At 47.6% G+C, this 241,627-nt stretch overlaps 5 protein-coding genes across 9 annotated transcripts; 3 read left to right on the top strand and 2 right to left on the bottom strand.

Moving 5' to 3' along the window:
* The first annotated feature begins 18,496 nt into the window (after positions 1-18,496).
* On the top strand, positions 18,497-27,399 carry RLBP1 (retinaldehyde binding protein 1). 2 transcript variants are annotated; one of them, XM_014605960.3, is made up of 8 exons: positions 18,497-18,786; positions 20,800-20,836; positions 22,004-22,132; positions 22,633-22,837; positions 24,032-24,210; positions 25,196-25,354; positions 26,022-26,132; positions 26,757-27,399. In XM_014605960.3, the coding sequence occupies exons 2-8, from the start codon at positions 20,825-20,827 to the stop codon at positions 26,913-26,915; spliced, it is 954 nt and encodes a 317-aa protein (XP_014461446.1). In that variant the 5' UTR covers positions 18,497-18,786; positions 20,800-20,824; the 3' UTR covers positions 26,916-27,399. The 2 variants fall into 2 exon arrangements, with proteins under 2 accessions (XP_014461446.1, XP_014461447.1); XM_014605961.3 differs by lacking the exon at positions 18,497-18,786 and having other exon boundaries at positions 22,605-22,837.
* A 3,769-nt stretch (positions 27,400-31,168) lies between these two features.
* Positions 31,169-94,132, bottom strand: ABHD2 (abhydrolase domain containing 2, acylglycerol lipase). Its single transcript, XM_006263810.4, has 11 exons — positions 94,036-94,132; positions 81,239-81,328; positions 78,591-78,791; positions 58,914-59,089; positions 56,212-56,379; positions 50,969-51,152; positions 45,708-45,800; positions 43,129-43,239; positions 41,314-41,383; positions 39,681-39,765; positions 31,169-38,404 (listed from the first exon to the last, which is right to left on the bottom strand). The coding sequence occupies exons 3-11, from the start codon at positions 78,782-78,784 to the stop codon at positions 38,208-38,210; spliced, it is 1,278 nt and encodes a 425-aa protein (XP_006263872.1). The 5' UTR covers positions 78,785-78,791; positions 81,239-81,328; positions 94,036-94,132; the 3' UTR covers positions 31,169-38,207.
* Positions 94,133-122,877: 28,745 nt separating this feature from the next.
* MFGE8 (milk fat globule EGF and factor V/VIII domain containing) lies at positions 122,878-139,992 on the top strand. Of its 2 annotated transcripts, none has more exons than XM_014606085.2 (10): positions 122,878-122,970; positions 126,267-126,392; positions 127,641-127,766; positions 128,682-128,795; positions 129,670-129,851; positions 130,552-130,707; positions 132,067-132,211; positions 134,919-135,103; positions 136,806-136,961; positions 137,344-139,992. In XM_014606085.2, the coding sequence occupies exons 1-10, from the start codon at positions 122,925-122,927 to the stop codon at positions 137,485-137,487; spliced, it is 1,380 nt and encodes a 459-aa protein (XP_014461571.1). In that variant the 5' UTR covers positions 122,878-122,924; the 3' UTR covers positions 137,488-139,992. The 2 variants fall into 2 exon arrangements, with proteins under 2 accessions (XP_014461571.1, XP_006263873.1); XM_006263811.3 differs by having other exon boundaries at positions 134,901-135,103.
* A 9,739-nt stretch (positions 139,993-149,731) lies between these two features.
* On the top strand, positions 149,732-159,883 carry HAPLN3 (hyaluronan and proteoglycan link protein 3). 2 transcript variants are annotated; one of them, XM_006263812.4, is made up of 5 exons: positions 149,732-149,841; positions 153,169-153,349; positions 155,278-155,646; positions 157,305-157,607; positions 158,590-159,883. In XM_006263812.4, exons 2-5 carry the CDS (start codon positions 153,214-153,216, stop codon positions 158,868-158,870), a joined length of 1,089 nt encoding a protein of 362 aa, XP_006263874.3. In that variant the 5' UTR covers positions 149,732-149,841; positions 153,169-153,213; the 3' UTR covers positions 158,871-159,883. The 2 variants fall into 2 exon arrangements, with proteins under 2 accessions (XP_006263874.3, XP_019333423.2); XM_019477878.2 differs by having other exon boundaries at positions 149,734-149,841; positions 153,173-153,349.
* Positions 159,884-162,577: 2,694 nt separating this feature from the next.
* ACAN (aggrecan) lies at positions 162,578-239,626 on the bottom strand. 2 transcript variants are annotated; one of them, XM_019477903.2, is made up of 20 exons: positions 239,540-239,626; positions 239,159-239,427; positions 204,230-204,306; positions 202,128-202,499; positions 200,934-201,108; positions 200,114-200,241; positions 199,307-199,600; positions 196,254-196,766; positions 195,550-195,724; positions 194,903-195,030; positions 193,385-193,678; positions 192,763-192,960; positions 188,814-191,615; positions 185,671-185,784; positions 175,754-175,867; positions 171,816-171,974; positions 168,563-168,645; positions 167,933-168,077; positions 165,306-165,488; positions 162,578-162,973 (listed from the first exon to the last, which is right to left on the bottom strand). In XM_019477903.2, exons 3-20 carry the CDS (start codon positions 204,297-204,299, stop codon positions 162,885-162,887), a joined length of 6,036 nt encoding a protein of 2,011 aa, XP_019333448.2. In that variant the 5' UTR covers positions 204,300-204,306; positions 239,159-239,427; positions 239,540-239,626; the 3' UTR covers positions 162,578-162,884. The 2 variants fall into 2 exon arrangements, with proteins under 2 accessions (XP_019333448.2, XP_059570574.1); XM_059714591.1 differs by lacking the exons at positions 175,754-175,867; positions 239,540-239,626 and having other exon boundaries at positions 239,159-239,533.
* Between the last annotated feature and the right edge of the window lie 2,001 nt (positions 239,627-241,627).

Here is a 241,627-nt window from a genome sequence, read left to right as displayed (position 1 = left end):
AGGGACGAAGGGACTTTGATTCCCGAAAGCTTGCAGAAAAGGGCAAATTTCTTGCCATTTTCCAGTTGGTCTAATAAAAGGTATCATTTTGGAACCAAGAGTTCTAGTTTTTTGTATAGCTACATTAATGTATTTATATTGTAAATAGTAATCATATTGATTTGGAAGGACTTCTTTGAGGTCACTTTGGACTTCTTGAAGGGCTCTTGGCTGGAGTCTTCTCAGGAGTCCTGGCTGCAGGTTTTCCTGGGGTCCTGTCTGCTTTCTTAAAGGAAGTGTCCGAGGAAGCGTGGACAGATGTTCTCCAGGGAAATGGGCGACACAGCGAACGTGCTCGCTGGCATGGCGTCGCAGCAGATCAAGCGTTGTAAGTTGAAACTAGTGTTGTAAAGTTGAAACAAGGTGTCAATTTATAAACCTTGTAAGTGTGAAACATAACTCAAAATGTGGTAAGTCAAGGACTGCCTGTACTTTGTGTGTGTGTCTGTGTCTCTGTATATGCATATGAATCTGCATCTCTGTGTGTCTGCCCCTCACTCCCAAGCCACGGCCCCCCCAGCTCTGCTGTTGCCGCTCAGTCCTGAACCCCCATCCTGCCAGGGTGTGCAGGAACCCCCCTCCCCCCCGGCTCCAAACCACACGCATATGCCCACGGCCCCCCCCACCCTTCACAAATCCCCACCACACATGCACCCTGCTCCCACCCTCCAACCAAAGTATCTGCATGATTTTTCATAACTTTTTTTCTGCACATAATTTTGAGTTTTTAGCTGTGCAATTAACATCACGATTAATTACAACTAATTTTTTTGAATCACGCAACTAATCACAATCAAATTCTTTAATTGTTTTGCAGCCCTACTAACTTACAAACTTTTAAAGTCTTGGTACAAATGGTTATTAATGACCCATAATGAATGCCCACTCAAAATCACTAACTATGCAGCGTGCAGCAGGCTCTGTTCCTATGTCTCAGTTTTTGATGTAATGATGCATGTTTCAGTTTGTTTATATTATAAACTCTGTACAGTGGCATGGTGTGCATTGGTGACATGTAGGGGGTGCACGTGCACCCCCTGAGCATGGCAGTGCACCCCCTGTGGGCAGTCTCCACTCTCCACATCCCTCTTCCCACCACTGACATTTGCTGGCGGCATCTGCAGGCAGTCAGCAATTGCTGCTGGCTGCTGCTGACATGGCCGGCAGTGTCTGCGTGTGGTCACCCACCCCTGGTTGACACTCGCTACCCCCCCGCCACCAACAGCGCTACCAGCATCTGCGGAAGCTCCTTGCTTACCGCCGCCACACTTCCGCTGCCACCATGCTCCCTCCCAGCCGCCCATTGTACCAGCTCACGTGCAGAATACTCACCGCCATAAATGACACGTGCCCCCCAGAACGGGGCACACGCCGTTCATGGTGGTGCGCGTTCTGCACATGAGCTGGTACAATGGCGGCAGATATAAGGACATTTTTAAAACCCAGACAGTCAGTTTGTGCAAACGCAAACATGGATGAAGAGAAAATTCAGCCAGCATCGATTTTATAGCGTTGTTTAGAAAATAAGAAAGCGGTCAGTTTGGAAATCGCTCATCAACATGAAGCAGAGAAAAAACGCAGACAAAATGCATGTTGCTGATAAGAACATAAGTGCCTCTGCTGCTGCTAGTGTTTCGATGAATCTGAAACCAAGGGACCGATCAAGTGGGCCTGCACAGGTGAAGTTGAGTAATTATCCCAAAAGTTCATTTGGCAAACAAAATGGATCATTCTCATCATCCTTGTTCAATCAGTATCCTTTTACTGAATACAGTGTGCTGGCTGATGCTGTATTTTGCTATGCCTGCAGAATTTTTGACAGTACTTCTGAATACAAAGATAACAGTTTTACAGAAAAGGGGTTGCGAGATTGGAAAAAGTTAAATGAAAAGCTGAACAGTCATTCTAACTGTGTGGTTCACTTGAAATGTGTGAATAAATGGAAGAATTACCAGGCAGCAAGTAAATCGGGCTCAGTTGTATGTCACCTGTCAAACTCCCATAAGATGACTGTTCAGGAAAACAGAGAATATGCTCGAAAAATTACCGACTTGCTGCTCTATCTTTCACACCAGGGACTGGCCCTTAAGGGTAATGATGAAAAGGAAAAGTCAGAAAACAGAGGGGATTTTCTTGAGTTATGCTCCCTTTTTGCAAAATATGATGAGCAAAGTTTTTTTTCTCCATGCCTGGAAACCATTGACTTTTTTTGCAATGTGCAACATACCCCAGGCATAAAATCCATGGAGTTGACAAGTCTTAGTGATACATGTTGGGCGTGCAGGTGGAAAAATGTCAAAGCATGCAAGTCTAATTTAAAGGTTATTATCCAATGCCTAACTGAGCTTTCTCAGCATGGAAGTAACTGGAATTTTGTTCAGGCAAATGGTTTGCTGTACCAAGTGCAAAAAACAGATTTTGTCATCTGTCTCGTTGTTTTGGAGAACCTACTATCATTATTGCATGTCACTCACAAGGCATTGCAGTCTGAAAAGGCCTCGCTCTCCACAGCGGCAAGAGTAGTTACTAGCGCTGCCACGACTTTGGAAAACATGAAAACAAACAAGCCTGGAACAGCGTCTGGGGAGAGTTCCTGCGATATGTCCTAGGGAGATGTCTGAGGTCGAATCCAAAGAGTGGTAGTTGATGGAAGTCAATCATTGTGGTGTGCCATGACCAGTGGGGTCCCCCAAAGCTCCATCCTTGGGCCTATTCTTTTCAACATCTTCATTAATGATTTGGACATTGGTGTCAGAAGTAGACTGGCCAAGTTCGATGATGACACCAAACTTTGGGGTAAAGCGTCCACACCCGAGGACAGGATGGTGATCCAGGCCGACTTTGACAGGCTTGGAAAATGGGTGGACAAAAACCTGATGGCCTTCAACACCGAAAAATGCAAGGTACTCCACCTTGGGAAGAAAAACCCGCAGCATGCTTATAGGCTTGGCAGTGCTACGCTTGCTAGCACCACAGCCCAAAGGGGCTTGGAGGTCATGATTGACCACAAGATGAATATGAACCACAAATGTGGCATTGTAGCCGGCAAAGCAAGCAAAACTCTGGTTTTGCCATAGATGCTTCTCTAGCAAATCCCAGGATGTTATCCTCCTGCTGTACTCAGCCTCAGTGAGGCCGCAGCTGGAGTACTGCATTCAATTCTGGGCTCCACAATTTAAAAAGGATGTGGAGAAGCTTGAGAGAGCCCAGAGGAGAGCCACGCGCATGATCAGAGGTCAGGAAAACAGACCTTATGATGAGAGGCTGAGAGCCATGGGACTCTTCAGCCTAGAAAAGCGCAGACTCAGGGGGGACCTGGTGGCTGCCTATAGGTATATAAGGGGTGTACATCAGGATCTGGGGGAATGCCTGTTCACCAGAGCGCCTCATGGGATAACAAGGTCAAATGGTCACAAAACTTCTCCAAGACTGTTTCAGGCTGGACGTAAGGAAGAACTTCTTTAAAGTCTGAGCCCCCAAAGCCTGGAACAGACTGCCACCAGATGTGGTGCAAGTACCTACTTTGGACTCCTTTAAGAGCCAATTGGACATTTATCTTGCTGGGATCCTGTGACCCCAGCTGACTTCCTGCCCCTGGGGCAGGGGGCTGGACTCAATGATCTTTTGAGGTCCCTTCCAGCCCTAATGAAATGTCTATGAAATCTATGATATGGGGAAACTGTAGGAATAACGATTGAGGGAGACAGAGACAAATCTGTTTGGCCTCCTAGGAAGACTTTAAAACTGAGCAACTTTGTTGTGGACTCAGATTGCAGTGAGAGAAAGCACCTTCCCTTGGAACCACAAAATAATAAGCAAAAGTGGTATGTGCTTATTATTTTTTCCAGTTGTCAGTGCTTTAACGGGAAATTAAAAAGAGGTTTTCTGAGGAATCTTTAAGGCTTGCCAGAAGTGTAGATGGCATTCTAGCCTGTGAACCTCAAGCAGTTGATAAGATGCTGGAAAGATATGGGAAAATTGCAAGAGTTGATTTAGTTTCGCTAAATTGGAAATGCAGATTGCATGCACTGACATTGAATCCCACGGGCTGCTTGTGGGGCTGGAAAATTTAAGATCTACAGTGACAGCTCTAGATTACCCCAATTTTTTCAAGCTTCTTCAGTTAGTTGTTACCCTACCTGTTGGCTTTGTGAAATCTGAAGCATCTTTCTCTGCAATGTGTTGGATTAAAACCTACTTAAGAACAACAATGAGCCAGGAACGTTTTTCTGCACTATGCATTCTGAACATCGAGTTAGATATTACAAGAAACCTCAGCCCTGCAGAGATTGTGAGACTGTACTCGGTCAAGGCAAACAGAAAACTTATGATGGAATAGCAATAATCAGAGCTGGGTTGAGCTTGCCTGATGGATTTGGTGCTTAATTAGCATCCCTTTATAGACTAACTCTGGTTGTGGAGTGAGTTTGGTTTTCCCAATAAGAGGAAAGAGGCAGAGACTGCAGAGAGAGGGGCTTGGGCTGTGTGTGATGTGTGAAGCATCAGCCTTTTGCTGTGTATTGTACTGCCGTAAGCTGTTAATAAAATCTGAGAGAAAATGCCATTTAATACAAAACGGACTCATTCTCATTTTTACCACAAGCCTGCTACAATATAGTTAATACTGTGATAAATGCATTGTGAGAGCATATTTAAGTAGACGCATATAATTTAGATCAGCAAAAGCAGCAGAGTAGAAGTATCTTTTAAGTTTAAGTTTTACTCAGCACTGCCCCCAGATAATATTTTCTCCCTCTGTCTATGGCAGGGGCCTGGGCACCCTCACACAGGGCAGCACCCTGCTCTGCCACCTTGCAGTCGGGGAGCCTGACCCTGGCTTGACTGGACTAGTCTGGCTTGACTGGACCTGGCCCTTGCTCATGGGGTTGTAGTTGAAACTTTGAACCTGCCACAAACATGGCAAAAACAGTCCAAGGATGCTGCCTTGTTAGCCTGGCACAGCTCCACATTCAGAGAACAAACTCTCACCTCCTTGACCTGGATGGGGCCCCTAGTACTTCCCCTTCAGTCATTTCCACACCTGAGTTGACGTGACCACACCTGAGTTCTGGTTTTTGAGCTAAAAACAGTCTGCAGGGCCACAAGATAGAAGGGAGGCAAACCCAGGAAGAGCATGTAGTAGAGAGGGTAATGTGAACAGTGGAGCAAGAAGACCATTAAGAAGGGGAGAGAGTCAGTCACACTGGTGGAGTGGAGAGAGATTAGCAGAAACTGGGTAGATTATAAGGAGCTATGAAGTCAACTGTCTCCCTCAAGAGTTGCCTGAATAGAACTGCTGCTGCCCCTTCCAGCAGCTGGTTTTAAAGTTTGGATGGAGCAAGAAGCAAAGGGGGTGCACTGCATCGCTGCCCCCCTTGGATCTGCCACGGCCAGGGGGGTTATTTAGTGCCAGGTCCTGATGCCTGTGGCACAAGACAGTTCCCCCTCAGAGCTGTCTCCCGACTCCACTCTTGGCTGGGCTTTCTCTGGTGGTTCTCCTCTTCTGTGGAGCTGCCCCACCCTCCTGGTCTCATCCTTTGACAGGCTTGTCCCTGCTCCCCACTGCTTTTCATATGGTTTTTTTCCCCCTCTGCCACATGCACACGGATGCCAGCAGCAGCACTCACTAGGGCTTTGTTACCCCACTGTCAAAATCCTCATGTCCCCTATCCCCATGACAAACAGTAAGCACAAAACAGTTAGGAACATCTAGCCCCTGGCATTGGTGTCCAAGGCCTTGTTCCGCCACGTCTCTGCACCAGTTGCTTCGTTCATTATCACAGTATTGTTCCAAAGAATAGATGACTCTTCTTGCTCCTGTAAGTCACAGACAGTGTTGTTTTGCTGTATGGTTTTCAATGAGGTTGTTCCTGGAAGAGCTATTGGCATGTACAAGGAAACGTGCTGGGGAGCTGGGGATAGCATATGTGAAGCAGCCCTGTAGTAAGTATGAGCTAAGAGGAGGGAAGGAGAGGATACCGTGCAGAGGAAGGAAGAACAACTGGTAAATCTGTCTGACAAAGCAGCCATGAAGGTTTCCAGCTTCTCCTCCAGCCAGCAGCAAGGACAAGGTATGAAAGAATCAGAGAACCAGCCCAGATGGGTCTGAGTGGGAAGACCCAGAAACCAGCAGTGCCACCGAGGGGTAGCTCAGTGGAAGCGACAAACACTTCAATTAGAGCAAGGGCTCCCCCTTGTTTTCCACACATCCAGTCATGCATACATATGGTATATAAGGTGCTGAGTTCCCCACAGGATGCTTATGTGTCAGGTAGCATCTTTCCAAGCAAATGTTGCACACACTAACTTGAACCATTTTCTGCTGTTGGACTTTTTGCTGGGCATAACCACAATGCCTGCTGGTATATGCCCTCCCTCCACTTCTTATGCTGTATGGTGTCCTGAGATTTGCTGGTAACTGAGCATCACAGGCAGATCCTGGAACCTGGCGGAGGCCTGCAATGAGGTGCTGGCTCTGTTTTTCTAGGTAAATAGTCTGTGGGAAGCAGAGTGGTTTCCCCTTACAAGAGGGAAACTGTGTATTTCTTTTTTCTAAACTTCTGTTTTTTTGTCCCCTCCTAAGATTCAGCTGAAGATTTCTCTGCATTGTTAAGTCACCTCCTGGAAGGGAAACTGGGGGAGCAAGAATGCTGCTGCACAGCTGCTCTTGTTATGACAACTGAGACACAAGACAGGGTGTTTAGGCACATTTGATAAGTTATTCAGTTTCTGGCAAATGACTTGCTCATTCTGTTTTGTTCCAAAGCTGGTTTCTCATGCTGGGAGAGATCAATAATGAGAAACCACTGATTCTGCATTGGAATGTCTCTGCACTACCCCCTTGCCAGTTTACCTGAAAGAGTACAAGGTGGCAGAAGCCAGCATACGTCTGTCAACTCTGTGCAAGATACCTGAGGAAACATGAATCATCCCCAAAGAGGTTGCTGCTGACCTGCAGCTCCATTATCAGCGATTTGGACTACAGGGTGAAAAGCAACCTGTTTAAATTTGCTGATGATACCAAAATTTGGGGTGAGGTGGGCACGCTAGTAGGGAGGGAAAGACTGCAGCAAGACCTGGATAGGTTGCAGGGGTGGGCAAACAAAAACAGGATGCGTTTCAGTACTGACAAGTGCAGGGTGCTGCACTTGGGCAGGAGTAACCAGCAGCACACTTATAAGATGGGAAACTCCCTTCTTGAGAGCACGGAGGCAGAAAGGGATCTTGGAGTCATCATTGACTCCAAGATGAACACGGGCCAACAATTCGAGGTCACGGTCAGCAGGGCTAACCAGACCCTATCGTGCATCCACAGGTGCATCTCAAGCAGGGCCAAGGAGGTGATCCTCCCCCTCTACATGACACTGGTCAGGCCACAGCTGGAGTACTGTGTCCAGTTCTGGACACCCCACTTCAAGAGGGATGTAGACAACATTGAGAGGGTCCAGAGGAGGGCCACCCGCATGATCCGGGAACAGCAGGGCAGACCCTACAATGAGAGGCTACGGGACCTGAACCTGTTCAGCCTTCACAAAAGAAGGCTGAGGGGGGACCTTGTGACTGTCTATAAACTCACTAGGGGGGACCAGAAAGGTTTGGGGGAGACCTTGCTTCCCCTAGCGCCCCCCGGGATAACAAGGAATAATGGCCACAAGTTGTTGGAGAGTAGGTTTAGATTAGACATCCATAAGAACTAATTCAGTCAGGGCGGCTAGGATCTGGAACCAACTTCCAAGGGAAGTGGTGCTGGCTCCTACCCTAGGGGTCTTTAAGAAGAAGCTTGATGCCTACCTGACTGGAGTCATTTGAGCCCAGTTTTCCTCCTGCCCAGGCAGGGGGTCGGACTTGAAGATCTACAAGGTCCCTTCCAACCCTACTTCTATGATTCTATGATCCTATACTCCTTTATGAGTTTGGGAATCTCTTAAGGTTCTCAAACTGAACACAGCTGCTGTTTTTGTAGGCCCTGCAAATAAATAAAATTGTAGCGGGGTGTGTATTCAGATTCATGTTTAACAAAAATAATCTCACCTGTAAGACTTCTGCATCAATGGCCAGATTGTCACAGGGATGCACAACTTGGAGTCAACCTGCAGACTCATTCAGTGCCAGAGAAGTGCAAACACCTTTGGATCAGCAATTAACCCAAGCAGACCTGAGCCTCCTGCTCAGAATACCTCTGGCACTTTGCGCCACACCTTGTCATTTTGTCTTCAAGCACTATGGCCAATACAGTGTCCCACCTGAAGGAACTGTAGAACTGCTATAGAGCCAACAAGCTGGTTTTCTGAGACATGAGATGGACCAGCATATGCCTCTGATTTTTGGGTCAGAGAACAAAGCTACCCATTCCTGAATAATACTACTTTACTGACCCTGGCACACAATACACCTGCGGTCTTGCTGGGCAGCTAATACACTGTGCAGAAGTGATCTGGGACCTGATCCTGTAATAGGAAGGAATACATTTGGTTAAAGATCCCCTCTGGGTCCACAATCCTGTAAGATTCCTTCTCCAGAATGTCCCCTTATAACAGAGGTGTCTCATGTCTACAAATGAGTAGGCCTGGGGCCAGGGAAGATCTGTGCCAGTGACATAGCATGTTCTTAAGGCAGGTGGGGGGAAGATGAGGTTCTTTCTCTGGTGCTTCCAGCTGGGACCCTCATTCAGGGGCCCACAAGTGTATCCATCCTGATCATTCTCCTGCAGTCCAAGGTCCTGGCATTTGTTCTTCTGGGTGGAGCGGAGAAGGAGGTATATAGTAAAAAAACAAGCTGCCAAAGCTTTCCTCTTCTTTCCCCAACTTTCCCTGTCTTTGCTCCTCTCAGCTGTAGGATGGTAGCTGCAGTCGGCAGAGGGCACTACAACACTATTTGTCTAAAATAATGTAGTTCTCTAAGAGCTGACAAGCACCAAGCCACAGCTATGCAGCCTTTCCCTGCTGCTTCTTTTTTTTGTGCCCCAGAGCTGGAGTCAGTGTCATTTCAGGCAGAGCAGGTATTTAACTCTCTGGATCCCTGGGCACCATATATAACCCTCTTCCTCACACCAAGGAGCCCTAGTTTTTGCCAGGCTTTTACAGGCAGACTAAGGAGTGTCTCTGCAATGGTCCAGGCCTGGGCCCCCTCTTTCCCACACATCGCCTCTCTCTCAGTGATCCCTCTGAGGCCTCAGAGTCTGTTTGGGTTGGGTGGCAAAGCAGAGCCTGGGGGGAGGAGAGAGCAAACTGAAGCAAACTCTCCTCCCTGTCTCAGTATGAGCCCAGTTGGGCCTGCGGAGGGGGGGGGTGGGCAGCTGGACCATAGAAAGCTGGGGTCTAGTGATAGAGCATTGCAATGCACTCCATCCTGACAACTACACAGTGCCCTTTACCACAGCTGGAGATGCAAGCTCCAGAAAGGAGCCCCAGAAAGAAGGTGACAGTCTGTCAGTACCCCAACAGGGTCTCTTCCCTGGGCATTGCCACTCATGTCATCATTCAGATGTGTGCAGCATCCAAGCGTTCCCACAAGAGTGAACACCCACTTGGCATAGAAGGATGTGATAACACGGAGGCAGATTCACAGTCCCCAACAAAGGTTTTGGACACCCTGAGCAAACAGGCCAGGGGAGAGGAATGAAGACACTCATACTCCAACATGGCTTAGTCTGCCTTTGGTGAGGTTAACACACATGTTATATCATCAGGAAGCATCAGACTTTGGCTACAGGAAAAAGCGCAGTTTGTTTTTTTTTGTGATTAGCAGTTGGCATCTGTCCCCCAGATTTAAATATCAGGTGACAAAGAACAACACACAGTTAATTTTCTATATTCATTGAACGAGTTGCAGTCATGTTACTCAAGTTCAAGCGCGACCTGTTCTAAACCGGTGCTGGCACGATTTAGTTTCTGAGGTCACAGAGGATTAAAAGAAACTGTTCTTATAGGCCTTACATTGAAAACAATGCTCTGAGCTCCTCCTCTTGGCTTCACTTCACACTTCTCCCAGATTTTTTGGGAGTGACTGAATTTGAAGGGCTCTTTTACCAGTTGCAGGATACTACCCAAGAAAAATAATTCAATGTAGTTAGTAACAACTGTACATTCTTGTATGCAATAGACTGCCTGGTGCAGTGTGATGGCACCATGTGGTAAATGATCCAGGATAAGCATCTAAAGGTGGAAGATACAGGATTTCTCTGGAGGACATCTTTTTCCCCATAGCAGTCTCTGAGACTGCCTAGCCATTGTCTGGAGGACATGGGCCTTGGGTGTGAAAACACCAGGGCTCCTTCCCAGAGCAGGTGGGCAAAGGCTTGACTGTGACCTTCCCCTCTCATGGAGTGGTGTTGCTAAAGGAGAAGGGAGTCACTTGCTAGAGATATGTGCTGCAGAAGGTAACTGCAGTGACTCACCCAGTTTTTACCAGGATTTAAATCACACAGGTCTTGTCTGTCCTTTAGTTTTGCTTTGCATCTCTCTCTTCAGTGCACCTCCACTGCAGGTAGCAATAGGAGAAGCCCTGACATTTTTACTGCCTTGCTGTAGTGTCCAGCTGTGCACAGTTAGATGGGACAGTGGTGTCAGGCAGGGCAGCAGTTTCCACCTTTATCAGCACTGGAGCTGTGCTGGTGCTGTGGCAGTTGCGAGGGGCTGATGGGAAGTGCTAGTGTGGACAAAGCCTTTGAGCCAGGGCGTTCCAGCGCCGCTTTCCAAGTCCTGCCGCAGGATGATTACAAGGGCTGATGACATGCCCTTGTGAGCACACTACAGCATTTCCCAATCATCAACACAGCCTGGGCCAAGGCTGCTCACTGCCTTCTCCCTGCCAATACTCAACAACAACAGTGATCACAGCCTGCCAGGCCAGTCCTGTTATTTGCACTGGGTTTTTTCCTTTGTTTCCCTCCTTCCTCTATTAGGTTCTTTGTGCATCTGGTACATTCCGGTCTATGTTGGGCAGGTGCCACATCTCTCTGGGACCCTGCCAAGTGCCATGCAAAGTTGTGGTGCCATCTGACTGTTGAGTACCAACAACTGATTTTACTAATGTGGTAGGAACATCGACAGTCTCAGGAAAGCTGCTGGCACTGTCCTCATGCAGCACCTCTAGGTGATCAAAAGTGCAGAGGCTGCACGCACGATATCCACAGAATGGGAACCCGGGGTCCCTGCTTCCCCAGCAGGAGCCACCTGGGCAATCTGAGACCTGTGCAGCCTGAAAACACTTTCTCCAGGGAAGATTATGTGCCCTCCCATAGCTCCCATTGCTGGTGCCCATCAGTTGGTGACCTTCTGTACAAGGAGTTTCCATAGCAAAGAGAGTGGTCACATATAGTACCACTGTACCCAGTCTCAGCCTGGCGTTATACACCCCAGTGAGCTGTGGCATGTGGCAATGCCCAGTGTTTGTGAAGCTTGGCATCCCCAGGTAGAACTCCCTTCCCCTTCCCTTAAGCATGTACCTCCATGCAGCACTCAGTTTAATATGGAGGCATAAGCGTCCATAGTGGTTTAGAAAATCAGGCGGAGTCTCTTGGGGTTCTCTGTGAAACCTGGATAAGGGAGGAGCCTGAGTTTTCTGGTACAGAGGGACCCCAGAATTTCCTACAGTCTTTGGGGTACACATAGCTCCATGTTTACCTGGGGGCAGCACAGGTCCCAGTGCTTGAACGCCTGAGCGGGGTGAAAGCTCCTGGAGTGGGTGGCCTGAGGAGCTGCAGCACTAACCTACACAAAGTGCCCATTTGGGGACACCCAGGAAGACCTGAGGGGCCCCCTGGCTGCACCTGCTCTGCTGAGTCTCCCCTCATGTGTGGCTTGGATTAGAGTTTACGTAAACTTCCTAAGCACCCGGGCACAAGAGGTGGCCTTTAGAGCTGAAAGAGATTTAACCTCTGTTTAAGACGCAGGGATTTAGTTGACTGATCTGCAAACAGAGCTAGGGCATTTATGAGGCCTGCGCAAAGCAGGGACAGGAGCCAGTGTCAAAGTAGGGAAGAGAAACCATTTCAAGAACAGCTTCATAACCAAACTGGGTTTGTTCTCAAGAGCTCTCTTACCTCCTGGGAGTTGAGCAGGAAGCGAGTCAGCCAGGTGGGTCGGAGCCAGGGCTTCAGGCAAAATCTGCTCCACCAACCCAGAGCCTGCCCCAGGCTGTCCCCTATAGGACACTGGCCCAGCATGCCTGCCTGTTCTCCTGCCCAAGCCCTCCTTACAGGGAATTACTAGGGTGTTTTTTTTTGTTTTTTTTTGGGGGGGGGGGGGGTTGGCTTTTTTTAATAGAAAATTTTCCATGTCCAAAGTAAAATCAGCCAATTCAATTCCAAATCCATGTGAATCATTCAAGAACGACATGTGGCCCTGCTACTGGCAAGCATCCTCCACCCCTGCCTGGGCTTCAGATACTTCCAGATCCTTTGGCGGGCATCCTCCATGCAGGCCCAAGTCTGGAGGTTTGGGGTTTGGATGCCCCCAAGTTTTGCTTGCCTTTGGCTGTATGGCCACAGGAGCAAGCTAGGCAGGAGTCTCCCATTTCCAAAAAGACGACATGTAGCCAAGATCCTCCCACTGGAAGTCAAAGTGGGAGGCTAACTATCTGTCATAGGGAGTCCGGTCCACAAGCAGATGAGGAAGTTACTAGTGCCCTTTCCTAAGGTGCTAATTCCAGTCCCAGGGAGCTCAGCAGCATCTTGGCTGGGTCACTGAGGGTCCATAACATTTTTAAATGGCTTATAGCAAACATATGGCAACAAACAATCCAGATCCTTCTACTGGGAAAGCACAGGCCCTCTCATTTGTACTAATGGAGAATCCCCACTGATTGGAGTCAAAGGTCTCTGACACACAGAGCAGCCCTGACTGCACCCAAAAGAGGGCAGTGGTGCTACATGCAAACCAGCCAGGTGTTTTCCCACTATCTAGCACCCTTCCTCTAGAGACTGTGCTTCACTTAATTAAATTCAATCCTCTGAATTGAACTCTCATCCCAGGTGCTCCCGGGTGGATTTGTGTCACTGCCTCCATTTTGCAGAAAATAAGGCCCAGGTTGAGGAAGCGACTCATCCAAGTGCATAGAGACCAGGAGCTGAGACTCCTCATACACAACACTGGCCATGCTCCCCTGCTGCAAAACAGCTTCTTGGTAGCCCCCAGCCACACACACTATCTCTTTCATATGGACATGCACCTGCAACGTGCACACACACTCTCAGGTACATTGTTGGCCTAGCCTGGGTCCCATAGGGACACACACTGGCAAGGCTGGTGGTGGGAGGAGTTCCACCTGCCCCCTCCACCTGGAGGAAGTGGAGGTGGGGCAGGGGTCAATAGGGCTGCCTGGGAGCTCTGGGAAGGGGAACCTCCAGCTTTCATTTAAAACAACCCTTTCCCTTGGGAAGAGCCTTGAAAAGGTTACTGTGGCTAAATCACTGTAAAACAACAGCTCAGAGCAAAAGGAGTATGAAGTCTGGCGTCCGTCCTGCACTATCAATGCACTTCCGCTGGAGAGCCAGGTACTGAAGTGTGGGGTGCTCTCCAGCAAACAATCTCTTCACAGTCCTCAGCCTGTCTGGACACAAGCCTGAGACCATTGCTGATGGAGAGCAGAAGCATCTGAGGAAGCTGACCAAAATAGCTTGTAACTGGGTTCACGTGCAAAGGCTGGGACTGTTCATTCCAGTGCTCAGCTCTGAGTCTGCAAGGGGAACTCGCCTCCTGCATTCCCCTGACTAGGTACAGTCGCAGCACTCAGGGGAGGCACCACGTCATCCCTGACCTCATAAGCCAGCCCAAGAACAAAAGATACAGGGCCAAGCTGCTTCTGCACTGAGAACCCTCTACTGACTTCAGGCCTCATTTCTCTATGCCCCCTCAGCCCAGAGTCTACTGAGCTGGTACTAGCAAGGACTCTGGGGTGCATTTGTCCATCCCTCAGAGCGGGGACACCTTCAGCTACCTTCTGCAAGAAAAAGGCTTATTACCCAGCATGATCAGGAGGGACCTGCTCCCCACATGACAAAACCAGACCACAACCAGAGACTGCAAGTTCATGAACCTGCAACTCAAGTTGAGGGAAACTCAGCAAAAAAGCATGGTGAGACGCCTAGGAGGTGGGAGGTGTGCGGCCAGAGCAGGAAGAAGTGAAGGCTGTTTTTAGGAAGGCAGTGATTTTAACCCAATCCATGCTGTGCTTGGTGGTGTGATTTTAGGGAACCCTTTGGAAACAACATGCTCCAGCAGAAGCAACATGTTCAGATTACTCAGTCTGGCCCCCAAGGGAGCACTTGCGACCCCCTCAGGAACCACAGAACCGCCATCTCCCAGCATTGGAGAGAGGAAGGAAGGACTTTTCAAGAGTGACAAGATTTGTATCCAACTCTTGTCTCTGCCCAGACTCACTGTGTATGCCAAGTCACTTGGTCTCACCATGCCTCTGTTTCCCTCCTGTATGGTGGGGACAATGACTCCAACCCAGCTTCCAGAGGGATGGAGCCACAGGACTCAGCCTACTAATCAAAAGGCACAGGTATGGCACACAATCCTTTATCAGGTCTCTTATGTCCCCTTTGTTCTGTGCTTTCCAGGGATCCAGGAGAGAGCAGGCTTCCCAGCCATACCAGCCAGTGGAAGGAGCCAAGTGCTTCCTCCTGAGGCCCCTCCTGATAACTGTGCTGGCTCCCAGGCAGAACAAGGGCTGCATTCTCCTCATTATCTCCACTCCAACAACTTGCTTGTGACAGCACTGAATGGCTCTTGCACAGGCAGCCGTCTGTACCAGGAACTGTGAGACCCATCAGATATAAACAGGTTGCTCCGCTGGCCAAAATAAGCCCAATGTCCTGAAGAAAGGACTGCCTGTAAAGGCAGGACCGCTCACCTCTGCTGGGCTTGTCATGTTTCCTGGTAAACTTAGGGAGTATTACATAGCTGGGTAAGTCTGAACTCGGACAGAAGACAGGGCAGGGTGGCACCTAGTTTCAAACTGCTTTGGCGCATGAGCTTTCATAGGCAATAGCCTACTTCAGCAGATGCTGTATGATCCACTTAGGGGGAAGCAGCTTAAAGCAACAGATATTTTGACAGGCCTGGAACTTTCTCAGCAAACTCCCATTGAAACAGGGTCTGGGGAGGACATTGCTTCCTTGGGACAGGCCTCCTGTGGAGCCTCACATGTGCACATCCTAGGCTGGACTTTCTGGAAGAAGGGTCAGTCCCAGAAGTACCCACATCCCCTGGGCCATGTATTCCCCCTTCAGCTGCTGTGGGGCTGGAAATGAGCATTACCATCAGTGATGTGCAATGGAACCACGGAGCTTCTGAAGCAGAAGGGGCAATGGAATAGGTGCTACATCCTTCCCGCTTGATCAGAGCAGGACACTGACCCATCTAGAGAGGACTCCCACCTCCAGTAGGGGCCAAAACACCCATGCACTTTGTTTGCATAAGAGACAGAGACTTGCCTTGCTGATCCCTGCAATAATTAGGTTTACACCCTTGGAATGAGACTGGCAGGTCTGATATGCAGGGTACTCACTTAACACACTTCCATGGCACCAGCCCCATGTGCCCATTGTAACTCTGCCCAACTCCTAGTGCCAGAGCCATTGATGCAAAGCCCTCATCTCTTTGGACCAGCTTGGAAACTTTCATGAGCTGTGAGAGCTGCTCTAATGCAGCCCCTGTGCACCAAGCTTCACAGCTCACCTCCCCACCACAAACTCCATAGGGCAGGTGAGAGCGGGGTGGGAAATGGCCCAGACTTTTGTGGGGGGTGGGGGGAGAGGGTGGGATGGGAATGGGGCAGCATTACAGCCTAGACAAGGGAATCCTGAACCAGCAGATACCGAATGGGGGAGTGTGAAGCCCAGTGGTTTTGACCTGATTCTGCTCCTTCCCTCACCCACCCTGAGTCATGTGTCTTCCTCCCCCCTTGCAGCAGGGTCTCTGCTCAGTTTGCAGTGCACGGATATGGAATTCAAATCCTTCAATCCCAGCAGTGTTACAAAACATGCCTTGTGTAAGCCCCTTCATTCCAGCACCCGCCACTTAGCCAGGGCTCCCCTTAGCAGCGCCCTTCAGAATAAGAGTCTGGCCATGAAGGAGAGTTTTTCATGGAGCCTTGTGTTCATTACCTTGTCCCACGGGGCAAATGAGTGAGCCTCCTTCAAGGGGAAGTAACACTCTTCTCCTATCAAAGCACAAGTGGCTGTGAACGGGTCTGCAGATATGAGATGCAGAGCCCTTTGTCACACCAACTGTGAGGTTCAGGGACCTACTTCCCATGCCCTACCAAAAGCAGGAGCCCAAGGAGGCGGCTTCTCACTCCTCTATTCATCTACTGCCTGACAGAGCTCTCCCTGGCATCCATGCCCATGAGGGATCACCATGCCCTTCTCACCTCAGCCTGGTAAACTGGGGTGGTTGGTGAGGGGGACAGGAGGTGGACACTGGGATCGCCTGGTGCAACCCAACTCATACACTGACTATACTTTCAGGGATCATTTCTATAGTTGGTCATTTCTATACTTACCTGGCCAGGGAAACACCATATATCTGGGTCCATGAAGGCAGTTTTCCTTAAGCCTTCCCCGGGATAACTGTTCTTCTGGCGTGGTTTAGTACCTGCCAAGGCGTTGGGGTTTAAAACCGATTTTATGGAAATGGGAGGCTCCTCCCTTGCTTGCTCCTGTGGCCATGTGGTTGAGGGCAAGCAAAACTTGGGGGCATCTGAACCTGAAGCCTCCAGGCTTGAGCCTGCATGTAGCATGCCCGCCAAAAGACTTTAGAAATATCTGAAGCCCTTGGTGGGGCCACGTATGGTTCTGGACTGACTCATGGGTTTGGACTTGATTTAGCTGATTTGGCTTAGAACACGAAAAATGTCTTTATAAAAATACACTGACTATACATGCAGTCCCATGCATTCAGATCTGGAAAAGGGACACGCAGTGGGAGATTTCAGGGCCTCACTGGAACCCCGTCTCCAGAAACACCCTGACTATGGAGCAGAGCTTGAGGAACTTAGCATTGTATATCTGCGTGTGGGGATCAAGTCCAGCTAGGAAATGTCTTATATCAAGAGCTTGTGATTGACTCCTCCTTGGGAAGGTCCCAATGGAGTGGCTGTTTGGGAGCAAAGTTAAAGCTAGAATAGGCTGTGTTATATAGCGAGAGCTCAGATGGGAGCTTGGACTCATCTGTTCTTGGTGAATGTTGCTGGCTGATGAATTTGATTGCACAAGAGAAAGGAGGGGAACTCGTGTTTACATGGCTAAACACCAATCCTTGGTGCATGAAGGAGTCACTTGGGTTCAGTTCCAGTGCACTGGAGACTGCAAGGCCCTTTTAGACATAGCCAAGTGTGAGAAAATTGTCTTTTCCTGACCAAATTGCATGGGCAGGAGCAGTAATCCCACCATTCACGTAGAGCTATCACCTAGGGTCCAATGCCCTGCTGAAGTCACCCCTGGAGGTACTCCAGCAGGAAGGAGCTGCCCTTTCTTCTTTATGTTTGTACAAATCCAGCCAGTCCTCTTTCCTTTTTTAAGAGATTTATTTCAGATTCCAAGAGATTATCAAGAGGCTTCACCTAAAATCCCAGGGAACAATTTGAAGCAGAGTGTTCAGCACTTACCCTTGTGACACGTTGAGGTAAGATCACCTCCTCCCCATGTGCAAAGCCACTGTCTTGTCTTGGCAGCCAAGATCAGGAGAGGCTGGCTGTCTTTCAAGCCTATACTGATCCTGCAAAGCCATTGTGCATTGCATCTGGGCTGTTTGGCAATTTTACTAAGTCAGGGTCTGCTTTATAAGTCGGCATGATAGGCAGAACTTCACCCATACGTATCCTCTCTCTGCAGCAGGATGATTAACACGTTCCAGCCACATTTCAGTGTGAAAAAGGAGCGAGCCACACAAGTGCACTCAGGGGGAGCGGCAGAGCAATGTGTGGTGAAGCCCAGGCCTTGGAGTGGCAGAGGCTAGGATGGCGGGGCATGGGCAGAGCTGTGTGGGGAAGGCTGCCCATTACCCCCACATGCTGTCCCTCAGTTTGGTCCCCGTGGCCAACTCCCTACTCAGTCATGAGGCCAAATTCACTCACAGATTGGCAAGCAAACCATTCACAAACCCAAGGATTGGAATTATGAATGACCTGGCCATGCCGATTACCTTCCCCGCAGCCCTTGGGAAGCAGACAGACCCAGGAAGAACAACCTCCCCAAAGCCCCTGTCCCAGCTCCATCCCCATCCCTCCCATCCAGCCTGCAGCTTAGGCAGGGATGCCCTTCAGTGTGTGAGGACAAGAGAGATGGTTTCTCTGGGGGAGAGGAGAAGCTGTCAGCCCACATCCTCCACCCCGGTCTCCTTTCCCCAGTGCTGAACACTAATGAGCGTGGCCCTCTCACACAATAAGCGGCTTTTATACTTCACTAATCGGTCTTAGAATCGCCCCAGCTCCCCCTCCTCCACACACGCTCCTGCCAGCCAAGAGGCCTCTTGCCCTCTTCCCCGCTCCCTCCCTTTCCTTATCTGCCTGTTGCAATGTTTAATGGGGTCTCTCGCCTGTTTTTGTGCTGACTTAATTAAAAAGCAGCTGTGAGCGATGCCTTGTGACGGCCTAATCCCAGCCCGGTGACTACAAAGCTTTTGCCCAGGTTTCTTCCTGCTGCATTCAGGCCTCTCACTTGCCTGTCTCTCCCTGTTCTAGTGCCTCATAGCCTCACGCCCTGACTCCTCCAGGACGGTTCAGCTTCTCGTGTCTCTGGTGAGTAGTTGGGACTCTTTCTGGGCTCTTAGTATCAGAGATATTAATCCAGGCCCCCCATTTGTGTGAGAGCGGGAAGGGGGGAATGGAGAGCAGGGGAGGACAACATAGGATTGTGCCCTATAGTCCGTTCTCTCAGGCTTTGCCCAGTCCTAGTTTGAAAAGCCTCAAGAAAGAGAGCTCTGGTGCCCTTTCAGGGGAAGACAGTTCAATGGCCTGAGAGCCAACGGAGAGAGGAAAGCACTGTAATGTCCTGCATGGGTTTGAACTTCAGGTCCATTTGCTTCCCCTACTCTGGATGGGTGGACGGTCCGCAGGACTGAGCCCTGGATGCTGCTGCTGCCAATCCTCTTTCTCTGCTGCTCAGATCGTGTCTGAATCAGAAGCAGGGTCAGTGAGCAAAGATGACACTGGGGTTTATGGCTTGTCCTCCCTGCTGCACTCTGACCAACAGCTTCCTTCAGCAGCTGCCCATCAGGGCTTCTTGCTACTGCTCAAGATACCTGTACGAAGGCTTCCAGGCTTGAGCAGCCTTTGGGAAGAGGGCAGATGGGCTCTGGGGACGAGGCATCTATTTTCAGTATTTGAGGACTCAATCAGAAAGTCAAGCAGAAACTTACCTTCTGGATGTGGGATGAAGAGAGAAATGGACAAACAACACACAGAGATTCAGGGGCTACAGGGCAAGGACTGATAAGGGAGAATTATTTGCTTTCTAGTACATGCCAAATGGAAACCACACAGCAAGCTCTTGGGCATCCTCTTATCTGTATCCAAGGACATCCACCTGCCAATTCTTGGAAGAGATCCTGAACTGGTTTGCTGTCCAGTGGGGCAAAGTCCCATCACAGAGCTGAGGTCCTGGCTCAGGACAGGGGCAGCAAAGGGGTTGTGCAGCTCAGGAACAAAGTGCACTGGCAGGGCTGCACAGGGGCACCACCGGACTGGAACGTGCAGGCACCTCGAGAGCATGTGAAATGATCTCTGGACAGAGCACCAAGGTCTGCTCTCTGTTATACTTGCATGACCCTAGTGAAGTCAAGCATTTGTTTCACAGCTTTTGAAGCACTTTGGGATCCTTTAGGGCTCAAGAGTTGTTAGAAACAGAAGGGAGAAGCTCAGATAGGTCAGGGCAGATGCCCCTCATTGAGAACATAAACTGAAGTAGCTGCTCTGGATTACAGCAGGATGCTCTATATTTCTCTTCACCTCCCTGCAAAGATCCTTAGGGATTAGCCCTTGCATTAGGGTACAGAGAATACTGAAGTTCACAAAGAAAAGAATCAGAAGCAGGAAGGTGCCTCATTCTCAGAACCACCTGCCTGAAAACCAGCCTGCCACCCTTGGGACTGCTGCCAGACATTAGCTAGGGCCATCCTGAAGAGGGTCTTCAGAGGAATCTCAGGTCTGTCTGAGATCCCTGCTGTGCTGCCGGGACCTTCCTCAGGTGCCTCAGAGTGGGAACATTCCCCAGCCCAAATAGATGTGTGATGGGTTAATTGCTGAGTCCAGCCGGCCCCGTGCACTGCATTGAATGCCTCCCTCTGCCTAAGAGTAGCGGAGCTAGGCATTTCTGTCTTCAGGAAAGAACAAGGTTGAGATGGAACCAGCCTGTCTGAGCTCCTGGGGTCTGTGAGGCCTCGTGATTACTTCCAACTGTGCGACTCTCCTCTACGAAGCTCCAAGGGGGAACAGCAAGTCCTTTGCACCTCTGAAAAACAAGGCAAAAGAGCGTATCGGACAGATATCCAAACTCCAAGGCCCTTTGGCCCAAGTGGCCCTAATGTTTCTCAGAGCCACTGAGTTGTTTGGGAAGGAGGAATAATTATTACCCGAGTGAGCTGAGGGGGAGCTGGGCATCCAATGGCGAATCCCATTTACATCCCTTCTTCAGACAAATTCCCCATCCCTTCTCCTGATTCCTGTGGAAGTGGCCAGGCCAGGGCTCCTAGCAGGGCAGGTGCTTTGGGCTGTGCAGATGCCTCATGGAGAATTCTTCCTTGTCTCTTTCAGGACCTGTGGATGCCAAGGACGCAGCATGTCTGAAATGGTGAGTGCTGCTTCTGCTCAGCATCCCCTCCCCACCACCACTGCCCTAGCCAAGAAATACAGGAGCCAGATGGAGCCACCGCTCTCCGCTTGTTCACAGAGCTGCCAAGCGGAAAGCATCCCCTACCTCAGTGTCAGGCTGGTGCAATGTCATGGTAGCCCGAATCCAGCCAGGCAAGGCGATCCCAGGTGAACAGCAGGGCTGGATCGGCACTGCTGTTAATAAACTTCTCGAGAGACTGGTATGGGCAGAACTCTAGCAGCTTGCCACAGAAGCGCTTAAATGAAGTTCACTAGGGGACAGTACACAGAGCAGGCACAGTGGGAACTCTGGGGATGACGTGCAAGCTTCTCCAGAGCAGCCTGGAGAAGCTGCGTGGGTTGGCTATCTCGCCCCAGAGACTGCCTTATGTCCAGCATGTGGGTCTATAGCTATGACTGACGGGAGATTTAGCCCCTCCTGCCCCACACTCTCCTCCTGCCTCACTCCCCCTGGCCTTTTCTGGCTTTGAAACTAGCAGATCACCCATGCTGAGCAGTACCACTGGCTTCCCTGGCTGTGTGGTGCCCAGCCTGGGGGCAGCACCACAACTGTACTGAGTTCATGTGGATTTAGCTTCCCTGGCCATACTGACCCGTGTATTTCTGTGGCCCAAAAGACAGCACGGACTGCATTTTTCTCTGCAGCTCTTGAACAGCACTCACCAAACCTTGCCAGGCCCTTGGCACAGGTACTCCAAAGTGCAAAGCTGAACTGCTAGCACAGTCCGCCAGCCTCAGGCCAGCAGGCTTCCTTCAGAGAGGAGCCAGGTTTCCTAGTATTCAACCCATGCTAAGTGCCGCCCCCCTCCGCCAGCATAGGGAACCCTTGCCCGTATCTGACCCTGACACAGGCCCCATTGCAACCTCTGCCCATCAAAACTCAGCACCCACCTGAGCCTTCCTCACAGCCAGAGGGAGCTCCCTTGCCGGACCCCAGCACAGACCATTACCTCTGGTGCCAGAGAAGTCACTTAACCCGAAGTCAGCGCAGGATGCTGGTCCAGGCCCCATGGGCATCTTTCTGGTGCCAGCGCTGGCGGTGCGCTCAGGGCTGCCTCAGGCCTGGAGCAGGTCACAGAGGGGAAGACTCCTCATGCTATCTCTTCTTGCTGTGGCTTTGCTCCAGACTGGAACGTTTCGAGTTGTCTCTGAGGAGGAGCAAGCCCTTCGCGCCAAACTCGAGCGACTCACCATCAAGGACCATGGCCCTATCTTTGGCAAGTGTGAGAAAATCCCTCCACACACCCTGCAGAAGGTGAGAGCTTGGAAGAGGGGTGGGGAGAGACAGCCTGGGTACCAGGCAGATGGGGCCAGCCCCTTCCTGCAAGAGGAAGGGGGCTCCTTTGATTGATCCAGCGCTGAAGATCTTCCATTGCCCATCACCCCATAAGACTCTTAGCCCCACATTGCTCCTATAGCTCTGGTCAGACCCTGGTCTCTCTTCTGGATTGATGCCATGATCCTCACTGGCATGTAGGTGCTATAGGGCACACAGCCAGAGGCAGTGGGAATACTCCCTGGACGCAGCTGCCTAGTCCCCTGGGAGCATATCCCATCTCTCTGCCACCTAAAGTGGGTTCTGGGGTCATTGCAAGGTGTCCCTGCTGGCCAGCAGAGCGGGTAGGGAGAGCCTTTGAGACAGCAGCTGTGGCTTCCAGCCCTGCTCCCCTCCAGGATGCTGTGCAGCTGAGGTCCTATCCACATAAGCACACCCGTTCCTGATTCAGGCACTGGTCTCCCTCCACCCTGCCCCAGGCGAAGGACGAGCTGAATGAGACTGAGGAGAGGCGGGAGCCAGCACTGAAGGAGCTGCGGGAACTGGTCCATGCAGGAGCCAGCGGGCAGGAGGAGCTGGGCAAGGCAGTGGCAGAGAAGGTGCAGGGAAAGGATGACTCCTTTTTCCTCCGCTTCATCCGTGCCCGCAAGTTTGACACCCACAGAGCTTATGAGCTGCTCAAAGGTGGGTGCCCCCCTGCTCTCCCCTTGCCCCCAGTCTGGGGGGACAAGGCCACTCCCTGCTCCTGGGGCACATTCATATTCCTCAGAGTGAACGCTGTGGCCTGCATCCCAGCCGCAAGGCCAAGTCTATGTACTTAGCAGGAGCTAGCATAAGATGCAAGCCCTTCATGCCAAACTGATCAGTGTCCCTCTCCCTGCAGAAAGGGGCTGATGTTCACAGCTCTCACCACTGCCACTTGCCCTAGCAAACTCCATCTCTCGGGACTGGGTGTCATATGGAGGACCAGGACTGGGGAAGGCTGGTGGTCATTGAGGCCAGGCAATGGTGGGAGCAGTGGGGAGGACTGGTGCTGGTTGCTCAGCTCTGCCTGAAGGATGGTCACAGGGACATGGGTAGCAGGGAACTGAGGCATTTGCGTGTCCTGGTCCGGGCATCACGGGCTGGAACAGGGGGCCTAGGGGGACAGAAGGGAGGTCTCAGCATGAGGTAGCTGTAGCCCCTGTGCTGTCTGGCTCCAGCTCCAGGCTTCTTTGTCTCTGTCCCATTGATAATGAGGCTGTAATTAGTGGTGTTGGCACAGGGGCTGAGCAGAAGCTTCTTCCCAGAGTGAGTTTCCTCATTGCCCTTAATGGCCACGGACTGCCAGGGAAAGTAGGCTGAGGGTGGGGCTGGCATAAGGGAGCAAGGCAGAAGGACTCAGCTCTGGGGGAAGAGAGACAGCAGGGACAAAAATATCACACTGGTACTTGAGGGGGAGAATGGGGCTGGGGGCAGCCAGATTGGAAGAGCAGCCACATGCTAGGCAGGGGGAGGCTGTGGCTGGCTCTCAGACTAGGCGCTCTTAGAGCCTGGTGGGAAGCCGGGGAGGAACACTTTGGGCTGGGATCCTGTCCCCAGGGAACATGGCATCGGCCTGGCTGCAGCACCAGATTCGTACTCAGTGCAAGCTCTGTGTCTCTTTGTGACTGATGCGTGCCCAGCCTGATGGGAGCCCTGGGCTGGGACCTCCAAGGTACCCAAAGCCCTGCCAGCGAGCTGCTGTAGGAATGCACGTGGCACAGCATGACCCGGACCAGATGTTCTTGCCATCTGCTTACCGCTATGCAGGCAGAGTCCAACCGCCGCGCTGGCACCAGGGAAGGGAGCTCCCTCTCATTCCAGACTCTAGCCTTCTCTCTCTCTTGCTGCCTCCAGGCTATATAAACTTCCGCAATCAGTACCCCGAGCTCTTTGAAGACCTGACACCCGAGGCCGTGCGCAGCACCATCGAGGCTGGCTACCCTGGCATCCTGTCCAGCAGGGACAAGTATGGCCGGGTGGTGATGCTCTTCAACATTGAAAACTGGGACTACGAGGAGATCACCTTTGACGAGGTTCGTTCAGCCCTGCTGGCCCTAGGGGTTACAGCTTCATCCCCTGGCAGGGGACAGGTCAAGCCCTTTATCTGATTGTGGGCTTTAAACACACCCACCCACCCTCTCATACCCTGGGCCCCCAAGGTCTAAGCCAGTGGGTTCTCGACCTTTCTAGACTCAAGGCATCTCTTGGAAAATGTCAGCTCTTAATTTTCCCTAACATTTTGATTACAGAAAAACAATAGAGCACTTCTTCCATTGCAAATAATTCAGGAAGACCACAGCAGGTCAGGATGTTTTTTGACTTGCATTGTACCCTGCAACACCCTTGAAATGATCTTGAGGCATGCCAGTTGAGAATCACTGGTCTTAGCAAAGCTCTTTTCTCCTAAGTCATGCACGAGTAAATAGGATGGATACAGCATGCCTCATCCTAAGGGATCCCAAAACATTTGCACATCACAGGTCAGGTTTGGGGGTGCAGGGTTCAGAGCACTAGCACCACGGAGAACTCTGGGGATGTCTTGCAGCTGTAAATGTACTTCATGAAGGAAGGTTGGCATCATCACCCCCATTGTAGAGAAAGAGAAACCAAGAGGAGAGAGGACTTGGTCAGTAGCATCCAACATGCAACAGGAATCTGGACTAGTTTAACTCGCATGTTTTCTTGGCCTCCTGACAGCACACAGTACCCCATCTTTGACTCATCTCTGTCTTCAGCCTTGTGCATATTGTGCACCTCTACCTTCAGAAAGGCAAAAATGGCAGCTGTTTAACAGTGTTAACATAACAATTACAGCAGAGGAGAAAGGAAAAAAATCCAGATGAATTCAGGGAGGCAGAATACAGCTGGGCAGGTTGGAATTTATAGAGGATCCATCTCTGCCCTCGGATGCCCTTGCTGGGCCAGCAAGAAAGCAAAGGCGGAGGCAGGGGGGCACATTTTGGGCTGGGAAGGACTTGTACATTTGTGACCTTGTTTCTCTCTCTCCCTACGGCTCAGATTCTTCGTGCCTATTGTGTTATCCTGGAGAAGTTGCTGGAAAATGAAGAGACCCAGATCAATGGATTCTGCATCATTGAGAACTTTAAGGGCTTCACCATGCAGCAAGCATCTGGCATCAAGCCTGCTGAGCTCCGGAAGATGGTAGACATGCTGCAGGTGAGGACATGCTTCTGCTGCCCCAACCAGGCACCAAGAGGTAGACACAGGTGTGGAGTACTCAGAGGAGGTGGGGCTCAGAGCAGCAATAAGGGCATTCTGCAGGCCTGCGTGGGGCTCACCTGGGACCAGACTGGCTCAGGGAGGTAGAACCTCAAGGTAGGAGCTCTTGGCTATATAGCATAGCGCTGCATGAATGGGCACCACTGTGCTAGTAACCCCCAGAGTTGAGTCCCCTCCATTCACTACTTGCTCCTCCAGAGATCATAGCAAGCAACAGTCACCAGCTAGTATTGCCAAAGGCGGCACCTTGTAGAGATGGTCTGGCCAGCGATGCCACCACAAGTTGTGGGTGCAGTAAAGTCCTAGTTCCCGTGAATGAGCCACTCTACCTACCAGAGGCACCTAGCAGAGCCAGTCCACCTGCCAGAGGTGCGTCTCACCACCTCATCTTTGTCCTGCCATGCTAGTCTGCTTAGCATCACTGTACAGAAATACCAATGATGTGCAATGGTATCTGTACATCACCCACACATACTCCCAATCTCTCACCCAGAAAAGTATATCTGGAAGGGATATTGCCACCCTCACAATGGGTATTGACTACCAATGTCTCTGTGCATGTAGTGCTAAGTAACACACTGTTGCCTGGGTTTTGGATCTACAGGACTCTTTCCCAGCTCGATTCAAGGCCATCCACTTCATCCATCAACCTTGGTACTTCACTACTACCTACAACATGGTCAAGCCTTTCCTGAAGAGCAAGCTTCTGGACAGGGTGAGTGTGTTGGGAGGCAAGGAGAGAAGCACGCTGTCCCTGTAGAGGCAGAGGGCTGGGGGCAGGGGATGCTAGTTCCCCGAAATCAGGGAAAAGCAGAGAGCCCAGAGGAGAAAATGCTGCCTCTGGCCTCTCTGGCCAGTGGCTTTTCTGCTCATGGGCAGGTCCTGACCATGCAGGGAACAAGACAACCATGCTGGCTACATGACTGTAACACCTCAGATCTGGTTTATGGGCCTGTTTTGGCCAAAAATGGTGGTTGTGTTGCCCTTTATCAGGATTCTCTCAAGTTCTTCCAGCCCAAGCAGTGCAGATAAGCATGAGATAGTCCCACGGCTGACGGGGCAGACAGGGGCATGGTGTGATAGTGACAGAGAGGGAAAGAGCAGCAAGCTCACTAGGCCGGTGTAGATCCCAGTGTTCTGCCATTTTCATTTGCAGACCAACTGGGAACATGAACCTGCTATTCCCCACCTGCATTCAAGCCCTGGTTAGTCTGATGAGATACTTGTCCAGGCCCCTCCCTTGGAGAAGGCACCCTCAGATCACCTCCTGTGGCAGGGCACACTCCCCTTTCTTGTGCATCTCCATTCAGCTCTACCTCCTCCTTCCTGTCTCACACAGGTCTTTGTGCATGGGGATGAGCTGGATTCCTTCTTCCAGGAGATTGATGCCGACATCCTGCCAGCAGACTTTGGTGGCAACTTGCCCAAATACAATGGCCGAGTGGTTGCCGATAAACTCTTCGGGACTGGGATTGAGGCTGAAGACACAGCTCTTTAGAGCTGTGCCCATCCCCTGCTCCCTGTAAAATAGGATCAGAGGCAGCCTTTTAACCTAGGCAGCCCTTTTACTGTAGCGGTATGATTCCTTGTGATAATACACTCTGGGCGCATTCCTCTATTCCAGCTAGACTCCAGCCACACCGCTGAGAGGCTAGGAACCCCATACAACAGGCCTCAGGAAGAGGGCCCTTTCTCCAGATGCCTGTCAAGGAAAGCTGCCTTTTCCATGGGACATCTGGGAATGGTGATGAGAAGACAAGACAGGGGCTAGACTGGGAGGAGGAAGCCAGACCCATTGGAGGAAGCAATTGGAACAACCACTACACCCCACCTCGCACCTAAGCACTGGGCCAGGGCTGCTGTCCTGCTTGCCAACTTCTTGGGTAATGCAGTAGTGAACCAGACAGTGTCCATCACCACAGAAGCCCCTATGAAAGGCTGCTTGAAACACGTACACAGAGAAATAAAGCTTTTGACAGAAAGGTGTCAGGTCCCTTTGTATTGGATGCATGAGTGTTGCAGGTAAAGTGGTCAACAGTTTGCACATGGACAGGAATAGCCCTGATATGCTGGTGTTTCCAAGAGGAGGCAAACAGCGGCCCACTTCCCAGGCACCACAAGAGCTGTCTTGAAGGGACAAGGGCTGGGCAAAGACTTGGTCCCAGGAAAGTCAGCACCACCTGTGCTCCCTGCTGAGAAGGCCTGTAAGGCCAAGGACACAACAGGTGCTAGAGGTGAAGTACACAGAGCCAGGCTCCTTCACAGCTGCCTCAGAGGCCCAGGTTCCTCATGCTAACTGGAAACGATCGGCTCAGGCTGGCAAGATGTGAAGAGGGATGTTTCACCCATCGCCCATAAAGCCCTGTCCTCAGCACCCCCACTCCATCAGGCACAAGGATAGCTGGGCCTCTGCAGTGTCAGCTGACCCTGGAGTGGCACCAGCCTCCAAGATGCTTCAAACCCCCTGGCAGACTGCAGGCATTTCCCTCTTCCAAGTACCACACTGCAAGTGAGGAGTAAGGATCTCTGCAGTTCAGGTAGTGTCTAAACATGGCTGGATAAAGAGAAGCTGAAGAGGAGAGGAAAGATGCAGCTCTCCCTTCCCCCCACACTTCCTTATAGCCTTATGAAGGCAAGGAAGGAGGCAGCTACAGTATTCAGATGGGGGTAGCAGTCTTTCCTCGACCCCTGTCTAGGGTGGAAAGCCAAAGGGAATGGGCTGGCTCCTATACTTGCTTTATGAAACAGTGGGGCTAAGATCTTATCAAAGTAAAACAAGCTAGTTCCAGTTCAGCAGAGCAACAACAGCCCTAGTCATGGGCTTTTTGTGCTTCAGCAGCTGCCAGGCAGCCGGCACCAGAGCAGCAGGGAGACACTCCTGGACTGGAGGGAAGCTGGTCTCCTTCCTCTGCCCCATGGTCACCCTCCTTCTAAAGCAAGGCTGTCTCTATAGCACAAACCTTTCGTCCCTCCCTTCCCCAGCTATGCACCAGGACTTAAATTTGCAAAGCAAAATAGCAGGGGCCCATCTCAGATGGAGGGTGCTGACAAGGGGTGCATTCATCAGGGCACTGGCTCAGACTCAAACCAAACAGGATGTCTGCTCAGAAGCTGCAGGGAGGATGGGGCCTGTCTGAGGCAGGACTGGGGCTCATTCAGCTTGCCCCAGCATGTGCAAACCCCAGATCTGCCATAGGATCATCCGCACAGAAGAGTCAGAGGGAAGATGACAGACCAGTGGTGAAGGGGCTTTGCTGTACGGCCTAGGAGGCAGTTTGCATGCTGGGCTGAGCCACCTCTCATGTTTGCCAGGGACCCAATAAAAAGCCACTTACCTGTGCAGCCTGCAGTGACCCATCTCCTTATGGAGACAGCAACTGCAGCAGTCATGCCCACCTGCCCTACAGCCAGCAAACTGAGGCAGGTTATGAGCTGTTCTGCTGTTTGATCAGCACCGACTGGAACAGCTGCAAGGTGGGGACTCCAGCTTAGGATAGCTCTAGCTTTACCTCTCCAGGTTCTTCATCATCCACACACACAGATCTGAGTTTTTGAACACGATATATCCATCAGCACTTAGTTTGGATGCTGCCACCACTTCGAGGCCTCTCACGACAGTAAGAAAACCAAGCCCAATCACATCCACTCTGAGTTCAATATTCGCCTGTCTCTGCCCAGCTAAGGCTTATACAAGGCCACACTCCAGAACAGGGAGGGGAAAACCCATGACCTAGAGCAGAAAGACCTGGGAATGGGAGCTATACTGACCATGGTATCCACCTGTGAGACCCTGCACACACCAGGACAGGACAAGAGTGCTACAGGCACTGCCTGCTAGGCCAGGCAGGTCCAGTCTCACAGCACAAAGAGCACAGTTCATTTTAGTTGAACAAACTGAGAGGGCGGGCTCCAATGGCACTCACCCAGCACCGCTGCACCCAGCTGCTGAATTGATCCTTTCCAATTTCTCTGCATCATGCTCCTGGCAGGGCAGCAGGTCACCTCTCCAGAGTCTCCTGGTCTCCAAGCAAGGGAACACACAGGAAGAAGTTTAATGCCAATAAATGAAGGGGGCCTTGGATGGCTTTTGGCTCTGTTTTGTTATGCATTGGCTCAGCCAACAGGTGCTTAACTCTTTGGACACCCTCCTATTCCAACAATTCAGGTTGCAGCAGCCACAAAAACAGATTTTAACTCACCATTGAGGAGTTAACATTCAACACTGCTTTCTCTCCCAAGCCCTTAGTGAACAGCATTAGGGAATGCAAGTGGCAAATCTCCCACCTGTCAGACAGGGTGGTTTAACAGCCAGCAGCCCCGGCATCTGGCTGAGATTTGGGCAGGGAGTGCAGTGGAGGGAAGGGGGTCAGCCTGCCAACACTTGTTACCTGATGGCATAAGAGTTCACAGCTGCACAGGGACTTGGGAGTCACCACAGCTGGCCCTTGCTGTTCAGGCCTGCAACAGCAGCCAGCTTCTTCCCCACCCCCCCAAAGAAAGCTCCCAGCTCAATGCCAAGTAGGGGAAAGGAGCAGGCAGGACACAGAATGAGGGAGCTAGAGATGCACTGCACACACAGCTGAGGAAAAAAAAAAAAAAGAGAAATCCTGTGTGGACAGAGGAACCTGTGATCCAACACCCCATGCCTCCCAACCTCTTGGTGGTGGCTCTGCCATGACCTTACGATGACGAGCTTCCTGGCAGACTGAGCACCAACATCGCCCTCAAGGAAAACTAGGGGATTAGCTCAGGAGTCTGTCAAGAGCTGCTTCTTTGCCAGTGGATGCTGGATTTTCAGGCTTGTGGGAGCTCTACGTAGTTGGCCTTCCTGGAGAGCCAGGCCCTGCAACTCTCATTACAAGCCCAGCTTTCCAAAAAGGCTCTAAGATGACAGCTGTGTTCCCCAACCCACTGCAGCATCCCAGCAACTCTTACTGGGTGGTCAGGGTGTACCATAGTGTAAGGCCCTATGCCTGAAGAGACAAGAATAAGGAAGAACAATATGAAAAAGGGAAAAAAAGTGAAAAGTAAAAAGAAGTTAACTGGGAAACTCCCATTTGCCTTCTCAGTACAGGGAGAGGGGAACATGTGATGGATTGGAGGTTGTGCTTTGGAAGTATTTTATGTTACCTTGGGGAACTCCTTGCCACAGAGCAAATATTTTTAAGGGTAATTGGAATACAGTTACAGTGGATGGAACAAACCCTCTTGGGTATAAGCCAGCAGTCACAATATTGAATTGAAGCAAACCTGCAATCCATCTAATGTATAACTCCCATAGGGCAGGGTGGTATGTCAGGGCATGGAACAGCATGGACCTCAGTCTGCGACCAATAGTTTTGTCAAGAGAGTTAGTTCACACATATGACACCTAAGAGGTTGTGCTTGGAGGAAAGGGAGAAGCAGTTAGCTGTGTGTTTGTCTTGAAGTGAACCCCTCAGACTACTATTGGCATCAGAACCAGATGCTCACCTTGAAAACCTTCCAAAATGCCCCTATGTAAGACCTGCACAATTTTAACACCCTCCAAAGCATGCAGCTCGCGCGCTCGACATTTCATTATTATCTGACAATGGATTTCCTACGAGTTCCAACTGGGAGATGGATGTTGTTTTTATCAAGATGCAACACATTCCCATGCCACAGACGCCCTTAGTGTTTCTCCACTAAGTTAGTCCTGCTTAGGGTCTTATAACAAAGGAAACGCATGCAGGTAGGATAGACCGTATATACACCTACCACCACCAGAGATGAACTCAAAGTCCTTTATTTTTATTTTTTTAAGTAAAGAAATTCCACTGAATCAAAGATAACAAAATTACATTTTGTTTTGCAATGACCCCCGTTCAACACCACACAGAATAAAAGACCAAAAAAAATTAAACACAAGAAGAAAAAAAAATAAAATCAAGGACACTGTTTCTATATATTTTATATATATATATAATTTTTTTTAAAGGTAAACCTCAGCAGATATAGAAAAATTGCATTGCTAGTTGCAAATCTGCTCCTCTGCAGCTGTCTGCTCCGGAGAGCCTGATGCAGACTTTGGCAGCTGAGAGGTGTCCCAGTACACAAGTGAAACATTTTCGGGGTAACATGTAAAGTTCAAAGGTTCCGGAATGTGGAAGTGATTGTTGTCACAAAGGATTTAGAACAAAACAAACAAAAAAAATCTGCCAATTTTACATTTTGGTTGAACAGCACAGTTCTCCAAAACCAAAACAGATACTTGACCCACTCCACTAAGGCAGCTGCAAAGGCAGAAGTCAAAGAGCACACAGGTACAGGTCTGGCTTCCTGAGGTGTCCACATAACCCCCTCCCCTCCCCCCCGCCCCAGCTTGGAGATGCTCGAGAGAAGGAAGGGGTGGGGGCGAAATAAAGGGCTTCTCTTGAAAGTTTGTGCTTTCTTAAATGAAGAACTCAAAGGTTGGTACCAATCGAACATCCAGGACTAAAGATAAGCTCTTAAAACAGCCACAAAAAAAAAGTCACAGGCTTTTGGGAGCAGGTTGGTTTGGACTAAACTGCAGTGTTCGAGTTGAACATAGCACTGCCATATTTCTCTAGGGCCTCCTTGGCTGTCGGGGCCACCAGCAGGTTTAGCAGGCTGGTAGAAATCAGGCTGCCGGCAATCACTCCACTATGATGTTCTGCTGGCTACGACAGCAGTACTGTTACCTGCATGATTGGATTCACTGCTGAAGCTTGCTGGTAAGACAGGCTGCATGTGCTAAATGGTCATAAAGCCATGTTGGGGGCCCCAGGACCAGGGTGCACCCTAGTAGGCTTGGAATCGACAAGGCTGGTAGAGGTTAGGCCGGCCCACTCATCCGAGAGATGAACACGGCTTACTACACACCCAGAGGATGCATGGATGGGTATTCCCACAGCTCCCGCTTGAGAAGTGCTGCCTCTTAATGCCAGTGCTTGTGCCCGTTGATTTTAACCAGCAAAAAGAGAATAAAGATAAATGATACAAGTGTTGAAATGAAACAGTACAACTCTTAAATCAACCTAGAAACCGCCCAAGCACAACCTGGGGTGACCAATGAGACAATCTCATTTGTAATGTTACCCCACACAAGCCCCCTCAACCAAAGCAGCAGCTAAAGGAAAACAACAGTCAGACTGAAGATCAGACAGAGCAAGATGAGCAAGCCTTGCCAAATAATGACTGTGAATCCCAGGAGTCTACACTGTTTGGGGCACTCTAGCTTCTGCTCTGAAGTCAGTGCAAACCAGAAAGTCTTTCCACCTTGCTTTTTGCCTAGGATGTGGTCTCATGCAGTTGAACACTGCTGATGTGGCTTACCATGATTCTGGCATGCCTTCCCAACACACAGCTGTCAATGGAACAAGGACACAGGGCCTCAGGACAGAGGCAATGCTTTCCACATAGACTTGCCCATATACATGCAAGGCTCTGGTGTTTTCTGCCAATGAACCCCCAGGGCACATTACCAAGATGTTACCTGGATTGCCTGTGTGTGACCCAAGTCACTATTGTTTGGCAATAAGCCCACCCCCACCCTTCCATACCACTCCTGACTGTAAGCTTATTGCTTTCAGCTGCATCTGATAAGACAGACACTCCACCTCCAGCTGTACTGTCAACAGGCCAGTAAGTCACTAAGAAAGCTATACCCACAGTAACACAAAGTTTCTGGACTTCATGAAAGCAAAACATAACCACATTTCCAAAACCCTCCCTCTGCAAGTCATTCCCACAGAAAGGAAAAAGCTGTAATACTCTGTTTAAATGCAACTTTAAGCAATAAGAAATGCAGATCTTAGGAAGCTTTAGGCTGCCCATATCCAAGGTCCTTTCTTAAGTCAGCACACACTAATCACGCAGTGGCACTTGACCCATAGTCAGGCTCCCCATAATGGGCGCAATGCAAGAAGAATCGAGAGCTCCAAGTGGCACAGCTGTTACTGAAAACAGTCTGTGTGCCGAGGTCAAGGGTGAAGAACAAGAAAAGAAAGGTAAGGCACCAGGTGTCTGAAGGGCTGTGGTCTAGCAAGTGTGACAGAGCTAGGAGGAATGACCCAAAGGTAAATTTAGATTAGACTTTGAAACATCAGGACATAAATGTTACAACTTAATGCCCACTCTTGGAGTTGTGTATGTTGATAAATAAGGAGTCAGCAGACAGAAGTGCCCAGAGGTTCAAGTTCCTGTTCAGCTAAAGGATAACTTAAAGTGACCATTGCAGATTCTGGACCAGCCTAATGGAGGATGATCCTTATTTGCTGCAGCCTAGACGAGGCTTTTCCTGTTGCTTTGTTTCTCGCATCCAGTGAGAAGGGATGCAAGCCCTATGCAACTAAGGGCTAGTTATAAAACTCTCATGAGAGGTATTCATTCTACCTCCAATCCTCAATCTACAATGACACAAGAAAATCCATGCTGGATCTCCCCACAGATCAGCAGGGTAGGAAGAGGCACACTGTTAGTCTTTTGCCCAAATAATTCAGAGGATTATACTATGGTTGCTTGCTATCGCCAGCCTGGTTGTCTTGGGACATTTTGTGAGGAGTCAGGGGACAAGTTCATAAGAGCCAAGCTTGATCACAAAGGACTTCCAAGAGCTCAAGGTCTACTAAGGGCTTAAGCTTGTTAGCTCAAGTAAGGCCTATCATATGCCCACATGCCAAGACCACTGCTTCATAGTTTTGCCAGCAGCAGTTCTCTTCGGCATTTTGGTTTCATGCTGAAGTCCCCTCTCCAGGTGGCTCTACTTGGTAACATGCAGGGCAATATTTTTTTAACTAAGGGACAAAAAAAAGCAGTCTTGCAGGATATGGCCACCAGACCAGTAAGTTCTAAGCACTTTACGCTGCCAGTCCCTGAGCCATGCTTTTATAACTGCATCATTAGTGAGGGGTTTTAAAAGGAATTCCCAGCTACCAAGATCTCCTAGTAGGTTCACCCCAAGCCTCAAAACTCAAGGTGGAACTTGAAAAATCCTGACAAAAAACCCCCTAAAAAATCCAAGAAAACCCATTAGCGAACCCTTCCCTTTCTTCCCAATACTAATCAACTTCCAAATGTTCTAGCATTCATTAATTAGCAGCAATCATATACAAACTCAGGAGCTGCATGAGCAAAAGAATACAGAGTCTGCTTCAAGGTCCAAAGACTGTTGTTGAGAAAGTACCCAGCTTCCTTGTCACCAGTTGACTGCCCCAGAAAGCCTGGAACACTAAGTGCTTCTGAAGTCTTAGTCTTAAAAGCAGTCCATGTGTGTGGGGTCAGAGAAAAGAGCAAGTGCTATAAAAGTGCTACGAAAGTTTTCAGTCAACAGAACAGGGAGGAGTTCTTGTCTAGGATTACCTTGGAAAAGGAACAGATAATAATCAGGAAGCCTAAGATGTGCCACAGGAACACCCTGTCCAAGCCTGGGCAGGACTTGCCCGTCTCCAGCGATAACTTGGTTTGCTTTGGTATCTTTGTAGGTGGGCAGATCCTGGAAAGGGGGAAGCTGCAAAGCCCTATAGCAGAAGAGTGCATTTCCTGAAAAAGTCTGTTTCTTCTATGCTTCTCTGAAAGCAGGATCTCCTGACCACCCAGTTCGGCTGGACAAATGGCAAATTCCAGCAATACGGACAATTTTCTCACTCAAGCACACCTACTCATCCTGTTGTAGACATGGCAGGTGGCTGGTCAACCAACAAAATCAGCTGGAGTGTACACCAGCATACTTGGAGACAAAGGTAATACCATTCTCTCTCACATGCCAGGACGTAGGAAACCAAGAATAGACCTCTCTACAAAGCATGGAGTAGTTTCCAAATCAAAACCTCCCCAACCATCTCCAAGGACAGACCGTTCTCTTTGACAATGCTCCCTAAACACTTGGGGAGATAATTTCATTACCCTACTATGAGCCACGCTGCTAGAAACCCATCATACTTCTGAGTGACAAAACAGGAGCTCTCAAAAACAAGCCTGTCTGAAGCGGCAATCCCTTTGCACCTTAGGTGGTCACAAGTTACCAACAGCTGAAGCTTTGTACACTCCAGACCATGTGGCCAATGAATGGAAGTGTTACAAGAAGGGATTTTTAATTAAGAGCTCCTGAAAAAAAAAAAAAAAAGAGTTTAACTACACTGGAATGAAGGATTTTTTCTTTTTCTTCTTTCCATTTTTTTTTTTTTTTTTAGATGTAATTCTTAAGGTACATTTTGAAGCAAGAAAACATCTTCCCCTTATGCTGAAGCCTGGGTTTTGTCTGCTCTTCAAAGCTTCAAGTGTGGGACCAGGAGGAAGGACAATCCTGCTCCTCTAGAATAGTTGAGTTACTGCTTGTTCTATTTGCAGCTAAACTGGATTTGGAGAAATAAATGCATGTGACGTTGTGGAGAATTAGCAAATCTGTGGGGAAAGGGCAGCCTGGCACTTGGAAGAAAAAGTTAGCTGGTGACCTGTGTAACCTATAAATAGTAGAATTTCCTAAGAAGAGCAAGCACTTCTAGAGCTCTAACCCAAGGAGCTGAAGATGAAGTCCCCACACATTTATCTACTTTGTTTCAATACATACAGGCGTTTCTTACACTACACTTCTACTGAAGTGGGAGATGCTTTAAACTGTGACCCATGAATATTTATATAAAACAGCTATTTCATTTGGGACACAGTCAAAGTCTGAATGCCCTGCCTGATGCATTTTGGTAGTTTTCAGATGCCATGTGACCAAAAGGATGAGTACAAAAAGACAAGAAGCCCCCAAACCAAGGACACTCTTGCTAACCAATACCCTGAAACATTCCTTAAAGGAGCAGCCACAAGTGTGGCCAAATCTCGACATGGCTTTGCTTGGTCATTTCTTTCTTCTGCTTATAGGACAAGAGTAGAACCTGAATTTCTCCACACAGGACAGTGTGCAGGTTACCACAGTTTGTTGTAACAGGCCAAGGTGGCTGGCCTAAGGCAAACTGAAGAGTTTGTTTCCTGATATAAATGCATCTTTGCTACAGTAGTTAGTTATTGCTTTATTAAAACAAACAAACAAGCAAAAAAAAAGACTTAAATCTCCAACCTACTGAAGTTCAGGGATAATGTGGACCAGGAAGCTTATTTCATTAGTGTTGCAGACCTGAAATTCAGCAGGATGTTTTCTCTTTAAACTATTAACTATAGTATCTAGAACACAAAACCAAGGCTAAAGCACTAAAGTGCTATCTGGTGCAGGATGTCTGACAGAAGCGAGAACCGTGGCACAAAAATGAAGAAAGAAGTAGTCACCAAGATGGATTCATGAGAAGATGGAGAAGGATCTGAAAGTAAAAGCAGAAAAAAAAAGTTTGACCACAAAGTTCCCTGGCCAGATTGTTTCTTTTATCGTTGATTGTCATGGGGAAGCTTTCTTTCCAGGATAGAGACTATAGCCCATCATAAAAGCCCTCTGGGCACAGTACCCGTGACTGAATAGTGGACAGGGGGAGTGGGGATGGGGAGAGGAGGGGAACAGGAAGCACAAGGGACTCTCTCTCCCCTCCTTATAGGTGTTCACACTTCACTTGGTGCAGTAAGTAAAAAGTGAATGTTCCCCTAGGGAAGAGTAACTGGAGCAAGGAGGGCACTAGTGCCTGGTTGAACCAGGCAACCCAATATACCAAGAGCTGGAGGCAGTTAGCCATGTAGAGATAACTTTTTAGTTTCAACAGGGGTACAGAACTCCGATTCCCATCCATTCTGAGGCAAGTCACGTGGCTGAAGAAACTCTTTCTGTACTCTACAAATTCAGGGGAGGGATTTTGGAACATTTTACCCTGGCATGTACAAGAAGGGGACAGAAAATGCAAGAACTGATATGTTTTCTCCATAAAAAAGGCCCCCAAGAAAGTGTTAATTCGCTATGAAAAATACTATAACAAAACAGATAGGCTTCATTGATTGATCATTACTGGGTCCCAATCATTAAATGAGAACCAGTTAAAAAAGGCCTGGGTTAAAATACAGAGGTCCAATGCTAAAAAATTCAACTCAACACTAGAAAAAAAAGGCAAGTATCACATGAAGGCTACTTGTTTAGTCTTGGTGAGAGAATGTGTTTGTACAGCCGGAAATCCATTGGAATGACCAACTTGAAGCTCATTTCTATGCAGAACCCAGCGGAAAAGCAATGCAGATATGGTCTAACACATCCCACTCTACAAGCAGCTGAAGGTCTGGATCTTTCCAAACATACAGTTCCTGGTAAGTGCATTCCTGGAAAGACCCCCTTGTGAGAAGGTGCAAGGCTGGAACTCTACTCGCAGTTCAGGTGCTTCCCTTTTATTTATTTTTTTCCAAGCCACGTCCCAGCAACTTACAGACTGAAGTGCTGCTGTCTATGGACTGCTGCAGGGCACTCCCAATAATGCAACATGGTGTTATTGTACAGGGGAAAACCTGGCTCTCGACACATGACCCCCAGCTAAACAAGAACTGCAGTGCCCTCGAAGTTCTGACCAGCAATGGTCTGACCATCAAATCAATTAACTGGAGAACCCTGAAGCAAACCAGACAGCAGCACAAATCTCCACACAGAACAGGGCACTGTAAACCCAGAATGACACCACACACACACACACACACACGCACACCCCCCCCCCCATACACAGAAGCTCAAACCAGATATCGCCCTCTGCTGTAGCTTCACTTCAGAAGGAAACATTGTGGTCAAACCCCAGTCCTAGGACATCCAAGAGGATGGAAAATCTTGAAACAACAGGTGAGGGAACAAAAAGTTCCTGAAGAGGAAGAGATGGTGAAGTGATTTGGAGAGTCTTTGGGGCAATTATTCCTGGCCAGATGCCGCTTGCTCTGTATCTGAGCACTGGGACTTGTTCTTCTCCCACTGGCAGATGGCATTGGCATACTGCACCACAAGCTTATCCATCCAAGTGAGGGGTTCAGGAAAGAGTACAGCCCCCTCAAAAAAGCCCAGGTGGCCACCATGCAGTGGCAGCACAAACATGACGTTCTCCCGTTTTTCTGCAAGGTTAAAAGAGGGAAAATGGCATAAGATGTCATTGTCAGTGGACAGGAAGTCAAAAGAGCATTCTGCATTCTCCTGGATTACCTACTCAACTCAGGGCTTCAGGGTTGGCTATGTGCTCTGTGTCAGCAAAGCCTTTGATACACTCCTGCTTGGTAGAGGGAGCAAATGTTTTGTTTCTCAACAGAACTAGTATTTTTCACAACTAATTTGCATCAAAGGTCCAAATTACAGCAGCCCTTCTAATACAGTCCTGCCACGTTCTTCAAATACAAAAAAAAGTGTCTACAGAAGTCAAGATAAAACTCTGTAGATGGGAACAAATGTGCAGCCAGTAAAGACCACTGGACCTAGCCTGCAGCGCTCCACCTCAGCTCAGGTGCACGGCAGGCTCACACCAGCTGTCTCTACAGGCCGCGTACTTGGAGGGATCTATAGGCAGCACTGCAGAACTGACTATGTATTAGTCACCCCTGCTGCCTAGTGTTATGCAGAAATCCCTCTCATTGACCAGGCTGTTGATTTCACTTAGGAAAGTGGCTAGGATTAGGTTCTCCCCTAATGGCTTTTAATGATGGAACAAGCAGCCCTCCTGTTCTCATTGGGCAGGCTCTGTTCAGCAGCAAAATGTCACCCAGATCTTGTCTTTTTATGACCAAAAGAGAGCAGACGGGTCACCCCGGAATCCCACACTTGGCACCCCCCTGGGACCCTGCACAGCTGGAGGCACTCATAACCCTAAAACACGACCCACTTTCACTGTGTTCTCCTTACCCACCAGGCTAAAGCTACTTTAGCCTTGAAATGTTATACAAAGCCTCCGGCTCTCCCAGCTGCGTCGGGAGCCAACATGAGGAACCAATTCAGTCCTACATCTGTGCTGAGAGTTGGACTAGGTAACCCATGTACCCCTTCTAACAAATCTTTTTCACTGCAGGAGAATGGCTATGTAAGATCTAAAGTAAATTGCTTCTAATTTTGCTACATGGTCATCTAGTAGCGTCTCTCTATGTGATGCTTGGGAAAAAAAAGCACAAAACAATTCCCTCCTGCTGCAAAACCAGCTCTGAAAATAAGTGTTTTGTTAGACCTCACAAGAAATACAATCTTCAAGTTTTGTAGCAACTGGTAATTTACAGAGGAGCCAAGACACCAAAGTACATTGCTACCATGCTGCTCCAGTTGTAAGACAAGCTATTCCTTCACTGAGTGGTATTAAATGTGAGGGGGGACATTACAAAAGTAGACTAGTTTGTGACGTATTCAACTTACCTGAAAGACCTCTTGGGATTGATAACAGGCTTTCATGAACCAGAGGGTCATCAGCAGAATTAACTAGCAGCAGGGGAACATAGATCTGCAATGTGGAACAAGGAGAGAAACTCAGCAAATTACAGATACAATCAGAACTCCAGACTCTCCACAACAAAAGCACCTACCCCATAATCTAACCACAACGCCACAACTGAGTGTCATGTTTTGCTCACCTGCAGGAACACCAGGTGTAACGATATCAGTAGCAACGTGCTCAATCAAACCAGAACTGGAGGGCTGACACTGATGGGAGAGCTCTGCAGCATTTGCTATGGCTCCAAGGAACTGTTTGGCAGGCAGGTTGGGTACAACAAAGTGGATCCAGCCAGCAACTCTGGGAAGTTGACAGCCACTGCTTGGAATGCACGTGGCGCTTCCAACATATCTTATCTGGCCAGTACTCAAGAGCATTTAACATTCTGCCTTGGAGGGAGGCTCCAAACCACTGCTTCTAGAGATGGGTACATTTATCTATGGCCTCTGAAGGGGACATGCAGTGCTCAAGGGAAACAGACTGCTGAAATCTGAGATGGAGTAATCAGAAATTGGCAGACGGGGGGAAAAACACACTTCAATTATGCTTGTTGGTCTGGGCAGGAGATGCAAAGAATGGAGGCAGCTGAAGGAAATGCCATTCTTTGAAGAGATGCTATAACAGGCCAGAATGGCAGGCAGCCCAAGCACGGCCTTTGATCAAGGGCTGACATCAGGGGATCAGATGTCATCAGCGATCAAAACAGGATTTTACACTCGTAAAAATGCTAGACGGAGTGCCTTCCCCTTGACACCATTTCCTGGTAACTGTCACTCTGGCTTTGGTATAGAGGCTGGGCTGCAATGTACTCGATGGACAAACTGCCTAAAAACTTACCGTCTATGTGGACCTGAAGAAACTGAACTGATCTGAGCTACCAGAAGGTATTCAGCCTTCAGCTCCACACATTCATTGCCTCAGGAAGCTACACTGCACTTGGGCAATACTGAAATCCCTGGCTTTTATGGACTTTTGGTAAACTACTGCTCTTGCTCTTATGGGGGACCTGGTACATTTAAATCACCGCAGCCTTGGGTCTCTGGAATACTGGGCCATCAAGGTGCTGCCTCTTTCCAAGAGAAGCAATTGATCAAATGTTTCTGGAAGCACCCTGATCTTAGGGTTACCACCTGCCTTACTGTTATCTTTAAAGGGGTTTAATTGTGTGTTTGGCTCTGTGCCCAGTATACTATTGTGCTGCACAATTCTGCTCTGAGGGCCTTGCAGTTCGACTTCATGTATTATACGCAAAGATGCCTGAACTACAGCATAGTGCTTGCTTCTTGGTTTCCAAGTCAGACTTTAGTTAGAGAGGAGATGATTTAAGAACCAAGTGAAATCAGGGCCAATATTCTCAAGGAAGTTGGGCACCTATCATTAAATGGCAATAGGATGTTGGTGCTTAACTCCCTTAAGGCACTTGAAAATTCCCAGCCAGGATTTGCTGGAGAAGTAATCAGACATGGACATGCAGGTACCAGCAATACAGACATCATTGAGCATTGCCTCTTCTCGTTCTTAAACGCCAGCTGGATGCCCTCTGCTGAGCGCACTCACCCTATGTAGGTAATGCAAGCAGCTTTCCTCTTCATAATATTCTTTCAGGGAATCGTAGCCATGGAATTTCCTGAGACAGAAAATAAAACACAGTAAGGCAGGAAGAGATGCACTCAATGTCCAAGTCCTGCTTCAGTCTGAGGAGTCTCAAGCTGCCAAATGTGACCTCTTTCCAGTGCGTAAATAGAGACCATCTATCCAGGCCCAACGCTATGTAAGAGTTAGATGTTAAATGCTTACAAACAATAGAGCACATCAGTATCTGACAAATGTGACATGTGACATGTTTCAAATGCTGGGGAGTCGGGGTACGCACAGGACAAAACCTATCTACCTCACTTAGTGTGCACTTCCTCAGAGCACTTAGAATGCAAGAATGGGAAGTGTGCCACAGATGGCCAAGTAAACCCTCTTGACTAGTTCTTGTCAAACTGAATGCCTAGCTATGTCTGGCAGACAAGGTTCCTTGGGTGAATTTGATATCTTTTATTAGACCAACCCAAATAGTTGGAGAATAGTTATTAAGCAAGCTTTCGGGTTCAAAAACCCTTCATCAGGCTAAGGACGTTTCAGCAGTTGGTGTGTGCTCTTCCTGGATGGAATGAAAAGTAAAGAAGCCAGGGGCTGGGCTGGGGAGTCAGTTGCCAGGCAGATTATAATGTATCAAAAATCCAATGTCTATGTCTGGGGCATTTCAAGCTTTGAAGCATCTGAAGATGTGGCAGACTGGATGGGAAGCAAAAATCAAGTTTGGTTACATTAAAACTTGGTTCCTTAAGGACTTCTTTTGGCTAGCCCACTACTCTTCAACTACTCATGAACCCTAAATGCAAAGACTGAAGGTCCCTTCTCAGGAGATGAAGCTTGCTGTAGTTAACAGCAATATGAAGAAAGCAGACACTTTTTTGGCTTTCCCTTCCTCTTAATGGGGTCCAGGCAGTCACTCTAATATCTTCACCCTTTCATCAGCATCTAGAAACCAGGCCCTGATGACAGCCTTGTCTATCTGGCCCCTGCTTCCAGAGAGACTACAGGGTTACTGTCTTCAATGCTTCATTTCTGGCTAAGTACATGGCAGGAAGGCTCTCAAGTACAAAATACACCAGGCCTCCCCAGGAGGGCCAGAAGAGCACTGTACTTTCAGATCTTTAGCAGTTCTGTTGGCTTTGGATGGCTGTGCCAGTGCCTGGACCTAGCAGATGCCACAGAAAAGGGAAGTGAAAGTAAGAGCCCACTGGGGAACGGATGCTTATGCTTAAAGCAAACACAATATTTAGAAACAGGCATGATTTAAGAGCTTCTTGTTTAATATTAGTAAGAACCAAAGGCAGGTATATTAATGAAGCAAGCAGCAAGGCTTAAAAGCAGATGTATTTTGAAATGCATTAATCATAATTTGCCAAGCTGAGATGAGGCAGGAGTTAAAGTAAGGTTTTAACGAGAAGGCAAGGCAAGAGTTAAATACAGCTAACTTGGTCCGAACCAGTCATGGGCTTGCCACCAGTGAGCTGCTTTGCATGTTTTACCTCGTGTTCATACTCAGGCATTTCCACCCCTCTAGACAGATTCTTTTGGGCAGACTTGTCCTTTTCCTTGGCATTTGTACAGAATCCAGCAGATTGGGCCCCAACCCACACTGCAGCTACTGAAAAATAAGCCTTAAATGGTTTTACAGAGGTAAGCAGAGTTTGTTACAGGGTGACTAAGATTTGGTAAAAATTGTTCATCAGGAAGCTCCTGAAGCTTTCATCTGCCTAGAAGCACGTAGGAAACCAGGACGTGGAAAGATGGGCTACATAGGGGCTGCTACCCTACCTCATGATGCTGTCATCAATCTGCATGAGGGATGTAGCTGTACAGAGTTTGCTCAGGTCTGTGTCCATTAAGCTCTGGGGCTTCTTCACATGATCTCCAAACAGAACTTGTCTGAAAAGCAAGAGGAAAGTAGTCCAAGCACAGTAGCCACAAAACCGCAAATGAGCCCATACCTACTGACAGGCACCCCCAGAGCAACTGGCATCTGCAGGATTGTTTGGAGGGGGGGGGGGGGGAGGGAGGAAATAGATGTATATTATATCACCACATCCAGGATGATATGCTCATTCACAAGCATGCCTTGTTAGTTTTGGATGGGCACACCAGGAAGGAAGCAGAGAAGTCAGACAAAAATATCTTTTTCAGGGACAAAGATATTTTTCCACTATGCTGAAAACGCCTCCACTTAAAACCCTGTTTCTGAGAGGTGGGACTTTTCACAGAGTATCTAATTTGAAGAGTACTTGGAGCAAAGGGTTTTCAATAAAGGACGTAACCTGTGGCTTCTTACCAAAGACATGAGAGGTTCTGTTAACAGCACTAAAGATTATGGGTGGAGCATCTCCTTCCCCATCTGGTTTTACTGCTTCACTAGAGTGAAGCAAACGTTAGCTCATCCAACAAGCGTTATCTGGGGCATTACCTTACCAGAAAACTATTCACTATGAACACTTGTCACGCTCAGATACTGCACCCAGGAGAGGATGCAAATCCATACCCTGACAAGCAGGGAACATCTAGAACCCAGAAAAAAAAGAGAGTGAGCTGTGAAGAGCAGGGGGCCTGTTGGATTTTTGTCCACTTTCAGCAGCAGCTGCAGGGGAGGGATGGAGTTTGCTTTGGGGAGCTGGCCTGGAGCACAAAAGAGCCATTATAGAAGCAAAATATTTTTTCTAACTCAACAAGCCCTCCTTTACATCTGCAGCAGGTTTCTCTAGGCTATAATGCTGAGCACCACTTAATGGGGAGATTAGAGTGCTTCATATATTGTAAGTTTTGTCAAGTTGTCAAAATATTTGGTTATCTGGAGTGAATTATATGGATTTCCATATGCTATGCATACAGACAAGAGTTCCCCAACTCCCTGGGCTGCTAGTGATGAGATAGCATCTTTTATGATCTCTACTCTGCCCACTGGAATAGGGCATGAATAATCAGCTTTTAAAAAAATTCTCTCCCCTGTTTGCCAAGGAATTAGCTACCAACCAAGGCAATGCACATTAAATGTTCAAAGCAACAAAATGGGAGGAAGGTGAACCAAGCATCAGAGGGGACTATTGATAAAATTTCAGTCTTCAACCTGACCTGCGATTCATAGAGGCAGAAAAGGACCTAGGGGTTACAGTGGACAATAAACTGAACACTAGACAACAATGTGCCCTTGCTGCAAAAAAGGTTAACGGCATACTGGGTTGCATTAGCAGGAGTATTGCCAGCAGACTGAGGGAAGTGATTCATTCCATCTATTTGATACCAGTGAAGCCACACCTGGAGTAGTGTGTCCAGTTTTGGGCCCCCCACTACAAAAAGGATGTGGACAAATTGGAGCAAGTCGGGGGGGGGGGGGGGTAACGAAAATAGTTAGGAGGCTGGGGCACATGACTTAAGCAGGGAGGCTGAGGGAGGATTTAATAGTAGCTTTTAACTACCTGAAAAGGTGGTTCCAAAGAGGATGAAGCTCAATTGCTCTCAGTGGTGGCAGGTGACAGAACAAAGAGCAATGCCCTCAAGTTGCAGAAAGGGAAGTTTAGGTTAGATATTAGGAAGGACGTTCTCATTAGGAGGGTGGTAAAGCACTGGGGCAGGTTACCCAGAGCAGTTGTGGAATCTCCATCATTGGAGGTTTTTAAGACACGGCTAGACAAAACCTGGGCTGGGATGATCTAGTTGTGGTGGTCCTGTTTTGAGCAGGAAGTGGGACTAGATGACCTCTTTAGGTCCCTTTCAACCTTAATTTTCTACGATTTCTATGAATAAGTGAACATTGATATTGGACAAAGAGCAACACTGGGGCATTCACTCAAGCTACGCTCCCTGTGGTTTGAAATTGCTTTTAAGACTCAAACTGCCATGTTTGATAAGTTGCAGCTGCATGCACATCAAGTATCCCTACCTATTGCTGATTAATCTTGTGTGCACATGGCAGAGCAAGCCCTTGAGAGCTGCTCACTTACCAGATGCAAAGTCCCCACACTGCTGTTTCATTGCACAGGTGTTATGTGGGAAGTTCAGTGTTCTTGTACTCATCTTGGATTTATTCATGTAATAAATGAATTAAAAAGGAAAGGAAAAAATAACCACCCAGTTGTAGGGACAGGGACAACCTGCCCCATCACTACACACACAGTTCTTAAGGGGTCTTACAATGCTTATTTATATTACAGCACATGAAGAGCTACCTAGATGCTGGGGTTAACTTCCTTCACCCTTTTACCTTCTTAAACCCTCCCTTTCTATGAAATTTAAACAGATGCATCAATTTCTGCTTGTGGCTTCCATCTCATTAACCTTTTGGAAGACTGCAAGTTGCAGCTGGGGCTCAATTAGGAATATACAGAGCAGAAGATGTACTGCAGTACCTGTGAGAGAGGATGATCTTCTTCATGTTGTCTGCCATAAGGAAGTTATAAAACCTTCGACACTGATCCCATTGCATAAAGGTTTCCTGTGCCCTAAACACAACCAGAGAACAAAATCAAAGCAGGTAGCAACAAAGGCCTCACTGGAACAGGATAAGCAGCCTTCAGGTCACTAGCATAAGATGTTATGTAAACAGACTGCAGGCTTTCCCCATCACTGGCTAATCTTCTATAGGAAATGGCTTCAGCTTTGATGGAAGGTCAGGAGAGATATCACAGTCTCATTAGGCAGCGTGCAATTAGCTGGTTTGATCACTAGAGCATTTGAAAGCTGTGCTTAAAGATTTAAACACCGATGGGAAGACACAGGTTGGAGTTGCATCTGACATTTAACCTTCTTACAACCAACCCTTAATGGGACTGCAGAGGGATGAAATCAGGGCTCCTCGTGTTAGTTTGGTTTGCTTTCTCCATCTGACATCTCATCATGAAGAGTCTAGTTTGGCAGTTTGCTTTGTGCAGCCAGACTCTGCGGGTCTTCAGCACTTCATAACTCCATTACTGTGTGAAAAACAGGCTGCACAACTTTTAAACCCACAAAAATTGCTAGGGGAATGAGGCTGCAACTGCACTATCAGGTTCTACCAGCAGGGCACACCAGCTAACAGTGTGAAAAGATCACACAGGAACCATATACAATCCACCACAGACACACCTGGCACGGGCACAGCTCTGCTGGCAGGGATTCCTTTTGTTTGCTGGAGACTGTGCAGCTCTGGTGACAAACTCTCTTGCCAGCAGAACTGAGTCCATAGCAAGGGAACAGGATACCTCCGTGCTGCCGCCATTATTAAGCGGCAGCAATCCCCATCTGTCATTTAGCCGTAGCCACTAGACTTCATGCAGTACTGGAGACAACCACATTCTGAAAGGGAGTCCCTTTACCTCTGCTGAATGCAGTCCACATTGTTTCACAGCCGATCAGCCTCATCTCTGGGCTGTCAAACAGATTTAAGATAGAATTCCACTAGGCCTACATGCTCTCCTTCGCTATGCAAAGGGTCACAGGCAGGTTATAGCTCTACCTGGCAACAGGGTTCACCGTTACCAAGGAACCATACCATTTCTCATTTACTGAGCAACCTAAGAATCGTGGGAGTGGAGTGTCAGATACTGGGCTACCTCTGATGTTTCAACATTAAACACACCCGAGAGCTGATGCAGAAAGTGTGTGTGTGTGTGTGTGTGTGTGTGTGTGTGTGTGTGTGTGTGTGTGTGTGTATAAGGGGGGAAGGGGGAGTTTATCAGGACATCCCAGGTTGAGCAAAAGCTGCAAGATGTTTAGCAGAGCAAGTTAATAAATAAGCTAGGTTAGCATGTGGGCTAGTATACCCATGGGTTACTGAAAGCAAGACTTCCTTATCTCCATGTCTCGCCAGAAGATATCTGCCACGTACTTGTGAACAAAAACAAAACAAAAAAGCCACACACAACCAAAAAACTATATCCTTGGAAAGCTCAGAGGCTGGGGTGCCTGCAAAGAAGTCATTTTAAGTGGTCAAGGTTAACTGTCGGGGCTGTAGTGTGCTCACATAGTTGCTGCCACGGACGGTAGGCCTCCCACAACCAGAACCGACTGGGCAATGTGCACAAGGCAACAGCTTTCTGAAATTAGTGGACTGCACAGGTCCCAGGTCCCAGCCATGGGAACCTACAGCCCCGGCCGAATGCTGCATTCCACAGGATCGCAAGGCAGAACCAAACCTGCACAGGCAGAGACCCGGGAACACAGCAACATCCCCCACTTAGCCTGAGGGGCTGAATTCCCCTGCCGTACACAATGAAAATTGAAGGCTTAGCAGGCATGGACCGCTGAGATAGTAAGAAGTGGGCACAACATAGCCATTTCCATCTCTGTGCATAGGGCAGCCAGCCCTGTGGTCTGTCCTGAACAGCCATTTACAGGTCTCCAATCTCAGACGTATCTTGCCTGAGCTCATTCTTTCCCTTACCCCAAATGCCAGCTTGGAGTTTATCTCAAAGACTGTGCAAACCAGCACAACAAAGGAAACTGACTTCTATCTAGACTGATTAGCCATGTCATAACTATGGTTACTCGGGGCTTTCATATGGACTTGCTGTAAGAGGTCATTTAATTTAACCGACTAGGGCAGGTCCAGGGATAATAAAAAGTTTAGTAGTTCCATCTGGAGGGGTCTAGATCTCTCTCCCCCATATGCTCTACACCAAGGATACCAAGAGGCAGTTTGACCCAATCTCTACCTCTTCCCTCCTCACTTAAGGAATCTTTGCTGTTCACTGATGGCCCTCCTCACTCAGCTATTTGACTAATTAGCATTTAAAAGCAGCAACGGAGATTAAGCAGGAGACATCAGATCTGAAAAGCTTTCTTGCCAAATGCACAATAATGGGTAGCAGATGTGTTAAGTGGAGCTTTGCTATAAAAAGATCAGTCAGCAGGGGGAGCCCAGACCTAGCAATTCCAGGAGGGAACCCCAGGAGAGTTCTCTTCTAACAACAGCTGGTTCCTCCAGGACTCCTTACTTCCTATTGAGATGAATCCACTGTTGTCATAACCAGGCAAGGCCTAGATGGCCTGGACTGCCAATCCACCAGAGCTTCAGGGGTTATTACCCAAACCAGCACACAGGGAGCAGTATTACTTTGAGTAGGCAAGGTTCTTCGGGTAGATGTGATATCTTTTATTAGGCCAACTGAGTAGTTGGAAAAAAGTTCTTTGCAAGCTTTCAGGCACAAGGACCCTTCTTCAGGCATAGGAAGCCTCTGCTGTTCTGAGACTTTAAGAAATGAAAGAAGCTGAAAGTGTAACAGGATGTCAGTGAGAAGGTAAATAGGTGGAAATTAAGAAAACAAACAAACAAAAAAAAAAGTAGAGCAGGGAGAGGAGGGGGGAAAAAAAGCAGGGGATAAAACAAGACCAAAAGGTGAGTAAGGGAGACTCTACAGTAGTAGCAGTAATTCAAGGTAGGAAAAAAAAAAAAAAAAAAAGAGGCTGACTGAAAAAGTAAATAGCTGGAAGTTAGGAAGACAGTCTCAGAACAGCAGGAGATATCCTATGCCTGAAGAAGGGTGATTGCACCTGAAAGCTTGCAAAGAACTCTTTTCCAACTACTCAGTTGGTCAAATAAAAGAGATCACATTTACTCAAAGAACCTTGCCTGCCTATGTCCTTAGATCAACATGGCTACAACCAAAAACCCAGCTTACTCTGAGTAGGACATTTGGTTGCAAGCATGAAACCTGAAGGTGTTTTAATAGTTAATAAAATTGAGGGACAAGAGCCAGCTATGGTACTTATAAGCCCTGTGTAAAGCCAGCCCCCAAAACTCGGTCGATGCAGTCACAGCAAACCAAAAGCACATTGTCCTACAATCCTAACTATATTAAGCTGCCAAAGCTGTTAATAGACATCAGGCCTGCTACTCTGTTTCCAGATATTTCCTAAGCAGGTTGAGGCTCTTTCCCACCTCCTAGGTAGGAACCACTCACAGAGAACTAAGATTAGGTCAGATACTTTAAGAACTTGAGTTAAATCTGACCTCAGGAGTAGGAAAAAATTGGGTGATCTTCACCCCAACAGCTTCTGGCAGTGTTTTACTACTGCCTCCCCCCCCCCCCCCCAAATAAAAGTTTCTGGTCTTAACCTGGGCCTGCGGGTGTTTAACTGGGGCTGGGCTAAGTGTTGATATGACTACTTCCTAACCAGAAGCAGCACTGCTGTGCTCCCAACCTCAGAGCATCTTCAATTGCTTTGCATCTCCAGCTGCTCAGCCACCAGCTCCCTTACATTACACCTTACTTCCAGTTTGTGCTCTGAAAGCACTGAAGCAATCTGGGCAGCAACAATCACTTTAATCTGGTCTAGGTACCCAGTGAGAGCACCTGCATGTGCAATTAGCATGACTCAATAAATTCTGGCACAGTTTACGGTGGAGTCAGCTGCTCCCAGTGCAGCATATACATGCATGCCTGGGACTGCAGCTGTTTGGGCTGGGGCAGAGCAGATCCAAGCTGGCAGGGATCTGGGGGTCAGCCCCAGGCTCCAAGCTGTGGCACTGAGCAATGGAGGGGCTGGCTGGGGCATGGGGGTACTCTAGTGCAGGGTTAGCCAGTGGGGAGCCCCCCCGCACTGTAGTACCCTCCCTTTTAGCATCCCGGTCACTGTCTACACGTGTTTTGGTGCACTAAATGACTCCATCATAGGATAGTGCTTGTCCTACACAGTACTATCCTATAGCAGAGCTAAATTTTACATGTGCGCCCATATCAAGGCACAGTAGACAGTGACACTTTACTGCAGAGCTGATTAGTCAGCTCCACAGTAAAGCACATATGTAGATGCAACCAGTTAAATAGAGTCATTTTTGCTGTCAGAAGACTGGGAAGTCTAGAGCAAGTCTCAGTTGTGCGCACAGTCAGTCATCAGTGCTCCTGTTTAAAGTAGTCACTAGAAAACAATTATTTTAAAACAGTTAATTGGGGGTCACTGTGGCAGATGTGGCAGCTTGACCTAGTGACTCCAGCCCCCATTCACCATGAGCCACTGAATCTGTAATCTCGGGTTGTGGTATGACTAAACACTAGGTGGAGCAGTTAAAGCCATCTTTTAGACCACCATATCCTTGCGTTTTGTGATCAGACAATAAGACTAGAAGAGACCTATTATAAAATGAGAAGACACTGCCAACTGCTATTGGTCAGAAGTGCCCCTTCTTGGAAGCCTGGGGTCTCCTCAGTAACTGCACATTGCCCAACTTGCCTATGGTAGAGAGAAGACAGATGAAACCAATTGCACTGCTGTTCAAGGAGAGCAATACAAAGAGAGGAAAACCAGTCCAAATTTACCCCTAATTTAGCTAGTCAGACCCTAGTCAGCCATGCTGAAAAAGAAAAAGGAGAGGTGAAATCTGTCCTCCAGAAAGACAAAGTTACACTTAGGGAAAAGCAGGTAAGCAGCTCAGAAGTAAGCGTGATAGGTGCTGGCAGGGCACAGAAAAACATGAGGTGTTGGTAGCAGAGATACTTTGTGGATAGCAGGTTTTAGTTCGTCTGGACAACAAGGCTTCAGGTTCCCCGCCCCCTCCCCCAAGATGCCCTCTGTGCTCTACAGCACAAGAGCCAGTTAGATGTGAAGCAGGCAGAAGTTATCACCAGCTCCAGTCACCTACCTCCACTTGAAAAGGCCAGCGAGAAAGAAACAGAAGCTTCTATAAACTTACCGCAGCGCACTATACCCCTGGCACACGCTGACACAGCACAGAACTCTCTCCTGGTTGGCCTGGGTCTCTCCGAGGTACTTGCACACAATGTTCCCACCCAAGCTGAAGCCCACCACAACCAACTGGGTCTGTGGGTAGGTCTTTTTGATGTAGCTAACCATGGATCCAAATTCCCAGGTGCAACCTGCAAGAAAGGAAAAGTTCAGAGTAATGTTCCAAGGGCCTGACCCCCCCCACCAGCTTTCAAGGACATGAAACGACTGAAGTGGAAAAACCTGTGTGCTTTCTAGTACCGGCTTCAGAAGAAAAGCTCTCACATGGATAAAGGACCTCCAGCTCCCTCAAGCTCAGTCAAGCTACTGATTAGAGCCTGCACATTTCTCCTTTCAAAGTAATGAAGGGCAGAGACTATAACTAGATACAGTGAGCATGAGCCACACAGCAGTGAATGTACTTCCCTTTGGTATGGCAGAGGAAAGGTGTGATCTCAAACAACCAAGGAGCTCAGCCAGAAACATAATTTGACCATCATGCTTTCAAATGGCTGAAGAGGTCCCAGCAGGAGTTTCTACCACAGCCAGAAACAGACAGTGCTGGACAATATCCATGATGTAGCAGAAGGGACTGGGAGTCCTAGCAACTTAAACGATTCCTACATCAGTTTCCAAAGGCAGAGCTAGTGGGCAGGGCCTCCTGCTATATCAGTACTTCATAAGACAGCAAGACAGAGGGATAAAAGGGTTGTCTCCTGTTCTTTTAGGAAAGCAGAGTACAAAGTGCAATGTGACTGTTAGTAACACCCCTAGACCTGTACCTAATAGAGCAGCCTGAACAAGCAAGGCTGTCTGCCTAACCCATCCTTGCCCCACATTGGTTCTGAACTCAATCAATACAGAGACCTAACCCCACCTACCCCCTAACCAGATGGTCCAGTGTGTTTACCAAGCAGATGAAAACCTCCAACTCAGGCCTTAAGATAACAACACACACACACACACACACACACACACACACACCCACCCACCCACCCACCCCACGGACTACAGAACATTTCTCTATCTTTGACCCATTCCAGTTTGCTGAAAAGGGCTTCAGGCTTTCAGGAACAGCTTCCTTGTGATAGCCTGCAGTGGGTGGTGGCTTTCACACAGCCATCATTGCACACTGAAAGGGCAGCAAGAAGCATTTATGAAGTTCACAGATGCTGCTCGCCTGAAAGAGTAACTCATTTACTATATAGCCAATGACTGACTGTGCCCTCAGCCTCAGCAGCTGGATGAATCTCCATGCTGGATCAAAGAGCCTTTCAGATGCCTGTTTTGGTCTCTGCCACCTGGCCCACTAAGAAGTTATGCTGAAAAGTTCAAACTGTAACCTCTTTCTACCCCGCCTCCCCAGGGTAATTTTAAGCAAGTTTGATGCTCCCAAATCATACACAGTCACATCTTTGTTTCCATTCTGTGTTTGATAGAGGGCTAAATTAGGGCAATGCGCAAAGCACAAGACCAGGAACACTCTGGTCTTATACTTTAAATGTGAATGTCAAGAGCACAAGGCAGTGCCACACAGAGATACTCCAAACTAGTGTGGCAGGCACTAGATTCTGGGGCTAGCCTGCTTGAGATTGCTTGAATATTTCTGCATGTCTCAAGACAACATAGTAGTTATTCCTGGTTCTCCTTCTGGCTGTGGCAGCTTCACTTCTGACTCAGTTGCTCTTTCGCCAATTAAATCACCCATTCACCAAGCACTCGGTGTGGGTGTCCTGTACTGTACATTCTGCATGGGGCACAGTCATGCTGACTGTTGTCATTAAAACAGCCCTCTAGTTCCGTTCTCCTGATGGAGTTAATTGCTTCCAGAAGCCATTCACATAGGGGCAAACTATGGTACATCATGTTTCTTGTGTTCAAGAAAGCAAATGTGACAGAAGCCTTGATTGGTAAATAGTGTGGTGGTAGAAGGCCAGCACTTAAGCACTCTGCTCTGAGAAGCAGGAATGGGGCATTAGGAGAGGTTAAAGGAAGCATGTTACTTTTTTCCCCTTGTCCCATGACCAGAGACTGGCCTGGTCTGGCCAGCCAGGAGAGCTCTTCACCCCCCCATGACAAGTTCTTAGTTCAGTCCTACTCAACCCATTCTGAATGGCTGCATTCCCTGGTGTTCCTCAGCAGCTGGAAGAACCTGCACTTGGATTCTGGGCAACAAGACAGTTCACATTTGAGAGCCTGCCTTTATGGTTTACACAACTGAACTAGAGGGAAATGGGTGCCGTAGCAAGAAGAAACAGCTGGTTTCAACATGCGGGGGGTAGGCCGGCCCTTCTCTAGGGATCACTGCCTCCAGGGTGCAAAAGACCATGGCTAACAGAGCAGTTCAAGGCCCTTAACACAAGCAGGCAAAAGCTGGCATAAGCAAACAGGTCCGTCTCAGATGCAGATCAGTTATATCTAGTCATGATTTAGGGGAGAAGGGCTGCAGGCACTTGGAAGATGGATTGCCTTTCTGGAAGCACCTCTCAGCTACCATGTGACAAAGGTTTAAAAAAAAAAAAAAAATCCACCCTTCACCCCCAGGCAGAGAGCAACACTGCATGAATCTCAGCAGTGACTCCTTGGACCTGATAGCTGGGAAGGAAGTGGGGGGAGGTGATGACAAGACCACACATCTTCCTCTTTCCCACAGGGGAAAATAAAAGCTACTGGCGAAGCTGAGCACACGTGTCTAGAAGCCACACAGTTAAAACTAGAACCCCCCTAAAAAGGATCTAAAGCTCATTCAAGGCCCAAGATAAATGCCACATATCTGATCTGACAGGAACAACAGGTGCTGTGTTCAGCTGAAGAATTCACACCATGCAAGGGTCAGAGTGCTGCAGTTGTAACCCAGGGCCCGCCCTTAACACGAGTCCAAAGAATCTGGATTTAAGACCTATTTTTCCCAACTCTAAGGCTGCTCTACTCTATTCGAGCAAGGTCACTGCTAGCCATGTCACACTGGTGTTCCAAATAGGTGGGTGTGCTAGAGCGCTCAGCATTTGCTTATTTTTAAAGCATTTGCCCCAGGGTCCTCAGTAGAGGCTGGCTTTGGCAGACTGCAGATGCTTTGCCATGTTAGCATTCTTAATAAGCAGTTTTCCTCAAGGTGAGAAATGCAGAAGAAACCAAGACAGCTATGCGAGCAGCCAGTTGTCAACATTTTTTGGACCATTTGACTTTTTTGGTCAGAAAGCAACTGGCAACAGCCTCAGGAACCTGAAACCAAAAGGAGCAACATGTCGGGCCTAATCTAGAGGCTGCATAATTCAAGGGATCCCTGGTTAAGGTTACTCTCTTCCCAAGAGATATCTGAGCTGGTGCTGGATTCCTACAAAGATGCTGGGATATTGGGGCTGGAGCCAGAAGAAAGTCTGTGTTTGAGGCTTGACTTGCCTGGCACTATTTAACGAGCGTACCCTACCCCGGCCAAAAAAGGTTACTTTCCTGGTGCACTGGAGAGTAAGTGCTGGGCATTTCTTGCACTTTCCAGGACTATTAAAAGAAGCAAAAAACCATGTTTCCAAGAGGGCAAGAGCCAAAAGCCCAGTGAGGTCAAGAGAAAGACTGTCACAAACTCCAGTAGCTTCACATCAGACCTGGTCTAGACTCTTTGCAAAGAATTTGACACTGGATAGACACAGAACTAGGTGCTTAAGAGCACAGCCATGTTTTGAGAGCTGCACAAACAAGCCTCTGCAATCACACAGGGCACCGCCTATTCAAACGCTAAGGGATTACTATCTTCCTGTTGGTACCTGTGCCTGCTCTTAAAATCACCATTGTGATCAATTCAGACTTTGGAGCTATTTTTAGTTCTCACATAAGAATAAACCTAACTGTACTCAATGAATGATTTGAGAGACCTTTGGAGGGACAAAACTGGCCCCCAAAACCCAAACATTAAAGCAGTTTGAGGCAGATGCCTAGCACTTAAACTGAAATCAAGTCAGCACCTCAAGGTGGCACAAGTTGGGAATCCCTAAACTTTGTGCTGGAAGCTACTGCTCTTTTTTCAAAAGCTTTGTGCCATGTACAGACTATTACTGGGTTTGTGAGTACCGAGTACTTGTGCGCTGCAGTACTCAGGGAAACCAGAGCTTCAATTCACACAGAGCTTGGAGGGGCAGAAGGGAAGGGGGGCTGTTTTGCAGAATTGTTCTTTTTTCAGTTATTTTTCATTTTCTACAGCATTTTCCATACTCCAGATTGGAGGGGCTCCTATATACATGTTGGAGAAGCCTCCCTGCACATAATTACAGTATGTTGGAGCAGACTTGATTAACTGAGTCGGCTGGAGCATGGTAATTACTGAACTTCAGCAGACTCCAGCGTCATATGTATCAGCATCCCTGCGCTGAAAAATGGTGGCGGAGCGCTTTAAACTAAAGCTTGTTCAACGAGGTTTAGTTCAAAGCACTCCACTGTCATTTTTCAGCACAGGGATGCTGATACACATGATGCTCCGGTCACTTTAATTAGCGCAGCTCCGAGAGCCGTGCTAATTAAAGTGCCCCCCCCAAAATAGGTCTATAAATGCCATAAGGCTGTAAAGTTTAAGAGCTGTAATGAAGCACTGGTGGTTATTAGATATCTGGTAAGCCAGCAACATCAAAAAAATTTACATTAGAAATAGCTTGTAAACTATCAAAACTGCGATCGCTCAGGGTATGCAAGTGTGTAGGCTCAACACCGAATAGAGAGATGGCTGGACACAGGGGGGTTAAACCCAGCATTCTAGTACTGTGCCCTATTCGCTTAGACCACACCAAAGGCTTATGATTATAAAGATGCTGAAGGAAGCTGGAAGCCAAAGACAGTCTGTTGGCCACAGTGAGCAGACCAGGCTGCCCAGTGTAGCATTCCAGGGTAATCAACAGTAAGAGATCATGTCACAAATTAGCAACTAAGAATTAAAAAAAGATGTGCATATCTAAACCCAGATTGAGCCAGCTATACCAAATCATCTCATGTAACCCAGGCTGCTGCTGCTTAAATCTAGTTCTCTTAAAGACAAAAAAGTTAGACTTGGCTGGAGCAGGGCAAGCTGGGCAGGAAAAGGTGGCTTTGTTATAAGTAACTTTGTACTTTCACGAGGTAGATGTGGACAAGTAGTGTGTGCCACTAACAACTAGACCCATTTGACACTGGGGACCCTCAGAGTATACCATGCTTTGTGGGACCAAGTTATGAACTCTGAGTTCTTACCATATGTGAACATGCGGGGAGAGGTGAGCTCAATATTTGGCAGTGCTCCTAGGTGATTCAGGACTGCACACCGGTAGCCGTTTTTCTGGGCGTAATCAACAAAGGTGCGGATGTACTGCTTCTCGCTGTGATTCGCTATTCCAGGGCAGATGACCATTGTGATATCCTCTGTACAGTTAGTGGGGGAAGAAAAATAAGCTGCATGAAGTGACAGTCTCAGGAGCATTCTGTTCCAAAGCAATGGAAAGCTTTGGGTTAAGAACAACTTGGTAAATATTTTGCCACCAAGAGAACAATAACAATGTTACAAATATCTCTGCCCTATCTGCAGGCTGTTCAAAACAAAAGGCAATGCAAAAAATGCAACCTTTGCATTCAAAGTTGCTGTGAGGAATTCCATGTACAGCTGCACAGAAGCTTGCACTACTGTGGGCATCTTCCAAAGACAAAAATTATGGGAACAATTAGCTAGGACTAGCACTTTATAGACACAGGGCACATACTGTCCTTTCCCACTGCTGGCTCTCACCAATGGCTCCTTCTCTGGGAATTTGGGAGTCTCCCGTTCTCTCTAAACTACTAGCCAGCGACTGTCCCATGAAGCAAGAGTAAAACCTTCCCTCCCAACCACTAATGAGTTATGATACGAGATCTATTCCACCTCTAGCCTCTCACTGAGAGTCAATTTAAGTCTAAAACAGGAAATCCAGGCATCCTTTTCAGATACACAAGAGCTTTATTCCTATTAGCTCTAGTTCACAAGGGCCTTAGAGAGACAGAAGCAGAGTGGCTTCCAACATGCCCCATTTCCTCATTAGGAAGTACACAGCATGGTACTATTTCCTGTACGTGACAATATGGTGATTAATCTGCTATAAGAGCCAGCCAAGTATGCATTGCGAGATGACAAATTATGGACAGGACCACCTTAACAAAGCCTTCCTTTCAACCCAAGATTAAATAATAAAGGCAGGGACCCACAGTTGTTCTAAAGGCACGAAGCAGCGGCAGGTCTCTGGAGAACCTAAACCTACTTCATTAAAATTGCTGCTACCCCACAGTCTAAACATCCACAAAGTAACTACAGCCAAGTTTGATGTAGAGTTTATAACCAGCTATTGCCACAATTCAACTTCTATTTGATAGCTGGTCCTTTGAAGCTTCAATTGGCCCAGGGCTCATTACAAACCCTGTAGGGAAGGGCTGCAATTGCACTTCTGCACACTGAACAAACACAGGAAATGATGTCCATTGTTCTCCAACCATTGTTGATACCATTGTTCTCCAACATGAGCAATGAACATGGGTAAGCTTTCTTGCCTTTACCAAAGTAAACAATATACAGAGTGTTACCAGAGTAGCTGATGCACTGTAAATTCCTCCTACGCTTACCTCTCAGAATATTATTTGCATACTCATACTTTGCATGCAACACATAGTTAACTTGTGGAATTCACTGCCACAGGAGGTGATGGAGGCAGAATAGCCTCGCCAGGTTCAAAATGGGACTAGATAAAAATTCCTGGCTGACAGATCTATTAATAACTACTGAACAGAATAGTTGGAGTTGTTTCCTCTGGCATCTCTACACCTATAATGGTGGATGCCAGGGAGAATACTGAATATGGGATATGTCACTCAACATCCAATTCAATGTTCTCCCTCTATTGCATTCATTTCTGCCACTGTTAGAGACCAACTACTGGGCTAGATGGGCCACTGGTCTGACCCATTATGGCACTTATGTTCTTACAAATGTGATAAACTCCCCTTCATTTGGGAGAAGGATTCTAGAGTATGGGAGGACACAAGTGGAGAGCTTCACTCAAGTGACTGCTGCAGCTTTCCTTTTCTGACTGCTGCAGCTATACCACTCTTTTGCTCACTACAGGCAGCAGGGAATCAGCCCTGGACCTTTTATCTGAACAAAGTTACCTGAATTTGAATAAACACTTATTTTCATCCATTCAGGCACTTCAGATTGAGGCTCATGACAATTTCCACAGCAGTGGCTAAATGCTTTAGCTTGATCTAAGCACTTCACCATTTGGGAGCTTTAGAAAAATTGACCCACAACTAAGAAGTCATAGATTCATAGATGTTAGAGTCGGAAGGGACCTCAATAGATCGAGTCCGACCCCCTCGTCCTATTGTGCATCTCCCTTTGAAAGGACAACTTAGTGTATGCCATAATATGGAATTATTGCCATTTTCATACTGACACATTAGCTTTTGTTTATAGAAAGAATGATCTCAGATTTGATTTTCTCTTAGTACATGCCAGGAAGCACAATGTACAAGCTGTCAGTCATTAAGCCTCGACAGCATAAAACATGCCCGTGGCCTGTTTCATGTGCAAGTCTGACCTGCATCGATCTGCCTACTTCCCAAATTTAAAATAAAAGCCTTGAAGTAGCAGCCCCCCCACAACCATTTGTAATGGACCCTTTAGGGCCTTCAGGTCTGAAGTAAGTTTCTGGTACAAGTGGTACAGATTCTGCATAGTAGACAGGCAATTTGTGAGGCTATAAGTCCTCCTTTCCCTCTCACTAGGCCAAAGTGGTCCCCATTGCCTGTCTGGGTTACTTAGGAACAGCACCATTATTGGTTTTTCCCCTACTAAAAGTTCTTTATCATATTTAAACAAGTTTCTGTAGCCAAACAGACTAAGGTGCCCACTCCAACATGGCTGTTTGACAAACCTCTAATGCAGTGTTCAGCCAGCGGCTCAAAGAGGTCGAAGGTTGCTGTGGCTCCATCTGACATGGTGAGGTACTTGCGAAGCCCATAAGGATGTGGTGATCTCACTCTCCCCATCTTCCCATAGAGAGCAGTCTGGATATGTCCACTCTTCCCCCAGATCAGGGGTGGAATGTACCTGCAAGGAAACAGAGATAGTATTTGGTTTTGAAGTCTTACTATACCTTAAAAATCTACTCAATTCTATTTTAATTCAGGAGAAGATGCTCCTGTTATTACTCGTTGTTAACTGAAACAAGGTGCAATATACTTGCTACCATGACTGCATCAGCCTTGTCAGCTCAGAGAGGAAAGAAGAGGAGAGCTGCTGACCGAGAAGTCGTCAGCACTGACAGCAGCAGAGGATCCACAGGGTCCTGAACAACCTGGAATCCAAAGTTTCCTGATCATTAAGGTGGTAACAACAGAACAAGTGCCCACAGAAGACTATAAGGCTTCCAACTAGTCTTTGGATTTGATGCGAACCCAGTACACATTCAGCCACTTGAAACCTGATCTAAACCACTGACAAATTTTGAAGTCTTTCATTAAGAAGGTATTAAAACTTGCTGGAAGGCAATCCACAGAAATACTCCAGGGAGCACAAGCACTTGATTACGTAGCAGGTCAGTAATGAAACCAGGCTCAGAGTCTGGTCTCTGACCTCAGTCACATGCTAAGTCTCAGGGCAGTTCCTTTGTATACTATACATTAGCAGTCTCTTTGCATGCTGCACTGAAGAGGACAAGTGACTGGTATGCTGCACTAAGCCAAATGCCTCTGACAGGTTAGGATGCCAAAACAGGCAAGGGCTGAAGAAAAAAGATCCATAATAACGAGGCAACTCAACTCCCCTGAAGGCCACTTAGGAAAGCGCTTCCTTTCAGATGAAGGGTAAAACAGTTCTGCTGCTTATCAGGAGCACAAGGGGACGGCTGCCAAAGCAGATGGCCTTTTTGTCTAGTTTACTGTTCCTCCAAAACCAAACGGAAAAACATGGGGGTTGAGGGAGGGGCAGGTCAACCATTCTGCTAACAACACAGTACAGTTGGCAAGAATTCACAGCTAAATGAGAGGCATAAAGCTGCACAGGCATGAAGAGCTGCCACCTCAACACCAGGAAAAGGCGGGGGCAGAGGCCTTGCACACCTCAGGAGGCATGCGACTACGCATCAGGCCTTAACATGAAAGCATGGCTACGATTCATTAACCTGGAGAGCAGAAAAAGCCTCAGGGGACTAGTTCAAAGCACACTTCCCAGTTCAGAAGCTCTTCACTACAAAGCAGGTCAGAGAGCAGCTGACACCCTGCAGAAACCTGAGATGAAGGGTGGGCTAACAGCCTTGTGTCTTCAGAACAGCTTGCTGGATCACATGAAATAACTTCTTGTTTTCTTGCGAGGGCAAGGGGAAAGAGGGAAAACAAAGCCCAAAACCCAGTTCTGTCCCCTCCTCATTACTTTTCAGGCAGTAACCCAGTCAAACAAGGGCTAGCCTAAGCCTTACATCCAGGCCTTCCTCCCCCTTCCCTGTATGCCGGCAAGAACTGTGGGATTTCCCTCTCAACATAAAAAGAAACAATATATGATGTGGACAATGCTCATACTCCCTACAGCTCTGAGTGTTTTGCTGGATTCTACATCTGTTCTGTACATAGGTTGGCAGCTCCCCCTTTTAGACAACACTCCTAGCAGCATGCAGCTCATCCTATGGCTCTCGGGTGATAAAAAGTAACTCATTTACCTGTCCAGAGACACATTATGTTCTTGGCAAACACGGTTCTTTGGCTGAAGGTCTATAAAGATAGAGGGGGGTTACCTTTACTGAGAAGCAATCCATTGCACTTGCTAAAAGCAGATGAAGAGGAAATTACCAGCCTAACACTGAAAGGGGGATAAGGTCATCATGCTGGGCTAGGACAGCTGACATCCATCTTAACATTCACGTTTCACAGCCTCTTGAAGGGATTCAACCCAGGTTCTTATCTACCAACTGTCAGTAAATGTGTAGAGAGGACCCAGCATTTCCTTGGACAGCATGGCTGTCTTATTCTGGTTTTGGCAGGCATACATGTGGCTGGTATACTCAAAAAGACTAGTGAAAAATAGACAGAAAGCCTGTTGGGAGGGAGCATCACTTGCAGCCTGTGCCCTGCACAAGAAGTGAGGAAGGTGTCCCACAGGAAAGGTACAAGACTGAAGTCTCCAATGGCTGGAGAGCTTGGGGGGGTGGGGGGGGGGGGGGGCAGAAACAGCTAAGCCAAGAGCTTTGTTTCCAGCATGTGATCCAAGGAGAGGGGAAAAGTAGCAGGCAACAACCTCTCCAAGCCTTCTCTCGTCCCCCTCCCAAAGTGTTGAATGATGGGGGCAGAGATCATTCCTTATGATCTTGCTTAAAACAGGCTCGAGTAGTTGCACTGTCTTCTGTTCACCTCAACAGTGTGGGAAGCAGGTAACACAGTGTACACAGAGCTCCAGCAGGAACTTTGGCTCTACAAGTCCCAACACTGGAAACATTAAATAGCAAAAGTTTCTATTTAGCATCATACCTTGCTATTAAAGGGATAATCAACAAAATGTCACTTTTCAAGGTCTCAAGCTTTCAGAAAGGGCACGAAGGTTCTTGAAAGAGACTTCATCTCAAGTCAGAAAAGTTTAAGGGTCAAGTCTAAATGGAAAATATTTACTGCAAGTGCTAGAGCTTGAAGGTTGGGAAAGAATGTATTACGCAAAGATCTAAATTCTGCTTTAAACGTATGTGGAAACCTGCTACAGTTCCTCCATAATACACTGCCGGAAAAAATGCATAACCACTGGAGATTACAGAACAGGGTCCTTCAATAGTTGGAGACAACACAATGATTATGTACCGGGAACAAGACTACATGAAAATGTGCATCTGTGCTTACCAGATCCCGGAAGACAGAAACAACAGAAATGGAAATGTGCTAGAAGGAAGCCCTGATCAAATAATGACCAAGAGTTGGAGTTTATTCCAAGATGATTACAGCTGCTCTGAAAATTTCTCTAGGCCATGCAAATCCTGAAGTCCTACCAGCTGTATATGAAACTGTAATTTAAAATGTATTGGTTACAAGGAAGAGGCTAGGGTGATGCAGGCGCTAAGGTGCATGGTTGACAGCCTGAAGGTTAGAAGTTCGAGGGCAAAGCAGAAGCACTCACAGCACGGTCTGTCCAGATTCCAATGAATCTGCGAGTTCTGCTGAAGTCCTTGTGACAACGACACAAAAAAGGAAGGACAATTACAAGGACAATCTACAACACTAAAATCAAAAGCTACATCTTGTCACCTCTGTAAAGAAGACATGTCACAAGACAATCTTGACTGAGAAGCACCTTATATATGACCAACAACTGCCGTTTCAACTCAACTATTCACTGTTTGACACAACCCCATTTTTTTGATTGCTAACGGCACAAGATTTTCTTTCCAACTCCTTGATGTTTAACAAAGAAAGAGCTATACGGTATCCAGGAAAGGAAAGCAGTTCTGATAAGTCCACCACAACTAATCTAATGCTTTAAATATACATCAACCAAAGCACTTCACTGACTTCCAAAGGCAACAGCAGAAAGACAGAAGGAAAGGTTTGGGGATTTGGGGCTTTTTCTAGACAGATCTAGATGTCCAAAGGAATGACACACTACATAGCCACAAGACCATTTTTAATAGTCAGTGCCCAAACACAGAAGATGAGAGCAAGAATCTTAACCATTACAAGACAGGTGCCACTAATTTGATAAGAGTTGGCGATTTGGTTTCTCCCCGTTAGTATCTTTGTGCTTTTCTTCATGCTGCTTCATTATCACAGAGCAATACTTCTGCTCATCACAAAACACAACAGCCTGAAGAGGGCAAATGCTAGAATCCCACATATCTTACCTGATGTAAGAACTGTTCTCAGAACAAAGCAAGTCACTGAACTCCTTGCTCTTTGGCAGTCCTAGACTATAAACAAGAACGTGGCCCTGCTGCTTACCAACAAGAGAAATCACTCTTCTCCCCCCTCTCAGGAGCGCCAATCTGGTTTAGATACAAGTTTGGCCATTCTCCTCTGTTTCCATCCTCTCTCTCCATTCCTTGCTTTCAGCACAGGACCAGAAAGACAAGTTCAAAGGAAACCCCAAACCAAAAATTGTTCACGCAAGCAGACTTGGAGAAGGCCAAAAATAGATTCTTCAGAAGTAATATCTACTTCTATAGGTCACAGAGCGTGAGAGACTAACTACTTTGTTTAGAAAAACTGTTGCCTTGTAACCACGCAAGTCATCCCTTTGTGTATTTTATGGAAATCCATCAGCCAATTATAAGCTTTTAAAAGAGGCTTCAAGAGAGCTAATAGCATTTATCTTTTACTAGCGAGGCATCTTTATATGTGCAAATATGCACTGGGGCTGGGGGACTGCCAGCAGCAGTTTGCAAAATGCCAGGCACGTTAAGATTTTTCAGCAACTATGTGCTTGGGAAGAGAAAGGTTTCAGCAGCCTCAGACCATGGGTAAGGAAGGAAGCTGGGTCATGGAGACATGTTTGTCAAGATAAATGGAACCAAATGAAAAATCATTCACAATGATTTGTTGTGCAATCCCACACTATAAATGCCACAAACTGCTTGAACTCATTCTTCATTGTAATGAATGAGCCTCATGCAATTCCTTGCGCAGGGTACATATATGGATAGAGTTTATTTGAAACCCTAATGAGCTGGTATGCAAGCCACAAATAACCAGATGGCTGATTAGAAACAAAAGTCCAGCTCTGGCAGCACTTAAGATAAATTCAGTTACACTGCTTTTGTAGAAGAGTTTCAGGCTGTAGTATCATTGTCAACCCATGTTAAGTGGTGCTTTACTTTGCAATTGCTTTTGGGAAATGCATTTTGCTTGCAACTCTTATTTGAAGTTTAAATATTATGCATTGTCCATGTAGGTTGCTACACTCATTGCCAGGATATCCCAGCGCCTTCCAGAAAGCAGATGTTAATCTACCATGTTTCAGGGTTATTGGTTGTAGTCGTGCTGGTCTAAGGACATCAACAGACAAGGTTCTTTGGGCAAACAGGGGTAGACAACCCCCAGCATGGGTGCCAGAGTGTGGCACTTGAAGGCATTTTGCTTGATGTGTGCCTCTGGGTGGGGAAGGGGCCGGGGCTACATGGCCGCAACAACGATCAGGCCCCTCGTGGCTCTCCTGCCATGTCAACATCTTAAAGCTGTGGTGTTTTTGGCACTCTGCCCAAAAAACATTGCCAACCCCTGTATCAGACCAGCTAAATAGTTAGACAACATTTCTTCTTTGAAAGCTTACAAAAAACCTTCCATAGATGAGCCTACAAACGTCACTTCATAGATCTTCCAGACACAAAAAAACATGGACTAAATACAGACACTGGATTTATGGCACATTATAACCTGCCTGCCATCTGAGAACCCCAGGTAACCTCTACAGCTTTCTTTCTTTCTTTCACCAGGCTAACATCCCTCCCTTCCCCCTCCTCCCACCTATTGTCTATCAAGCATTTGCATTTTCACAGACTTGTATTTTTGCATATTGGCTTCTAATCTACCCAGGAGAGCACCCAAACCAACAGCAGACTCTCCTATGCCTGAAGAAGGGTGTTTGTGCCCGAAAGCTTGTAAAGAACATTTTTTTTCCAACTATTTAGTTGGTCTAATAAAAGGTGTCACATTTACCCAAAGAACCTTGTCTGCTAACGTTAACCTAATGCATGCAAGAGAGGTGTGTGCCTGTGTTCTTAAACTCTGCCCCCCACCCCAAAAAAACACCCCACTTTACCAGAACCGTCTTCAAAAAGGGACCCAGATGAATCTAAATCCTAAAGAGGTCAGCACAGACTAGGCCCCACAGTCAGAGCCAAAAAGATGTCAAGGAGTTAACACAAAGCTATCAAAGGGAGACATATAAGAAGTCTCCACCAAAAACCAAAGGCAGAAGTTTGGTTCTGCCAGGAAGACAGACTAAGTTCTCAATGGAGCGCTTATCTTCAGTGACTGTCTTCTCAAGGAGCATTTGATTCATTCCTTAATGTTGGTATGAACAAGTGGTTTAGCTTACATTTTAGCTTCAATTACATATTTAAAGAGCAACATACTGCATTTTGCTATAGCCCTACACTAAAACACATCTGTTTGTAACAAGCATAAAATAAGCCTGGCTAAATTTTTGACCAAGGAACTAACAGAAACATGGCCACTTTCTTTCTGGATCTCGTGTTACCCGAAGGATTCGTTTAAATAATTTAAATATCAATGAAAGAGATACCTTAGCATCAAGCTGCATCTCACTGGTTTAACTTTAACAGTTTGTCCATGAATGGAGAGAGCTGAAATGTCAATACTACTGAACCTGTGGTACTAAACAAAAGGTACTAACGCTCCTGAATAAACTGCACTCCATGCCTTTGTGACCTCTGGATTTTTCTACGGGACTGGGATCAGTTCCAACAGACTGACTCCAGTTTATTCTGGATGATGAGCTGTCTGACAGAAGAAATCGCTCTGTTTGTACTTCACCTCTCTCCAAGCTTGGAAAGGACAGCGCTAAGCAGTAGAACACTCTACCAGGCAGAGTCTGCCAATTCATCTACCCAAGAGGTCTTAACACTTTGTTTGGTTGTGGGAGGGGGAAATGAAAGGGTGGGGTGAAGAAATTGTTCTTCTGCTTTGCCCAACTGTTGACAGACTGTTACCTTCTTGAGGCAAACCCCCCCCCCCCCCCCAACCTAAAAGACAGCTTATGCTTCTTCCCTCTTTTACATGCAGTTCAGTTTACAGCTGTTGATCACTTAGCCAGGAGCTCAGTGTAATAGATGTGATGACCCTGCACTGGTCACAATCACAATACTTCATGGAGAGGCAGCAAAGCTGGAACACCGCGAGTGCCTTTTCACTATCAGAGTTAAATAACTTTTTAAATATTCAAGTTTAAATTCTACTTCTTCCTCCCCACCTAAATGGTGCTTCTAATTGCTGATCCTGTCACCCAGGTCATGGATGTCAGCTTGGCTTTATTCCCAAGGAGCAGATCCATATGACTGCCTTTAGAGATTTATAAGAGTCAACAGAATCATTACGGAACCACTGATCTTCACAGGGGCACACCCAAAATGGCAGTCTGCTTCACAAGGCCCTTAAGATTGGTTTTATACAGACATACCTTGCACTGCACAAGTGCAGTGAGCTATTATAGCAACAAAAGGAGCTGATTAAAAGGATGCAAGGCAGGGGTCAAGAGGTTCTACAGCAGAGGTAGGCAATGTTTTTTGGCCACAGTGCCGAAAAACACCATAAAGCCTACCTCAGAAGGTGCCGGAGTGCTGGCATGGCAGAAAAACAAAATGAGGGCAAGGGGTACATGGCAGGATGCCCTGCTTGTGCCCTACTGCCCCTTGCCCCCTCACCCACAGCCCCTGTCCCCCAGCTCTACTGCCCCTTCCCCCAGCCCTATTGCCCTTTCCCCCCCAGCCCAGGCTCTGTGGCTGCCAACAGCTACCCTGGCTCTGGGTACCTGCTGGAGCTCAGGCTGCTCCGAGCAGGGCTTGCAACATCCCAGCTGTGTGCTGGGAGCAGCCCGGGATCCCAGCTGGCAGCAGCTCTCCAGAGCCGGGGCGGCTGCAGCCAGGAAGCTCCAAACAGCTGTGCCGGGGTCCGGCACCAGCTCCGCACCGGTACGTGCAGGCGCGCCTCGGAGCAGGCAGTGGGGGTGGGGCCTGAGGCAGCGCAGCCCCGGTCTCTCCCCCGCTCCTGGCACGGAGATGACGAGCCCGGCACAGCTGTTTGGAGCCAGCCCACTGCTAGAACTTGGGCTGGCTCCAAACAGCTGCGCTGGGCTGGTCATCTCCGTACCAGGAGCGGGGGAGAGTCCAGGGCTGCGCTGCCTCAGGCCCCGCCTCCACCGCCTGCTCCGAGGTGCACCTGCACGCGCCAGTGCAGAGCTGGTGCCGGACCCCAGCACAGCTGTTTGGAGCTTCCTGGCTGCAGCCGCCCTGGCTCTGGGGAGCTGCTGCTGCCAGCCAGGATCCCAAGCTGCTCCCAGCACACAGCTGGGATGCTGCAAGCTCTGTTTGGAGCAGCCCGGGCTCCGTCGCTGGCAGCAGCTTCCCGGAGCTGGGGCTGGCCGCAGTTTGCCAAGCAAAATGGCCTGGCGTGCCACACTCAGCACGCGTGCCAGTGGTTGCCGACCCCTGTTCTACAGGCATGGTCAGAGTAATGAGCCCAAAGACAGCTTGCAGGACATTTTCATAACATTCTGTGTCCACCTCTTAAAGTGAAGGTCTGAGGTTCTACAAAAAGTCCTAATCCTGGCACCAAGGACACTAGAAGTCAGGGCTTGATCTCGGGATAGTCGGAGATCCCCTTCTAATGCAATCTGAAGCAAACAAGAGTTACCTTAATAAAGTATACAAGGCATTCAAATTTTCAGAATATCCATTAGATATGAGCTGTACTCAAATACCAGTGCTTTGTCTAGGGAAGGGGTGCCATGCATGACAAGTGGCATGGGCCTCTGTGTGGCACATGGCAGATCAGGGAGGGGACTGGCAGAGCAGTGGCAAATAGGGAAAGCCACAGAAACCACAGCTGCAGATGGGGCAGGGCAAGAAGCAGAGTAGCAGAGTAGCAGAGGGAGCAGGGGAAGGGGATCAGAGCAGTACCCGTAGAAAAAAGGTTGGCTTCCAATGGCCTAAGGCAATGACATCTTGGCTTTAGTCATGTGTGATTTGTGTGTCTATTGCTAGATGCTAGACTGAGCACTTACTAGCCTTGAATGAGCAGGGTATACAGGTTTGAGGCAGAGATTTGTTTCTTCTCCTAGAAATAAAGATATCTAGATTAACAAAACATGAGAAAGCATCTGCAGTTTGGGTTACTTGCTTCGGACTCCCATTACATGCAATAGCCACCGTCCAGCTAACAGTACTGCAAGAGATATAAATACTCACTCCCAACTTGCAGGCAATGGCTTTTCACCCTTGTTCAAACGGCCTTGTGATGACAAAGCCAAACAAAAGGGGAAAAAACAACTCCTACAAAATTCCTTAAGCACCCAGGCTCCAACAGGACCCAGGATGCCGAGTAAAATGCTGCAGACCACTTGAAAGAAAAGTCTTGGAATTTAGTAGGTTTAAGCCCTATTTAAAATTTCAGCTCCAACTAGTCAAAAAAGCAGCTAAAAAGATCAATTTCAAATAAGAGAAGCTGCCAAGGAAGAGATCTTTCACTAATTTACAAGGTTAGAAAGCTGAATCCATCACTTGGATGGCAAGCAGACAGATCTGTTGCTTAGTACAATTAAAACCCCTGGATGACTTGGATCAGCAGCTGAAAGTTCATTTATGGTGGTGACTCCTGGCTTCAGTGACTAAGGGGGGCTACAAACTTAAACAAGTTCTTTTAAACTCCTATTTGCATTCTACATGATTTGCCTCCGATCCAGTACAACTAAAATGGTTTGGCTCCATCCTTGGACCCTTGGTCAGCAGTGGTAGAGAACTATTACAAACATTACAAAACAGTGGCAAGCCTCAAGGTGCTAAAGCTAGTGAATGATGGATCAGTTGCGTCTTCAGTAAAAACCTAAACACTGCTGCTGTCCCTTATCATAAGGACTGAAAATTGATTCTGTGTAGTTAAAAAATGGGGAGTAATATCAGTACTGTTTTTGTAGTTATTGCTGCATTTATTACTGTGATCTTGGGAGACTTAGACACCAAAGACAAGGGGAAAAAAAAGATCAAAGTCCCATAAAATTGTGAGACCAGAAGCTATTCGATAACAATGAACTAACATCAGGTTTCCACCTGGGAGAAGATGAAATGACTGTGGCTTCTTTTGCATCAAGAGAGGCAACAGTTTATATTCTGGATATGGATACAAAGACTTGGATTAGATAATAGCTCAAAATCCAGAAACTGAATGCTTCAGTGGAGGTCACACACATGTTATAGAAAAGCAGCAAATTAAAGGAGATTTAGTTGATAAAGGTTATTGATCTAGTTTTAAAAACAGGGATGGTGATACTTATTTATCCCTAAATATCAAATTGGTGGGGGGGGGTGTTTTTGTTTTTTGGGTTTTTTTTTTTTTTTTTTAAAAACACACAAATGTGGCCAATTACAAGATACAATGTAAGCTAAAGTAGCTAGAAAATGAATGCAGACCTTGACTTGCATGAAGTAATAAGTCTACAAGAGGCTGTAAGAGACAGACTGTGGGGTTGGAAATTTCAAACCCGAATCTCAGAGCCAGTGGAAAGCAACAAGTTTGTCTTTCCTCGAGCCATCAGGTGGGGAAAAAAAAAAAAGAAGCCATGTAGACAGCAAATCTTTTAGTGAACCCTAGCAAGAGTGGAGTATGATCCCTAGCCACAAAAGAAATTACACTGTGTGGAACAAATGTTTACAGATAGTCCCATAAGTGTACTTGCAACTGGCCTACTGTAGATCTGCGGGCTCGCTGTTCCCTCAGATGCTGACAAATGTACTTCAGAAGGCCTGGCAGCGAACGGTTACGCTGTCTGTTTCTCTGAGTGATAGACGTTTTTTTTCCTCCTTTCTTTTAAATCCTTGAGAACCAAGAACACAAAGTCCTGTGATGAAAGATGATTTAGGGCTGCCAAGGACAATACTAGGAGCACACATCTTTATTTATAGAATTTGTCTGACCTTCAGCTTTTACTATTTGTAACACAGCAGAAAGAAGCCTCCCTGCTATGCACCGTTTATTAACGCTGATGCTGGATGTCGCGCAAGCAGGAAAAATAGGCAATATTAACTGCTCCCAAGATGCTAACATCCTCACCTTCCAAGCAGCTAAAGCCACTTCCCCAGTCTCAGCATTACTAGGTGGAAAAGCTGCGTGGAGTAGCACCCCATCACAGGAAACATTAACTCCACTAGACAGAAAAAAAAAAATTCTCAAATAGCATAGGAGCTAGAAAGATATCACTGGAATTTTTTTTTTTTCGTTTTAATTGAGGCTGAGACCCTTATAGATGAAAAGCTAGAGTTTTGAATGACTAACAGCCACCACAGAGAGATGCTCTTGCAAAGCCTTTAACGTGCAAACAAAGCAGAACGGCATGTACCTGGGCAGGTGCTTTTCCAGCCCGTTAGAAACAAGCAACCGGTAAAGGCAAAAAAAGTACTGCAGGATACAAGGCAGAGAAATTGTCTAGATATTTTACACCTAGAGAATGGTTCAATTCTTTGCCTTGCTTTTAGGGTTATAAAAACAGGTGCAGCTGCAGACAGACTTGTCAGACAGCTCTTTCATCTTTGTGTAGAAGTCAGTACTAAAAGACTCATCTACTTTAAGCCCTACCATGAGAAGAGCTCAGCTGTAATACTGAAGTGCTCTACAGCACACTGCAAACACACAGTCTGGGTGGTCTTCCAATGGGGACAGTAGCAAGACGCTTGCCCAAAAACTGTGCTACTGAATCCAAGGAAGTGACAAAGGCTCCTTTTAGCTTTCCAAAATTTTGCCCTAGTATAAACCAAACAAAGAGAGACATATTGAAGCAGCTTCTCAGTCTCTTGTCTAAACAAACTCCTGTAGTGTTTGTCCCACGCTAGTAAGTCTCTTCTATACTAGGGTATTCACAATATTTGTAGACGAAGAAATGCAGAAACAGCCCACTGGAAAAGCACAAAGCTCTTATTCCTCCTTTCACACAAGGGCCCAAGAAGCAACACTAAGCAGCAGCACTAAAACCAATGAAGTCTACAATGGCAGCAGCCCGTGACTGCAAGTCAACTTCAGAACTTTCCAGCAAGTAATTAAGGGTGCCTATATACATGCCAGGAGCCTGCTCCGACATGCCGTAATAGCAACAGCACATCAGATCAGACTCGATTAATCGAGTGTACTGGAGCATGCTAATTAGCATGCTCCAGCCAGCCACCATGTCTCGTGCATCAGCGTCCCCGCGCTTCAAAATGCTGGCGGGGGCGCTTTATCTAAAAATCGTTGAATGAGCTTTAGTTAAAGTGCTCTCACCGCCATTTTGAAGCGCGGGGAGACTGATACATGAGACACTGCAGGCACTTTAATTACAGGAGCTCTCAGAGCCCCTAATGACCCTCCCCCCTCCGGGGCCTGTGTAAAAATGCCTTAAACTCCCAGTGCTGACTACTAGTGCAAGACCCAGACTGCCAACTCTCAGTCCAAGCCTACAAATGACCGAGTATGGCTGGCTGGGCCATACTCCTGCAGAATATATGCAGAAACATATAGCTGACATTGAATTTTCATTCGAAAGACTTCTTGGATCCAGGATGGAAGAATGGAATAAGGGACTGAAAAAAATCCTATATGTGAACAGCCAGCAGTCCAGCAGTTGGAGGACTATAGAGTGCAAAACTGGTTCAAGTCCTTGCTCTGCTCAATTCAGAAACCTCTTTTTTTTTTTAATTATTTTTTTTGCTGCTGCTGCTAAAATGTAAACCCTGTTTGCCAGCTAGCCTTAGAATGGAAACAGGGTCAGGACAGTTTATCAGCAGGCTTTTGATCTAGCTCATTACAACAAGCTCAGGGTTTTGCAGAGATCTACTCCACAGTGTCCTACTGTGACCAATAGAGGCAGACAACTGAGGGAGCCCATTACAACTTCTAGTAGCTGTCCCTATAAATAACTTTCATGTAACCTTGCTTTGTCATGGACATCAATGCATTTCAACAGCTGGACTCTACAATTCAAAGCCAACAAGAAAGTCTAGGATTGTTGGTTATCTACTGTACCAACTGCTTCATGTCATGTCAGATACGTACACACAGTTTAACCTGATTACCTGTCTGAACGGGCTAAATGCTGTACGCCCCATTATGTAACTATCATTAGGATTTGCGAGGCTATTTTAGCACCCGAGACCGTTTTATCATAGAAGCCCAGTCTAGCCCCTCGTGTCAGGCACTGGTGCAGTAAACGTGGCATTCTGGGAAGAGAATTTATAGGCAAGCATGTTGCATAACAGTGCCGCATGAATACAACCAATGCTAACAAGCACTTGCAGATTAAGTTTGCAAGGCTTGTGCAGAAGGGATTATTGTTTTCAGAGCATGCAGAGCTACCCAAATTATAGGAATTTAAAAGGAGCAACAGCTGTATAAGCAGCTCAAACAAAGCACACAGAAATGGCTCTATTTTTCATAGCAAGCATCGTTGTTCCAAGCCTCAGACATGTGAAGTCAAAGTTCAGCAACAGAAAGGCTTCCTGCTGTAGAAGTACCATGTACTTTGTGTACCGCCTATTTCAACTGTTCCACTTAAACAGATTCCCAAGCAGTTTACCCTTACATCACCTCTGAGGTGTCTGCTTGGGTGTACAGATGCAGAAAGAAGCAAAGAGGCTACAGGCCTTGCACAAGGTTATACCAAGCATGTAGAGTCAAGGAGAGGCCAGCCAACACCCGTTTGACTGGGATGCTGTTACATTCCTTGTTCTTTCAGGATGGGGTTAGAGGTGGGCGGGGGAGGGGGGGGGAGGAGAAGAGCGTTTCAAAGTTTAGGATACTTAGCATTCTCTCTCCGGACTGATTTGGGAAGCTTTACAAGTCGTCTTTGCTCCTACTTAAGTGGAGATGTAGCTTATCAATTGATTTCAATTCCCTTGAAATCATCTTAAAACCAGCAACCTTGAAAGCCCCTAAAATATTTAGCAGTAGCTTTTCTGTAGCAGCTCAGCTGGCCTGTTGAATCTGATACCAAGTACAAATATGCAACAGCCAAATGAAAGCTATTCAGGGAGCTTCATATTTCCACTGAGCCTTCCTGGAAAAAGAAGGAGCCAGTAATGCAGACACCAGAAGTCTACTTTAGTCTGCAGAAGCTGGTCAGTTAGAGCCATCTAGAATGGCAGAAAGCCCTTTTTGGCTGGGCCTCTGCCTCCAAAGTCTAGTAAGGTTGTTTCATCTAGCCGATGTCTTTCATAAAAGGCATCTTTAGAACAGAAGTCGGGAGAAAATGATTTCTAGCCAAAGCAGTAGGCTGTAAGGCTGTTGTACCAGTTACATGGAATGACATTCAGCACTGGCTTTTTAGATCATGAAGCAGGGGGAGGGTAGAGGTCCACAACCCTTGATTCAATCAGCAAACCCATGGTGCACAGCTTGATAGTTAGCATCTCTGCTTTACTACTTGTTTACTTAATTAAACCCGATGCTACATAAAGCATGAAACTTCCTTCCAGTTTGTTCGGATGAAGTGATTTGTCTAGGGTAAGATGCTACATATTTTCATTTATTCCTTAAACGGTTAGTGAATGGATGGAGAAGGACATTAGATAACTTGCTATTAGCTAGTTTTGGGAAGGCAGAGGCGGCCAAAGGACAAAACAGGACAGTATGCAACAGCATGCTAGTCCCCAGCAGCATAGTTATTTAGTATAAACAATAAACAAAAGAATAAAGAGTAAGAAAAACTAAGGCTAGAAGAGCTCACTATTTACTAAAAGGCTTTTATGGAGTCATGCATCTTAACTTGACAAAATGAAATCTATCTGCAGTCTTAAATCCTGGAAGTCTTGGGTGGGGGGGGGGGGAGGGGAAGGAGGGGAGAATGAAAATGGATCTCCTGTGTATCTGTAGTTGTCACCAGCACCTTTGAGAAGCCAAAGAAAACTGATACGTGCTTAGCACAGGAAACAGATTGGGAAGAGTCAGGAAAGCATAGCCCAGAAAGGCACAATAGACAGGATGAGTTGTTTCAGGGAAGCATGCATCCACCAAGAAAGCCAATTCTACAGATCTAAAGGAACAAGAGGGGCAGGTGGCAGACTTATCTGCACCAAACTAAATTGGAGGCTGGTGAAGGCAGTGACTGACAGGGACCATGCCAAAGTGCTTAAGAGTACTGACAGTTACAGATGAGGACAGACAAGCTACAAAGGACAGTGTTATTTGTAAGAATGTGAAGTTTAGAGCCTAGTGGACACCATGAAAAAAAGTCAGTTGTCGCAGCTTTTCTACTTGATTAACCAAAGGAGAGCTGGAAAATGAGAACATGGCAAAGGAGAGAGGAAGAATCTAAAGAGACATCACATGTAATCGTCAAGGTTTGAAAAAGAAATCCAAAAGTGACTGTGAAGGGCTACTCATAAAAAGGTATTTAGGGAACTTGCTACAAGCAGTACTGGCATTCAGCAGGCAACATTTGAGACAGTAAGAGACTCTGAAGTTTAATTATTTACTGAGCACCAGTTGGATTACTGAATGAAATGATTATGTTGACAACCAGGTTTGTGGTTTCATGAACCACAAGGGATGGGAACTAAAATGAAATTAAAATGTTCCAGGTAGAATGCGGTGCAATCCCAAAGTATCAGGTGCCACTGGGAATGGCACATCTCATAGAAACTCCAAGAGTTTGAGGTCTTCAGCCGGAGTTTGAATTAGGAGCATAGCCACGAGTGGACGCCTCCCAAACCCGTAGCAGTTAAGGTAATCGCAACAATCAACAGAAAACATTCAAGAGGCAGGTTAAGGCCAGGAAATACCAGGTCAAGCATTCAGAAGCCAGTTCTGACATTTCCAACATGGCTGCAGAAGCTGGCAGAGTTTCTGAGAACCGGTGTTCGCATCCTGGAAACTCCCCACTGCTAGCAGCTCCCTTGCTTGAAAGGTAGGGCTGTGACAGAACAATGTACTCCAATACACAAAGTAAACAGGTTGTAGACAGTCAAATCCAGAAGCCAGAGGGTGATTTTCAAATTATAGCTATGTAGAGGTTTAACACAAAGCTGAGTATAGATGCAGCAGAAGAGGAGATGTGGTGGCATTTATTTCACATTCACGCTCGAAGGGAAAAAAAGCTGCATAATCAGTTTCCTTTACACCATGAACAATTAGCATGTAATCAAGCCTTACAAGATACTTCAATGAAATACGGTTGCAAGCTGTTTCTGCAAAAAAATTTTTTTTTTGCTAATTAGCCATACAAACGATGTGCACAGAATTTAAATACATTGGTTTCCTATTAATCTCTAGAAATGGGAAGTACAGGAAGACAAGTGGATTTCTTTGACACTGTTAATGAAAATTTAGGGGAAAAAAAAAAATGTTATAGATGTATACTGCCCCATCCAAAAGGAAAGGGATAGGCTGCCATACCTCCTATTCTAGTTATATGCTGAGAGTCCCACCTCTAACCCCTACATCTCTCAGGTCAGACCAGTGAGGTAATGGTGAGTTTTGCCCTTGTGAGCTTTTTGATAAGAATAAGCCAGCAGACTGATACGGCACACTATGCTGACACAGAATCTAAGCTCTACAAGATTTACTTCCATGTTTTGCTGAATTGTACGTTACTGTGCAACAGGAATGCACCTTCAGGCACTGCAGTATCAATAACCTGCATTTTGCTCTCTCGTGGTGGGGCTGAAGTTTAGATTCTGAAAGTTTCTAAAATCTGAAAGCTTTGAGCGCTGCAGAAATGCCAATTTTGATAAAACATGTAGAGCTCAACAATGAAGGTGAAGTCACCAATGGAAGGCCCATTGTCCCTTGCACCAGCCTGCACTAAGTACATTTATCAGGGCCTCAGCACTCCAGAGGAAAGCAAAGAGCTTAAGGAATATATCCAACAAGGGCTCATTTACATGAGATGTTTACTGTGCAGTTGACCAATTAGCTGCACAGTGAACCATCTTGGCATCTACACATGCACACTTATTAGGCTGGACTAAATTAATTTATTCCACAACATGATAGCACTTGTAGATACAAGTGCTATTCTGCTGCAGAGGAAAATGAGTAGATGCTGCCTGGCTGACTGGGGCACAAGGGTGCTTCAGTGCAGGGCTGCACTTCTAACCCTGCACTGAAGTTCCCTTGTGACCTAGCTAGTTCCTCTACAGCACACTGAGCCAGGAAGGGGAAGGGGTGGGGGTGCCAGCCAGGACTACTCTACCTAGGCTCCACATGCTGTGCCTGAATAAACTGCGGAGCTTGTTGCTCCTGTGTTAATTGCTCCTGGGCACACATTTAGATGGTGAACCCAGGAGTAATTAACTCTGGAGCAATAAGCTCCACATTTTATTTCAGGCACTGTAATTGCGGATGTAGACACAGACCAAGAAACTCTGGTGCCCCAAGGCAGGTATTGTAGTATCTACCTTACAGGCTCCTGGTTTCCAGTGGAATCCAAATCTCAAGAATCAAGCACTTCTGCTCCTCACACAGCACATGGGCACAGTGCGGTGCCTCAGAAGAGCAGTCAGAAAGCCTGCGCAGAGAAGGAAGCATCTAAAGCTACCCGACAGGAGATGCCAAGCGCTAAAGGGGTGCATCTGAACTCCTCCCCCTGTCTCCCTAAGGTAGGTGCCTAGCTCCATTCCTTCCTAAAAAATGTAGCAGGATCATTCTTTTCATTCAGATGCACCTGTAGTGCCTTCCTAAATGTTTAGTGGATAGGGCACTTATGACCCTTTTCAGCCTGAGGAGGTTCAAACCCACATGGCTCAATCCCAGGGCAGGCAGCAAGCGGAGGGGGGCAGCTGTCCACCTTCCCTACCGAATCTGGGACACTGCAGAACAGAGCACATAAGGCTCGAGTCCAAGAAGAGAACTCAAAAGGGAACCAGATGCTGCAGTCTAGTGATTAGGGTGCTCACTGATTGGGGGAAGATGAGAAGGTTCTGTTTTATTTAAATCCAGCAGTGCTTTACTGGGAAATGCATAACTAGTTATGTGGGCAGGGACTGGGAGCCCAACCTCCCTGGTGAGTGAGCCATTCTCCTGAGAAACAGGGCTTGTACATTCAGGCACACAGCCATAGCCATCATGCTTCCAGCTGCAGGAGTAGCATGCACAGCTACCTCAGAGTGCTTCTGCCCAGCACTGTTTTGTGTTGTATACTTCCCTTTAGTCTTTTATTAGATCTAGCTGTAAGTCACTATTAAAGTTCCTCAGAGCACTTTATCAGTGTAATCAGTGCTAATCAGTGTAATCCTCTGCATGTGAATCAGTCACTAAAGCAGACCATCTAATCCTAGAGTGTTTATTTCCAGGATATAAACATTAAGAGGCCATAGTCTGTTAAAGATCCTGTACTTGACCAGCTGGGACCATCTCAAGAATGCTCCTTGTGAATCGGGGAAAGGTTGGATGCCTTCACTGCTCAGATACCAAAATGGGATGTGGGTGCAGTGCCCAGCTCTGTCACAGACTTGACTTCAAACAAGCCATATTAGGAAGGGAATGCTGCTCCCCTGCTGAAAAATTAGAATAAATACCTTCTTCCTCTCATGCTTGTTAGGCATGTCAGGCAAAACCTTGTCCTACCCTACTCAGGTGCCTGAAAAATCATTTTAAAAGTGTCCTCCTCCTCAGGGTATTTTTGTGACTGAATCTTAAGGCTAAGATGACAATGGCACATAACAAAGGTAGGTGCATTAAACGCCAATTTCAAGGACATATGTAGGGTGGGATCGGACACTATTCTACCTAAATATGATCCTACTCACACATCTTACTATGCATTTGTTCAGCGTCTAGGTCAATGAGTGGCCTCCTTCTCCTAGTCTTGTCTAGGGCCTTAAGACCCATTTGAGTACAAGTAATTTTACAGTTATTATAAAAAGAGTTTGACAACTTTTATGCCCGAAAAAGGCTTCAGGTTAGATTGTTATAATTCAGGCTCTAACCTGATGAATGCCTTGATGAATACAGTATTTTAAATGAGGAACCACAAGGTATTTCCGTTTCTTGCTTGCAACTACTCTGAAAGCTTTATATGAAGCTAGTTTCCTTAAAATGTTTCTTACATGTTATGGTCGAGTTTTATTCTCTCTCAAGGCAACACATCAACAGTAAGCATTCACTCCAACTTCTCTGCTGCCTGCAAAGTCAACGTAACTTTCAACAAGAAAGAAGTAGGTCAAGGGTTAGTTTGATCAAGTGCAGGAATGACCCCATAAGGCTAAGAGATGCTAATTTACAAGCCTTTCATTCCAAGAAGGGCTGCCAAGAGCCAGCATGTCATTACTTTCTTATTAGATTGCTGCAAAAGAGATCTGCTGTGCTCAATATTGATTGTTTCACTAATCATGGAATGACAGCTACAGGCACTTTGATAAATGGATTGGAGAGCTCTCCCAGTAGGTTTTAGAAGTGTCTGAGTGTCCTGCAATTCCCTATAGCTCCACCAAGTTCCAACTATCACTGTATTTCCCTCAGTGCTACATGTTCTTCAAAAGCAGGAAGAGTACTGGGAATACATGCCAGCTCACTAATGCCCTCCACAACAAACAATGCACCGCCATGAGGAAAATTGCATCAAGCCAGGGTTCTGATGTTAACAATTTAGATTAAGTTCTGTGGGTCACAGGTTGCTCTGTCATGCATCTCTATAGTGCAATGAAGCCTGGAGGTCCCCTGAGTACGACAAAAACCAAAAAAAACCCCTGCCGAGTTGTAAATAAAGACTGAGCCATCCACTTGACTCTTTAGTTCTACATCTCAAGAGACTACCCTACCAACTATTTATACCCAGGTTTAAATGCATCTTCTGCCACTCTGGTACAGCTGGTGGAGGGAGAACTAAGCTTAGTTCTAGTTTCCACAACATAAAACAGATTGTGATATAGTTGCGTTAAATCACTCACTCTTTGGTCAGCAGCGGGCAGGATTTGAGCAGAAAGCGGGACAGTGCAGTGTCCTGGTAAATGAGATCCGGAGGGGCAGTTGGGCTCTTTAGATTCAAGCAGCGAACAATAATGTAGAGAACAGCAGCAACTGCAGCCAGCTTCACCCCATCAAACACTGCCGGCAGCTCGGGGGTTTCCAGCATGGCACTCATTTTGAACCTGAAAGCAGATGACAGTGACATTTAAACTTATGGGAATGAACTGACATATCCATACAGAAAAGCCTTGCAAGTGTAAACTACAGAACTACACTGACCACACTGCTGTTAGGAAGACTTTGTTGTCACGAAGGATTCAACTCAGACAAGCAATATTTAGAAATGCTCAGAAGTGTTCTCATACCACTCTATGCACTGTGGGAAATAGACACTCTGATCAGATAGGAAGGGAGATTTATTCCCAGCAAGTGTTGAATTACAATTTAAATGAGATGGGCTTCTTTAGTATCAAACACAGAAGACACTATTTTGGGAATCTTGCAATGAATGCCCAGCTCATTTAAAAAGATGAACATTGCTGAGCTATAGGAAGAGACAAGAAACCATCGTACTCTCACTGTAACATAAGCCCTACTTCTATGGAGTGTGCTGTGGAACCAAAATTATTGCAACCAAACCAAATGCTTCATATTGCTTGAGGATATGGACACTGCAATATTTCTTGTGGGCATTTCTAATGGAACTTATCACTAGGGCTGTGCGAAATGGCACCGTTCCATTTTGCCTCGAGTTTCGAAAGAACAGCATTTTGTATTGAATTTCAGTTCTATTCGAAACAGCTGTTCCATTTTGCTTTGTCGAAATAGTGAGGCTGTTTCAACGTTTCTCTAGATTGACCAGGGACGGGGAGTCAGCACAGCTAAACTGACTTCCATCCTCAGCGCTATGGTCAAAACGTTGACTAGCTTTGTTTTGTTTTGTTTCGACTTTGCTGTTTTGACCTTGAAGTGGGTCAAAACAGTGTTGAAACAAAACGGCAGCGAAATTTCACACAGCCCTACTTATCACCCTAGAAGTCATGGGCTAAAACCCAACAGAGAAGTCTTGGGCAGAATTTCAGGTTAAAAGAAAAGAGTCCCATTCATTTGTTTATTCATAGCAAAACCATGTTTGGGCAGGCAGACACTGCTAAGCCAAAGAGCAAGACCCAACTCTTTTCTTGCACTTAGCTTCAATTAAGAAAGATTAAAGTGAACACCCCTTCTGGCTGTTTGGTAATGAACTGTCAGACCTACTGCCCATGCAGACCTGTATTATATCTCTGGACACAATCAGCGCCATCCACTTCATTGGAAATTGCAGGAAATCTAGCAGCAAGCAGATGCCTTTTCTGATACCAAAGGCTCTTTTCTATCAAACTCTCACCAAGCTGGGTACTTTTCATTTCATCTTACTGCAGTTTAGAGACCAAGGACAGACTAGGGTCAAACACCCAGGGTCCACTAAGAACTTTCTAAAGACAAGATTATGCAAAGACACACAAAGACCACTTGCTCTTCTTTCATCTTAAGTATGTTAGCTTGGGGGGGGGGGGGGGGGAGAAGGAGGGAGGTGCAAAATGGTGGTTCCGGCTGGCAGTCGGACTTCATTTCCCAGCACCCCTTGCCTGTATAATTTCCATTGAGACCCCAGTAGTGGTGTGGCTGTGACAGCAAGGGCCAGGGTTTCCACGGAGACTGGCCCCAGCAGCTCTGGCAGGGCAAGTGGCTGGGTAAGGAGCTGCACTGGGGCCAGGGCTGGGATCTTGCAGTGGTGAAAGTGTGGTCTGGAGCCAGGGCAGAGATGCAATCCACTGCCTGCATGGCCCTGCCCAGGGTACACAAGTAGTGGATCACAGCTCTGCCCTGGATCTGGACCACGCTGCCACCGCAGCAAGATCCCTGCCCAGCCATACCCCCTGCCAGTGCTGGTCTCCATGGAAACCTATCCCCATGCTATCATGGCACTGTCACCACCGGGGTCTCCATAAAAACTGGCAGCAGCGACACAAACAGAGGTTGCTGGGAAACCGAGTTCACCATGGGCCCGATCTGGCTCATAGGCTGGAGTTTGCATGCCCCTCACTGGCAATGCATAGGGGGTGCATGCAGGTGCACATGCACCACCCTGAGTGTGGTGGTGCACCCCCTGTGGAAAGGCGCTGCTGACACTGCCGACGGCGCATGCGGGGGGTAGTCGCTTGCCACCCCCCTTTTTGCCTTGCCGCCAACACTGCTGGCAGTGTCTGCAGGCAGTCCGTGATCGCTGCTCACCCCCTGCCCGACAACACAGCAGCCACCTGTGGGAGCTCCCCACTTGCCACCACCATGCTCCTGCCGCCACCTGCAGGAGCTCGCCGTGCCCCCCCCCCCAGCCTTTGGGAGCACGCGACATTCATGCTGCCCCTGTATTAGCTTCTAAATTTAATCTAGTCTCCACTGTACAAATGAGCATTACCATTTGCCTCTCTAGGGCTGCAGGTAGCTGCCCTTGCATTAATCATCCTTTTTAGCACTGCCAGAGAAGTGGGCAATTTTTCCTTAGCCCTCCCCCTCCATGGCATACATTAATTCATCCAAGTAAACTGAGATTTGGGGGGGTGGGGGAGGGAGGGAACAAAAAACTTACCAGTGTCACTTGGTCTTCAAGGCTAGGAATATACTAAGTCTTTAAAGATCCAAGTTTCAGTGCTTGGGTCAATGTTCCAGTTGAATTGCCCTAAAATAAAGCCAAAGATTAGATTACTGGAAGTGACTGTAAAGAAGAGATATGCAGCCCAAAAAAAAAGCACAGGTCCCACTGCAGACAAGAACATCTGCAAGGCAAAAAGATAATTGTGAATTAGCTGGCGTATGAAAGTCATGGTGACCTGTTATACCCTTTCATACATCCGATTCATGGAAGCCTTTTGCCAACGTGCAAAATAGTTTCATTAATTAATCTACCCTGGGTAGCAACTCTTCAACAGTACAAGCCAAGAGACAGCTCCTACTTTGACTTTAGCATCATGCACATTAGCACAGAAGCAAGCACTTTTCTAGTCTGAGCCAGCCTTGCTCTTGATAATACAGACATATGGTCACCATCTTGCAAAGAAGTCATGTTGTGCACGGATTGTACACATCCCCTGCATTTCCTGCCATTGCAAAGAGATAGTATTAATACAGCTTGGCTCTTCTCCGTGTTCCATACATCGTGTGGCACCAACATTATGGAAGCACTAAACTGTGAGACTGAAAAAAAAATAGTTTCCATTGCTTTATCAGAGGCTTAACCAAGAAACTGTTTACTTTAACAGATGGAAGCTTGTTTATGAAGTTCTTTGGCTCCCACTTTGGGAATCATAAGTTCCAGCCTATCCCTCATCAACAACATGGTGACAGCAGAGGCTCAAATATGCCTATTTATTAGCTTTAGCACATACACACACCCCAGTGCTCAAGGCAAAAAACTTTCTGATATTTCATTAAGGCAAGTGAAATGGATGTAGCTTCAGGCCTGTAACACCAGTGGATGCAAACAGTCACTGGTGTTTCACTATTAGCACTTCAGATCCTCTACACAGAAATGCATTTGGAATCCAAGCTTCTAAAGAGCTTCATTCTCCTTCCCATTTCCAAGCCCCCTGCTTAGTCTCTCTGCAAAGGAGATTAAGGAAAAGAGGAAGGAGGAGGAGAAAGACCAAATCAGTCAGTGATGTGGTCTGGCTGCCCTGTCTGCTTATTTCTGGACTGCACTGATCCCTCAGAGCTCAAACTCTCACAGAAGAGAGTTAGCAGTCCACATTTCCTGTGCAGGGTGCACTTAATTGTGTTTCTAAATTACTATATTTATACCCAGTGTTTTTTAGCTTCCCATCACTTTGTGGTTTATTATCAGCTGCAACTTTAGCTGGTTTGCTGTTTACTGCATTCGTTTTATTAGTACAGAAGTTTTAAATATAAACCAGGCATAATCAGTTGTTAGCATTTTATTAGTCACCATCCATGATTCATTGTTGTATCCTTACATCTGACTGACTAAGAGGACTGTCACACTGTGATATGGTTCATATTTAGAACAACCCAAAAGAAAAATTCATATGGTTTACTACATTAAAAAATGTATTCACTTCTGCCCAACTTGTCCACCAGCTTTGTTCTACCCCTGATGGACTGAACTACAACCTAGTCCATGTATAAATCATGACCTATGTGCATTAGCTTTGAGTTATTTGAAGATGCCATTCAGTATACCTGCTTTCAGTTCGCAGTTAAATAGTTACTTGCAAGTGGGCTGGATTACTCTTTTAACATTATTTCTTGAAACATTAGTACCAACTGTTATCCCTCTAGTTCTTAGCTTTTTCCTAATTGAGTGCAGTTCAACAACAGTCAGCTCCTTAGATAGCTGCTTTACAAGCTAGGGACACCTCAGACTTGCACAGCAGAAGTTTCATCCATTTACCCAGGTCTTCACCTGAATGAAGGTTGTCAAGCAGCACCTTCCACATGGAGTAATGGGACTATGGCAGCATTTGGTTGCCAGAAATTAGTTTGAAGATTTTCTGCATATTAAATTACTAGTAACACCCATGTCTAAGAGCCTAAGCTCTCAGAAGACACATTTAGAGCTATGTGTATTGAACATGTAGTTTGAAAAATGTGGATAATTGACCCCAGTTCTCATCATGCTCTTCCTCAGTTTTGTGCGAATCAAATCAAATGGACTGAGACAAGATTTTGCTTCCCAATTTCTGAATCTTTTTGGAAAACACACAACAGGTGCCAGATAGAATCAAAAGCATTTTAAATACCCAGGGGAAGCCTTATGCTGGAGTCCTTCCCTGCGCTTAACCTCTGCAGAACGTCTGTCTGAGAGTTCAGGTGAAGGAGGACTGGAGTTTGCACAAAGCACAGAAGCTATTAATGACTGTCATTCTACTTCCCTACTAAGCACATTTCACCGCATTCCCCCTCAACTAATTTATCAACCACTTTATAGAGGTAATTACTGCCTGCCCACTTCTCCATACCTCCTCTTTGTTATGTTTCAAAATCTTTGTTGAACTTTTGAAAATGGCTGAGCTGCTGATTTCATAAACCTCATTTAATAGGCTTACTTCTTTTCTAGAATGCATTTTGCTTAGGAGAAAAAAAATGTATTAGTTTTTGAGTTAGTTGAGTCTTATTCACCTCACTCCTCACAACACAAGATAATTATATTCAATAAATCAAGGGTTTCACACTACAGCCTGGTAGCAAAGAGGGGGAGGGCGGCATCAGAGAAATGCCTCGTTTGCCACCTTGCCAACAGTCCAGCAGAGTAGAAACGTATATAAAAAATATGCTTGGAGAAAGAAGGATTTTGTTCCTGAAATGCGGGGGAACTTATGTGACAGATAAGAATTAAGACAGGCAGTGCAGCTCTACTGTATTATGTTTGGCAGGTGAAGATTCCTGGATTAAAAGGAAGTGTGTTTTAAGTAAGATATTTTTGTTTTTACACAAGTCAAGCAAGGAGAGCTGGGAGACAATTGCACAAGCTCTTGGGAAAGCTGAACGAAATGGGAGGCATACCAGTCATGCCCTCCTGCAGATGCACTGGACTATGCTTTCTAATGGAAACAGACATGGGAAACAGCTCCTGACAAGTCCAGCACAAGCAGTTGACACTGTAGTCCACTGGCTGCCAAGCATTCTGCAAAGCAATACTTACAGCAAAGCAACTTTTGGAAATAAAAATCCACCTTTTGGATACTTTTGTGAATCTAGAGAATATACAGGCTAGAGAGATGCTCCTGATCTCTTCTGAAAAATCCAGATAGCAAATGAAGGAGGACTCATGGCAAGACTTTCCCAAAAACACAGCATCCATTTAAGTATTCAAGGGCAATATTTTTAGAAGTCCTCAGTATTTCACAACTCCAAATGAAACACCTACAGCCAGATTTTCAGAAGGGCTAAGTGACTTGGAAATCCTGACCAACTACTGAGATGCTCACAAAAGCCAAGTCTGAAGGTCTGAAGAGGGTCACAAGTATTCAGCCCTTCTGGAGTGAGAGGGCTTGGTTTACTAATCTAGTCTAGAAATTATCTTCTCTCACCATTTGAGAGAAGCATCTCTAAAAAGGCTCCCATCTTTCACCAGGAAAAAAGATAAGCTCATCTTGCCTATGTATTTTACTAAACCCTTCTTGCTTTGAACCAATAAGCTAAAACGTTTACAAAAAAGGGAGAGAGATAATTGAAGCATGTGTGCTAATCAAAAATTAATCTGCCATCTTCTCTAAGTGTGTCAGTGTTAATGCTAGAGAACAGACATTTAGCCCTTTCTAAATGCAGAACTACATGGGGTTTAACTTAAGCTGGAAAACACAGCTGCCGAACATGGCTGATGTCTTGTGCTTGGCATGAGTCCTATGCTTTCAAGGAGGAAACAGTTTGAGGTATCTGATGAGAAATGGGAATTTCCTCTTCAGCAAGGAGGTGAAGAGGTACAATGTGTTCAACTGTAGTTGTTCTGTTGCAGCTGACAAAAAACTCAAATAAGGAGGATATGTATCTAACATAATGAGGAACACCTTAGGGACTACAGAAAGCAACGTGAGTCACTATCACAAACCCCCTTTCCAAGCCATTGTATGAATTTAAGAAATGACCTTGCATGGCTTACTTAGGTCAAGCATACTAAATAAAGCTATCAGTGCAAGTCTTAAAATCCTGTTTCATAATAAAACAGTTACAGGTTGCAAGGACCTAAGAGAAGCCCTGCCTGTTTTCTATACATAAGGCTGCTCCGTTCCCAATGAGGTGCTTTCTTCAGCCCTATTTAGTAATCACTTGACTTGCCTGAAGAATACCAGATCTACTCATTTCAGTGAAGCACTTGAAAGTCCTTTGGCCTGTGTGTCATTATCTGGTCAATATTTAAGAAAGTTCCTCCCTCCTGGTTTCACCCAAACTCAAGAATTTCATTTTTGGAAGGCAGCTCAAAATAGGACCAGGACAAAGCCTTTCCCATAGCCATCTCACACAATAAGAGTGGTGGTGACTATCCCTTAAATCAAAATTGTACCTTCACTGCCCAAGCAGTGGAGTTCAGCTGATGCTGTCAGCTCAGCTGTTGCTATTTTAAGAATTTAAAAAGCTGGAGAATTCCTCACTCATTGTAAGAACTGAAAACCCCCCCTTTGCTCCACACAAAAGCCTTAAGACTGCTTTTGGATGCCAACGACTCCAGAACCTTTTCAGCTAGAGTGATTCAGGAAAGACTGAACAGCTAGATTTTACTTCTCAATCTACATCCTTCCATGAGAAGATCAGGTTTGAAACTAGTCTGTCAGATTAACAGGCATGAAGACTATAACAGGATTTCAAATGCTGGAAATTTAATCTAGACAAATTAAGACTGGCAATAAGTAAACTAAACCAGCCCTTTACCCTAAAGTAGCGAAAGCAACCTCTACAGCAGCATACCAGATAATTTTAAACCTTGGAAAATCTACTTCAAGTTAACAGTATTGCCAACTCTCATGATTTTTGGCATTGGTCTTAAAGTCTACATTTTGGGAATGCGAAAAACTTAGCTCTTTCAATATAGCTATAATAAAAGCTCTATCCATAGCTAAGATTTTCACATTCTTGAAACAATGACTTTAAGACCAACGTCAAAAATCATGAGAGCTGGCAATGCTGAATTAAGACAGCATAATTTTTCTAAGAGAGATTCTGTATATCAAGCAGAAATTATGAGCCTGTTGCAGGCGTTGCTGGGTGGAATTGGAATTACAACAGAAGTTCCTAAGAGTCCCTCCTACCTCGAAACAAAAATACCAAACCCCCCCAAAAACCCACTTACCCCAGGAATTAAAGACAATAATCCCAACTGTGTTTTTAACAAAAGCCACAATAAACCCATGTTATGTCAGGGAAATGGAGCTGGAAACCCTACTGCATGCCGACATACGAACAGTGGTATGTTGCACCAGGCCAAGAGAACACTTCGATGTTAGAGATGTCTGTGAAGAGACAGGTCCACAAAGCCAAGTATAAGAGTCTGACATCCCTCTGAATCGTCTTGCAGTGAAAGAGAAGCAACAGAGAAGTGAACATATTTCTATGGGAGAGGACTGTTGGTCAACATGAGTTTTAAGATACCAGTACAAATTGCTGAATTAAAGTTTCTGGTCATACACATCCCCCCAGAAATGGGCAAGGAATTATCTAGCAAGAAAGGAATTAAAAAACCTCAGTTTGCTTACTGTCAGGTACGGTCTCTCTTGCCGACAGATGCATGGAGTTTTCACAAAAGACAGGCAATCAGTTTTTTACCAGAAAGAAACACATGTTACTGTAAGCCCCAATTTAAAAGCAGTTAAGTAGGAAGCTCTCCAAAGGTTTGCATAAATGCAAGTGTAACAAACCTCTACATTTAAGTCTTGCAAGCTCAGTAATATGTGAATGGAAAAGTATCAAAAACTGCTTAGCCCAATGTTATGCAAATACCTGAGAAGGTTTGCATCTCCTTGATCCTCACTAAACATACATGAGACGGTGTTCTTCCTTTTCCTTAGGGATTAAAATCAATTTACAGTTCAGGAAAAGTGTACTTGCCAGAAATGAAGAAATGCCCCAGAGAACCCCTGATCATTTAGATGGAAGATTTGAGAAGTATATTCCAAGATAGAATTGTAGCAGAGACTAAGGCTAAGAACCCCTCCAAATACTGGAACCATTGGAAATTAGGCCTCTAAATGCCTTTGAGGTTCTGGGTCTAGGTCTATACTGGAGAGAGATCAAAAAAAGGACTGCTCCTATTAGTCCTCCTTGAAGTCTTTATCAAACCCATGAAAGACACTAAGAGCAGATATGAGCTTCAGACTGCGTCTCTTACGAAGTGTTTCACCTCAAAACAAGGTGGGCACAGTGATTCATGAAGACAGTCTGGCCACAAAGACACTCGAAGGAACAGACTCACTAGATAGCACAGTTCCATGCTGAAAGACCATGCATAATGTTTCAAAGCCAGTGCTTAGATGAGAGATTTGGCTGGCTGGTCAGTCTGCAGAACTATAGGCCCTGCTCAGATCATATTCCAACAAGAATTTCTTGGCTAGTGCCTTTGCTGTAATTTGAACTTTTCATTAACTAGCACACATATTAAGCTGAGAGGTACTCAAAGGTTATGGGGATAAAGGTCCATTGCACAAGGCACCATATGGTCAGAATCAGAAAGAGGAGCAGTCAGCTAGTTTTATGGACTCAGGACTGCTCCATACCCAACACACCCCACCCTTGAGTGCTGAGCACTTAAAGGAACTGCCTGTACCTTCTGGGATTCTAAACAATTCATTTTGGAGGTTTCTCTCGCCTAATTCTGTACAGATGGAACCCTGTCAGGCCCTATTAAGAAGGATCTTTTCCCCCCACACCTAGGGTGCATCTAGATGAGTGGAAACGTGCACTCTGCAGCGCCTCAAAGGCTTTCATGGCACTGCAAAACAGTATGTGGCACACATGAAAAGGTTCTCTGTGCATACTTGCAGCACAGAGCCAAAATTAGACACCAGGAAGTCCTGATATCTCTGAAAAAAACAAGACACAAGGTGGTGCATGTGGCTGCAGCATGCACCACCCGAAACCAGAGCCTAGCTAGCCAGAGCTACACCCCAGCTACTGACCAGGCTTGCAAGCCTGAATCACCAGAACTGCAGCTCCGGGACAGCCCCCACCCCAGGTAAAGCTCCCAACGTCCCCTACCCCACCCATGGCAATTTGCCACACGCCAGAGCATGTGTGAAGTGGCATTCCCAGGGACAAGTAGCACAACTATGTGCCGCTGCCATTTGTCCCCAGGGAAATGCACGTTCCTACTCATCTGGATGTGCCCCTTGAATCTAGTCAGCACCCACATGGGCCTCAGTCATTTTTCTTCCTTTCTCCCAAAGGGGACTACACTTTGGCTCTCCAGAAGCCATGTAGCTAAAAAAGATCATTCTCAATCTTATACAAGAGAAAGAGCTCCCATCTTGGGTTCCAGATGGAAAATGTTCATAATCCAGTCTCTCAAATATTTATTGTTCCTCCTATTACCGTTCCACAAAAACGGCCTAAAAGATTCCTGCTTGCCACAAAGATATACGACAGTTTCAGTACATTTAACTACAGGCTATGTGCGTCAGATATAAATTACAAAGATTAACTGGAGACAAAACCACGAGGACTTTGATATGGCTCAGATAAGAAGTCAGTCAGTTGGATGCGACTTCTCACAAAGCAAAGGAACTCTTATGTATCCAAGCATATGTAAATCTTCCTTATGTTTGCTCTCATAGTTCAAAACGAAACGTTTTCATGAAAGACCAAGAGATGGGCACAGCTGGCTAGTACCAACACTAAGATTGCATTCAGAAGTCCTATACTCCATGATGTTATCAAGGCGTGGTATGGAACCATGAAAATGCAGATTAGCGTATATCAACATAGCTTGGTCTCTGGAAAGACGGTGTTCTCCCAGCCAAAACACCCAGCCAAACTCAGGTTAGGCCTAGAAACAAGATCAGTGGGATGCACCGAGACAAATGTGGTGTTGTAGCAGACACTGGCAAAGCCTTTTAAACCTTGTTAAAACAGACTATGTCTCTTGCTCTTTTTGGAGGTGACTAAAGGTTGTTTGGTCCTATTCACCAAGATAAGGATAAATGTAGTGGACCCTGATGATGTGTATGGAGGTCCCTTGCTCATGTATAGGAACCCTGAAAAAACCCTTTCCCAAAGATTTTCCACATTTTGTAGAGTAAGCTACAAGGTGGAAAGGCTACAAGTTGAGAGCTGTCTAAAAACCACAAAAGTAACAGTCTCTCACAGATATCATAGGCAAGGTGAGTGCCAGTTGGGTATCCAAAGCAGATATCGCCTAAGCCCTCTTCAATGGAGTACCAGCAGATTTTGTTTAGCTGGCGTGCAGCAATCCACTGAAGCGAGCTCTACACTCAAGTCAGGGGAAGAGGCAGAAAAAGAACACACAAGTCCTAAGGCACCTGCCAACTAACTACAGGAGCAATTCCTTCAGTGCAGTAGTACCACGATGCTGAGAGCCTTCTATCCACAGCTGTCATGGCAAACCCGGTAAAAAGCATTATGAAAACACTGTTCTAATCTCTTGGGTCTACTACTTAGTTTTCCACAGAATTGGCACCTGCTGCTTTCCCTAGGAGGGGACTGCAGTCATATGCTCCAGCCCTCATATATTTATCCCCTCTTAGGCTCCCTACAAGCATCCCCCCTCCACACATTGCTTTTGGAGCTCATGGCCCTATGTCTGACTTGTACCCAGATTCTAGTCCACTTGGACATCTCAGCTACTCTTTGTTCAGTTGCAGGTTTTGCTGTCAAGTGACTACTAACACTTCAACCCAGCTACAGAAGAGCACATCTTGCCACAGCTTATGCTGCATAGTAAATTAGAGACAGTCCAGAAACTGAGCCCACATCAAAGCTGTGCAGAATACAAGGCAAATTGTACAGCCCCAAGTACACTGAAGAAGATATTAACTGTCCCCTCTGATAGCAGCTGTCCAAGTGCTGGGGGAGCTGCATCTGCTTATTCAAGCAGACTCCCAACACTTGCAGGAAACGTAAGGAGCAGGAACCGCGTTCACAGAAATCTGTTCTGAAACCGTGTGAGAGAAGAGCTTTGCAGTCATTCAGCAAAAGGTAGCAGCTACTGAAAAAAAATCAAGGGCAGGAATCGAGAGAAGAGCTCTTGAATTCAGGAATGTAAATTAACTAACTAAATAAAAACAAAGCAACAGCACTTCAGGACTGAGGAGGGTAGTAAGCTAAAAAAGCTACCTTAAAAAAAGCCTTATCTAGAGCTACCGAGCTGGGATCAGTACCCAAATTATGCACATACAATTCTCTGCTTGTGGTTAGGATGGACCAGGAAAGCAAGATAAATATAAGTCTTGTTCAGGGAAGGGCTTTACCAGCTGACCTGGAAGTCATCTCTCTGTATCCGACTTTCCCCATATTTTCGTAAAGGTATGCAAGGGCAGTTAGGTCCCAACTCCCATTAAGTCAGCTATAGTGGGACACTTAGATACTTTTGCAATGACATTTTTTCAGTTCCAAAAATAATCAGCTGACTTTAAAGGGATTTACAGCTTGGATCTGTTTGACTAGTCATGCATAGCTCACATACCATGACTGCCGAGTTTTCAGTTGTAGCTGTGTTGGTCTAAGGACATAGGCAGGCAAGGTGCTTTTGGTAGACGTGATATATTATTAGACCAACTGAGTAACTGGAAAAAAATTCTCTGCAAGTTTTTGGGCACAATCACCCTTCTTCAAGGCTTAGGAAGTCTCTGCTGTGAGCACTTCAGATTTTAATGCACAATGGGGTTCTGATCAGGACAGTTACATCCTATTATAAGTTTAATAATTCATACCCCTATCATCATATTATAAAGGTTAATAAGTCTAGACTATGCTTTTTATATCACAAAGCTCTTTCTGCAAGGTACAGGAGGCTACAAAACAAGAGGTAAGCTCATTAACTAATATACCCAAGACCCAGTCAAGCCATTTCACCATTTCCTACAGAAAGGGCACCCACAGCATACTGCCAGAGAACTCCAGTCTGTGGGCAGAGCAGAAGTTTGCACCCATCCAGTACAGTTTATCACTATGGATTCTTAGTAATATTTCACAATGTAAATATGTTAACAATATGATTTTCTTGCAGTCCATTGCATTTAGATTTAACAGAAATAGTGGTTTCGGGGGAACTTATCCTGCTACTGTCCCAAGTTAACCTTTTCAAAACTTAGAAAAAAAATGAAGAGTGTTTTCATGTTTGTTCTCATTTTCAGTGCAAGTAAGTTTCTTTGCAAGTCATTGGCCTGGAGTGTGAGCAAATGAGATGCCGCTGTACTGAGGAAAATGAAGTCTCCTAGAAGCCAGCTGTTAAGCAAGAGTTAAAAGCTTACTAGCTATTTTGACCAGATATCCTGACTGTGTCAAAACCAACTTAAGCAGTCATAAAAAGAATGATAAACGTTGGTCAGTTGTTTTTCCATTTTCAGCACCTTAACTGACAACAGCAGCAGCTCTTTAAATGTAAGATGCTTGGACTTGAGCTCTGTGAATAATGAAGGGACAAATGAAGAATGCTACTGCCCAAACTGTTACTGCCACATGATTCTGCATATGATGGAACATATTCTCATGATGAACTAAAGAAATTACTTGGCTGTACCAGACTCCAGTTCAGGGCACCTGTTCTCACTGGCATATGGGCATATAATGACAGACCAAAGAAAGGCTTCGCTACTTGGGAATTTAAAACACAAGTTTCCTGCCACTGATGTTCCCACTAGCAGAGCTGAACTTATGGCAAAGAGTGCTATCAGATAGAAGGAGCCAGTGTTTCAAGCACCATGTTACATGTAGCATTAGAGAACAAAAGCTACAAATGCTGGTGGCTGCCTGGCCGATGGCATTTTTTCCATTATCACTGTCACTCTCAGAGCTGCCACAACTGTTTTGTTTTTCCAAAGCAAAAAAAATAAAATATATAGTCTCCTATAGGCTATTTCCCTTTTCTGATCCTTGCACATTGACAGCAAATGGCATAGTCTGGTATGGAAGTCTATTTAACACAAGATAGGTTTTTGAAGAATGGGAAATGTTCATCTGTATGATCAGTTATAGAAGGCTTGCAGCTATTTTAATATCTAACATAAATTTGACAAGTAGAGCAGCTGATTTGTGATGTCAAAATATTAAGTAACTATTAAAATAAACTTAAAATGGAATGAAGAGAATAAATTAATCTGGGAGATTATTCAAAACTGTAGTCCAACTAAAAAAATTGCTGGTGAAGCTTCAGAGAAGCTTACATTTTCCAGAATACAAAATAATGGCACTGAAGCATTTGAAACCACAAGATCTGCCACCTGAATCAGTTTTAGTTTAAAATCTAGTTTGCAACATAAAACATTTGAAAAGTCCTGCCAGCTACCTTCAAGCAACAACAGCTCAAGAACTTGAAGCCAGCTTGATCTGTGTTTGCCAAGCAAATCCAAAATGTCATTGCATCATTCTTTCTCCCTCACCTGTTTATCTTCCCCAAGAAGCTGTGATCCTTTGAGTGTGTTAAAACCGTGTGGGATAAAGAACTATCTTTATCTAAGGATGCGCCTTGACATGTTACACAAGCATTTATACTTAAGAGCTCAAGAGGCAATGAGCCAGCAGCAAAGATCTCACCTGAAGATAAAACAAGGTTAGGAAGGTCAGCCAAACCTAAACTGCTTTCTTGAAGAAAGCGGTTTTGTAGTGTGGGAGGGATGTATGGGGCAGCCCCTCTAAAAAACAAAGCACTGACCCCCAACAGAAGTAGTAGGAGTTTTTCTATCACTGGCAAAAGCAAGAGGAGCGCCAGTAAAAAGTCAAGGTTAACTCCATCCTCTGAGATCCGCTCACTTGAGACATGCTGAGGAACCATCAACGAAGCAAAGCTGCAAATAAGCCCTACAGGAAAAAGGTGCGGCAAGAGGATATGGAATAAACACAGATTAGATCTCACTGGAGATTGCAGCTTTTCCCCTGCATCCTTGCTGGTAAAGCCTCCAAAATTACAGACATAACAACACTGCGAGTAAAATGGCTGCATTTCCACTTGAATGGAGCAGACAAGAGCCTCCTCCTTCCAGCGTGGAAATAAAACTCATGAGCAATACAATGGAAGCTTTGCAAAGGAAACAACAAAACACAAAACAGAGAACGGGACCAAGAGAAGAGAAAAGCGGATGGATGGTGCAGCTGTCAGGACGAAAGCTCCTGCAAGCACGCACGGAGCGGCCGGCACGAGTTGAAATGGCCACGCTACTTCTTACAGCCCATCGTGAGCAGGAAAGCGAAGAGTTGCAGTCCTACCCGTGTCGTGCGCGTGGGAAAGCTGAACACCATCTACCAGGGGGCCGGCAACTTTAATAAGCCACCGGCTTATCTTTGTTGCCCAGCTGCGGGGAGGGCCTGGTGCTGTCGGCACAGCAAGTGCAGAAACCACCTAAACCGGGGGAGGGTGGGGAGAAGAGGAAGCAGAAACCCCATCCGGGCCAAGCCCACAATAACTTCAGCCCACGGCGGCTCAGTCGTCCCTCCAGGGAAATGGGCGCGCCTGACACAGTCGCCACGAGCCGGCGGGGGGCCTGCGGAGCGGAGGAGCAGGCCGGAGGCGCGAGGCAGCAGCAGCCCACGGCCCGGCGGGACGCCACGGGCACGGGGGGCTGGGGACAAGCCCGCGGGGCCCGCGCTCCACGTCACGTTTACGGCGCCATCCGCCCCACGCGCGCCATAAAAGTACCGGCGGCCACAGCGCAAGCCGCCATCCAGTCCCGACAAGGAGCCTCACCCGCCGCCCCCGAGAGCGCCCCTCACCTGGGGCCTCGCGCTGCTCCACCAACAGCTCCCATCGGTGTGCGCTCAGCTTCGCTATCCGCTCCGCCGCCTCCCCGCCCTTAGCAACGGCCCGCGAGCGCCGATTGGACGCTGCTCCACGCCACTCGTCCCGCCGGCGGCCTCCGATTGGCCGAGAGGCGGGCCCAAGGGGAGGAAGGTGCATAGGGACGCTCACGCCCTAGAGCGGCCTGGCGATTGGCGGGTTATGACGCAGTGGGGCGGGCCCCGCGGGTTCCATTGGCGGCCGCCCGCTGCCTGTCACGGGGGGGGAGTGCCCGGCCTTGGCCTTTGTGACTGGAGGGGGCGGGGCTGCACCGCCCCTCCCCCACCCGCGCCCCCGGCCTGGGCTCCACGTGGGCGGGGCCTGGCAGAGCCGCCCCGGGCACCTGGAGAGGTCCATACAGGGCCCGGCGCCGGCCCTGGGAGGAAGGCGGTGCTGAGCCCTGCTCTAGCGTCCTTGGGCAGCAGCAGCGTTGCTTGCAGCCCACGTGGGCTCTGAAGTGACCCTGCTGCTCCCTAATCCACGAGGTGCTTGGGGGAGGTGCTGGGCTGCAGACCCTGTCAGGCCTGTCCAGCTTCCCCCTCCCAGGCCCAGCCCGGAGCATACCCCTCTGGCTGCTAGAGACGGAGCAGAGTGATGCGGTGCCAGAAAGCAGCGCAGGCAGGAGCGGGGCGCAGTGTCCCGGCCTCCGCCTCCTCCCACCCCCCATCTCAGCTCAGCTGCAAGCACCCCGCTGCTCCCCAGCTTGCTCACTCTCCCAGGTACTTTATAACAGCTTTCAAATCCTACTTTGTGTCCACGCAGGCATTTCCACCAGCGCTTCTTCCAGCACTGATTATGCCTCAAAGAGACTGGTCATGATTATTATTTCCGAGAGAGGTGCGGATAGGGGAAGGTCACAAGGAGACACTAATAGCAGCAGTATTGGCTCTCTCAATGCTGCCCTACAATCACCAGACTGCCCCCCACCTATTAGGCTGATTTAGAGAAAGGGAGAGCCACAGCTTCAGCTGTCGCCTAATAAAGATCATTTGCATCTGAACCACGTGCACATATACTGTGTAGACTACTGGGTGTCTGTTTTAAGGATGGACACCCAGTAAGAAGCCAGTGACTTCTTAGCGCTTGCTTTTCAAATTAATCCTGCCCTTACAGATTTCCCTTTACAGTTGCTCAAGCAGTAAGAGTAGAAGTAAGAGTGGAAGCAGCAGCCTAAATGTGGCTCTCACAACCACTGGCTTTTTAACCAGTGTGACCAGTGTTACAGATCGTGTATCTGTGCTAATGCTTCCAACAACACTGAGACCAATGGGATGCCATGGAGAGCATATTTTTGAAAATCCTTAATGTAGCCCCATAACATTTGTGTCTCATCTTACCTATCTGTAAAACGGGGATAATACACTTACCTCCCTTTTGGCAACATTATTAGAAGTGCTAGAATGGTTATCATTTGTAATATGGCTTGCAGTATCCAGGTAGACTGCAGACGTGTTAGAACTGCTCAATATTAAATCAGTATCAAGTTGTAAGACTTGTCATAAGCAGAATAAAAACTGTTCAAATGGCCTGTACAGACAGGGAAGCTGGTTCTTTCCTGTGCATTTGAGTCATGTATGCTTACAAAGGAGTCACACTTGCTTTGCTGCTTGTTCCTGACACACACCAATATTTACTCACTTGAGGTCCTGCTGGTGATTTTTCTTTCTCATGCATCGACAACAGAATTGACCATTGAATTCAGATTTCAGGAACATTATTGCTGGTGATGATAAAGATAAAAGCCGGAAGAGTCCACCTGGTTTTCTAATCCCTAGTGGAACTGGTTGCAACAGCCGTTGGCAAAATCCGCTTTGAATATATAAACAGAGGTCTGAATATCTAGAGGTCTGAGGGAAAACAAATAGAGAGGCCCACAATGTGTCGTTTATAAATCACTGCTCTGATTATAACCTACAACTCCCGACAACCGTTAGATTCCTAACAGTATGGTCTGCTCCCAGCTCAGTGAATGTCACAGTCACTGCATAATTAGATGGAAAAATCCACTCCTCCAATTTCAGACATTTTTCTTCCTTTGTTTAGGTCTAGTATAAGTGCTCCATGTGCTCAAGAAGCTAGTCACATTTTCCAGCGGTTGTGTATCCGGAGGAATGACTAAGTCCCAAGGACTGAGTCACTGTAAAGAAAAGTGCTTCTGGCACAGAAAGGGAATTGCTCCAGTGAAAAGGTCAGAATAAAAAAAAACCCAACCCCAGCGATATCTCGGAGGTTTCCCATGTCAATAGTGAGATACGCCTTTCTTGCCGACTGCCCAAACCCACAGTACTTACTCAAATCAGCCACCGATTTAGCTACTGCTTGTACTGTGAAAACAACCAGGATTTATAAAGGCATTAAACTCAGTTATGTTCCAATTAGATTTGGTTTGGTTTGGTCTGGCCTGTGTAGCTAGAGTCAAGTTATATAGATAACCAGGTGAAAAAAATGGGCTTCAAGTATTGGCTGTGTTGGACTTTAATCCATCTTTGAAAACAGTGTTTGGATTCTAGGCATAAAGGATCCCAGCCAAATTAATTCCAAGCATGGTTTGGCTGGTCCCTGTGGACAGGGGCAAACTGCTTGACAAACATCTTCACAAAACAAGTGAAGTCCTTGAGCAGCCCCAAATCTGTGAAGATCCTGCCAAGTGAAGCCCAGATACTATGATGATGCCTTCTCTCACATAAACATGCAACAGCCCGTGTATACACATTTATGACATGACAAAATACCCCTCCTGGCAAACCCCCCACTTCACTGCACCCGCTTCTCCTGCTGCAAGGAGAATGAAAGCAAATGCATGGCAGATGTTAGTCACATTGTTTAATGCACTGCTGAAGGAAATGAGATATTACAGAACTGAGGGCCCAGCTAGAACAGAACAGAGACAGAGTATAGATGCTGGGAAAGTAGGAGCCAAATGACAGGCCTGATTGGGTTAGTATAGGCAAATGCAGGGATTAGCTTTATTTTTGCTACAGGCAATGGAGAGTTTTCTGAAAGGGATATTACTGGGAAGGGAGGAACCTGATCATGGAGTTTCCCTCTGGATTTCAAAGGAAAAAGGCACAGCATTACCCTGCAGTGCAGGAAAACAAGGAATGGGAGGGAGACAAAATGTGGTTGAAGGCCAACTGGGTGCTAAAATGGCCCCACGGCTCATGTGGGTTGAGGATCTCTCCCTCCCTGCCCTGGCGTGCGCCATTCACTAAGACCAAGCTCTTGCGGTGATTAGCACAGTGCTGCCCCAGCCTCCGTTCTGAGATGCACGGCTGGTGGAGCAGCCTGGCCAGGAGCCAAGGGTGAGTCTGCAGCTTGCCACATAGGGCTCATGCTCCGGAAGTGTCATCTGAGGAGCAGTAGCTTAAAAACATCTCGTAAAGGCAGAGCGAGTGAGCATGGTGTTTGATTTCCAGGCAGCCTCTGCCCCATGCCAGCAGCTGTGTGCTTCTGACTTTCCTGCTGAGGGGGCAGAAGGCTGTTTTGGAATTCAGTGCTCAGGAGGTGATGGGTGCCCTTCTCTTTGCTGATCATCAGCCCTGGCATTTACCTTGCACAAGAACCCAAAGCACTGGCGACGTGTAGGGGTGCACGTGGGTGCATGTGCACCCCCCCTGAGATTGGCAGTGCACTCCCTGCAAAAAGCGCTGCCGACACTGCCGGCAGTTGCTGACCACTGGTCAGCACTTGCCACCCCTTGCGCCGCTGACAGCGCTGCAGCCACCTGCGGGAGCTCACTGGTCACCGCTGCCATGCTTCCACCGCTGCCAGCACGGCCGCCACCTGCGGGAGCTTGCTGTATTTCCCCAGCCTCCGGGGGCATGAGGTGTTCATGACCCAAACTATGCACTGGAAACTGGGTGCATATGGGAAACGCTGGGCTTGACCATACTTGCCTTGCACTTCGTGTAGACATTTACCCCCAGGCCAAGGCATGGACACAAAGGCCAGAATTCTGCTCTTGACACCCACATTGCACAGATATGAATGAATCAAACCCAAGAGAATCTGGCCCAAAGCTAGATAGGGAGACAGAGCCAGCTAGCCAGAGTTACGTAAGGCTGAGAGGACCAAACTTTTTTATTCTTCGCCACCCTGTCTCCTCTGACTGTTGCTGCCATGAGGAATGTTTCTTTCTTTTCTTGAACAAGGGAAGATCACATTTTTTCAGACTCCTTCCTATTCAGCAAGCCCACTTCTCAGGGACAGGTCCCCAGTGAATGCACCCCTCTTGCCTTTTCACTAATTCTTGGAGTCCCTCACAGCCTCCATGGAAATGTGGAAATGTAAAACTCAGTAAGCGTGGCAGAAGTAGAACAGAACATTTTTTTTTTTCTGATGACAGGGACCAGGTTGCCAACTGGAAGCAAAACATAGTGCCTGTCAGTGCCATGCAAACCACACCAAAAAGGGCTATGAAAATGGAAAGAAATTCAAAGGAAATGATTTTTCCTCCCTGGAGCATTTTGCCTGCTTTGCAGTGAGAGCACGATACTCATACACAGGTGAGGGACTGGAGTACAAACCAGCCCCGCTGCTGAGGAATTTGAGGACTCTTTGTTCCCTGTGCATTTTATTTAATGTGCCCAGGAACTTGCTGGACACCTGGAAGATCTATAAGCAGTCCACTTCTGTCCCACAGAGCCACCACTCAGATGTGACACAGAGCAGGAGAGGCAACATACAGATCACTTGGCCTATCCCCTGGTTCCCCTCCTTTTTCCTCCTCTTCCCTGCTCTAGCCTTTTCAGTGCCAGCCCATAATTTCCTTTCACCAGTTGCTCATTGCCTGGCTCCAACCTGCCACCCTCGTCTTGACCCCAGACCTCCCATCCATTAATACAGCAGAAGATTCCTTAGTTATGTAGTTATTCCTTAGTTCTGGCTTCTTTACTATTCCTTCCATCCAGGAAGAGCACAGACCAACTGCAGATGCTTCCTCAGCCTGTCAAAGGATGCTTGTGCCTGAAAGCTTGCAAAGATTTTTTCCAACTATTTGAGTTGGTCTAATAAAAGATATCAGATTTACCCCACAAAAAACCTTGTCTGCCTTAGTTATGTAACCCATTTGCCAACCCCCTACTTCAGTGATTTTCAACCACAGTGCTGCAGCTGTTAGCAGCGTTAGGTGTGCGGCCATGATTCACAAGATGAACCCAGAGATTTCAAATAAGAAACCATAGTGTTAAAAAAATCTGACTTCTTGTTGTCTTTCAAAGTTCTTGGCAACAGAAAAAATGGCTGTATTATTTTTTCAAAGTTAAAAACTGAATGAAAACTAAGCTGGCATTTTCTGAGGGGTAGGTGCCTTGAGTCTAAAGAGATTAAGAACCACTCACATACTCCCAACCCTGTTAGGATGCCCCCCTGTGATGGGATAGCTTCATTGCACATACCAGGGCTTCTCGCATCCGACATTCCCCTTTCCCCCACAAACCACCTGTGTGGTATCCTTCTATTCCCCTCCATCCTCTCCTCTTTCCCTTCTGCCAGGCACTCTGTATGCTCTGGATCTCCCTTTGCTCAGCCTACAGGTCAGCTTCCCCAGGCACTGCTCACTGGGCCTCCTGTAGGAATCAATCTTTCTGGGGAAAGTATGATGGGGTGTGGCTTTCTCAAAGGGCTTCTCTCTGTAAAAAGAGCTAGGGGGGGCTGCAGCTGTGTTTTCTGGTATGGAAGGTTTAAAGGTGGGACCAGGTGCCCCTGATTTCTTGGCTCTGTGGGAGGTAGGCGCCCAGCTCCTGGAGCCCATGGCTGCTTAACAAATCCATAAAGAACATTACTAATGTATTGCATTACAGAGCATTACTCTGTAACAGGAATAAGTCAAATGCTTTGGGGTAATCAGGCTCAGTTAATTTTCTGGCTTCTCTCTCTATTACAATAAAAGAGGTGTTTGCTCCCAACCCTGCCTTGAGGGAAGGCACTACAAAAATCATTAGCTGCACAGGGATTCTGCTCAGGTGGATCTCCTCATCATGCAGTCCAGATCTTGCACAGCTTGCAATGGAAGAAGACATGGACCAGGGATGGGGAAGGCATGTAGCTTGCAGGCCAATTCAGCCAACACTCATTCACACTGATCTCAACTTGCAGGTCTCTTGACCCAGACACTTTATTTGCCTTCACAACAGCCTTTCTTTCAGTTCCAAGCCAGAACCACCCAACATCTGACATCCAGCTCTCTCACATGGGCTGTGCACCCTTAATTATAAGCTTAGCTAATGATGCGTGCCCTAGAGACACATGCTGAGGTCTAATGTGCACCAGGTGCTATTTGATGTACAAGAAGACACCTGCATTCACAGTGAGAAATACAATGCATATGGAATTGAAGACAAGGGGGTGGTAGGAAGAGGCAGATAGTTTGGGTGGGAGGAAACTCAGTAAACCTCTAGGGAAAGGAGAAAGCTTTGGAAATAAAGAAGTACCTGGTAAAGACAGAGAGATCTGTGGTTCTCCTGGCCTACTTCCAAAATGTCACGTTGAGTAAAGAGAATTATTTATCTCCTGTTCAGTTCCAAGAGGCCTATCTGGCACTTGTCACAGTGGGTGGCCAGGAGTTTGGGGTTACTGTGATTATTTGGAAGCCAAAAGACAAGACTGTTAGGGCCAACTTTCTAAAGTGATTAGTTTTTAAACCTTTTTATTATGGAAGAGTTGCCATATAAAGCATGGTGAACAGTGAGGCAGGATGGATCTTCAGTTCTGCATGCGGGAGAAGTTCAATGCAACCTACTTCTGGAAGTGCTGCTAGTTAGTCTATATTAATACATAGAAATAATCACCCTCCCATACCAACAGTTCCATCAACACCCAGCAGGGGGCAGAACAGCCCTCCTAGGGGATCTCATCAAACTCTATGCCAAGAAGTAATGCAGACAAGCACCTGCATTATTGCTAACCTCACCTGCATTTGTTTGAGTTATAGTCAGTAGGGTTGCCAACTCTATTTGCATCTATTCCAGGAGGTTTCAGAACGTCAACATGCCCATGACACACAACATGAATGTACCTGCATGCCTGCGTATATCAGTCAGGGATTATGGTGCATAGACTTTACGTTTGGAAGGCAAATGCATGTTACTATTATGTTTTAAAAACCCACTGGACTACTGTAAAAATTGGGTTCAACATTTACTGTTTATTTTAATGAATGCCCTATCATTATGTCCCTGGTGATGCTCAGCAGTCTCTTGGAGATTTATATCTAATTCCTGGAGACTCCAGGGCAGTCCTGGAGGGTTGGCAACCCTAATAGTCAGCCTTAACCAAACTCTGCTGCCTGCCTGTGTCACCACTGGGTTAATGCATACAACGTTCGGGTGAAATAAATGACAGAGGTGACCATGAACTCAATGAGATTGTAGGGTGATGATGCTAGTTTTGCTTAGGTTATACTTGTTTATAAAGCTGACCCTGCAGGCCATTTGGAAATGACATCTGGAAATTAACACAGTTCCTAATCCTACAAATGTTAGAACCCAGCTAGCTCTGTGCTAACTGTTTCTTGTTCTTCACCCTGATACAACTTCTGGAGGGTGAATAACCTGGGAATAGCAAGGCTGAGGATACTCAGATTTAAATGTGTCACGGCTGAGACAGGATCTTCTCAAGGTGGAACATCAGGTTTGGAATTCATTCCAAGGAGAGATGAGGCTGGATCACCAATCTCTAGGGCACAATGTCAAACTTATCACCTTTGAGAAGTCTTCTCCTGAGAGCTCAGGTGCGGGGACACTGTACTGATGCACTTCTCCTAAGAGCATCAGAACTGCATCAGAATAATTGTGTAACCGATTCTTCTTATTAAGCAGGATTCATTTATGAGTATGGAAGTTTTTGTTGTTCTGCTTGTATGAAATCAATACACTTCTTACCAGCTGTAGTAAACGTTATGGTGATGGGCACCTTAGAAACTCAGTGATTCACAGGGCAGGTTCTCTGAGAAATCTGGCAATCTTTTCACATGTGAAGTGAGGGTGTGAGAGAAATGTGGCAGTTCCTACAAAAAAAAGCACCATTTTCCTCATTTTTATCAGTGTGGAGTTCACACCCCAGGTTTTGATGATCAGTGTTCTTGTCACTGAAGCGAGACTAGACTTTTAACAGTTTCTTTGGCTCTGTTTTCCTGAACAGGGACTGGGATATCCCACTTACCAGAGGTAGGAGCAATCTTGGGGATAGCTCTATCAAGCCTTCAGTCAGTGCAGATGTAGTTAGGGATCTTCTGGAAGGGCTAGACATTTTTAAATTTGCAGGTCCAGATGCCCTCCACCCAAGGCTGTTGAGGGAGCTGGCAGGGGTCATCGCGGAGCCTTTGGCCCGGCTGTATGAGCATTCGTGGTCATCTGGCCAGGTGCCGGGGGATTGGAAACTGGCTAATGTGGTCCCTATTTTTAAGAAGGGGAGGAAGGAGGACCCAAGTAATTATAGGCCTGTAAGCCTCACCTCGGTGCTCGGGAAGCTCTTGGAGTGGATCATCAAGGAGCACATCTGTGTGGGGCCTGCAGGGGAGATCATGCTCAGGGGCAATCAGCATGGGTTCACCAAAGGCAGGTCCTGCCTGACCAACCTGATTGCCTTTTACGACCAAGTAACTAAATCCTTGGATGATGGTGTTGCCGTGGACATAGTCTTTCTAGACTTTAAGAAGACCTTTGACACTGTCTCTCACCCCATCCTCATCAATAAATTAAGTGACTGCGGCATCGATGCCTGCACAGTTGGATGGGTAAAAAATTGGCTGATGGGGCGCACCCAGAGAGTAGTGGTGGACGGGTTGTACTCAACCTGGCGAGATGTGAGCAGTGGGGTGCCCCAGGGCTTGGTCCTTGGGCCAGCACTGTTTAACATCTTCATCAGTGACTTGAACGAGGGGCTGGAAAGCATGCTGTCCAAGTTTGCTGATGACACTAAGATGTGGGGCGAGGTGGACACAGTTGAAGGGAGAGAGAGACTGCAGCTAGATTTAGACAGACTACAAAAGTGGGCAGACGAGAATAGGAGGGATTCAACGTAGACAAATGCAGGGTGCTGCACCTTGGGAGAAGGAATCCACAGCACACATACAGGCTGGGGAGTTCCCTTCTTGAAAGCACAGAGGTGGAAAGGGATCTCGGAGTCATTATTGACTCCAAGATGAACATGAGCTGCCAATGCCAGACTTCAGCCAGCAAGGCCAGCCATACCTTGTCATGCATCCAAAGGTGCATCTCAAGCCGGTCCAGAGAGGTGATACTCCCCCTCTATGCGACTTTGGTCAGGCCGCAGTTGGAGTACTGCGTCCAGTACTGGGCGCCGCACTTCAAAAGGGAAGTGGCCAGCCTGGAGAGGGTTCAGAGGAGGGCCACCCGCTTGGTGAGAGGGCAGCAGGACAGGTCCTACAAGGAGACACTGAGGCACCTGAACCTGTTCAGCCTCAGCAAGAGGAGGCTGAGGGGGGACCTGGTGGCTGCCTACAAGCTCATCAGGGTGGATCAACAGCAAATAGGCAGAGCTCTTTTCTCCCCAGCACCACCTGGGGTGATGAGGAACAATAGTCATAAGCTGATGGAGAATAGGTTTAGGTTGGAGATCAGAAGGCAATATTTTACAGTTAGGGTGGCCAAAATCTGGAACCAGCTTCCCAGGGAGGTGGTCCTCGCCCCTACCTTGGGCAAATTCAGGAGGAGGTTGGACGATCACCTGTCTGGGGTCTTGTGAACCCAGCATTCATTCCTGCCTGTGGCAGGGGGTCAGGCTAGATGATCTGTTCAGGTCTGTCCTGACCCTAGCTACTATGAAACTATGAAACTTGCCGTTCCTTGAGCTTCAGGCATTTGAGGAAGTCTCAAATTCTGGCCTTTTCTATACTTCCTCCCTTCACTTCCAGAAGTTCTGGCAGCAAACAGCAGCTACCAACAGAGTATATGCACTCCTCAGTGCTTCCGGAGTCTTTGTGTGGCTCCGCTCAACACAGAGCAATTTAGGGGTGTGCGAAACGGCACCGTTCCATTTTGCATTGAGTTTCAACAGTTCGGGGGAATAGTGTTTCATCTGGAATTTCATTCTGAGTCAAAACAGCTGTTCCGTTCCATTTCCTTGAAACAGAAAGGCTGTTTTGATGCTGTTTAGAGTTTCACTGAGGATGGGAAGTCAGACCAGCTGGGTTGACTTCCTATCCCCAGCTCTACATCACACCGGGGTGGGAGGCAGCCCAGCTGGGCTGTTTCCTTGGGTCCTGTGCTACATTGGTCTGGGGGTGGAGGTCGGGCCAGCTGGGCTGCTTCCTGGGGCCCCATGCTACATTGGTCCGAGGTGGGAGGCAGCTTAGCTGGGGCCCTGTGCTACATCGCTGGGCTGCCCCCCACCCCCAGACTAATGTAGTGCGGGGCCCCGGGAGGCAGCCCAGGTGGGCTGTTTCCTGCCTCTGGACCAATGTACCACAGGGCCCTGGAAAGCAGCCCAGCTTTGAAATGTTTTGACCAGCCTCATTTTGTTTCGAGGCTATTTTGACCGCCTTTGTTTTGTTCCAATTTTGCTGTTTTGACCTTGAAATTGGTTGAAACAGTGTTGGAACAGAACGGCTGGCAAAATTTCGCACAGCCCTACAGAGCATGCCCTGGGAAGACCCTAGCTACTGAAAAGACCAGGCCAGCCAGCAGAAGGCATGGCAGTGTGTACATGTGCCTTCTGCTGGCTGCTGGGTGGCAGCAGAAGCCTTAGTTTGCTTGGCAGAAAGGGAGTTCCTCTACCAGCAGAAAGGAGCGTAGATTAACTATAGAGGAGCTGTGTATGTGAATGCACTCAAGGCTTTGCAAGCAAAACGTTGCATAGTAGACTAGGCCCCCATAACTAAGTAGGGAGAGCAAGTGCCCTAGTGAGTGCTAGGGGGTGCTGTGCTGCAGGAGATGGCCACGGTGACCCGGTTAGCTGCACTCTGCTGCTGAGCCAGTATTGAGCTAAAACTCCAAAGCAGGTCATCTGCTGCAGATGCTGTCTTTGAGTTGAGAGTGAAATCCAAGCTTCTGGTCAACTGTCATCACTAAATATCCTCAAGTGTAGGAATCCACATTTTAGGACCTGGAGGATATCACTGTCACTATCCTGGTCTATTCTGCATTATGGGGGGAAGGGAGAAACAAATGCAATGGAGGATCTGGGGAGGAAGCAATAGACATTAGAGGGGAGACAGGAACCAAAAGAGGAAGAAGCAAAAGAATGGAAAAAAAAACCAGTAGAAAACCCAAGTGGAAAGACCAAAAAGAAGACAAGAGAAACCGGGGGGGGGGGGGGGGGGGATGTGAGAGAAAGAGAAACAGAGAAAATTAGAATGGGAAGAAAGGAGTAGAGAATAGAAGAATGGGAAAAGAAGATAGAAATACAGAAAACTGTTGATTCTTGCCCTCCAGTAAGGGCCACAGACATGTTAAACAATGAATAGGGCTATTCCTATGCAGAACACGCAGCAAGGATAGTTTCTTGCTATAAGCCCTGCCTGCCAACCTTAGGTGAGGCTGAATAGTCAGTTCCCTCAGTTACCTTAACAATCTGCTCCTGTTTACCCAGTCCAGGTGGCTTATCTTAGAGGCACCAGGTCTACCAGAGACAAGGACAGATATCACAGGCAAGGAAGGGTGTGGGGAGGAAAATGCAAGACAAAAAATGCAGACATATCCAAAATATAAGGAAGTGTAGAAAGACACTTCCTTCATTATTAGGGGTCATAAATAATGTTTTCCCCGAAAGTAAGAAAGAGAGATAGTACCTGACCATCAGAGAAAGGAGAGAGAAAAAATCATGCTTCATGGCAACACGATGACAGATCTGGTCTGGACACAGGGGAATCAGAACCAACCACAGTGTGTGATCCTGTCCAGGGTGTGCTGTGCCCATCTCTGACGGATCCAGAAAGCTCTGTCCTTTCTTTATACTAAGGGATATCTGTACAGCTTGGCATGCCAGTGAAGTCTCATTGGATCTAACTGAATCATACATAGTGGGCATGTCTACATGTGCAATTAATACATCTGAATTTTCTTCACAGAAAATACAGGCTCATTAAAGTGCCCCAGTTGGGAGCAAATAGCGCCTGACAGGAACAGCCCAGTCCAGGGCTTCTCCTGCCCTGCTCTGTCCCTCTGCAGTAGCCAGGGGGAGATCTAGGCTCCCCGGGTGTCAGCCTGGGGGCTGACAGAGGGCATAGGGGTCTGTCTCAATCCCCACATAGGGGAGAGAGCTATACGTGCTCAGCAAGGATGCTGCCTGCCAGTCATGGGGGATTGGGACTAGGATACTGCAGTCCCAGCTGCCGAGGCAGCTCTCCCCACCACATGGGGATCAGAACGGATCCCCACCTGGCAGAGAAACAGCTGCCCCTGTAGCTAGCACAGCTCTCTCTCCCTCCTCTCCCTCCCACACACCAGGGCTTAGCCAGGCAGCAGCGGGCCCCTGCTGCTTGGACCGACTGGAAACAAATTGCTCCCAGTCAGCATCTACACGTGCAGTACTGCTCACTAGCTAATGCACCATTAGTCTAGTACCTGTATTTCCTGGTACAAGCAAATGACGCATTAGCCTAATTTACTGTGCACTATGTCCTGTGCACATGTAGACTGTGACGTTTTACTGTGCATTAGATTAGTCCAATAAGCAATAAAGCACCTTGTGTAGATGTGCCCAGTGTAACCTAGAGATATAACTGGGCAGTTCTGCCTCTGGGTAGTGGTGGCACACATACAGCAGCTCCAGCTGGTCTGTAACTGGGAGCAATTTGCTTCCAGTCAGCCCAGGAAGTAAGAGGCCTGCTGCTGCCTGGCTAAGACCTGATACAGGCCGAGGGGGAGCTGTACTGGCTGTAGGGGCAGTTCTCTCCCTGCCACATGGGGATTGGGAGAGCTGTCCTGGAAGCTGGGACTGCTTTGTCCCCAGCCACGTGGAGATCAGGTCAGGACCCAATCTCCATATGGCTGGAGAGCCATCTGCTCTCAGTGGGGATGCTGCCTGCCAGCCATGCAGGGATTGGGAGAACAGTCCCGATTTCCATGTGGCTGGGATGCAGAAGTCCTGGCTGCTGGGACAGCTCTCCCCAGCCCTGGGGAGATCTGGACCAGTCCTTATGCCCACTGTCAGCCCTGGGATGGCACTTGGGGGAGCCGGGATCTCCCCCTGGCAGCTGCAAAGAGGCAGAGCAGGGCAGGAGCAGCCTTGGAGTGAATTGGTCCCTTTGGGGGCAGATTTCTTCCCAAGGGGCTCATATTCACATGTGTGCAGGGGCACAGTTTAATGCCCCTGAATTTTCTACAAAGAAAGTTCAGATACAGTAATTGCACATGTAAATGTGTCCACTGTGTCACAGAGATTTCCTTGCTGCTCTCATAGCATTTACTCTACTAATACTTAGAGGAAATGCTGCTTTCATTCTTGGCGTGTTAACTCTGCAATTAAAGGTCAAAAGGAAAAACAGTTAGCCTAGGAAGCTGGCAAAAACTAAATACATACTCTGGAGTGAAACAAGTAATTCATTTTTTTTTTTTTAAAGGAAAATTTTTCATTTTCCAAGTCAAATCAGCTAAATCAATTCCAAATCTGTGAGTCATTCAAGAACCAAATGTGGCCCTACTACCTGCAAAAATCCTCCACTCCTGCCTAGGGCTTCAGATGCTTCTAAATCCTTTAGAGGTCATCCTATATGCAGGCCCAAGCCCGAAAGCTTGGGGCTCAGATGCCCCCAAGTTTGGCTGGCCCTTGGCCATATGGCTGCAGGAGCAAGCTAGGGAGGAGTCTCCCATTTCCATAAAGTTGGCTTGTAGCAGAGATCCTCCTGCTGGAAACTGGCCAGCAGGAAGCTTACTATGAGGCTGTCAAAGGGAGTCCTGTCCACAAGCAGATAAAGGTGCAACCCTTCACTACACAGGACTATTTTAATTGTATTACCTCAGTCAGGGTACTTCCCCGCCACCATCATAGTCATGGTGTTTCCCGTGCTTTACCTGGCAATAACTAAACTATTTATGTTAATTGTGCTATTAGCATCAGGCCAATGGCTGAGACCAGCACAGTCTTACTCAACATGTCTGGTCCTTGGATAGTTACATGCTGATTTTACTATCAAAGGGCTATCACAATGCATAACCATCAGTGAGAGTTAGTTGCAGAATATTACAGGAAGTCAGTGATAAAGCTGGGTCTATTTAACTGCTCCAAGAGCCATCAGGAAGATGAATAATAGTTGGAATTTACAGAAGTTATTGAACATGAGGAAGCTGTAGACACAAGTAAGGATAGAGCAATAACACCAAAGCACCTAGAGTGGGTGTGATCTGGACAGAGGAATCTAGCATAATCTTTCCAATGCAGATGGAATTTGCCATGAGTAAGCCGTTCACCAGAATGATTGTTTTCAGTTGTGACTCCCTGCATCAATCGCTGAATGTAATCCAGCCCTGGGGCAGTCAGGCTGTTGGCTGTATCAGCCAAAATTGCAGTGGAGACCAGACTTGGGTGTTTTCATCCTTTTTGTCACTGTCTGTACTGTGGTTTCCATCACTGCTGCCATTAGTGGAGCTGTATATGGAGAATTACAGCCCCTAGATTTCCTTATGTCAATAAAGTCTGAGGTGGGACAAACTAATTATCCCAGTGGAGGCTGCCCTTTGAGAAGAATGTGGCATGCTTTCAGGGGTTTGTGAGGTCTGCCAGAGAAAAACAGAATGGAATCAGGGAAGCAATGTTGAAGCCGAATGCCAGGATAAAGTTTCCTGGTAGCGAGACAGAATTGCTCACTTGGGACATTTACGATGAGGCTGAAGAACAAACCTAGTTTAGAAAATACACCCAAGGGAACAGTTTTGCAGAAGCCCCCAGGAGCTGGGCCCCAGTTGGGCTTTTCTATTTCTCATTCTCATGAAACAGGTTTCACTTCTCCTAGCTCTGTGGAACTGATACAAGATCGGGATGACTAGCTAGATCCACACATCAGAGCTGTTTGCTGAGATCCTATGAAGGATTCTTTATTCCCAGAGATGAAATAGGTGGTAGAAGAGCCCAGGCAGGAACTGCAGTGATAGCAGCTACAAAATCCCTCTTCTGCTTTCTAAACTGGATGCTTTGAATGCAGTAAAACCCTCCACCGCTTACATGGCACATTGTACCTTTTGATGCACTTTACAAACATACGGAACCTGATATATGTATTTCCCTTCCCGCTCATCACCATAATGCCTCTGTCCCACCTGTTACCTGTCAACTCTGTGTTCCTGAAGGAGCCCTGGCACCCAGCTTCCTGGACTTACAAAGGACTTATTTGATTTCCCCCTCCACCTCTTCCTCCCTGTTGCCCAAACGGTTAGTTTTCGTGCCCCCAGAGGCTTTTCCGATCCACCTCAAGGAGAGAGTTACACACACTTAGGCTGGGTTCATTTCAAATTTATTGTTTGAGCAAACAAGATCGACAAGGGGGCTAGTAGCCCAAAGCCAAGTCGACCCCCGGTCTTTGTCCGAGGGTTTTTTTATAGCTTACCTAAACAAAGAACTGTAACGTGTTATGCAGTTATTGGCTGTCTTACAGCTTCTACAAGCTTCTACTGTTTCATCTAAGTTTCCGCAAGACATTAAAGTTTCCATGGTTATATCTAAGTTTCCACAGGAAGTTTGGGTTTTCATGCTATGCTTAACTTATTATGGGTTATGTTATAGCACCTGTGTGTTTGTAACAGGGGGGTCTGTGATAAACTTAATATCCTCTAGCAACCCCTTATCTTAGGTCTTCAATCTATGTGCAGAAACTAATGCAGAAGCCATTTGCAAGCCATGTCGAATACAGAAGCATTTTGCAAAAAGGCATTATGTTTAAATTCAATCATTATGTAAACTTTAATGTATTTGTACCACATCCCCACCCCCCACCTCATCTAACCAGAACTAAGCAGAAGAAAAGTTTAATAGGCATTTTGGGCTGTACATTCCCTGGTCCCACTATGGGAGGCCTATTTAAATTTGATTGACTAAAGCTCGGTTGCTGGATTAGGGAATGCTGAGGCAAGAGTCCAAGTCAGAGGGGGTATGGGCAACATTTGAACAATGGTTAAGGGTTCATCACAGCATCCAGCCCATTGAAGCCCTGACCACATACTTTTCCCGGGATGACTGGCGGAAGTCCTCCCCACAAAGTTTATGAACACTCCAAGCAATCCTCTTAAGTCTGTTAAAAGACTACAGTAAAATCTGAGAGCCATGCTAAGCTGAGGCTTATTCACAACAGGTAAAATACAAAACACTGATGCTGACTTCACAGTGCAAGCATAGCTAGGCCATCTAAGAATGTCCCTTCCAGTATATTCATAATAATTTCAAGCTGGCTCCTAGGTGTCTGGTTACTCCTTAAAACTTAATGTTTTTCCTGGTTGTTAATCAGTTTCTTGAGATGCTCAAAACCAGATAACCCCTTGTCACTGAAAAAGGTAATTAATTTAAATGTAAACTGTTTATATAACAGGATTTTCCCTGTCACTTTTGGCTTGGGACCCTCTTGATTTACACAATTAAAAGGATGCTTTGAAGAGGCTTAACTAAGGGTATAAGAAAGCTGTAAAAGTAGCAAACAGTGTGCTTCAAGAGAGAGAAATCTCTCTGATATCATCCTCTGTTGTTCTCAAGAAGCTGGGAGAAACAGATCACCTCCCTTCAAAGATCATGCTGAGAACTTTGCTTGTCAGCAGATCACCTGAGTGCCTTGAAACGGGGAGATCCCAGCTCTCACACTCTCTCTTTCTCTCTCTCTTTTTCTCTCTAGGCATAGCTTTCTGAACCTGAATTGTGTTAGTTAAGCTTGAGCTAGGTTTCCCCAAATACTCAATAAAACCAGGGTAATATTGTAATTGTTTTATTTGTTTTCCCTTGCTTGTCTATTACTACTAGTACCATTATACATTTCCTATACTTAGCAATAAATAACTTCTATAGTCAAACTGGTGGTAACTGGGTATATTTTTCTTTCTCCACTTCCCTTCCCCACTTGCTCTGCAGCAACGCTTCTTTTACCTAAGCTAAAGATCCCTGTAAAGCCCAGAAATACTGTGGGGTCTGCTCATCAAGAGGCTACCACTACTAGGACAGTTAGGGCAAAAGATTGGGACTTGCTGAGTTTGAGACACATAAGGGAATCAGCTTGTATAGGCTGATTGACCCAGTTTGGCTCAGACGTGCCCTAATGAACTGAATGCTGGCCCTGGAGGGTGTCAGCTGGACATCCAGCTGGATTCAGGGGGATTCTGCTCACCTGTGTGCTTGTGTCTGACTGCATTTTATTTTTACTTTAATGAACTAATTCCTGGCATATAAGGGTGTCAGCCTGTCCATGCTGATCAACCCAGCTGGGTCAGGTGTGTCACGTTAATCTCTGTATGTGTGTGTATTTGACTGATTTAGTGACTGGAGGAACCCAGCCCCACTGAAACTGAGTCCTGCAAGATAGCTCTACTGGGGATAAGGACTTGCAGAAGGGAGAGATACAGCTCTGTATAGAAACACAAGTAACACAAGCAGCACATTGCTAGAATTACAAGGACCCTAAAAATGTATTCTTAATAAATGAGCGCACCCCAAAGTGATGGGCAAATATGGTAACACACCCTCCCTCATTACCTAATAAGTAGCTGACAATCCCTGTTCAGGCCCTGTCCAAGGCTGTCTGCTCTTGATGCTTGCACATGGATTTTATTTGGGACACATGCCTGGCTTGGGGCTTGTTGTTTTCCTTTTGAGGAAAGGAGGAGTCATGCAGGAAGAGAAAATGAGCCACTGTGGCGACTCCTATGAATGTGGGAGCCTGATACATGGTGGGGATGCCAGGCTAGCTCCTGCTGTGGTTTCCAGTCCTTGCAACTATGTGGATCTGGGAAGCTGAAGCCAGCAAGGCAGGAAGCTGTACAGAAGGAGCTAGAACTGTGTGCCAAAGAAAAGGAGCAGAGGGCTTGTCTGTAACCTATGCAAACGCGACTCTAGGTGCTTTTTTGTGTTGAGAACAGATGGCCTGGGGCATTCTCACAAGATGGTCCTCCATGGCCCTCCACTGCTCCTGGGGGTACCAGCAGAGCCCTGTGGATGCCTCCCATTGGGCTTCATGGGAATCAGCTCTATGAACTTTAGGAGGAAAACACTACTGAGAAAGACCAGTCCTCTCAGGCAATGGTCTTCCCTGTCATGCCCTTTGAAACTGCTTCAGATATCTGCATGTACCTGGGTCCAAGCCCATGGGACACACCTGGCACCATGCATGCAAAGCTACCTTTGGCCCTACGTGTTGTAGGGGAAAAGGAAGGAGTGGGCTAACTTTACTCCCAAGTCAAGCCCAGTCAGCCTATAGTGTGTGAGTGTGTGAGTGAGAGAGAGAGAGAGATCTTAGTAGGCTTGCATTTAATAGAAAATTGACTGGCCTCAGTCACAGCTGGCTCTGGATGTGGCTACAGAAGTGCTTCTTAACAGTGCACCATGTGCTTTTAAAATACTATTTGAATAAAGGGTCCAGAAGTTCCATGGACTCATAGTAGAGATTATATCTTTTATTAGATCAACAGGATTTTTGCAAAAAAAATTCTTTAATTGCAAGCTTTTGGGCACAACCACCCTTCGTCAGGCATTGGAGAAAAGATAGTAAAAGTTCTCCTGGGTAGAAATGAATCTTTTTGAAAAAAATCTTGTTGGTCTAATAAAAGATATCATCTCTACTATGAGTCCTGATTGCCTTTTCCTCTAGACTAATACAGCTACAACCTGGATACCAGAAGCTCCATGGCATCTGGCTGGCAGGGGAAATACCATGACCACCCAGGTGTTTTTTACCATGAGCATGGTGGTGGCAGGGGAAATACCCTGACCAAGGTAATGCACTTAAAATGGCACTGTGTAGTGGAGGGTTGCACCCTTGTCTGCTTACAGACAGGTCTCTCTATGAGAGCCTTATAGTTAGCTTCCCACTGGCCAGATTCCTGTGGGAGGATTTTGGCTACATGATGACATTATGGAAATGGGAGATTTCTCCGCAGCTTGCTCCTGTGCCATATGGCTGAAGGCAAGTGAGACTTGAGAGCATCTGAACTCCAAGCTTCCGGGGTTGGGCCTGCACATAGGATGTCCACCAAAGGATTTGAAAACATCTGAAGCCCCAGGCTGGGGTGGAGGATGTTTGTTGGTAGTAGGGCCACATACAATTCTTGAATGACTCATGGATTTGGAATTGATTTTGGCTGATTTGACTTGGGACATGAAAAATTTTCCTTAAAAAAAAAGAAAAGATCTGGCCTTGCTGGCTGGGTCCCAATGGCTGCAATTGACTGGGAGGCTCCAACAGAGGCTGGGGGACAAACTCCTTCTAATTAAGCTCATGGATACAGAGATGAAAGGGGAACTGGGAAGTGATCATGCCCAGGCATGGGCAGGAGCCTGGCTCCTGTTCCCAGGGCTAAGAGGGAAGCGAAGGGAGAGGGAAGGGAGGGAAGAGCAAAAGAGCAGCCTCCCTTCTTGAAGCAACTGCCTTTTCTCTCCCAACAGGTAGGACAGGTTTCTGTGAACTCTGTGGAAAGCATGTCCCTGCTCATTAGCATTGGTTAATCTTATTCAATATTTACACTGTGTTAGCTCTAAGAGGCGACGGCTGAGAACAGGGCCCTTTGGTACAGACAGAGTAAAAGACAATCTTGGTCCAGGAGAGTTTGATTTGTGTCGCTCTGGGGAGAAGGTGGAAAACTCCCAATTAAATCTCAACAGGTAGGGCCTGACAGTAAGAATAGAGGCTTCTCAGCCCTTCCCCAGCCGTGGAGGGTCTCTCTGAGCAAACACATCACAAGACAGCCGGAAAAGTCTTCTGATGCCTCAGGATGGGAGGGCATTGCATCACTAAGCTGTTTTGCGGAGTCCTCCTGTGCTGCCCCACTGCTTGACACAGCAAGTCTGCTCAGGGGATTAAAGATGAAAGAGGACTGCATTTGGATGCCACTGAGCCTCCCAGAATGCAATTTGGTGGCGTGCAAGCACCCAGAAGGAAGAATAGAGCAGGAAGTGTAGGTGGCACTGAGATATTTGGCAAAAGGAACAGCCATCAAGTGTGCAAGTCTTGGAAAGGGCACTCACTGATCCACAAAAGTGAACTTTACTGCAGGACAGTGATGCCTGGGAGCTCCTATACACCCGTGCCAGCTGGACAAGGTGCCAGAATCACTTCTGCTCCTCTGAGCAGGATACTGTGGCAACGGGACCAGAATTTACCCTTTGCCCTCATTTCTGTGTTATCAAATTCAATACCGTGGATGAAAGGTGTTATTTTGTGTTCAGTCCCAAAGTGTGGCAAGAGATTCCCTGAAAGGAACAAAAGAACAATAGCTTATCTGTCTACATGCTCTGTATTTGAGCAGCTTTAAGTCACTGATCCTTGTTAATCGATAACGCGTTTCTATTGTCCATTTTTCTCTCTAGTTCAATTTGCTACTAATGGACTGCTGATATGGTATGTGCTAATGGAGGAAGAATGGCATAGTGGGTCAGGCACATGCCTAGGGACAGGTTCTGTTCCTTGCTTTCCTCTTCTTTCCTGTGTGACCTTGGAGGAGTCACTTCATCTCTTTGTGCTTCAATTCCCTATCTGGAAAATGGGGCTAATAGCACTGCCCTGCCCCCCAGGGATCCTGTGAGGATAAATCCATTCCAGATTGCAAGGCACTCAGACCCTTCACTCAGGAGGGTTACTTACATAAAAGTACTTTGAATACAAGTACGTTAGATACAGTAGGTCCAAATTGAAAATCATCTTGTTTTCTTGAGGCTAGAGCTGGTGGCATGAAATCAAGCCTCCTCTCAGGTCCGAGGTGATCTGCATTGTAAATTGGGCATGGTCAGGTAACTGCATGGCACTTCGCTATCCTCCTTGCAATGTGGGAATATTGCTGCTTTACTTACTTGACAGAGGAATGGAGGAATGGAGGGTTGCAAAGTGCTTTCCCTGTGCTAAATCTGGACACTATTGCCCTTCAGTGTCCAGATGTATACAGATGCTCCTGAACTTCCTAGTTACCTAAATGTTACTGCTTTCAAACACTCTGGGTTCATGATGACCCTTATGGTTGTGGGAAAAGAGAAGTTATGAAGTTGTCTTTTAGGTGGGTAGGAAATATGTGGGAGAAGAGGTTGCCAAAAATTTCAAACATGCTGTGAATGTTTCATATGGCCATAAGAAGTCACAAGGTGGGATTCAGATTGGCCAGTGACTACAGCAAGGAAGAGGAGGCAGCTAAACAAGTGACTGATCACAGATACCAGCCTGGTTATCCTGTCAGAAGGATTTAGGAAGAGGCTAGGGATTAATCCTCCTGAGACTGTTATAGATTATCCTGCTCTGTGCACTCCCCCCACCAAGTAACAGGCACGTGTCTTACTATAGGAAGCTTAATTCTGTAGCACTGGGAAATCTCTCTGGGACACAAATAATGGGTTATACAATACAGTCCTTATTCTGCCACTCTGACCTCCTCTTCTATGCAGGGCTTACAGCCAGCTGCGAGGATGTAGTCTGCTTCAGACACACACAGTGAGCATTGGGGAGGCCTTCCCTGGGGACTGAATGCTGCAGAAGTTACGGGTGCAATGTGTACAATGGTTTAACAGGGTTCAGAGGACATGGCAGTGGCACTGGTTTGCAGACCAAAAGCAATTTGGCCAATCCCAGCATTTGAGCTTTTACTAGGCAAGTGGCAAATAAGCCTCCGCTAAAGTCAAATGCCATGGCACCATTTTGAACCCCAAGAGTGCAGTGTCACAAATGAGTCCAGTACCCAGTGCTAGCCTGAATAAGGACCTCAGGGCTAAGAGCTGTTGTACTGTATTCCTCTTATGAAAAGAACAGAGCTGTCCTGGGCTCTGCAGTCCTTCAAATAAGGATGCTGAGCACTTGACATCTGGAAATAGTCTAGACCATACCTCAGTCACTTGCCCCATTCCTTTCTAGGTGAGCTTTGTTTTTATCAAAGAATCCCCAGTTCTGGGAAGTTGGGAGGGGTATAGGTTGTAGCCATGTTAGGACATAGGCAGACAAGGTGCTTTGGGCAAATCTGATAACTTTTATTAAACCAACTCAAATAGTTAGAAAAAATTCTTCTTTGCAAGCTTTCAGGCACAAACACACTTCATCAGGCTGAGGAAGCATCTGCAGTTGGTGTGTGCTCTTCCTGGATAGAATGAATAGTAAAGAAGCCAGAGGTTGGTATGCATGCAAGAAAGACAGTCAGTAAAAATGTAAACTGGTATGCATGCAAGAAAGGCAGTCAGTAAAAATGTAAATTGAGGTAGTTAATGGGTGAGAAAGGTGTGTGGTGGGGGAGGGGAATGAATATAGCTGATAAGAGTGGAGAAGTTACTTGGGGAGTCAGATGTTAGGCAGCTTATAATGTGTCATAAATCCAATATCTATATTTAGTCCATGATTTTTTGTAACAAGAAGGCTGACGAAGTGAAGTTCATAGACTCATCTGTGAAAGGTGTTTTGTAAATTCCCTTTGAGGATTAGAACTGAGAGATTGGAGAGAGAGTGGTTTGCTTGTGAGAAATGTGCCCCCACAGGTAATTGGGTATTCTTATCTTTGATAGGTTTCTGGTGTACGTTCATTCTGGTGCATAGTTGTTGTTTGATCTGTCCTGCATATTTTCCATCAGGGCATTTGGTGCATTACATTTCTGGAAGTGCAGCTGTAAGATCCAGGAATGCTGATGGAAGTTGGGAGGAAACTCTTTCCAAGTAGAAGCATCGGGGTAATAGGACTGGTGTTCCTGACACAGGATTGCATAATACAGGAGGTTCATTTTATTGTTATGGGTTGGGTTAACTGGCTGAAACTGCCTTTCATTCAAGATAAATGTAAAAGGCAATTGAGCTCCATTACGGGCAGATAGCTGAAACAATGGGAGCCTCCACCCAAAATAAAAAACCAGCAAGGCTGGAATAGGAGTTAGTCCTGCAGCCCAAGGGAGATTCCATCGTGATATGATAACAGGGGACCAACTGGACTGGATCAATGAAGTTGTGTGCAAGAGAGAAGTGGGAAACATCCAGAAACCCACAGAAAAGGATCAGAAAGCCAAAGAAACAGCAGAACAAGCAAGGAGGGTTGCCCCAAGAAAAAAGCTGAATGTTTGAGCTGAGCAATGGCCTGTAAGAGGCTGTGAGCCAGGGAATCTCTCCTACTGTTTGATTCCTTCTGTATCCAAGGGAAAAGGACTTTGTACATTCTTTGTAAACAAAGAGGTTTGCATCAAAGAAAGTCCTGGCACTACCGTAAGTGCCTCCCCTTCACAAACCAGCCTGCAGGACCTTGAATTTTAGCCAGCTGATTGGGTCCAGAGTGAATCACAGCAGAGTTAGTACGGGCAGGGACAGACAAACTCAAACACAGATGTAAAGCCTCTCATAACAGAACTTGATCTGAACAGGATGGAGTGAAATTGTGCACAATCTTTTCCTTTAAACAAATTGTCCCTGCAGAAGTCTAGGTTGTTCTGTGAGAAGTGTTGGGGTTTATGAAAGTGCTCTCCACTCATTGCTGATTTACTCTTACAGGTCACCCTCTTGCCTAGGCCTTGGGGAAGTAGACCTCGATGGCTGGTTTGGTCCTGTCCACCCCAAACTTTCAGAACTCTTTGGAGTCCCTCAATCTTTTCCCAGCAATTCAGTTAAAGATATAACACTTTCTGGGAAACTCCAAACTATGTCCTAGTTAGATACAACTGGAGTCTACATGTCGTATCTTTTATATTCTATCCACTTCGTATTACCAGGGACACTGGCATTTATGCCCTTAGGGACAGAAGAAACTTCCTCTTCTTCTAAGAGGCTACCCATTGCACTTGGACTGCCTCTGTGTCCTTACGTGCAGGATTCAACCAGTCAAATGCTCCCGCTCCTATGTTCTCCTTCATAGCCCCTCTTCCCTCAGGGTCTCACCAGCCTGAATACAATAACAGTAATTATCCCATCATTGGGTGTTCCTATGAAAAGTAGGTCCTTATATCCACCTTCATCTGCAGCTCCTTCCCTAGCTGAAATAATCTCTTCTCTCTGTGGGGTTACCTTCATGCCAGCAGCAGCTAAGTGCGATATCAGAAGGAGAAGATGGAGGCCCTGGGTGGGGAACAGACAGTTGGTTCCTTCTAATCCCCGTGCATGGCTGGACTGGGACTAAGTTCATGAGATTTATTAACTGGTGTGGGCCTCAGGCATGTTCTGTCTCATTCATGCTTGCACGGCCCTGTCCTGCTCAGTATATCTCCTGGGGGAGATGGGAGCCATAGACGGAAAAGGAGATGGTATTTAGGGACGACATTTGATTACACCAAATAAAGTTGGCAGGCTGATGAGCTAAACACTGAGTAAGAAACAGCGGAGATGACAGCAATGGAAATAAGAGCAATGCTGAAGCATGTACCAGCCAGCTAGAGCAAGCCTGCACATCTCTTGTTGATGTCAAACCGCTGTTTCCATGCTATTAGAGGGACTGAAACACCTCTGTTGTCTCCAGCAAACTGAGTCAAGCCCTCAGAGGGGGAATAAAAAAATTAAATGGAAGGCCCATAAATTTAAAACACTTCTTCTCCCAATGCCTATGTAGAATATAGAACTCACTGACCCGTGGCGTCAGAGTCACGAACTCAGCACAATTCAAGGAGGAATGAACATTTATGTGTATAACAAGAATATCTGGAGTTAGAAGAGTGAATGCTGAAAAAAGGTTGTGTTAAAAGGGGGAAGTCTCATGATTTGGGATTGAGACCAACGAGCTACTAGGATTTAGGTTGAGACTTTTGTTCATGTGGACTGATTATTCCTTATTTATCTGCTGTGGTTTCTTACATTTTCTTTCCAAAGCGTCTGCTGCTGGAGCACCATATTGGTTCTGAAAGACTGTGGGTCTGGTCCAGTCTGGCAATTCCTGTGTTCCAACTTAACCCAGCAGCAGAGTCCCCTGTATGACAGCTGGACTCTGAATGTGAGTCCTGGACTTTTGTAGCAGGCCTCAAACAAGGACCCTCTTGGGGTCTGCAGACAGATCCTCAAGGTGAGTTAAAACCAGCATCTGTCCTTGGCTCAGGTGGCAGGAGCTGTGCAGAGCCAGTGTCAGTTCCCCAGCTGGGCCCATGCTCGTTCTGCCTAGCTGTGTTTACCGCAGCTGTCTGTCCGTGGCTGAGATGGTCAGGGCCACACAAAACCAGTCTTGGTGGGAGTTCTTCCCTACAGTTTAGCTAGAAGGCACCGTGCTGAGTTGGCCTCCTTTGGGGCTTGCTTTCCCCAGGTGAGCTGGCAGAAAACATGCCAACACAGTCTCAGCTCACAGCTGCCTCCCTTGCAAGCTCATATGAAATTCATGGAGCTGGTTTTGGCAGGGAGATGTCTCACCATTGCAGAGCTGGCAGGAGCTGCACTGACCCAGGTTTGTCTTGGGGTGGCTTACCCCTGCAGAGCTGGTGGAGGGTTGCTCCTTATTACAGTTGACACAGGGGTTCTTGCTTGGTACTTAGCCCTCAGCGAGACTGGCTGAGGATGCACAGAGCTCTTTGGTGGCCCAGACAGATTGCACTCACTGAGACTGCCCTTTGCAGCTTGGTTATTTGAAGAGGACAAGCTTGTGTTTGCTGCTCTCCCCACTGGTAGGAGCCATTATGTCCTTTCTCTCTGCCCTCTTCTGCCTGACAAGGGGACAGAAAAGGGGCTTCATGCCACACACAGGCCCCTTCTCCTGCTGAGCCTTGGCAGCAGAGGGCCTAGAGCCATCCAGCTGGCACTGCTCTGTCCAGTTCCATGCCCCCATCCACTTGCCAGGAGAGGGACAGGTGCTGTAGACTCATGCCAAGGTCAGGAAGATCTTTGCTGCCTCCCACAACTGTATGTTCTGCTTCCTCCTTCCCCCATGCCAAAGGTCTGGGGCGCTGCGTGCAGGGAGTGTGGAGGAGCTGTGCCCCTGTGACAGCGGGAATGCAGCCGTGCAGAATGGAGCCTTGCAGGGAAGCACGCGCTGTGCAAGCTGATTAGTGATTGAAGGCGGCTCACTCTGCAAGGCTGCTAATTAAGCAGCTTTGGCTCTAATGCCGGGCTCTTAACCCTCCCTGTATTTCTCATCTTCTTTCCTAGCAGCTCTCACTGTGGAGCCAGCTCAGGGGGCAGTGCTGTGCCCTCTCTGAGGTGACTTGCATGCTTTTCCCAGTTGGTGCTCCCTCTTTCCCACCAGCAAGAGCAGCCTTTTGGTCAAGGCCTCAAGTATCTGAAGTAACTGCTCTTTAATCTCTCACACCCTGGACCTGGTGCTGGTGTCCTAGTCTTGGCTCTGCCTAACTCTAGCAGGCCTCCTAGCACAGTGGTTTTCATTGGCGATGCGTAGGGGTGCATATGGGTGTACATGGACCCCTGCGATAAGGCGCTGCCAACACTGCCGGCGATGCCTGTGGGTAGTCACCGCTTGCCACCCTCCCCACCCTCACTGCCAACACTGCTGGCGGTGTCTGTGGGTGGTCACTGACTGCCAGTTGGCGCTCACCCCCACCCCCAACCCTCTCGCCATCTACAGCACCGTGGCTGCCTGAGGGAGCTCGTCTTGCCCACCCCCAGCCTCTGGGGGCATGCGGCATTCATGGTGGTTCTCAACTTTTTTTGTACCAGGACCCATTTGTAAACAACAATGGCCAGTCCTGACCCAGTGCCCCTTACTCCCAACCCACTGTCCCCTGTCCCCAGTGTGTGGGGCATGGGGGGCCCCAAGCAGCCCCTCTGGAACTCTGCCAGCCTGCAAGGGAAAAGCCACAGTTTCACGTGTTTTTCTCCTTTAAAGGAGAATCCATTTTTAAAGTTTGTTCATCCATTTTTGTTTTGTTCATCCAGTATGATAACAGATTCACCCAAAGAACCTTGTCTGCCTATGTCCTTAGACCAACACAGCTGCAACCTATACCCCTTCATCCATTTTTAAAGTTTGTTTGTGAGCCTTTTGTTTATTCTGCTGGACAAAGACCTGAACTTTTTAAAGCTGCTGCAGCTTGAAAGTGGTAAAGAGGAAATCATGGCAGCACTCAAAGCCACAGAGGCTGGATCAGAATCCCAGGAGGATGTCCCACCCCGTATGTATTTGATTTAACCAATTAGCACCCTTGTCCCAGCACCTCTCAGCCAATGCAAGCTCTTTCTGGCTTTCTTCATGTGGGTCATTGGTTGATAGAGTTAATAAAGAGAGATACAATTTGGCTTGGAGGCAGGTAAAGTGGTTCCCTGCAGCTTTTTGCTTTGTTTTGCTTGTTTGCATCCATCCCACTTCCCTGCCTTTTGGCTCAGATTAAGTATCTCAGCTTCTTGTGGGCTAAGATCAAGTGGGGGCATCCAAATCTCAAGACCTCCAGGCTTGGGCCTGCACATAGGATGCCTGCCAATGGATTTTGGAGTATTTGAAGTCCCAGGGTGGGAGCCTGGGATGGAGGATGCTTGCCGGTTGTAGCGCCATACATGGTGTTTAGAATGATTGATTTCTGCCTGCTCAATCGATACGGTTTTTGGAACGACTGAGTTCTGCTCAATCAATATGATTTGGAACTGATTTGACTTGGAACACAAAATACAGTAATAAAAAAATAAGTTTGCATCCATCCTGCTTGGCCATCTTGGCCCCTGCCCTTACTCCCGGGGCTTCATCCTAGAGTTTAATGCACTGGAGCGGCTCAGAGGCAATGTGACTGACACAGCAACTAGCTCAGAGGCAAATCTGCTGCAGGGCTGGCAGTAACTCCATCCACGTGCCTATGGCATGGGCCTGGGCAAGGCAGCTCCATGTCAAAGAAGTTAAGTCAAGCAGGACATTTCTGTCACTTCCTAGGAAAGTGTTATCCCCTATTGGGTGGGTCAGTTATTTCTGTGAAGACACTGATTTATACATGTGAACTCATTATCCAGCCCCTCCTAATGGCAAAGGCTAATCTGTCTTTGAACCTTTGCTCCTTGGGGGATGCCAGCCCTGCTCCAGAGAGAGGTTTGATTTGTTGGCTGGCTGCTGCACAGGGCAAGCACGAAGTGTTGTTTCCGTGAGCCGTGGCACAGAAGGATGATTAATTAAACATTGGTCTGGATAATCCAATCTGCTTCCCCCCCCTTGCATTGTAAAGAGCAATCCTGGGACCCTGGGGTAGAAGGGACATCAAGAAGTCACCACATCCAGCCCTGCTCAGGGCAGGATCATCCCTGTCCAAACCAGGGCATGTTTGTCCAACCCAAAATGCGAGCTTCCAGCGAAGAAGACTCGGTGGCCTCCCAGTATCCCGCGGCCTCCCAGTATCCCCTTTCCAGTGCTTAACCTCAGCCGAAAACCAAAGAGCAACTAACAAGCCTCTCAAAACCCAAGGTGGTGAGCCTCCTGCGCCTGGTGCAGCAGCATGTCACTGCTGCAGCCCGCGGGCACAGGGCTCGGTGATCCCAGGGTCCAAGACACCGGAACCAGAGGAAAGCAGCAGCCAGCCACAACTGCGGGGCAGCAGCCCACCTCTGCAGACCCTTTGTCTGTCTCACTCTCAGGCCCCAGCTCCCACCGCCTCCTGCGGGGGAGCATCTCTGCAGGACACGGGCCGAGCGCGGCATCCCGCTGCGGGGCAAGGCGGGGGGCGCTGCGGGAGCCGCGGGAGGGCGGTGTCGGGCTCTGTCCCTCCAGCCGCGAGGGCAGCTCCCGCCCCGCCGAGCCATTGGCCGGGCCGGGGGGCGGCGGGCGGGGCGCGCCGTGCGGGGCCGGCTCGGGGCGGGCGGAGCCGCAGTGCGAGCGCGGAGCCCCGACGGGACGCGATGGAGCGGGCGCTGCTGGTGCTGGCGGCGCTGGGAGCGGCGCGCGGTGAGTGCCGTGCCCGCGGCTCTGGGCTGCAGGGGGGCTGGGGTAGGGCTGACCCTGCCTCGGGCAGGCCTTGGACTAGGTCGGTGGCTCGCACCCTTCTTTGTACAGGACCCAGTGCCCCCAGGGGTGGGTGTGGGGCACCCAAGCAGCCTCTGGCAGGCTGGGGCTGCGCTGGGGAAACGCTGCCGTTTCCCTCTAAAGGAGAATGCATTTTTCAAGTGTGTTCCCGACCCTTTCATATATCCTTGGGACCCACTTTTGGGCCGTGACCCAGAGGTTGGGGAATGCCGGCGAGGTGACCTCTGGAGGTCCCTTCCAGCCCTACCGCTCTGGGACTCTAAGAGAGAGACCCTCCCGCTGGGGCGCGGGGGCCGCCAGCGTGGTGGGGAAGGCGCTGTTTTGCTCGCGGTGTCCGGAGCTGGCTGAGAGGGGCTGGCGCAGAGCCTGAGCTGTCTTCCTGTCCGGCGACATAAACAAGTGGATGCGGCACCTCCGCGTTGGGAGCCAGAGGCCTGGCTCTCACGGGGCTGGGCGCTCTCGGCTGCGTGGAGTTGGAGAAGCAGAATGGCACCCTGGAAGTTGCCTTGCTGCCGGTGCAGGGGCTGCCCGGGGAACCTGCTGCGGTGAGGGAACCTCCCCATATGGAGGGGAAAGCTTGGCAGGGTTTATACTGTGCGGCCTGTGGAGGAACGCACTAGGGGGACTTTTGCTAGCAGTTTCTTCCCCGGCTGTGTCTCAGCTCCCATGTAAACCAGAGGCTGCGGGTGTGGAGGCCCCTGGCACAGCAGATCCTGGGTATACTCGCTTGCCTCCCTTATTTTTCTTTAGGAAGCCAGTTCCTCTCTGTACACAGAACCAGCCTTGTCAGCAAGGCTGCGGCCAGCTGGCTGGAAGGAGCCCTGATGCGGAGCTGCTGAGTGCTCAGGAAACCTGTGGAGGAGTGGTGGGGCAAAGGCATCCCTACTCCCTACCCATACCAGTGTCTCCTCCTCCAGTGCTGGAGTTCATGGCAGTGCATTGATGGAGGATGAGATCATGCAAAACAAGGCTGGGCAGCATAGGCAGCAACTTGATCTGGTGCCCAAGTTTTACTGTTTCTTCCGCCTGCACTAAGGGAGCAGCAGCAGCATCTTTTCTGAAAGTTCACTTAACAGGGGTTTATCACAGCTTAGTCTGTCTCTCATAAGCATGCACCCTGCAGATGCCGAGTGTCTTGAAGAGGGATTAGTTCTGAGGAGCCCTGCTATTAAAAGACTAATGAGTAATAACGCTGAGCTGGGGCTTAGGCTGGTAAGAGCTGCTTGGGACAGCGAGTGCTCAGCTCATTAATGTCTACCCCCTCCCAGCACACAGGTAGTGGGGGCTATTTGTGGGATCTCCTCTGCTCTCAGGCTTGCAGCAGGAACCAGGGGCAGAGAGAGCTCTGTGCCAGGGCATGCGCTCCCCCATGGGTGATGCGTGACACGGCCTTTCCCTCCAGCACGCCTGATATCAGGAGCTGTTCTTCCCCCACACTTGGCCATGGGTGAGGTCACCTTTCACCCTCACCCTTAGGGGTAACCTGAACAAATCCAAGCTGGAGCAACAGAGAGGGACTTGGAAATTGTTCTCAGCAGCCAGCTGCTCTGCAATCCCTACATCAATTGAATTAGTGGGTTTTGGCCTGGCACATAACCACCCTGAGACGCACCCCTTGGGTTGACAGAAACTAGGAGGGGAATGGTTATGGAAGAGCTCGGTCTTGCTCGTAGTGATGGCTGGGGTAGGTCTCATCAGGTCAGTGGTGAGGCTCTGCTGGTGCCCAGGATCACACAGGGGGGAGCATGCATAGCGTGGGGACAGAGACTTTCAATCTTCAGGGCTGTTGCTCCCAAGGCTTTGGGGCTAAGACTGTGCAAAGGCTGATCTGCCATGCAGAGCCCTCTGTGAAGAAACAGTGCTCTGGGGGACAGTGCATAGGCAGACCACTACTCTGCCCTCTGTGGGGCAGGTGCCCTGGTGGTCATGGGCCTTCCCATGTAGTTTCTGTGTAGGTTTTGTGTGTGTTCTTGAGACAGGTCAGGGCAGCTTGCCCCTGCTGGTGCTCACTTGTTAGAGGATGTATCTGGTCCTGCCTTAATGCTGAGCTTGGCTGTCTTCACCTCCCTTGTCTGCCCAGCTCTGCGTTTCCATTCTTCATGCTTCCAGAGAGGCCATTTTTTCATCTTGTTACAGACACAAACTTTCTCCAGTGAAAAGCCAGAAGCTTGGTTCCTTAACCTACCTGCCCCACTCTGCTTTCACTGGTGGGCAGGAGGATGAGGAACGTGGACAAGAGCTCTTTTTCTGTCCCATGGGGTGGGTGGCTCTGACTGAGTGTAGTGTCCCTTCGCGCCTCCCTGCAGCCAGAGAACTGGAGGGAGTGGTTTGGAGCAAAGAATGATTCGGCTGGGTTCTCTGAGATAGGAATAGACCCCCAGCAGGGAATGGACATGCTATGCTGAGCCCAGGGTGGAAGGAGATAAACCCCCTAGGAAATGGGGGACTGTTGCTGTCATACTGCAAGATTTGGGGTGATGTGTTAGGACAGATCCAGGGGGTGTGATGGTGTGCTTGTGCCCTCCCTTAACTGACAGTTTGATGCCCAGATCTGTGGTGGTGACAGCCAGATGCACTCACAGTGAGCTGTCTGTACCCTCTTTTTCGCTGTCCTGGAAATCAAAGACCCAGAGAAGGATGTATTGACCACAGATGATTCCCCTCAGCCTGGTCTGTCCCACCATCCTGCTTCCAGCATATCTCACTATGGGTCTTCCCCTGCCGTCATTGGAAGAAGCTGAGACATTTGTTAACAGTTGGAAACCTGGAACCTTCCTGCCCCCGTGTACAGTCTAAATAGAGCAGTACATCTTTCTGTGCTGACAGCAGAAATGTGCTTCTTTGTGTGAACCTTGGTGCTGATGGAAACAAGGCGGTGTGAATGCTGGGCCACTGACATTGTGAGGCTGGGAGCTGGGCAGGCTGCCTCGTGGCTGCTCTTTTGTGCCCTGATCTTCTGCTTTCTCACTTGGGGAGCCCCATGCCTAGCTCTGTTGGTGCGCCCTGCCCTATATAAACAGTTGGGCCACTGCGCTACAGGGTCTGGGAAGCAAACAAAGCAGTGTGGATAAGACTGTAAATGCAGGAGTCCTGCAATTGCATTTTCCTCCAAGTCAGATTTCATTTTAAAACCTTGGTCTGTAGCTGGGACTGCACGAGATGCATATGGGGTTTCACCAGCCACGTTTGCTTGTGCTGAGTTGTGTTCTTGCTTACAGGTGATTTCTGTGAGGTAAACCAGTGTAAGAATGGGGGCACCTGCCTGACCAACGTCAGTGATGGTCCGTTCTTTTGTCTTTGCCCGGATGGCTTCACTGGGATTGACTGTAACGACACAGAGAAAGGTACAGTTGCAAGGGGCACAGACACTCCACTTCCTGAAGTCTGATCTGATCTCTGCATAACACAATGTATCAATAACAACACAGTAAAGGGCATGGATCCTCACATGCCTTGAGGACACTAGCATTTGGCAGACTGCCTCTATTTGTTGGTCTCAAATTCCAGCCTTGCTGATGACTTTTGCCCATGTTTTCATTGGTGCCCTACCCAGGCACTTGAATTCTGGCAGGTCTCAGTTGCTTGGGGTGTGTTGTTATCTCCAGGGACATGAAGTAAACCCATGGCTGCTGGTTTGCCATGAGTAAGAGAAACCAAATAGAAACTGAAAATATCCCTTATTCTCTATCAGTTGGATGGTCAGTCCACGTGACAGAGGGAAATATGCTAGGGTACCACAGATTTAAAGCTCTTCAGAAAGCATACGTTTTTATACGGGTATTCTTTTTTAAGCCATCCACTCACCCATTCATAAGCTAACACCTGGATGCCCACAACTAGGTAACTGTTCCTTTCTGTTGCCTAAAATCACATTACCATTTCAATCCACTTTCCACATTCCTTGACAGTCAGTCTTTCAAGTCACCCAGGAAGCAACACCTTGATTGAGGTGATACTGAATAGAGGCAGACAAGGTTCTTTGGGTAAATCTGATATCTCTTTAGACCAACTAACTCATTGGAAAAATAATTCTTTAGAAGCTTTTGGGCACAAACACCCTTCTTCAGGCATAGGGAGAGTTTGATGGTGTCTGTGTGCTCTCTTGGGTGGAGCGTTTATAATTATTTTTAATCACTTTGACACTTCACAGACCTTCCAGCGTATCTATCACATCCTTGTTGCACTTCCAGGATGGGTCTGACTATCAAACTCTCTTGTGACAGTCAGTAGGGTGAAGGTATTCTCACCTGGGAACTAAGAAACACTGTCAAAGCATGCTTCGTGTCCTTCTCCAGCAGCTGTTTTGCTAGAAGATAGCATCTTACTATTTCTAGCAGATGATGGAGTGGTATCAGTCTGTGCTGCGGAGCTAAAAATCCCAGATTCAAACCCAGATGCAGGCCAAGGGGAAGCTTTTTACAGGGCTACCTTAGGTCCACACCTTGGGGGACTAAGACAGAACAAAACTCACTGTAGTAGCAGATATGCATGGATCCTTGGGTCATGAATTCACAGTAAAGGAACCCAACCCCAAACCTTCTGGAGCTTTCCCAGTTCCCTTTTGACAGCTGTTTGTCTCCTCTTCCTTCCAGGCCCCTGCCATCCTAATCCCTGCCACAATAATGGAGAGTGTCAGATCCCACCCAACAGGGGAGATGTCTTCACTGAATACATTTGCAAGTGTCCCTCTGGGTTTGAAGGCACCCACTGCCAAGAGAGTGAGTAGGAGCTGCTTCTGTGGGGAGGGTGCTGGCTCTGGGTGAGGTGGAGCCCTGGTGGTGGAGGTTTTGCAGATGCCACAAAGTCATCAGGATGTCCTCCCTGTGAGAGACCAGGTGTCTGCATGTTCTTCAGGGGTTGGGTTTGTTGTGTGCTTGCTTCGTTACCTTCCAAGTGTTGCTGGGCAGCACTGGGGCTCTGACTTACCAGACAAGAGGCCTTGCAAGCTTTGTTCCCACTGGGGCATCAAATGTTTCCTATCTAGAGCTGCAGAAATGTGCTGAGCAGCCTTGTGTGGTGATTCATTCTTCTTGCATACCTTCAAGCTGACTGGGTGGCTCTGGCTCCTGCTGCACAGAGGTCACGCAATTCCATATGTCCTGCTGTCACACCCATTCTGGGTCCTGTTCCTGGGCCACACCAATGAATCCAGGGGCAGAGGGAGGTTAGCAGGGCTGGCTCTGGGTGCACTGGGAGAACTAGAGAAATGGTGAGGTACTGAGAGTGGGGCTGACAGGTGAGTGCATTTGCAGAGCCCTCCCCTTTGCATATCATGGGGCTTGATCAATGGCAGGATTCTGCCTTTGGGAATCTGCCTGATCTGCAAGGGAATTTCTGCATCATCTGCAGCCTAGAGTGGCATCATCCCGTTTTGCATGGGTGGAGGAAAGAACCAGTACCTCAGAGTCCAACCTTTCTCCAGTAGGGGCTTCCAGCAGGAGCAGCTACAGCTACAGCTACACACAGCCTGGCAGCCACAGCAAGGGCTGGGAGCATCTCCTTGGATTAAAGCTCCCCCATAGCCTGACAGAGCAGCTGTGCTGATGGCTCTGTGCCCTTTCTTCCTGTGGTACAGGGTGTGAACTGAAGATTTGGCATTACGCCCTCAGTCTCTCCCTTCCTGTCTCCCCTAGACAAGAACGAGTGCTCCTCACAGCCGTGCAGAAATGGAGGCACCTGCCTTGATCTGGACGGCGACTATAGCTGCAAATGTTCCTCTCCCTTCCTGGGGAGGACCTGCCAGATCCGTAAGTCCTTGACAGTGATGAGATTACGTGGGGCCCCCTCACCCCTGGCTCCCAGTTGGTCCTCTCTGGGCTCAGCAGCACAAAAGAGCTCCCCTTGGTTGGCTCAAAGGACATCAATAACTTCTGGAGTCCAGTAGCTCAGGTGTCTGCTGTGTGCTGCTTGATGCTGAGATTAGTGGTGGAGCTGGGCTCACGGAGACAGCTGTGCAGTGTCTCTGCAGGACTACCAGCTCTCCTCCTACCTCTTTGCTCGGGGGGAGCTTTGGAGCACAACACAACCCAGAGTAAGAATTCACCTCCTCAGGTTGCTACAGGTGTGTATGTGAGGATGGGATGCCCTGGTGGCCCGATGGCAGAGAAGGGAGCCTCAAAGGCAGGGGCATTCCTCGCTAGTCTGTCTACACTTGAGCTGGTGGTGAGATGCCCCACAGAGCACTCGTACAAACCTAGACATTGCCCCTCTGCCTGCATTCAGGATTAGTACAGACCATGTAGGTCTGTTTGACCTGGTTGATAGAAATGCTGAGGGTGAAGCTGTGGGAAGGGGCCAGGGAGAAGCCAGCTGTGACAGGAAATAGGTGGGAACCAACCATGTTCCTGTTTTTCTGAAAAATGGGCCCACTGTCCTGAGTGGCCAATGGAAATCCTGGCGTCGATCTGTCTTTGCTTTTGGGCCCAGGAGCATTTGGTCTCTCTGGAAGGCTAAGAGTGTGGTAGCTACAAACTCCTGTGGTGTAAGGCAGGAGCATGACTCCATGCTTTCAACTCCCAGTCACATTTTGTCACTCTTTCTCCTCCTCCTCCTTTTCCTCTCTGTCATCTCTCCTTCTTCACGGCCCTACTTCCTCTGTCTTTGTTTCTGCCCCTGTTCCAGGCTGTGCCAATCTGCTAGGCATGGAGGGAGGGGCCATTGCAGATGCCCAGCTCTCTGCCTCATCTGTGTACTACGGGTTCCTTGGCCTGCAGCGCTGGGGTCCTGAGCTTGCCCGGCTCAACAACCAGGGGATCGTGAATGCCTGGACCTCCAGTAACTATGACAAGAATCCCTGGATTCAGGTACCTGCCTTCTGGAGAGCCCCATGGTGTGTTCTTGGGGGAGGCTGTGAGCTCATGGGGCAGTGGGCATCAAGCCTTGGCCACAGCTGGAGACAGGATGGTGGACCTATCAGAAAGTTGCTCTTTCCTGCTGTAGATCCCTCCTGAACTTTCTGTTTCTCATGGGGCGGGGGGAGGACAAGTCTGAACCCTGCCAACAAAGAAGGGGTTAAATGACCAAACCAGTGCTGTTTTTCATGCTAAAATCAGCACCTGAGAGAAGTGGATGCCATAGGAGTGTTGATAAGACTGAAGCATAGGGTTCCTTTAGGGGATAAACCCTTGCTGCTGGGATACAGGGGCTTAATTTTATGGGAGGAGGAGCTGGGGAAACATCTTGCACTGCCCTGCAAAGTGATGCATCCCTCCTCCTTAATGGTGGGACCAGAATTGGGATGTGGGACCATAGCAATAAGGGATTCTAGCACAGTGGAAATGGAGGAGCCTGGAATAGGACAGAAGATCCTTTGGAGGACTTCTCCTCCAAAGGACTGTTGGGGATCTGAGGCTGAGTCTGTTCCTAAGTGTCTTGTCTGGCACCAGCAGAGCTGCAGATCATGTATATGGTGCTGAGCCTGTAGGAGACAAGGGAGTTCAGGGTGCAAACAGAGAGTGCACATTGGCATGTATTCCTCACCCTCTTCCACCCACACTGCCACAGGCCAACCTGCTGAGGAAGATGAGGCTGACTGGCATCATCACCCAGGGTGCCAGCCGAGCGGGCAAGGCAGAGTATGCACGCATCTTCCGTGTAGCCTACAGCTTGGATGGGCGTGAGTTTATGTTCTACAAGGATGAGAAACATGACAGAGAAAAGGTAGGTGCTGTGGTAACAGGTCTATTGCTGCTTGATGCTGGAAAAAAAGATGGGGAGAGTGGGGCTGCGTCAGTGCAGGGCAGGGGGTCTGTGCATGGGGGTATCAGCATGTAGGGTGATCACATAGTGAAAGCAGAGCACTGGGGGTGCTGTGCGGCCTCAGGGAGAGGAGGGGAAGTCTGCAAGGAAGAGCTGTCCTTGTAATTGCAGTAAGGAAGACAGTGGGAATCTCATCCAGACACAGGGGACAACAAATGCCAGTGATTTCCTAATAGGGCAAATGATCTCACATGTGCATACACTCTGCGCCTGCCCACACCGACAAGACTGCAGTTGGCCAAAGGGCAGGAAGGCTTGTGACAAAAACCCAACCTTTCATTTGCTCTTCCCTGTGAGTTCTTGTTCAGTGCTCATGAATACCTGGCCAGCCATTCAGTACTTACTCAACAAACCCTGATGGTCTCCCAGCTTTCAGCTGGATGGCATAGGAACTGTGTTGTTTGGTGCTCTGCATCTGCTATCTCTTGTTCCATTGTCATGGAATGGGGAAAGTACTCTGTGACAGGGAAGGACCTGCTACACCACCTGAGGGGAGATGGGGAATGGGTGAAAGGAACCACATGTAGACACTGGAGGGAATGGTGACTCCTTCAGATCAGTCAGGCTCAGCCTCCATAGCAGCCACATTTATGGGATTCAGGTTTGGTCTGTGAACTGTTTGCTGAGGGGGCTGAGTTCATAAGTGGGTCTGTTCTATGCAGCACTATTAGGATTATACATTTCTGTGTGATAGTAGACCATATAGTCTATATTTACTTTCCGGTAAGCTGACAGAAGCTGCCTCTCTGAGTGATAGCAGTGTTGCCAGCCCTCATGATTTTACCTAAACCCTTAAGTAACTGATGGTCCCACAAAGCCCAGGTGTCTGACATCCCATGAGTATAAGAGAATGTTAGATAGCCATTTTACAGGAGTTTCCAGAAAAAAGCCTGGACATATAATGCCAGTGCACCCTGAAGGCATAAAGCCACAAGACAAAGGGAAAGAATGTGACATTTGTTATTTAGGACAAAGGCCCTAAATTTCCTGGATTTTAAGCCAGTTTTGTAACTTTTGGCATCATGGCTCATGCTGTTGTAACAGCTGGAGCTAACTGTCCTGGGACAGCCTCCTCCCAGGCTAGTGGGGAAAGGTTTTGCTATGTGGCTTTGCTGTGTGTCCCATAAGGTCAACATCTGCTGGCTGGTCAGGGACTCCTCCTGGCCAGGGTGCAGAGTGGAGAAAGGCTGGTGGGGAGGATGCCATGCTGGGCTCTAACCCTCTCCTCCCCACACTTTCTTGTGGCCTTTGCTCCTGCAGGTGTTTCTTGGGAATGTGGATAACTACAGCATGAAGACCAACATGTTCAACACTCCCATCACGGCGCAGTATATCCGCATCTACCCCATGCAGTGCCGCCGGGCTTGCACGCTGCGCTTTGAGCTCATCGGCTGTGAGATGAATGGTAAATGTCTGCCATGGGTCAAACAGATGGCATGCAGCTTGGGGCACTTGCTCCCCTCTCTGTGGGCTCCTACACTTTGGGCCAGTTCTTGGTTGGGTCAATGCTGAAGGAAACAATGCTGAAGCAGTAGTTGACTCCAAGATGAATGTGAGCTGGCCGTGTAATAAGGCCATCAACAAAGCCAATCGCACCTTGTCGTGTAGTAGCAGGTGCACGGTTAACAGACCAAGGGAGGTGATGCCCCCCGCCCTAACAGTAGTGCCCAGGTGTGCTGCTAGAGGGTGCTGGGCTGCAGGGAGCAGTACAGCAAATCTGTAGGAGGCACCCACTTTGTGCTGCTGGAGGGGTGGCCCCTGTGCTGAGTCCAGAAGACTCAGGGCTGCAAGAGATCTGCAGAGGCTTTCCACAGGGCTGGAGGCTGTTAATCCCTTTGTTTCAGCCAGATCATGTCTTGGGTAATTGCATGTCTCAGGTAATTGCACCCCCTTTTCCCTTGCTCCTTCCCAGGCCATCTGAATTAAGATTCAGAATAGTTCTTCACGCCCCCCCGAGTGCTGTTAACCAGATGCTATTTCCATTTCGCGGCTGGCTGAAAACACTGCTGCAGAGTTCGCAAAAGGCTCAAGGATCAAAGTCCCCTAGGATTACAGCTTGAACTGAGGTTCAGTCAGCTGGACTTCTCCCCTGCCAGCTCTGCATTCCTGCCCTGACCCGTGTGCTAGGCAGTGCATGATGCAGTAAGCCCAGATCGCAGCCCCCTGGATTGCTCCACTGGGGGAGGGGGAGGGGACAGAATTGACTCTCTCCTTAAACCTTGAACACTGCGTGCTTGTCTGGGCAGTGGTGTCAAGAGCCACGGTGCCTGAGGAGGCTGGTAGTGAGTCCCTGCTGACTGCCTGCCTGTACGATCAGCTGATGGTGCTGGTGCCATTGTTAGGGGGTTCATGTGTCTATGTCACAGCTGGCACTGCAGGCTTCTTCTGCAGAGGCCAAAGGTTAGGTTGGCTGCTTGGAGACCAGGTGTCCTTGCATGGATGCATCTGGGCGGGGGCACCAGAGCAGGGGGCATGGAGGTGATAAACGTTTCCTGCTGTTGCTCATGCTGCAATTGCTTGGGGCAGTAGAGAAGCCTCTGTTTGCAGGGGCATCCATCCAGCTGCTTCAAGCAGCTGCACATTCAAATTGTAATACCAAGGCCTTGGAGCATGCCATGGCTCAGCCCTGCTGGGAGCCTGCCAGGTTCCTCTCCCCCTGCAGGCACAGGCGCAGCCGGGAGGGAGATGGAAGAGCAAGCCCAGCAGAAACACTGCAAGGAGGGGTGGGGGGAGTCTCCGGGAACCCTGGGAGCTGGAATTAGCTTGAGGGTTCAGCATCTGGGGTTCCCTGGAGCCTTCTGGGGATAGTCAGCTGTGCTGAGTGGCACTGACTGGCAGGTCTTGGGCACAAGAGCCCAGGTATAATGCTACCTAAAGCAGTTGTGCTTTGCTTTTGCATCTTACCCTTCCCTTCATCCATCTCTTCCTTGTCAGCATTCAGGGCCACAGTGACACCCACCGGTGGTGATGAGAATCTCAGGGTTGCTCACAGCTGCCCAGCTGCAGGGTGCAGTCTGGCCAAGGGATGGGAAGCAGCCCCCAGCTGGATCTTCCTCCTCTTCCCAGCAGCCTCCAGCCGCCAGCCTAGTGTTTCCATGCAGTTGTTGGGGGTGGGAGGTGGTTAGATGGCAGATGCATCTCCAGGCTGGGAAACTACTGGGCAGAAAAGGGAGTGACGCTCCTTTACACTGCTGCCCTGAGAGCAGGCTCTGCACCTGGGCAGTGCTGAGGAGAGCATGTCTGGCACCATCCCCGTGCCCCAACCAAGTTCTGGCCCCTCAAGCCTCCATCAGTTCTGCCTCCATTTTTGCTTCCTGCCTCCTCTCTGCAGCTCAGGGTGTTCAGCAGCCCCTCTTCCATCTCTGGGGGCTTCAAGGGGATCCTGTGTTAGGCAAGTTTCGTGGACAGGAGGAGGAGCTGTCCATGTAGCCCAGAGGTGGCACGGAGAGAGCAGAGCTGTCTTCAGCTGCAGGACTCTGCTCCATCCCCTCTTCCCCCCACAAGTGAGACTGGGCTCCCGAGGAGGTGAGGAAGGAGCTCTATGGGTGTCCTTCCTCTGCCCTGATAGGCTTCTCTGCCCCCGAAGGTGGGCATGTGGGGCAGGCATCCAATCGTAGGGGGTTTTCCTTCAGGCCGAGATGTTGCTCCCTGTTAATTCTAGGGTTCAGCTCTGTGAGCTGGCGTGCAGTGAGCACTGGGCTCGGGGCTCCAGCACCTTGGTGTAGGGGCAGTAACAGCAGTGGTTATCTCCCTGCAGCAGGGGGTGCTGCCAGCCAGCGAATGGCCCTTAGCAAATAGATCAGGGGACAAAACTGCAGCTAACTCGTCAAATCCGACTGCCCCTCTTGCCTTATTGAAGGAGATAGAGATTTGGGGCATCTAGCTCTGTATGCTTGGGTCTTTGGATATTCCTGCTGTGCTGAGTGGAGGCCCTTGGGATTGCTGCTTTCTGGGTCCTTGGTCCCCGCTTGGTGCATTTGGGGGGTCTCTGCTTTTCATGTCTCTTGGGCATTTGGGTGTCTGCTCTGTGTTTATTTGGGTGGCGATGCTGCTGGCCTCTTCCATGTCACTGTCTGTAAACCATTGTGTTACAGTGTATTTCAACATGGCAGGTTGCTCGGAGCCACTGGGCATGAAATCCCGCCTGATCTCTGACCAGCAGATCACGGCCTCCAGTGCTTTCAAGACATGGGGCCTTGATGCCTTCACCTGGTACCCCCACTACGCCCGTCTGGACAAGACAGGCAAGACCAATGCCTGGACTGCTCTCAGCAATAACCAGTCTGAGTGGCTGCAGGTGTGTCCCATTATCTGACAGGATCCTCTTTTGGGGGAGGGCAGAGGAGCATGGAGGGTTTGCTGCTGTGGCCAGGAGCAGAGATCCCAGTTCTCATCTGGTCTCCCTTTACAGCTTTGTCAAGGCACTTGGTTTCTCTGCCTCAGTTTCTCCATCTTTAAAATGGGGCTACTTGTCCTTCCCTGTCTCCCAGGGGGAGACCATGGATTCCCATTGGAGGGCTGGAGGCTGGGTGTTCCCTGGGTTACTGGGTCAGAGGAAGGAGTTTGGGTTCCGGCAGAATTCAGGCAGCAGCTGAACCCTTGCTGTTTCGGAATAGGTGTGCAAGCTCTGTGCCTCTGGGATTGCAAAGGGGACTTGGCCATAGGCTCACAGGCAACTCTGGCTCTAGCCAGTTGTGTCTGTGACTACAGGTGGGAGGGGTGGGCACCAGAAGGCCCTCAGCTGTCCCCACCCCATTACACCATCTGGCATCCTCACTCCTCCTTGATCAGCGGAGTGGATGGCTGGTCCTGGCCTTCCCCTGTCCTCTACCATAGGCCTGACCCTCCTACTCAGCACTGGTTCCTAGCTGGTCCCTGTTCCCTGCTCCCATCCCTTTCTTCTGCCAGTGGAGGGAGCCCTCTGGGCAGCTGCCCACCTGTCATGGAGAAAGGGCACATGCATCCAGGGTGTTGGCCCAGGGGCAGGTTACAGGTGCAGCCCAAGCCTCCCTCCCAGAGCACAGGAACTGGGTTGGGTTCCTCTCACTCCCCAAGATGATTATTGCCCCGTGGGAGTGCAGACTTCAGCTGCATGTCAGGATCCTCTGGGGGTGCTCAGGCAGCTGGGACTGGCATGGGGGAGAGGGGAGGGGAGATGAAAGGCAGATGCCATGGCTGCACAGCTTCTCAACAGTCCTGTCGTTTGGACCTGGGCATTTCCCCTCTTCACTCTCCCCTGTAGTGCCGTCGTGTCCCTGCCCCCATGGTTGGAGCCTCCCTTAGCCCCAAGTCTGGGTTTCTCTGACCTCTTTCTCTGGGAAAAGGCTTTCAATGAATGGCTGCTCAGCCTGCTAGTGACTAAACACACTAGGAGAGGGGCATGGAAGCCCTAGGAGTATGGGGAGAGGCTGGGTGCAGGGGGCGAGATTGGTCTTGCAGGAGGAGGCCATGCCCAGTTTGGGGGAAGGCAAAGGAAACTTCAAGCAGGGTTTTGCCTCTTTGGCTTTGGTCTGCTTTGCAGCTGGTCCATTCTTGTCCTTCCTGACTGCCCAGCTCCATGTCCCTGGGCAGCGCAGTGCTCCAGCTCTCTCTCAGCCCTGAGCTTCCAGCTCCTGCTGCTGGCCATGTCCTGGCACACTTTTAGGGGCTGCCCTGGCTGGCAACCTAGGGTGGGCTGAGCTGGTTCTCTGGCACTGGGTGAATTCCAGGGACCTTTCATGCCCTTTACACACAGGAGTAGATTTGGGGCAGAATCTCCCCATGATCTATTATCTGGTCATGCAGGCAGAGAGGACCCTTGTGGGCAGTTGTGGGTCTTTGGCCAATATCATTACTTGAAGCTTGTTAGGATGGGGGGTCATCAGCAGAACAGTGAGGAGGGGTTCAGGCAGCCCTCCCCCCTGCCTCCCTCCTTTGGTGGGCTCAATCAGCTCTCATGAGCAGCAGGGCAGACTCGGAGGAGGTGAGTCTGCTTTACCTCTCCCTTGTGTGTCTCCTAGATTGACCTCCAGACACAGAAGAAGGTCACTGGCATTGTCACCCAAGGGGCACGGGATTTTGGGCACATTCAGTATGTGGCAGCCTACAAGGTGGCCTACAGCGACGATGGACGGTCCTGGACTCTTTACAAGGACAGCCAGACAAACACCACCAAGGTGCGGACAGGGAAGGGGCTTTCATAGGCCAGTGGGGGACTGGTTCCAGCATGCCAATGGGACTGGGGCGGGGTGGGGCTGAGGCAGTGCAGCCCATATCTGGAGTGATGACAGGGTCTCATTGCTCCTGGCTGAGGGTTTTGCTAGCCAAGGAACTGCTGGTGATGCTGGAACTAGTAGCAGGGAGGGGCAGAGGACAGAGCACCTGTTCCTGGGATGAGTGGGCACAGGGGACTCTTGCACTGACTTCCCTGCCTGGCTGTGTGGGAGGTGCAGGCTGCTGCTCAATAAGGCCTTTGGGCAGCTCCCCAAGGCACGTGTATGGCAGCTCCTTCCCTGCAGTACCTGCTCCCCATTTCAATGGCTCTCTCCTCCTCCACAGATCTTCCACGGGAACAGTGACAACAGCTTGCACAAGAAGAACGTGTTCGACACGCCCTTCTACACCCGCTTTGTGCGCATCCTGCCTGTGGCCTGGCACAACCGCATCACGCTGCGCGTGGAGCTCCTGGGCTGCGATGATTAGTCTCCCATCTCCGGAGGGGAGGGTGGCGTGGAGGGGAAGGACTGGGCTGATCCCCCAGCCCTTGCCCTGCACACCTACTGCTGTACCATGCCCTCTCCACATCTCACCCCTGCCGCCCTGCACCTATGTCTTTGCTTCCCAGCCCTTGTGGTGGGGGGGCAGGGAGCGGCGGTGGGCATGTGGTGTCGTCCTGCTCTAGCTGAAGCCGTTAGAAGTCTCAAGGGAAGGCGCGGGGCCTCCCTCGCTTCGCTTTAGAGAATGTGATGGCTCTGCCTTGCCGGGGCTGCTATACTTGCACTAGCGCTCAGAGGCCCCCTGGTCCACCTTGGGCCCGCAGCACTGCACTTCGGGTCCACTCCCCCGGGGCAGCTCTTGTCCTCGGCCCTAAGAAGTTGCTTCACTTGTTCTCCATCCAGGGCCCTGCAACCTGGGACCCTGAAAACCCCTAGCTCTGCTTCCACTGAAGGCTCCTCAGCCACCTTCTATGTAGTCAGCCTAGGAGCTCGGGTGAGCTTTGGGGAGAGGTGACCAGAGCAGGTACGGTCACTGCTTGCCTCCATCTCTGAAGCATGGGCAGGCAGCTGTCTTCCCCCTGATGCTATATCCATGCTTGTGTGTGGCAGGAGGATGTGGAGAGGGCTCCCTGTTCCCTGGCTCCTATAGCAATCCAGAAGGGCTCTTGAGAAGACTCAGTGCTGGTGTAGATTGCTCTGCTGCATGCAGGCTGCCTTACACAGCAGCACTAACAGGCTTGTCAGGTCCACATAGTGTCAAGAGAGTGATGAGAAGGGGTGGGGGCATGGATCCTGTCAGAAGACAGGGCCTTGGTGTGGGGGAGCAGCTGTAAGCCAAGGACCTTTTTTCAGACCCAGTGTCTGGCTTTGTCTGGCAGAACCCACCCCTGTCCTTAAGGTGCATCAGCCAGGGAAGATTGGTGCTGGCTGGTAGGGCAGCTGGCTGTGCAGCGTCTGCCGGTGCGAAGCTAGGGAAGAAGCCTGCGGGGGTGGGGAGGATAGCCAACAATGCCCAGGACCTGCTCATAATGCCTCAGGACAGACTTTTCCATAGGGGTCAGACATGGGGGGGAGTGCTGTCTGCCTGCCTGTTTGTGCTTCCCATGTATGTAAGGTTTAGTATGAGCCCTGTGAAGAACCAGGCCAGCCAGGCTGCCAGACACCGTATGGTAGGATCCTCTCCAGCCTCCCAAAGCAGCCCTGGATCTATCTACTTTGGTTAGTTTATAAGGTGCAAATCTACCCTGCCTTCTGCTGCCTGCAGCCCTTGTTCTGGAGCTGGCCTGGTGAACCTGGTAGGCCCCAGGCTGCACCAGGCCAAAGGGCCAACCCAGCAAATGCACTTGGTCTCTGGTGCTTTGCTGCACCAAATCCCAAGACAGCTTCCAGAACAGGAGCTGAGGTTCCCCACCAGCTTTCCTGAAGTCTCCTCAGCAGCACTTGGCAAGGAGGGGCTGGCACATGGAGCTGACCGGGGTGTGCTGAGGGGCTCTGAGACCTTGTGCATTCAGCAAAGCCCATGGTATTGTCCTCAGCACAGGGGAAATGTGGTGCTGTGTGTGATACGAGTGACACTGGGGTAGAGGGTATGTATTATGCTTCTGGACTAAACTGTCCTTCCATAAGAGCCTCCTTGCACTTGGGACATTGGATCTGCTCAGGGCAGAGAGCAGCCTTCGCTTGCTATGAGGCAATGTTCAGCCAGGGCTGTTTGGTTTACATATGAGCTCTGCCTGCTTTCCCAGGTGCCAGTCCCATGGTGATGGTCCTGGGGCCTCAGGAACAGCAGTGTCTTTATACCTCCCGTTCTCCCTTGGCAGAGATGGTCCTTTATGGGGTTGGTGCCCATCACAACCTCTTAACCTCACGGCCTCTGGAGCCATCCAAACTCCTAGCCTGTAGTGATGCCCCTCTCCTGTGTCCCACCATTTGGAGGGTTTTCTCCAGGCTCTGCTCTGGGGCCAAGGTGCTGGTGTGAGTCTCACCTGTCACTGAAAGGGGAACAGCAAGGTAGTTTCTAGCTCCCGTGGTAGCAGAGTAAAGCTTGAAAATGCAACACCTGCATGCTCCAAATGCAGAAGGCAAATAAACAGAACCCCCAACCATTATTTTTTAAATCTCATGATTCTGGAGGCCTGTCTCATGAATGGCCATGGAGGGCAATGCTGGTCCATTGATTCCTATTGGTTAGGGGGTGAGAAAGGAGACCAGCAGGCACCACATGACATAGCTAGCTCACCGTCGTAGGGAGCGGCAGAGCAGAGCTGGTAGCATGGGGGCACAACCAGCTGGTCAAGGGCAAAGTTTGCAGAGGTATTTTTTCCATGACCTGGTTTGGCACAAGGTGTGATGTGGAGCAGGGCCTTGCGTGTGCTTGGGAGGGAGATGGACTTGAGTGGGGTCACTAGTGTGGAAGCAGTGGAGTCTTGCCCAGGAAGGCAGTGCCCCCTGGAGGCACATCTCTGACAGTATTAAAACCAGCTGAAACTCATGGGCATCTGTCTCTTTGTCTGTCGCTCGCTCTTGTGCTCACTCAGGCTGAACATGGAACAGGTTTCTGATCCATGAAGACTAGGGGAGGAAGCCCCCATCCTTGAGGGCTCCTGTGACCCCCATCACCCTGTCAGGGTCACCTGGCCTCTGGTCCTTCCCTGGCAGAGCTCACACTCGGCCTGCTTGGCCTCTGCTTTGAAAGGCAGTGCCAAATGTCCAGGGCTGGATATGGATTCAGTGAGAGTGGGCTGCATGCTCACATCCTGGCCCCACTTCCTCCCTGCAGTCTATCACCAAATAATTGCCCAATTCACTCAGCTGAGGGCCCTACTGTGCTGACTGCAGCTCAAGATGAGTACATCTGTCCCCAAGACCAGGGTTTTCCCTTTGCTCTCCCAGCTGCCTTTTATGTCTCTAACCCAATTCTCTGGAGGGGGCTGGAATAGCTGGGACTGAAGAGCCACGGATTCCAGCTGCAGGCTCCTTCTGGAATGAGCTGCTGTGGAGGAGGGCAGTGCTGAAGGCCACTGCTGCTGGGGAAGTTTTGAGGTAAAGAAGCTGCTTCAGGAAATTCCTTTGGGGAAGCTCAGAGCATCAGGAGACAGAAAAACTGCAGAGATGAGAGACCCTTGAGCTCACAGTGATCCCAGAAGGATCTGATTATCTGCACAGAGCACTGGGCTAATGGGGAAGGCAGTAGGAGGGCACTGTATGGAGGCAGGGCTGGGAGCTGCAGGGACAGGGTGGGAGGGAGCAGCATGGGGCAGTGAGAAGCTAAATGAAGATGGAGAAGGGGGGCAATCCCAGAGCCCTTCAGTCAAGCGCAGTGCAGTCTTGGGCAGGGGGCAGCGAACAACCCTCTCTCATGTGAGTTGTCACTCCTCCCCTAGAGCTAGTGATGGGCAAACCCCAACCAGTCCAGCTCAGGGAAGCACCACAACGTCTCTAGCTCCTGAACCTCTTCCCCTTGTTCAAACACTAGGGCCAAGCTCTCTCAAGATCAGTGTGTCCTTGATGGGGCTTCAGGTCCAGGCCAGAAGTGGTGGATATAGGGAACACGCAACTCCCCAGGCCTGCTTGGAGCTCAGTGGCAGGACAGGGCAGAGGTTCAGGTTGGTCCCTCATTTATTCAAATCTAGCTGCCCCTCTGCCCCGGATTGCAAGGAGCAGTAGGAAGAATAGGGGGTCTCTCCATATTGGTAAACTAACCTGAGGGTCCACCAATTCTCTGGGCCCTGGCCAGGTATGCATATATGCTCACTGACCTTTGAATACTCCTCTCCAGCCCCAAATCATCATCTCCACCGCTGGGAGATTTGGAAGAGGTTGAAACTCTCCACCTGAACAGATGGCAGGAGATCAGGGTAGGGTGCTCTCCCCCCAATTCAGTACTGGTGCCAAGACCTTAGCTGTGTCCTGTAGGATTGCTGAGAGAGGCTCTGTCTTTCATTTTAGCTGTAAGCATCTTGCCTGCTTCAGGAAGTTAATCCCCCATGTGTTTTGTGTTTATTGTCCAAGAACCAGGGTGTTTGTAGCATGGGTAACACACAGAAGCACAGTCCTGGTCCCAATCAGAGACAGTTGTCCCCGCCAACACTGCTTTTGCTGTTCCAGCCCCAGTGTCCTGCTCAGTCCCTTAGAGAAGCTCCCTTCTGCCTCCATAAATTGTCCCTCACCGCTGAGGTTCTTTGCTCCCTCTCCCAGAAGAGGCAGGGTGGCATTGCTGTACTGAGAGATCACGGCAGAATGGAAAGGGCTTTTGCAATAGGAGGGGACAGTTAGTAATCCAACAGCACCCTGCGTGGGGCAATGTAGCCCCACACCCTACATATCCTCATTTCCTGCCACTCATGTCTGACATTGGGCTCAGCAGCTCCTTTGCCTGGTGCATTCCTGCTGTGGGTGGGAACAGTGATGCAGGGCCTTAGGAGCCTTTGAACGTGCCCTGGGTTGCAGCTGTGCATAATCAGAGCCTTTGCTTTCCCAGCCCTGGAATGGAGATGCTGTTTGGCTCCTCCTGGTGGCACTGAGGGGACACCTTTCTGGACAATGCAACCTGGCTGAGGGATACAGATGCTTACAGGGATAGGAGACCCCGGGGATCAGAGACCAGGCAAATGGCTCCAGAAGCTTTCAGGAGCTCACTCTGAAGCACCCACTCCTCAGATTTCAGCCACAGCCAGCATCTGTGTGGCGTCCAGCATGGCCATTAGTCATGAAAACTGACCTTCGGTGAATCACAGCAAGGAGCAGAGACCAGCCCTGCTCCCCAGCTGCCTCAGCCCAGCTGGAGTGCAGCCCACCCCCACAGCCCTCGCTCTCCCAGGACCCCCTGCCAAGCACTCTGTGTCCAGGGCCTATGTCTCCCCTCTTCCCGCCTGCCCCAGGAGCCCAGCCCTTGGGATGAGCACGCCTCGCAAACCTCAGGGCATCCAGCTTCATGGTCACCAGCTAGTCAGTGGGGGCAGCAGGGTGCGAGGTCAGCTCAAGGTAGGGGAGCAGGCTGCGTGGTGAGCAGGGAAGGGGCTATACCCACAGGTCAGGAGAGGCAGGGCAGGGGGATCACATGGGGAGGGTTTCCAGCAGAGAAGGGAACAGATTGGAGGCTCAGTTAAGACTCCTGGGGGCATGGAGATGGGTTACACGGGGTGGGCCAGGGAGCCAGAGAGCTGTACTGCTGGGGGGGGAGGGGGGGGACAGGATCTCTACTTCCCCCCCCACCGCCCCTACACCAACGTAGTGAAATGCCATCTGTGACCCAGGGTGGGCTGCGACACCAGCCTCGTTCAGCACTTGAGCGCACAGGGACTCAGCCTCACAAGTTGCTGAGGGGGGCAGTCTCTGCTCTGTGGCTGTGGAAACTATGGCAGAGGGGAAAGCAACTTGTCCGAGGTCACCCAGGCAGAGAACCCGGCTGCCCTGAGTAATACGGCGGGTGTCAGTCAGCTGACTGATGAGCCCATGTCTTGTCCTGCCTGGCCCTCCCACGCCTCCGTGCCCTATCAATGAGATGCTCGGGCTCTTCCTGCAGCACTCCCGCCTGCTGCGCAGGAAGGCTTTTTTCTGTCTGGCTGGCACGCTGGAGGTGCCGCTGTCTAGGAAGTGATGGCTCCAGAGCCTCTGACAGTTCAGAGCTGTGTAGGGAATGGAATTTAAACCATTTCCTTTAATTCTTTCCAGCCTCGAGTATAGGCAGACAGAACCCCCCCACCCAGCCCCGGGGCCCTGAGCAACCAGGTTGGGGAGGTAGCATTGGATGGGCAGGGGTGGTGACCTCAGCAGTGGCAAGCCAAGAGAGCTGTTGGTCAGGGGTAAGGCATAATGCAGAGCTGTGCCGCTGGCCAGAAGCCCCCCTGCCTGGCTCTGGCTTGTAGCTGCCTGTGCTCACCTTCCTGTACAGCCACATCCCAATTCCATGCATTCACAGGGCTCCCCCAGCCCCATCTGCCTGCCATTTCATACCCCCCAGCAGGGCTGCTCTGGCTCCCCTTTTCCTAGACAGCCTCATTGATTTGCATTTCCTTTCTCTGCTGTTACAGCCCCTCACTAAATCATGGCTGGGAGGCTAGAGCAGCCCCCTGCTGTGCCTCCATTAATCTTGGGGGTGGGGGGGGAAGAGGAGGACTAAGGTGGGCAGTGACAGGGATAGGACTTTCCCTGCACAGCCCCTTCCCTGTTTGCCAGCATCCCTCAGAAGCTGTTGCTGGAAAAGGCCTGAGAGCAGCTCACATCAGTCTCAGGATGCGGAGGCAGGAAGTCGGTCATGCCCCTCGTGCTGCAGGTCATGCAGCAGAGATGGCCCTGTCGGCCCTATTGCTGGCTCCTGTGTCAGCCAGTTGGCTCTGCCATCAGCCTGGGAGGTATTTGTGGAAACTCTGAGTGTGTGGGGGCATCCTCCTCTCTTCCACCACTAGGACCCCCAGGCCAAGACTCTCATTGAGGGGTGATGCAGTCCAGACACTGATGTGAGCATGATCCAGTGGGCTCAGCCTATACTAGTCAGGGATCTTGAAAGAGGCCTCACGTTAATAGGAGCTTAGCTAGAAACCTTCCTAGCAAGACTGATAGACATATCTGCCCCTGCTTCTCCGTTGAAGTACAAACCAAAGCAGATCTGCCACAAAGACCCCCCTCTTCTGGCCAGCCACCCCACTGGCCCAGAGAGAGAAACCCTCAGAGGGCATCTGGTCCCCAGCAGCCCAAGCTTTGCAGTGTTTCAGCCACAGGCAGAAGGCACCTATACAGCCAGCACAGCCTGCTCCAATCAGGAGCCTGCGCCACCAGTGGCGTTTCTTTTTGTAAAAATATGTCATATCATACATATATGTATATGAATGTATGTATACACACACACCTTCTAGTCACTGATCATTGCCTCCTTAAACTGCCATAGGAACTCGTGCACCTGTTACAGTACACGCGCTCATGGAATGGCACTCCCGCGCACCTGTCCTCAAAGCATCGTCTCCCTCAGAACCCCTCATCTCTTAGTCCTGTCCCCAAATACTGGGTTTAGCAGTTCATTTGCTGTCGCTTTCACTGGAAGGCTCATTGCTGCTGTCGCTGCTGCCATCCTCATCACTGTTTTCCGATCCGGTTGTCTTGACATCCTCCTCACTGTCGCTGTCTGTTTCCTTGCTGGGAGGGTCTTGAAAGATCCTGTGCCAAGTGTCGCTCTACCAGGTGGATTTGGCTGTGTCCTCACTGTCCTCTGCTACCGATTTCTGGTAGTAGGACTGGAGTTCGCTCAAAGCCATTTTAACACAGTCTACCACCTTGAGGTTTGTGTGCCTGTACATTAGGAGGTTCCTGGATTTCCACAGGGCACTTCTGATATAGGACATGAATTGATCGAAGCGGGCCAAGGGGCTCCCCTGGTGTTTAGTAAGGCAGTGGCATCGTCCACCCGGATCCCACCCAGCCTGGCACTCAGTCACAGCTGCTTCAGGTACCCACAGGCCAGTGGCTGAGCCCCTGCAGAGAGTGCAGGAAACAAAGCCAAGCCCTCAGCAGGCTCCCTGCTCACCCATGGAGTCCAGACCAGCAGGCTGCCAAGCACCCCACCTTCCTGCAGTGACTCTCCAGCCAGGGCTGCCCTGCAAACCCCACTACCCCAAAAAACCCTGACCAGCAACAGCAGCCCTTGCCGTCTTCTGAGCTTAAATAGGCTCAGCTGCAGCTCCTGGCTTCAGCTCAGAGAGGCTCCTAGCTGGTCCCTGCCCCTGGGGTTTAACTCTTTATGCTCCATGATGCTCTTTCTGCACAACCAGGACAGGATGCAGTAAGGCTCCAATCCACCCACTGTCTCTGGGCCCCCTGAACACACCTCTGCCATTGTCCTTGTGGCCCAGAGAGCTGGAAGAAGAGGGTGTGTGGTCGAGAAGGGAAGTCCCTGGCCTCCCCCTCACTCTGAGCTGCTCCTATTACTCCATATCCTTTCTTCCTGCTTCTTTTTTCCCTGATGCTGCTTGCCCCAGCAGGGAGGAAGTCCCAAGCAGGGGCAGCCTGGTCTGTCAGGGAAGGCACTGGTGCAACAGAGAGGTACTTGAAAAGTGCTGTCCTCCCCCTGGGCAGGTGGGTTTCCTGCTCAGCACAGGCTGGCTGAGCTCTGAGCCCAGCACCGCGTGGCTGCCTCCAGGAAAGGAGAGAGCCCTCTTTCCCCTTAGCACATTCCAGGGTCCTCTACGGAGCTGGCCGCACTGTCCAGGCATGCGGGGCACTGCACAGCTTTTTCCTCTGCGCTGAAACAATGGAGCAAGTGACTCGGTGTTGGGCCAAGGAGCACTGTGCCCTGTGAGAAGGGCTGCCAGGGAGCGCTTCCTACAGACAAGGGGAGACAGGGCAATGACTCACTGAAACAAAGGGTGCTGAGCAAACAGCCAAGGGTGGGGCAGGGGCTTGGGCCACTGCCTCCTGCTGATGTCTCAGGCAGCTGGGAGTGGTGGGACCCCTTCTCACTGCTCAGCAAGACCTAGCACTAGGCAGGGAGGGCAGATCCGGCTTCCCTGGCAGCTATGGTCAAGATAGAGCACTGGGTGGAGGGACTGCACCTCTCTGCAAGGCAGGGACAGTTTGGAGAGCTCCTCACGCTGTGTTTGGCCACCTACCGAGTGTCAGGAGCAGGTGTCATTATCCCAGGGCGGGCTGCCAAGAAGCAGCAACCGTAGCAACCTGGTGCCCAGGCGCCAGGGAGATCTAATCAGCTCCTCATTGTAGGCCTTGAACAAACTGATTAGCAGATAAAGCCAAGCAGATTGTTGGAGGATTAGCCAGCAGTGGCCAGGAGCCCCTCCAGCACGCTTGGCGCAGGGCCTGCTAATGAGAAAGGAATTCGCTGATGAGTAACAAGTGCTTCCCAAAATCTGCACACGACCCACCTGGACAGCAGCAGCTTCATGGGTCCGACTTCACACAGCTGCAAAGGAAATGTTGACTGGACAGGTCAAGGCAATGACCACTCTGCTCCCCTGAGCACGGGCTTGTATCAACCCAGCGGCTGCTCGGTGTTACCCAGCCAAGCGTGGTGCTGAGGCAGAGGGCCTGTGGTTACAGCAGCTGATATAAACTGCACCAGCCTTAGAGGATTGAGCACACTACTCACTTTGTACAGCACACCTACTCTCAGGGCTCTGTAACTACCCCCAGGGTCTGGGAGCAGATGGGTAAAAGCCATTGTAGTCTAACTACCCCTCAAAGAGCCACCACCTTTGCTAACATGCTGGGCTAAAAGTGGTATGTCTTCCTTTTGATGCTAGGATCAAACCCATGACCCAAACACTGCAGCAAGCCTACCCCCTCAGCAGGGCTGTTATAGACCAGGCATCTCTCTCTCTAATATAACAGATTTTCCTCTTTCTGGCCCCATGGTCCTTCCTTCTGCCCCCTGGCTAGAAAGCCACTTAATCCAATGTCAACAGAAGGAGATAAGAACTCAAGTCTCCATTTTCCACTGATATCCGGTCTCTGGCTTTCCCAGACAATGTTTCCCCTATCTAGGTTTTATCAAGCCAACCTTACCACCCCCCCGCCCCCCTCGAATGCGTGGGATGAAAGGTGTGTCTTTCCTTCTGTCCATGTGCACATTCATAATTGCTCAATGTAGGAAACACGAACCCAGTGATGAATAGATTTTGCAATGGAATGAGTAACACGGGCAGCAAGCGATGGAGCAGAAAGGTGTGCTCAGCAGAGGGGGAGGCAATGGGAGAACCAGCAGTGAAAGCCGTTGCCATTGCAGCACCAGAGCTGAGCTGGAGCTAGCTAGGCATGTAAGTGGAGGCAGGCTCTTATCCCTAACCAACGGGAATTCAAATGTGAGTGCTCTGCTTCCCATCCCATATTGTCCTGCACTCCTTTCCAGTAGCAGGGAGGGGCCCTCTGAGGCCAGAGACCTGCTTTTGGACCCACTGGAAGTGAGTAACCAACCTTTGAGGTCCCAGTGCCTATAACGCTCTTCTCCTGGGCTTCCCCTTGGAGACAGGGGCCACTGGCTCCTTGCTGGGAAGCAGACAGGCAGATAAAGCCACTTCCAGGCACCAGCGAGCAGTTGGTTTTGTGCTTATCAGAGAGGTTGCTTGAGTCACAGCAATCAAAGCGGACGGCACGTAGGGAAACAAGATCATGTCTAACATACCCCTTATATCTGCAAAGGGAGCGCAGCGCAGATGGCAGCCCATTCTGTACCCAGGCCAGCCAGGATGCTGACAGACCCTTCACAAGCAATGCTACATTTCTCAGTGCAGGGTTAGGGAGCGCTTGTGTTCGCTGCTAGATTTGTGCACTCAGTTTTAACAACTAGGGGGTTGTTTCTTTAGCACAGAAGGAGCCTGCCTGGCCCCCAGCTCTAAGGCCCAGTCTGACCTGGGAAAGGCCACCCTCCTCTCCAGCTCAGTAGTGTAAACTGTCCTGGGAAAGGATTCCTGTCCCCTCAGCATCAAGGCCCAAGCTGCCCCAGGAAAGGTTGCTTCCAGGGCTGAGGCCTGACCCACGCCAGGAGAGGTTGCCCCCCTGGTCCCCACCAGCTCCATGGCCACCATCTGGTTCAGCGTCCCAGTCCGCACCAGAGAAGCCTGCCTGGCTGGGAAGAGCAGGCGGTTTATTTTTGAAAGAGTTGTTTTCTTTCCGGTTTGAATCAGTTCTGCTTGGAGGGCAGACTGGACCCGGGCCCCTGCACTTCATGCAGGGGCAGCTCATTTCCTCCTGATAAAATAACAAATTCAAGATGTGTGGCTGTAGAGGCCTGGCCCGGAGAGGGTCGGCGGGTCAGAGGGGTCACTATGCACACAACTCTGTAATTCCTCTTCTTCTTCGCACCGTGCAGGCGTGTCAGCATCAGAGAGCTGTAAACAGGGGCTCTGGAATCGCTGGGCCTCAGGGAGTCTGAGCGGGCAACCGGTATGGCCATTTTGTGCCCTCATTGAGGCCAGGACACAAGGACTCTGAACACCGATGTTACTGGGACCAAGACCAGCCTCTGAGGAGCGTGCACATGAGTACATGTGTGTGGCCACAAGCAGCTGGCAAGACATATTCCCTGGGACTGGACGTGATCCTGGCCTGGGATATGAGAGAAGAGAAACAATCTGACACCACAATGAGCCATATCCTTGCCACCATCAGCGTACTAGCAGGATCCCTTTCCACATCCATTACAATGAGCAGAACAAATGACCCCCTCCATCTCTCCACTCTCCACCAAACCTTCCCTGGCACCTTTAGTTTGGTCCTTTCCCAGGCCTCCTGCCAACCAACCAAGCCACCAACCAATTAAGGGCCTCATGACTGGGCCTGGATGGACCTCATATGAACCCCTAAACTGGGCTTGTTGTGGGAACCACCTGGTGCCCGTCATCATGGTACTATCATGCCTCACTGGCACATCCTGGTCAAGAAATGTAGGGCGTGTACTGTCTCACACCTCCTCTCTGGACCTCCTGGTTGCTGCTCTTGCCCCTGCCATGTTGTCCTCTCAAGGGTTTTTGTTTCTTCCCTTCTGGCCCTGGAGCTAAAGTTTTTTCTCACTGGGAATTGGCATTGGTTTGGCAAAATTAAGAGCCCTCACCCAGGCTGGGACTTTAAGGCAGATGCCAACAGGACTCACCAGCACAGGCAGGGAAGGGTCTGATGTTGCGATGGGTTCCTCTGCTCAACACTTAGATCAACGCCCCATCCTTTCCCTCCTGGAGCCTTTCCAAGAGCTTTTACCCCTGGGTAGAAAGGGTGTTATTGCCCGTTTGAGCTCAGCCCCACACCACTGGTGTAATGATAAGCTGTACACTGTGGCTAAAGTTCAAAAGTCCGGACAGCTGCCACACTCTGCCACAGCCATGCTTGGGACAGGGTACCATTGCCTTGCTTAGAGCGGGGAGCCCTGGTCAGTCCATCAACCCCCCAGGTCTGGCCTTTCTTCTCTGGGCACTGGCTTCCACCTGGTAATGCTGGGGGATGCTCCATAGAGCAGAGACCCCCTCCCAGGCCATCTCCTTCCCCCATGCATGAAGCAGCACCATGCAGAGAGCTCTTTGGAGCCCAGCAGAGCCCACAACCCTGTGGTGCAAGATTAAACAGAAATTGAAATGGAAATTCTTTGGCCCATGAAAATGACCTTCATTCTCCAATCTCCATCCCTCTGCCCTCGCTGCTCGGCTCCCAGGCACAGCTTTGGAGAAAGGAATGTGTTCCCCTTTAAGAGGCTGGCCCTGGAGGAGGGAGGCTTGTCCCACTGCTGTTTCCTCTCAGCCCATGTCAGAGCCCTAACACATTTCACGGGAGCCCTCCAGTCTTGCACGCTCAGTCAGGAGCAGGGGACCCAGGCTTACCCTCCCCAGACACTCACTGGCTCCCAAGCGTAAGTAGGGGGTGAATGAAGAGCTCAGAGCTTCCCTGTGCTGGGGACAGGCTGGGAGGCAGAAATCTCTCTGTGCCCCTCTTCAGTGGGGCTGAGTCTGAATCAGTTGCTGGGAACAGGGAACTTTTGAAAGGGCTGGGACTGCAGGGCAAGGTCTCTAGGAAATGTAGTGTGGGGCTGGATGGACCCTAGGAGCTGCATGGGTTCAGCCGTGTCCAGAGGTGGGATGTGGGGGCATGAGTCCGGGGCTGGAGGTCCTGCTGAGCCAGGACAGGCGCCTGGGGTGTGAAAGCATGGGGCTTGTGAAGACATCCACGATCTCAGCGTGATTCTCAGGGTGCCCCAAATCCTGCCTGGAGGGTGAGGGGCCAGAGGTTGAGTGATCTGCCCTGCGGTGGGGTTTCTGCTCCAAGGGCAGCTGGAGTCTCCAGTGGTTTGAACAGCGTCTCTTGAGGATGCTGGATCCCAGTTGGGCTCCAGAGCAAAGCAGTCACTACTGATAGAAGACAAATAGAAGAAGGAAGCAACACAGGCAGAGGGGGCAAGGGGTTGGCTTCAGAGGGGGTGGACATGAGAACGAGATGAGCGGAGCCCATGTGTCCAGTATAGGGCCAGGACCAGCAGCTGGGGAGGCTCAGGTTGGCATGTGGGTAGGGATGTGCCATGGCGTGGCTCTGAGAAGCCCCAGGCTGTGCTGGGATGTCCCTTGGTTGGAAGGAGCTCAGGTTGGATGGCTCCCTGCCTGGGCTGGCTTCACATGGGTGGAAATTGCAGTGGGAGTTTGGAGGACTGCAGGACCCCAGTGCCCTGCTCAGCACCAGCACCATGTCTTGAGGATCCCAAAGCCTTGTACGAACATCAGTGATAAAGCCTGGTTGCCTCTTTGGGGGCAAGCTGGACTCTCCTGCCAGGCTGTGCCAAAGGGGAAGTGGAGGTAACACAATATGATGTTGGCAGTAGGAATCCAGCCTCCTAGTCCCCAGTGTTAGCTACGAGCCTCCTGGAGCAGAAGTGCCTGCGAGCTGCATCTCTTCTAATAGGACTAGAAATTTTCCTGCCATGGCCTCAGGGCATTGTGGAGGCTGCTGCGTGTGGAGCCATCCCTGTGTGTCTCTGGCATGCATCACTCCGAAGGGAGCTGCATGCCTGCAGGTTGCTGGTCTCTGCAGGCCCCCTGCTCTCACTTCCCCCCAATCTCTCACTTCCCCCCAGTCTCTCACTTCCCCCCAGCCCCTGGCAGTTTCAAAGGGCTTGTAAACCCTGCCTAAAAGGGGAGAGGGGGGGCACGGATGTTAAATTCCTTCCGTAATTGAGGGGCAGTCTGGAGACCTGGTGGTTGCTGGGCCCCTCTGCCGGCTGTAGTGGAGCTTGCAGCCACCCAGATCCCTCAGGGAGCTGCACTGGGAGCTGACTTCAGTAGATTCAGTTTTTGGTGGGATCAGAAGCCCTCATTTTCCCATTCCCTCACAATACAAAAGCATCTGTGTTTCCTTCCTTCCTCCATCCTATGACCCTATCTCCACCTTATGCCAGCAGCTCTCTGTGGCCCCGTACTCCTCATGTCAGGGTCACCCAGCCCTGTGCCAGTTTCTGTGTTCTTTGTAACTTTGCTCACCGCTCTTGTTCATCTTTCTTTTTCTTCCAGGTGTAAGCAATTTAAAATTGTGCTGAGAGGGTGGGCAGGGTGGCCGGGGATGTCATTAGACTGGAGCGCATTAATAGCAGTCATTGTCCAGTTCTTTGATCTATAGTGGTTTTCAACCTTTTTGCGTTTGCGGACCCCTAAACATTTTCGAATTGTAAATGTGGGTATTCACATACTTTTAATTGATCACAGTCATCTTTTGTGGACCCCTTAGACATACTCTGTGGACCCTCAGGGGTCTGCGGACCACAGGTTGACAACCACTGCTATAGGCAGTTGCAGAAATGGTGACCAGAGGCTCCTTGGGTACTCCTTCCCCCCTTCTCGTTTTCCACGTATCACCAAAATGGCTAACGTTCAGCTTGCCTGGGCCTAGATTTCTTAAGCTCTGCAGCATTCAATAATTACTTCAGTTGCTCCAGGCTGAGAAATGCTGCCCATATGCATGTATGATAATGGGAGAAGCTGCCGGAAATGAACCTGGATTCCTTGAAATGCTGGTTTTCTCACCCTGCTCTCAGGTGCTTTTCTTGGAAAGCTTAGCCATTGTGAGCAAGGGAGTGCAGGCATTGATGCAGGAGAAGCACAGTGGCTGGTAGTACTGCTTCTGCGGTTCTTCTGTCGACAGGGAGTAGAGTGCTAGGAAGGTCCCAGGTGAAGGCGACAGCTAGCCTGGCTCACAGGTTTAATTAGTTTCTTGTACTTTTGGAGATGTTACAATGCAAGCTGATATCTAGCAGACTAGCAGTGGTATACTGCAGAAGGATGATTAAGGAAGGGATAGGAGCCCTGGTCAGAGGTAGCGCCTTCCAGAACTCGTCCCCGTCCCTTACTCCCCCTGCTAGGGACTCTGTTCCCTTCCTACCAGGTTGCCCTCACTTTCCCATTCCTCCTGCACGCAAAGACCTCTGTGTGCTCCTCCTTCCCCCAAGCTATGGTGCTATGCAGCATGACATTAGGAGCTGTGGCAGTGAGATGTCCCAACTATACAAGACCTAACCTCTTCCAGCAGGGTAGGTGTTAATGCAGAGACATTTTCAAATGGTGGCTTCCTTTTGTGCACATGATGCTGGTGCAGTGTCACGTGTGAGTGCAGACAGTTCACCTGCCCAGACCTCATCTGGGAAGGCAAATTGAACACACATGGCTTTCACTTCACACATGTACATTCTACTGTGTGTGGACATAAATACGCCAGAACCACACTGGAAAGTAACCTGCTGGTGCCAGGCCACATGTGTGCTGTGGGGCCACTACCCCAGGCCCATAGAATTGCTCAACATCACACGTCATTTCATAGCCCCCCTGGAGAAGCTTTCCTGGCTGAGCTGAATGGTGACGCCACTGCAGTTGCTTTCCTTGGCAATCCTGTTGTTTCTGGGTTGAGAGGGGGGCAGAAGAGGGCACGATCCTGTCTCAGGCTGGGAGGGACCTCACATGATGCAAGTCCCAGGATGATGTAGCTGTTCACCCAGCCTACTAAGAAGTGCCTGGATAGGGGCCGAGGTACAGGATGTTACTTTTCCCCTGGCCTCCCCTTAGTAACTGTGGTGTCAGGCAGCCTAGGCAGAGCAAGGGAACAGCCAGACTTCACCATGGGGCCTGGAATGAGCTGGCAGGGACAGCTTTTCAATGGAGAGAGCCCTTCTGCCTTAACGCAACTGATTTGTTCTTTTCGACAGGCAGGCGCTCCTCATCTTGGTCTGGAATCTGCCCTCTTGTGAGCAATGCTCCTGCTGTCCCTGGTTGTGATGCTGCTGCAGCTTGGCAGAGGCTCCTGCACGCTCCCCTTCTACAACGGCTTCTACTATGACCACGTCATGAATGACAAGGCCAATGGCAATGGCAATGGAAATGGCAATGGTAATGGAGAAGGTGTTCATCCTGGGGGAGGGGCAGGGCTGTACCACGCTCTGCTGCCAGCCATTAGGATCAGAGGGCCCACAGAGGATACGTCTTGGACTCGTGGATGGGAAAAGTTGGCAGTGGTGGTGAAGTTAGTCTGGCCTCTTCCCCCTTTGCCCTTTCCCAGTTCCAGTGAGGGCTTGAAAGAACTGCATGCTGCCAACAGGAGTTGGGTGAGGAGGCTTGGGGGGCTAATGAGGTGGCAGCTGAGAGTACTGAGTGCTGAGGATGTGCGTGAAGGGTTTTTGCAAGCTGCTTGTGGGTGAGTAGTTCATAGGAGAGGAGGCAAACACCAGGCAGGCTGCATCTCTTGCTCTGCACATCCACCCGCTGACTTTTTCCATCCCATGAGGCCCCTTCCTCTGGGTGAAACGCAGCGAGGTTACCTGCAACTCACTCCCTTCCTGCTCAGACTGTCCCACCCAATCCTTCCACTTATTCCCCAGGGTTTTGCCTCACCCTCTTGATAGCCCAATTGCTAAGACATACCTACAGGCTGGGGAACTCCCTTCTAGTCAGCACAGAGGCAGAAAAGGATCTTGGAGTCATTATTGATTCCAAGAAGAACATAGGCCGCCAATGTGGGGACACGGTCAGGAAGGCTAACCGCACCTTGTCATGCATCCATAAATGCATCATGAGCAGGGCCAAGGAGGTGATCCTCCCCCTCTACACAGCACTGGTCAGGCCCTAGTTGGAGTACTGCGTCCAGTTCTGGGCACCGCACTTCAGGAGGGATGTGGCAGCATGGAGAGGGTCCAGAGGAGGGCCATCTGCATGATCAGGGAGCAGCAGGGCAGGCCCTACAAGGAGAAGCTGAGGGACCTGAACCTGTTCAGCCTCTACAAAAGAAGGCTAAGAGGGGACCTGGTGGCCATCTATAAACTTGCCAAGGGAGACCAGCAGACAATGGGAGAGTCCCCGCTCCCCCAAGCACTACCTGGAGTTACAAGGAATAACGGCCATAAGCTGACTGAGAGTAGATTCAGGTTGGACATCAGGAGGCACTAACTACTTCATGGTCAGGGCGGCTAGGAGCTGGAACCAACTTCCAAGGGAGGTGGTGCTTGCCCCTACCCTGGGGGTCAAAAGGAGGCTAGACAATCACCAGCATCCTTTCCTGCCCATGGCAGGGGGTCAGACTTGATGATCTGCTTAGGTCCCTTCCGAGCCTACTGTCTGTGAAACTATGAAACTATGCTCTCTTGCCCCCTATAGCCTAATAGGGGTGCATGTCAGGAAGGACTTCCTAACTTCAGCCCAAACTGCCTTCATGTTCTCCCCTTCCCAGACTCGTTCTGCTGCTTGTTCCAGTCTAAACTCTTCCCCTCCCAGGGTGTCTATGGGCCCACTGCAGTCTGCAAACTGGCTTAGCTGTGCCCCCTGCTGGTAGACACTGTGCACAGACCATCTTACTACACGGACCCTGCCCTATCCTAGCCTGTGGGTATCCCTGATCCCCTTCTAAATCCACTAGTGCCCCTTGCCTTTGTTCCCTCCAGTGTCTCACAGGGAAAGTGAGCATGAGCAGGAGGAAGTGAATGAAGGGGAGAGGGAGATGAGCAGCGGGAGAGTTTGGCAGGAGGGGGCAGGGGAAGATATGTTCAGTCCAGATTGGTGCTGTGCTGTTCACAAGAGCCACCTGGCTCGGAACCAGTCCCTCCATCCGTTCCTCCCTGATCCTGGGGCCTCTGTCCCCAGGCCTAGCTCTTTTCCCTTTCCCTCTTGATGCTGGACTGTGCTCGTCTTCCCTTCTATACAGTATCTGTGCATCCAGCCCCTCTCCCCCAGAGTCCATACAGATGCCCTGAGCCAGGGGGCCAATATACCTGGCCGCTGACACCTGTCTGCACCCTTGCTTACCCATCTCCCCTCCCACCCATCAGTTCAGTTCAACGGTGCGAAGCTGGTGGTGGAAACCCCGGACACCCCCATCTTCACCTCGCGTGGTGCCAATGTCACTCTGCCCTGCCACTACCGCTATGAGTCCAAGCTGGAGACGCCACGCAAGATCCGCGTCAAGTGGTCCAAGCTGCGGGATGACAACACCAAGGACTACGATGTGCTGGTGGCTGTCGGCATGAAGCACCGCAGCTTCGGTGATTTCAAGGGTCGTGCTTACCTACAGCAGGAAGGCAAGCAGGAAGTGTCCCTGGTCGTTAATGACCTGCGCCTGCAGGACTATGGCAAGTACCGCTGCGAGGTCATCGATGGGCTTGAGGATGAGAGCAGCATCGTGGAGCTGGAGCTGCAAGGTGAGCAGGCTGCAGTTGCAGGAGGCAGGGGCTGAGGGAGGGGACAACAGGCCTGGGGGTGCACCCGCCTGAGTGTTGGTCACTGGGGACATGAACAGGCACCCAAGAAGGTGCCCACTTCAAAGCCTCTGGTGGGACTGGCAACTGTACCAGGACCCTCTACAGCTCCCCCATGCTCAAGCCAACACCTTGGCAGCTCAGGAAGGAGCTCCCCTTCCTGGTTGGCCTCACACTGGAAATCAGGGTAAAGGAAGGAGCTCCTTCCTCCAAAAATGCCCCCAGGACCTTGCATTGTGGCATCAGCTCCCCAGTGCAACTTCCCTGCAGAGCAAGTGCAAGTTGCTGTCACCTCTCTGTAGCGTGCCTTGGAGTTATTGCTGGTTAGACCTCAACAGGGATCTGGGGCTGGGAGAATGGGAAGTGAGGGTGACTGCTTATCTGTGCAGCACCTCACCCAGCAGGGCCAGTCTTGTAACACAGGTACACGCAGCATCGTGTCATGCTATCGTAGCGCCTCCTCGGTTTAGGACAATGCAGCTGTATGGTGACAGACACTGGTTCCCCACACTGGCGCTGAATGGTATGCTACCCCCCTCCAGTGGTGACTGAGCCACATAGCAATGCTGAGTCTGCTGGCTTTCCAGACTATGTCAGTTTGTCAAATATGAACTTCTGCTGCCCAGTCCAAGCCTCCCAGGTTGGATTGCCATGGCTGTGCTGGGACAGACTGGCACGTGACTGCAGGCAGCTTTTGAAGGTGGCTTCTCCTCCCCTTGCAAGGAGAGGCCACGAGAGGTGGCATGACTGTGTCCTGCCTAGCTTCTGGGTGTGCATTTGGGGAGCCCAGCGCACAGTGTACAAGGGACTGGTGCTGAAGAAGGGACTAGGAGCAGCATAAAACAGCCCCCAACATTGTGGCTCATATGGAAATTCCCTGTCCCTGCAGAAGTTCGCTTTCAGACCTACCCTAGTCCCCATCCAAGCCTCAGACTTGCTCCTCTGCAGACAGAACTGATTGCAACATTCACTCTTTTGCAGTCCCTCATCCCAGCTGCACACCTGCTTGGCTCCAGGGTGACCCACCCCTTATCAATAGCACAAGGGCTTGGCACTAGCCGCCCTCCACCTTCCAGAGCCAAGCAGCCTTTGAGCACCAGCTTTTGGAAGGGCACTGAATGCCCGTGCCCTACAAGAGCATGTGCTCATGCCTCAGTCTGGCCACCAGATGTCACCAGCAGCTCACCATTATCCTTGATGGATACTGCCTCCCAGTTCATTCCCCCTTTGGGCTGGCTATTTGCTTGCAGTATTACAGGATTTGCCCTGAGTTCAGTTGGATCCCTGAGCCTGCATTTGGAAGACCTTTCTTTCCCTTCCAGTCCCAGGGGGGAAGCCCAAGAGACTCCAGCTGGGCATCTGGCAGCACCCAGGGTTACCCTAGGTTCACCCTGGTGAGGTTGGGAGCGTGAGCCAGGGAGGGAGTGGGGACACTGCTGCAGGTAACCCCCAGTGCCCCATTAGTGGTGCTATTGAGGGAACTTTCCCATGTACCCCAGAGAGCGCAGGTTAGGTCAGTGAGGTGGCCAGAGGGTCCTGGAAATCCCACAGTGACTCGACCAGCCTAGACACCTCATCTTTCTTTCTCTCCTCCTCCCCAGGGATAGTTTTTCCATACCAGCCTCCCCACGGGCGCTACAAACTCAACTTCCATGAAGCCAAGAAGGTTTGTGAGGAGCAGGATGCTGTTATTGCATCCTTTGAGCAGCTCTTCAAGTCCTGGGAGGAGGGGCTGGACTGGTGCAATGCTGGCTGGCTGCAAGATGGGACTGTGCAGTACCCCATCACCCTGCCCCGGGAGCCCTGCGGCGGCCGGACCTTGGCTCCTGGCCTTCGGAGCTATGGCATGCGCCACAAGAACCTGCACCGCTTTGATGTTTTCTGCTTCTCCTCTGCGCCCAAAGGTGAGTCTGGAAGATACTTCACTTGTGGGGCTGAGCCTGCTCAGTCAGAGCAGAGGCCACCCTGGAAAGCCCAGTGTTGCAGGGAGTGGGATGGGTGACTCAGTAGGCAGTGCTCTTTTCCCAGGGACACTGCTCTATCCAAACCTTGGCTGTTCTCAGCCAGCTGAAATGGCAGACCTAGAGCTCTGGTTATCATGGACCCAAGGGCTGGGATGCTGACCCGCTAGGTTTGGACCTCAGGCAATTCCAGTCACCTTCCTAAATGCTCAAGGCCATTTTAGTCCACGGCTGCAGTAGATGACCCTAGTGGTATGGGCTTTTCTGCTACAATTCGAGCTGGAAGTAGGATGCTCTTTCCTATCCCATGCTGAGCATTATACAGTGATGTTTTGTGCTGGTAAACCCCAGCTCTGCTCCATCCATGCTATAGCAGCTGCCTTTTGGGGCTCAGGCAAACACTTGCTACATTTAGTTTTCAGGTGGCTGTGAAATGAAAGGCGAGAGCAAACAGTGAGATTGAAACGGCCCATTGGGTAACACAGCACCAGACTGGGTGGGCATCAGGGGAACCAACTGAGTCTTAGAGAGTGATGAAATGGGACCCAGTTCTTCATTTTGCTGGCAGAAAATGGCCATAGACTGGGGAAGTGGCCACAAGAGAATCCTTTATGCTTGCAGAGTTTCCTGACAAAGCCGGTATTGCCAGGCTGGCGGCCTAAAATCCCCTTTGTTAGGATATAGGACTTCTAAGCCCATGGCAATCAGAGCTCAGCTGCAGGGAGAGTGGGGCTGGTTGACCTTTGGAGATCCCTTCCAGTCCTACTTTCCTACGATTCCTTAGATCTCTGTCATAGGCAGGCAGAGATGGGACAAGCTCCCAACTGCCAAGTATCTGCTGCAGGACCATGGGATTTGTGTGCAGAGGGGGACCATGCTGGGTATTGTTCTACCTCCCAGTGATCCTGCCTCCTCTTCCCCACAGGGAAGGTTTACTACCTAATTCATCCAGCCAAGCTAACCTTGGAAGAGGCCAAGCAGGCCTGCCAGGACGACGGCGCCGAAATCGCCAAAGTGGGTCAGCTCTATGTCGCGTGGAAGCTCTTTAACCTGGATCACTGCGAAAGTGGCTGGCTGGCAGATGGCAGCATCCGCTACCCCATTGCCTTCCCCCGGCCCAACTGTGGCCCTCTAGAGCCAGGCATCCGGAGCCTCGGCTTCCCCAAGAAGGGGAAGTTTGGGGTCTTCTGCTACAAGCTGAGTTAAGGAAAGGGGAGGGGCTCCCTTTTTGCCAGCGGACACTTCCCTGCCTGGTGCTGCCTGGATTGCATTATTTAAAGGGGCTCAGCTCCCTGGGTGGTGGTGGGGGCTTTCCAAGTTTCCCTTTTCATTTTTACACTATCAGAGTTCAGCAGCTCCCTGAGCCGTGGCCTCTCGCTGACCTAGCGCCACCTCTGCACTTCTCCCTTGGCGGGGAATGGTGCCCCCACCCTCCATTACACCTGCTAGGTGAGGCAGCCTGCGATGGTATCTCTCATGGGGGGGTGGAGGGGGGGGATTGGTGTCTGAACCTGCTGGTTCAGTCCCTTGGAATGGGTCAAGGGGGTGCTGCTGGGTGCCAAGTGACAGGCTCACACACAGGATCAGATCGATTCTCCACTTGTAGAGGCCAACACCCAACGAAAATACCCTCCTCCAGCTTCAGTTTCACAGGCACCAAGAGGGACCGGATATCTTTAGCGTGCAGACTGCTCTGCTGTCCCATCCCAGCCACCCTCCACCCTGGAAGACATCAGGTTGACTGCAGATGGAGCGCAAACCAAGATCTCCCCTGTCCACCCCACCCGCCCCCCTCCTCAGGGTGAGCAAGTGATCATTCAACAAGACACGTGTTGACTTGCATCTCACCAAAGTCCTGGCCCACCTCCTCAGGTGTGGAGGCCCCTTCCCGCGAATCACAGATGTTAGGTATAGCTCTGGGTCTCTGTGCTTAGAGACTAGAGATTCCCTCCTTTTTCTTTCCTCCTCCAGCCCCTTCTTTTCCTCCCTTACCCTCCTCTTAGGATCTGGACACGCTTAGACTTTTTCAGGCCACATTATGAGGGGAGACATCTCAAAAAGGATTGTGTGCATGCTGGATGCAGGTCTCTGGTGGCCGTGCCTGGTTCTCCATGCGCCCCCTCTCCCAGACTCCACTTGAATTCTTGTTTGTGAATGTTTTGTTATGAAACGATGTATTTTCTTGGCCCTCTTCTTATAAAGCATTGAAGAAAGCCCTAGAGATGTGCAGCTTCATCTCTGTTCCCAGCCATAGGGCTGGTCCTACAGTGTTCACCAGCATACCTGCAACACCAGGGAAAGGAATTTAAAGGGGAATTGTCTGAGGGTTCTTGGCTTAAAGCTAGGAGGTGGGTTAGCAGAGGGTACTGGAGAGGAGAATGGAGGTGGAGGAGAAGCGGGGTTTTAAAGCCCAGGACAGATGACCCTTTCCATAGGCTGAGGTGGAGGAAGCTGGAAGGCTCAGCTCCTTACTACACCACCTGTCCACACCCCATAACTGGAGGTAGGACACCCATGCCCCTCATCTCCCTGCATGTTTTTTGAATACTACAAGTGTTTTTTTGACACAGAAACAACTAGTTCAGTTTTGGTGCCTCGCCCAACCTCTGAAACCTTAAAAGGTACTTTTTCGAGGGTCTTAAAACACTATTTATCTCAGTGCCTTTATGTACCCCACAAAACCTCTTTGTTGTCTTTGTCTCTTATGCACCACGTCAAACAGCTGATTCCACCTGCAAGCTCCCCAAACTCTTCATACCCCTGAAACAGGTTATGACAGCATCACAGGGCTGAGCTTGTCCCTCCGTATTTGCAGGCTCGTTGGTTGTTTCTCTAATTAGGCTTAATTAATCCCTTGCCCTTAGTATAAGCCACTTAGGAAATGTGGAGTGCTATTGCTGCCTAGGACCTGTGGAGTCCTCTTCAAGTGGGTGTGGGTGTGGGTGAAAGTCTTAATGACAGGAACTGCGTACAGCTGGGAAGGTCTCAGGTACTATAGTCAGTGGTGAGACAAAAAGCAGAGCCTGCTGCATGGGGCATGTGTTGATAGGGTAGAGAGATGACTGGGCATGCAATGCTGCTCCCTTGTCCTTATTCCCAGGCCCTAAATTGTATTAAAAATGTATCCAATGCAGCTGATGTTAATATGCTATGTGAGCAATGATTGCTGCTCCCCTGGAGTCAGGTAGGTGGTTACTTGAGGGAGTGTGAATAACAGGGGCCATTGTAAATGGGAAGTGTTGTGAGGGAGTGCATAAGGCAGGGTTGCTACTACACCCAAGCCTCCTGGAGGAAGGAGATGCTGTGTAATGCTGGGGAGGGGGAAGATGAAAAGAGCTGTGAGGGCTAAGTCACGAAGGGAGGGAGATACTTCTTTAACTCATCTGTAGTCTAAGGATGTAGGCTCCATCCCTGCTTCTTACCTGGGATGGCAGTGGGTGGTCTGAAGGATGACAGTAGGCACTCAGATGTCTGCTTTGGGCCCTCAGGAGAGAGCTACTCTCATTTTTGAGCATCCCCAGCATTGTAGGCAGCAGTCTATATGTGATCTGCTTCTGCCTGCTGCTATCTGTGCTCACCTGAGTTCAGTCCTACAAAGAAGGCTGCATTTTGCTCAGGGCTTGAAGGCAGTAGGAGGCAACCTTTTTAGGCAGGCTTGCCACAAATTAGCCCCGCACCCTCCTTAGGTGGCACTCCAATTCGTCTTGCACCTGATTTGCTGCTCTTTTTTGCTCTCAGCTTTGCCCCCTTGCCTCTCTGTTGTTCCCATTCACTCTCACACACCTGAGGAAGGAACGGCCCCATCCAAATGCCTGCATGTGTCGTACATCCGCTCCTTATAGTGAATATACATTACCACCCTCCCAAAATGTTCACCATCCTAGGTGGTGCCAATGGAGCTGAGGGACCTCTGTGTTGGAGCCAAGCTCTGTAGCTGATGACTGTAGTAGACTCATGCTGTATGTGGGTTGGCACACAGGGAGATTTTTTAACCCACCCCAACTGGGGGTGGGGGTCATCTGCACATAGATACGTGTTCAGGAGCACACATGTATGCAAGCAGGCATGGATGCACACACACATGTGCACACGGGCTGTGGCACAACCATGCTGCTTCCCACTTGCAGTTCATCATGTAACTAGCACCTCAGGAAGAATAAAATATAACAGGTTTTATTTTACAGGTTTCACAATAGTGCTGACAGCAGCAGGCACAGCTATTTTCCAGTCTCTCGTTTAATGCACAAGACATTAAAACATTTGTTTTTTGTTTTTGCTCTTTTACAAGAAGATAAAACCCCAAAGCCCCCAGCACCCCTCCCCCAAGACTGTCTCCTTCCTTTCCCACCCTCCCCACCCCCCTTCCATGGGTGAAAAACTCAGCTCTACACACGCGCACACAGGCTCCTACCAGCATCCCGGAGATTTCAGCAAGTTCAATTAAATTACCCCCCCAGCCCCCAAAAATGATTATTCCAATGTTTTTCTCTCTTTATTATTATCATTATTATCATCCTGTTTCAAAAATATAAATAGGTGCAGGGAACCCTGGTGTCCTGCACGGTCCCCTGAAGAGAGCGCGCCATCACGGGATGGGAGCTGCTTTGCCACGCGGACTGGGGGCGTGGAGACTTGGCACTGGGGAACCAGCAGTGGGAGGGAAGGAGCGAAAACCAAGAAGCATCTGGGCCTGGCTTTTTTACCTCCCCTCCTCCTCACCCCCCCATTCATGCTGTCTTCTCCCCTCCACACCCCCCCTCTCATACATTCAGCTGCACTTCACAACTATTTGCTAGCCCCGTGCCCACCTGGCCCACTGTACCGCAGCGGTGAAAGAATTTTTTAAAATAAAAAAGGTGTTGTCCGGCCCAGAGATTAAATAACAGAAATAATTACATTGTTCATGGATAAAATCAGGAAAAAATAATCTTCTTTATTATTTAACTTAACCCCCTGCCCTCCACAGCCCCTGCTCCCTCCCCATCCCCAAAGGCACAAAGATACTTGGAACCGGATGGTTAGTAAAAATGCTGTAGTCTAATTTGCTTTGCTTTGGTGCTTTGAATTTTTTTTTATATATACACAAAAGGTGGGTTTTTCTTTAATATAATTTTTTCCCTTATATGACAAAAGCAACAAGAAGAAGAAGAAATTGATTCTGTTAATATAACTGTTCCGTAAAATCTCTCTCTGTGTCTTCTCTGCGTGTCTCTCCCCTCTCTAATGGGTGGGTCTTTGTACGGCTCTGCCATTGGTTCTTGACCGATTCCTAGAGCTTCTCTTGTATAGTCTACGTTGGTAGGTGGAGGCTGAGGAAGGGGGAGGAGAAGAAAAGACACCTTGTTACTAGGAGAAGGCTACAGAGACCCCACTTGTCCTGAGCTGGCTCGCCCTAGGCCTCTCATTCCCTGGAAAAACACTGCCGAGGTTGCAGCGCATGGCAGAGCATGCCATGGCGCCAGCCTGCCTGCCACCAGACAATCGGTCCTTCTCTTGCCTCCGGCACTCCAGGACCCAATGAATCATCTGGGATTTTTCAGTTCACGTTGTAACGGCTCGTCCCCCCACAAACACCAAAGTCAAAGAGACCCAGGTGCCTCTTGGGAGCCTGTTAAAAAGCATCCTATGCGGAGACAGCTCTGCTTTTGTCCATTGGACACTTCCTGTGTTTTTCCCCTCCTTGCAAATAGACAGGCACAAGACCTGCCAAAGCAGCTCAGACCAATGGGCCAGCGCTGCTGGGAGAGCATCTCTGGTACTGTCCAGGTCTGATGAGTCATAGGAAGCAGACATCCCAGAAGCCCTGAATAAATCTAGACATTTTGCTTAAAGCATAGTCCAGAACTGAGTAGTAGAAGCTCTGGGTTCTGTCCTTTCCCCTGTCTGTGCCTCAGTCTTTCCATCTGTAAAATGGGGACAATTCTGATTTACCTCCTGTATCAGAGGAACAAAGGCTTAATGAATGTTGGCGAAGTGATCTGAGATACCCAGATGGGAGAAGCTAGATAGCAAAACATTCTTATTACTTGGGGTAAAAGCGTTCCCTCAAATTTGCTGAAGTGCCTGCCTCATATCCTGGCATCATTTATAACAGGGTCAGGAACACATGCCACTGCTTTTCCACCTGAGCATAGAGCCTTCCAGGTGAAACAGCCTCTCTGCTTGCAATGGGACCCAACTGACTGCTATTAGGTGGGGAATGAGTAGCCAGTCAAAGACAGAGATCTTTCCCTTTCTGTGCAACTGCTCCTACGTGCAAACAAGTCCCAGGTGTCGTTCTTCAGTCCCTGGGCCAGACTGCAGCATATACAGCACACAGCTGAATCTAAAGAGTCCAGAGCTGAACAGTGCAGTTTAATAGCAGGAGCACTTCATCATCCTATGCACCACTCTTGGCCTTTCTCTCTCATTGAGAATATTGTCCCCTTCTTCCTAATTCGGCAGCAACTTTCTCTAGCCTTGGATTGAACTATCCAGTGACAACTGGTGAAACCCAACCAGATCAAAACTGAGCAAAGCAGCTGAATTACTTTTGATGTAGATGACTTGGCTCCATCAGGCTTCAGCTAACTAATGAGTGAGGAAGATCTATATGACCCAATGAGAGAACAACAGTTGAATAATTGAGGCCCAGAATTGAACAACATGGCTTGGGGATGTTTCCGTGGGAGTGTTAGTTGCTGTTCAGATGCCTGGTGGAAAAGGCAAGCCAGGGGGAGGGGTGACAAGACTCCAGGTCACCTTGCTATTTCATGTTTCCTGCCTCTGCTTCCCAAAGAGAGCCAGGGAGGGTGACTTAGGCCTGAAGCGAGTCTCTGAGTGTTCAGGGTGGCCTGAGCAAGGGCATAACACCCATTCTGCTACTTTTCCTGAATGCCTCTGCCCATGCACAGATATTGCCAAAACAAACCATTTAAGACACTGTCTAAAGGAGAAAAAAATTCTCCTGCTTTTAGGGCCCATGTAGATTTCTTTTAACTGCTTTCTCTCCCCCCGCCTCCACCTTGGGCTCCCCCCTCATTGCCCATCAGAATCAGGACGTTCTGCATGGAGGAGCCAGCTCAACAGGGAGCTTGCAGGTGACTGGTGTGTGCACTAACTCAGAAGAGCCAAGGCTGTGTCTCCATCTGGTCCCTGTGGTCCAGGCCCACCTGGGAGATATCAGATCCTATATTCCTTTAATGGAGACAAAACACAGGGAAAACAAGGGAAGAGTCCTCTCTGATGCAACAAACCTGTACCTGCCTGGATATGTGAGTGTGAGTGTGAGAGGGGGGTGTTCTCACCCTTGTCTAACAGCTATTAATGTCTCTCTCAATTGTCTTGAACTCCTCACTCTAGTTCATTAATGTCCCTTTAGTCAAGAAAAAGATGGAGATCCCTCTGGAAATCATCAGCCCTACATCTGAAACAGCCAGGAGGGCTGGGCATCACTCTCATGAAGCTTTGGAGTTGCTGCTTCAGCTCTCCTGGTCCCGTTGGGAAGACAAACATCTTTTGAACTCATACTCTCCCTGTATGTGAATCTCAGTAATAGGCCATGTACTTCTGGTGCTCTCCCAGGGCTAACAGCTGCCACTGGAGTCTCAAAAAGGTTTGCAAAGGCCTTGGTGCCAAATGAAAGGAGAGAGCACTACGTACGATTTATGCAGGCTATCCGTGGTTCCTCCCAGTGGCCATTGGGCTGGCATCGAATTGTGGGCACATGGCGTTGTATGAAGCCCTGGTTACACTGGTATCGCACCATGGAGTTGATTTCATATCGGTCCTTCTTTCTTCCAAAAGTCCTGGCATTCTCTACCACGGGAGGGTCTCCACAGGCAACTGGTAGAGACAAACAAAGACACTGAGCAGTTTGCATCTCCTTGGATACTGTGGTCCACAATAGGCACTGGGCAATAAGAGCTGCACACACCATGAAGATCTCTAGGCTAATCCTGCTGCTTCAGGGGAGCTGGTTATATTAACATTCAGTCCCTAGAATCAAAGCCATTGAACAATGTTCCCTTGTACTGTTTGTCACAAAGTTGTATATATGAGAACTGTTTTCCCTGCCATTGAGATGCAGCCACTTCTGAGGTTGAAAGGGCCAACTGCATAAACAGAGGCCACTGGGCATCATGGAAATGCAACTGGTGGGGCTCCCTCAATCACCCCCAAGGAATAGGTCGAATGGCTAGTGTAATATTCCTCCTCCAGTGTTACATGGTATAAGTATGAGATGCTTTATGCTGGCTGGAAGCTGTGTGGTCATGGTAACTCCAGACCACTTAGAGAGTCAGGGTGATTCCCTTGGATTGTACGCTTGGCTAAGATACTCCCTTATTACTAGGAAAACTTAAGGCATGCTTCACCTGACTGTATCAACTCTCATACACATTATCCAGCTTGTTTGCCCTTCCTGCCTCCCAGGCTGCCATGCAATGGAAAACTGATGCAAGCAGGAGGGGAAGCAATTTCTGACTTTGCAGCCACAGGGCCCTTTTTGAGTGACTTGGAGGAAGAACTCAGATCTGCTTGCAGCAGCCCTGCTCTGTAGCTCATGGGAAAAGTACCAGGGGTCATTAAAAGTCATGTGTGTTTGAGGCCTTGAATTCCCATCTCCTCTGAAACAGAGATGAATCATCAGCCTGTTGGAGCAGAGAGCTCTACACTGCCGGGCTGCTGAACACACCCACCTGCAGTATGGGCATGGCCATCTCCCTGTGGATACCTTTAATCTGGACAGGAAAGGGGTTTCCATACTGGAACGCTGGCATCTATTACATGCCAGCACTTGACGCCAGGGTTGCTAAGTGCCTACCATCACCCAGACCTGATTTGCTTTTTCACCACGTCCATCAGAAAGGCCAGGGGGCCCCGGAAACAACTAACAAAGGAGGAAACATTTCCTTTGTGTAATAGGGGGAAATAGATGGAGGCAATAAATAAAAGGCAGCTAATTAAAAACTAACCCCCTTTTGTGATTCTGCTGTGGTCACCACTGTCTCTGAAATTTAGTCACGGGGGAGATTGAAATGCTATGGCCAGCCGGGAAACTTAGCAACAGTATTCCAAAGGGTTCCATCCTTCCTCTCCGGAAAGGCATGTTCGCAGTGAGAGCCAGACACAAGAGAGTGGCTGTCAGGAAGGCTTTTGTTGTTTCTTTACCACTGGGGGTCCTAGTGGGTGGAAACAGATGGCTTGGATCAGGCTTGCTGAAACTAGGCTTTGCATGTGGGTTACTGTTTGGCTTGGAAAAGGGGACAAAACTGATTCTAAAAGGGGTTGGAGAAGGTAGGGACATGGGGCTTGCTGTCAGGGGAGACAGAAAAGGTGCACCACCTTAGACCTTGAAGTAGAAGGGGTGGAAGACTGTTATTTCACATAAAGAAAGGCAGCTATGAAAGAGCACTATCCACTGTGCCTAAGCATCCTGGCAGTCTACTCTCTCTACATCTGCATCATCCCCAGATGGCGACCTTGTTTCAGGCTTGATTTGATCAGTACTTGCATAAGAAATCCCCAAGGAGAACTCAGGAGCAGCAGGGCTGGGTGTCAGTGACTCAGTACTGGGTGGTGTTAGTGCTGACTCCAATAGCTCAGCGCAGAGCAGGCAGTTCTGTGGCTGGTGTGCTGTAGGGAGGATGGGGTGCCTCAGCTGGGGAAACTCACCCTGGAGAGTCAGTCCAGGAGAGCTCACCCTGGAGAGTTACATCCAAGGGTACTTTTTCCTCAAGAACTGGTGTATGCTTGTACCTCATGGTCAAATTCTACTTGTGCTTCCCTAAAACCCCTTTGCAATTTCAGACCCACACAGATTTTGTCTCCACTACCTGCCCTTTTGCAGTGCTTCTGTGCAGAGCTTAAGCATCTACTCCATTCCACTGATGGAGTAAGTGACAATTCCCAGGTCTATGACTAGCGCTTATTTCTGGTTAGAGTTTGGGCATGGATAACACATGAGCCACTGAGTTCAACCATGTGTGCTACAGCTGTTTTGGCAGTCTGGAGGATACAGATCAGGACACCATGCTCCATTTTGACCTAAGCAGAAGCTACACAGCATGCCACAATGAATTAGCTCTGGCCATACCTTCATATGAAAGATAATGTAGATAAAATGGAACAGATGGCAGTTATTTCAAGTGTTGTCTTTGGGATCTTGGTCAGTTGGCAATGGGAGGCTTGGCAGGGCAAATTCGGACTGCTTTTATGTTACAGGTTTTATTGCTGTAGCTTGGGTCTAGAAATACTCGGGCAATAAATCTGGGCAGGTTTCATCTCACCTGTTCCCTTCTTGCACGTGAAAGGGAGGTGATAGTTGCATGGGACATCATTCCACTCTCCCTGCTCATGCCAAATCATCACGACACAGTCCTCTCCTGTGGCAAAGAAGTTATCAGGCTGGTTGGGCCGCCAATTCTCATATTGCTGTGGAGAGATAAGAAACCATCCTCTAAGACTGGGAAACACATTCCTTGTTCCCCTTCAGCTCTCCTTTCCCCTTTAGCTCTTTTCCCTCCTTTTTCACTTCATTTTTGTTCTCTTGCTTCTCCTTTTTCTCCTTTGCTTCCCCCTCTGCATCTGCTTTTCAGTTTGCCTACTGCTCTCCTTCCCATCCATCCTTTTCATCAGTAGAAATGTTGCTATATTGTTATTATTTGTATTGTGGTAGTGTCTCAGACACAGCCTGGATTCCTCTGTGCTAGATGCTGTACAAACACAGAAGAAAAAGATGGTTCCAAAATGGCAGACAGAGCCTCAGTATGATTCAAAGGTCTCTGTCCCTTTATAAAGCAGAAAAGCCCAAGTCTGAGTGTGTGGATGTGATTCTCTCCTGAATTGACTTTCATATACATAAAGAAATATCCCTCACCATCCCAGCTACCACCCTTGCCCCTCCAGCCATGACTTACTAGGGAGTTCCCATCAGACCAACGGAAGTCATGTTCAACAGCTCTGTCACTGAGACCGATCCACTGGTAATCCTGTGCATGGTCTGGAAGAGACAGACAGGGAGAGAAGAGTAAGAAATGGGAAAGGGAGTGTGATGATCCCCTGCCTTCAGCTCACCCCCCCCAGCACAGGTCCTGAGGAATACTGAAAGGATCCACTTGGCTTTGCCAGTGGTTGGACCATCTTGGTTACATAGTTTGCACCTGGGCCACATCAAGGGCCAGCTGAAGAAGGATGGCTCTAATTATCAAAGGCAGGGCAGATCTACACCTTTATAGACTAACGCAGTCAGAGCTGGATAGCATACACATTCGTAAACAGAGGGCTTACTTCATTGAATACTGTGAAGGGACTGTAGGAAGCAGAGCTGCTAAATAGAAAGGAATGGTCTGACTTCAGACTAACACAGCAAACTACCTTTCTCTTCTAGCTGACAAAACCAACCTGGTATGAGCTCAGTGCAGGAAAAGGGGATAAACCTTTATCAGGAAGCAGGAAAGCCTGAGCAGGTGGTGCTGTAGCAACCTTTTTAGAGCCTTTCTGGACCACCATGGGGTTGTCATGGGGCTAAAGGTGGCTCCAGCTGGCTGCCTGGCCAGGCTGCCACCCCCTGGCAAGGGCTGCTGTCCTCTGGGCAGAGGTGCCAGGTCCTATTGCAGATGTTTGGACTGCTGCTGCTTCACAGTGTGGCCACGAGGAAGGGCAGGAAGGAGAACATCCTGCTTGGATGCCCCAAGTCCAGAGCCTGGCTGAGTCCAAATGTTCCCCACCTCCTGCTGCCTCAGTACGGGCAAGTCACATGGGCAGCATGAGGCAGGAAGGCATGGGCAAAGGCTCTGCTGCCCTGGCTGAGGGGGCACTCCATCACCTTGCACCCCAGAGCCCCAGCCTCCAAAGTGGCCCTTAGGGGATGTGGAGGGTCCTGTGGGCTGAGGGACACAGCTTCCCCCCTCAGGCAGTAGCAGAGCAGACTCTCCTGAGCAATTCGTTCCTTCTCAGCTGTGTCTCCCCACTGGGTGCCCACTGGTCCCCCCCACAGGGTCTGACCACTAGTGTGGCTTGCTGCCAGCCTCAGCCCAGCCCTGCGCCTGTTTCTGACAGGAGGCAGCACAAGCATGCGGCTCCCCTTGCCTGCCTCTCACACTTTCAGCTCCCTGTGGGTGGAAAGTGGTGGGAAATGCTCCCTCAGTGCCAGGGCCACCTGCCAGGCCCATGTGAGGGAACTGGGATCTCAGGGGCAGCAGGAGGAGGCTGCTTTGGGCTCCCTGTCTGGCTCCTGTTCCCAGGAAGCCCCTGCCCCTCCGTTCTCCCTGCCTAGGATGCCACTGTCCAGCCCTACCCCAGCTGCCTCACAGCCTCCCATTCCCCTCCTCACTGCCCCGGGCTCTGGTCCTCACTCAGCACTCCCACTCCTGTCTTCTTGCCCATTTCAAGCTTTCCCACTCCCCAAACTTCCCTTTCTGGCTACCTTGTGCTCTCTGATCTGCAGCCCCCTCTCCAAGTTTCCTTTTGTACCCCCACAGATATCTGCCTTGGCAGGAACTACCAGGCTAATTCTACATCATACATCCTGGGGAAGGGCTAAGCTGGAAGTGCATTACAAATGCAGATGTGCACCAGCTGTGACTGTTTCCCTCTAGGCTAGGGACAAACATTCAAAAAGCTGGAGCCTGAATTGATTCAATCTTTAGTCTAACCTGCAAAGATTGAACTGATTTGCAAGTGAATAGACATTCACTTTTGACTCTGGAAATGCAGGCACATGCTTGCAGTGGCTCAGGCTAGAAGGCAGGGGGCACTACAGCAGCCCTCCCTTCCCTTTGGCAACAGCGGAAAGGCTGGAGGGAAGCTGACTGGGGGCACGGCCAGGTCTCCAGCAGGGGCTAAGTATGATTGGGGAGGGGTTTAAACCCCGACCAGCTTCCCCTCACCTTCAGCAGCTCTAGCTTTTGGCTGCCTTCCACCTGCTCTGCCTGCCTGGTGTGATGAGCAGACCCTGCGGGCAGGCGCACTGGGTGGAAGGCAGGTGGAGCTGGAGCTGGAGCTCCATGTGTTGGGCAGAAGCTGCCAGGCTGAAGCTTGCCACCCACCCACCTAGAGTGGCACAGCAGGGGTAGGGGCAGGGGAAGCAGCAGCAGCGACTGCGGGGCTGCCAGGCCAGGCTATCACAGAGCTGCAGCTGCTGGGAAGGGCCCTTCCCAGCTGGCTGTGGGTCATGACAGCCCCACCTGGCCTGAGTGTGGGGAGCGATGTAGCCATGCAGCCCCCGTGGCTCCAGCCTGAGCCACAGCCCACTGGGAAGGGCCCAGCCCCAGCAGCCCAGCCAGGGCTGGCCCCTCCACCTCCTCTCAACAGCACCTGCAGGCTGGCCTGGCTCAGCCCCAGCTGCTGGCGAGGGAGGCGGAGGGCAGGACCATGCCAGCTGGCTCTGGCCATGCTCCCTTCCCTGCCACTGGAGTGGGGAGGGGGGCAATGGCTGACAAGTGTTGCTTCACCTTGGCCAGGTGGACTGGGGCTGCTGGTGGGACAGGGGACAGAGGGGGAGATTAATTCCCCCTCCTTCTCTCTGTTTGCTTCAGGTTGCAGATGAGGGGCCTGATGGGGGCTGCTACACCCTGGCCAGGCAGACCCCAGCTGCAGTCCCACAGTGGGAGAGGGGAGGGAGGGGGGAATAAGCTCCTCCCTTTGCCTCATGGGGCCATGCCCCCACCCCTGCTCCGGCTAGAGAGCAGAGGGGCAGGGCCAGCCCTGCTCTCTGGAGCAGACAGCATAACTCAGCCCAGGGCTGAAAAGCATGCTGGGATGCTGGGGGACTGTGATTTAACTTGAACCAGGAAGGTGTTTGGGACAGAAGTTCCATAAACTGGTTTGACCCAAATCAGTTAAGTCTGAAACTACATTTAACCTGGTTCATCTTAAACCAGTTTCGGCCATTTTGAAACTGGTTTATGTGCTGAACTTCTGTTCTGTTATAGGTTTAAACCCATTTCTGATCACTTAAACTGGTTTGTGTGTAACTTCTGTCCCTAGCCCTAGGGTCCTTGAGCCTGAAAACTCCCATCCTGAAGGAAGGGATAGCTTTGCTTGATAGAAACTCTGTGAGAGTCAGTGTCATTCAACCAGCGAGGCAGCAGGGTGATTTTTAAGTCCTATACAGACAGATTGGTTGTTCCCCTCCATCCTCTGGTCCTTGTGGTTACCCCCAGCACTCACTGTTCACAAAGTCTTGCTCTTCAGGGGTGATGATACTGCTAAGATGAGCCTGGTGTTCTCGGCACCGTGTCTCAGCATCCACCCAGGTCTCTCTCTCTTCAAAGTGCCTGTAACAATGGCCCTGGAACTTGGTCCAACCCACTTCACAGTCCTCCAGGTCTGAAACACACAAGAGAGGAATGAAAAGAGGCTGCATGCAATCAGGGCTGAGAGCCCTCTGACACACTTCTTGGCAGCCTAACTGCTCGCAGATCAGAAGTACAATACACAGTCACATCCACTAAAGAATACCACATGACATCTTGCTTATGTCATGTGGCACATCCTTGGGGGAATGATGAGACGGCATCAAAAGAATAATTTATGGAGGGGAGATAGCTTAAATGTCCTGCTGTAATGTAAATAGACCGAGCAAGTCCTGCGTGTTTCAAACCATGAGTCAGGTTCCAGAACTCCACAGCTGAGAAACAGACCCAGACATCATTACTTTCCCCCTCACTGCAGTCCTGCTGATTTTTCTTGCATCATAGGACAATTTTTGCCTTTCAGACCTGAATTCTGATCCCCAGAATCAGTGCTCACAGGTGATAAATGAGAAAGGCAGGAGAAGTCAGAGTTCAGATTCAGCTGGCAACATCACTCAGTGTGATTCTGAATCTTCTCCAGTGAGATAAGTAACCTGGATGAGACCAGAGAAAAGGAATGTAAGGCAGGACTTACCATGTGGGAGACCGATTTTTACATTTCTAACCATTTTTAAAGTACTTTCTTTGCATTTTTTCTCCATCAGCTTCTTCTTATGGCTAATGCTGGTGATCACTTAGAAATGCCATGAAAGCAACTTAAAGGCACATAATAGGTGAATTTCTTTATATTATGATTGGGGTCGGACCTTGAAAAATTTAACAAGTGAATTACAGGTTCCCCTTGCTTTATGCGGGTTCTGTATATGCGAATTCACTCTTATGCGATGACCCTTTTATACCAAAAATTCATTATATGCGAGGTAAATTCACTCTTATGTGATCAGTGTGGTGAAGCCTGCAGTCAGCTGCATTGTAAGAGTGACGCGCACCAAAATATAGTCTCCTGTGTGGATTTGTGCTCCTCGCTCCTTGTCTGCGACACATGTTTCTGTAGTTGTCACCCCCATTATGGTAACACTGACCACCACCCTTGTGTGTACTGTCTGCTGTTGGCAAGTACCAAAATTGTCTTGTAAAAGTGGTAGAAATGGGTCTGGGAGTCAATACAGTTGAGGTCTTGGAACATATCCCTATTTGTTACATTGTAAAGTGGGTTCCTTTATGCGAATTTGAGTTATGCACCTTTTTCCAGGAACGTGTGTACAGCATAAAGCGAGGGAAACCTGTGTCTCCTTTCTTCCCCATTCAGAGAAACTAGCCAATTTAATGTATTCTAACAAGGGGAATTATTTCTTTTCTCCTGAAGTCCTAGTTGCAAGAGGAAGAGGACGTTGATGGGAGATTCTCTTAGGCTAAAATCAGTTTCTCTCTGGGCTCATTGTTTCGGGCTTTGACTCGCATCAAAACAGGTTGGGGGTGAAGTGTTAGTCTAGATACTTCTCAGATACCTAATGTAGGGCAATGGGCTTGTTTATCTGTAGGATCCCAGGCCTGGGAGAATTTCCATGTTTGTTTTTAACAGGGAACCAAGACTCAGAAATGGGTACCATATGATATATGAGACATAGATAAGAAAATATGGAGCCTGGCAATGAATATTTGGGTTATAGAGGTTCTGGAAACAGACTCATGGACCACAGGGATTCTGGGAATAAACCTGTGGGCTCTGGAGGAAACTATGGACATACCTGAATGGGCTTTCAGGACATAGGATGGGGGGTGGGATGTAAGCAAGGTAACACCGAGAACTAGAATACAGGATTTTAAAAAATGGAAAAAGGGAAGAGCAAACACAAAGAAACAAGCAATTAAAAATTCAAACCAAGCCTCTCTGAAGCCCCTGGCTATCAACAGCAATGGAAGCATCTTATGTAAACTGAGAAGTAATGGGGGTAGATACAAAAATGACAGCAATGGGCGTGGATGCCAGTTTGATGGTAAAACCATTTCTTTTCACTAGCCCCTTGCACTGCAGGAAGTTATGCTCAAACCTTAAAATGACCAGGACTCTGGTGCTTTGCAAGTACTACATCCCACCATTTCTCACACCTCTTGCATTGATTAGTAGCCAGAATCAGATCAGCCAAGAAAAGGCACAAAGCCAGATGCAAGGAATTGCCACAGCGAGATCCAAAAGAAGAAAGCAAAGAAGTGTGATGAAGCCACAGATGAGGTGGATGTGTAGCATTAGTGCTAATGGGAGCTCAAGAAGTGGCACCATGGAGGTTTATTTCACAGCAGCCTTTCAGTGGCAGTGGGCTTATCGACCATCTTCTCTTGGCTGTGTGTTGCCATGCCAGAGTGCTCTCTCCTTTAGACTTTCCAGCTTGTCTTACTCTGTTGCTGCAGTGCTCTTGAACCAGGAAGGCTCACGGACACTCTGCAGACTTCAGTGGCTAACCCGCCTTGGATGGGCTGGTTGGTGCAGTCTTTCAATACTCTTTTTCTGCCCATTTCCTTAATGGATTTCATGGGCCACCCCTGGCACCTGGAGCTGTGACAGTGCTCACAATCCTTACTTGCCTCCATCTCACCTCCAATGGAGATATACAAGATGAGGTGAGGACAAATATAATAGGTCTTTCCAAGTCTAAATTCTTTTTCTGGTGGTTAATTCTCACCTCAGAACTATTACAATTACTGGGATGGGATAGGGAATGATGTACAACCTCAGCAGAACATATCATAGGAAATCCCTAGGTTCTTGCATATAGCAGCTTCTTGTGGAAAATGTGGATAGTGATCATCTATGAGAAGCAGGTGAAATATATATATATTAAATGGCACTATCTCTGAACTTTTGAGTCATTAAGAATGACTGATTGTGTGTATAGCACAGAAGAACTCATCTAAAAGGTCACTTAGCTCACAGATGTTCTTAGAGACTCTCAGAAGTTAGAAAATGGGAAGTATTTAGGTCATCCATTCTGCCTCCTCAAGATAATGAAAGATCTTTTTCTCTGGAATTTTTTCACTGTTATCCAGGGAAGTGGCCAACTTGAATGTTGCATTATTGACAATGCAATGTCAAGATCTCATTAACAGATGGATTGTAGACGGGAAAGTACCATTTTGTACGGACAGGAAAGTACCATTTTGTTGAAAAAATACAATTTCCCCTTTTTTTAATCTTAAAGATTTGCACTCCTTGCCATTTTTGCCATGAAAAGCTGTGTTCATTGCAGGAAATGACAAAAATGTCATGCCAAGTTGAATCTTAAAGAATTCATAGGAACGACTGAAGCTTTTTGCAAGTGAACCCTTGCAGAGTAAAATGTGGTCATTTCACCTGGTTCAAATCATTCATCTTCTACTGATATTCAGAGGAGCAGAGAAGGTTTATGTAGTAGGAGGATGTGCTTGGGACATTGTTCTGTATTATAGATGGACACAAAGACTTTCTTCGACCCAAAAGCATATCTTTGCTCATAATGAATACTCTTAAGTCCAGTGTTCAGTTGCACTAGACAAAGCTTCAAGAAAATTTATTATTTCTCTCTTTAAGAAGGGCCAGAAAGATACCAGTTCCCCTAGAAGGCAATGAATGCTACCGTGGTCTCCTAGCAGCAAAGAAAAATTTCTCAGTGAAACAAGATGTTGTGATGAAAAAAATAATAAAAATGTATATGCAAATGATGCAACCTTTTCTACACAGATGTGTTTTATCTGCTGTTAGGGGTTAGCTTATTGAGATGAAGGCAGGACTGATGGGAGCAGTTTTTGGGGGAGAGGAGTAATTTTTTTCAGGGGTGCAGCTGTTAGTAAAATTAGCTGAAGCCAAGTAGGCCGTACCGATCTCACACAGGTCCCCTCCGTAGCTGGGAAGGCATAAGCATTTGAAAGAGTCGATGCCATCAACGCAGGTAGCTCCATTCAGACAGGGGCTTGAGTGGCACTCATCAATGTCTGCAAGAAATGAAGGGCTGCCATTAGGACCCTGGGCAGGGAACCCCACCAACAAGATTTCCTTGCTTGTTCAGGAGGAAGCATCAATAGTTTGGGGAGAACTTGGGAGTGAACAATGGGCTTGTTTTTCAAACTGCTGCTACTGCTGAATCCTTGGCCAGTCAGTGTTGTAATGACCTGAAGAAGGACATTTGATGCTCAAAAACTTGTCTAACATCTCCACCAACTATACAGTTGGGCCAATAAAGGATATAACCAAAAAAAACCCAAACCCCTTTGCTTCTCACATATTTCTTGCACTGTTATGGCTACAGCAACATGCCAACCCAACTATTGCTGAAGAAAAAGGCAAAAAAGCCCTATCCAACATGGAAGAAAGAGATCATTTTTCCATTCAAATTTCTGCCACTTGATATGATGATATTAGAGCAATGTCAGCAGGGGTGCTCAGGATGTCTTTCAGTAATATTCTGGTTGGTACCTTTTGACATCTCTCATGTCTCCTCTTTGTCTACTTTCCCTGCCTGACTTGATCAAACATGTAAATCTGGGGCTATGTCTCAGCTTCCACTAGCTAACTGGCTCCCAGACAGAAGTTGCCTTCTCTTAAGGGAAAGAAGCACCCTAAATACAGCTTCTTCTCCCTTCTTCTCCCTTCTATCTCTTCTTGGTTCACTCCTCAGACCTGGCTCTTCCTAACTGAATCCTCACCTGCTCCAGAGTGCAGCTTGGTGCAGCTGAGATTGGGGAGGTGAGGGTTGTTCTAAGCCACCCACATTTTCCTCCCTCGATGAACTGAGGGTTGGCCCTATGAGTCATTTCTTTGGCAAGGTAGATTGAAATGCTGTGCACTCGGGGCCTTCTTCCACCCCTTTGTTAGCTATGGGCTGAAAGGTGCTGGAAGAGAGGCAGTTTCCCTTGCTTTACAGAAGCCACAGAGTTCCTCACCTTGGGAAGATGCTTGGCTAATCATAAACTCTATGAATTGTTCCAGAGGTGCAAAGAGATCTTTGTGTTTGTCAGAATTTGATCCCAAGTCTCCTAGGTTTTCCATTCTGCCTGCTACCATCACCACAGACAATATATGCCATTGCCTTAATAACACATCAGCACCGGGAGAGAAAAAGAAGAAATGGGGATTTCATGCTCAGACTGTAATCACAATGGCCAGTTTGTACTTGTATGCCATAAAATGTATATCTCATTGAAAGGAGAAGACCTTATTATCCATTTAGCCTGAACTTTAGTCCTATTCTTCGCTGAGCCTTGAAATCAGAAAGAAAAATAATTGGAATGAAAAAGGCTGCAGAGATGCTCAACTCAAGACATGAAAGAACATGGGTAAGAAAGTAAGAGTGTCAAAATATATACAAAAAGGATTGTGGACTAAACAGAGTTGCTGGTTAGATCCTCTGATGAGACTATTCTTTCTTTCAGAGTCCTGTTAGCCTCCAAACTGCTGAAAATCTTTAAAGATGCTGAATTTAAGAGAAGTTATTTGGCTTACACTCCACAGTGTACTTCAGGACAAGATAGGTTAATGGAAAACAGAAGATGAAGTAGCGCAGAACATGGAAATGGCCATACGAGAGCAGAACAATGATCCATCAAGTTCAGTATTCTGTCTTCCGCTGCAATGGATCAGGCCAAGAGTCAACATAACCCGGGGATGCTCTCTCCTGACATGCCAGACCAGGGAAGTGGTCTATCACAAGCAAATATTCTTTTTGTAGCTGCCTGAGAGCAGGCCAATGATTTACCTTGCCTCTCTGCCTTGCCATCCACAGAGACCAATACTAGATGCTTCTGAGAAAAGTGTAAAGTGCCTAAAAGGCATCTAACTAAAGTACTAAATAATGGGGAAAATTCTTCCTGGCCACAGCTTGTAACTAGCTTATGCTTTAGGACTCAGATCCTTTGTCATGTCCATTCTAGTTTGTGTCCCAGTGGATTTTCCAAATATTCTTGCAATGGGTTATGAGTCATTTAAGCCACTTTTTCCATTTGCTTTTCTTTGGAAGCAGGACTAGTTTCTCTGGACTGACCTTTAACAACATTCATATTTTCTCAACCATTATTTTAAGTATGATGGGTAAATGTGCTGCTTTCATTAACATTACCACCAAGCATTTTGTGACATTCCAAAAGAAAGTGGAAACTATTCACCTAGTAGAAAAAACCAGCCAAGTCAGATTGGTTGCTGCTTATCAGCTCATGTCTTTGAACCCTAGGAGATTTAAAATGCAAGAAAGAACCCAAACTATATCGAGGGACGACTTAAATCCTAGTCAGCACCAGGTTTCCCAAGAGCAGTAGCAGCAGAAGTTCATGCCAATCACAGTGGACATCACCTGAACAAGTAAGGAAAGGTTCTCCTTTGTCTGTTAGCTTCTTTTAAGTGGAAAGAGCACTGTTGAAATGGGGATAAAGCATGTAAAGGAGCTAAAGCAGAATGTTGAGCAGGGAATTCCAAATAGTGGGCTCTTCATTTTCTTCATTAACGGGGACTAAACACTTTATGCACCCAAGATCTCTTTCAGGTGCAGTGGTTTCACCTACCCAAGTCCTAGACAAAGAAGGACAGCAGATACACACATGGGGTAGTGCACTGCATCAAATCTCAGTTCAGGAAATAACATTAGAACAGAACTTCCTTTTGGAGATGTTGTATATAATATGCACTGTACATATTATACATACTGTATAATTGCTTTATACATGCACACACATGCATATATATGTATAATATATATAAATATATAGCTCGTATATATTATATATATTCAGAGAGAGAGACAGAGTACATTTAAATAGTTTTGGCACAACAAACAATACAAGGAAATACAAATTATTGTTTTCAATATGCATTCTGCAAATATTTTTAAAATGATATTTGAAACATATGAGGATAATAAATACCAAATTACCTGTTTGCTCTTTGGGGGAGGCAATATACCTTCCTCTGTATTAGAAAGCATCTATTCTATACAGTTAGCAGGATTTTCAGTCTTGCACACATCAAAATACTTAGAGCTGGCATTACTTATTCTCCATTCACCTTGTTCAGACATGGTGTTAGAGATATTTCATCATTTCACCTAGTATTAATATCATTAGGGATGCAGTCTCTAGATATACTGGAGAATGGGTCTGGGTGTGGATCTCTGATACTTCCTATGAACCTAAACTCAGTGGATTTACATGAGAAGGAAACTGCAGTAAAACCCATGCTTAACCAAATCCAATCTATTACTTAATGCCTATATTTTGTTAACTCTTCAGAAGCCACAAATATACATTACACACCTGCAACCAGCCTGGAAAACAACACTTTATGTGTTAATATTCCTTTTTACCATCCTAATCGTAATGATTTAGAGAAATTTCAGTCAGGCACACCACAGCAGAGACTCAGTTGATGTTAGGCTGCAGAGACCTCTAAGCAGCAGTCAGCTGTCATGTATTTTAACACATGAAAGAACATACACAGCTGATATCGTTAGTAGGGTTGTTAGTTGTAGCTGTGTTGGTCTAAGGACACAGGCAGACAAGGTTCTTTGGGTAGATGTGATATCTTTTATTAGACCAACTAAATAGTTGGCAAAACTGTTCTTTGCAAGCTTTCAGGCGCAAACATCCTTCTTCAGGCATATAAGAAAGTCTGCCAGTGAATTGTGTGCTCTCTTGGGTAGATTAGTTATTTAGTAAGTTATGCAAATTAAAAAAAATCTTTGTCTTTTCATTTGACTCTCCAGGTGACTCCCTCGAAAAGTTTCTCTTCAAGGACAGGAAGAAAAATCTATTCTTATTATTTAAGTGTTAACAATGTACTTGGCATAGTAGAGTATACAGAATGAGACAGCCCCAATAAGAGCTTTCAGTCCAAGAGAAAACCTAGGGAAGACAATGCATTGTGGAGCTGAGAACAGGCAGCACATTTAAAGCATATTATTAATTCACTTCTTGAGGGCATCAGGAAATTAATGAGTCTTTAAAACATGATTTATACTTACCCAAGATCATCAGACATTTTAAAAGGCCATTCAAATGTATTGTCACAACATTGTTTTTAAAAGGGCTGGAGTTTTAGGCCTAACATTTTTATGGTTATTTAAAAATGAGAATTGGACTTCACATTCGATTGTTTTAAGTTGTTGACTGAAGAAAGCAAAGGAGCAGCAGGATTAATCTGAACCCTTTATTTAGACAAACCCAGAAAATAATATTAGCTTCATTATTTTCTACCTAGGCTCTCTCTAACTTTCTCAAATACTGCACATTCATAGTCCTACTCTATTCTGGCAGCGTTAGATACAAAATAAATATTCTGAAGCACTTTTGCTTTTGTAAGTTGTGATAAAGCATGGGAACTGGAAAGAGAAACCAAAGTGAACAAAAGTGACACTGGCCAGCTATTTACTTTTACTATAAAGTTCAGTGATTTGCAAAAGTGAACAAACAGTGCCGGTGGTGAAAATAGGGCGTATTAGAACTTTTTTACTTTCAGTAGTTTAAAATCTTATACTCATTAACAATTGTAAGACGTTTAAAAAACTAAATATGGATGTATTTCATAGATGATAGCCTATATCACAGATGGTCTTGAATATTAATGAAACAACGTTAGTTCTGGCTTTAAAATGTTTTCTAAGGTGGAACCAGCAAGCAGGCAGGAGGTTAAGCATCACCCAGATACTGAACAATGTCTATGGCTTTCTTAAAACTGAGTAAACTGTTTGGAAATGCACTCTAGCATGCAGACTCCTGGCATCAGTCTGCAGAAAGTGAAACTTGAAGCATGAAAAGCAGGATTTTTTCAATATGTGCAACAGACCCCACTAGGGCTGGCTTTTATAGGGGCTTCTCACAAGCTTGAACTTCTAAACAGGGGACTAAACAAGCCAAATAATTGCCTTTTAGAAAGTGAAAAGTAGCTAATTTAGACTCCCAAACTCTACATTCCAGGGGCTCCTGGGAATAGCGTGGATTCTCTTCTGATGGTATAAGAAAGAAAGAAGAGTTCCTCCTCGCTTCCCAGCCACTGTCCCTCACCCCACTAGCAGTTTGGGGGACATCTAAGACTATAATTACATGATCTGCAATGCTGTAACCAGATCCTGATCTTATAGTTTCATAGTTTCATAGTTGGTAGGGTCGGAAGGGACCTGAGCAGATCATCAAGTCTGACTCCCTGCCATGGCAGGGAAAAGTACTGGGGTCAAACAACCCCAGTGAGTTGTTCGTCTAACCTCCTCTTAAAGACCCCCAGGGTAGGAGAAATCAAATCAAATCTGAGGAGAAGCGATTTGATTAGGAAAATGAAAGACTTTGAACAGAACAGATAAACAGTGACGCAAGATCATGTGAAGAAAGTCTAATTTTACCTCTTAAGCTGCAGAAAAATATTATATAATTAAATCTGAGCCTCGGTACATAGCAGAACGCTAAAAAACTTGCCATAACTGGAATGTGTTCTATTAAACTACAAGATGCAGCCACTTAACAGGAAAATGTCTTGGCTTTGCGGAGCCCTCCCCTTCTTGTGATCTTCACAAGAGCTGAGAACAAACATGGACAACCAAAGAATTGCAGGCCTCCTTAGCTCCAGCCTATTCTACGTAAAAGGGAAGCTCATTACACATAAAAAAATATTGGCCCAAGACTTTAGGTTCTATCCTCACAGCAGGTTTTTAATTAAACACATGAACATGTGACTTTTAAATATAGCCAAGAAACACCAAATAATCTGATGGCTCAATATGAATCTCTGCTTGTGCCTATTTTTTGACTTCTTAAAGATTTTTCGTCTACTGGTAACAAAGAAAGATCCTTTGGGCTTCAGGCCATGAAGACACACAGTACACATTTAGGCCAACTTTAGCAGGGATGCCTCTGTGGGCAACTGGCCCTGTAATACGGCACCCACCTGTGTGATTCAAGCCTGTTTGTAAATTGTCATTTCAGCAAATCACATTTTCCCCTTGCCCTGAGTGAAGTTTTTAAAGTCACCAGCTAGTTGTAAACAGGCTCTGCTCTGCCCATGGAAACTTGCGGATGGTGAGACCAGTTCCATAAGCAACTCTTCAAGATTTAGGCTTGTGTGACTGAAGGGTGTGAATATGATTGCGGAGTACAGACAAGCACTTGCTGGCCCTAGATAATTCCTTTGGCTAGAAACCTTGAAAACCAGCATTGTAAAGGTAATCTTTTGCCAACTGGATGATACTCCCATCATTGACATTCACATATTCATGAAATCATATATCATGCAGAGCAGAGAAACTTCCCTTTTTAAAAATCATCATTTAAAAAAGATAATGCAATCCATTTGAAACCCTAAGGCAGGCAGGCTCAGAACACTGAAGTCACTCTTTCTGTTGCTCATTGCTTCGGGCTCCTTTTGCAAGGTGAATTAGATTCAGCCCTGACTTATTGTTGGTTAATATTATTTATTTTTTGTGGCAATGTGCCAACAAATGCTCAGCACAACCCAAAATGAAGGCTATCCAAATAGTCCTGTCCTATAGAGCTCACTAATGAGAAAGATGAGACACAGGCAGACCCAAAGCAAGGGAGCATTATGGACAGATTATTAAATACTACTATTGTTCTGTGCATGCAGACTTCTCTGTTTCATTTATCTAATACCGTTCATCTCAAAGAATCCCAAAACACTGTGAAGACTAGCTGGGCTTACACTGGAAAAAAAACTGTATAGATATTTGTTCTATTTAAAAAAAAAATCACTTTATGCAACATTTATGTCTGTTTTCTAGATGCAATTCATCCCCTAGCAGACAGGCCAGTCTAACTACCGTGCATCCCTTACATTCTGCTTTTAAATGGGACTTGTATTGACTCTGCATAGGGATCACTTCCACGCTCTGTAAGTGTCTTAACAAATAAACTTTGTCAGTATAAAAAGGCATGTTTTAAACATGAATGCTGGAATATTCATTGAACACAGACTGAATCACATAACTAATTTATGACAAGTAATTGTTTGAACTCCCTGCTGTTGTCACTTACTTATGCAAATTCTCTGACTTGAAAACCAAAACAAAACGCTGTTATTTTTGTAGCTTACCACATTTAACATTTTGAAGATTCGCAACAAGCTGTTCACAAATGAGCTATGGGCCACATATCCCTCGCTGAAGAGATTTGTCAAGCATTTTGGACAATAAATTAGCACAAGAGTTTTGCAATCTGTTTGTGTGTAAGTTATAAATTGATAAAAGAAACAAAAATAAACTTTTTTCCCTTACACCCTATTTGCTAAGTCCAAATGTTTAGTCATCTCTTCACCATCCCTCTCACTGACATGCCATTATTTATGCATGAAACATGGTGGCAGTTGTAGGCCAATAACATTACCAGTTACTCCTGCAAAAACGTGTAATGATCAGAGCTGCTCCGGAAACGCAGCACCAAGCCCCATGCCTGGTCCCATGAAGGAGCGGTGATCCAGTAATTGTACTTCTTTGTCATCCACAACACTTTCAGACTCACAGCATGCCCCAGCTAAGTGGCACTGGGATTAATAGTGACTCAGAAAGAAACTGCCCAAGTTTCTGAGTCACACACACCTTTCCCTGCAGCACAGTGTCCCTCCTACTGCACGGAGGGATCTTGATTAGTATTTGCTCAAAGGGATGACTGCTTTCTACAGAGCAGCTCTGCACTGTTCCCTGCTGATGGAGACTGCAGTGGGTCATTTAGCTTCTACACAACTGAAGCTTAACCAGATCCGAAGCTGGATCTTGTCATTTGTCCTCCACCTTCTTTATGTGTAAAAAGTAACAAAGATTTGTCCTTCATATGTATGCGGCTTCTGTGGATATATGAGGAAAAGAAACAGACTGGAGTAGGATTACATGTCTAAACCAAAAGAAACAGACTGGAGTAGGATTACATGTCTAAACTGACTGAAGAACTTGAATAGGATACAGCATCATAGGAATCACCAGACCAAGTAACTACTTTATTGATAAGACAAGGGGGAAGGAAACAAGGGGTGAGCAAGAGAGCATGGATTTATCAGAAACATTATAAGCTTTATGCCCCCTTGAGACATTATAAAATATTATTATTCACTTCTAGGCCATCTTCCATATAACAATCTCAAGTGCATTATGATTAGAAGTGAATTAAGCTTCACAACTCACCTCCGAGGTAGGTTATTATTATCTCTGTTTTAAAGAGGAGAAAACTGAAGAATAAAGAAATGAAGTGACTACTCCAAGTTATCTGAGTCATTTAGCAACAGAAATGGAATTTGGAACGAACTTTCTGCTCTGACCATTAGAAGCACTGCTGCCAAATGCACCTCTGTAAACCCAAAGCCACTTTCAAGAGTGGTCTCTGTCAGTTAAGCTTAAGAAAATAGTTTTGGGAGAAATGATGAGCAATATTTTTAGCTATAAGTGGCTGAACCAAATACCTTGCTTGTAACAAAGTGAAACTGTACCCTGAACAGAAATACCAAAGAGCTCCATGTAAGCCCTGACTCAGCTCTCCACTCTGTGAGACAGCAATAGCCACCAGGTAAATGATTGTTGCAGAACAATATTCTTTTTAATTCTTAAGGGCTGACCTTTTCACCAAAACATTCTAGCACATCGTGTCTGGCCACTCACACAATCACTGGATAGACTGAATAATACTGAGCTGGAGACCTGCCAGAAGAGTAATATGAAATTTTCACCATAAAGCTTTTATAATCTTGAATACTGACGCCATTTATATTGACACATACAACTGAACCTACCAAGCCATAGACTGTTAGGGGGCCAGCAAGAGAAAGAGTACAGTGGAACAGAGAGATATCAGCACAGCCATAAAAGCCAAAATTAATTTGATCTACAAATTAGATCATCACACATCTCATATACTTCATTCTCTGTATCCAGTTCTGGTTGCAAACAGAGGCACAAGACTCAATACACAAACCAGAACCTCATTTACTCATTTCTATTCCTCTAAAGGCTTTGCAGAGATATATTTTCTTATATTTCCCAAGCACCGCTGGGCCTGAGATACCAAGACACAGTCATCTGGACCCTTGGTGTGGCTAAATGTGCAGAAAAAATGGGGTGAGACTTTTTGGATATGACAATTCTTGGCTGCTGTATGTAGTGAAATATCAGCTGGATTTTGGTGGGCAGATTGGCACTTGGCATCCCAAGCAGGGCCAATGGAGTGGAGACAGTGCCTGTACACCCACACATTGCCAAAAAACAATGCAAAGGACTACAAATGTGGGTTGGCCGGTACACCTAGTGCTCTGACATGTACAGCTCAGAGAGCAGAGTGGCTCCTTTTTGCCCCTTTTAATCCCTTAAGCATCAACTCAAGAAGCCAGAAAATCTATAACAACACACCTACTGTGCCGTAACAAACATTTATGAAGCCAAGGCATTCATTCACAAGTACATAGCAGTCCCAATACTCTGGATGTCGAGTGGTTGTCTGTACATCATGGAAAGGGATAAGGAAATAGAAGAGTGATGAATGTTCCCTGTTAGCCAACTTCTCTGCCTCCCCCTTGCACCATTTAAAAAGCCAGGATTAAATCCTCCTGTTGAGCCAGGGTGAAAAGAACAACTAGCTTTGATAGGATTTGGGGAGAACAAGGTCTCCCAGTTTTCTCTGTACTGGCCATGACAAAAGGAAAATTAGCTCTCCACAGTCTGCCTCAGATACACTGTAGTCATGGACACATCCACAATGGCACTTTCTTTTGGCCAACACATATTTTCTCCTTTTCCCACATCTCCAACAAAGCTGAGGACACAGCTTACCTATATCACAGCGATCCCCCATGTACCCTGGTGGGCACAAGCAAGTGATACCTCCATCTCGTTCTTGGCAGGTGCCAGCTCCACAGGGGTTCTCATCACATGTCTTGGGTGCAACTGTAACCACCAAGAGAGAACATATTAGCCAAATTTATTCCAATACCTTTTGCATCTGTGTAATGAAGGTATGGCAGCACAATCAAAAGATCATAGGATCATAGGAAAGTAGGGCTGGAAGGGACCTCACAAGGTAATCTAGTCCAGCCCCCTGCTCAAGGCAGGATTGTCCCCAACTAAACCATCCCAGTGAAGCGTCTGTTCAACCTGTTCTTGAAACTTTTCAGGGATGGAGATTCCACAGCTTCTCTAGCTAGCTTGTTCCAAACCTTGACCATTTACATCAGCAGTCAGCAACTTTTAAACCTGCAGGTCCAGATGCCCTCCACCCAAGGGTGTTGAGGGAGCTGGCGGGGGTCATCACGGAGCCCTTGGCCCAGCTGTATGAGCATTCGTGGTCATCTGGCCAGGTGCCGGGGGATTGGAAACTGGCTAATGTGGTCCCAATTTTCAAGAAGGGGAGGAAGGAGGACCCAAGTAATTATAGGCCTGTAAGTGTCACCTCGGTGCTCAGGAAGATCTTGGAGAGAATCATCAAGGAGCACATCTGTGGGGGGCCTGCAGGGGAGATCATGCTCAGGGGCAATCAGCATGGGTTCACCAAAGGCAGGTCCTGCCTGACCAACCTAATGGCTTTTTATGACCAAGTAACTAAATCCTTGGATGATGGTGTCACTGTGGACATAGCCTTTCTAGATTTTAAGAAGGCCTTTGACACTGTCTCTCACCCCATCCTCATCAATAAATTAAGCAACTGCAGCATTGATGCCTGCACAGTTGGATGAGTAAAAAATTGGCTGATGGGGTGCACCCAGAGAGTAGTGGTGGACGGGTTGTACTCAACCTGGCGAGATGTGAGCAGTGGAGTACCCCAGGGCTCAGTCCTTGGGCCCACACTGTTTAACATCTTCATTAGTGACTTGGACGAGGGGGTGGAAAGCACACTGTCCAAATTTGCTGATGACACTAAGGTGTGCGGCGAGGTGGACACACTTGAAGGGAGAGAGAGGCTGCAACTAGATTTAGACAGACTACAAAAGTGGGCAGATGAGAATAGGATGGGGCTCTCTGTAGATAAATGCAGGGTGCTGCACCTGGGGAGAAGGAATCCACAGCATACATACAAGCTGGGGAGTTCCCTCCTTGAAAGCACAGAGGCGGAAAGGGATCCTGGAGTCATTATTGACTCCAAGATGAACATAAGCCGCCAATGCCAGACCTCAGCCAGCAAGGCCAGCCATACCTTGTCATGCATCCAAAGGTGCATCTCAAGCCGGTCCAGAGAAGTGATACTCCCCTTCTATGTGACTTTGGTCAGGCCGCAGTTGGAGTACTGTGTTCAGTACTGGGCGCCACACTTCAAAAGGGATGTGGCCAGCCTGGAGAGGGTTCAGAGGAGGGCCACCCACTTGGTGAGAGGGCAGCAGGACAGGCCCTACGAGGAGAGACTGAAGGACCTGAACCTGTTCAGCCTTAGCAAGAGGAGGCTGAGGGGGGACCTGGTGGCTGCCTACAAACTCATCAGGAGAGATCAACAGCAAATAGGTACAGCCCTTTTCTCCTCAGCACCACCTGGGGTGACAAGGAGCAATGGTCATAAGCTGATGGAGAATAGGTTTAGGTTAGAGATCAGAAGGCAATATTTTACAGTTAGGGTGGCCAAAATCTGGAACCAACTTCCCAGGGAAGTGATCCTCACCCCTACCTTGGGCAAATTCAAGAGGAGGTTGGACGATCACCTGTCTGGGGTCTTGTGAACGCAGCATTCATTCCTGCCTGTGGCAGGGGGTCAGGCTAGATGATCTGTTCAGGTCTGTCCTGATCCTAGCTACTATGAAACTATGAAACCCCCGGCATGCGTGCCGAACATGGCACGCAAGGCCATTTTGCTCGGCATACCACCACCAGCTGGGTTCTAAGGAGCTGCTGCCAGCCACGGAGCCCAGGCTGCTCCCAGCAGGAAGCTGGAAGGCTGCAAGCCCTGCTGCAAGCAGACTGGGCTCCATGGGCCAGCTGCAGCTGGGAGGTGGCAAACAGTTGCTCCGGGTTCCAGCATGTCGGCACTCCTGCACCTTCCAAGGTAGACATTGCATTTTTTTCAGCACTCCAGCCAAAAAACGTTGCCTCCCCCTGATCTACAGTCGGAAAGTTCTTTCTAATCTCCAACCTAAATTTTCCTTACTGTAGCTTGAAGCCATTGCTGCTAGTCCCATCCCCTATGGCCACAGAGAAAGGCCCATCTCCATCCTCCCTATAATTGCCCCTCAGGCACTTGAAGACTGTTATTAAATCTCCCCTCAGTTCACTCTTCTCCAAACCAAATATCTCAAGTTCTTTCAGCCTTCCGTCTTAAGTCTTGCTTCCTAGGCTCCTAATCATTTTTGTCACTTTGCCCTGGACTCTCACCAATCTGCCCACATCCTTCTTGAAGTGTGGGGCCCAAAACTGGACACAGTACTGGACACAGTACGCAGAGATGCCAGCTATCTATATCTCAGTGCTTTTGCACTCTGCTGTTACTATATTAATCTGCTGTTATCTTTGATTTCAGGTTACTTTATTTCGGTTGAGTATACAGAAGGTCAGACACAAACACCAGGGAGAGATTTATGAGAAACCTGTGATGCCAATTATAAAACTGATTGCTTTGCTTGTTCATTAAATAGAAGCAATTGAATATTCCTATTTCAAGGCATATTCTACTGCAGGCATGAGAAAGGAGTATCCCCTCACCCTGCTGCCATGGGCAGAGCTGCACAATTCTACCTTCCTCTGAAGCATCATCAGTTGCTGGGAGAAATCTAGGATGCTGGGCTTGATGGCCCAATGATTTGATCTAGCTTGGCAAGCCTCATCTACAACTTAATTAGGTAAGTTAATTACCTTTTTATTACATTCCTTAATGTAATAATTCATTATATTTATTACATTATGTTGCTATATAGAACCCCCAAATCCCCTTTTATAAAAGAGAAGTCAGCACATCTGTGGAGGCACACTGGAAGAACAACATACATTTTTAACAATACCTTCTGCAGTGAGCCTTGGAACATCTGTTGCTTCTTGTGAAACTTGAGGCAGGATAGCAGTGGCAGTGGGTGATATCAGTAGAGTTTCTAGAACAGCAGCTGTTTCTGTCTCTTGTCCTGACACCATAGGAGTAGAGGACTCTATTTCAAGCTGGGCCTCTTCAGGACCCTTGGGCTCTTGTGTTAATTCAACATCTGGAATACTGGTACTGATTACAATGTCTGGGGCAGAGGTTTCTCCTGAGATGTCTGGGATTGTGTGTGTGTGTGTTCCTGAAGTATCCGTAGAAATTTCCCTCCTCTCTTCAGGTGTTCCAGAAGATTCGCCACTGACCAAAGATATGCCAGATGTGTCAGTGGTAGTTTCAGGGAATGTGGATGTTTCACCACTGGATTCATGAACTGTAGCAGTTTCTATGCTAATTTCAGGCAACGTGGATGTTTCACTGCTGGTTTCATGAACGGTAGCAGTTTCTATGCTAATTTCGGGCAATGCTGATGTTTCATCACTGGTTCCACCAACTGTAGCAGTTTCTATACTAATTTCGGGCAATGCTGATGTTTCATCACTGGTTCCACCAACTGTAGCAGTTTCTATACTAATTTCAGGCAATGCTGATGTTTCATCACTGGTTTCACCAACTGTAGCAGCTTCTATACTAATTTCAGGCAATGCTGATGTTTCATCACTGGTTTCACCAACTGTAGCAGTTTCTATACTGATTTCAGGCAATGCTGATATTTCACCACTGGTTCCACCAACGGTGGCAGTTTCTATGCTAATTTCGGGCAATGCTGATGTTTCACCACTGGCTTCTTGAACTGTAGCAGTTTCTATGTGAATTTCAGGCAATGCAGATGTTTCACCGCTGGTTTCATGAACAGTTGAAGTTTCAATACTAATTTCAGGGAATGCAGATGTTTCACCACTGGTTTCATGAACTGTTGAAGTCTCAATGCTGATTTCGGGCAATGCTGATGTTTCGCCACTGATTTCACGAGCTGTTGATGATTCTGTGGCAGCTTCAGGGAATGCTGATGTTTCACCACTGATTTCATAAGCTGTTGATGTTTCTGGACTAATTTCAGGCAATGCAGATGTTTCCCCACTACTTTCGCCAGATGCAGAAGCATCCCCACTTGCTTCAAAGATATGTGGGACTGTGACAGCCGTTTCTCCACCTAGCTCCTGTGAAACTGTTGGCTTTGTCACTACTTCTTCTAGATCAGAAGTAATTAATGTCACTTCTGGAAGTCCTGATTCCTCCCCACTAACTTCAGTCACTGCTGAGGTCAGTCCACTTAGGTCTGTGACTCCAGAGATGTCTCCACTAAAATATGGAACACTTGATGGCTCCCCACTGATGTCTGCTGTCCCTGAGGGTAAGCCACTAATATCCACCATTCCAGACACTTCTCCAGATGTTTCTCTTTCCCCTGAAGGAAGTCCACTAATTTCTAACACCCCAGATGGCCCTTCCCCTGCCTCCTGTGTGACAGATGTCTGTGTTACAACTTCTACCAAGGTTGTATCCACAAGAGAGATAGTGGGAAGGCCAGACTGGAGCCCACTATAATCATAAACACCAGAGGGCTGGCCACTACTGACCTCAACACCAGAGATTTCTCCACTGATGTCGGGTATTCCACTTGGAAGTCCACTTATTTCAGGCATTCCCGAAACATCCCCACTGAAGTCTACTAGCCCTGAAGGCAACCCACTAACATCTAAAATTCCAGATACCGCGCCTGATATATCTTCCTCTCCCGAAGGCAATCCACTGATTTCCAAAATCTCTTTTGCTTCTGCTTCTGTAATGGAAGGGGTTGTCACTTCAACCACACTGGCATTTATAAAGGTAATGCCTGAGGGCTCACCACTTTCATCACCACCAGAAACCAGGCCACTGAGGTCAACAAAACCACTTATGTCAGGTATCCCAGATGGTGCTCCACTGATATCAATTCCTGAAGGTAATCCACTGATATCAGGTATCCCAGAGGGCATTCCGCTGATGTCCACTCCTGAGGGCAACCCACTGATATCAGGTATTCCCGATGGTGCTCCGCTGATATCAGGTATGGCAGAGGGTTCTCCGCTGATATCAGCTCCTGAGGGGAACCCACTGATTTTTCCACTGATGTCCCATTCAGCAGAGGGTAAACCTGACAGGTCTCCTTCACCACTGACCCCAATTACTCCTTTCCCTTCCTGTTCCCTTTCTGCTGCAGTTGTTACAACTTCCACCAAAGTGGTATGGTCAATGTAGACAGTAGGAATACCAGATGGCAGTCCACTTTCCTCTCCAGATGGAAGGCCACTGGTTAGTTCAACACCAGAGACTTCTCCACTAAATCCAGAAGGCAGTCCACTGATTTCTGGAAGCTCACTGATTTCCTCTCCAGATGGCATCCCACTGATGTCTGGGATTCCAGAAGCAGACACTGCTAGGTCTTCCTCTCCAGAAGGCAAACCACTGACATCAATAATTACCGGGGGCATTCCACTTATGTCCCCCGAGGGGAGACCACTCTCTCCAGAAAGGAGGCCACTGATATCCAGATCTGCAGATGGCATTCCACTTTCTCCAATCCCTGAGGGTTCTCCGCTAGGTTCAAAAATTCCAGATGCTGGTTCCCCGCTTACATCTGGGGCTCCAGACACCCAGCCTGAAATTGTTGGTTCACCGCTGATTTGAGGCTCTCCAGATGCAGAGATGTCCCCTGACACGCCACTGACAGAAGCCTCTGCACTTGTTTCTTCTGGTATTGCACTAACAGGAGGGAAAACAGATGGACTCACTGGAAAAGAAGGGAGAGAGAGAGCGAGCAGAAAAAAATAAAGATTTAACAAACTGGTCTCAAAGAGCTATTAATAATATCCCATTTGATTTTGCTCCCAAACTAACATCTAATAAAATGAAATGATGGCCCGTGAGGATAAGGGCAGAAAGTTCTACACACCTCGCAGATCTCCCTTCTTACCAGAACATTTGTTAATGAAGATTATCTTTTAAATAACTGGAAAAACACTGGAATTTAAAACCTCCTATGACAGCACAAATCCCTAAAGGATGGCCTTTAGGACAAAGCTCCTAGTCCAAGAGTCATAGGTGGAAACCACTGCTGTTTCTGCAGATAGGGCATGGCACCCTGTTTGGAGGAAGCTTTGGTCTCTGGCTTCAAGTTATGTCCTTCTTGGAAGTCAGAATCTGAAATTAGTTTCTTGATTGATTTCTCTCTCTAATACATACATCCATGTGTTACTGAAAGGTAGATCACAACTGCTACCTGCACTGATTTTTTATTGTAGGGTTGACTTGAGTTTCTGTTATGAGAGCATGGTTTGTTTGGTTTTAAGATGTTCACTGAATCACCTTCAGAAAAAAAAATCGCATGTGTAGGCTAAGTTTTCCAGAAATGAGTGCATCTAAATCTCAGTGTACTAAATTTACAGCCACACTAGTGGTAACTGTGTGCACACAGGTTACAGCAGAAAGTCTAAGTAAATTAAAGTGGTTTTATTTGCTCTAAGTAAATTATAGTGACCAGAGCCCACACTTCCATCTACTTTTCAAAATACCCTTTCCCTTTACCAGAAGTCCAGTTTGTCATGGGTTGCCTGTGAATAATGAAGTATCCATGAAAAATACTATGTTTCACTCAGTGTGTTTCAGAAGAGTGAACTTCTTTTGAGCTTCGGGGCTCAGAGAGTAGCTCAGCTAAAAGGTGCATGTGAAATGAATGTAGATTCTTGGGTCAGAAATTAACTTCTTATAAAGAGAGCAGCACAGAACTTTCTCCTTCATCGCTGTTTCTCAGCTGGATTCAGACAGTGATTCTACTTAACAAGCCTTAATGAGGACAAGTTATGATATTTCTCGATTGTCACCATCCCACATTTTCTCACTTTGATGTGACCCACCACCCAAGGAGAAATGTGACCCACCTGATAGCAATGATATGTCAGTTGGAAAGACTTCTGTTCCCCATTCTGTCTGATTTTCAGGTCCAGTGGCAAGCTCCGTTTCCACAGTTGTCTCTTCCCCAGAAGGCACTTCCTCCACTCCAGGGATCACTTGGGTTGCAATCAGATCTTCTTCAAAGAATGGGGTAGCTCCTTCAACTTCCTGCAGAGATGGCAGGGCTGGAACAGAAACAAATTGAAAGGAATTTCTATGAATATCCTCTCTCTCTCTGCGGTGCCTGAGGCTGCTCCTCAAATAGCCTCAAGCAGAAGAACAATGTAAAGATAGCTATAAATAAGTATTTAACATTTCTCGTTACTGACGGCAAGGAGGTTAAGCTACACTAAAAAAAAGTATAAACTGTATGAGACTTAATGGGTCTTGTCTATCCTGAGTTTTCCATTTCCACGACAATAAAATGAATATAAAAGAACAATCTGTTGTCCCTGTGTGTCTTGGCAAGAAACGGCTACTTGTGGTAAACACCACTTAGTATAAAGTAGAACCACAGTGTAACCATTGCCCTCATGAAGTCCTCTTCCCAGAGAAGACATCGTTTTCCTTGTGACCAGGGCATTGTATGCTAGGAAGAGTAGATGGTACCTCTGAAACAGTATGCGTGGTGCCTTGACAGTGGGTCAGGAAATCCTGTTTGGTTAGGGTTCAGGTAGATGGTCCTCACTCCAGGTTTGTCTCCACCACATGCAGCACGTGGGGTAACAATAGGATATCGGAGGCTGCCATCGGCAAGCCAGCCGGCATGGCATCTATCCAGGCCCAGCTTCCAGGCAGCCTGCAGTTGTCCAGTCGAGGCCAAGGTGGAATTTTGGCTTTCACAGTATTCCTGGGCTTCTTGGAAGGTGAACTGACCTGGCTGGGTTGCAAAGAACACCTCACCTAGGGGAAAAAACCAAGAGTTCTTAACACCTAGGAGTCTCATTTCCTATGGATAGATCAGACCCTCCTGCACAAACTGCATACTAGGGGTGTGCAACATTTCACCGGCAGTTTCATTTTGATGCCGTTTTGACTTGTTTTGAGCTTGAAACAGCAAAATTGAAACAAAACAGAGAGCTTCAAAACAGCCTTGAAGTGAAATGAGGCAAGTTGAAACGTTTCAAAGTTTTTGAAAAGTTTTGGACCTCAAGCTGGGCTTGCCTGCAGGGAAACAGAAACTAAAGTAAGGAGAGGGAAGGGGAAGAGGGGGGAAGGAGTGCTCTCATTATTGACTGTGTAGCTGGTCAGTGACTGTCATCCTTCCCTGAGGTCCCTTCCAATCCCAGTGCTCTGGGGGAGGGATGGAAAAACTGCATAAAAGGCAGCATTGTTTGAACTGCCCTGCTTTCTGCCTTAGTGTCAGTTGAGTGAGGGCGCACCTGAACATGCACACAGTGTCACCCACCCATGTCACAAGTTTTGCTTGTTAGCAGCTAGAGGTGCAGGGTCCCAGAACCCAGAAGCCCTGCACCTAAATCCTTGATAGCTGCCAGGCTTCATGGCCCCAGCAGGGGCCGCCATCCCTGCAGCTTTCACCCTGCTGTGCCTTAACACACATAGTGTCACCCATGTCATGAGTTTTGCCTGTCAGCAGCTAGAGGTGCCTCAGAACCCCAGACTCCCCCTGCACCTAAATCCTTGACAGCTGGCAGACTTCATGGCCACAGCAGGGGCTACCATCCCTGCAGCTGTCACCCTGCTGCGCCTTAACACACACAGTGTCACCCATGTCATGTGATATGAGTTTTACTTTTAAGATTTGAGGTGCAGTTTCCCCCAAACCCCTGTACCTATCTCCCTAAAACCTGGTAGGCTTCATGCCCTCATAAGGGGCTACCATTCCTGCAAGCTTCATCCAAATAAGGCCAGAAATGACATAGATATAGGCTGTTTCAAGCTTTTCCATTATAGCCTATGGGCAAAATGTTGAAACAGCGAAACTGTTTCGACAAAACAAAACAGAACAGCAGTTTTGAATCGAAACAAAATTCGAAACGAAACGCTGTTCTGTTGAAACATCGAAATGCAAGTCAAAATGGAACGGTGCCATTTCGCACAGCCCTACTGCATATTCCCTCTCTGCTTTCTCCAACATAAATATTCAGAGGAACATGCAGAACATACCATTCAGTCGGTCAATGTAACAGTACACGTCATACATCTCTGATGCTGGGCGCATGCCATATGTCCGAATGCCTGGGGAGCTGTCCTTGTCTCCTACACATCTGCTCCGTGGAGTCACAATGGGATATCTTTCAAAGGGAAAAGAAAGCGAGCTCCTCAGTGAGGATCCTGAATGTCTCAGGATTCAAGAAGCATGCTCAAGGGAAAGGGAAGTAAATTCCCCACTGATTAATAACAGCAGCAGCAGGGACCTTTAGCATTTAGAAGTGCCAAAAGTCTTGAGTATGGTTTGGAAACATGCGGTGAGCACTCCACAAAAGAGGGAAATGCAACACATATGCCTGATGAAGGGTATTTGTGTCCGAAAACTTGCAATTAAAGAATTTTTTTTGCAAAAATCTTGTTGGTCTAATAAAAGATATCATGTCTACTACAAGTCCTGACACATATGGGGATGCATTCACAGTTCAAGAGCACATTATGCTGCAGACTGAATTGTATTTTCCTCTCTTTCAGGTAGCTGGATCCTGTTGTAAATGGAGCTAAAGGGCTCGTTTGAGAGAACCCCTTCCCAAACCCAGAAGGCTCAGTCTAGTTGCTGAATATTTCTTTCAAGGGTGTCTTCACTTGACCTGACCTGATCTTACCTGACTGTCTGGTCCCGCAGCCAGCCAGCATCACATTGATCAAAGCCAGCCTCATAGGCCGCCTGCAGCTGTTCGGGAGTAGCAATGACAGCATTGTTAACCAGGCAGGCCTGTTGGGCTTGGACGAAATTGAGGGAATATCTGTTGGTGGCCGGTCGGTAATGAAATACAACACCTGGTGGGAAAAGCAAGACAGCAGTGAGACACAGACTCAGAGACCCTCTCCCACCCCAGATGCACATGCTGGAAGAACCTTCAAAACCAGCCTGGTAGGAGCAATGTCTGCTGAAACTATTCGATTGAAACACTATTTACTGGAATCTGCTTTTAGTAAAGATGGGGATATCCCAGGGGTCTCCTATTCTTCCTACAAAGCAGATGATTCAGTGGCTGAGGAGGGTTGCACACAGGATTTTGGAGTGTGACAATGTAGTCTGAGCACCAAATGACCGGGGCTGTTCTGTGATAACATGAGGTGCCCTTCAGTCTCCTCCTCACTACGCCTGTTTCATGCACAGAGGGGAGGACAGGGACACATCTTGCTATCTGGTGTTTGAGGCAAAGGAAAGGCTGGGCTGGGTATGCCCAGATCTGATCTCCTCCTTTCTAGGTGGGCAGTACTTAGGTTTTGTCAGCTGAAGCAGCTGTGTGGCCAGCCCACCAGGAAATGGATCTTGAGGTTTCTTGTTATCCCTGTGACTTACCGGTGGGAGAAATGGGCTGCTCAGGAATGAGTGCGATGTCAGGAGCGGCTGTCACCTGCACAATCTGTTCTTCCACTGTAAATGCTGAGGCAGACTCTAGTTCTGGGGTGGCAGTCACCCCCAAGGCCTCCTCCACCGAGCTCACCTCTGGTGCCTCGCTGGTGTAGAAAGTCTCCAGTGCCCAGGTGGTGACCTCTTCAGGAATGGCCCACACTGGTGTGGCTTCCTCTTCAGTCACGTTCTCTGCCTCCGTGAAAGCTGTTTCAGCAGTGATGCCGGTGGCAAAAAGACCAGGTGTCACCGTGAAGCCTTCATACAGCTCTGAGGCAGTGGGCGTAATGTCAATTGGCCCCAGGGTCGCAATGCTGCCACGAGCTTCCTCCTCCGTGACGTTGTATGGGAGAGGTAGCTCTACTTCAGTTCGAGTGACAGTTTGGATGGTGAAGGCACTGCCCAATTCACCTGCTGTTTCGTCGGTGAAATTCTCCGGGACCAAACCTTCAAAGTCCTCGCCTATATCAAGAGACAATGTGTCCTTTACTGACCACTGCAAGGGACAGTCTACTAGAGTCAGGCTTAATGGAATATATTTGTTTCTGGATGCTATCTCAAGAGAGGGGTTGGGAGTGCAGATGCTCTGACAGGAGATGGCTGATTGGATGGGTGTGGGGCTGTGGATCAAGGGGTGGGTGTAAGGGGAGAGGGAGAAGATGATGTGATAGCAGCAAGGGTACATGATGGAGTGGGTGTACAGATGTTATAAGGGGAGATGCTACCATGCTGAGAGATAGGTCATGTGAGCAGATGGCCTGTGGACCAACTGGCAGCTCTTCCATCTTGAAAACTGACTTGTCACACCTGGCACTGGCCTGCCTTGCATTGGTTGGAATATACCTAGCAGCTGCACTTGTCTGGAGCGATAATCCTTGTATTTTCAAAAGTAAAATACCAACCATTTCCTCACTGGGACCCTACAATCTCCCACAACCCAGAGTATTTTCACTGACTTAAAGGGTAAATCCCTGTTTCAGTTCCTGTATGCTCTATAGCTCTCACATGGGTTAGGCTGGGGTGGACAACCCCCTGCATGCATGCTGGAGCATGGCACATGAAGGCATTTTGCTTGATATGCATGCCTCGGGCTGAAGGCAGGGAAGGGGCCAGGGCTGTGATGCCGCAACAAGGATCAGGCCTCTTGTGGCTCCCCCAGCATCTGCCCCAGGCATGGCAACATCTTACAACTTGAGATTGCTGGTGTTTTTGGCACTCTCCCCCAAAACATTGCTGACCCTGCCATAGGCAGTCAGCCCTCCCTTTCCACCTCCTTTGTATACTCCTCCTAACCCTGAAACTCTGGGGTAGCCCGCGATTATTGTAGTCTTTAGTGACCTCTAGTGCCTGTAGCCGGGAATTTAAAATACAAAGCCCCAAACAGGAGGAAGAAAGCACGGACACTTTGGTAATGATGCACAGAAAATTTGAGCCAGGGAGTGAAAGACAGAAAAAGACAATTAATACTACCATGAAACCTCTCACTCCCGGAGTCCCAGTCAGGTCACTTCTCTCCTTGGTCCTTTCCTACATCTACATGCAGCCACTAGGTGAACAGGTCAAATGAGAGGACTCAAGTGTTTGCAGTATGACATGATGATGATGATGATGATGATGAGAATGGGGATGTGCTTGAGTCATGTTCCCCTCATTCCCTGCTTACACCCTAGAGCTAAAACTCCTGTTACTGGAGAGGGAAGGCCACATATCCAGGTCTACACTTAATGCCTGGAATAACTCATGGGAAAAACAGGGAAGGAAATGTCAAGTGTTCAAAATGAGGGATCCAGACATCAAACAGAAAACCCCCAGCAGTGCCCACTGCTCTTTGAAGACATTTAGAGCACCAGTGGACGCCCCACAGAAGGACTCTGTCCAGAGACGTGAGATAACTAAGGATAGGATATAGATCCCCCAATCACAGAGTACCCCCTGTTGAGCTTCCTTTTCCTGGTTACATAAATGGTTTCTTTGGCCAAGACCAGGGGGCAGTTGATGAGGAGGTCCTGAGACTTCATGATGAAGATTCATACCCACAATTCAGCTTGCAGTTTAGGAGCACTTTTCATCTCTCACTTAGGCAAAGCTCTCACATATCAACACCTATGAGTAAGGATTTCAACCATCTTATTTCTATCCCATCCTGGCAGATGGTGACTTGGCCTCTCTTATTCACACCTTTGTCACCTCTTATCTGCTCTACACATAGCCAGGAAGCCTTCAGCACTTAGAGGATGCCAGAAAATACAGAACAAACCTCCTCTGCAACACTGGCCATTTTAATCACCTTAGATCTGTACTCTTCTTCCTACACTGGCTTTCCATGGAAATTTAAATGATCTTAAAGTCTCAGTCCTTATCTTTAAGGTCCTTCATGTCCTGGACCTAAGATGTATAAAAGATATATGTCTTTGGTGCCGGGGAATTATTGTATGCTTCTCTGGCGCAATGGAGCTCTCTGTGTAGAACTAAAGCTTTTCTGGGGGATTGATCTAAGTCTCTGAAGTAAATATCCCTTGGAAATAAGATCACCATAAACCACACAACTTTCTGCTTCATTTGTAAGGCCTTGATCTTGCCTTTTCCAAAATAAATAGCAGCCTGTATTAAAAAAAATCCATATGAAACAACACCCTCTGCACATGCTTCTCTCTGTGGGAGAATATTAGTTACCTTGCTTAAAGCACAAGAAGATGTTCAGATATTTATTTAATTAATTTTTTTTCATAGATGAGACTATGGAATAGTCTTCCAAGGGAAACTAGAGAAGTCTCATCACTTAAAATTGGGATAGACAAAACACCGAAGAACAGACTGTGCTAAGCAGTCACATACTAGATGCATGGGGCATAACAAGTGGGGTGGGGGGGTTGTATTTCTAATTCACAGGTCTGTGATAATTCAGCTCTGGCTGGGAAGCACTGCCTCTGGCTCTTGGCATTTGCTGCTTACTAACACCAATGGATGCACTGTACTCAAGTCAGCGCACTCAGGGCACTCACCTGTGTAGCAGATGGCATCATAGCGAGTATGGGGGTGAGGGTACCCAGTCTGATTGACATACAGGTATACTGTCCGCACCCCCACCAGGTTCCCACCGCAGTTTGGACGTGCCTTGGAGATGGGGTACCTAACGCTTTGGTCTGCCAGCCAGCCTGCACTGCACACATCCATGCCACCCTTCCAGGCCAGGTACAGCTCTCCTGTGGTGGCCAAACGGGCTCCAAGACTGTGGCATTTCTCTGCAGCTTCCTGGAAAGTAAACTTCGCTGGGGAAGTGGCATAGAAGACTTGACCTGCATTAATCACAATTCATAAAGTCAATGATTTGCCTTGAGGCTTAATTCTTCCATCACCCAATTCTCCCAACCCTTGTCTTTTGTTCTTGGAAGCTGGTCATTGGGAGGAAAGATAAAAAGAGCTGCCTATGTACGACTTGCATAAGTGACAACTCTGGGGGTGACATACCTATCTACAAGTGGCAAAAAAGGTGGGGATGAATATTCAAAGATGAAACAAGGGGACATACGTTATAGGAGGACAGCATGACACAGATCCTTTTAGGTTTGATAACTAAGTCTGAGCGGTAAGACAGTGGAATAGCCTCCTAAAGTAGTCATGGGAGCCCCATTAACTTAGTTATTTAAAACCAGAGAGGATAGTGGGGATAATCCAGTGTCAACAAGGGCTCTTCCACCCCCAATTTATCTCATCTCCAGCCCTTTTGGCTCTATTATTATCTGTCATAAGGATATACAAGGTCTAGCCATCCTGTCCCTTTGCGGAATTATTGAGAAACCAAAGACCACCTTTTATTTCTTCTGCATAACAATAGACGTCATATGTTTCGTCAGTCTCTCGAACGCCGTAAGTTCTCACGCCAGGAAACTCATCTTTGTCACCATAGCAACGCTCCCGAGGGAAATGGATAGGGTACCTGAGAGAGAGAGTGCACGGGAAATGCCCAGTGAGTAAACAGACATCACTGGGGGGGTTTCTGTTGCAATGTTGGGCGGTGGAAGACCATTGGGATGAGCTGAAACAGGTGGTAGAGAATCAGAACTAGAATCTAAAGATCTCTGTATATGGGGTGTTTAGCACAGGCAGACCAAAACCTTTCAGTTTTTCCTGGACAAGGAAAGAGGAAGAAGAAGGCCTAGTCTTTCTCATACCTGAGCATGATAAGGTGAAAGGGGAGGATCATCCAGCCATTCACCAAAGACACTAGTGCAGAGAGAGGAGCTAGTTTTCAGGCTTCCCTGATGCCCTAATTGACGTGTTCAAGATGTAGCCATATCTGCTGAGCTTGGCACAGGAAGCAGTTTGCATGGATTGTAACTAAACCACCATTCTCAGCTGTGAGACATTCAGTCCTTAGGTCTTAAGCAACGATTGCCAAGCAAACCAGTAATGGAAGTAGTTTCCTGATGGGGATACTTAACCGCTGGGAAATGGATTGAGATCCACCAGCTCATGTCACACCAGGTGAATAGAGGAGAGTAACCTTTACTGGTTACAACTAACCAGAGACTGGGTTTGAACCAGTGACCTAGCTGTGGCAGTCCTTCTGGCTGTATACCCCTTTCCTTCCCCTTTCAGTGCCCTCCTTTGCCATCTTCAGCTAATTACCTGACAGTCTGATCAGCCAGCCAGCCGGCATCACACTGTTCAAACCCATCTTCATAGGCAGCCTGCAGCTGTTCGGGGGTTGCGATGACAGCACTGTTCTGAATACAGGCCTGCTTTGCCTTCTCAAAGTTCAAGGTGTACCTGGTGGAGATGGCTCTGTAATGGAACACGACTCCTGGAAAACACATTGGCCGGCACACACACACATGTGCACAGATCAGTCACTGAATGATCCGCCCTTCACCATCTTCCCTTTCAAAGGATTTAGCAAGCCAGTAAAGAGGCATTACATTGCATGTGGAAAATAATGCATCAGCCATGCATCATTGTATTGTACAGGTGGCCCACTATTCCCTAAACTTATTCCATTTTTTCTCACTTAGCATACCAGCACCCATCACCCACTAGATATCTGGTGTGCTGGACATTGCACAAATATACAGGAAGGCCTGGAGTCTTCATATGTACTGCTATCATATTTAAGCCCTATTTTTCCATAGATAGTGACCATTTAAAAAAATTGGCTGTATGCATACTCAGCCTGGCATAGGAAGGATTAGAATCAGAAAGAACAGGTCTGGAAGGGACTTCAGGATGTCAGTGAGTCAAACCCCCTGATCAAATCAGGGTCATCCCTGTCTAAACCATTCCAGGCAAGTGTTTATCTAACCTGCAGAAAAGGATATAAGGGTTATAGTGGACTACTACCTGAGTATGAGGCAACATACAGCTACTTGTATGTTTCTGGAAAAGAATGTATATGTTCTTTCAGAAAAGACCAATTGTCTGTACTTAGTACCATATCTCCTAGCAAGGCAGGTGAGACTAAAAGTCCTTACACTCTGGTTTCTTGCTGTACCTCTTCAGACCAATAGCCCCTTTTGTCCAGCATTGATCCTGTCAGCTGCCCAGAGTAGTGGTCCAGCTAGTTCTGCCACACAGAATTACTTCATTCATCTATCTAGCCTGGTATTCCAGTCCCTGTCCACTTTAGGATGAACCACTAGTCCAGCCTGTTTCACTCCTGCTTAGCTGCTTGAGGATGACTCACGCTGATCCTGATATAATCAAGACATAAGGGCTTCCCAAAAGAGTCACACCCTTTGCAAACATATTGCGCCCTTCTCCTTTCTGCCTAACCAAATCAGCCTATCAGCTCTATTTCCCAAACGCAGTACTGGAGCAGGGTCTCACCTTTCACTATGACCTCAATTGTGTCCTGTCTGTCCTCGATACCATGCATCACTCCACAGCGATAAATCCCACTGTCATTGGACCTTAATGCCTTTATTTCCAAGCTGGCATCAGTGGGGATGGCAGGATAATTGGGCATAGATATCACCTCCTTGTACTCAGTGTTGATTCGAACTTTCCCATCTGTGGCCACTAGCAAGACTACTTCCTTCCCATCAGAGAGTCTGCTCCATTTGATTCTTGGGGTCAGAGGAGAGATGGTATCATAATCTATTGGGTCGCTGAAGTAGCAGGGGATAATCAGAGAGTTTCCCAGCACAACTTTCAGAGGAGACTGTTCAGGTATCCTCACTTCCAGTCCATCACCATTGTCTGCCAGCCCAAAGATTGTGAGAAGAAAATGGAAGATGAATTAATCACACCCAGCAGCCATAACCACCAACATTTACAAAGTAGCCTCTATTTTATAAACTGCTCCCACAAGTTTCCAGTATATGACTGTACAATCTAAGGCAGAGGTTAGTCACTGTTTTGGAGTGACAGGCTGAAATAAGGTCATGTGATCTGAGATGGGCTGGCACTTCTGATGCAGCCCCCTTGTTACCACTTTACCCTTCCCACGCAGCACAACCCCCGAAGCCCCCTGCTACTGAAATGCCACTGAATTGCCCTTCCACCAAAACACCACCGATATCTGGGTTCATGGACTGGATGAAATCACTTGGGAGACTGGATCCAGCCCTTAGGCTGTGGGTTGTCTACTCTTAGTCTGTAAAATAAAGTTTGAAGACTACAGTGGCCCTCAAGTCTTGGTAGCTCTCAAAGAATTTTAGTTAGGGGTATGCAAAACTTCGGCCTGTGATTTGATTCAGAGAAGATTCGTCCCAATTTGGAGGCTGAATCATCAAATCCGAATTGAATCAGAAGAAGGAAAAAAGACCTCCGAATTGATTTGAAGCCTCTAAATCGATTTGGAAGAGATTCAGAAAAGATTTGGAGATTCGGAAGGCAGTCTTTCAGGGGAACAGAAACTGAGAAGAGGGAGGGGGAGCAGGGGGGGAACGACTGACATCTGTAGCTGGCCAGTGACTGTGATCTTTCCCTGAGTCCCCTTCCAATCACAGTGCTCTGGGGGAGGGACATAGAAACAGCACATAAGCCTTTGTCTGCAGGCTTTCTGTGCCTTGTGTGAGCTGTATCTGCCTGAGCAACAGCATCTGAAAGGTACTGGATTAGCTTTGCTTCCTATCTAGTCAGTCTCCTGCTACTTTCTGTTCCTGGAAAGGATTGGATATAGCTTACTAACTAGAATTCCTCTATTTATCCCTACCCAATCCATTTCTTTCAATGTATATTTGTTCTTGTTTCCCCTCCACGCTTCTTAAAAAGAAAGCTGTGTTTTCCCTGGCAGTGAAACCCCTGCACTATCTCCTTGAAACTTGGTAGGCCTCACGCCCTCAGAAGGGGCTGCCATCCCTGCTGTTTTCATCCAAATCTACCTTAACACACACACAACATGAGTTTAGCTTTCAGCCATTTGAGGTACAGTTTCCCTATCTCCTTGAAACTTGGCACACATCATGCCCTCAGAAGGGGTTACCATCCCTGCAATTTTTATCCAAATCAGCCAAAGAATGACACAGGCATAGGTATTTCAGTGATTCCCCATTATAGTCTATGGCCAAATCTCCAAATCTCTTTGAATCAGCACCAAATCTTCTGGAGATGAATTGATTTGGGACAGTGATTTGAATCTCCAAATCGAATCACTATCCTATGAATTGGCTGAAACTGAATCCAAGTCAAATATTCCTTATTTGCACAGGCCTAATTTTAGTACACTATTCAACTGATGTAGTATTGAAGATTTAGGCACTTGAGCTGTAACTATCTTTTACTCTCCTGAGCACAGCAGCAGCAACATGGTGAGGCAGTGCAGTGGCCAAAAAGAAGGCCCCTGTTACTTATGGGGGAAATGAATAAACTCAGAGGTAAGCTTGTTACAAAAGGTGTTGCTTTTTGTGAGGGACACAATCTGCAACACGCTGGCTTGCTAGATACTGTGTGCAGCACCGAGCAGTGGTCTCACTCCCTGTACGTACCTGAAAGCTCCACAGAGAAGGCTGCAGTGATGACTCGCAAATACACAAACACTAATAGCAAAGTGGTCATAGTTTACCTGCAAGAAACAACACATAGAGACAGGATTTATTACTGTGAGGTGATCATAACAGAATGGGACCCTTCAGAAGGAGCAAATGTCATAGCTTAGGGCAGCTAGGAACATCCAGAATACTTTTTTTACAGTTTTACCCTGAAACTAGTGTGAGAGTATTTATTGGACAAGATGTTGCCCTGAAAAGAGCTGGAGACGCCCATCTTATTCCAATAACTCAGCCACTCAAAATAGGAACCTTGGTTATATACAATGCTCTTACTATAGTGGCTTCACATGCTCTCTCTCTTTTGTGATCTGATTATTGCTGCTGGGTTGAAAAACAATTTGATCATTGAGCTTTATATGTGTTGTATTTCTACCCCAGAAATGCACATTGTATCCACCAAACCCTACATTTCAGCCCAGAAAACCAAGAATGAAGGCACCACACCACCAGTATCTTCCATCTAACAAGCCAGCTTGGAAACTTTGGCCGGTGCCTTGGATGGACTTGGTACAACTTAGGTTATTCTGGAGGACGTCTGGCCCTTTTTAAAGGTTGCAACTTAACTGCTTATATCACATTTACATGTTTACTAGGCCTATGCGAGTAGGCAGCTATTCAATTCAGCTTTGGATCCAGCTGCTTCAGATGCCAGTGATCCAATCCAGAGCTCTGGACCAGGTTCCGGCTTCGATCCGGAATGAGTTAATGAGTTAACAAACAATGATTAACACCTACAAAACCACAGACTAAGGAGAGGAAATAATCAATACAGACAATCAACTGCCCCAAGACAGAGACAGTCAGTTGCACAAGCACCCATGTCACGAGTTTTGCCTGTCAGCAGCTAGGGGGTACAGAACCCCAGAACCCTCCTGCACCGATCTCCTTGACAGCTGGCAAGCTTCATGGCTGCAGCAGGGGCTACCATCCCTGCAGCTTTCACCCCGCTGCAGCTTAACACACACAGTGTCACCCACGTCATGAGTTTTGCTTGTCTGCAGCTTGAGGTGCAGTTCCCCCCCAATCCCCTACAGCGATCTTCTTGAAACTTGGCAGGCTTTGTGGCCTGATCAGGGGCCACCACCCCTGCAGTTTCCACCCCCACCCCATGGTGTAACAAATACACGTGACATGAGTTTTGCTTTCAAGAATTTGGGGTGCAATTCCTCCAAAACCCCTGCACCAATCTTTTTCAACCTTGGCAGCTTTCATGCTCTCAGCAGAAGCTACTACTTTTGCAAGTTTCATCCACATCAGATAAAAAACAACAAAGTTATAGATATCTCATTGCTTCCCCATTATACCCTATGGTCGGATCTCTGAGGCGGCTCTGAAGCTTTTCTGAAGTGGTTGGGAAGCTCTGAACCACTTCAGAAAGCCTAAAGAAGCCAGCGCTTCAATCCAGACATGCTGTTTCAGATGCCAAAGCATCCGAAGCTTCTCTGGGTCCAAAGCACGGTCCGAAGCCTCGCACAGCCCTAATATTTACCACTGTAAGTGGAAGCTCTACTGTAAAAACTGCATTCTCTATATATATCCCAGAGGAATCCAACACATCAGACTAGTTCAAGGAAATGAAGCGAAGTCCTTTATCCAGGTTAAATACAAGGAACAAATTATGGAAAGAGAATGGAACAGCTCAGAAATGAATGTGAGCAAGGCAACCAAGGTGGTCTTGTGAATAATGCTATTAAGTTTTAAATAACCACAAGTGGTCAGCACAATTTAAGATTCATTCAAAAGACAAATTCTCTATCAACACAGCATTCATCCACACCAGAGACTGCAGCATTGATTCAGTACTGACTCATAAGGAAGAACCCCACCTACTGAATCACTTAGGTTTTCCTTGAAGGTCCCTTATCCAAATAACAGCTGTTTGTCTCCTCAGCTCTAGAGAGATCTCAGCTGGTCTTGGTATGGCTGAAATCAACAGAGAGTATTATGAAGGCCAGAGTACACAGCTATTGGCTTGGTAGTGAAGTCCATTAAATATCCTACTTGAAAGCATAGTAGAGAAGACCATATATAAGAAAGCTCTTCCAAAGTCAGGACATTAGCTTTTCACTTTGGCAGAACTGAGTTTAAATCCTACTTGATCCATATTAGAAACTGTGTTTATAAGTCTTAAACTGGTTGCTAGCGAACTGTTACCTATAGGAACTGAATATTAAACAAATTGAAATTCTCTAGACCGAGGCTCAGACCTGCATTAGGAATGGATACTGCAGGTCAGGACTGGGATGCATTGGCAGAGAAACCTGTGCGTTCAAGTTTGTAATCACAAGGTTGCTATGGGGAAGCTATGTGTGTTTTGGCCAGGTTTAAAACAGTAGGGAGCCTTGAGAACAGTCAGCAGAAGTGTGTATGTGGCTGGGACTGGAACAGCAGTGGGTGCTGCAGGTGAAGAGTGAAATATATGTAAGTCGTATATTAGGAACAAAAGAAATCCTAGAAAATATGTAGGCCATACCTAGCTAAGTATGTTAATAATGGTGCAGAAAAGGCAGAAGGGTTCAATATTCCATATGGCTCTATTACATATGGAGGAGGAAGTCATTTCCAATTCATTAGAAAGCAAGGAGAATATTAAAATCTGTGGGCTAGTGATACACATTTTTAAACAGCAAGGCTAGATAGTTTGCTTCAGGAGTCCTTAGAGAGCTGGCAAAGTAGACCTCTGGCCTGCTGATACTCATTTAAAATAAAATCTTGGAAAACTGCAGAAATTTCAGAATACTGGTAGAGTGCTAATGTACCGATATTCAGAAAGAACAAGCAGGATGATATGAGTAAATTCAGACTGATGTCTTAACCTGACATCATCCCCAGTGAAAAAGTAAGATCTGATGCAGACTTTAAGCAATACAGAATGAATGGTAGCAACAATCAATGTCAGTCGACATCGGTTTATAAATATAGTGCAGCCAGACAAACCTGATCGCATTCTTTGAGATCAGGAGTTTGCTTGCTGAAGGTAAGTGCGTAGCTGTAACAGACTCTCATATACTGTTTGACTTAGAGCCACACAACATTGTGATTTCAAAATGAGTACTACACAATCTCCACAAAGCACATGTTAAATGGATTAGGATAGGTTAACTGGCCAGTCTCAGAAAGCAGTCATCACACATGTTTCTAGTGGCATCCCACAGGCAGTGGCATTAGGCCAATGCTATTCAGCATTTTTATCCAGGATCTGGAAACATATAAAACCACTGCAGATAAAATTTGAAGATGATACAACTGAGGACACATTTGGAGTAATGGTGCATACTGATCAGGACAGGACAGTCATACAGACTGATGTGCAACACAGTGTGTTTAAATACAGCCACACACAGAGGTTTTATGTCTAGGGCCAGGCCACGTGACGGCAGTAGGTGTATCCTGGGAGAAGCAACTCAAAACCTATAAACAGGGGAGTAGTGAACAGTAGTAGGAGAGTGATTTTATCTCTCCCTGTGTCACTGGTAAGACCAAAGTAGAATGATATGTCCAGTTTTGGTGTCCAGATTTTAAAACAAGGTGTTGAAAAGCTGGAAAGGATGCAGAAAAGAGCCATAAAATATGATTTTGGATCTGGAGAAAATGCCTTACAGTGGGAGACTTGAAAAGCTTAACCCGATTATCTCATCAAAAAGAAGGTTGGGAAGTAATTTGGTTACAATGAATAAATCCCTGCAGAGAATTTAAGTTAGCAGAGAAAGGCACAATATAAATCAATGGCTAGAGGCAGACATAGTCGAACTGGAAATAAGGCACATGTTTTAACACCATGGGTGATTAACCACTGAAACAAACTATCAAGGTGGATCTTCTATCTCTTCATGTTTTCAAATGAATCCCAAATACTATTTTGGAAGATGCCTAAGATGAACACAAGTCACTGAGCCCATTGCAAAGTAAATTGGTGAAATTTAAGGGTCTCTGATATGCAGGAGGTCAGGCTAAATGATTAATGGTTTCTTCTGACCTTACAATCTATGAATATGAATGTATTAAAGTGTCAATCTCTCCTCTTGTATTATGCATTATGCCTAGCTGTAGGCAGTACAGAAATCATTTTTTATGAATAATTACTTCACACAAATTTTTAACTGTCTTATAAAAGCCATTTTGTAGAATGAAAAAACACACCCAAAATAAGACTGCCATATCTCAATCCACAGAGAATATGTATCTCAAGGCACTTGTCATATGGTGATACAGTTGTGCAGGAGAAAGTTAACCAGCTGAAGACTAGGCTTAATATATGAATCTACATAATGGTGAAACCTCCCTTCCGGCTGTGGACAGATGTACCTTTAGGCCATTTTAAAGAGAACTGGGCGGGTGGGGGGAATTGCCACTTGGGATTGCGCATTAACTCTTTTAACTGTTTCATCTGTCTGCTCCTTTGCCAGTACAAGTGAACTATACTGTTTTGGCTTTATGAATGAAATGAGCCTAACATTAGAGCAGTTTAGCTTTACTTATACTAGTATAGGGGCAGACAGATATAATGGTTATATTGAACAGTTTATAACAGAACAATTTAATACTCATATAACTGTTATGCTTGCCCAGTCTATACCCAAAGTTATAAGCCCCATCACGTCTAAGTTTTAAAACCAGTACTAACTACTCTTTATTTGTGCTGTTGTCTCACCGTGCTAGGCACTGCAGGGACATGAATGTATACACAGTCCCTGTGCCTACCTATGGACTTTAAAGCACTGGGTGAAAGCTTTGGTCCAATCTCTGAAATGTAATGCTAATTTGTTAGATGGAAGACATCCAAAGGGATTACATGGCTCAGTTGATTGTTGATCTAATAGCAATCCTGTGCCCAGCAGGTCACTGGCTTTTTTATGGCCCAGATCATTAGTAATTGAATTGGTGTCACCTAATAATCTGCTGTATATGAAATGAAATATAGGGGAGGATGTGTGTTTTTCAGTTCAATATCTACTGAGATAGGCACCCACATCATGCAAAAAATGCAAGTATAATATGTTCCCATAGATCTCTCTCTCGAAGAAATAGAGAGGCCAAGACTTGAATGAGCCATGGTGTCTGAATTCCCTTGCCTTCATTGGGCAGGTATGAGGAGGTCCCCACAGGGCAGAAGACACATCACTGGGATTATTTTAAGGCAAACTTGTACTGTCAGCACATCTGTTGTAGCCTGTTCTAGCTATATATAAGACGTCACTTATCCAAAAATGATTCAAAAAGATTCATTAAATACACTAGGATCTGGCTGTATGAAAAAGGCTTCCAGGATCTTTACTTATTCTAGGTTGAACACTACTGAACATTACTGAACACTACCAAGTTACTCCTGTGTTTGTTGCTTATGAAGAAAGCAAAGGGGGAGAGTAGCTTCATTGTAGCACTGCTTAAAATTTGGAGACCAAAGTGACTCTGGAGGATGGGAACCCTGCCCCCTTTATTCCCATTTCATCTTTGTACTGGTCTTTCAAACGGGGGTGTATTTCATCACACAGCAAGAACAGGGAAGGCAGGAACATTTTCCAAATTGGAAGTTTAGTCATGGAAAAGCTACACCCTTCTCAAAGACAGTGAATTCATTCTGCCAGGTGTGGCTTAATCAAATTAGGATAATGATATATATATGCCTTTCTGCCAGCTTCAGAGTCCCAGCTCCTTGCCAGTAAGAAACTCAACCAAGTGCCTGTTTTTCACTGTCCTGATTGCAACATGTTCTCCATTCCTTGTTACTTTAATTACTCTGGGAAGGTCTTCTCCAGCAGTTTGTACAAAGCTCTGCTTTGTGGCATCCCCTTGCTTAGAAGGCCTCTGTTAATTTTCCACTCTTAACAGCGATGATTTTATAACATCATTTTATTTTTATTGGATTGTAAATATTCTTTTTAGTTTCTGGAGGGATGACAGGGTACAAGTCACTCAACAGTGGGTGAGCCTTTCTGTTTCAGGAGACATGCATGTAGCAGAATAAGTGATGAGCCTTTATCTTAACAGACTTGAGTTCAGTCCAGCAGAGGACAGACCCAGAGTGGCGCATGGTTGCATTCTGGAGTGGAAGGGCTTTCAGGGAAAGGGTGGCACTTGGCCAGCAATAATTGTGTGGCAGTTTGGGGTGTGATGGCAGCATGAAGTCTGGAGGGACTGTCCCATCCCCAGAACCTCACGGAGACTCCTCTACTAGCCCCTGCTGCATTTCAGGGGCAGCAGCCAAGTTTTGTGGGTTCTGTCTATGAGGCGATGAATTGGATGAGAAGTGAGAACAGGTGGGAAAAGGAAAAGGATTCCCACTTGCTCTTGACCTGAGCTGCCTGCCTTTTTTGGACTATGCAATGCCCCCACTTATCAGTTCGATTTTTGAGGCGTTACATGAAAAGAACAGTGAAAAACTGACCTTAAATGAAAGCTAGAAACCCCATCCACAGGGCCCAAAGGCAGTTCTTACCAAGTGGGCTCTTCACTATCCTCCCACCTATCAGCATTCTTAACCTTTCTACCTCCAGAAATAATATAAGAAGGGGGTGGGTTTTAAATTGATGACATTTAATATTGAAATTAGGATTAGGGTCACTGCCTGTTATAGGTACAGAAAACTGTGGACAGTGAGTTAGCAGGAAGAGTTAGAATTTCAGTTAAGGCTTGTATACTCAGGAAGGGCCCACCAGATGTTCGCTTGCAAGGTGCGATGGCATCTGATGTGCAAGTCACACAATCATGCCTCTTGCCATGCCACACATCAGATCTCATCATACCTTATTGTCAATGCAGGGGAGTCTGGGATCACTGCCTGGGGTCCCCCTGCACCAGCAAGTACTAAGCTCCTGTGGCTGAGAGCCCCCCCAGCTGGTAGGGATCCCAGATGCAGGGACGCATGGTGCACCCCCTCAGCTGGAAATCCAGCTCAGATGCAGGCTCCCAGCCACAGGAGCAACCGTGGCCCCATGTTCAATTTGTAACTATAGAGTTATTGCACATTTTTTATTCCTTGTTTTAGCACTTCATTAATTGATTGCATATGACAAACAAGACAGGATTTTTCACATCCTCACTCAGTGTGGAAAATGTTTCCTGAGGCTTACAATGTCACAAATATGAAGCCAGGATCATATGGTGCATCTCTGTAGAGGTCAGGTGATAGAAGCACAACTCCCAATCCTAAGGTGACTTCCATAAAAAAAAAAAAATTTTGCTTAATGAGATACCAGGGCTACTGAAACTGTGTGAATGGAGTGAGCAGGACAGATTTTTTCTGGATTTTGTGAGGAAGAGGAAGGGTAGACAGGAGATGCTATACCGGGTAATGGCTCCCCACATGGTGTCTTAGGCAAGAGAAATAAACTAACCAGTCTAGATGAACACATATTAAACTGAACTGTCACCCAAAAGTCCAGCCATCATACCTCTCCTAATCAGTCACTGAGATGGGAATAAGGTTTGGTTAGCATTTTACACTAGATTTCTTTATGCAGCTGCATTCTGCAGATCAGTGAGTTCTGGTAATTTGGTGATTCAGAAAAGAAAAAAGATCATCCTGAGTGTCCCCGACAGACAGAACTTGAGTACTGGATAGCTCATGAGATCCGCACTCTGGAGAGAGACTGTCATGTTCACTTAAGTTTCTTGTGTCTTCCTTTTATGCCCAATTATTTTAGGATGCATTTTTGCAACCTCTGATTTATGGTTGTGTATCAGGGTCTGCATCAAACTGACCTTATCATAATGGTGTTTTTGTCCAGGAGAATATTTTCTTTAACACTTAGATATTAAGAGGCAGCTATATAAGAAATCAGATGAGTGTTATCTACTTAGCCGTGGACTTTTTTCCCCTCAAAGGTTTCATTTCTCTCCCTTTCTTACCCTATTGTGGGAGGCATCTCAGTTTCGACAGGACAGTGACCAGTGATCTCCTTAGTCACCTAACTTTATTTCAACTATTTTCAGGACTTAATAATGAATGCAAGGCTTTGGAGGAAGATTTAAGCTGAAGGAAATATGTCTCCTTCTAACTACAGCGGGGCTTAGTCCCTTGTACATCGGGGGTGCCCCAGGTTCTGCCAATCTTCACAGCCAGCAGCAACATTTTTTTTCCAGTAAGAATAAGACACATTCCCTTGTCACCTCAGTGAACAAATCCCCCATTGTCCCCACAGGCTATGAGCCCTTCTGCAGGACTGAGAGCGTTTCTGTTCAAATCTCAACCTAGTCCAGGAAATGGGAGGGGAGGAGGAATTAAAAAAAAAAAAAAAAAAAAAAAAAAAAAAGAGAGGGAAACCAATTTTATTTCTCTTCTTTTCTTTTTTTTTTTTTTAAATAAGGCAAACTTTGGAATAGAAATTCAGTAATAAATATGCTCCTGTGACTTTTCATGTTTTCTCAGCTGTAAAGAAAATAGGAGAAATATTCCATTCTGTCTGGCTTCCAAACCATTCTGAGAGTAAGCCCTTTATACAGCAGGCTGCTTGGATGCTGCTCCTGCCAGGTCTGGTTTTGACATGATTCCTGGGACAATAAAGTCCTTTTTCGAATAAGAATGAAACGTGGCAGTGGTTACGCTGATACTGTGTCATCGAAGTGCGCTGCTTATAGCTTGACGGGGCTCGCCTCCCATCCTGCCAGGCTCCGCAGCTCTTGCCTCATTGGCTTTCAGCACGAGACGGCAAATTGGAGGCACAGAGAGAGACTTTACTGGGGCGTGGGTAGTAAGAAAGAGAGTGGTTGTTCAGGACTCGGGAAAGTGACAGGCTTCCCCACACACCTTGCCTCACTCCTGTCCTTAAACTCCCCCTGCTCTCGCAGTCATGAACTTCAGACGCAGCCCCACTGATGCCCCGCACCGGCAGGAACATGCACCTCGAGAGAAGAAAACACAGCGAAGAAATTCTCTCCCTGGGCTTCTCTACAGCCAGAGAAGCCTAAGTAACCATCCCAGTTACAAGTCACATCCTAAGTTACTTCAGTCTGAGTCTTTCTACAGGCACATTTATTCCAGTCTAAAAGCCCCATTCCAATATCTTATAAGCGCCAGCCTAACTAATTTAGTATAAAGGTACTCTTTGACCAAAATAAGCCTTAAACCAAAAGATCTGAAGGTGTGAATTATTATAACTACTACAGTTACTTCAGTCCCCATTATTGGGCAGGCAAGCTGTCGCTTTCTAAGTAAGAGGCCCAAAAGAGATTTTGGTAACAAACTGAAATAACTGTAGAGATGCAAACCCAGATGTTTTGCCTACTGCATATTTCCTACTGAGCGCACGGTGCCCTATAAATCACTCTTTTCTGGTACGTACCACATTGTGATCCAACTTCTCTGATTTGACATCCATTTTATACCAGAGTTACTCTGTTGACTTAAAGAGAATTATTCCAGAATCACTCTGGCATGATTGAGATCAGAAGCAGGTTAACCATAGGGTCTTTTGGTCCCTTTTTCCCCACCCTGCCTCTGCCACTAGCAGCAGACTCACATCCCGCACCCTCCCACCTAAATGAGCTTTCAAACTACTCACTCGTGGAGGCAGCAGAAGAAAGCAGGATAGATACCCTGCCACCTCCAGTGGAGCATTTCTGCCACTCAGGAACAAAGAAATGACATCATATACATGAAAATAAGCAGGCAACAAGTAGCATCCTTCACATGAGACGTGTCATCAGTGCTGACTGACTCCTGAGTTTTCATGGTGTTTTATTCTGACATTTCTTTAGACCGTCAGACAAATGAATGCTTAAGAGAGTCTCCCTCCCGGATCTTCCCCACAGCTTCTGCAACACATATATTTGCGGCACATAGAAAGTAAATGAAGGAAACCTCTCTTTCACTGCACATTTTCACCAAAGGTGCTCAAACCTGACACTGTTCTCAGTCTGAAAGACCTTGTGTTGTCTGTGGGGTTGCCTGGTGTCTGTTAACACTACCATCACACAGCGCTATTTTCTTTAAGCTAGAGGAAGAGGAAGGGTCCTTATTCATCTAATAATGGTCGGGATGGGGCAATGTCTCCAGCTGGCTGGGTCCAGGTCCTCTCTACCTTATGTTTATCCAGCACCCATGGACTCCAGATACACGAATGTCAGGGTGCCGTGCTTGTCTCTAGCATGTGTCATCTGTGGCTTTTGAAGCTTTGCACAGAAATTAATGAGGCCTAGTAACACTTCTATGAAGCATACACTGGTAAGGATCATTATTTTCATTGTACTGATGGTAAACTAAAATATGGTGAGCCAACATGGACAAGCCAGTGGCAGACTTGGGCATAGAACTGAGGAGCTCCGGTTCCCAGTTCCCTGAACTAACTACAAGATACATGAGTCATGAAAGATAGCAATGACTCTTTCTCAAGGTGCTTCTTTCTCTGCAGTAAAGCTAATATACCCTGGTTTTCATCTCAGAACAACTAGAATTAACTGTGGATTTTCCATCAAAATATTTTCTTTTGAGCCAAAAATGCTCTCCCTCCCTCCCTTTTTCCTGTCGGAAAAATCAAGATGAAATATTGAACTGGGGGTGGGATTGAAATGAATCTGCATGCAACTGAGATGCCTTATAGGAGGTGTAGTTTGGGTGCCCCTGCTGCCCTGCTCCTTTAATGCCTAACTGTACTGAGTCTCTTATAGTGCACTAGGCCAGGGACAGACATTACACATCAACTGGTTTAAGTGATCAGAAACTGGTTTAAACCTGTAACAGAACAGATGTTCAGTGCAATAAACCAGTTTGAAAATGGCTGAAACCAGTTTGAGATAAACCTGGTTGAATGTAGTATCAGACTTAACTGATTTGGGTCAAACTGGTTTATGCAATGTTTGCCTCAGACCTGTTCCTGATTTAAGTTAAATCAGAGTCTCCCAGCATCCCAGCATGCTCTCTGGGCTGGGCGGGGCTCTCAGCTCCACAGCAGAGCTGGCCCCTCCCCTCTGCTCCCTGGCTGGAGCTCAGCAGAGACTGCAGGCATCTGTTTGGCTTCCCCCTGTTCCCTCCTCCCCCACCACTCCAAGGTAAGCAGGGATTCCCCTGTCCCCTCTGCCTTACACAGACACGTCTCAGCATTAGCTAGCAGACTACATGTTGGCTATGGTGCGTGCTATGGCAGACGGGACAAAGACAGAATCAACAGGTAGCTGGTAATGTCCCTCTGTTTTCTTAATGGGGTAATAAACACTGAGTTAGGGGTGATAAACACTGTGTCACCAATTCCCTGCTGGGTTGGCCAGGAGGGGGGGAACCTCTCCTTAATCAGTGTCCTGTTGGGGCCTGGCTATACCCCCCTCAGCTCAGCCCTGTGCAAAAGAAGAGAGGGCTGCTCTAGCACCCTCCGGCTTCTAGCCTGAGCCACTACAGGCATGTACCTGCATTTTTTCAGTCCAGAAGGGATGTCTGTGCAGTTACAAATGGATTCAACCTAGCCAGGTTAGACTAACCTGCAAAGATTGAATCAATTCAGGCTCAGGCTTTTTGCATGACTGTCCCTAGCCCTACTGTCTTTCCATTTGGTTGAGCCACTACCATGCAGTTTGCATCTGAACTGAATGTTTTTTCACAATCTTTCTGTTCTGCAGAAAGCAGTTCCATATTCAGAATTTTAGTCCAAATCTGAAACAGGAACAAACCTTGGAATATTGGAAAGTCCCACAAAGTAAGAAGGCCAAATTTTGACCAATTTAAACCATCTATAAAGGGAGGTAAAGTCAAAGGTCAGCCCACACAACAGCCCATTGAGTGAGTGTGGTCAAGACATGCCCATCTGGGTAGCCAACAGCACATGAGGGAGTGATGTGGTCAGCGTCATGCCTGGCCACCTTTGCCTCCTTGGCCAAAATCACCAGGTAGACATTTACAGGGACAGCCTTTGGCACAAATCCAGAATAAGGCTCAAAATCAGGCTACTGGAGTTGGAGCAAGGCACCTTGGCTGATCTGCTACCACATCCCTCTATGGGATAGAAAGACCCCAACTATCACCTACACAGGCTTTGGAGTCTTGTAGAAGTAAAACTCAGTTCTACAGAATTGGAATGGAATGAGAATTGTGCTTTGTAGTGAATGAGGCTAACCTTTGTGTCAAAAAAGAGAAACTCCCAAAGCCTTCAGAAGTTTGATTTGTCACCTGGAATCTTGAATACCACCTCTTTGAACCACTCTGCCCTGTAAGCCAAGCCCCAAATGCTGCCAGAATAGGTTTTGTCAGGAGCTGTCCAGTACTTTGAACAGCCTCTGTCATGATACTTTGGTGTGCAAAATTGTTTCTGATCTTTCTCAAACCTTTAAAGAGGTTCTGGTGTCACATGACCTCTTAATGAAGGTTTGATGGCTCCTATCTTCTTCCAACTCTTTGCCTGCCACTAGACAACAGCATCTGCTAAAAACTTTCATCACCACTGATCTAACATTTCAGAAACATCTTCACATAGAAAAATTCAGAACAACATACAGTGAGGCAACAGCAGAGGCTAATCCTTCAAAACAAATTCCCTGAAGAAAGAAGGCTAGATAAAAATATTCAGAGTGGGAAAGAAGGCTAGAGTGCATCAGTGAAAGGATTGAAATTAGATAGTTTAAAGCCCCAAACTTCAAGAACCAAAAGTGGCTATTGGTGTACTTGCTCATAGAGCTGGAACAGGGTTGTACATTTGAGGATGCTTTGGGACAGTTCCTTAAAGACTGACCTCTTGGAGTATCATCGGGTTCCTAATATATTGCACTACTCCAAAGCAGAGTGAATAGGCAGGAGTCTTGCAAAATGCCCTATATTTTGCCTGGCTCATGACATCTTCTTTATCCATATTGCTCATGTGTGCAGTAGATTCTCTGTGAACTTCAAAGGCAGAAAGCAGGCAAGTCCCTGTATTGTGTGTGAAGCTGGCCCTGAATCATAGATGGTATCTCATGTTACCTGCCACAGTAAGGAAACTTTCCTTCCTTATTCTCCATCAAAATATCAAATGGCAGCACAGAATCTACCAGTTCAGACTGGCCCCAGATGAGAATGACTCCCAGCTGGGACAAACTCAGTATACACCAGACTATCACCTAAGGAATGGTTGATTTTATGTTAGCATGGAAGAACAGATTCAAAGCTCCTGGGTCATCTCTTGGCTATGACCATTTTAGAGAGATTCCAGCCAGCACTCTGACAACTTGTTAGTAAACCCAAGAAATAACCTTTTTCATCACTGCTTATCTAATTAGCACCATAGGAGGATGCTGTTTTACAAACTTACCATAGAGCAAAGGATTTTGGACCAAATCAAATGGGCTCGATGCATTGATTAGTAACAGGCTATAGTGGAGAACAGGCCAGAGCTTAGAACTGGGAGCCCATTGAAAGATCTGAATATTGAGGAGATACTTGAGGAGGGAAGTGTGCGACGGGTGAGGAAAGTGTTTTGTGTACTGAAGGGTACTAATGCATACAAATGTCAGGGCTGAATTAGCATGGCAGGGAGAAATGGAACTTGTGGGCCTGGCAGACTTCTGAACACAATTCTCATTTAACAAGCTGTGCTAACCTTGTCTTTTTGCATTTAATTTCCTTGCTTTTTTAAGGGGCAGGGGGGAAGAGGGAGATGGGAAAATCCATAGCTGTTTAGCTTGTCCAGTGCACAAATTGGGCAGGCTTTGCCAGGAGGGCTATTCATTTCCTCAAATTGTATCTATTTGGCCTAGGCAATTTATGTCAGTCAGTCTCCACCAGGGTGGTGTGAGAACCTTTCAAGGGTGATGTGGGGTGCCATGAAATATTAGCACAGTTAGGGATGCAAACATGATTCATAAGATGAATCCAGAGATTTTAGATAGGAACCTACAGTGTCAAAAACATTCTGACCCACTGTGGTCTTTCTGAGTTTTTTTACAAAAGAAGAATTGCTTTAGTATTTTTCTTTAGTCAAGAAATGAGTGAAAGCAAAGAGCTGGCATTTTCTGGGTGGGGGAGCCTTGAATCTGAAAAGGTTAAAATCACAGGCTTCTGTGCTCTTTGCTGATTGCAGCCACGGTTGAATCTCTTTCAATCTATTCTGCTACTTCCTTTCACCAAGCACAGGACACGTAAACTCCCCATCTTTTCCCTTACTCCAGCTCCATTCCCTGTTTTTGCCATCATATTTGTTGCATGCTTGAAAGCATTAATTCCAGCAGTGACATTACTGTCAGGGAATCAGGCACTGCCACTAACCATTCCTCATCATTTAGCTGCGATCTAGGTGCAGTAGATGCAGCCTGTTTCCACTGGCTCACTTCCATTAGCTTGTAGCCTATCTAAATAGAGTGACTCTCACCCATAGATAGAAGGCTACTCCAAGGCCTATGCAGTAACAAGCCCTACTTAAAACCTATTTTGAGCGCTGAAGTGGGACTTAGCTGGGGAATATGCCTTGGGCAGCACAGGAGGATTTCACTCATAAAGAGTAAAGGACACTCTAAAATCACTTCTACTCCTCCCAGAACAACAATCAAGCTGCATCTTCATGTGCCCCTATTGATTATTAGACCGAGCAGCCAGGGATAGCAGGGTGAAGGTTTTTAAATTGCTGCTCTTGCTAAGAAAAGCAGTATCATGTTTCCAATTGACTGGTAAACAAAAGGAGAAATTTCCCCTTGGAAATAAAACTGACCAGATTCTTTTAGTAGATCTGCCCCCTTGCCCTGGTCAGGCTATGCTAAAACCTGGGGCATGGCCAGCGAGGAATGCCCCTGACCTTAGGGGTCCTGCGACAGCTCTCTCAAACTGTCATTTCTATTGTGGGCATGTGTCAGAGGAGGAGTATCACAGGGTGTACCTGGGACAGGATGGGATCTGGCAGAATGAATCTCTATACTACCTGTCTTCTGTGCCTGTAAGTGTCCATTTTAGACTATATGCCTAGCAGCTGCTCTTAATTTCATAGTAGATGGGGCAGTCTTTTCAAATCAGGGAGTGAAAGGGGCTCCCCAATACATGCCTATGCAGAGCAGAGTTCTTGCATAGGAGGGAACTTGCTCCCTTAGGTTTTTGCTGGATTAGGTAGATGGTGCTGATATGTCCCTTGTGTACCTCAGGCCTTTCACAGTCATTAGGAATTAGAAGAAGAGTGGGGCCTGACCACTGAGTTGATTGCCTGTTGATTTCCACTGATTTGAGTCAGCTGCACTGATTTCCATGAACTGCAGTGAAACTATGTAGATCCGGAACAGATGAGGATCTAGCTCCAGGAGTTCCTGGCTCCCAGATAGGTGCTCAGGCCCTGCTGCCTCTCTACGTAACTAGATCCTCTTCTATCACACTTCAAATCTAGCCTAATGCAAGCCTGTCTGAGTTGGGGAAGCTATATAGGTCATTCTCGTTGCAGGGTGTCAAACGAGAAAGCCTTGTACACTGGGTGATATTACCCTTCATTGACTGAATTCTGGGGGATTGCTTTTGCAGTGGCCTTCCAATAAAGGGTGTTATTTTTATCACTGGGGGCTGAATGGCAAATCAAATGTAGCATGATCTCTTATCTGCATGTTGCTACCAAAGCAGCACTGCAAAGACCAAGTGAGTGCTCTGTAGCTGCCTTTTAGTTTCTAGCTTTAGCCCTGGCCCTTAGAAGCACTCCTACCGTGAGGTGGAGGCAGAATGCCAAATGGTGCCAGGGAAAGTCAGCTTACTAACCGATTTGGCAGTGGATGTCAAGCGTGAAGACATCGGGTTAGGCAGTGATCCAGGGAAGTGAAAAATGGGCCTTTAAAGAGCCCTGATCAAACCACCTCTGATTAAGTGCGCTGGATTTTTAAGCAAGTGCCTCAAGAAGTGTGAAACTAGTTGCTTAAGTACACCCCAGTTTCCTGCCTGGAGCAACTCAAGGTATAGAGGGCTGCTTAGAGCAACCAGAGCATGAGAACTACCTACCCAAGAGAGGGTCCATTGAATCCTGCTGAAGGACAAGAGGAAGAGGGGCTGGGAGAATCCCCTCACATTATTTTTTGCTTGGTGTGTGGCACTGGATCCTGTTTGCAGCCTTTACTCTTTGAAGTCTAATTAGTGGTGCGTGCCAAGAGCAGGAGCCCAAGAGGCCAGATCTGCAGCTGCCCTCACTGGGTGTAGCCCCAGCCTCAGTCCAAGGAAGCTGATCTGACTTATTGCAGCTGAGGGGACTGACCAGCATGGCATATGAAGGGTACACAAGCACTGGGAGGGCTCTTGGGCATGGGAGGAAATGCTTCCTGAGTGCTGGCTTTGCACCTGTTTCACAAAGAGGCAGAACAATTATTTCCCAGTGGGAGTTTCCACCAGAGAGAGCAAAAAGTGTCTTTCCATGGCAAAATCCCTGGTTGGGTGTTGTTTAAGTGAACCTGAAGCACAGAATGCTTCTGTGGCAGGCTGTGGAAAGGGGGCAAAATAGTGGCAAGTCTCAGAAGCATAGTTCCATGGGTGGAAGCTTTGCTGGAAGTATGCGCTGTGCTGTGCTTTGTGCTCTGCTCAGCTCAGTCCTCGGGATTTCATGCACCTCCTGTGCTGCTCCTGGCTGCGCAGCAGTACCACGGCTGCCCTGCGTCCCCAGCTCCCCTCTGTGCTTAGCTTAGAGCTGCTCAGTGGAGTTTCTCTCTTTGCCTTCGGGCATTAACTCTGCTATTCACTCGGATATCAGTTAAGAGTGCTTTAAGAGTGCCAGAATTGAGCTCCAAGGGAGAGATTTTAAAGGGTCTGAGGTGGCTATCTGCATTTTTAGGCAAACAAACTCTCACCAGGTGCCCGTGTCCCTCTCTGGATACCTACATGCCTTTCATAATCTCCAAGAGGGACTGAAGCAGAGGGTCTTCTTATGGAGGACACTTATGTAATAATTACAGGACTACAGACCTACCCGCTCCCCAGAATGAATTTGAGTTAGTCTTTGCTATTTGATCTTGGAGCACTTAATTTACTAATATTTCAGCCATGAACCATATTAAAAAGGGGACTTCTAGAAAGCTCCCTGCATCCCGCCAGGCTAATAAGAACCCCTATTATATATCCTCTAAAAATACTTAGCTGAGACTCTGCAATTACCCATATGTGTGCAGATGATATATGTCTAGTTATTTTAATCAGTGGGAGAGAGTTGCCACTTTTTTTGTATACAAGTCTTCTAACCCCTAGTTGATCAGACTCATTTCCTTTCATTAGCCAACAGCATTATGAAAAAGGTTGGGAATGGGAAGCAGTGCCTAGATGTCACTAGCCAAAGGAATAAGGATGACTTCTGTGTCTGTAAGTGCTTCAGATACAGCTGGATGGAATAATCTTACAAAGAGAAGAGAGGACAAGCTTGACTTGAATTCAAGTCAAGCTTGTCCCCCAAAGCCTTACAAAGCAGCAAGTTAAATACAGTTCATGTAGGGACTGTGTAGACAGAGTAGCCATTTTTGTCTGGTACATAACAGGGTGCATTACACTGTGTTCAGGTTATAAATCCAAATCACAGCAGATGTTAGCCAAAGGCAAGCAGAGATTTAGAAGACCTGTGCCTGGGGTAACTAAATGACTTCAATTATTACTGAGATCTGTCATCTATTGTTACTCTGCATCACAAGTCCATGATGGCTATAATGTACATCTTCACAGGGAATAGTGGACTGTAACCTGGCAATAGGTGGATGTTGAAAGTACATTGTGTGGATTGGGTTGACTTGAATGGGAGAGACTGAAATGAGTTGACAATGAGAGGAAGTTTTCCAGCAACTAACGCATCTGGGGAGTATCGTTTTATGACCCAAAGTCCATTGACCCTCTGAAGGCAATATCATATTTGCTCTCCACATGGGGACCTAGAGTTGTGTGATGGCACACATGTAGGTCATGCTAATAATGCACAATGTGACTGTGCAGCCCACCTAGCTGATATTTATTGTCCTATCATACTATCAGGCTGCACCTGTAGCTCAAAGTAAAGGCATTTCATGGGAGCACACAGCTGGCATGAATGATTTATGGTGCCATCACTGAGTGCCCACTTAGTGTGAATTATCAATCCTACACACCTAGTTTCTGTTAAGGAAACATTATTCAGTTGCTACATATAACATAGCACATGATCACATATGCAGCTGCTAGTCTTCTCGCTAAGGACTACATATACAGCTGGAGTTAATGTCATGCTCTGCTGGGTGACCACATCCCAGGATAACACTGAGGGCATAGCTTTGAATGCCTGCCTGGTTGGTGCTGATGGCATAGGATGATCTAGAATAACATGTCCTCTTTGCTGCATAACAGTAGGAAAAGCAGCCTTTCATTTATCCTTTCTGTTTGGGCAAAGACCCTCCAACTCTGTGACCAGCTTGGTACCTGCCCCTTTCTGCTCTCCATTTTTCCTTTCCAGTGCTGGCACCTAGAAGTTTTCTCTGCATTAATTCCAGACATTATGTAAACACCACATTTAGGTTTTCTTAAATGAAGCTGTTTCAGTTCAAACTTTCCTACCAAAAAGGCTTCCTGTCTCATAAATTCAGGGCATGCACAATTTAGCTTCATACGTAAGGACAAAAGCTCCACCCCTGCTCCTGTTCGGACATTTTGAAGACGCACAGAATTTTTTTTTGTCAGGGAAGGGGCCTGAATATTGCTGGTAAGTGGCTGGGGGAGGCAAGATGCTTTATCTTGTGATGTTCACTGGGCACTGCCAATGGGCCAGCCACATGCTGTTGGCTTGCTGGAAGCATTTTGGAAAAGTTGAGGTTAGGGTGTGAACTCATCGTCTTGGCAATGATTCTTCACACCCCTAGAATTTCCTTATAGTGGGAAATTGAGGTCACTGATATATGTGGCAGATAAGTAATGATTCATTTCTCTCTCTTTCTCCATTTTCCACATATTCAAATCAAGCTCTCATTTCCCTCTGGACATGTGAACCTCCATTACCTTATTACATGTGTAATAAGTGCTAACGCAGCACAGTCTCTTTAGTGGATTATTTCACAATGCAGAGAGATCCTTATAGAAAAAGCTCTTCTGACCATGCTTCTCTCAGCACCAGCATTAACCAAACAGCTCCACTGTTTTTCTAGAGCAATGTGAATGCCTAACTCTAATGCATCTGAGAGCTTTGCTATGACCTTACCTGTTCCTATGTCTGAAAAAGGTACTACACCAAATAGTGGAGTAGGTTTCTACTTATGGTGATCTGGCTGTCAGTGGTATTTGTCCTGAGAACATCATATAAGCCTGGGGTCTTCGTGTTATATTTTCCAGTCCAGTTTTAAGGGACAAAAATGGAACCAAGTGAAGCCATAGATGTCATGTTCAAACTATAACCAGAGAATGGGACATGAGAAACCCTCTTTATGGAGTAGTCTCAGATGGGAAGTGACATGGTTCAGTCCCCCATATGCTCCAGGAAAAGGGGGACTGAATGGCACAGAGCATCAGAGATAGGCATTAGAGTCTTTCCTCACTACTGAGGGCTTGTCCACACTTAAGGGGTTTGCTGGTAGAGCTATACCAGGGACTGAACATTAAATAGCATGGATTCATTTCTAGGCCAGCAGCACCTACACTAGGGCTTTTACTGGCACGGCTCGCTGGAGTAGGGGGTAATTTTTCCCCCCCCACTTGTAACTAACCAGTTATGCCAGCCAAACTTTAAGGCATAGGCCAAGTGTAAAACAGCAATGCTGACTGCCTCCAATCTGGAAAACTCAGTGGTATACAGGTAATTAGGGAGGGAAAACAAAATCTTTCATCCAGTTCCAGTCGGGCCCAGTTCAACAGCAAATGAATGTTATTACCACCCTAAAACCATTTGGCCCACAGCCCAAAAGGAGCTGGTTGTCTCAGTCCACTGGTTCCAGGTCACAAGGAGGATGACCCTTAGCCTCCCTGTGGTCCCTGTTAGCCTCCTTGTTTTTGAAGACGGCAGGTATTGTATGGATTATGGAGAGCAGAGTCTCCTTCCACAGATCTAAGATAAATATGGGATGCATGAAGAGAACCATTATGAATTGGAACTTTTTCAAATAAGGAAAGTCACGAGTTTGTTTGCAGACTGTCCAGCATATGTGTTGCAGACGCTTCCACTGCAGTGCAAACCCAGCAGTTTGAGATCTCATTGTTTTAGAGTCCCATCACAGACCAAAGCTCATTTGTGGAAAAGGCCCATTAAGTCATATTCTCCACCGCTGCCAGCTAATGTGCCATCCAGCATGCTGCCCACTTCTAGCTTAGCTCATTCAATGGAGCTGCCAGTACTTCCCTTGGGAGGTTCTTCCACCATCTATTTTTACATTTTTCTTTTTCTTCATCCTAAATTATTCCTTTGGTCCATGTCTCTTATGACTTCTACTTATACCTCTTCTATGCTATCCTATGCAATTCTTCCCTCTCCTGTGTGCTAACACCCTTCACATGCCAGATGGTTTGTCCATGACACATATACTGTGTGCAGACAAAATGAGAGACGTGTGTGCATGACACTTTAAAGTGGACTAAATGCTTTTGCATTGCTTTAATGGTGTCGGTGTTTGTACACCTCAGCAGCATATTGAGCATTAATTCCAGCTGCTGTAGGAAATTTGGTGGTGTAACGCACCTTAAATGACTTGGGACGTGCTGCCCCTACAGCTGTGGAGTGAAGCACCGGGCTCTGTCCAGCTCCACAGCTCTGCAGGAAGCCCTGCAGCAGCCTGGGAAAGCAGGCTCTGCCCAAGAAAAGTGGCGAGCTTGATCTCCCCCCTACCAAGCCTGCCTGCCTGCCTGAGCTGTGCTGGGGCCCAGTGCTTCCCTCTGTGGCTGCGGTGGCCCTCCAGGACTGCCCGAGCCGGGTGCCTGTGGGTGGGTGCTGCCTGGGTGGGGGGCTGCCACTGCCATGGAGGGAAGCACCAGTCCTCCCCACCCTGCAGCCCATGGACTGTGCTGTCCGCCAGCAGCTCACCCTCCCCTCCCCGCAGGAGAGGCAGGTAAGGTGTGTGTGCGACATGGGGGTTTAATCAGCCCTAAATCAAAGCAGTGTTTTTTAAAACCCACCGCTTCAATTTAGGGCCCCTGTTTCATTTACACATGCCCATACCCTTCACTTTGAGCCACAAGATACTGTGAATATTTAGTTCAGATAACCTGTCTCAGAAATCATCCCTCCATTTTCATTTTGACTCTTCTCAGCTGGTTGATACCTTTCTGGAAATGAGGTGCCTCAAAGGGAATTTAGCTGCCGCCTTATGCACCAGTCATTTCAAAGACATTTTACCCAGCACAGTTACTGCATTTACTCTGACTCTTACTGCCCACTCTTATCTCCCCGAGAGTGAGGCATCTGAGCAACGCAGGCAGAGACACTGCTCATTTGCTCCCATTCAGTCCTCGTCAATCATTTATTCCAACAATACTCTGCCTCTCCCCCTGTCTTTAGTTCAGTCTGTTCCTTTTTTTTATTTTGGGCATAAAGCCGCTGGAAAATAAATCTCCCCTTATTTTTTTCGACTATAGTGATCCTTTTTGAGCCAAGCCAAATTGTACAACTGAAACAAAACCTGAACAAGACAGAAGGCAATGACAAGATGGTTTACAACTGAACAAGCTTGCTTTGGGTCAGGTACAGAAGGAGCATCCATCAGAGGTCCAAGAGAAAGTCCTACTGTATTGGGCTGGCTGGGAGATGGAAGAGGAGGGAGGAAGCAAGGAAGGGAAAAAAGAGACACATCAGAAGTTGTTTTCTTCCAAGATCCTCCACAGATGCTGACTTATCTGCACGAGCAAAGCCTGGGCCTGGGATGAAACACTGATCCAGTGAACAGAAAATGTGGCAGTAGGGCTATGTGAATAAATGTGCTCTTGATTTAGTAGATGAACCGAAAAAAAAAAAAAGAATGTAATTTTGGACTTTACTGTAATCATTTAAAAAAAAAATTCAGCAAATTGAGGGCAAAAATTATCCTAAGTCAAATGAAAGCTTTGTTTAGCCCCAAATGACTGGTTGTGTTACTGGGTACATTAAAAGAAAGCAAAAAGCTGTATTTACAAGGGGACTGAGGCACCAATCACAAAGTGGAAGAGAAAGGAGCCCTGTTCCTCCATTACCCTTCAGCCCAGCAGCTTGGATGCTTGTATAGAGTCAATTCCTCTCTCTGCCTGACACAGCATAGGGATTTGAACAAAGGGCTCCTCCTGCCCTGGAGAGTCTCCTAAAGCAGTGGGCTACAGGGTTTTCTTGGGTAGAGGGTGACTGTCAGCCTTTCCTGCTGAAGTTGCCTCACCGAACAACATATTTAAGTGTTACTTCCCAGGACCTGGGGTATTGCAGTGAACTGGCACTGAGAGCAGTGCAGGAGAGGGAGAGCGCAAACGAGAGCATGTGGCCATCATCGCTCTCCCCTGACTAAGATCCCTCCTGAAGTTCCTCTTCTTGTAGCTTGTGGGAAGCATGCGATAGTGGAGACATACTTAATGATTGCATATCACCTTTAAAGACTTTCCTCTGCCTGCATGTCTTTGCTAAGTAACCATGTAAGCTTAACACCACACTCTTTTCCCTTCCTTGCCTATCACTCCTTCATACTTTGCGGTCAAATGGCAGACACAAAGGTGCCATTTGAGTAGACACATGGAGTAAGACCAGCACTAGCACCAGTTGTGAAATACTAACTAGCACCACTGACCCAGCTCCTCATTAGTATGTGATGAACTAGATTTTTGCCAAAATACCCTGTGTTCTCCCATTTAGTTTAAGCTCAGTTTTTGCTGAAAACACAAGAAATTGGAATATCGGCATTGGCAGTGCACAAGACTCCGTCTCTTCCTCTCACTGCTGCAGAGCCCCATGGCAAGGGGGATGCAAAAGACCCATTTGGGGAGCTTTAAGAAAGCCTTAAAAAAGGTCAGGCTGAACTTAAGGTTTCCAGAACCCTGAGTAGAGTTGGAATGAGCTGGGTGCAGCATAGCCAAGAAAAGTGCCGTGCCTTTTGCTCTGACACATAAAGTTTCCAAGTGTTCACTGAACATCACAGGGGGCATGTCTACCCAAGACATTTACTGCAGAGCTGCCTAATTAGCTCTGCAGCCTCTACACATGCAGCCCTATTAGGCTGCAGGAAACTAATTAACTCTGCTGTAGGTTAGTACTTGTAAATTCAAGTACTATCCTATGGTGGAGTTTTTTTTAGTGAGCAGCAGTGGGCTGCTCTGATCCGGCTCAATGTGCTGCAGTTCTGGGCACACATGTAAACACGGCTCCTGGGAGCAATAAACTCTGGCATGATATGCACCAGTTTATTGCTTTGCATTATTTGCATGTTTAAATGTGCCCAGGTGTCATATGTTACATTGAACAAAACAGTGATCATGCATTGCAGGATTCTTAGATGCCAGTTAATTGGGTGCCTATTTGTATCTTTAGGCACCTAAAAACTTTAACCTTCCTCTCTATTAATAGGATTTTCAAGGAGCCTTTTTTTTAAACAGTAAGCATAAGGTAAGCACAAGTATAAGGTAAGCAATTGCTAAAGCTTGTCTTCTCAGCTTGCAGGGGAAACAAAACCCAGGCTGCACACAATAGCATTATTCTTTTGCAGGTTTAAATTTTCACATGGGAAGACATGCAGAACGTGAACATTTTGCACAGATTATAGATCAACTTGAGAAGCTCTGTAACCCTAGAAAAAATTACTTAGGAGAGAGATGTATTTTTATTTTTGGCCTAAGGCAGTATGGATGAGTGGATGCATATTATTATCATTTAATATTTACATGATGGTAGCCTGGGGCTCCTTTGTGCCGCACTAACACACACAAAGATAGTCTTGACTCAAATATCTTACAAGCCAAAAAGCATGTGGCTAACCGAGTTGAGAGGACTCAGACATGTGAATCTGGGGAGTCCATGTGATTCCTTAATAAAAGCTAGGCTCACATATGAAATAGAAAATCACTTTGTGAGGTGCAGACTGCTAAGGGAAACCAGTTTAAGTTTAACCCAAGCCACAGATAACTGTAGAGCCAGTGAAGTTTGCAAAGTACAGATTTGGGCTCTGGGTAAAGTCCATATGTCATCATTTCAGAAAGAGAAAGTTAGGTATGAAGGAAACCAAAATAGCAATTAAATAGGAATACAAGGTTTTCTGAGAGGCAAAATAAATTCCTATATATGAGATGTGGTTGAGAATATGAGCCAAGAAGTAGCCCAGCATTTGGTGAAATATGCCATAAGTGCAACAGAAAATATTATTTTTCCAAAGGTATGTGGAGAAGTCAAAGCCAAGAGTATCCACACTCTGGGAGAACAGCAAGGCAGCAACACACAGATTCCCTTGTAGGTACCGGGACTGCACAGCAAACTGTTTCAAACTGGCAAATACGTCTAAGCAATAATGGCAGAGGTGCATCCTTAAAACTGGATACTGGAGCACACTGCAATGTTATTCCAAAAAAAATATGCAATGCTGTAACAAAAAAAGCCAGTACAAGAGCAAGTAATTATTGCCATTTATTTAAAAGAACAGGTTCATAACTTTCCGAGCCATAAAACCAGGTAATTTACCTGGCAGTTTAATCCAACTTCCATTGAAACCATTGGGAACATTGCCATTTACTTCAGGAGCTAGGATTGGGGCTGAGTTCTAGGATTAAAAACTGGTCTAGACATGAACTTAATTAAAAGATGCTTTCTATAACTGCTACACAATCCTGCCCAGAGAGGTCAGACAGCCCACTAAGGAAACTCCAAGGTTTACAAAGTCTGGACAGAGATTTTGACATGAAGACAGAAGACTCATTGACTCCAGAGATCAATACACCAAGGGAAAAAATTCCATCAGATTTGGCAAGTAAATTAAAAATTGTAGAGAAAACTTGGGAATTACTGCAAGCGAGGACAACCTACACAACACACAGTGATTCTATTGTTATAATTAAAAAGCTGCTTAAAGCATGGATGTGCATTGATTCATGCGATTGGATGTTATCCAATAAAAACTACTAAGAAAGTAGCAGCTAAGTTCTTGCAAGCAGAATAATTCTGGCCATTAGACATAGGGCATGCACTCTGGCAAGGAGAGCAAGATGACCCATGCTTTGACCAGTGAGTGGTTCAAATGCATTAGAAATGCAAGTGAATAGCATTTGGGAGTGGTTTTATCTCTGAGCTATTTCAAAGAATAACAGCACAGATCTCTGAGGGATTAGGAGGTGCTCCACTTATTGGATAAGATCATTAACCCTCCTGTGGATTGGCTGGGGCTGAATCATTCTTAACAGTCCCATATTTGGCCTGGCAAGATTTCTCTTGGTGGTCCAAAGCTGACTTTCAAGGTCCCCATTGCAAACACCATCTTTGGTGGCATTTGGCAGCTGAGGCTATAGGGTGGAGGGGAATATCGGGAGGGGGAAGTGGGCCTTGGGCTGCAGCATTCAGTGCTGTGCATATTCCAAAGAGTGCTAAATTGCAGAGACACTTCCTTGATGTAGACAGGCCCCAGGGCTGTCTGTTATACCAGGGATTTCACCAGCCCCTGGAGCACTTAGTACTGAGCCTTAAAGACACTATTAATTTCTTCCATCCTAGGCTATGAGTTCCACACCAGGCTCCTTAGAGGTACAGCAGACTCCCACCTCTAATGAACTGTGTTTGAATTTGATTTGGAGATGTTACAGGAGAGAGTGGGAAGTTCAGGCCAGCATTTCACAGAGAATTAGAAAAAGACACTTAACACTGAACATTAAAAACAACAGTTGATTCATTACAAGTCATTCCAGCTAGACCCAGACATAGTTAAGGGTTGGATGACTGATTTAGGTATAATAATAGCAGTTCTCACAGTGCAGTGTGAAATGGATCCATGGAGATTTAGGGAGATGTTAGAGCATAACACAAAATACATTTACTGTAATATAGGTGTCTGAAGACGAGTTTGGCTCTTACAGGCTTTTGTAAATCTCAGGAGCTGCCTATCTGCCTTCTTAATGCCTCATAAATGCCTTTGTTAATTTGGCTCTATGTCTTTAAAGCAGCTGATGGAAAATGATGCAACTTTGCACTGGGAAGGCAGATATGAATAGGCATGTGTGTGATTCAAATTCCCAGTATCTATCCACCAGGTTTAAAATGATCTTGCTTAACTACTAAGCTAGTCTCACTGGTAGTGGAAGCATCTTCTGCAGGATGAGGTGCACCATTTAGGCTGAGGGAGAAAACAATTGCAATATCTTGGAAGTTCAAGAATAAAGCAAAGCACAAATAAACTGTCTAGACTGAAGAAGAGATGGTGACAACTGGGGTTTCAGTGTCTCATAAATCAGTTCTACATTCTTTTGATCATCCTAGTAGCCCTTCTCTGTGCTTGTTCCAGTTTCAATTAATCTTTTTTGAAAATGCATAACCAGAACTGTACATACTATTCTAGATAATGTTTCGCCAAGGGTCCTGGTACAAGGGGAATGATATTTTCCAGGCCTTACTGGAAATAGCTCTCCCTATGCACATCAGGATTGTACTTGCCTTTTTCACAGTTGTGAAAAAGCACTGATGCTTTATAGTCAAATGTGATGGAGTAATAGGTCAGGATATTTTCTCTTTCAAATGCCAGTTGAGGAGTTCCCAGATGATAGCAATTTTTTTTTGGTGGTAAGTCCCCAAACACACATCATTACATTTTATTCTATTGAATTTCATCCCTTTTGTATTTCTCCAGTCACCAAGGTTATCCACCTTGTCCTGTAGGATATCTCAGTCTGCTTCTGTATTGGTGATAACTCCTAGCACTCATTCTAACACACTCCTATTGTTCATGCCAACTTCATTCATGTAAATATGTGCTTGCTTCGGCAGAACATATACTACTACATATTAAACACCAGCTGTCCCTAGGCTGGTCCTGGAAAAGCTCCACTAATAACCTGTTCTTTGCAGTTTCCCTTTAACCAGTTCTTGTCTATTATATTTTCTCTACAAATCCCCATCTTCTCCAGCCTAACTAATGTTTCACTTCTAGTCAACTTAGGTATAACTATGGTGTAGACATGTCCTAAAATTATTTTACAGTAAGACTCCTTGGCAGGGTAATGGGGATGCAACAGATTTACAATGTCAGAGAGTGTAAAGGAACTTCAACATAAATGAGGCTCAAGCCCATCTTGTTCTCTGCTGAAGCAAGGACTCAAACAGGAGGAGGGAGACATACTACCATCACTGGGAATATGTCCAAAGAAACCAAACTGCCACTATACCTGATATACAGAACTGCTGCCCAGCCTCACAGATGTGTGGCCAATCCACTTGAGGACAAGTGGTAACAGCTGAAAGCCAGCAAAACCATGCCAGAGAGTCAGATATCTTCAAGGAGCAATGGGCTCAAGTTGCATCAAGGGAAGTTTAAGTTAGATATTAGGAAAAACTCTTTCACCATGAGGGTAGTGAAGCACTGGAACAGGTTACCCAGAGAGGTGGTGGAATCTCCATCCTTGGAGGTGTTAAAGACCCGGCTAGACAAAGCCTTGGCTGGGATGATCTAGTTGGGGATGGTCCTGTTTTGAGCAGGGGGTTGGATTAGATGACTCCTGAGGTCCCTTCCAACCCTAATTTTCTATGATTCTGTGACATCCCAGAGATATGGTGTTACACAAGTAAGTTGAAAAGGTGGCTGCTCTAGGATGGGGTAGGGGAGTAGGAAAATCTGTACCACAGCCAGCAGCAGCATGGAAGATGCCATGTGCAGAAGTGTTATAGGCACTGCAGTCACCAAGTGCAAGTTGCTCCCAGAACCCCCTTGGAATGAACAATCTTAGTAGCTCTGTCCTGAGACAACCTGCCTGATGTCTCTGGAGCCAAAATAAACTCTAAGTAATTTCACAAAGCATTTAAAATTGATTAGGCAGTGCCTGTTTCTCTAGTATCAACTAGATGACTTACACTTAGACTGAGCTAATCCAGGTGGAGTGCTTCTATCCCCTATCAAATAGAGGATAGAGGCACTCTTAGACTGAGCTAATCCAGGTGGAGTGCCTCTATCCTCTATCAAATCTGACTCCTGAGATCACTTCACTTTTAGAGTGAAATGCAGCTACGTCAGGTAGACAGCACAGCTGTATAATGGCCACACAGACTATCATTTCAAGAGAGCAAGAAGAACACCGGATTCACTCACATGTATGGGCAGATTTATGAAGGCAAAAAGTACTTAGCCAAATAAGAATCTGTTCAGACACAAGTGCTGATACCCCAGATCTGGGATAGATGGAGACCTCATGTGGCCAAGAGTCCTGTACTTTGTCCCACTGTGCTGAGACACTAATTCAGCCCTGGTTCAGGGGGAAGAATGACTCCTCCTGAATCATCAGCACAACTCCCTGTAGCCCTGAGGGGTTTCCTTGGATGAGGGGGCAGGGTGCCTGACTCATTGTCAGAAGTGCTGCAAGTCCAAAGTAGAGAAACCTAATTGCAGGGTGGAAAAGTCCAAGGTGGAAAAGAATCTCATGACCTTATCTCCCCCTGACAGCCCCACAACACCCCACACCATCACATCACATCTGCCAACAGTACGAGAAAGCAATGGTTCCTTTGGGTGCCCCTGCTTTGTCCACTTCCTTTCCTCTTCAGCCCACATCGGTCACTGGGGACTCCTGTGACCCTCCCAGCTGAGGGCAGAGCTGGACTGATGAGCTCCAGCCCAAGGGAGATCCCCACCACTTCTGCTGTATTTACTGGGAGGCCTGTAGAGCTCTGTACATTGCTTCCAAGCAGTCCTGATGGCCTCCCATGACATGTTGAGATAGAAGTCAAAAACACTACTCAGTAGTATGAAGTAGAATCCCTTCATCCCCTCATTTGTGTACTCCAGATACTATACTGGCTCAGCACATTGCTTACTGCCTGAGCACCAGACAATATTAATACCAAATACATGCCCTCCTTCCCCACACATTGTTTACTATGAAGCAACATGATGTTATTTATACAGCAAATACTCTCTAAAGCAGCAGGGTAATGCCTAAAGGGCAAATACTTTCGTGTACCATCTACTATACAGCAACAAGGTATTATTTACACTCCAAATATTCAGGAGAAAAGGAGCTGACATGCCAAATTCAATCCAGGGGCAGGGCATTATATAAGCCCCTGGTACTCAGCTGGTGAAGGGCATTATTTACAAGTTGGATCCTATGTAGCAGCAACAGCAGCAGAGGGTATAATTTACAATGGAGGGATATCATTTATGGACCAGTTATTAGAGAATGGAAGGGAATTCTCTGCTATACACCATCAAAGTGTATTATTTACAGGCTAAATGGTATAGAGTGGCAGGGTATTATTTACACGCCACGGACTGTATAGACCACAGTATTATTTATGGGGTAAGTAGCAACAGTGATTTGTCATTACATAGAAATTATCCTGTAATTTCTAAGAGATGAATGATGTGGTTATTGCTGACCTTGAACATATGCAATGGTAATTAATTTTGAACCTACTTCTGCTCCGTTATACTGCTGTGAATCCAAAGTTATCTGCTGAACTGATGGATTTATACCAGCCGAACATGAAGTTGAATCTGATCCACCATGTGTAATGATGACCGGCAGTGATCAGGACTTCCTGTGTGGCATTCCTGTGTTAGCACCAGGTGTGGAAGAGTTGCAGGTGACATGTGGGGATTACTGATGACTCCTCCTTCACAGAGGCTCCATTCAGCAAACAAGGGCCTTAGATGGAGAGGACTCAGTTTTAAGCTGTCTGTTTTACCAAATGTCTCATTCTCTCTCCCTTCCCAACTCTGCTGCCTACCTTGCTTTGGAGGCCTTCAGTGCTTTTTCTGGCAGGCTGTTCCACTGTTTCACTATACTTGTTTAATCTAACCTCCAACTTCATTTGTTGTTCCTTGAGCCATCTCACAAACATCTCCCTTTCCTCCTATTATTGCATACATTACTACAGATGAGGTGTGTGAATCCTCTGACCAAAACTAGCCCAAGGCATCCCATCAGCCATAGGCTAAAGGAATTGCCAGACCAGATCAAATCAATGGTCTATCTAGTGCAGGATCCTCTTTCTAGTAGGAGTTAGTACCAGCTGCTTTAGAATATGAAGCTGCCATCATGGAAAAATGTGGAATAAATTGCTGAGGAAGAAGTTTCTTCCTAATGCTGGGTACTTAGTGGTTGGCTTATGCTTTGAACATGGGGATCTATGTTCCATATTTTCCTCTAATGTAAGCTAGGTTTACTGGCCGTGATTCAATAGACAACTTTACCTCTCTCAAGCCTAACTATAAACACTCTTCTGCACTGTACCAGATACAGTTTCCTGTCATGGATACCCTGTCTTTACAAAGAGGTTTTCCACACTGGCCATCGCTTTACAAATGCCTCTTTATTTCTCCTGCCTTGTACTGCCTTTACTAAACAGTAAGTGCCCTGCCTCTGGGCTTTTGATATTAACTCACTGGTCTATAATGCACTTAGTCCTCTTTTTCCAAACTCTAACATCCTTTAGAAGAGTCTTAACTCCAGGACCATCACTTGATTATACAATGGCAAGCAGGACTGTCTTTTTCTTTTGCATGTATACAGTGGGGACAAATCCCCTTCCTTGGCCCTCTCTTATTGGCCTTCTTTTCCTAAGATATCCCTTCACCATCAGCCTTTGTAGCAGCTGCCCCTGCTTCATAAATTAAATCTCCCTCCCCAATCCAGCCTCCAAGGTCAGCAGTGTAGATTAAATCATCTGCACAATGGTAACATGGCCACTTTTGGTAACCAGGAGAGAGTAGAGCAACCGAGGACATCTCAAATTGCCTGTCTCTGAGTTCAGCCCCTCTGCAGCTGCAGACTCAGCCTTCTTCTGGCTTACACCAGAGCCCAGAATGGAGGCTGGCTGTGGACTCCCATGCAGGGGTGCTTCAGCTGGTGGACTAATCACTGCAAAGGAGCAACCCTTGTGGGCTTTGCCTCCCTCAGAGCAACACTGCTTCTGTCTCCTGTACTGGGTCATTGTCTTTTGACTCTCAAACATAGACACACTAGACTTTCCCCTCCCAGATACCTCTCTAGAAAGTACAGAATTGCAGAGAACGTGAAGTCTCCAGTAACCAATAGCTTTCACAGAGGACCATAGGTAGGAGATGCAGAACTTGAGCTTGTTCAACATCCTGACTCTGACCCTTCATTCCATCAAGTCACATCACATCCTTCTTCCAATAAAATAGGGTAAAAGCATACATCCCTCTCACTTAATGGACCACATCCATCACTAGGACAAGCCCATCAGGGCCAATAGTTGCAACAGGAATGGATTTATGAAGCAGGGGAACAAATGGTAGTGGCTCAAGTGAAGCAACTGATGTGCCTGCCAGTCAGTAGCCCTAAGGGTTTCAGATCAAGGTCAGACTGAGCCTTTGGGCATCATTTCACATCAACGCACCAATAATGTCCCTAACATTTTTCCCATCTGCATCCAACAGAACTCTCCCTCTCCTGTATCAGCTGCAAGCCTCCACAGGAAGGGGCAAGTTGCTCCCAAAGAAGATGTAGCAACTCACAGGCAAAAAGTGTAATTTTTTATTTGGAAAAAAAAAAGCAGCATCAGGAAAAATCTCAGCATGAAAAGAACCTAAAAAGCGGGACAGCGAACGCTACACCTCCTCCTTCCCCCCCACCCCCTGGTCTATTCATGAGCTCAACAAAAAGCTTCTTTAGGTTCATACTGTAAGTCCATTGAGGACGAAGGCGAGGGAGCCACTCACACACTCTCCCCTTGTACACACAGACGGAGCCCGCAGATCTGCTCTGCACACACAGGCTGAGCTGTTCTGCTCGCTCACAAGGAGGCACTGAGTTTTTAAAAGTAAACTGTAAGGTTTCCGTTGTTGCACTGGGCTCAAGTGTGTGTGTATGTGTGTGTGTATAAGTGTGTGTGTGTGTGTGTGTGTATGTATATATATATACACACACATACACACACACACGCAAAAAGAGAGGGAGCAGTTTATACACACACACATATATATGTGTGTGTGTGTGTGTGTGTGTGTGTGTGTGTATATGTATATATATATATATATATATATATATATAGCATGCATATATAATATCATTTCAAGAGAGCAATCTCTCTCTCTCTCTCTCTCTCTCTATATATATATCTCAAATAACTGCTCCCTCTCTTTTTCTTCTCCCTCTCTCACTCTTTAAATGGCCCTGAATGTTCTGAGCTGCTCTGCAGCAGTTGAGCTTTGGCACTGTATGTGGTCCAGACCCAGCTATGAACACGGCTTTTGTTGCTGCTGCTGGAAGCCTGGCTGTGAACTGCACACACTGGCTGGTTTGTTTCACACATGGAGGTGGAAAGGGAGCAGGGGGAAGGGAAAGAGGAGCCTGGGCAAGGCTGGCGTCATCTTGTAGTGGTAGAGCACCCTGCTCCAACACAGCAGGGGCAAGAGGGCAGGCAGGGAGGGGGAGGGGAAAAGAAGGGAGAAAGGCACCTCAAGTAGCTAAGAAAGATCCCGCTGGTTTTTAAAATGGGACAGCTATACGGAGCAGTTGGCCACAGCCCCTGCAGCAGGCTGCCAGGGTCAGGTCCTCAGCTCATGTAAATCAGGAGAGTTCCACCAAAGTCTGATGAAGCAGCTGAAATCAGGGGAGCTTTGCTGATCTACTTTAGCTAGGGATCTGCCACAGAGAGGAGAGGAAGAGAAAGCCCAGTAACAGAGCATATTTGGTTTCAGTCTCACTGAAGGTACTGGTTGTTATTTCCCAGACATTCAGCTAGTATATAGATCCCTGCTCCTAATCAGAGTGATGGATTGTCCACATGCTGGTCTGGTTTCCCTCTCAATGTAGGGTCACCTTGTCTTACTGGGCCTGGTTTAAATGATACCGCCATTCTTTTTCATTCACATTTCAATAACATTTTAGAATAAGGACCTGCTATTTGCCCTGAAGATGCAAAGCCTTTGATGACCGATAACATTAATACCCCTTTTCAGTTAGTCTCTCTCCTCACTCCCTTGGTTTCCTATCTGCTCAGCTCTCCTCCCCCACTGGTCCTCCAGCCCTGGTGCTGCTGTCAAATACCACTGCTGTATGTGGAGCTGATTACAGGAAACATTAAATAGCAATTCAAGTGGAACAGATGGAAGTTTCCCCCCAAAGGCCATTTGGGCTCTGAGAACACTTTGCCTGCGCGTGTAAATCTTCAGACTTCTCCACCTGCCTGATCCCAGCATTCAAATCTAACCTGCAAGAAACTTGTGAGCAAGCAACATCATTGCTTCTGCAGCATGTCTGCCCCTCCTGTGCTCTCTGACACCAGCTTGAAATGTCTCAGTGAAGGGGGAAATATCCACTTTGATCTATTGCTTTAGAGACAGAACAAGTCTCTCCACTTATAGCCAACATGGAAATGTCATATAGAAACAAAAGTTATGTGTGAGGAAATGGTCACCGCAAGCAATCAGCATTGACTAAGGAGCGAGAAGTATTTGAGAAACTTTTGACTGACCCAAATTAGCTTCTTCAGGTGTTAAAGCCGTAATGAGCAACTCCAGCTGGAACTGGGACACTGGCTTAGTTCTCAGATGTCTAAAAACTATTTAGGTGAGCATCACCTGTAGTTAAGGAGCCTGAAATATCTATTAAAATTAACCCCCTAAATGAGTGTTTAGTCTCCCCAGAACCAAAGCCCTGTTCTTCAATTGTACTGCCAATAGCTGGATACAAATGAATAAGGAACCAAGAGCCTGAGGAAGGTTCAGATACCCTCCCCTTCCCTCCTACCCCCTGCTATTTTCCTTTGCCAATCCTTCCTCCTTCTTGCAAAGCAAAAGGAAAGGCATTTGCTAAAAACTAAAAATTTAAAACTAAAGCCTTTATTTCTTGGCTAGGAAACTCCAAAGCTGAGGGTCAAGGTAGAGTAAGCTTTCCACAGTGCGTGTAAGAATGCTTGTTCTTTGGCATCAGATAGAGGTGCAAACTCTCCCAAGTAATGAATGAACTCAAGGAGAAAGTGCTGATGCTCTTAAGGGAGAAGAAGGCAGTGGGGAGAAATTCTTATGAATGCACAAAAACCTGCTCTCCCTACAAGTGGCGGCTCAAAAGTGCTCTGTCTGTGAGTTTATTCACAGGTACTTAGAGATGTTCTGAACAGCTCTACCCACTCTTTCCCTAGAGGGTCTGTCAGTCACTCTCAGTGGATCATGATTCTTGTAGAAGAAGGGATGAATTCTCAAAGCTTCAAGGATGAGCTGCTGCTATACCAGCCAAGCCCTACTCAGAGTTAAACATTCATTTCAGTTCCCCCCCCACCTTCCTCTCCCCTCTTTGTCTTCCTTATAACCAGTTAATTATCACTACTACTCTAGGAAACCAGCATGAGCAGTTTCTCTTTCCCAAAGCACTTGTCATCAGTGTGAGAACTGTCCTCGGTGCCCAACTGCCTACTGAAATCTGTCAAAAAGCAACATCAGTTCTTTGGGGGTGATTTAGGGGTAGGAGGGGGAAATCTAATCCCCCTCCCTCCTCTTCTTCACCTGTTTAATTTTGGCCATGCATTCTTTAAAACCAGCTGCCTCTCTTTTTCTGGCCAAGAGAACTAACAAACTTGACACACAGCTGCAGCTTTGGGCTATAAGCTTACTGTGCACAAGCCTTAATGGGATCAGTTGTTGGCAGAGGCCAGCAGTGCTAAGTAGCTTTGCTAGCAGAGGAGTACTCCTGGCAGCCTAAAACACTGTATATATTCCAGGGAAACTTCACTTTTGCAGGAGCTGTGTGTGCATGTGAGTGGGATTTCTCAGAGGAGTTTGGGATCAATCACTTCAGCAACTTCCTCACATTCCCCTGCCCACTAGGGAAACAACCAATCCACATATCTATACACTGCTTCCATAGGGACACTGAGAAAAGAAAAAAAAATGTTAAAAAACATGAAGACAGCGACGATGGATGAACGTGCTATACATTACCTTTAACAGTTCAGTGCAGTGCTTCAAGAATCTAAGTCCCATACACCTGGCAGAGAAGTTAGGGTGGGTTTTTTTTCTCTTGTGTGTGTTTGTTTCGTAAGGAAAGAGTGTGCCACTTCTTGCTCTGACTGTATGTCTTCTTCACAACCTCCAGATGGGTTTTCCTGCCTTTTTAGTTTTGGTTCCCCAGAAGAAATCAAAATTCCTTGTGTGGTGTGTCAGGTCCCTTTCAGGCAGTGTGGCAGGAGCAGCAGCAGGCTTGAAGAGTACTATATGTGAGTGTGGAAAAAAAGAGAGAGGGTTTTCAGCATCAGACCACGTTTAGCTGCCACAGGCTGTAAGACAGACCTTCAGACTCCTCCTGTCAGCCTCTTTAGATACCTCCTGGAAGAGCTGGCAGGCTAAGTGTATTGGATCCTCCTCTGAAACTCTCAGAGCAAAGGTAGGCAGGCATCCAGGGGAAATAACACATAGGCAGGGGGGAAATAGGAGGGCTTTAGGACAGACAGGGAAGCCCTGCCTCTTGGGTGGGAGGGTAGGGGGAACAGAAAGAACAGAAAAGAGGAAAAAAGATGACTAAACAAACTGCAAATAAAGAAAACTAAATGGGCAGGAGGGGTAGGAGAATCAAGGAGGCTGGGCTCTGTAAGTGGCTGAGAGAATAGGAGTAGTTCAAGTAATGAGAAGAGAAGAGAAGAGAAGTGTGTATGTGTGTGTGGGGGGGGGGGGAGATTATGCAAAATAAAAGAAGGTAAAGCTAATTAAGGAACCTGAGCAAAGCGGGTGAGAGTGTGTGCGCCTGCAATGCAGTCAATACCACTGCAGTCTGCCTGGGAGTGAGCAGATTTCCTCCGAGCAGCTGAGACTGGAGAGAGCTCAGACCCAGCACCACTTCACAAAAGTTTGGAGCACTCCAGGGTGGCTGGTCTGTGTGACTGAGCAAGAAGAGTGAAGGCTGGGAGGAAAGTCAGGCTAGTGACAGGAGGTCAACGAGATGCTGATGAGAGAATAAACCCATTCGAAGTCTGTGTGGAATAAAAGAGGTGGGAAAAAAGCTGAGCTAGCAAGAGCTTGGCAATGATGGGGAATGAAGCAGCAACCAAAAACCTCAAGTAGGCTGTAATAAATGCAGACTTAGTCCTCAGCTATTCTGATGCCATGGGAAAAGTGCTGAGGACACAAGAGATTTTAGTGCATTTTCACTAGTTTTCCTCACCTCTGAGTGGAGGGTAAGTGTTAGTAGCAGGCACCTAGGGTCTCTGGGTGGATGCAATGCATATGCTTTTGCAGATTTAAACCTTGGCCTATAAATGGACTGGGTGGTAGATTGTCAGTGATGGGACTCAGTACTGAGCCTGCAATGCCCCAAGTACCATATTGGCAGCAAAGACCTACGGTTTGATGCCATGGCTTGGGCAGTACCCGCTCTGTAAAAATGAACAACTCATCTGAGCAAAAAGAGGCGCAGAGAGCCCATTTCCCTACCACCGTGACTAAACCTGTTAAGTCCTTACATTAAGCACCTTAGGGGGAAAGCACCTTAATTGGTATTGGCGGTGTGATTAGGAGTGTCTGGAGTAATAAGAACAGCAAATGCATGAGTTCAATGGGAATAATTTTGTGGGCTGAGTTGCATCTGTGTCTCTGGATCCCAAAGGCCACTGCAGTACTTCATCCTCTTCTGCAATGGCTAACCGCACACTTTCCCTGCTGAGTATAAGGTTGGTGCATCATACACCCTACCTGCCCTTGCATAGCCTTCTCCAACCCACAGCCACCCCTTCTCAAACTTCTCCCCCATTTGCCCCTTTTGACTTAATATTAAATATCTGCCTTTCCCTCTGTTCCCCACGCCCTCCCTTTGCTTTCCAATTTTACGACACAATCATTTTTCCTCCCTTCATGAATTATTTTTTGTCCCATCCCTTATTTCAAAACCTGCCTCCTTGTCTGTTTCACATTTAAACTTGATGTCCAGAGTCATCTCACCATGCTCGTGCCCTTTCATGGGATCTGTATATCCATCATCCCGACAGCTAATGTTCTCAGATCACAGAGCATGGAGACACACTTCTTTAGGCAACCTGCTTATACGTAAGTAACTCCTCATGTCTTGAAGGCAGATTTAAGGCTAAATTATTTCCTCCACTTTTTCATCAATGCAGTGCTAGGTTTTAATTTAAACAACAGCTCTTTCCTAGGTTCCTTTATATTAGAGGTTAAAGGGGCACCAAGGGGAAAGGTGTTTAGTAATCATTAGAAAAGCACAACTCCTGTGGAATAGATTGCAACTCCTGCATTTTCTGTTTCCTGTTTCTTCTCCCTGCAAATCTCTATGAATTCTCTACGTCTAAGGACAGCCTAACTTACTATCAATGGGGAGCCTTTCCACTGAACGAATGGGCATTGCATGAGGCCCAGAGATAGCAGCTATGTTGCTTTCAGAGTTGCCAAGCAGAATAAATTAGC

The sequence above is a fragment of the Alligator mississippiensis genome, chromosome 11, assembly GCF_030867095.1.
Source record: "Alligator mississippiensis isolate rAllMis1 chromosome 11, rAllMis1, whole genome shotgun sequence".
Lineage (NCBI taxonomy): Eukaryota > Metazoa > Chordata > Crocodylia > Alligatoridae > Alligator > Alligator mississippiensis.
This window is presented reverse-complemented; position numbering and strand designations above follow the sequence as displayed.

Coding starts and splice junctions, on each gene's coding strand:
- RLBP1 (XM_014605960.3), top strand. Junction 22,133..22,632: donor CTCCACACACCCTGCAGAAG/GTGAGAGCTTGG, acceptor ACCCTGCCCCAG/GCGAAGGACGAGCTGAATGA. Junction 24,211..25,195: donor AGGAGATCACCTTTGACGAG/GTTCGTTCAGCC, acceptor CCTACGGCTCAG/ATTCTTCGTGCCTATTGTGT.
- HAPLN3 (XM_006263812.4), top strand. CDS start 153,214: ATGCTCCTGCTGTCCCTGGTTGTGATGCTGCTGCAGCTTGGCAGAGGC. Junction 153,350..155,277: donor TGGCAATGGAAATGGCAATG/GTAATGGAGAAG, acceptor CCCACCCATCAG/TTCAGTTCAACGGTGCGAAG. Junction 157,608..158,589: donor CTTCTCCTCTGCGCCCAAAG/GTGAGTCTGGAA, acceptor TCTTCCCCACAG/GGAAGGTTTACTACCTAATT.
- ACAN (XM_019477903.2), bottom strand. CDS start 204,299: ATGACCACTTTGCTATTAGTGTTTGTGTATTTGCGAGTCATCACTGCA. Junction 200,242..200,933: donor CTGGCTGATCAGACTGTCAG/GTAATTAGCTGA, acceptor TCTCTCTCTCAG/GTACCCTATCCATTTCCCTC. Junction 162,974..165,305: donor ACGGATAGCCTGCATAAATC/GTACGTAGTGCT, acceptor CCCCTTCCTCAG/CCTCCACCTACCAACGTAGA.
- MFGE8 (XM_006263811.3), top strand. CDS start 122,925: ATGGAGCGGGCGCTGCTGGTGCTGGCGGCGCTGGGAGCGGCGCGCG. Junction 122,971..126,266: donor GGCGCTGGGAGCGGCGCGCG/GTGAGTGCCGTG, acceptor TCTTGCTTACAG/GTGATTTCTGTGAGGTAAAC. Junction 126,393..127,640: donor CTGTAACGACACAGAGAAAG/GTACAGTTGCAA, acceptor TCTTCCTTCCAG/GCCCCTGCCATCCTAATCCC.
- ABHD2 (XM_006263810.4), bottom strand. CDS start 78,784: ATGAGTGCCATGCTGGAAACCCCCGAGCTGCCGGCAGTGTTTGATGGG. Junction 59,090..78,590: donor TGCCCGCTGCTGACCAAAGA/GTGAGTGATTTA, acceptor GTTTCCTTGCAG/GTACATTCCACCCCTGATCT. Junction 39,766..41,313: donor GCTTGCATTACCTACATAGG/GTGAGTGCGCTC, acceptor TCCACATTGCAG/ATCTATGTTCCCCTGCTGCT.